Source organism: Schistocerca nitens, chromosome 12, assembly GCF_023898315.1.
Source record: "Schistocerca nitens isolate TAMUIC-IGC-003100 chromosome 12, iqSchNite1.1, whole genome shotgun sequence".
Lineage (NCBI taxonomy): Eukaryota > Metazoa > Arthropoda > Insecta > Orthoptera > Acrididae > Schistocerca > Schistocerca nitens.
Window position 1 is genome coordinate 51,116,029 of NC_064625.1, and position 288,358 is coordinate 51,404,386.

The window sequence follows — 288,358 nt, forward strand, 5'->3', positions numbered from 1 at the left end:
CGAGGACCTTAAGATTTTGCATGAACCGAGGACTGGCAGCCACGTAACACGAGAAAATGTGAAAAGTGTTAATATGTAGTAAATACTTAGAAAATCTCCGTGTTTCGTCATTCACCATCGAATCGATATAACGCGAGATCGTCACATTGGTCGCATTTCTCTCTGAAACGGATACATTTATGGTCTGCCAGCCCTTGTCGCGTGCTGGGTTATGTGGGGACAATACAAGCAGCACAGTAGAACACAGGAGAAGCATCTAAGTTGATGCAATCGCCCAGTAAGAAGAGCTACATTTATAGTTTTAGTTATCGATTATTGAATTATTGGTCGGTTTGGTGCCTTGGACATGACCGAGGACCTTAAGATTTTGCATGAACCGAGGACTGGCAGCCACGTAACACGAGAAAATGTGAAAAGTGTTAATATGTAGTAAAAACCTTAGAAAATCTCCGTGTTTCGTCATTCACCATCGAATAGATATAACGCGAGATCGTCTTATTGGTCGCATTTCTCTCTGAAACGGTTACATTTATGGTCTGCCAGCCCTTGTCGCGTGCTGGGTTATGTGGGGACAATACAAGCAGCACAGTAGAACACAGGAGAAGCATCTAAGTTGATGCAATCGCCCAGTAAGAAGAGCTACATTTATAGTTTTAGTTATCGATTATTGAATTATTGGTCGGTTTGGTGCCTTGGACATGACCGAGGACCTTAAGATTTTGCATGAACCGAGGACTGGCAGCCACGTAACACGAGAAAATGTGAAAAGTGTTAATATGTAGTAAAAACCTTAGAAAATCTCCGTGTTTCGTCATTCACCATCGAATCGATATAACGCGAGATCGTCACATTGGTCGCATTTCTCTCTGAAACGGTTACATTTATGGTCTGCCAGCCCTTGTCGCGTGCTGCGGTATGTGGGGACAATACAAGCAGCACATTAGAACACAGGAGAAGCATCTAAGTTGATGCAATCGCCCAGTAAGAAGAGCTACATTTATAGTTTTAGTTATCGATTATTGAATTATTGGTCTGTTTGGTGCCTTGGACATGACCGAGGACCTTAAGATTTTGCATGAACCGAGGACTGGTACCGACGTAACACGAGAAAATGTGAAAAGTGTTAATATGTAGTAAAAACCTTAGAAAATCTCCGTGTTTCGTCATTCACCATCGAATCGATATAACGCGAGATCGTCACATTGGTCGCATTTCTCTCTGAAACGGTTACATTTATGGTCTGCCAGCCCTTGTCGCGTGCTGCGGTATGTGGGGACAATACACGCTGCACAGTAGAACACAGGAGAAGCATCTAAGTTGATGCAATCGCCCAGTAAGAAGAGCTACATTTATAGTTTTAGTTATCGATTATTGAATTATTGGTCGGTTTGGTGCCTTGGACATGACCTAGGACCTTAAGATTTTGCATGAACCGAGGACTGGCAGCCACGTAACACGAGAAAATGTGAAAAGTGTTAATATGTAGTAAAAACCTTAGAAAATCTCCGTGTTTCGTCATTCACCATCGAATCGATATAACGCGAGATCGTCACATTGGTCGCATTTCTCTCTGAAACGGTTACATTTATGGTCTGCCAGCCCTTCTCGCGTGCTGCCGTATGTGGGGACAATACAAGCAGCACAGTAGAACACAGGAGAAGCATCTAAGTTGATGCAATCGCCCAGTAAGAAGAGCTACATTTATAGTTTTAGTTATCGATTATTGAATTATTGGTCGGTTTGGTGCCTTGGACATGACCGAGGACCTTAAGATTTTGCATGAACCGAGGAATGGCAGCCACGTAACAGGAGAAAATGTGAAAAGTGTTAATATGCAGTAAAAACCTTAGAAAATCTCCGTGTTTCGTCATTCACCATCGAATCGATATAACGCGACATCGTCACATTGGTCGCATTTCTCTCTGAAACGGTTACATTTATGGTCTGCCAGCCCTTGTCGCGTGCTGCGGTATGTGGGGACAATACAAGCAGCACAGTAGAACACAGGAGAAGCATCTAAGTTGATGCAATCGCCCAGTAAGAAGAGCTACATTTATAGTTTTAGCTATCGATTATTGAATTATTGGTCGGTTTGGTGCCTTGGACATGACCTAGGACCTTAAGATTTTGCATGAACCGAGGACTGGCAGCCACGTAACACGAGAAAATGTGAAAAGTGTTAATATGTAGTAAAAACCTTAGAAAATCTCCGTGTTTCGTCATTCACCATCGAATCGATATAACGCGAGATCGTCACATTGGTCGCATTTCTCTCTGAAACGGTTACATTTATGGTCTGCCAGCCCTTCTCGCGTGCTGCCGTATGTGGGGACAATACAAGCAGCACAGTAGAACACAGGAGAAGCATCTAAGTTGATGCAATCGCCCAGTAAGAAGAGCTACATTTATAGTTTTAGTTATCGATTATTGAATTATTGGTCGGTTTGGTGCCTTGGACATGACTGAGGACCTTAAGATTTTGCATGAACCGAGGACTGGCAGCCACGTAACACGAGAAAATGTGAAAAGTGTTAATATGTAGTAAAAACCTTAGAAAATCTCCGTGTTTCGTCATTCACCATCGAATAGATATAACGCGAGATCGTCACATTGGTCGCATTTCTCTCTGAAACGGTTACATTTATGGTCTGCCAGCCCTTGTCGCGTGCTGGGTTATGTGGGGACAATACAAGCAGCACAGTAGAACACAGGAGAAGCATCTAAGTTGATGCAATCGCCCAGTAAGAAGAGCTACATTTATAGTTTTAGTTATCGATTATTGAATTATTGGTCGGTTTGGTGCCTTGGACATGACCGAGGACCTTAAGATTTTGCATGAACCGAGGACTGGCAGCCACGTAACACGAGAAAATGTGAAAAGTGTTAATATGTAGTAAAAACCTTAGAAAATCTCCGTGTTTCGTCATTCACCATCGAATCGATATAACGCGAGATCGTCACATTGGTCGCATTTCTCTCTGAAACGGTTACATTTATGGTCTGCCAGCCCTTGTCGCGTGCTGCGGTATGTGGGGACAATACAAGCAGCACATTAGAACACAGGAGAAGCATCTAAGTTGATGCAATCGCCCAGTAAGAAGAGCTACATTTATAGTTTTAGTTATCGATTATTGAATTATTGGTCGGTTTGGTGCCTTGGACATGACCGAGGACCTTAAGATTTTGCATGAACCGAGGACTGGCAGCCACGTAACACGAGAAAATGTGAAAAGTGTTAATATGTAGTAAAAACCTTAGAAAATCTCCGTGTTTCGTCATTCACCATCGAATCGATATAACGCGAGATCGTCACATTGGTCGCATTTCTCTCTGAAACGGTTACATTTATGGTCTGCCAGCCCTTGTCGCATGCTGGGTTATGTGGGGACAGTACAAGCAGCACAGTAGAACACAGGAGAAGCATCTAAGTTGATGCAATCGCCCAGTAAGAAGAGCTACATTTATAGTTTTAGATATCGATTATTGAATTATTGGTCGGTTTGGTGCCTTGGACATGACCTAGGACCTTAAGATTTTGCATGATCCGAGGACTGGCAGCCACGTAACACGAGAAAATGTGAAAAGTGTTAATATGTAGTAAAAACCTTAGAAAATCTCCGTGTTTCGTCATTCACCATCGAATCGATATAACGCGAGATCGTCACATTGGTCGCATTTCTCTCTGAAACGGTTACATTTATGGTCTGCCAGCCCTTGTCGCGTGCTGCGGTATGTGGGGACAATACAAGCAGCACAGTAGAACACAGGAGAAGCAGCTAAGTTGATGCAATCGCCCAGTAAGAAGAGCTACCTTTATAGTTTTAGTTATCGATTATTGAATTATTGGTCGGTTTGGTGCCTTGGACATGACCGAGGACCTTAAGATTTTACATGAACCGAGGACTGGCAGCCACGTAACACGAGAAAATGTGAAAAGTGTTAATATGCAGAAAAAACCTTAGAAAATCTCCGTGTTTCGTCATTCACCATCGAATCGATATAACGCGACATCGTCACATTGGTCGCATTTCTCTCTGAAACGGTTACATTTATGGTCTGCCAGCCCTTGTCGCGTGCTGCCGTATGTGGGGACAATACAAGCAGCACAGTAGAACACAGGAGAAGCATCTAAGTTGATGCAATCGCCCAGTAGGAAGAGCTACATTTATAGTTTTAGTTATCGATTATTGAATTATTGGTCGGTTTGGTGCCTTGGACATGACCTAGGACCTTAATATTTTGCATGAACCGAGGACTGGCAGCCACGTAACACGAGAAAATGTGAAAAGTGTTAATATGTAGTAAAAACCTTAGAAAATCTCCGTGTTTCGTCATTCACCATCGAATCGATATAACGCGAGATCGTCACATTGGTCGCATTTCTCTCTGAAACGGTTACATTTATGGTCTGCCAGCCCTTGTCGCGTGCTGCGGTATGTGGGGACAATACAAGCAGCACAGTTTAACACAGGAGAAGCATCTAAGTTGATGCAATCGCCCAGTAAGAAGAGCTACATTTATAGTTTTAGTTATCGATTATTGAATTATTGGTCGGTGTGGTGCCTTGGACATGACCGAGGACCTTAAGGTTTTGCATGAACCGAGGACTGGCAGCTACGTAACACGAGAAAATGTGAAAAGTGTTAATATGTAGTAAAAACCTTAGAAAATCTCCGTGTTTCGTCATTCACCATCGAATCGATATAACGCGAGATCGTTACATTGGTCGCATTTCTCTCTGAAACGGTCACATTTATGGTCTGCCAGCCCTTGTCGCGTGCTGGGTTATGTGGGGACAATACAAGCAGCACAGTGGAACACAGGAGAAGCATCTTAGTTGATGCAATCGCCCAGTAAGAAGAGCTACATTTATAGTTTTAGTTATCGATTATCGAATTATTGGTCGGTTTGGTGCCTTGGACATGACCGAGGACCTTAAGATTTTGCATGAACCGAGGACTGGCAGCCACGTAACACGAGAAAATGTGAAAAGTGTTAATATGTAGTAAAAACCTTAGAAAATCTCCGTGTTTCGTCATTCACCATCGAATCGATATAACGCGAGATCGTCACATTGGTCGCATTTCTCTCTGAAACGGTTACATTTATGGTCTGCCAGCCCTTGTCGCGTGCTGCGGTATGTGGGGACAATACAAGCAGCACAGTAGAACACAGGAGAAGCATCTAAGTTGATGCAATCGCCCAGTAAGAAGAGCTACATTTATAGTTTTAGTTATAGATTATTGAATTATTGGTCGGTTTGGTGCCTTGGACATGACCGAGGACCTTAAGATTTTGCATGAACCGAGGACTGGCAGCCACGTAACACGAGAAAATGTGAAAAGTGTTAATATGTAGTAAAAACCTTAGAAAATCTCCGTGTTTCGTCATACACCATCGAATCGATATAACGCGAGATCGTCACATTGGTCGCATTTCTCTCTGAAACGGTTACATTTATGGTCTGCCAGCCCTTGTCGCGTGCTGCGGTATGTGGGGACAATAAAAGCAGCACAGTAGAACACAGGAGAAGCATCTAAGTTGATGCAATCGCCCAGTAAGAAGAGCTACATTTATAGTTTTAGTTATCGATTATTGAATTATTGGTCGGTTTGGTGCCTTGGACATGACCTAGGACCTTAAGATTTTGCATGAACCGAGGACTGGCAGCCACGTAACACGAGAAAATGTGAAAAGTGTTAATATGTAGTAAAAACCTTAGAAAATCTCCGTGTTTCGTCATACACCATCGAATCGATATAACGCGAGATCGTCACATTGGTCGCATTTCTCTCTGAAACGGTTACATTTATGGTCTGCCAGCCCTTGTCGCGTGCTGCGGTATGTGGGGACAATACAAGCAGCACAGTAGAACACAGGAGAAGCATCTAAGTTGATGCAATCGCCCAGTAAGAAGAGCTACATTTATAGTTTTAGTTATCGATTATTGAATTATTGGTCGGTTTGGTGCCTTGGACATGACCTAGGACCTTAAGATTTTGCATGAACCGAGGACTGGCAGCCACGTAACACGAGAAAATGTGAAAAGTGTTAATATGTAGTAAAAACCTTAGAAAATCTCCGTGTTTCGTCATACACCATCGAATCGATATAACGCGAGATCGTCACATTGGTCGCATTTCTCTCTGAAACGGTTACATTTATGGTCTGCCAGCCCTTGTCGCGTGCTGCGGTATGTGGGGACAATACAAGCAGCACAGTAGAACACAGGAGAAGCATCTAAGTTGATGCAATCGCCCAGTAAGAAGAGCTACATTTATAGTTTTAGCTATCGATTATTGAATTATTGGTCGGTTTGGTGCCTTGGACATGACCGAGGACCTTAAGATTTTGCATGAACCGAGGACTGGCAGCCACGTAACACGAGAAAATGTGAAAAGTGTTAATATGTAGTAAAAACCTTAGAAAATCTCCGTGTTTCGTCATTCACCATCGAATCGATATAACGCGAGATCGTCACATTGGTCGCATTTCTCTCTGAAACGGTTACATTTATGGTCTGCCAGCCCTTGTCGCGTGCTGCGGTATGTGGGGACAATACAAGCAGCACAGTAGAACACAGGAGAAGCATCTAAGTTGATGCAATCGCCCAGTAAGAAGAGCTACATTTATAGTTTTAGTTATCGATTATTGAATTATTGGTTGGTTTGGTGCCTTGGACATGACCTAGGACCTTAAGATTTTGCATGAACCGAGGACTGGCAGCCACGTAACACGAGAAAATGTGAAAAGTGTTAATATGTAGTAAAAACCTTAGAAAATCTCCGTGTTTCGTCATTCACCATCGAATCGATATAACGCGAGATCGTCACATTGGTCGCATTTCTCTCTGAAACGGTTACATTAATGGTCTGCCAGCCCTTGTCGCGTGCTGCGGTATGTGGGGACAATACAAGCAGCACAGTAGAACACAGGAGAAGCATCTAAGTTGATGCAATCGCCCAGTAAGAAGAGCTACATTATTGTTTTAGTTATCGATTATTGAATTATTGGTCGGTTTGGTGCCTTGGACATGACCGAGGACCTTAAGATTTTGCATGAACCGAGGACTGGCAGCCACGTAACACGAGAAAATGTGAAAAGTGTTAATATGTAGTAAAAACCTTAGAAAATCTCCGTGTTTCGTCATTCACCATCGTATCGATATAACGCGAGATCGTCACATTGGTCGCATTTCTCTCTGAAACGGTTACATTTATGGTCTGCCAGCCCTTGTCGCGTGCTGGGTTATGTGGGGACAATACAAGCAGCACAGTAGAACACAGGAGAAGCATCTTAGTTGATGCAATTGCCCAGTAAGAAGAGCTACATTTATAGTTTTAGTTATCGATTATTGAATTATTGGTCGGTTTGGTGCCTTGGACATGACCGAGGACCTTAAGATTTTGCATGAACCAAGGACTGGCAGCCACGTAACACGAGAAAATGTGAAAAGTGTTAATATGTAGTAAAAACCTTAGAAAATCTCCGTGTTTCGTCATTCACCATCGAATCGATATAACGCGAGATCGTCACATTGGTCGCATTTCTCTCTGAAACGGTTACATTTATGGTCTGCCAGCCCTTGTCGCGTGCTGCGGTATGTGGGGACAATACAAGCAGCACAGTAGAACACAGGAGAAGCATCTAAGTTGATGCAATCGCCCAGTAAGAAGAGCTACATTTATAGTTTTAGTTATCGCTTATTGAATTATTGGTCGGTTTGGTGCCTTGGACATGACCTAGGACCTTAAGATTTTGCATGAACCGAGGACTGGCAGCCACGTAACACGAGAAAATGTGAAAAGTGTTAATATGTAGTAAAAACCTTAGAAAATCTCCGTGTTTCGTCATTCACCATCGAATCGATATAACGCGAGATCGTCACATTGGTCGCATTTCTCTCTGAAACGGTTACATTTATGGTCTGCCAGCCCTTGTCGCGTGCTGGGTTATGTGGGGACAATACAAGCAGCACAATAGAACACAGGAGAAGCATCATAGTTGATGCAATCGCCCAGTAAGAAGAGCTACATTTATAGTTTTAGTTATCGATTATTGAATTATTGGTCGGTTTGGTGCCTTGGACATGACCGAGGACCTTAAGATTTTGCATGAACCGAGGACTGGCAGCCACGTAACACGAGAAAATGTGAAAAGTGTTAATATGTAGTAAAAACCTTAGAAAATCTCCGTGTTTCGTCATTCACCATCGAATCGATATAACGCGAGATCGTCACAATGGTCGCATTTCTCTCTGAAACGGTTACATTTATGGTCTGCCAGCCCTTGTCGCGTGCTGCCGTATGTGGGGACAATACAAGCAGCACAGTAGAACACAGGAGAAGCATCTAAGTTGATGCAATCGCCCAGTAAGAAGAGCTACATTTATAGTTTTAGTTATCGATTATTGAATTATTGGTCGGTTTGGTGCCTTGGACATGACCGAGGACCTTAAGATTTTGCATGAACCGAGGACTGGCAGCCACGTAACACGAGAAAATGTGAAAAGTGTTAATATGTAGTAAAAACCTTAGAAAATCTCCGTGTTTCGTCATTCACCATCGAATCGATATAACGCGAGATCGTCACATTGGTCGCATTTCTCTCTGAAACGGTTACATTTATGGTCTGCCAGCCCTTGTCGCGTGCTGGGTTATGTGGGGACAATACAAGCAGCACAGTAGAACACAGGAGAAGCATCTAAGTTGATGCAATCGCCCAGTAAGAAGAGCTACATTTATAGTTTTAGTTATCGATTATTGAATTATTGGTTGGTTTGGTGCCTTGGACATGACCGAGGACCTTAAGATTTTGCATGAACCGAGGACTGGCAGCCACGTAACACGAGAAAATGTGAAAAGTGTTAATATGTAGTAAAAACCTTAGAAAATCTCCGTGTTTCGTCATTCACCATCGAATCGATATAACGCGAGATCGTCACATTGGTCGCATTTCTCTCTGAAACGGTTACATTTATGGTCTGCCAGCCCTTGTCGCGTGCTGCGGTATGTGGGGACAATACAAGCAGCACAGCAGAACACAGGAGAAGCATCTAAGTTGATGCAATCGCCCAGTAAGGAGAGCTACATTATTGTTTTAGTTATCGATTATTGAATTATTGGTCGGTTTGGTGCCTTGGACATGACCGAGGACCTTAAGATTTTGCATGAACCGAGGACTGGCAGCCACGTAACGCGAGAAAATGTGAAAAGTGTTAATATGTAGTAAAAACCTTAGAAAATCTCCGTGTTTCGTCATTCACCATCGAATCGATATAACGCGAGATCGTCACATTGGTCGCATTTCTCTCTGAAACGGTTACATTTATGGTCTGCCAGCCCTTGTCGCGTGCTGCGGTATGTGGGGACAATACAAGCAGCACAGTAGAACACAGGAGAAGCATCTAAGTTGATGCAATCGCCCAGTAAGAAGAGCTACATTTATAGTTTTAGTTATCGCTTATTGAATTATTGGTCGGTTTGGTGCCTTGGACATGACCTAGGACCTTAAGATTTTGCATGAACCGAGGACTGGCAGCCACGTAACACGAGAAAATGTGAAAAGTGTTAATATGTAGTAAAAACCTTAGAAAATCTCCGTGTTTCGTCATTCACCATCGAATCGATATAACGCGACATCGTCACATTGGTCGCATTTCTCTCTGAAACGGTTACATTTATGGTCTGCCAGCCCTTGTCGCGCGCTGGGTTATGTGGGGACAATACAAGCAGCACAATAGAACACAGGAGAAGCATCATAGTTGATGCAATCGCCCAGTAAGAAGAGCTACATTTATAGTTTTAGTTATCGATTATTGAATTATTGGTCGGTTTGGTGCCTTGGACATGACCGAGGACCTTAAGATTTTGCATGAACCGAGGACTGGCAGCCACGTAACACGAGAAAATGTGAAAAGTGTTAATATGTAGTAAAAACCTTAGAAAATCTCCGTGTTTCGTCATTCACCATCGAATCGATATAACGCGAGATCGTCACAATGGTCGCATTTCTCTCTGAAACGGTTACATTTATGGTCTGCCAGCCCTTGTCGCGTGCTGCCGTATGTGGGGACAATACAAGCAGCACAGTAGAACACAGGAGAAGCATCTAAGTTGATGCAATCGCCCAGTAAGAAGAGCTACATTTATAGTTTTAGTTATCGATTATTGAATTATTGGTCGGTTTGGTGCCTTGGACATGACCGAGGACCTTAAGATTTTGCATGAACCGAGGACTGGCAGCCACGTAACACGAGAAAATGTGAAAAGTGTTAATATGTAGTAAAAACCTTAGAAAATCTCCGTGTTTCGTCATTCACCATCGAATCGATATAACGCGAGATCGTCACATTGGTCGCATTTCTCTCTGAAACGGTTACATTTATGGTCTGCCAGCCCTTGTCGCGTGCTGCGGTATGTGGGGACAATACAAGCAGCACAGCAGAACACAGGAGAAGCATCTAAGTTGATGCAATCGCCCAGTAAGGAGAGCTACATTATTGTTTTAGTTATCGATTATTGAATTATTGGTCGGTTTGGTGCCTTGGACATGACCGAGGACCTTAAGATTTTGCATGAACCGAGGACTGGCAGCCACGTAACGCGAGAAAATGTGAAAAGTGTTAATATGTAGTAAAAACCTTAGAAAATCTCCGTGTTTCGTCATTCACCATCGAATCGATATAACGCGAGATCGTCACATTGGTCGCATTTCTCTCTGAAACGGTTACATTTATGGTCTGCCAGCCCTTGTCGCGTGCTGCGGTATGTGGGGACAATACAAGCAGCACAGTAGAACACAGGAGAAGCAGCTAAGTTGATGCAATCGCCCAGTAAGAAGAGCTACATTTATAGTTTTAGTTATCGCTTATTGAATTATTGGTCGGTTTGGTGCCTTGGACATGACCTAGGACCTTAAGATTTTGCATGAACCGAGGACTGGCAGCCACGTAACACGAGAAAATGTGAAAAGTGTTAATATGTAGTAAAAACCTTAGAAAATCTCCGTGTTTCGTCATTCACCATCGAATCGATATAACGCGACATCGTCACATTGGTCGCATTTCTCTCTGAAACGGTTACATTTATGGTCTGCCAGCCCTTGTCGCGCGCTGGGTTATGTGGGGACAATACAAGCAGCACAATAGAACACAGGAGAAGCATCATAGTTGATGCAATCGCCCAGTAAGAAGAGCTACATTTATAGTTTTAGTTATCGATTATTGAATTATTGGTCGGTGTGGTGCCTTGGACATGACCGAGGACCTTAAGATTTTGCATGAACCGAGGACTGGCAGCCACATAACACGAGAAAATGTGAAAAGTGTTAATATGTAGTAAAAACCTTAGAAAATCTCCGTGTTTCGTCATTCACCATCGAATCGATATAACGCGACATCGTCACATTGGTCGCATTTCTCTCTGAAACGGTTACATTTATGGTCTGCCAGCCCTTGTCGCGTGCTGGGTTATGTGGGGACAATACAAGCAGCACAGTAGAACGCAGGAGAAGCATCTAAGTTGATGCAATCGCCCAGTAAGAAGAGCTACATTTATAGTTTTAGTTATCGATTATTGAATTAGTGGTCGGTTTGGTGCCTTGGACATGACCGAGGACCTTAAGATTTTGCATGAACCGAGGACTGGCAGCCACGTAACACGAGAAAATGTGAAAAGTGTTAATATGTAGTAAAAACCTTAGAAAATCTCCGTGTTTCGTCATTCACCATCGAATCGATATAACGCGAGATCGTCACATTGGTCGCATTTCTCTCTGAAACGGTTACATTTATGTTCTGCCAGCCCTTGTCGCGTGCTGCGGTATGTGGGGACAATACAAGCAGCACAGTAGAACACAGGAGAAGCATCTAAGTTGATGCAATCGCCCAGTAAGAAGAGCTACATTTATAGTTTTAGTTATCGATTATTGAATTATTGGTCGGTTTGGTGCCTTGGACATGACCGAGGACCTTAAGATTTTGCATGAACCGAGGACTGGCAGCCACGTAACACGAGAAAATGTGAAAAGTGTTAATATGTAGTAAAAACCTTAGAAAATCTCCGTGTTTCGTCATTCACCATCGAATCGATATAACGCGAGATCGTCACATTGGTCGCATTTCGCTCTGAAACGGTTACATTTATGGTCTGCCAGCCCTTGTCGCGTGCTGCGGTATGTGGGGACAATACAAGCAGCACAGTAGAAAACAGGAGAAGCATCTAAGTTGATGCAATCGCCCAGTAAGAAGAGCTACATTTATAGTTTTAGTTATCGATTATTGAATTATTGGTCGGTTTGGTGCCTTGGACATGACCGAGGACCTTAAGATTTTGCATGAACCGAGGACTGGCAGCCACGTAACACGAGAAAATGTGAAATGTGTTAATATGTAGTAAAAACCTTAGAAAATCTCCGTGTTTCGTCATTCACCATCGAATCGATATAACGCGAGATCGTCACATTGGTCGCATTTCTCTCTGAAACGGTTACATTTATGGTCTGCCAGCCCTTGTCGCGTGCTGCGGTATGTGGGGACAATACAAGCAGCACATTAGAACACAGGAGAAGCATCTAAGTTGATGCAATCGCCCAGTAAGAAGAGCTACATTTATAGTTTTAGTTATCGATTATTGAATTATTGGTCGGTTTGGTGCCTTGGACATGACCGAGGACCTTAAGATTTTGCATGAACCGAGGACTGGTACCGACGTAACACGAGAAAATGTGAAAAGTGTTAATATGTAGTAAAAACCTTAGAAAATCTCCGTGTTTCGTCATTCACCATCGAATCGATATAACGCGAGATCGTCACATTGGTCGCATTTCTCTCTGAAACGGTTACATTTATGGTCTCCCAGCACTTGTCGCGTGATGCGGTATGTGGGGACAATACACGCTGCACAGTAGAACACAGGAGAAGCATCTAAGTTGATGCAATCGCCCAGTAAGAAGAGCTACATTTATAGTTTTAGTTATCGATTATTGAATTATTGGTCGGTTTGGTGCCTTGGACATGACCTAGGACCTTAAGATTTTGCATGAACCGAGGACTGGCAGCCACGTAACACGAGAAAATGTGAAAAGTGTTAATATGTAGTACAAACCTTAGAAAATCTCCGTGTTTCGTCATTCATCATCGAATCGATATAACGCGAGATCGTCACATTGGTCGCATTTCTCTCTGAAACGGTTACATTTATGGTCTGCCAGCCCTTGTCGCGTGCTGCGGTATGTGGGGACAATACAAGCAGCACAGTAGAACACAGGAGAAGCATCTAAGTTGATGCAATCGCCCAGTAAGAAGAGCTACATTTATAGTTTTAGTTATCGATTATTGAATTATTGGTCGGTTTGGTGCCTTGGACATGACCGAGGACCTTAAGATTTTGCATGAACCGAGGACTGGTACCCACGTAACACGAGAAAATGTGAAAAGTGTTAATATGTAGTAAAAACCTTAGAAAATCTCCGTGTTTCGTCATTCACCATCGAATCGATATAACGCGAGATCGTCACATTGGTCGCATTTCTCTCTGAAACGGTTACATTTATGGTCTGCCAGCCCTTGTCGCGTGCTGGGTTATGTGGGGACAATACAAGCAGCACTGTAGAACACAGGAGAAGCATCTAAGTTGATGCAATCGCCCAGTAAGAAGAGCTACATTTATAGTTTTAGTTATCGATTATTGAATTATTGGTCGGTTTGGTGCCTTGGACATGACCGAGGACCTTAAGATTTTGCATGAACCGAGGACTGGCAGCCACGTAACACGAGAAAATGTGAAAAGTGTTAATATGTAGTAAAAACCTTAGAAAATCTCCGTGTTTCGTCATTCACCATCGAATCGATATAACGCGAGATCGTCACATTGGTCGCATTTCTCTCTGAAACGGTTACATTTATGGTCTGCCAGCCCTTGTCGCGTGCTGCGGTATGTGGGGACAATACAAGCAGCACAGTAGAACACAGGAGAAGCATCTAAGTTGATGCAATCGCCCAGTAAGAAGAGCTACATTTATAGTTTTAGCTATCGATTATTGAATTATTGGTCGGTTTGGTGCCTTGGACATGACCGAGGACCTTAAGATTTTGCATGAACCGAGGACTGGCAGCCACGTAACACGAGAAAATGTGAAAAGTGTTAATATGTAGTAAAAACCTTAGAAAATCTCCGTGTTTCGTCATTCACCATCGAATCGATATAACGCGAGATCGTCACATTGGTCGCATTTCTCTCTGAAACGGTTACATTTATGGTCTGCCAGCCCTTGTCGTGTGCTGCGGTATGTGGGGACAATACAAGCAGCACAGTAGAACACAGGAGAAGCATCTAAGTTGATGCAATCGCCCAGTAAGAAGAGCTACATTTATAGTTTTAGTTATCGATTACTGAATTATTGGTCGGTTTGGTGCCTTGTACATGACCGAGGACCTTAAGATTTTGCATGAACCGAGGACTGGCAGCCACGTAACACGAGAAAATGTGAAAAGTGTTAATATGTAGTAAAAACCTTAGAAAATGTCCGTGTTTCGTCATTCACCATCGAATCGATATAGCGCGAGATCGTCACATTGGTCGCATTTCTCTCTGAAACGGTTAAATTTATGGTCTGCCAGCCCTTGTCGCGTGCTGCGGTATGTGGGGACAATACAAGCAGCACAGTAGAACACAGGAGAAGCATCTAAGTTGATGCAATCGCCCAGTAAGAAGAGCTACATTTATAGTTTTAGTTATCGCTTATTGAATTATTGGTCGGTTTGGTGCCTTGGACATGACCGAGGACCTTAAGATTTTGCATGAACCGAGGACTGGTACCCTCGTAACACGAGAAAATGTGAAAAGTGTTAATATGTAGTAAAAACCTTAGAAAATCTCCGTGTTTCGTCATTCACCATCGAATCGATATAACGCGAGATCGTCACAATGGTCGCATTTCTCTCTGAAACGGTTACATTTATGGTCTGCCAGCCCTTGTTGCGTGCTGGGTTATGTGGGGACAATACAAGCAGCACAGTAGAACACAGGAGAAGCATCTAAGTTGATGCAATCGCCCAGTAAGAAGAGCTACATTTATAGTTTTAGTTATCGATTATTGAATTATTGGTCGGTTTGGTGCCTTGGACATGACCGAGGACCTTAAGATTTTGCATGAACCGAGGACTGGTACCGACGTAACACGAGAAAATGTGAAAAGTGTTAATATGTAGTAAAAACCTTAGAAAATCTCCGTGTTTCGTCATTCACCATCGAATCGATATAACGCGAGATCGTCACATTGGTCGCATTTCTCTCTGAAACGGTTACATTTATGGTCTGCCAGCCCTTGTCGCGTGCTGCGGTATGTGGGGACAATACAAGCAGCACAGTAGAACACAGGAGAAGCATCTAAGTTGATGCAATCGCCCAGTAAGAAGAGCTACATTTATAGTTTTAGTTATCGATTATTGAATTATTGGTCGGTTTGGTGCCTTGGACATGACCTAGGACCTTAAGATTTTGCATGAACCGAGGACTGGCAGCCACGTAACACGAGAAAATGTGAAAAGTGTTAATATGTAGTAAAAACCTTAGAAAATCTCCGTGTTTCGTCATACACCATCGAATCGATATAACGCGAGATCGTCACATTGGTCGCATTTCTCTCTGAAACGGTTACATTTATGGTCTGCCAGCCCTTGTCGCGTGCTGCGGTATGTGGGGACAATAAAAGCAGCACAGTAGAACACAGGAGAAGCATCTAAGTTGATGCAATCGCCCAGTAAGAAGAGCTACATTTATAGTTTTAGTTATCGATTATTGAATTATTGGTCGGTTTGGTGCCTTGGACATGACCTAGGACCTTAAGATTTTGCATGAACCGAGGACTGGCAGCCACGTAACACGAGAAAATGTGAAAAGTGTTAATATGTAGTAAAAACCTTAGAAAATCTCCGTGTTTCGTCATTCACCATCGAATCGATATAACGCGAGATCGTCACATTGGTCGCATTTCTCTCTGAAACGGTTACATTTATGGTCTGCCAGCCCTTGTCGCGTGCTGGGTTATGTGGGGACAATACAAGCAGCACTGTAGAACACAGGAGAAGCATCTAAGTTGATGCAATCGCCCAGTAAGAAGAGCTACATTTATAGTTTTAGTTATCGATTATTGAATTATTGGTCGGTTTGGTGCCTTGGACATGACCGAGGACCTTAAGATTTTGCATGAACCGAGGACTGGCAGCCACGTAACACGAGAAAATGTGAAAAGTGTTAATATGTAGTAAAAACCTTAGAAAATCTCCGTGTTTCGTCATTCACCATCGAATCGATATAACGCGAGATCGTCACATTGGTCGCATTTCTCTCTGAAACGGTTACATTTATGGTCTGCCAGCCCTTGTCGCGTGCTGCGGTATGTGGGGACAATACAAGCAGCACAGTAGAACACAGGAGAAGCATCTAAGTTGATGCAATCGCCCAGTAAGAAGAGCTACATTTATAGTTTTAGCTATCGATTATTGAATTATTGGTCGGTTTGGTGCCTTGGACATGACCGAGGACCTTAAGATTTTGCATGAACCGAGGACTGGCAGCCACGTAACACGAGAAAATGTGAAAAGTGTTAATATGTAGTAAAAACCTTAGAAAATCTCCGTGTTTCGTCATTCACCATCGAATCGATATAACGCGAGATCGTCACATTGGTCGCATTTCTCTCTGAAACGGTTACATTTATGGTCTGCCAGCCCTTGTCGTGTGCTGCGGTATGTGGGGACAATACAAGCAGCACAGTAGAACACAGGAGAAGCATCTAAGTTGATGCAATCGCCCAGTAAGAAGAGCTACATTTATAGTTTTAGTTATCGATTACTGAATTATTGGTCGGTTTGGTGCCTTGTACATGACCGAGGACCTTAAGATTTTGCATGAACCGAGGACTGGCAGCCACGTAACACGAGAAAATGTGAAAAGTGTTAATATGTAGTAAAAACCTTAGAAAATGTCCGTGTTTCGTCATTCACCATCGAATCGATATAGCGCGAGATCGTCACATTGGTCGCATTTCTCTCTGAAACGGTTAAATTTATGGTCTGCCAGCCCTTGTCGCGTGCTGCGGTATGTGGGGACAATACAAGCAGCACAGTAGAACACAGGAGAAGCATCTAAGTTGATGCAATCGCCCAGTAAGAAGAGCTACATTTATAGTTTTAGTTATCGATTATTGAATTATTGGTCGGTTTGGTGCCTTGGACATGACCGAGGACCTTAAGATTTTGCATGAACCGAGGACTGGTACCCTCGTAACACGAGAAAATGTGAAAAGTGTTAATATGTACTAAAAACCTTAGAAAATCTCCGTGTTTCGTCATTCACCATCGAATCGATATAACGCGAGATCGTCACAATGGTCGCATTTCTCTCTGAAACGGTTACATTTATGGTCTGCCAGCCCTTGTTGCGTGCTGGGTTATGTGGGGACAATACAAGCAGCACAGTAGAACACAGGAGAAGCATCTAAGTTGATGCAATCGCCCAGTAAGAAGAGCTACATTTATAGTTTTAGTTATCGATTATTGAATTATTGGTCGGTTTGGTGCCTTGGACATGACCTAGGACCTTAAGATTTTGCATGAACCGAGGACTGGCAGCCACGTAACACGAGAAAATGTGAAAAGTGTTAATATGTAGTAAAAACCTTAGAAAATCTCCGTGTTTCGTCATACACCATCGAATCGATATAACGCGAGATCGTCACATTGGTCGCATTTCTCTCTGAAACGGTTACATTTATGGTCTGCCAGCCCTTGTCGCGTGCTGCGGTATGTGGGGACAATAAAAGCAGCACAGTAGAACACAGGAGAAGCATCTAAGTTGATGCAATCGCCCAGTAAGAAGAGCTACATTTATAGTTTTAGTTATCGATTATTGAATTATTGGTCGGTTTGGTGCCTTGGACATGACCTAGGACCTTAAGATTTTGCATGAACCGAGGACTGGCAGCCACGTAACACGAGAAAATGTGAAAAGTGTTAATATGTAGTAAAAACCTTAGAAAATCTCCGTGTTTCGTCATTCACCATCGAATCGATATAACGCGAGATCGTCACATTGGTCGCATTTCTCTCTGAAACGGTTACATTTATGGTCTGCCAGCCCTTGTCGCGTGCTGGGTTATGTGGGGACAATACAAGCAGCACTGTAGAACACAGGAGAAGCATCTAAGTTGATGCAATCGCCCAGTAAGAAGAGCTACATTTATAGTTTTAGTTATCGATTATTGAATTATTGGTCGGTTTGGTGCCTTGGACATGACCGAGGACCTTAAGATTTTGCATGAACCGAGGACTGGCAGCCACGTAACACGAGAAAATGTGAAAAGTGTTAATATGTAGTAAAAACCTTAGAAAATCTCCGTGTTTCGTCATTCACCATCGAATCGATATAACGCGAGATCGTCACATTGGTCGCATTTCTCTCTGAAACGGTTACATTTATGGTCTGCCAGCCCTTGTCGCGTGCTGCGGTATGTGGGGACAATACAAGCAGCACAGTAGAACACAGGAGAAGCATCTAAGTTGATGCAATCGCCCAGTAAGAAGAGCTACATTTATAGTTTTAGCTATCGATTATTGAATTATTGGTCGGTTTGGTGCCTTGGACATGACCGAGGACCTTAAGATTTTGCATGAACCGAGGACTGGCAGCCACGTAACACGAGAAAATGTGAAAAGTGTTAATATGTAGTAAAAACCTTAGAAAATCTCCGTGTTTCGTCATTCACCATCGAATCGATATAACGCGAGATCGTCACATTGGTCGCATTTCTCTCTGAAACGGTTACATTTATGGTCTGCCAGCCCTTGTCGTGTGCTGCGGTATGTGGGGACAATACAAGCAGCACAGTAGAACACAGGAGAAGCATCTAAGTTGATGCAATCGCCCAGTAAGAAGAGCTACATTTATAGTTTTAGTTATCGATTACTGAATTATTGGTCGGTTTGGTGCCTTGTACATGACCGAGGACCTAAAGATTTTGCATGAACCGAGGACTGGCAGCCACGTAACACGAGAAAATGTGAAAAGTGTTAATATGTAGTAAAAACCTTAGAAAATGTCCGTGTTTCGTCATTCACCATCGAATCGATATAGCGCGAGATCGTCACATTGGTCGCATTTCTCTCTGAAACGGTTAAATTTATGGTCTGCCAGCCCTTGTCGCGTGCTGCGGTATGTGGGGACAATACAAGCAGCACAGTAGAACACAGGAGAAGCATCTAAGTTGATGCAATCGCCCAGTAAGAAGAGCTACATTTATAGTTTTAGTTATCGATTATTGAATTATTGGTCGGTTTGGTGCCTTGGACATGACGGAGGACCTTAAGATTTTGCATGAACCGAGGACTGGTACCCTCGTAACACGAGAAAATGTGAAAAGTGTTAATATGTAGTAAAAACCTTAGAAAATCTCCGTGTTTCGTCATTCACCATCGAATCGATATAACGCGAGATCGTCACAATGGTCGCATTTCTCTCTGAAACGGTTACATTTATGGTCTGCCAGCCCTTGTTGCGTGCTGCCGTATGTGGGGACAATACAAGCAGCACAGTAGAACACAGGAGAAGCATCTAAGTTGATGCAATCGCCCAGTAAGAAGAGCTACATTTATAGTTTTAGTTATCGATTATTGAATTATTGGTCGGTTTGGTGCCTTGGACATGACCGAGGACCTTAAGATTTTGCATGAACCGAGGACTGGTACCGACGTAACACGAGAAAATGTGAAAAGTGTTAATATGTAGTAAAAACCTTAGAAAATCTCCGTGTTTCGTCATTCACCATCGAATCGATATAACGCGAGATCGTCACATTGGTCGCATTTCTCTCTGAAACGGTTACATTTATGGTCTGCCAGCCGTTGTCGCGTGCTGCGGTATGTGGGGACAATACAAGCAGCACAGTAGAACACAGGAGAAGCATCTAAGTTGATGCAATCGCCCAGTAAGAAGAGCTACATTTATAGTTTTAGTTATCGATTATTGAATTATTGGTCGGTTTGGTGCCTTGGACATGACCTAGGACCTTAAGATTTTGCATGAACCGAGGACTGGCAGCCACGTAACACGAGAAAATGTGAAAAGTGTTAATATGTAGTAAAAACCTTAGAAAATCTCCGTGTTTCGTCATACACCATCGAATCGATATAACGCGAGATCGTCACATTGGTCGCATTTCTCTCTGAAACGGTTACATTTATGGTCTGCCAGCCCTTGTCGCGTGCTGCGGTATGTGGGGACAATAAAAGCAGCACAGTAGAACACAGGAGAAGCATCTAAGTTGATGCAATCGCCCAGTAAGAAGAGCTACATTTATAGTTTTAGTTATCGATTATTGAATTATTGGTCGGTTTGGTGCCTTGGACATGACCTAGGACCTTAAGATTTTGCATGAACCGAGGACTGGCAGCCACGTAACACGAGAAAATGTGAAAAGTGTTAATATGTAGTAAAAACCTTAGAAAATCTCCGTGTTTCGTCATACACCATCGAATCGATATAACGCGAGATCGTCACGTTGGTCGCATTTCTCTCTGAAACGGTTACATTTATGGTCTGCCAGCCCTTGTCGCGTGCTGCGGTATGTGGGGACAATACAAGCAGCACAGTAGAACACAGGAGAAGCATCTAAGTTGATGCAATCGCCCAGTAAGAAGAGCTACATTTATAGTTTTAGTTATCGATTATTGAATTATTGGTCGGTTTGGTGCCTTGGACATGACCTAGGACCTTAAGATTTTGCATGAACCGAGGACTGGCAGCCACGTAACACGAGAAAATGTGAAAAGTGTTAATATGTAGTAAAAACCTTAGAAAATCTCCGTGTTTCGTCATACACCATCGAATCGATATAACGCGAGATCGTCACATTGGTCGCATTTCTCTCTGAAACGGTTACATTTATGGTCTGCCAGCCCTTGTCGCGTGCTGCGGTATGTGGGGACAATACAAGCAGCACAGTAGAACACAGGAGAAGCATCTAAGTTGATGCAATCGCCCAGTAAGAAGAGCTACATTTATAGTTTTAGTTATCGATTATCGAATTATTGGTCGGTTTGGTGCCTTGGACATGACCGAGGACCTTAAGATTTTGCATGAACCGAGGACTGGCAGCCACGTAACACGAGAAAATGTGAAAAGTGTTAATATGTAGTAAAATCCTTAGAAAATCTCCGTGTTTCGTCATTCACCATCGAATCGATATAACGCGAGATCGTCACATTGGTCGCATTTCTCTCTGAAACGGTTACATTTATGGTCTGCCAGCCCTTGTCGCGTGCTGCGGTATGTGGGGACAATACAAGCAGCACAGTAGAACACAGGAGAAGCATCTAAGTTGATGCAATCGCCCAGTAAGAAGAGCTACATTTATAGTTTTAGTTATCGATTATTGAATTATTGGTCGGTTTGGTGCCTTGGACATGACCTAGGACCTTAAGATTTTGCATGAACCGAGGACTGGCAGCCACGTAACACGAGAAAATGTGAAAAGTGTTAATATGTAGTAAAAACCTTAGAAAATCTCCGTGTTTCGTCATACACCATCGAATCGATATAACGCGAGATCGTCACATTGGTCGCATTTCTCTCTGAAACGGTTACATTTATGGTCTGCCAGCCCTTGTCGCGTGCTGCGGTATGTGGGGACAATAAAAGCAGCACAGTAGAACACAGGAGAAGCATCTAAGTTGATGCAATCGCCCAGTAAGAAGAGCTACATTTATAGTTTTAGTTATCGATTATTGAATTATTGGTCGGTTTGGTGCCTTGGACATGACCTAGGACCTTAAGATTTTGCATGAACCGAGGACTGGCAGCCACGTAACACGAGAAAATGTGAAAAGTGTTAATATGTAGTAAAAACCTTAGAAAATCTCCGTGTTTCGTCATACACCATCGAATCGATATAACGCGAGATCGTCACATTGGTCGCATTTCTCTCTGAAACGGTTACATTTATGGTCTGCCAGCCCTTGTCGCGTGCTGCGGTATGTGGGGACAATACAAGCAGCACAGTAGAACACAGGAGAAGCATCTAAGTTGATGCAATCGCCCAGTAAGAAGAGCTACATTTATAGTTTTAGTTATCGATTATTGAATTATTGGTCGGTTTGGTGCCTTGGACATGACCTAGGACCTTAAGATTTTGCATGAACCGAGGACTGGCAGCCACGTAACACGAGAAAATGTGAAAAGTGTTAATATGTAGTAAAAACCTTAGAAAATCTCCGTGTTTCGTCATACACCATCGAATCGATATAACGCGAGATCGTCACATTGGTCGCATTTCTCTCTGAAACGGTTACATTTATGGTCTGCCAGCCCTTGTCGCGTGCTGCGGTATGTGGGGACAATACAAGCAGCACAGTAGAACACAGGAGAAGCATCTAAGTTGATGCAATCGCCCAGTAAGAAGAGCTACATTTATAGTTTTAGCTATCGATTATTGAATTATTGGTCGGTTTGGTGCCTTGGACATGACCGAGGACCTTAAGATTTTGCATGAACCGAGGACTGGCAGCCACGTAACACGAGAAAATGTGAAAAGTGTTAATATGTAGTAAAAACCTTAGAAAATCTCCGTGTTTCGTCATTCACCATCGAATCGATATAACGCGAGATCGTCACATTGGTCGCATTTCTCTCTGAAACGGTTACATTTATTGTCTGCCAGCCCTTGTCGCGTGCTGTGGTATGTGGGGACAATACAAGCAGCACAGTAGAACACAGGAGAAGCATCTAAGTTGATGCAATCGCCCAATAAGAAGAGCTACATTTATAGCTTTAGCTATCGATTATTGAATTATTGGTCGGTTTGGTGCCTTGGACATGACCGAGGACCTTAAGATTTTGCATGAACCGAGGACTGGCAGCCACGTAACACGAGAAAATGTGAAAAGTGTTAATATGTAGTAAAAACCTTAGAAAATCTCCGTGTTTCGTCATTCACCATCGAATCGATATAACGCGAGATCGTCACATTGGTCGCATTTCTCTCTGAAACGGTTACATTTATGGTCTGCCTGCCCTTGTCGCGTGCTGCGGTATGTGGGGACAATACAAGCAGCACAGTAGAACACAGGAGAAGCATCTAAGTTGATGCAATCGCCCAGTAAGAAGAGCTACATTTATAGTTTTAGTTATCGATTACTGAATTATTGGTCGCTTTGGTGCCTTGGACATGACCGAGGACCTTAAGATTTTGCATGAACCGAGGACTGGCAGCCACGTAACACGAGAAAATGTGAAAAGTGTTAATATGTAGTAAAAACCTTAGAAAATCTCCGTGTTTCGTCATTCACCATCGAATCGATATAACGCGAGATCGTCACATTGGTCGCATTTCTCTCTGAAACGGTTACATTTATGGTCTGCCAGCCCTTGTCGCGTGCTGCGGTATGTGGGGACAATACAAGCAGCACAGTAGAACACAGGAGAAGCATCTAAGTTGATGCAATCGCCCAGTAAGAAGAGCTACATTTATAGTTTTAGTTATCGATTATTGAATTATTGGTTGGTTTGGTGCCTTGGACATGACCGAGGACCTTAAGATTTTGCATGAACCGAGGACTGGCAGCCACGTAACACGAGAAAATGTGAAAAGTGTTAATATGTAGTAAAAACCTTAGAAAATCTCCGTGTTTCGTCATTCACCATCGAATCGATATAACGCGAGATCGTCACATTGGTCGCATTTCTCTCTGAAACGGTTACATTTATGGTCTGCCAGCCCTTGTCGCGTGCTGCGGTATGTGGGGACAATACAAGCAGCACAGTAGAACACAGGAGAAGCATCTAAGTTGATGCAATCGCCCAGTAAGAAGAGCTACATTTATAGTTTTAGTTATCGATTATTGAATTATTGGTCGGTTTGGTGCCTTGGACATGACCGAGGACCTTAAGATTTTGCATGAACCGAGGACTGGCAGCCACGTAACACGAGAAAATGTGAAAAGTGTTAATATGTAGTAAAAACCTTAGAAAATCTCCGTGTTTCGTCATTCACCATCGTATCGATATAACGCGAGATCGTCACATTGGTCGCATTTCTCTCTGAAACGGTTACATTTATGGTCTGCCAGCCCTTGTCGCGTGCTGGGTTATGTGGGGACAATACAAGCAGCACAGTAGAACACAGGAGAAGCATCTTAGTTGATGCAATTGCCCAGTAAGAAGAGCTACATTTATAGTTTTAGTTATCGATTATTGAATTATTGGTCGGTTTGGTGCCTTGGACATGACCGAGGACCTTAAGATTTTGCATGAACCAAGGACTGGCAGCCACGTAACACGAGAAAATGTGAAAAGTGTTAATATGTAGTAAAAACCTTAGAAAATCTCCGTGTTTCGTCATTCACCATCGAATCGATATAACGCGAGATCGTCACAATGGTCGCATTTCTCTCTGAAACGGTTACATTTATGGTCTGCCAGCCCTTGTCGCGTGCTGCCGTATGTGGGGACAATACAAGCAGCACAGTAGAACACAGGAGAAGCATCTAAGTTGATGCAATCGCCCAGTAAGAAGAGCTACATTTATAGTTTTAGTTATCGATTATTGAATTATTTGTCGGTTTGGTGCCTTGGACATGACCGAGGACCTTAAGATTTTGCATGAACCGAGGACTGGCAGCCACGTAACACGAGAAAATGTGAAAAGTGTTAATATGTACTAAAAACCTTAGAAAATCTCCGTGTTTCGTCATTCACCATCGAATCGATATAACGCGAGATCGTCACATTGGTCGCATTTCTCTCTGAAACGGTTACATTTATGGTCTGCCAGCCCTTGTCGCGTGCTGGGTTATGTGGGGACAATACAAGCAGCACAGTAGAACACAGGAGAAGCATCTAAGTTGATGCAATCGCCCAGTAAGAAGAGCTACATTTATAGTTTTAGTTATCGATTATTGAATTATTGGTTGGTTTGGTGCCTTGGACATGACCGAGGACCTTAAGATTTTGCATGAACCGAGGACTGGCAGCCACGTAACACGAGAAAATGTGAAAAGTGTTAATATGTAGTAAAAACCTTAGAAAATCTCCGTGTTTCGTCATTCACCATCGAATCGATATAACGCGAGATCGTCACATTGGTCGCATTTCTCTCTGAAACGGTTACATTTATGGTCTGCCAGCCCTTGTCGCGTGCTGCGGTATGTGGGGACAATACAAGCAGCACAGCAGAACACAGGAGAAGCATCTAAGTTGATGCAATCGCCCAGTAAGGAGAGCTACATTATTGTTTTAGTTATCGATTATTGAATTATTGGTCGGTTTGGTGCCTTGGACATGACCGAGGACCTTAAGATTTTGCATGAACCGAGGACTGGCAGCCACGTAACGCGAGAAAATGTGAAAAGTGTTAATATGTAGTAAAAACCTTAGAAAATCTCCGTGTTTCGTCATTCACCATCGAATCGATATAACGCGAGATCGTCACATTGGTCGCATTTCTCTCTGAAACGGTTACATTTATGGTCTGCCAGCCCTTGTCGCGTGCTGCGGTATGTGGGGACAATACAAGCAGCACAGTAGAACACAGGAGAAGCATCTAAGTTGATGCAATCGCCCAGTAAGAAGAGCTACATTTATAGTTTTAGTTATCGCTTATTGAATTATTGGTCGGTTTGGTGCCTTGGACATGACCTAGGACCTTAAGATTTTGCATGAACCGAGGACTGGCAGCCACGTAACACGAGAAAATGTGAAAAGTGTTAATATGTAGTAAAAACCTTAGAAAATCTCCGTGTTTCGTCATTCACCATCGAATCGATATAACGCGACATCGTCACATTGGTCGCATTTCTCTCTGAAACGGTTACATTTATGGTCTGCCAGCCCTTGTCGCGCGCTGGGTTATGTGGGGACAATACAAGCAGCACAATAGAACACAGGAGAAGCATCATAGTTGATGCAATCGCCCAGTAAGAAGAGCTACATTTATAGTTTTAGTTATCGATTATTGAATTATTGGTCGGTGTGGTGCCTTGGACATGACCGAGGACCTTAAGATTTTGCATGAACCGAGAACTGGCAGCCACATAACACGAGAAAATGTGAAAAGTGTTAATATGTAGTAAAAACCTTAGAAAATCTCCGTGTTTCGTCATTCACCATCGAATCGATATAACGCGACATCGTCACATTGGTCGCATTTCTCTCTGAAACGGTTACATTTATGGTCTGCCAGCCCTTGTCGCGTGCTGGGTTATGTGGGGACAATACAAGCAGCACAGTAGAACGCAGGAGAAGCATCTAAGTTGATGCAATCGCCCAGTAAGAAGAGCTACATTTATAGTTTTAGTTATCGATTATTGAATTAGTGGTCGGTTTGGTGCCTTGGACATGACCGAGGACCTTAAGATTTTGCATGAACCGAGGACTGGCAGCCACGTAACACGAGAAAATGTGAAAAGTGTTAATATGTAGTAAAAACCTTAGAAAATCTCCGTGTTTCGTCATTCACCATCGAATCGATATAACGCGAGATCGTCACATTGGTCGCATTTCTCTCTGAAACGGTTACATTTATGTTCTGCCAGCCCTTGTCGCGTGCTGCGGTATGTGGGGACAATACAAGCAGCACAGTAGAACACAGGAGAAGCATCTAAGTTGATGCAATCGCCCAGTAAGAAGAGCTACATTTATAGTTTTAGTTATCGATTATTGAATTATTGGTCGGTTTGGTGCCTTGGACATGACCGAGGACCTTAAGATTTTGCATGAACCGAGGACTGGCAGCCACGTAACACGAGAAAATGTGAAAAGTGTTAATATGTAGTAAAAACCTTAGAAAATCTCCGTGTTTCGTCATTCACCATCGAATCGATATAACGCGAGATCGTCACATTGGTCGCATTTCGCTCTGAAACGGTTACATTTATGGTCTGCCAGCCCTTGTCGCGTGCTGCGGTATGTGGGGACAATACAAGCAGCACAGTAGAAAACAGGAGAAGCATCTAAGTTGATGCAATCGCCCAGTAAGAAGAGCTACATTTATAGTTTTAGTTATCGATTATTGAATTATTGGTCGGTTTGGTGCCTTGGACATGACCGAGGACCTTAAGATTTTGCATGAACCGAGGACTGGCAGCCACGTAACACGAGAAAATGTGAAAAGTGTTAATATGTAGTAAAAACCTTAGAAAATCTCCGTGTTTCGTCATTCACCATCGAATCGATATAACGCGAGATCGTCACATTGGTCGCATTTCTCTCTGAAACGGTTACATTTATGGTCTGCCAGCCCTTGTCGCGTGCTGCGGTATGTGGGGACAATACAAGCAGCACATTAGAACACAGGAGAAGCATCTAAGTTGATGCAATCGCCCAGTAAGAAGAGCTACATTTATAGTTTTAGTTATCGATTATTGAATTATTGGTCGGTTTGGTGCCTTGGACATGACCGAGGACCTTAAGATTTTGCATGAACCGAGGACTGGTACCGACGTAACACGAGAAAATGTGAAAAGTGTTAATATGTAGTAAAAACCTTAGAAAATCTCCGTGTTTCGTCATTCACCATCGAATCGATATAACGCGAGATCGTCACATTGGTCGCATTTCTCTCTGAAACGGTTACATTTATGGTCTCCCAGCACTTGTCGCGTGATGCGGTATGTGGGGACAATACACGCTGCACAGTAGAACACAGGAGAAGCATCTAAGTTGATGCAATCGCCCAGTAAGAAGAGCTACATTTATAGTTTTAGTTATCGATTATTGAATTATTGGTCGGTTTGGTGCCTTGGACATGACCTAGGACCTTAAGATTTTGCATGAACCGAGGACTGGCAGCCACGTAACACGAGAAAATGTGAAAAGTGTTAATATGTAGTAAAAACCTTAGAAAATCTCCGTGTTTCGTCATTCACCATCGAATCGATATAACGCGAGATCGTCACATTGGTCGCATTTCTCTCTGAAACGGTTACATTTATGGTCTGCCAGCCCTTGTCGCGTGCTGCGGTATGTGGGGACAATACAAGCAGCACAGTAGAACACAGGAGAAGCATCTAAGTTGATGCAATCGCCCAGTAAGAAGAGCTACATTTATAGTTTTAGTTATCGATTATTGAATTATTGGTCGGTTTGGTGCCTTGGACATGACCGAGGACCTTAAGATTTTGCATGAACCGAGGACTGGTACCCACGTAACACGAGAAAATGTGAAAAGTGTTAATATGTAGTAAAAACCTTAGAAAATCTCCGTGTTTCGTCATTCACCATCGAATCGATATAACGCGAGATCGTCACATTGGTCGCATTTCTCTCTGAAACGGTTACATTTATGGTCTGCCAGCCCTTGTCGCGTGCTGGGTTATGTGGGGACAATACAAGCAGCACTGTAGAACACAGGAGAAGCATCTAAGTTGATGCAATCGCCCAGTAAGAAGAGCTACATTTATAGTTTTAGTTATCGATTATTGAATTATTGGTCGGTTTGGTGCCTTGGACATGACCGAGGACCTTAAGATTTTGCATGAACCGAGGACTGGCAGCCACGTAACACGAGAAAATGTGAAAAGTGTTAATATGTAGTAAAAACCTTAGAAAATCTCCGTGTTTCGTCATTCACCATCGAATCGATATAACGCGAGATCGTCACATTGGTCGCATTTCTCTCTGAAACGGTTACATTTATGGTCTGCCAGCCCTTGTCGCGTGCTGCGGTATGTGGGGACAATACAAGCAGCACAGTAGAACACAGGAGAAGCATCTAAGTTGATGCAATCGCCCAGTAAGAAGAGCTACATTTATAGTTTTAGCTATCGATTATTGAATTATTGGTCGGTTTGGTGCCTTGGACATGACCGAGGACCTTAAGATTTTGCATGAACCGAGGACTGGCAGCCACGTAACACGAGAAAATGTGAAAAGTGTTAATATGTAGTAAAAACCTTAGAAAATCTCCGTGTTTCGTCATTCACCATCGAATCGATATAACGCGAGATCGTCACATTGGTCGCATTTCTCTCTGAAACGGTTACATTTATGGTCTGCCAGCCCTTGTCGTGTGCTGCGGTATGTGGGGACAATACAAGCAGCACAGTAGAACACAGGAGAAGCATCTAAGTTGATGCAATCGCCCAGTAAGAAGAGCTACATTTATAGTTTTAGTTATCGATTACTGAATTATTGGTCGGTTTGGTGCCTTGGACATGACCGAGGACCTTAAGATTTTGCATGAACCGAGGACTGGCAGCCACGTAACACGAGAAAATGTGAAAAGTGTTAATATGTAGTAAAAACCTTAGAAAATCTCCGTGTTTCGTCATTCACCATCGAATCGATATAGCGCGAGATCGTCACATTGGTCGCATTTCTCTCTGAAACGGTTAAATTTATGGTCTGCCAGCCCTTGTCGCGTGCTGCGGTATGTGGGGACAATACAAGCAGCACAGTAGAACACAGGAGAAGCATCTAAGTTGATGCAATCGCCCAGTAAGAAGAGCTACATTTATAGTTTTAGTTATCGATTATTGAATTATTGGTCGGTTTGGTGCCTTGGACATGACCGAGGACCTTAAGATTTTGCATGAACCGAGGACTGGTACCCTCGTAACACGAGAAAATGTGAAAAGTGTTAATATGTAGTAAAAACCTTAGAAAATCTCCATGTTTCGTCATTCACCATCGAATCGATATAACGCGAGATCGTCACAATGGTCGCATTTCTCTCTGAAACGGTTACATTTATGGTCTGCCAGCCCTTGTTGCGTGCTGGGTTATGTGGGGACAATACAAACAGCACAGTAGAACACAGGAGAAGCATCTAAGTTGATGCAATCGCCCAGTAAGAAGAGCTACATTTATAGTTTTAGTTATCGATTGTTGAATTATTGGTCGGTTTGGTGCCTTGGACATGACCGAGGACCTTTAGATTTTGCATGAACCGAGGACTGGCAGCCACGTAACACGAGAAAATGTGAAAAGTGTTAATATGTAGTAAAAACCTTAGAAAATGTCCGTGTTTCGTCATTCACCATCGAATCGATATAACGCGAGATCGTCACATTGGTCGCATTTCTCTCTGAAACGGTTACATTTATGGTCTGCCAGCCCTTGTCGCGTGCTGCGGTATGTGGGGACAATACACGCTGCACAGTAGAACACAGGAGAAGCATCTAAGTTGATGCAATCGCCCAGTAAGAAGAGCTACATTTATAGTTTTAGTTATCGATTATTGAATTATTGGTCGGTTTGGTGCCTTGGACATGACCGAGGACCTTAAGATTTTGCATGAACCGAGGACTGGCAGCCACGTAACACGAGAAAATGTGAAAAGTGTTAATATGTAGTAAAAACCTTAGAAAATCTCCGTGTTTCGTCATTCACCATCGAATCGATATAACGCGAGATCGTCACATTGGTCGCATTTCTCTCTGAAACGGTTACATTTATGGTCTGCCAGCCCTTGTCGCGTGCTCCGGTATGTGGGGACAATACAAGCAGCACAGTAGAACACAGGAGAAGCATCTAAGTTGATGCAATCGCCCAGTAAGAAGAGCTACATTTATAGTTTTAGTTATCGATTATTGAATTATTGGTCGGTTTGGTGCCTTGGACATGACCGAGGACCTTAAGATTTTGCATGAACCGAGGACTGGCAGCCACGTAACACGAGAAAATGTGAAAAGTGTTAATATGTAGTAAAAACCTTAGAAAATCTCCGTATTTCGTCATTCACCATCGAATCGATATAACGCGAGATCGTCACATTGGTCGCATTTCTCTCTGAAACGGTTACATTTATGGTCTGCCAGCCCTTGTCGCGTGCTGCGGTATGTGGGGACAATACAAGCAGCACAGTAGAACACAGGAGAAGCATCTAAGTTGATGCAATCGCCCAGTAAGAAGAGCTACATTTATAGTTTTAGTTATCGATTATTGAATTATTGGTCGGTTTGGTGCCTTGGACATGACCGAGGACCTTAAGATTTTGCATGAACCGAGGACTGGTACCGACGTAACACGAGAAAATGTGAAAAGTGTTAATATGTAGTAAAAACCTTAGAAAATCTCCGTGTTTCGTCATTCACCATCGAATCGATATAACGCGAGATCGTCACATTGGTCGCATTTCTCTCTGGAACGGTTACATTTATGGTCTCCCAGCCCTTGTCGCGTGCTGCGGTATGTGGGGACAATACACGCTGCACAGTAGAACACAGGAGAAGCATCTAAGTTGATGCAATCGCCTAGTAAGAAGAGCTACATTTATAGTTTTAGTTATCGATTATTGAATTATTGGTCGGTTTGGTGCCTTGGACATGACCGAGGACCTTAAGATTTTGCATGAACCGAGGACTGGCAGCCACGTAACACGAGAAAATGTGAAAAGTGTTAATATGTAGTAAAAAGCTTAGAAAATCTCCGTGTTTCGTCATTTACCATCGAATCGATATAACGCGACATCGTCACATTGGTCGCATTTCTCTCTGAAACGGTTACATTTATGGTCTGCCAGCCCTTGTCGCGTGCTGGGTTATGTGGGGACAATACAAGCAGCACAGTAGAACACAGGAGAAGCATCTAAGTTGATGCAATCGCCCAGTAAGAAGAGCTACATTTATAGTTTTAGTTATCGATTATTGAATTATTGGTCGGTTTGGTGCCTTGGACATGACCGAGGACCTTAAGATTTTGCATGAACCGAGGACTGGTACCCACGTAACACGAGAAAATGTGAAAAGTGTTAATATGTAGTAAAAACCTTAGAAAATCTCCGTGTTTCGACATTCACCGTCGAATCGATATAACGCGAGATCGTCACATTGGTCGCATTTCTCTCTGAAACGGTTACATTTATGGTCTGCCAGCCCTTGTCGCGTGCTGCGGTATGTGGGGACAATACAAGCAGCACAGTAGAACACAGGAGAAGCATCTAAGTTGATGCAATCGCCCAGTAAGAAGAGCTACATTTATAGTTTTAGTTATCGATTATTGAATTATTGGTCGGTTTGGTGCCTTGGACATCACCGAGGACCTTAAGATTTTGCATGAACCGAGGACTGGTACCGACGTAACACGAGAAAATGTGAAAAGTGTTAATATGTAGTAAAAACCTTAGAAAATCTCCGTGTTTCGTCATTCACCATCGAATCGATATAACGCGAGATCGTCACATTGGTCGCATTTCTCTCTGAAACGGTTACATTTATGGTCTGCCAGGCCTTGTCGCGTGCTGCGGTATGTGGGGACAATACAAGCAGCACAGTAGAACACAGGAGAAGCATCTAAGTTGATGCAATCGCCCAGCAAGAAGAGCTACATTTATAGTTTTAGCTATCGATTATTGAATTATTGGTCGGTTTGGTGCCTTGGACATGACCGAGGACCTTAAGATTTTGCATGAACCGAGGAATGGCAGCCACGTAACACGAGAAAATGTGAAAAGTGTTAATATGTAGTAAAAACCATAGAAAATCTCCGTGTTTCGTCATTCACCATCGAATCGATATAACGCGAGATCGTCACATTGGTCGCATTTCTCTCTGAAACGGTTACATTTATGGTCTGCCAGCCCTTGTCGCGTGCTGCGGTATGTGGGGACAATACAAGCTCACAGTAGAACACAGGAGAAGCATCTAAGTTGATGCAATCGCCCAGTAAGAAGAGCTACATTTATAGTTTTAGTTATCGATTATTGAATTATTGGTCGGTTTGGTGCCTTGGACATGACCGAGGACCTTAAGATTTTGCATGAACCGAGGACTGGCAGCCACGTAACACGAGAAAATGTGAAAAGTGTTAATATGTAGTAAAAACCTTAGAAAATCTCCGTGTTTCGTCATTCACCATCGAATCGATATAACGCGAGATCGTCACATTGGTCGCATTTCTCTCTGAAACGGTTACATTTATGGTCTGCCAGCCCTTGTCGCGTGCTGGGTTATGTGGGGACAATACAAGCAGCACAGTAGAACACAGGAGAAGCATCTAAGTTCATGCAATCGCCCAGTAAGAAGAGCTACATTTATAGTTTTAGTTATCGATTATTGAATTATTGGTCGGTTTGGTGCCTTGGACATGACCGAGGACCTTAAGATTTTGCATGAACCGAGGACTGGCAGCCACGTAACACGAGAAAATGTGAAAAGTGTTAATATGTAGTAAAAACCTTAGAAAATCTCCGTGTTTCGTCATTCACCATCGAATCGATATAACGCGAGATCGTCACATTGGTCGCATTTCTCTCTGAAACGGTTACATTTATGGTATGCCAGACCTTGTCGCGTGCTGCGGTATGTGGGGACAATACAAGCAGCACAGTAGACCACAGGAGAAGCATCTAAGTTGATGCAATCGCCCAGTAAGAAGAGCTACATTTATAGTTTTAGCTATCGATTATTGAATTATTGGTCGGTTTGGTGCCTTGGACATGACCGAGGACCTTAAGATTTTGCATGAACCGAGGACTGGCAGCCACGTAACACGAGAAAATGTGAAAAGTGTTAATATGTAGTAAAAACCTTAGAAAATCTCCGTGTTTCGTCACTCACCATCGAATCGATATAACGCGAAATCGTCACATTGATCGCATTTCTCTCTGAAACGGTTACATTTATGGTCTGCCAGCCCTTGTCGCGTGCTGCGGTATGTGGGGACAATACAAGCAGCACAGTAGAACACAGGAGAAGCATCTAAGTTGATGCAATCGCCCAGTAAGCAGAGCTACATTTATAGTTTTAGCTATCGATTATTGAATTATTGGTCGGTTTGGTGCCTTGGACATGACCGAGGACCTTAAGATTTTGCATGAACCGAGGACTGGCAGCCACGTTACACGAGAAAATGTGAAAAGTGTTAATATGTAGTAAAAACCTTAGAAAATCTCCGTGTTTCGTCATTCACCATCGAATCGATATAACGCGAGATCGTCACATTGGTCGCATTTCTCTCTGAAACGGTTACATTTATGGTCTGCCAGCCCTTGTCGCGTGCTGCGGTATGTGGGGACAATACAAGCAGCACAGTAGAACACAGGAGAAGCATCTAAGTTGATGCAATCGCCCAGTAAGAAGAGCTACATTTATAGTTTTAGTTATCGATTATTGAATTATTGGTCGGTTTGGTGCCTTGGACATGACCGAGGACCTTAAGATTTAGCATGAACCGAGGACTGGTACCCACGTAACACGAGAAAATGTGAAAAGTGTTAATATGTAGTAAAAACCTTAGAAAATCTCCGTGTTTCGTCATTCACCATCGAATCGATATAACGCGAGATCGTCACATTGGTCGCATTTCTCTCTGAAACGGTTACATTTATGGTCTGCCAGCCCTTGTCGCGTGCTGCGGTATGTGGGGACAATACAAGCAGCACAGTAGAACACAGGAGAAGCATCTAAGTTGATGCAATCGCCCAGCAAGAAGAGCTACATTTATAGTTTTAGCTATCGATTATTGAATTATTGGTCGGTTTGGTGCCTTGGACATGACCGAGGACCTTAAGATTTTGCATGAACCGAGGAATGGCAGCCACGTAACACGAGAAAATGTGAAAAGTGTTAATATGTAGTAAAAACCTTAAAAAATCTCCGTGTTTCGTCATTCACCATCGAATCGATATAACGCGAGATCGTCACATTGGTCGCATTTCTCTCTGAAACGGTTACATTTATGGTCTGCCAGCCCTTGTCGCGTGCTGCGGTATGTGGGGACAATACAAGCAGCACAGTAGAACACAGGAGAAGCATCTAAGTTGATGCAATCGCCCAGTAAGAAGAGCTACATTTATAGTTTTAGCTATCGATTATTGAATTATTGGTCGGTTTGGTGCCTTGGACATGACCGAGGACCTTAAGATTTTGCATGAACCGAGGACTGGTACCCACGTAACACGAGAAAATGTGAAAAGTGTTAATATGTAGTAAAAACCTTAGAAAATCTCCGTGTTTCGTCATTCACCATCGAATCGATATAACGCGAGATCGTCACAATGGTCGCATTTCTCTCTGAAACGGTTACATTTATGGTCTGCCAGCCCTTGTTGCGTGCTGGGTTATGTGGGACAATACAAGCAGCACAGTAGAACACAGGAGAAGCATCTAAGTAGATGCAATCGCCCAGTAAGGAGAGCTACATTTATAGTTTTAGTTATCGATTATTGAATTATTGGTCGGTTTGGTGCCTTGGACATGACCGAGGACCTTAAGATTTTGCATGAACCGAGGACTGGCAGCCACGTAACACGAGAAAATGTGAAAAGTGTTAATATGTAGTAAAAACCTTAGAAAATCTCCGTGTTTCGTCATTCACCATCGAATCGATATAACGCGACATCGTCACATTGGTCGCATTTCTCTCTGAAACGGTTACATTTATGGTCTGCCAGCCCTTGTCGCGTGCTGCGGTATGTGGGGACAATACAAGCAGCACAGTAGAACACAGGAGAAGCATCACAGTTGATGCAATCGCCCAGTAAGACGAGCTACTTTTATAGTTTTAGTTATCGATTATCGAATTATAGTCGGTTTGGTGCCTTGGACATGACCGAGGACATTAAGATTTTATTTTTTTATTTATTTATTTTTTTATTTATTTCGTATTCCATTAATCCGTATTGTGATAAATCACAAGGATTATTTATTGGTCGGTTTGGTGCCTTGGACATGCCCGAGGACCTTAAGATTTTGCATGAACCGAGGACTGGCAGCCACGTAACACGAGAAAATGTGAAAAGTGTTAATATGTAGCAAAAACCTTAGAAAATCTCCGTGTTTCGTCATTCACCATCGAATCGATATAATGCGAGATCGTCACATTGGTCGCATTTCTCTCTGAAACGGTTACATTTATGGTCTGCCAGCCCTTGTCGCGTGCTGCGGTATGTGGGGACAATACAAGCAGCACAGTAGAACACAGGAGAAGCATCTAAGTTGATGCAATCGCCCAGTAAGAAGAGCTACATTTATAGTTTTAGTTATCGATTATTGAATTATTGGTCGGTTTGGTGCCTTGGACATGACCGAGGACCTTAAGATTTTGCATGAACCGAGGACTGGCAGCCACGTAACACGAGAAAATGTGAAAAGTGTTAATATGTAGTAAAAACCTTAGAAAATCTCCGTGTTTCGTCATTCACCATCGAATCGATATAACGCGAGATCGTCACATTGGTCGCATTTCTCTCTGAAACGGTTACATTTATGGTCTGCCAGCCCTTGTCGCGTGCTGGGTTATGTGGGGACAATACAAGCAGCACAGTAGAACACAGGAGAAGCATCTAAGTTGATGCAATCGCCCAGTAAGAAGAGCTACATTTATAGTTTTAGTTATCGATTATTGAATTATTGGTCGGTTTGGTGCCTCGGACATGACCGAGGACCTTAAGATTTTGCATGAACCGAGGACTGGTAACGACGTAACACGAGAAAATGTGAAAAGTGTTAATATGTAGTAAAAACCTTAGAAAATGTCCGTGTTTCGTCATTCACCATCGAATCGAAATAACGCGAGATCGTCACATTGGTCGCATTTCTCTCTGAAACGGTTACATTTATGGTCTGCCAGCCCTTGTCGCGTGCTGCGGTATGTGGGGACAATACAAGCAGCACAGTAGAACACAGGAGAAGCATCTAAGTTGATGCAATCGCCCAGTAAGAAGAGCTACATTTATAGTTTTAGTTATCGATTATTGAATTATTGGTCGGTTTGGTGCCTTGGACATGACCGAGGACCTTAAGATTTTGCATGAAACGACGACTGGCAGCCACGTAACACGAGAAAATGTGAAAAGTGTTAACATGTAGTAAAAACCTTAGATAATCTCCGTGTTTCGTCATTCACCATCGAATCGATATAACGCGAGATCGTCACATTGGTCGCATTTCTCTCTGAAACGGTTACATTTATGGTCTCCCAGCCCTTGTCGCGTGCTGCGGTATGTGGGGACAATACACGCTGCACAGTAGAACACAGGAGAAGCATCTAAGTTGATGCAATCGCCCAGTAAGAAGAGCTACATTTATAGTTTTAGTTATCGATTATTGAATTATTGGTCGGTTTGGTGCCTTGGACATGACCGAGGACCTTAAGATTTTGCATGAACCGAGGACTGGCAGCCACGTAACACGAGAAAATGTGAAAAGTGTTAATATGTAGTAAAAACCTTAGAAAATGTCCGTGTTTCGTCATTCACCATCGAATCGATATAACGCGAGATCGTCACATTGGTTGCATTTCTCTCTGAAACGGTTACATTTATGGTCTGCCAGCCCTTGTCGCGTGCTGCGGTATGTGGGGACAATACAATCTCACAGTAGAACACAGGAGAAGCATCTAAGTTGATGCAATCGCCCAGTAAGAAGAGCTACATTTATAGTTTTAGTTATCGATTATTGAATTATTGGTCGGTTTGGTGCCTTGGACATGACCGAGGACCTTAAGATTTTGCACGAACCGAGGACTGGCAGCCACGTAACACGAGAAAATGTGAAAAGTGTTAATATGTAGTAAAAACCTTAGAAAATGTCCGTGTTTCGTCATTCACCATCGAATTGATATAACGCGAGATCGTCACATTGGTCGCATTTCTCTCTGAAACGGTTACATTTATGGTCTGCCAGCCCTTGTCGCGTGCTGCGGTATGTGGGGACAATACACGCTGCACAGTAGAACACAGGAGAAGCATCTAAGTTGATGCAATCGCCCAGTAAGAAGAGCTACATTTATAGTTTTAGTTATCGATTATTGAATTATTGGTCGGTTTGGTGCTTTGGACATGACCGAGGACCTTAAGATTTTGCATGAACCGAGGACTGGCAGCCACGTAACACGAGAAAATGTGAAAAGTGTTAATATGTAGTAAAAACCTTAGAAAATCTCCGTGTTTCGTCATTCACCATCGAATCGATATAACGCGAGATCGTCACATTGGTCGCATTTCTCTCTGAAACGGTTACATTTATGGTCTGCCAGCCCTTGTCGCGTGCTGCGGTATGTTGGGACAATACAAGCAGCACAGTAGAACACAGGAGAAGCATCTAAGTTGATGCAATCGCCCAGTAAGAAGAGCTACATTTATAGTTTTAGTTATCGATTATTGAATTATTGGTCGGTTTGGTGCCTTGGACATGACCGAGGACCTTAAGATTTTGCATGAACTGAGGACTGGTACCCACGTAACACGAGAAAATGTGAAAAGTGTTAATATGTAGTAAAAACCTTAGAAAATGTCCGTGTTTCGTCATTCACCATCGAATCGATATAACGCGAGATCGTCACATTGGTCGCATTTCTCTCTGAAACGGTTACATTTATGGTCTGCCAGCCCTTGTCGCGTGCTGCGGTATGTGGGGACAATACAAGCAGCACAGTAGAACACAGGAGAAGCATCTAAGTTGATGCAATCGCCCAGCAAGAAGAGCTACATTTATAGTTTTAGCTATCGATTATTGAATTATTGGTCGGTTTGGTGCCTTGGACATGACCGAGGACCTTAAGATTTTGCATGAACCGAGGAATGGCAGCCACGTAACACGAGAAAATGTGAAAAGTGTTAATATGTAGTAAAAACCTTAGAAAATCTCCGTGTTTCGTCATTCACCATCGAATCGATATAACGCGAGATCGTCACATTGGTCGCATTTCTCTCTGAAACGGTTACATTTATGGTCTGCCAGCCCTTGTCGCGTGCTGCGGTATGTGGGGACAATACAAGCTCACAGTAGAACACAGGAGAAGCATCTAAGTTGATGCAATCGCCCAGTAAGAAGAACTACATTTATAGTTTTAGTTATCGATTATTGAATTATTGGTCGGTTTGGTGCCTTGGACATGACCGAGGACCTTAAGATTTTGCATGAACCGAGGACTGGCAGCCACGTAACACGAGAAAATGTGAAAAGTGTTAATATGTAGTAAAAACCTTAGAAAATCTCCGTGTTTCGTCATTCACCATCGAATCGATATAACGCGAGATCGTCACATTGGTCGCATTTCTCTCTGAAACGGTTACATTTATGGTCTGCCAGCCCTTGTCGCGTGCTGCGGTATGTGGGGACAATACAAGCAGCACAGTAGAACACAGGAGAAGCATCTAAGTTGATGCAATCGCCCAGTAAGAAGAGCTACATTTATAGTTTTAGTTATCGATTATTGAATTATTGGTCGGTTTGGTGCCTTGGACATGACCGAGGACCTTCAGATTTTGCATGAACCGAGGACTGGCAGCCACGTAACACGAGAAAATGTGAAAAGTGTTAATATGTAGTAAAAACCTTAGAAAATCTCCGTGTTTCGTCATTCACCATCGAATCGATATAACGCGAGATCGTCACATTGGTCGCATTTCTCTCTGAAACGGTTACATTTATGGTCTGCCAGCCCTTGTCGCGTGCTGCGGTATGTGGGGACAATACAAGCTCACAGTAGAACACAGGAGAAGCATCTAAGTTGATGCAATCGCCCAGTAAGAAGAGCTACATTTATAGTTTTAGCTATCGATTATTGAATTATTGGTCGGTTTGGTGCCTTGGACATGACCGAGGACCTTAAGATTTTGCATGAACCGAGGACTGGCAGCCACGTAACACGAGAAAATGTGAAAAGTGTTAATATGTAGTAAAAACCTTAGAAAATCTCCGTGTTTCGTCATTCACCATCGAATCGATATAACGCGAGATCGTCACATTGATCGCATTTCTCTCTGAAACGGTTACATTTATGGTCTGCCAGCCCTTGTCGCGTGCTGCGGTATGTGGGGACAATACAAGCAGCACAGTAGAACACAGGAGAAGCATCTAAGTTGATGCAATCGCCCAGTAAGAAGAGCTACATTTATAGTTTTAGCTATCGATTATTGAATTATTGGTCGGTTTGGTGCCTTGGACATGACCGAGGACCTTAAGATTTTGCATGAACCGAGGACTGGCAGCCACGTTACACGAGAAAATGTGAAAAGTGTTAATATGTAGTAAAAACCTTAGAAAATCTCCGTGTTTCGTCATTCACCATCGAATCGATATAACGCGAGATCGTCACATTGGTCGCATTTCTCTCTGAAACGGTTACATTTATGGTCTGCCAGCCCTTGTCGCGTGCTGCGGTATGTGGGGACAATACAAGCAGCACAGTAGAACACAGGAGAAGCATCTAAGTTGATGCAATCGCCCAGTAAGAAGAGCTACATTTATAGTTTTAGTTATCGATTACTGAATTATTGGCCGGTTTGGTGCCTTGGACATGACCGAGGACCTTAAGATTTTGCATGAACCGACGACTGGCAGCCACGTAACACGAGAAAATGTGAAAAGTGTTAATATGTAGTAAAAACCTTAGAAAATCTCCGTGTTTCTTCATTCACCATCGAATCGATATAACGCGAGATCGTCACATTGGTCGCATTTCTCTCTGAAACGGTTTCATTTATGGTCTGCCAGCCCTTGTCGCGTGCTGCGGTATGTGGGGACAATACAAGCAGCACAGTAGAACACAGGAGAAGCATCTAAGTTGATGCAATCGCCCAGTAAGAAGAGCTACATTTATAGTTTTAGTTATCGATTATTGAATTATTGGTCGGTTTGGTGCCTTGGACATGACCGAGGACCTTAAGATTTTGCATGAACCGAGGCCTGGCAGCCACGTAACACGAGAAAATGTGAAAAGTGTTAATATGTAGTAAAAACCTTAAAAAATCTCCTTGTTTCGTCATTCACCATCGAATCGATATAACGCGAGATCGTCACATTGGTCGCATTTCTCTCTGAAACGGTTACATTTATGGTCTGCCAGCCCTTGTCGCGTGCTGCGGTATGTGGGGACAATACAAGCAGCACAGTAGAACACAGGAGAAGCATCTAAGTTGATGCAATCGCCCAGTAAGAAGAGCTACATTTATAGTTTTAGCTATCGATTATTGAATTATTGGTCGGTTTGGTGCCTTGGACATGACCGAGGACCTTAAGATTTTGCATGAACCGAGGACTGGTACCCACGTAACACGAGAAAATGTGAAAAGTGTTAATATGTAGTAAAAACCTTAGAAAATCTCCGTGTTTCGTCATTCACCATCGAATCGATATAACGCGAGATCGTCACAATGGTCGCATTTCTCTCTGAAACGGTTACATTTATGGTCTGCCAGCCCTTGTTGCGTGCTGGGTTATGTGGGACAATACAAGCAGCACAGTAGAACACAGGAGAAGCATCTAAGTAGATGCAATCGCCCAGTAAGGAGAGCTACATTTATAGTTTTAGTTATCGATTATTGAATTATTGGTCGGTTTGGTGCCTTGGACATGACCGAGGACCTTAAGATTTTGCATGAACCGAGGACTGGCAGCCACGTAACACGAGAAAATGTGAAAAGTGTTAATATGTAGTAAAAACCTTAGAAAATCTCCGTGTTTCGTCATTCACCATCGAATCGATATAACGCGACATCGTCACATTGGTCGCATTTCTCTCTGAAACGGTTACATTTATGGTCTGCCAGCCCTTGTCGCGTGCTGCGGTATGTGGGGACAATACAAGCAGCACAGTAGAACACAGGAGAAGCATCATAGTTGATGCAATCGCCCAGTAAGACGAGCTACTTTTATAGTTTTAGTAATCGATTATCGAATTATTGTCGGTTTGGTGCCTTGGACATGACCGAGGACATTAAGATTTAATTTTTTTATTTATTTATTTTTTTATTTATTTCGTATTCCATTAATCCGTATTGTGATAAATCACAAGGATTATTTATTGGTCGGTTTGGTGCCTTGGACATGCCCGAGGACCTTAAGATTTTGCATGAACCGAGGACTGGCAGCCACGTAACACGAGAAAATGTGAAAAGTGTTAATATGTAGCAAAAACCTTAGAAAATCTCCGTGTTTCGTCATTCACCATCGAATCGATATAATGCGAGATCGTCACATTGGTCGCATTTCTCTCTGAAACGGTTACATTTATGGTCTGCCAGCCCTTGTCGCGTGCTGCGGTATGTGGGGACAATACAAGCAGCACAGTAGAACACAGGAGAAGCATCTAAGTTGATGCAATCGCCCAGTAAGAAGAGCTACATTTATAGTTTTAGTTATCGATTATTGAATTATTGGTCGGTTTGGTGCCTTGGACATGACCGAGGACCTTAAGATTTTGCATGAACCGAGGACTGGCAGCCACGTAACACAAGAAAATGTGAAAAGTGTTAATATGTAGTAAAAACCTTAGAAAATCTCCGTGTTTCGTCATTCACCATCGAATCGATATAACGCGAGATCGTCACATTGGTCGCATTTCTCTCTGAAACGGTTACATTTATGGTCTGCCAGCCCTTGTCGCGTGCTGGGTTATGTGGGGACAATACAAGCAGCACAGTAGAACACAGGAGAAGCATCTAAGTTGATGCAATCGCCCAGTAAGAAGAGCTACATTTATAGTTTTAGTTATCGATTATCGAATTTTTGGTCGGTTTGGTGCCTTGGACATGACCGAGGACATTAAGATTTCATTTATTTATTTTTTTATTTATTTCGTATTCCATTAATCCGTATGGTGATAAATCACAAGGATTATTTATTGGTCGGTTTGGTGCCTTGGACATGACCGAGGACCTTAAGATTTTGCATGAACCGAGGACTGGCAGCCACGTAACACGAGAAAATGTGAAAAGTGTTAATATGTAGTAAAAACCTTAGAAAATCTCCGTGTTTCGTCATTCACCATCGAATCGATATAACGTCAGATCGTCACATTGGTCGCATTTCTCTCTGAAACGGTTACATTTATGGTCTGCCAGCCCTTGTCGCGTGCTGCGGTATGTGGGGACAATACAAGCAGCACAGTAGAACACAGGAGAAGCATCTAAGTTGATGCAATCGCCCAGTAAGAAGAGCTACATTTATAGTTTTAGTTATCGATTATTGAATTATTGGTCGGTTTGGTGCCTTGGACATGACCGAGGACCTTAAGATTTTGCATGAACCGAGGACTGGCAGCCACGTAACACGAGAAAATGTGAAAAGTTTTTATATGTAGTAAAAACCTTAGAAAATCTCCGTGTTTCGTCATTCACCATCGAATCGATATAACGCGAGATCGTCACATTGGTCGCATTTCTCTCTGAAACGGTTACATTTATGGTCTGCCAGCCCTTGTCGCGTGCTGGGTTATGTGGGGACAATACAAGCAGCACAGTAGAACACAGGAGAAGCATCTAAGTTGATGCAATCGCCCAGTAAGAAGAGCTACATTTATAGTTTTAGTTATCGATTATTGAATAATTGGTCGGTTTGGTGCCTTGGACATGACCGAGGACCTTAAGATTTTGCATGAACCGAAGACTGGTACCGACGTAACACGAGAAAATGTGAAAAGTGTTAATATGTAGTAAAAACCTTAGAAAATGTCCGTGTTTCGTCATTCACCATCGAATCGATATAACGCGAGATCGTCACATTGGTCGCATTTCTCTCTGAAACGGTTACATTTATGGTCTGCCAGCCCTTGTCGCGTGCTGCGGTATGTGGGGACAATACAAGCAGCACAGTAGAACACAGGAGAAGCATTAAAGTTGATGCAATCGCCCAGTAAAAAGAGCTACATTTATAGTTTTAGTTATCGATTATTGAATTATTGGTCGGTTTGGTGCCTTGGACATGACCGAGGACCTTAAGATTTTGCATTAACCGAGGACTGGCAGCCACGTAACACGAGAAAATGTGAAAAGTGTTAATATGTAGTAAAAACCTTAGAAAATCTCCGTGTTTCGTCATTCACCATCGAATCGATATAACGCGAGATCGTCACATTGGTCGCATTTCTCTCTGAAACGGTTACATTTATGGTCTGCCAGCCCTTGTCGCGTGCTGCGGTATGTGGGGACAATACAAGCAGCACAGTAGAACACAGGAGAAGCATTAAAGTTGATGCAATCGCGCAGTAAAAAGAGCTACATACATAGTTTTAGTTATCGATTATTGAATTATTGGTCGGTTTGGTGCCTTGGACATGACCGAGGACCTTAAGATTTTGCATGAACCGAGGACTGGCAGCCACGTAACAAGAGAAAATGTGAAAAGTGTTAATATGTAGTAAAAACCTTAGAAATTCTCCGTGTTTCGTCATTCACCATCGAATCGATATAACGCGAGATCGTCACATTGGTCGCATTTCTCTCTGAAACGGTTACATTTATGGTCTGCCAGCCCTTGTCGCGTGCTGCGGTATGTGGGGACAATACAAGCAGCACAGTAGAACACAGGAGAAGCATCTAAGTTGATGCAATCGCCCAGTAAGAAGAGCTACATTTATAGTTTTAGTTATCGATTATTGAATTATTGGTCGGTTTGGTGCCTTGGACATGACCAAGGACCTTAAGATTTTGCATGAACCGAGGACTGGCAGCCACGTAACACGAGAAAATGTGAAAAGTGTTAATATGTAGTAAAAACATTAGAAAATCTCCGTGTTTCGTCATTCACCATCGAATCGATACAACGCGTGATCGTCACATTGGTCGCATTTCGCTCTGAAACGGTTACATTTATCGTCTGCCAGCCCTTGTCGCGTGCTGCGGTATGTGGGGACAATACAAGCAGCACAGTAGAACACAGGAGAAGCATCTAAGTTGATGCAATCGCCCAGTAAGAAGAGCTACATTTATAGTTTTAGTTATCGATTACTGAATTATTGGTCGGTTTGGTGCCTTGGACATGACCGAGGACCTTAAGATTTTGCATGAACCGAGGACTGGCAGCCACGTAACACGAGAAAATGTGAAAAGTGTTAATACGTAGTAAAAACCTTAGAAAATCTCCGTGTTTCGTCATTCACCATCGAATCGATATAACGCGAGATCGTCACATTGGTCGCATTTCTCTCTGAAACGGTTACATTTATGGTCTGCCAGCCCTTGTCGCGTGCTGCGGTATGTGGGGACAATACAAGCAGCACAGAAGAACACAGGAGAAGCATCTAAGTTGATGCAATCGCCCAGTAAGAAGAGCTACATTTATAGTTTTAGTTATCGATTATTGAATTATTGGTCGGTTTGGTGCCTTGGACCTGACCGAGGACCTTAAGATTTTGCATGAACCGAGGACTGGCAGCCACGTAACACGAGAAAATGTGAAAAGTGTTAATATGTAGTAAAAACCTTAGAAAATGTCCGTGTTTCGTCATTCACCATCGAATCGATATAACGCGAGATCGTCACATTGGTCGCATTTCTCTCTGAAACGGTTACATTTATGGTCTGCCAGCCCTTGTCGCGTGCTGCGGTATGTGGGGACAATACACGCTGCACAGTAGAACACAGGAGAAGCATCTAAGTTGATGCAATCGCCCAGTAAGAAGAGCTACATTTATAGTTTTAGTTATCGATTATTGAATTATTGGTCGGTTTGGTGCTTTGGACATGACCGAGGACCTTAAGATTTTGCATGAACCGAGGACTGGCAGCCACGTAACACGAGAAAATGTGAAAAGTGTTAATATGTAGTAAAAACCTTAGAAAATCTCCGTGTTTCGTCATTCACCATCGAATCGATATAACGCGAGATCGTCACATTGGTCGCATTTCTCTCTGAAACGGTTACATTTATGGTCTGCCAGCCCTTGTCGCGTGCTGCGGTATGTTGGGACAATACAAGCAGCACAGTAGAACACAGGAGAAGCATCTAAGTTGATGCAATCGCCCAGTAAGAAGAGCTACATTTATAGTTTTAGTTATCGATTATTGAATTATTGGTCGGTTTGGTGCCTTGGACATGACCGAGGACCTTAAGATTTTGCATGAACCGAGGACTGGTACCCACGTAACACGAGAAAATGTGAAAAGTGTTAATATGTAGTAAAAACCTTAGAAAATGTCCGTGTTTCGTCATTCACCATCGAATCGATATAACGCGAGATCGTCACATTGGTCGCATTTCTCTCTGAAACGGTTACATTTATCGTCTGCCAGCCCTTGTCGCGTGCTGCGGTATGTGGGGACAATACAAGCAGCACAGTAGAACACAGGAGAAGCATCTAAGTTGATGCAATCGCCCAGCAAGAAGAGCTACATTTATAGTTTTAGCTATCGATTATTGAATTATTGGTCGGTTTGGTGCCTTGGACATGACCGAGGACCTTAAGATTTTGCATGAACCGAGGAATGGCAGCCACGTAACACGAGAAAATGTGAAAAGTGTTAATATGTAGTAAAAACCTTAGAAAATCTCCGTGTTTCGTCATTCACCATCGAATCGATATAACGCGAGATCGTCACATTGGTCGCATTTCTCTCTGAAACGGTTACATTTATGGTCTGCCAGCCCTTGTCGCGTGCTGCGGTATGTGGGGACAATACAAGCTCACAGTAGAACACAGGAGAAGCATCTAAGTTGATGCAATCGCCCAGTAAGAAGAGCTACATTTATAGTTTTAGTTATCGATTATTGAATTATTGGTCGGTTTGGTGCCTTGGACATGACCGAGGACCTTAAGATTTTGCATGAACCGAGGACTGGCAGCCACGTAACACGAGAAAATGTGAAAAGTGTTAATATGTAGTAAAAACCTTAGAAAATCTCCGTGTTTCGTCATTCACCATCGAATCGATATAACGCGAGATCGTCACATTGGTCGCATTTCTCTCTGAAACGGTTACATTTATGGTCTGCCAGCCCTTGTCGCGTGCTGGGTTATGTGGGGACAATACAAGCAGCACAGTAGAACACAGGAGAAGCATCTAAGTTGATGCAATCGCCCAGTAAGAAGAGCTACATTTATAGTTTTAGTTATCGATTATTGAATAATTGGTCGGTTTGGTGCCTTGGACATGACCGAGGACCTTAAGATTTTGCATGAACCGAAGACTGGTACCGACGTAACACGAGAAAATGTGAAAAGTGTTAATATGTAGTAAAAACCTTAGAAAATGTCCGTGTTTCGTCATTCACCATCGAATCGATATAACGCGAGATCGTCACATTGGTCGCATTTCTCTCTGAAACGGTTACATTTATGGTCTGCCAGCCCTTGTCGCGTGCTGCGGTATGTGGGGACAATACAAGCAGCACAGTAGAACACAGGAGAAGCATTAAAGTTGATGCAATCGCCCAGTAAAAAGAGCTACATTTATAGTTTTAGTTATCGATTATTGAATTATTGGTCGGTTTGGTGCCTTGGACATGACCGAGGACCTTAAGATTTTGCATTAACCGAGGACTGGCAGCCACGTAACACGAGAAAATGTGAAAAGTGTTAATATGTAGTAAAAACCTTAGAAAATCTCCGTGTTTCGTCATTCACCATCGAATCGATATAACGCGAGATCGTCACATTGGTCGCATTTCTCTCTGAAACGGTTACATTTATGGTCTGCCAGCCCTTGTCGCGTGCTGCGGTATGTGGGGACAATACAAGCAGCACAGTAGAACACAGGAGAAGCATTAAAGTTGATGCAATCGCGCAGTAAAAAGAGCTACATACATAGTTTTAGTTATCGATTATTGAATTATTGGTCGGTTTGGTGCCTTGGACATGACCGAGGACCTTAAGATTTTGCATGAACCGAGGACTGGCAGCCACGTAACAAGAGAAAATGTGAAAAGTGTTAATATGTAGTAAAAACCTTAGAAATTCTCCGTGTTTCGTCATTCACCATCGAATCGATATAACGCGAGATCGTCACATTGGTCGCATTTCTCTCTGAAACGGTTACATTTATGGTCTGCCAGCCCTTGTCGCGTGCTGCGGTATGTGGGGACAATACAAGCAGCACAGTAGAACACAGGAGAAGCATCTAAGTTGATGCAATCGCCCAGTAAGAAGAGCTACATTTATAGTTTTAGTTATCGATTATTGAATTATTGGTCGGTTTGGTGCCTTGGACATGACCAAGGACCTTAAGATTTTGCATGAACCGAGGACTGGCAGCCACGTAACACGAGAAAATGTGAAAAGTGTTAATATGTAGTAAAAACATTAGAAAATCTCCGTGTTTCGTCATTCACCATCGAATCGATATAACGCGTGATCGTCACATTGGTCGCATTTCGCTCTGAAACGGTTACATTTATCGTCTGCCAGCCCTTGTCGCGTGCTGGGTTATGTGGGGACAATACAAGCAGCACAGTAAAACACAGGAGAAGCATCTAAGTTGATGCAATCGCCCAGTAAGAAGAGCTACATTTATAGTTTTAGTTATCGATTATTGAATTATTGGTCGGTTTGGTGCCTTGGACATGACCGAGGACCTTAAGATTTTGCATGAACCGAGGACTGGCAGCCACGTAACACGAGAAAATGTGAAAAGTGTTAATATGTAGTAAAAACCTTAGAAAATCTCCGTGTTTCGTCATTCACCATCGAATCGATATAACGCGAGATCGTCACATTGGTCGCATTTCTCTCTGAAACGGTTACATTTATGGTCTGCCAGCCCTTGTCGCGTGCTGCGGTATGTGGGGACAATACAAGCAGCACAGTAGAACACAGGAGAAGCATCTAAGTTGATGCAATCGCCCAGTAAGAAGAGCTACATTTATAGTTTAATTATCGATTATTGAATTATTGGTCGGTTTGGTGCCTTGGACATGACCGAGGACCTTAAGATTTTGCATGAACCGAGGACTGGCAGCCACGTAACACGAGAAAATGTGAAAAGTGTTAATATGTAGTAAAAACCTTAGAAAATCTCCGTGTTTCGTCATTCACCATCGAATCGATATAACGCGAGATCGTCACATTGGTCGCATTTCTCTCTGAAACGGTTACATTTATGGTCTGCCAGCCCTTGTCGCGTGCTGCGGTATGTGGGGACAATACAAGCAGCACAGTAGAACACAGGAGAAGCATCTAAGTTGATGCAATCGCCCAGTAAGAAGAGCTACATTTATAGTTTTAGTTATCGATTATTGAATTACTGGTCGGTTTGGTGCCTTGGACATGACCGAGGACCTTAAGATTTTGCATGAACCGAGGACTGGTACCCACGTAACACGAGTGAATGTGAAAAGTGTTAATATGTAGTAAAAACCTTAGAAAATCTCCGTGTTTCGTCATTCACCATCGAATCGATATAACGCGAGATCGTCACATTGGTCGCATTTCTCTCTGAAACGGTTACATTTATGGTCTGCCAGCCCTTGTCGCGTGCTGCGGTATGTGGGGACAATACAAGCAGCACAGTAGAACACAGGAGAAGCATCTAAGTTGATGCAATCGCCCAGTAAGAAGAGCTACATTTATAGTTTTAGTTATCGATTATTGAATTATTGGTCGGTTTGGTGCCTTGGACATGACCGAGGACCTTAAGATTTTGCATGAACCGAGGACTGGCAGCCACGTAACACGAGAAAATGTGAAAAGTGTTAATATGTAGTAAAAACCTTAGAAAATCTCCGTGTTTCGTCATTCACCATCGAATCGATATAACGCGAGATCGTCACATTGGTCGCATTTCTCTCTGTAACGGTTACATTTATGGTCTGCCAGCCCTTGTCGCGTGCTGCGGTATGTGGGGACAATACAAGCAGCACAGTAGAACACAGGAGAAGCATCTAAGTTGATGCAATCGCCCAGTAAGAAGAGCTACATATATAGTTTTAGTTATCGATTATTGAATTATTGGTCGGTTTGGTGCCTTGGACATGACCGAGGACCTTAAGATTTTGCATGAACCGAGGACTGGCAGCCACGTAACACGAGAAAATGTGAAAAGTGTTAATATGTAGTAAAAACCTTAGAAAATCTCCGTGTTTCGTCATTCACCATCGAATCGATATAACGCGAGATCGTCACATTGGTCGCATTTCTCTCTGAAACGGTTACATTTATGGTCTGCCAGCCCTTGTCGCGTGCTGCGGTATGTGGGGACAATACAAGCAGCACAGTAGAACACAGGAGAAGCATCTAAGTTGATGCAATCGCCCAGTAAGAAGAGCTACATTTATAGTTTTAGTTATCGATTATTGAATTATTGGTCGGTTTGGTGCCTTGGACATGACCGAGGACCTTAAGATTTTGCATGAACCGAGGACTGGCAGCCACGTAACACGAGAAAATGTGAAAATTGTTAATATGTAGTAAAAACCTTAGAAAATCTCCGTGTTTCGTCATTCACCATCGAATCGATATAACGCGAGATCGTCACATTGGTCGCATTTCTCTCTGAAACGGTTACATTTATGGTCTGCCAGGCCTTTGTCGCGTGCTGGGTTATGTGGGGACAATACAAGCAGCACAGTAGAACACAGGAGAAGCATCTAAGTTGATGCAATCGCCCAGTAAGAAGAGCTACATTTATAGTTTTAGTTATCGATTATTGAATTATTGGTCGGTTTGGTGCCTTGGACATGACCGAGGACCTTAAGATTATGCATGAACCGAGGACTGGCAGCCACGTAACAGGAAAAAATGTGAAAAGTGTTAATATGTAGTAAAAACCTTAGAAAATCTCCGTGTTTCGTCATTCACCATCGAATCGATATAACGCGAGATCGTCACATTGGTCGCATTTCTCTCTGAAACGGTTACATTTATGGTCTGCCAGCCCTTGTCGCGTGCTGCGGTATGTGGGGACAATACAAGCTCACAGTAGAACACAGGAGAAGCATCTAAGTTGATGCAATCGCCCAGTAAGAAGAGCTACATTTATAGTTTTAGTTATCGATTATTGAATTATTGGTTGGTTTGGTGCCTTGGATATGACCGAGGACCTTAAGATTTTGCATGAACCGAGGACTGGCAGCCACGTAACACGAGAAAATGTGAAAAGTGTTAATATGTAGTAAACACCTTAGAAAATCTCCGTTTTTCGTCATTCACCATCGAATCGATATAACGCGAGATCGTCACATTGGTCGCATTTCTCTCTGAAACGGTTACGTTTATGGTCTGCCAGCCCTTGTCGCGTGCTGCGGTATGTGGGGACAATACAAGCTCACAGTAGAACACAGGAGAAGCATCTAAGTTGATGCAATCGCCCAGTAAGAAGAGCTACATTTATGGTTTTAGTTATCGATTATTGAATTATTGGTCGGTTTGGTGCCTTGGACATGACCGAGGACCTCAAGTTTTTGCATGAACCGAGGACTGGCAGCCACGTAACACGAGAAAATGTGAAAAGTGTTAATATGTAGTAAAAACCTTAGAAAATCTCCGTGTTTCGTCATTCACCATCGAATCGATATAACGCGAGATCGTCACATTGGTCGCATTTCTCTCTGAAACGGTTACATTTATGGTCTGCCAGCCCTTGTCGCGTGCTGGGTTATGTGGGGACAATACAAGCAGCACAGTAGAACACAGGAGAAGCATCTAAGTTGATGCAATCGCCCAGTAAGAAGAGCTACATTTATAGTTTTAGTTATCGATTATTGAATTATTGGTCGGTTTGGTGCCTTGGACATGACCGAGGACCTTAAGATTTTGCATGAACCGAGGACTGGTACCCACGTAACACGAGAAAATGTGAAAAGTGTTAATATGTAGTAAAAACCTTAGAAAATCTCCGTGTTTCGTCATTCACCATCGAATCGATATAACGCGAGATCGTCACATTGGTCGCATTTCTCTCTCAAACGGTTACATTTATGGTCTGCCAACCCTTGTCGCGTGCTGCGGTATGTGGGGACAATACAAGCAGCACAGTAGAACACAGGAGAAGCATCTAAGTTGATGCAATCGCCCAGTAAGAAGAGCTACATTTATAGTTTTAGTTATCGATTATTGAATTATTGGTCGGTTTGGTGCCTTGGACATGACCGAGGACCTTAAGATTTTGCATGAACCGAGGACTGGCAGCCACGTAACACGAGAAAATGTGAAAAGTGTTAATACGTAGTAAAAACCTTAGAAAATCTCCGTGTTTCGTCATTCACCATCGAATCGATATAACGCGAGATCGTCACATTGGTCGCATTTCTCTCTGAAACGGTTACATTTATGGTCTGCCAGCCCTTGTCGCGTGCTGCGGTATGTGGGGACAATACAAGCTCACAGTAGAACACAGGAGAAGCATCTAAGTTGATGCAATCGCCCAGTAAGAAGAGCTACATTTATAGTTTTAGTTATCGATTATTGAATTATTGGTCGGTTTGGTGCCTTGGACATGACCGAGGACCTTAAGATTTTGCATGAACCGAGGACTGGCAGCCACGTAACACGAGAAAATGTGAAAAGTGTTAATATGTAGTAAAAACCTTAGAAAATCTCCGTGTTTCGTCATTCACCATGGAATCGATATAACGCGAGATCGCATTTCTCTCTGAGACGGTTACATTTATGGTCTGCCAGCCCTTGTCGCGTGCTGCGGTATGTGGGGACAATACAAGCAGCACAGTAGAACACAGGAGAAGCATCCATGTTGATGCAATCGCCCAGTAAGAAGAGCTACATTTATAGTTTTAGTTATCGATTATTGAATTATTGGTCGGTTTGGTGCCTTGGACATGACCGAGGACCTTATGATTTTGCGTGAACCGAGGACTGGCAGCCACGTAACACGTGAAAATGTGAAAAGTGTTAATATGTAGTAAAAACCTTAGAAAATCTCCGTGTTTCGTCATTCACCATCGAATCGATATAACGCGAGATCGTCACATTGGTCGCATTTCTCTCTGAAACGGTTACATTTATGGTCTGCCAGCCCTTGTCGCGTGCTGCGGTATGTGGGGACAATACAAGCAGCACAGTAGAACACAGGAGAAGCATCTTAGTTGATGCAATCGCCCAGTAAGAAGAGCTACATTTATAGTTTTAGTTATCGGTTATCGAATTATTGGTCGGTTTGGTGCCTTGGACATGACCGAGGACCTTAAGATTTTACATGAACCGAGGACTGGCAGCCACGTAACACGAGAAAATGTGAAAAGTGTTAATATGTAGTAAAAACCTTAGAAAATCTCCGTGTTTCGTCATTCACCATCGAATCGATATAACGCGAGATCGTCACATTGGTCGCATTTCTCTCTGAAACGGTTACATTTATGGTCTGCCAGCCCTTGTCGCGTGCTGCGGTATGTGAGGACAATACAAGCAGCACTGTAGAACACAGGAGAAGCATCTAAGTCGATGCAATCGCCCAGTAAGAAGAGTTACATTTATAGTTTTAGTTATCGATTATTGAATTATTGGTCGGTTTGGTGCCTTGGACATGACCGAGGACCTTAAGATTTTGCATGAACCGAGGACTGGCAGCCACGTAACACGAGAAAATGTGAAAAGTGTTAATATGTAGTAAAAACCTTAGAAAATCTCCGTGTTTCGTCATTCACCATCGAATCGATATAACGCGAGATCGTCACATTGGTCGCATTTCTCTCTGAAACGGTTACATTTATGGTCTGCCAGCCCTTGTCGCGTGCTGCGGTATGTGGGGACAATACAAGCAGCACAGTAGAACACAGGAGAAGCATCTAAGTTGATGCAATCGCCCAGTAAGAAGAGCTACATTTATAGTTTTAGTTATCGATTATTGAATTATTGGTCGGTTTGGTGCCTTGGACATGACCGAGGACCTTAAGATTTTGCATGAACCGAGGACTGGCAGCCACGTAACACGAGAAAATGTGAAAAGTGTTAATATGTAGTAAAAACCTTAGAAAATCTCCGTGTTTCGTCATTCACCATCGAATCGATATAACGCGAGATCGTCACATTGGTCGCATTTCTCTCTGAAACGGTTACATTTATGGTCTGCCAGCCCTTGTCGCGTGCTGCGGTATGTGGGGACAATACAAGCAGCACAGTAGAACACAGGAGAAGCATCTAAGTTGATGCAATCGCCCAGTAAGAAGAGCTACATTTATAGTTTTAGTTATCGATTATTGAATTATTGGTCGGTTTGGTGCCTTGGACATGACCGAGGACCTTAAGATTTTGCATGAACCGAGGACTGGCAGCCACGTAACACGAGAAAATGTGAAAAGTGTTAATATGTAGTAAAAACCTTAGAAAATCTCCGTGTTTCGTCATTCACCATCGAATCGATATAACGCGAGATCGTCACATTGGTCGCATTTCTCTCTGAAACGGTTACATTTATGGTCTGCCAGCCCTTGTCGCGTGCTGCGGTATGTGGGGACAATACAAGCAGCACAGTAGAACACAGGAGAAGCATCTAAGTTGATGCAATCGCCCAGTAAGAAGAGCTACATATATAGTTTTAGCTATCGATTATTGAATTATTGGTCGGTTTGGTGCCTTGGACATGACCGAGGACCTTAAGATTTTGCATGAACCGAGGACTGGCAGCCACGTAACACGAGAAAATGTGAAAAGTGTTAATATGTAGTAAAAACCTTAGAAAATCTCCGTGTTTCGTCATTCACCATCGAATCGATATAACGCGAGATCGTCACATTGGTCGCATTTCTCTCTGAAACGGTTACATTTATGGTCTGCCAGCCCTTGTCGCGTGCTGCGGTATGTGGGGACAATACAAGCAGCACAGTAGAACACAGGAGAAGCATCTAAGTTGATGCAATCGCCCAGTAAGAAGAGCTACATTTATAGTTTTAGTTATCGATTATTGAATTATTGGTCGGTTTGGTGCCTTGGACATGACCGAGGACCTTAAGATTTTGCATGAACCGAGGACTGGCAGCCACGTAACACGAGAAAATGTGAAAAGTGTTAATATGTAGTAAAAACCTTAGAAAATCTCCGTGTTTCTTCATTCACCATCGAATCGATATAACGCGAGATCGTCACATTGGTCGCATTTCTCTCTGAAACGGTTACATTTATGGTCTGCCAGCCCTTGTCACGTGCTGCGGTATGTGGGGACAATACAAGCAGCACAGTAGAACACAGGAGAAGCATCTAAGTTGATGCAATCGCCCAGTAAGAAGAGCTACATTTATAGTTTTAGTTATCGATTATTGAATTATTGGTCGGTTTGGTGCCTTGGACATGACCGAGGACCTTAAGATTTTGCATGAACCGAGGACTGGCAGCCACGTAACACGAGAAAATGTGAAAAGTGTTAATATGTAGTAAAAACCTTAGAAAATCTCCGTGTTTCTTCATTCACCATACAATCGATATAACGCGAGATCGTCACATTGGTCGCATTTCTCTCTGAAACGGTTACATTTATGGTCTGCGAGCCCTTGTCGCGTGCTGTGGTATGTGGGGACAATACAAGCAGCACAGTAGAACACAGGAGAAGCATCTAAGTTGATGCAATCGCCCAGTAAGAAGAGCTACATTTATAGTTTTAGTTATCGATTATTGAATTATTGGTCGGTTTGGTGCCTTGGACATGACCGAGGACCTTAAGATTTTGCATGAACCGAGGACTGGCAGCCACGTAACACGAGAAAATGTGAAAAGTGTTAATATGTAGTAAAAACTTAGAAAATCTCCGTGTTTCGTCATTCACCATCGAATCGATATAACGCGAGATCGTCACATTGGTCGCATTTCTCTCTGAAACGGTTACATTTATGGTCTGCCAGCCCTTGTCGCGTGCTGCGGTATGTGGGGACAATACAAGCAGCACAGTAGAACACAGGAGAAGCATCTAAGTTGATGCAATCGCCCAGTAAGAAGAGCTACATTTATAGTTTTAGTTATCGATTATTGAATTATTGGTCGGTTTGGTGCCTTGGACATGACCGAGGACCTTAAGATTTTGCATGAACCGAGGACTGGCAGCCACGTAACACGAGAAAATGTGAAAAGTGTTAATATGTAGTAAAAACCTTAAAAAATCTCCGTGTTTCGTCATTCACCATCGAATCGATATAACGCGAGATCGTCACATTGGTCGCATTTCTCTCTGAAACGGTTACATTTATGGTCTGCCAGCCCTTGTCGCGTGCTGCGGTATGTGGGGACAATACAAGCAGCACAGTAGAACACAGGAGAAGCATCTAAGTTGATGCAATCGCCCAGTAAGAAGAGCTACATTTATAGTTTTAGTTATCGATTATTGAATTATTGGTCGGTTTGGTGCCTTGGACATGACCGAGGACCTTAAGATTTTGCATGAACCGAGGACTGGCAGCCACGTAACACGAGAAAATGTGAAAAGTGTTAATATGTAGTAAAAACCTTAGAAAATCTCCGTGTTTCGTCATTCACCATCGAATCGATATAACGCGAGATCGTCACATTGGTCGCATTTCTCTCTGAAGCGGTTACATTTATGGTCTGCCAGCCCTTGTCGCGTGCTGCGGTATGTGGGGACAATACAAGCAGCACAGTAGAACACAGGAGAAGCATCTAAGTTGATGCAATCGCCCAGTAAGAAGAGCTACATATATAGTTTTAGCTATCGATTATTGAATTATTGGTCGGTTTGGTGCCTTGGACATGACCGAGGACCTTAAGATTTTGCATGAACCGAGGACTGGCAGCCACGTAACACGAGAAAATGTGAAAAGTGTTAATATGTAGTAAAAACCTTAGAAAATCTCCGTGTTTCGTCATTCACCATCGAATCGATATAACGCGAGATCGTCACATTGGTCGCATTTCTCTCTGAAACGGTTACATTTATGGTCTGCCAGCCCTTGTCGCGTGCTGCGGTATGTGGGGACAATACAAGCAGCACAGTAGAACACAGGAGAAGCATCTAAGTTGATGCAATCGCCCAGTAAGAAGAGCTACATTTATAGTTTTAGTTATCGATTATTGAATTATTGGTCGGTTTGGTGCCTTGGACATGACCGAGGACCTTAAGATTTTGCATGAACCGAGGACTGGCAGCCACGTAACACGAGAAAATGTGAAAAGTGTTAATATGTAGTAAAAACCTTAGAAAATCTCCGTGTTTCTTCATTCACCATCGAATCGATATAACGCGAGATCGTCACATTGGTCGCATTTCTCTCTGAAACGGTTACATTTATGGTCTGCCAGCCCTTGTCGCGTGCTGCGGTATGTGGGGACAATACAAGCAGCACAGTAGAACACAGGAGAAGCATCTAAGTTGATGCAATCGCCCAGTAAGAAGAGCTACATTTATAGTTTTAGTTATCGATTATTGAATTATTGGTCGGTTTGGTGCCTTGGACATGACCGAGGACCTTAAGATTTTGCATGAACCGAGGACTGGCAGCCACGTAACACGAGAAAATGTGAAAAGTGTTAATATGTAGTAAAAACCTTAGAAAATCTCCGTGTTTCTTCATTCACCATACAATCGATATAACGCGAGATCGTCACATTGGTCGCATTTCTCTCTGAAACGGTTACATTTATGGTCTGCGAGCCCTTGTCGCGTGCTGTGGTATGTGGGGACAATACAAGCAGCACAGTAGAACACAGGAGAAGCATCTAAGTTGATGCAATCGCCCAGTAAGAAGAGCTACATTTATAGTTTTAGTTATCGATTATTGAATTATTGGTCGGTTTGGTGCCTTGGACATGACCGAGGACCTTAAGATTTTGCATGAACCGAGGACTGGCAGCCACGTAACACGAGAAAATGTGAAAAGTGTTAATATGTAGTAAAAACTTAGAAAATCTCCGTGTTTCGTCATTCACCATCGAATCGATATAACGCGAGATCGTCACATTGGTCGCATTTCTCTCTGAAACGGTTACATTTATGGTCTGCCAGCCCTTGTCGCGTGCTGCGGTATGTGGGGACAATACAAGCAGCACAGTAGAACACAGGAGAAGCATCTAAGTTGATGCAATCGCCCAGTAAGAAGAGCTACATTTATAGTTTTAGTTATCGATTATTGAATTATTGGTCGGTTTGGTGCCTTGGACATGACCGAGGACCTTAAGATTTTGCATGAACCGAGGACTGGCAGCCACGTAACACGAGAAAATGTGAAAAGTGTTAATATGTAGTAAAAACCTTAAAAAATCTCCGTGTTTCGTCATTCACCATCGAATCGATATAACGCGAGATCGTCACATTGGTCGCATTTCTCTCTGAAACGGTTACATTTATGGTCTGCCAGCCCTTGTCGCGTGCTGCGGTATGTGGGGACAATACAAGCAGCACAGTAGAACACAGGAGAAGCATCTTAGTTGATGCAATCGCCCAGTAAGAAGAGCTACATTTATAGTTTTAGTTATCGGTTATCGAATTATTGGTCGGTTTGGTGCCTTGGACATGACCGAGGACCTTAAGATTTTACATGAACCGAGGACTGGCAGCCACGTAACACGAGAAAATGTGAAGAGTGTTAATATGTAGTAAAAACCTTAGAAAATCTCCGTGTTTCGTCATTCACCATCGAATCGATATAACGCGAGATCGTCACATTGGTCGCATTTCTCTCTGAAACGGTTACATTTATGGTCTGCCAGCCCTTGTCGCGTGCTGCGGTATGTGGGGACAATACAAGCAGCACAGTAGAACACAGGAGAAGCATCTACGTTGATGCAATCGCCCAGTAAGAAGAGTTACATTTATAGTTTTAGTTATCGATTATTGAATTATTGGTCGGTTTGGTGCCTTGGACATGACCGAGGACCTTAAGATTTTGCATGAACCGAGGACTGGCAGCCACGTAACACGAGAAAATGTGAAAAGTGTTAATATGTAGTAAAAACCTTAGAAAATCTCCGTGTTTCGTCATTCACCATCGAATCGATGTAACGCGACATCGTCACATTGGTCGCATTTCTCTCTGAAACGGTTACATTTATGGTCTGCCAGCCCTTGTCGCGTGCTGCGGTATGTGGGGACAATACAAGCAGCACAGTAGAACACAGGAGAAGCATCTAAGTTGATGCAATCGCCCAGTAAGAAGAGCTACATTTATAGTTTTAGTTATCGATTATTGAATTATTGGTCGGTTTGGTGCCTTGGACATGACCGAGGACCTTAAGATTTTGCATGAACCGAGGACTGGCAGCCACGTAACACGAGATAATGTGAAAAGTGTTAATATGTAATAAAAACCTTAAAAAATCTCCGTGTTTCGTCATTCACCATCGAATCGATATTACGCGAGATCGTCACATTGGTCGCATTTCTCTCTGAAACGGTTACATTTATGGTCTGCCAGCCCTTGTCGCGTGCTGCGGTATGTGGGGACAATACAAGCAGCACAGTAGAACACAGGAGAAGCATCTAAGTTGATGCAATCGCCCAGTAAGAAGAGCTACATATATAGTTTTAGTTATCGATTATTGAATTATTGGTCGGTTTGGTGCCTTGGACATGACCGAGGACCTTAAGATTTTGCATGAACCGAGGACTGGCAGCCACGTAACACGAGAAAATGTGAAAAGTGTTAATATGTAGTAAAAACCTTAGAATATCTCCGTGTTTCGTCATTCACCATCGAATCGATATAACGCGAGATCGTCACATTGGTCGCATTTCTCTCTGAAACGGTTACATTTATGGTCTGCCAGCCCTTGTCGCGTGCTGCGGTATGTGGGGACAATACAAGCAGCACAGTAGAACACAGGAGAAGCATCTAAGTTGATGCAATCGCCCAGTAAGAAGAGCTACATTTATAGTTTTAGTTATCGATTATTGAATTATTGGTCGGTTTGGTGCCTTGCCCATGACCGAGGACCTTAAGATTTTGCATGAACCGAGGACTGGCAGCCACGTAACACGAGAAAATGTGAAAAGTGTTAATATGTAGTAAAAACCTTAGAAAATCTCCGTGTTTCGTCATTCACCATCGAATCGATATAACGCGAGATCGTCACATTGGTCGCATTTCTCTCTGAAACGGTTACATTTATGGTCTGCCAGCCCTTGTCGCGTGCTGCGGTATGTGGGGACAATACAAGCAGCACAGTAGAACACAGGAGAAGCATCTAAGTTGATGCAATCGCCCAGTAAGAAGAGCTACATATATAGTTTTAGCTATCGATTATTGAATTATTGGTCGGTTTGGTGCCTTGGACATGACCGAGGACCTTAAGATTTTGCATGAACCGAGGACTGGCAGCCACGTAACACGAGAAAATGTGAAAAGTGTTAATATGTAGTAAAAACCTTAGAAAATCTCCGTGTTTCGTCATTCACCATCGAATCGATATAACGCGAGATCGTCACATTGGTCGCATTTCTCTCTGAAACGGTTACATTTATGGTCTGCCAGCCCTTGTCGCGTGCTGCGGTATGTGGGGACAATACAAGCAGCACAGTAGAACACAGGAGAAGCATCTAAGTTGATGCAATCGCCCAGTAAGAAGAGCTACATATATAGTTTTAGCTATCGATTATTGAATTATTGGTCGGTTTGGTGCCTTGGACATGACCGAGGACCTTAAGATTTTGCATGAACCGAGGACTGGCAGCCACGTAACACGAGAAAATGTGAAAAGTGTTAATATGTAGTAAAAACCTTAGAAAATCTCCGTGTTTCGTCATTCACCATCGAATCGATATAACGCGAGATCGTCACATTGGTCGCATTTCTCTCTGAAACGGTTACATTTATGGTCTGCCAGCCCTTGTCGCGTGCTGCGGTATGTGGGGACAATACAAGCAGCACAGTAGAACACAGGAGAAGCATCTAAGTTGATGCAATCGCCCAGTAAGAAGAGCTACATATATAGTTTTAGCTATCGATTATTGAATTATTGGTCGGTTTGGTGCCTTGGACATGACCGAGGACCTTAAGATTTTGCATGAACCGAGGACTGGCAGCCACGTAACACGAGAAAATGTGAAAAGTGTTAATATGTAGTAAAAACCTTAGAAAATCTCCGTGTTTCGTCATTCACCATCGAATCGATATAACGCGAGATCGTCACATTGGTCGCATTTCTCTCTGAAACGGTTACATTTATGGTCTGCCAGCCCTTGTCGCGTGCTGCGGTATGTGGGGACAATACAAGCAGCACAGTAGAACACAGGAGAAGCATCTAAGTTGATGCAATCGCCCAGTAAGAAGAGCTACATTTATAGTTTTAGTTATCGATTATTGAATTATTGGTCGGTTTGGTGCCTTGGACATGACCGAGGACCTTAAGATTTTGCATGAACCGAGGACTGGCAGCCACGTAACACGAGAAAATGTGAAAAGTGTTAATATGTAGTAAAAACCTTAGAAAATCTCCGTGTTTCTTCATTCACCATCGAATCGATATAACGCGAGATCGTCACATTGGTCGCATTTCTCTCTGAAACGGTTACATTTATGGTCTGCCAGCCCTTGTCGCGTGCTGCGGTATGTGGGGACAATACAAGCAGCACAGTAGAACACAGGAGAAGCATCTAAGTTGATGCAATCGCCCAGTAAGAAGAGCTACATTTATAGTTTTAGTTATCGATTATTGAATTATTGGTCGGTTTGGTGCCTTGGACATGACCGAGGACCTTAAGATTTTGCATGAACCGAGGACTGGCAGCCACGTAACACGAGAAAATGTGAAAAGTGTTAATATGTAGTAAAAACCTTAGAAAATCTCCGTGTTTCTTCATTCACCATACAATCGATATAACGCGAGATCGTCACATTGGTCGCATTTCTCTCTGAAACGGTTACATTTATGGTCTGCGAGCCCTTGTCGCGTGCTGTGGTATGTGGGGACAATACAAGCAGCACAGTAGAACACAGGAGAAGCATCTAAGTTGATGCAATCGCCCAGTAAGAAGAGCTACATTTATAGTTTTAGTTATCGATTATTGAATTATTGGTCGGTTTGGTGCCTTGGACATGACCGAGGACCTTAAGATTTTGCATGAACCGAGGACTGGCAGCCACGTAACACGAGAAAATGTGAAAAGTGTTAATATGTAGTAAAAACTTAGAAAATCTCCGTGTTTCGTCATTCACCATCGAATCGATATAACGCGAGATCGTCACATTGGTCGCATTTCTCTCTGAAACGGTTACATTTATGGTCTGCCAGCCCTTGTCGCGTGCTGCGGTATGTGGGGACAATACAAGCAGCACAGTAGAACACAGGAGAAGCATCTAAGTTGATGCAATCGCCCAGTAAGAAGAGCTACATTTATAGTTTTAGTTATCGATTATTGAATTATTGGTCGGTTTGGTGCCTTGGACATGACCGAGGACCTTAAGATTTTGCATGAACCGAGGACTGGCAGCCACGTAACACGAGAAAATGTGAAAAGTGTTAATATGTAGTAAAAACCTTAAAAAATCTCCGTGTTTCGTCATTCACCATCGAATCGATATAACGCGAGATCGTCACATTGGTCGCATTTCTCTCTGAAACGGTTACATTTATGGTCTGCCAGCCCTTGTCGCGTGCTGCGGTATGTGGGGACAATACAAGCAGCACAGTAGAACACAGGAGAAGCATCTTAGTTGATGCAATCGCCCAGTAAGAAGAGCTACATTTATAGTTTTAGTTATCGGTTATCGAATTATTGGTCGGTTTGGTGCCTTGGACATGACCGAGGACCTTAAGATTTTACATGAACCGAGGACTGGCAGCCACGTAACACGAGAAAATGTGAAGAGTGTTAATATGTAGTAAAAACCTTAGAAAATCTCCGTGTTTCGTCATTCACCATCGAATCGATATAACGCGAGATCGTCACATTGGTCGCATTTCTCTCTGAAACGGTTACATTTATGGTCTGCCAGCCCTTGTCGCGTGCTGCGGTATGTGGGGACAATACAAGCAGCACAGTAGAACACAGGAGAAGCATCTACGTTGATGCAATCGCCCAGTAAGAAGAGTTACATTTATAGTTTTAGTTATCGATTATTGAATTATTGGTCGGTTTGGTGCCTTGGACATGACCGAGGACCTTAAGATTATGCATGAACCGAGGACTGGCAGCCACGTAACACGAGAAAATGTGAAAAGTGTTAATATGTAGTAAAAACCTTAGAAAATCTCCGTGTTTCGTCATTCACCATCGAATCGATATAACGCGACATCGTCACATTGGTCGCATTTCTCTCTGAAACGGTTACATTTATGGTCTGCCAGCCCTTGTCGCGTGCTGCGGTATGTGGGGACAATACAAGCAGCACAGTAGAACACAGGAGAAGCATCTAAGTTGATGCAATCGCCCAGTAAGAAGAGCTACATTTATAGTTTTAGTTATCGATTATTGAATTATTGGTCGGTTTGGTGCCTTGGACATGACCGAGGACCTTAAGATTTTGCATGAACCGAGGACTGGCAGCCACGTAACACGAGATAATGTGAAAAGTGTTAATATGTAGTAAAAACCTTAGAAAATCTCCGTGTTTCGTCATTCACCATCGAATCGATATTACGCGAGATCGTCACATTGGTCGCATTTCTCTCTGAAACGGTTACATTTATGGTCTGCCAGCCCTTGTCGCGTGCTGCGGTATGTGGGGACAATACAAGCAGCACAGTAGAACACAGGAGAAGCATCTAAGTTGATGCAATCGCCCAGTAAGAAGAGCTACATATATAGTTTTAGTTATCGATTATTGAATTATTGGTCGGTTTGGTGCCTTGGACATGACCGAGGACCTTAAGATTTTGCATGAACCGAGGACTGGCAGCCACGTAACACGAGAAAATGTGAAAAGTGTTAATATGTAGTAAAAACCTTAGAATATCTCCGTGTTTCGTCATTCACCATCGAATCGATATAACGCGAGATCGTCACATTGGTCGCATTTCTCTCTGAAACGGTTACATTTATGGTCTGCCAGCCCTTGTCGCGTGCTGCGGTATGTGGGGACAATACAAGCAGCACAGTAGAACACAGGAGAAGCATCTAAGTTGATGCAATCGCCCAGTAAGAAGAGCTACATTTATAGTTTTAGTTATCGATTATTGAATTATTGGTCGGTTTGGTGCCTTGCCCATGACCGAGGACCTTAAGATTTTGCATGAACCGAGGACTGGCAGCCACGTAACACGAGAAAATGTGAAAAGTGTTAATATGTAGTAAAAACCTTAGAAAATCTCCGTGTTTCGTCATTCACCATCGAATCGATATAACGCGAGATCGTCACATTGGTCGCATTTCTCTCTGAAACGGTTACATTTATGGTCTGCCAGCCCTTGTCGCGTGCTGCGGTATGTGGGGACAATACAAGCAGCACAGTAGAACACAGGAGAAGCATCTAAGTTGATGCAATCGCCCAGTAAGAAGAGCTACATATATAGTTTTAGCTATCGATTATTGAATTATTGGTCGGTTTGGTGCCTTGGACATGACCGAGGACCTTAAGATTTTGCATGAACCGAGGACTGGCAGCCACGTAACACGAGAAAATGTGAAAAGTGTTAATATGTAGTAAAAACCTTAGAAAATCTCCGTGTTTCGTCATTCACCATCGAATCGATATAACGCGAGATCGTCACATTGGTCGCATTTATCTCTGAAACGGTTACATTTATGGTCTGCCAGCCCTTGTCGCGTGCTGCGGTATGTGGGGACAATACAAGCAGCACAGTAGAACACAGGAGAAGCATCTAAGTTGATGCAATCGCCCAGTAAGAAGAGCTACATTTATAGTTTTAGTTATCGATTATTGAATTATTGGTCGGTTTGGTGCCTTGGACATGACCGAGGACCTTAAGATTTTGCATGAACCGAGGACTGGCAGCCACGTAACACGAGAAAATGTGAAAAGTGTTAATATGTAGTAAAAACCTTAGAAAATCTTGTGTTTCTTCATTCACCATCGAATCGATATAACGCGATATCGTCACATTGGTCGCATTTCTCTCTGAAACGGTTACATTTATGGTCTGCCAGCCCTTGTCGCGTGCTGCGGTATGTGGGGACAATACAAGCAGCACAGTAGAACACAGGAGAAGCATCTAAGTTGATGCAATCGCCCAGTAAGAAGAGCTACATTTATAGTTTTAGTTATCGATTATTGAATTATTGGTCGGTTTGGTGCCTTGGACATGACCGAGGACCTTAAGATTTTGCATGAACCGAGGACTGGCAGCCACGTAACACGAGAAAATGTGAAAAGTGTTAATATGTAGTAAAAACTTAGAAAATCTCCGTGTTTCGTCATTCACCATCGAATCGATATAACGCGAGATCGTCACATTGGTCGCATTTCTCTCTGAAACGGTTACATTTATGGTCTGCCAGCCCTTGTCGCGTGCTGCGGTATGTGGGGACAATACAAGCAGCACAGTAGAACACAGGAGAAGCATCTAAGTTGATGCAATCGCCCAGTAAGAAGAGCTACATTTATAGTTTTAGTTATCGATTATTGAATTATTGGTCGGTTTGGTGCCTTGGACATGACCGAGGACCTTAAGATTTTGCATGAACCGAGGACTGGTACCCACGTAACACGAGAAAATGTGAAAAGTGTTAATATGTAGTAAAAACCTTAGAAAATCTCCGTGTTTCGTCATTCACCATCGAATCGATATAACGCGAGATCGTCACATTGGTCGCATTTCTCTCTCAAACGGTTACATTTATGGTCTGCCAACCCTTGTCGCGTGCTGCGGTATGTGGGGACAATACAAGCAGCACAGTAGAACACAGGAGAAGCATCTAAGTTGATGCAATCGCCCAGTAAGAAGAGCTACATTTATAGTTTTAGTTATCGATTATTGAATTATTGGTCGGTTTGGTGCCTTGGACATGACCGAGGACCTTAAGATTTTGCATGAACCGAGGACTGGCAGCCACGTAACACGAGAAAATGTGAAAAGTGTTAATATGTAGTAAAAACCTTAGAAAATCTCCGTGTTTCGTCATTCACCATCGAATCGATATAACGCGAGATCGTCACATTGGTCGCATTTCTCTCTGAAACGGTTACATTTATGGTCTGCCAGCCCTTGTCGCGTGCTGCGGTATGTGGGGACAATACAAGCTCACAGTAGAACACAGGAGAAGCATCTAAGTTGATGCAATCGCCCAGTAAGAAGAGCTACATTTATAGTTTTAGTTATCGATTATTGAATTATTGGTCGGTTTGGTGCCTTGGACATGACCGAGGACCTTAAGATTTTGCATGAACCGAGGACTGGCAGCCACGTAACACGAGAAAATGTGAAAAGTGTTAATATGTAGTAAAAACCTTAGAAAATCTCCGAGTTTCGTCATTCACCATCGAATCGATATAACGCGAGATCGTCACATTGGTCGCATTTCTCTCTGAAACGGTTACATTTATGGTCTGCCAGCCCTTGTCGCGTGCTGCGGTATGTGGGGACAATACAAGCAGCACAGTAGAACGCAGGAGAAGCATCTAAGTTGATGCAATCGCCCAGTAAGAAGAGCTACATTTATAGTTTTAGTTATCGATTATTGAATTATTGGTCGGTTTGGTGCCTTGGACATGACCGAGGACCTTAAGATTTTGCATGAACCGAGGACTGGCAGCCACGTAACACGAGAAAATGTGAAAAGTGTTAATATGTAGTAAAAACCTTAGAAAATCTCCGTGTTTCGTCATTCACCATCGAATCGATATAACGCGAGATCGTCACATTGGTCGCATTTCTCTCTGAAACGGTTACATTTATGGTCTGCCAGCCCTTGTCGCGTGCTGCGGTATGTGGGGACAATACAAGCAGCACAGTAGAACACAGGAGAAGCATCTAAGTTGATGCAATCGCCCAGTAAGAAGAGCTACATTTATAGTTTTAGTTATCGATTATTGAATTATTGGTCGGTTTGGTGCCTTGGACATGACCGAGGACCTTAAGATTTTGCATGAACCGAGGACTGGCAGCCACGTAACACGAGAAAATGTGAAAAGTGTTAATATGTAGTAAAAACCTTAGAAAATCTCCGTGTTTCTTCATTCACCATCGAATCGATATAACGCGAGATCGTCACATTGGTCGCATTTCTCTCTGAAACGGTTACATTTATGGTCTGCCAGCCCTTGTCGCGTGCTGCGGTATGTGGGGACAATACAAGCAGCACAGTAGAACACAGGAGAAGCATCTAAGTTGATGCAATCGCCCAGTAAGAAGAGCTACATTTATAGTTTTAGTTATCGATTATTGAATTATTGGTCGGTTTGGTGCCTTGGACATGACCGAGGACCTTAAGATTATGCATGAACCAAGGACTGGCAGCCACGTAACACGAGAAAATGTGAAAAGTGTTAATATGTAGTAAAAACTTAGAAAATCTCCGTGTTTCGTCATTCACCATCGAATCGATATAACGCGAGATCGTCACATTGGTCGCATTTCTCTCTGAAACGGTTACATTTATGGTCTGCCAGCCCTTGTCGCGTGCTGCGGTATGTGGGGACAATACAAGCAGCACAGTAGAACACAGGAGAAGCATCTAAGTTGATGCAATCGCCCAGTAAGAAGAGCTACATTTATAGTTTTAGTTATCGATTATTGAATTATTGGTCGGTTTGGTGCCTTGGACATGACCGAGGACCTTAAGATTTTGCATGAACCGAGGACTGGCAGCCACGTAACACGAGAAAATGTGAAAAGTGTTAATATGTAGTAAAAACCTTAGAAAATGTCCGTGTTTCGTCATTCACCATCGATTCGATATGACGCAAGATCGTCACATTGGTCGCATTTCTCTCTGAAACGGTTACATTTATGGTCTGCCAGTCCTTGTCGCGTGCTGCGGTATGTGGGGACAATACAAGCTCACAGTAGAACACAGGAGAAGCACCTAAGTTGATGCAATCGCCCAGTAAGAAGAGCTACATTTATAGTTTTAGTTATCGATTATTGAATTATTGGTCGGTTTGGTGCCTTGGACATGACCGAGGACCTTAAGATTTTGCATGAACCGAGGACTGGCAGCCACGTAACACGAGAAAATGTGAAAAGTGTTAATATGTAGTAAAAACCTTAGAAAATCTCTTTGTTTCGTCATTCACCATCGAATCGATATAACGCGAGATCGTCACATTGGTCGCATTTCTCTCTGAAACGGTTACATTTATGGTCTGCCAGCCCTTGTCGCGTGCTGCGGTATGTGGGGACAATACAAGCAGCACAGTAGAACACAGGAGAAGCATCTAAGTTGATGCAATCGCCCAGTAAGAAGAGCTACATTTATAGTTTAGCTATCGATTATTGAATTATTGGTCGGTTTGGTGCCTTGGACATGACCGAGGACCTTAAGATTTTGCATGAACCGAGGACTGGCAGCCACGTAACACGAGAAAATGTGAAAAGTGTTAATATGTAGTAAAAACCTTAGAAAATCTCCGTGTTTCGTCATTCACCATCGAATCGATACAACGCGAGATCGTCACATTGGTCGCATTACTCTCTGAAACGGTTACATTTATGGTCTGCCAGCCCTTGTCGCGTGCTGGGTTATATGGGGACAATACAAGCAGCACAGTAGAACACAGGAGAAGCATCTAAGTTGATGCAATCGCCCAGTAAGAAGAGCTACATTTATAGTTTTAGTTATCGATTATTGAATTATTGGTCGGTTTGGTGCCTTGGACATGACCGAGGACCTTAAGATTTTGCATGAACCGAGGACTGGCAGCCACGTAACACGAGAAAATGTGAAAAGTGTTAATATGTAGTAAAAACCTTAGAAAATCTCCGTGTTTCGTCATTCACCATCGAATCGATATAAAGCGAGATCGTCACATTGGTCGCATTTCTCTCTGAAACGGTTACATTTATGGTCTGCCAGCCCTTGTCGCGTGCTGCGGTATGTGGGGACAATACAAGCAGCACAGTAGAACACAGGAGAAGCATCTAAGTTGATGCAATCACCCAGTAAGAAGAGCTACATTTATAGTTTTAGTTATCGATTATTGAATTATTGGTCGGTTTGGTGCCTTGGACATGACCGAGGACCTTAAGATTTTGCATGAACCGAGGACTGGCAGCCACGTAACACGAGAAAATGTGAAAAGTGTTAATATGTAGTAAAAACCTTAGAAAATCTCCGTGTTTCGTCATTCACCATCGAATCGATATAACGCGAGATCGTCACATTGGTCGCATTTCTCTCTGAAACGGTTACATTTATGGTCTGCCAGCCCTTGTCGCGTGCTGCGGTATGTGGGGACAATACAAGCAGCACAGTAGAACACAGGAGAAGCATCTAAGTTGATGCAATCGCCCAGTAAGAAGAGCTACATATATAGTTTTAGTTATCGATTATTGAATTATTGGTCGGTTTGGTGCCTTGGACATGACCGAGGACCTTAAGATTTTGCATGAACCGAGGACTGGCAGCCACGTAACACGAGAAAATGTGAAAAGTGTTAATATGTAGTAAAAACCTTAGAAAATCTCCGTGTTTCGTCATTCACCATCGAATCGATATAACGCGAGATCGTCACATTGGTCGCATTTCTCTCTGAAACGGTTACATTTATGGTCTGCCAGCCCTTGTCGCGTGCTGGGTTATGTGGGGACAATACAAGCAGCACAGTAGAACACAGGAGAAGCATCTAAGTTGATGCAATCGCCCAGTAAGAAGAGCTACATTTATAGTTTTAGTTATCGATTATTGAATTATTGGTCGGTTTGGTGCCTTGGACATGACCGAGGACCTTAAGATTTTGCATGAACCGAGGACTGGCAGCCACGTAAAACGAGAAAATGTGAAAAGTGTTAATATGTAGTAAAAACCTTAGAAAATCTCCGTGTTTCGTCATTCACCATCGAATCGATATAACGCGAGATCGTCACATTGGTCGCATTTCTCTCTGAAACGGTTACATTTATGGTCTGCCAGCCCTTGTCGCGTGCTGCGGTATGTGGGGACAATACAAGCAGCACAGTAGAACACAGGAGAAGCATCTAAGTTGATGCAATCGCCCAGTAAGAAGAGCTACATATATAGTTTTAGCTATCGATTATTGAATTATTGGTCGGTTTGGTGCCTTGGACATGACCGAGGACCTTAAGATTTTGCATGAACCGAGGACTGGCAGCCACGTAACACGAGAAAATGTGAAAAGTGTTAATATGTAGTAAAAACCTTAGAAAATCTCCGTGTTTCCTCATTCACCATCGAATCGATATAACGCGAGATCGTCACATTGGTCGCATTTCTCTCTGAAACGGTTACATTTATGGTCTGCCAGACCTTGTCGCGTGCTGCGGTATGTGGGGACAATACAAGCAGCACAGTAGAACACAGGAGAAGCATCTAAGTTGATGCAATCGCCCAGTAAGAAGAGCTACATTTATAGTTTTAGTTATCGATTATTGAATTATTGGTCGGTTTGGTGCCTTGGACATGACCGAGGACCTTAAGATTTTGCATGAACCGAGGACAGGCAGCCACGTAACACGAGAAAATGTGAAAAGTGTTAATATGTAGTAAAAACCTTAGAAAATCTCCGTGTTTCTTCATTCACCATCGAATCGATATAACGCGAGATCGTCACATTGGTCGCATTTCTCTCTGAAACGGTTACATTTATGGTCTGCCAGCCCTTGTCGCGTGCTGCGGTATGTGGGGACAATACAAGCAGCACAGTAGAACACAGGAGAAGCATCTAAGTTGATGCAATCGCCCAGTAAGAAGAGCTACATTTATAGTTTTAGTTATCGATTATTGAATTATTGGTCGGTTTGGTGCCTTGGACATGACCGAGGACCTTAAGATTATGCATGAACCGAGGACTGGCAGCCACGTAACACGAGAAAATGTGAAAAGTGTTAATATGTAGTAAAAACTTAGAAAATCTCCGTGTTTCGTCATTCACCATCGAATCGATATAACGCGAGATCGTCACATTGGTCGCATTTCTCTCTGAAACGGTTACATTTATGGTCTGCCAGCCCTTGTCGCGTGCTGCGGTATGTGGGGACAATACAAGCAGCACAGTAGAACACAGGAGAAGCATCTAAGTTGATGCAATCGCCCAGTAAGAAGAGCTACATTTATAGTTTTAGTTATCGATTATTGAATTATTGGTCGGTTTGGTGCCTTGGACATGACCGAGGACCTTAAGATTTTGCATGAACCGAGGACTGGCAGCCACGTAACACGAGAAAATGTGAAAAGTGTTAATATGTAGTAAAAACCTTAGAAAATGTCCGTGTTTCGTCATTCACCATCGATTCGATATGACGCAAGATCGTCACATTGGTCGCATTTCTCTCTGAAACGGTTACATTTATGGTCTGCCAGTCCTTGTCGCGTGCTGCGGTATGTGGGGACAATACAAGCTCACAGTAGAACACAGGAGAAGCACCTAAGTTGATGCAATCGCCCAGTAAGAAGAGCTACATTTATAGTTTTAGTTATCGATTATTGAATTATTGGTCGGTTTGGTGCCTTGGACATGACCGAGGACCTTAAGATTTTGCATGAACCGAGGACTGGCAGCCACGTAACACGAGAAAATGTGAAAAGTGTTAATATGTAGTAAAAACCTTAGAAAATCTCTTTGTTTCGTCATTCACCATCGAATCGATATAACGCGAGATCGTCACATTGGTCGCATTTCTCTCTGAAACGGTTACATTTATGGTCTGCCAGCCCTTGTCGCGTGCTGCGGTATGTGGGGACAATACAAGCAGCACAGTAGAACACAGGAGAAGCATCTAAGTTGATGCAATCGCCCAGTAAGAAGAGCTACATTTATAGTTTAGCTATCGATTATTGAATTATTGGTCGGTTTGGTGCCTTGGACATGACCGAGGACCTTAAGATTTTGCATGAACCGAGGACTGGCAGCCACGTAACACGAGAAAATGTGAAAAGTGTTAATATGTAGTAAAAACCTTAGAAAATCTCCGTGTTTCGTCATTCACCATCGAATCGATAACACGAGATCGTCACATTGGTCGCATTACTCTCTGAAACGGTTACATTTATGGTCTGCCAGCCCTTGTCGCGTGCTGGGTTATATGGGGACAATACAAGCAGCACAGTAGAACACAGGAGAAGCATCTAAGTTGATGCAATCGCCCAGTAAGAAGAGCTACATTTATAGTTTTAGTTATCGATTATTGAATTATTGGTCGGTTTGGTGCCTTGGACATGACCGAGGACCTTAAGATTTTGCATGAACCGAGGACTGGCAGCCACGTAACACGAGAAAATGTGAAAAGTGTTAATATGTAGTAAAAACCTTAGAAAATCTCCGTGTTTCGTCATTCACCATCGAATCGATATAAAGCGAGATCGTCACATTGGTCGCATTTCTCTCTGAAACGGTTACATTTATGGTCTGCCAGCCCTTGTCGCGTGCTGCGGTATGTGGGGACAATACAAGCAGCACAGTAGAACACAGGAGAAGCATCTAAGTTGATGCAATCACCCAGTAAGAAGAGCTACATTTATAGTTTTAGTTATCGATTATTGAATTATTGGTCGGTTTGGTGCCTTGGACATGACCGAGGACCTTAAGATTTTGCATGAACCGAGGACTGGCAGCCACGTAACACGAGAAAATGTGAAAAGTGTTAATATGTAGTAAAAACCTTAGAAAATCTCCGTGTTTCGTCATTCACCATCGAATCGATATAACGCGAGATCGTCCTATTGGTCGCATTTCTCTCTGAAACGGTTACATTTATGGTCTGCCAGCCCTTGTCGCGTGCTGCGGTATGTGGGGACAATACAAGCAGCACAGTAGAACACAGGAGAAGCATCTAAGTTGATGCAATCGCCCAGTAAGAAGAGCTACATTTATAGTTTTAGTTATCGATTATTGAATTATTGGTCGGTTTGGTGCCTTGGACATGACCGAGGACCTTAAGATTTTGCATGAACCGAGGACTGGCAGCCACGTAACACGAGAAAATGTGAAAAGTGTTAATATGTAGTAAAAACCTTAGAAAATCTCCGTGTTTCGTCATTCACCATCGAATCGATACAACGCGAGATCGTCACATTGGTCGCATTTCGCTCTGAAACGGTTACATTTATCGTCTGCCAGCCCTTGTCGCGTGCTGGGTTATGTGGGGACAATACAAGCAGCACAGTAAAACACAGGAGAAGCATCTAAGTTGATGCAATCGCCCAGTAAGAAGAGCTACATTTATAGTTTTAGTTATCGATTATTGAATTATTGGTCGGTTTGGTGCCTTGGACATGACCTAGGACGTTAAGATTTTGCATGAACCGAGGACTGGCAGCCACGTAACACGAGAAAATGTGAAAAGTGTTAATATGTAGTAAAAACCTTAGAAAATCTCCGTGTTTCGTCATTCACCATCGAATCGATATAACGCGAGATCGTCACATTGGTCGCATTTCTCTCTGAAACGGTTACATTTATGGTCTGCCAGCCCTTGTCGCGTGCTGGGTTATGTGGGGACAATACAAGCAGCACAGTAGAACCCAGGAGATGCATCTAAGTTGATGCAATCGCCCAGTAAGAGGAACTACATTTATAGTTTTAGTTATCGATTATTGAATTATTGGTCGGTTTGGTGCCTTGGACGTGACCTAGGACGTTAAGATTTTGCATGAACCGAGGACTGGCAGCCACGTAACACGAGAAAATGTGAAAAGTGTTAATATGTAGTAAAAACCTTAGAAAATCTCCGTGTTTCGGCATTCACCATCGAATCGATATAACGCGAGATCGTCACATTGGTCGCATTTCTCTCTGAAACGGTTACATTTATGGTCTGCCAGCCCTTGTCGCGTGCTGCGGTATGTGGGGACAATACAAGCAGCACAGTAGAACACAGGAGAAGCATCTAAGTTGTTGCAATCGCCGAGTAAGAAGAGCTACATTTATAGTTTTAGTTATCGATTATTGAATTATTCGTCGGTTTGGTGCCTTGGACATGACCGAGGACCTTAAGATTTTGCATGAACCGAGGACTGGCAGCCACGTAACACGAGAAAATGTGAAAGGTGTTAATATGTAGTAAAAACCTTAGAAAATCTCCGTGTTTCGTCATTCACCATCGAATCGATATAACGCGAGATCGTCACATTGGTCGCATTTCTCTCTGAAACGGTTACATTTATGGTCTGCCAGCCCTTGTCGCGTGCTGCGGTATGTGGGGACAATACAAGCAGCACAGTAGAACACAGGAGAAGCATCTACGTTGATGCAATCGCCCAGTAAGAAGAGCTACATTTATATATTTAGTTATCGATTACTGAATTATTGGTCGGTTTGGTGCCTTGGTCATGACCGAGGACCTTAAGATTTTGCATGAACCGAGGACTGGCAGCCACGTAACACGGGTAAATGTGAAAAGTGTTAATATGTAGTAAAAACCTTAGAAAATCTCCGTGTTTCGTCATTCACCATCGAATCGATATAAAGCGAGATCGTCACATTGGTCGCATTTCTCTCTGAAACGGTTACATTTATGGTCTGCCAGCCCTTGTCGCGTGCTGCGGTATGTGGGGACAATACAAGCAGCACAGTAGAACACAGGAGAAGCATCTAAGTTGATGCAATCGCCCAGTAAGAAGAGCTACATTTATAGTTTTAGTTATCGATTATTGAATTATTGGTCGGTTTGGTGCCTTGGACATGACCGAGGACCTTAAGATTTTGCATGAACCGAGGACTGGCAGCCACGTAACACGAGAAAATGTGAAAAGTGTTAATATGTAGTAAAAACCTTAGAAAATCTCCGTGTTTCGTCATTCACCATCGAATCGATATAACGCGAGATCGTCCTATTGGTCGCATTTCTCTCTGAAACGGTTACATTTATGGTCTGCCAGCCCTTGTCGCGTGCTGCGGTATGTGGGGACAATACAAGCAGCACAGTAGAACACAGGAGAAGCATCTAAGTTGATGCAATCGCCCAGTAAGAAGAGCTACATTTATAGTTTTAGTTATCGATTATTGAATTATTGGTCGGTTTGGTGCCTTGGACATGACCGAGGACCTTAAGATTTTGCATGAACCGAGGACTGGCAGCCACGTAACACGAGAAAATGTGAAAAGTGTTAATATGTAGTAAAAACCTTAGAAAATCTCCGTGTTTCGTCATTCACCATCGAATCGATACAACGCGAGATCGTCACATTGGTCGCATTTCGCTCTGAAACGGTTACATTTATCGTCTGCCAGCCCTTGTCGCGTGCTGGGTTATGTGGGGACAATACAAGCAGCACAGTAAAGCACAGGAGAAGCATCTAAGTTGATGCAATCGCCCAGTAAGAAGAGCTACATTTATAGTTTTAGTTATCGATTATTGAATTATTGGTCGGTTTGGTGCCTTGGACATGACCTAGGACGTTAAGATTTTGCATGAACCGAGGACTGGCAGCCACGTAACACGAGAAAATGTGAAAAGTGTTAATATGTAGTAAAAACCTTAGAAAATCTCCGTGTTTCGTCATTCACCATCGAATCGATATAACGCGAGATCGTCACATTGGTCGCATTTCTCTCTGAAACGGTTACATTTATGGTCTGCCAGCCCTTGTCGCGTGCTGGGTTATGTGGGGACAATACAAGCAGCACAGTAGAACCCAGGAGAAGCATCTAAGTTGATGCAATCGCCCAGTAAGAGGAACTACATTTATAGTTTTAGTTATCGATTATTGAATTATTGGTCGGTTTGGTGCCTTGGACGTGACCTAGGACGTTAAGATTTTGCATGAACCGAGGACTGGCAGCCACGTAACACGAGAAAATGTGAAAAGTGTTAATATGTAGTAAAAACCTTAGAAAATCTCCGTGTTTCGGCATTCACCATCGAATCGATATAACGCGAGATCGTCACATTGGTCGCATTTCTCTCTGAAACGGTTACATTTATGGTCTGCCAGCCCTTGTCGCGTGCTGCGGTATGTGGGGACAATACAAGCAGCACAGTAGAACACAGGAGAAGCATCTAAGTTGTTGCAATCGCCGAGTAAGAAGAGCTACATTTATAGTTTTAGTTATCGATTATTGAATTATTGGTCGGTTTGGTGCCTTGGACATGACCGAGGACCTTAAGATTTTGCATGAACCGAGGACTGGCAGCCACGTAACACGAGAAAATGTGAAAGGTGTTAATATGTAGTAAAAACCTTAGAAAATCTCCGTGTTTCGTCATTCACCATCGAATCGATATAACGCGAGATCGTCACATTGGTCGCATTTCTCTCTGAAACGGTTACATTTATGGTCTGCCAGCCCTTGTCGCGTGCTGCGGTATGTGGGGACAATACAAGCAGCACAGTAGAACACAGGAGAAGCATCTACGTTGATGCAATCGCCCAGTAAGAAGAGCTACATTTATATATTTAGTTATCGATTACTGAATTATTGGTCGGTTTGGTGCCTTGGTCATGACCGAGGACCTTAAGATTTTGCATGAACCGAGGACTGGCAGCCACGTAACACGGGAAAATGTGAAAAGTGTTAATATGTAGTAAAAACCTTAGAAAATCTCCGTGTTTCGTCATTCACCATCGAATCGATATAACGCGAGATCGTCACATTGGTCGCATTTCTCTCTGAAACGGTTACATTTATGGTCTGCCAGCCCTTGTCGCGTGCTGGGTTATGTGGGGACAATACAAGCAGCACAGTAGAACACAGGAGAAGCATCTAAGTTGATGCAATCGCCCAGTAAGAAGAGCTACATTTATAGTTTTAGTTATCGATTATTGAATTATTGGTCGGTTTGGTGCCTTGGACATGACCGAGGACCTTAAGATTTTACATGAACCGAGGACTGGCAGCCACGTAACACGAGAAAATGTGAAAAGTGTTAATATGTAGTAAAAACCTTAGAAAATCTCCGTGTTTCGTCATTCACCATCGAATCGATATAACGCGAGATCGTCACATTGATCGCATTTCTCTCTGAAACGGTTACATTTATGGTCTGCCAGCCCTTGTCGCGTGCTGCGGTATGTGGGGACAATACAAGCAGCACAGTAGAACACAGGAGAAGCATCCAAGTTGATGCAATCGCCCAGTAAGAAGAGCTACATTTATAGTTTTAGTTATCGATTATTGAAATATTGGTCGGTTTGGTGCCTTGGACATGAACGAGGACCTTAAGATTTTGCATGAACCGAGGACTGGCAGCCACGTAACACGAGAAAATGTGAAAAGTGATAATATGTAGTGAAAAACCTTAGAAAATCTCCGTGTTTCGTCATTCACCATCGAATCGATATAACGCGAGATCGTCACATTGGTCGCATTTCTCTCTGAAACGGTTACATTTATGGTCTGCCAGCCCTTGTGGCGTGCTGCGGTATGTGGGGACAATACAAGCAGCACAGTAGAACACAGGAGAAGCATCTAAGTTGATGCAATCGCCCAGTAAGAAGAGCTACATTTATAGTTTTAGTTATCGATTATTGAATTATTGGTCGGTTTGGTGCCTTGGACATGACCGAGGACCTTAAGATTTTGCATGAACCGAGGACTGGCAGCCACGTAACACGAGAAAATGTGAAAAGTGTTAATATGTAGTAAAAACCTTAGAAAATCTCCGTGTTTCGTCATTCACCATCGAATCGATATAACGCGAGATCGTCACATTGGTCGCATTTCTCTCTGAAACGGTTACATTTATGGTCTGCCAGCCCTTGTCGCGTGCTGCGGTATTTGGGGACAATACAAGCAGCACAGTAGAACACAGGAGAAGCATCTACGTTGATGCAATCGCCCAGTAAGAAGAGCTACATTTATAGTTTTAGTTATCGATTACTGAATTATTGGTCGGTTTGGTGCCTTGGACATGACCGAGGACCTTAAGATTTTGCATGAACCGAGGACTGGCAGCCACGTAACACGAGAAAATGTGAAAAGTGTTAATATGTAGTGAAAAACCTTAGAAAATCTCCGTGTTTCGTCATTCACCATCGAATCGATATAACGCGAGATCGTCACATTGGTCGCATTTCTCTCTGAAACGGTTACATTTATGGTCTGCCAGCCCTTGTCGCGTGCTGGGTTATGTGGGGACAATACAAGCAGCACAGTAGAACACAGGAGAAGCATCTAAGTTGATGCAATCGCCCAGTAAGAAGAGCTACATTTATAGTTTTAGTTATCGATTATTGAAATATTGGTCGGTTTGGTGCCTTGGACATGACCGAGGACCTTAAGATTATGCATGAACCGAGGACTGGCAGCCACGTAACACGAGAAAATGTGAAAAGTGTTAATATGTAGTAAAAACCTTAGAAAATCTCCGTGTTTCGTCATTCACCATCGAATCGATATAACGCGAGATCGTCACATTGGTCGCATTTCTCTCTGAAACGGTTACATTTATGGTCTGCCAGCCCTTGTCGCGTGTTGCGGTATGTGGGGACAATACAAGCAGCACAGTAGAACACAGGACAAGCATCTACGTTGATGCAATCGCCCAGTAAGATGAGCTACATTTATATATTTAGTTATCGATTACTGAATTATTGGTCGGTTTGGTGCCTTGGTCATGACCGAGGACCTTAAGATTTTGCATGAACCGAGGACTGGCAGCCACGTAACACGAGAAAATGTGAAAAGTGTTAATATGTAGTAAAAACCTTAGAAAATCTCCGTGTTTCGTCATTCACCATCGAATCGATATAACGCGAGATCGTCACATTGGTCGCATTTCTCTCTGAAACGGTTACATTTATGGTCTGCCAGCCCTTGTCGCGTGCTGGGTTATGTGGGGACAATACAAGCAGCACAGTAGAACACAGGAGAAGCATCTAAGTTGATGCAATCGCCCAGTAAGAAGAGCTACATTTATTGTTTTAGTTATCGATTATTGAATTATTGGTCGGTTTGGTGCCTTGGACATGACCTAGGACCTTAAGATTTTGCATGAACCGAGGACTGGCAGCCACGTAACACGAGAAAATGTGAAAAGTGTTAATATGTAGTAAAAACCTTAGAAAATCACCGTGTTTCTTCATTCACCATCGAATCGATATAACGCGAGATCGTCACATTGGTCGCATTTCTCTCTGAAACGGTTACATTTATGGTCTGCCAGCCCTTGTCGCGTGCTGCGGTATGTGGGGACAATACAAGCAGCACAGTAGAACACAGGAGAAGCATCTTAGTTGATGCAATCGCCCAGTAAGAAGAGCTACATTTATAGTTTTAGTTATCGATTATCGAATTAGTGGTCGGTTTGGTGCCTTGGACATGACCGAGGACCTTAAGATTTTACATGAACCGAGGACTGGCAGCCACGTAACACGAGAAAATGTGAAAGGTGTTAATATGTAGTAAAAACCTTAGAAAATCTCCGTGTTTCGTCATTCACCATCGAATCGATATAACGCGAGATCGTCACATTGATCGCATTTCTCTCTGAAACGGTTACATTTATGGTCTGCCAGCCCTTGTCGCGTGCTGCGGTATGTGGGGACAATACAAGCAGCACAGTAGAACACAGGAGAAGCATCTAAGTTGATGCAATCGCCCAGTAAGAAGAGCTACATTTATAGTTATCGATTATTGAATTATTGGTCGGTTTGGTGCCTTGGACATGACCGAGGACCTTAAGATTTTGCATGAACCGAGGACTAGCAGCCACGTAACACGAGAAAATGTGAAAAGTGTTAATATGTAGTAAAAACCTTAGAAAATCTCCGTGTTTCGTCATTCACCATCGAATCGATATAACGCGAGATCGTCACATTGGTCGCATTTCTCTCTGAAACGGTTACATTTATGGTCTGCCAGCCCTTGTCGCGTGCTGCGGTATGTGGGGACAATACAAGCAGCACAGTAGAACACAGGAGAAGCATCTACGTTGATGCAATCGCCCAGTAAGAAGAGCTACATTTATATATTTAGTTATCGATTACTGAATTATTGGTCGGTTTGGTGCCTTGGTCATGACCGAGGACCTTAAGATTTTGCATGAACCGAGGACTGGCAGCCACGTAACACGGGTAAATGTGAAAAGTGTTAATATGTAGTAAAAACCTTAGAAAATCTCCGTGTTTCGTCATTCACCATCGAATCGATATAACGCGAGATCGTCACATTGGTCGCATTTCTCTCTGAAACGGTTACATTTATGGTCTGCCAGCCCTTGTCGCGTGCTGGGTTATGTGGGGACAATACAAGCAGCACAGTAGAACACAGGAGAAGCATCTAAGTTGATGCAATCGCCCAGTAAGAAGAGCTACATTTATATATTTAGTTATCGATTATTGAATTATTGGTCGGTTTGGTGCCTTGGACATGACCGAGGACCTTAAGATTTTGCATGAACCGAGGACTGGCAGCCACGTAACACGAGAAAATGTGAAAAGTGTTAATATGTAGTAAAAACCTTAGAAAATCTCCGTGTTTCGTCATTCACCATCGAATCGATATAAAGCGAGATCGTCACATTGGTCGCATTTCTCTCTGAAACGGTTACATTTATGGTCTGCCAGCCCTTGTCGCGTGCTGCGGTATGTGGGGACAATACAAGCAGCACAGTAGAACACAGGAGAAGCATCTAAGTTGATGCAATCGCCCAGTAAGAAGAGCTACATTTATAGTTTTAGTTATCGATTATTGAATTATTGGTCGGTTTGGTGCCTTGGACATGACCGAGGACCTTAAGATTTTGCATGAACCGAGGACTGGCAGCCACGTAACACGAGAAAATGTGAAAAGTGTTAATATGTAGTAAAAACCTTAGAAAATCTCCGTGTTTCGTCATTCACCATCGAATCGATATAACGCGAGATCGTCCTATTGGTCGCATTTCTCTCTGAAACGGTTACATTTATGGTCTGCCAGCCCTTGTCGCGTGCTGCGGTATGTGGGGACAATACAAGCAGCACAGTAGAACACAGGAGAAGCATCTAAGTTGATGCAATCGCCCAGTAAGAAGAGCTACATTTATAGTTTTAGTTATCGATTATTGAATTATTGGTCGGTTTGGTGCCTTGGACATGACCGAGGACCTTAAGATTTTGCATGAACCGAGGACTGGCAGCCACGTAACACGAGAAAATGTGAAAAGTGTTAATATGTAGTAAAAACCTTAGAAAATCTCCGTGTTTCGTCATTCACCATCGAATCGATACAACGCGAGATCGTCACATTGGTCGCATTTCGCTCTGAAACGGTTACATTTATCGTCTGCCAGCCCTTGTCGCGTGCTGGGTTATGTGGGGACAATACAAGCAGCACAGTAAAACACAGGAGAAGCATCTAAGTTGATGCAATCGCCCAGTAAGAAGAGCTACATTTATAGTTTTAGTTATCGATTATTGAATTATTGGTCGGTTTGGTGCCTTGGACATGACCTAGGACGTTAAGATTTTGCATGAACCGAGGACTGGCAGCCACGTAACACGAGAAAATGTGAAAAGTGTTAATATGTAGTAAAAACCTTAGAAAATCTCCGTGTTTCGTCATTCACCATCGAATCGATATAACGCGAGATCGTCACATTGGTCGCATTTCTCTCTGAAACGGTTACATTTATGGTCTGCCAGCCCTTGTCGCGTGCTGGGTTATGTGGGGACAATACAAGCAGCACAGTAGAACCCAGGAGAAGCATCTAAGTTGATGCAATCGCCCAGTAAGAGGAACTACATTTATAGTTTTAGTTATCGATTATTGAATTATTGGTCGGTTTGGTGCCTTGGACGTGACCTAGGACGTTAAGATTTTGCATGAACCGAGGACTGGCAGCCACGTAACACGAGAAAATGTGAAAAGTGTTAATATGTAGTAAAAACCTTAGAAAATCTCCGTGTTTCGGCATTCACCATCGAATCGATATAACGCGAGATCGTCACATTGGTCGCATTTCTCTCTGAAACGGTTACATTTATGGTCTGCCAGCCCTTGTCGCGTGCTGCGGTATGTGGGGACAATACAAGCAGCACAGTAGAACACAGGAGAAGCATCTAAGTTGTTGCAATCGCCGAGTAAGAAGAGCTACATTTATAGTTTTAGTTATCGATTATTGAATTATTGGTCGGTTTGGTGCCTTGGACATGACCGAGGACCTTAAGATTTTGCATGAACCGAGGACTGGCAGCCACGTAACACGAGAAAATGTGAAAGGTGTTAATATGTAGTAAAAACCTTAGAAAATCTCCGTGTTTCGTCATTCACCATCGAATCGATATAACGCGAGATCGTCACATTGGTCGCATTTCTCTCTGAAACGGTTACATTTATGGTCTGCCAGCCCTTGTCGCGTGCTGCGGTATGTGGGGACAATACAAGCAGCACAGTAGAACACAGGAGAAGCATCTACGTTGATGCAATCGCCCAGTAAGAAGAGCTACATTTATATATTTAGTTATCGATTACTGAATTATTGGTCGGTTTGGTGCCTTGGTCATGACCGAGGACCTTAAGATTTTGCATGAACCGAGGACTGGCAGCCACGTAACACGGGAAAATGTGAAAAGTGTTAATATGTAGTAAAAACCTTAGAAAATCTCCGTGTTTCGTCATTCACCATCGAATCGATATAACGCGAGATCGTCACATTGGTCGCATTTCTCTCTGAAACGGTTACATTTATGGTCTGCCAGCCCTTGTCGCGTGCTGGGTTATGTGGGGACAATACAAGCAGCACAGTAGAACACAGGAGAAGCATCTAAGTTGATGCAATCGCCCAGTAAGAAGAGCTACATTTATAGTTTTAGTTATCGATTATTGAATTATTGGTCGGTTTGGTGCCTTGGACATGACCGAGGACCTTAAGATTTTACATGAACCGAGGACTGGCAGCCACGTAACACGAGAAAATGTGAAAAGTGTTAATATGTAGTAAAAACCTTAGAAAATCTCCGTGTTTCGTCATTCACCATCGAATCGATATAACGCGAGATCGTCACATTGATCGCATTTCTCTCTGAAACGGTTACATTTATGGTCTGCCAGCCCTTGTCGCGTGCTGCGGTATGTGGGGACAATACAAGCAGCACAGTAGAACACAGGAGAAGCATCCAAGTTGATGCAATCGCCCAGTAAGAAGAGCTACATTTATAGTTTTAGTTATCGATTATTGAAATATTGGTCGGTTTGGTGCCTTGGACATGAACGAGGACCTTAAGATTTTGCATGAACCGAGGACTGGCAGCCACGTAACACGAGAAAATGTGAAAAGTGATAATATGTAGTGAAAAACCTTAGAAAATCTCCGTGTTTCGTCATTCACCATCGAATCGATATAACGCGAGATCGTCACATTGGTCGCATTTCTCTCTGAAACGGTTACATTTATGGTCTGCCAGCCCTTGTGGCGTGCTGCGGTATGTGGGGACAATACAAGCAGCACAGTAGAACACAGGAGAAGCATCTAAGTTGATGCAATCGCCCAGTAAGAAGAGCTACATTTATAGTTTTAGTTATCGATTATTGAATTATTGGTCGGTTTGGTGCCTTGGACATGACCGAGGACCTTAAGATTTTGCATGAACCGAGGACTGGCAGCCACGTAACACGAGAAAATGTGAAAAGTGTTAATATGTAGTAAAAACCTTAGAAAATCTCCGTGTTTCGTCATTCACCATCGAATCGATATAACGCGAGATCGTCACATTGGTCGCATTTCTCTCTGAAACGGTTACATTTATGGTCTGCCAGCCCTTGTCGCGTGCTGCGGTATTTGGGGACAATACAAGCAGCACAGTAGAACACAGGAGAAGCATCTACGTTGATGCAATCGCCCAGTAAGAAGAGCTACATTTATAGTTTTAGTTATCGATTACTGAATTATTGGTCGGTTTGGTGCCTTGGACATGACCGAGGACCTTAAGATTTTGCATGAACCGAGGACTGGCAGCCACGTAACACGAGAAAATGTGAAAAGTGTTAATATGTAGTGAAAAACCTTAGAAAATCTCCGTGTTTCGTCATTCACCATCGAATCGATATAACGCGAGATCGTCACATTGGTCGCATTTCTCTCTGAAACGGTTACATTTATGGTCTGCCAGCCCTTGTCGCGTGCTGGGTTATGTGGGGACAATACAAGCAGCACAGTAGAACACAGGAGAAGCATCTAAGTTGATGCAATCGCCCAGTAAGAAGAGCTACATTTATAGTTTTAGTTATCGATTATTGAAATATTGGTCGGTTTGGTGCCTTGGACATGACCGAGGACCTTAAGATTATGCATGAACCGAGGACTGGCAGCCACGTAACACGAGAAAATGTGAAAAGTGTTAATATGTAGTAAAAACCTTAGAAAATCTCCGTGTTTCGTCATTCACCATCGAATCGATATAACGCGAGATCGTCACATTGGTCGCATTTCTCTCTGAAACGGTTACATTTATGGTCTGCCAGCCCTTGTCGCGTGTTGCGGTATGTGGGGACAATACAAGCAGCACAGTAGAACACAGGACAAGCATCTACGTTGATGCAATCGCCCAGTAAGATGAGCTACATTTATATATTTAGTTATCGATTACTGAATTATTGGTCGGTTTGGTGCCTTGGTCATGACCGAGGACCTTAAGATTTTGCATGAACCGAGGACTGGCAGCCACGTAACACGAGAAAATGTGAAAAGTGTTAATATGTAGTAAAAACCTTAGAAAATCTCCGTGTTTCGTCATTCACCATCGAATCGATATAACGCGAGATCGTCACATTGGTCGCATTTCTCTCTGAAACGGTTACATTTATGGTCTGCCAGCCCTTGTCGCGTGCTGGGTTATGTGGGGACAATACAAGCAGCACAGTAGAACACAGGAGAAGCATCTAAGTTGATGCAATCGCCCAGTAAGAAGAGCTACATTTATTGTTTTAGTTATCGATTATTGAATTATTGGTCGGTTTGGTGCCTTGGACATGACCTAGGACCTTAAGATTTTGCATGAACCGAGGACTGGCAGCCACGTAACACGAGAAAATGTGAAAAGTGTTAATATGTAGTAAAAACCTTAGAAAATCACCGTGTTTCTTCATTCACCATCGAATCGATATAACGCGAGATCGTCACATTGGTCGCATTTCTCTCTGAAACGGTTACATTTATGGTCTGCCAGCCCTTGTCGCGTGCTGCGGTATGTGGGGACAATACAAGCAGCACAGTAGAACACAGGAGAAGCATCTTAGTTGATGCAATCGCCCAGTAAGAAGAGCTACATTTATAGTTTTAGTTATCGATTATCGAATTAGTGGTCGGTTTGGTGCCTTGGACATGACCGAGGACCTTAAGATTTTACATGAACCGAGGACTGGCAGCCACGTAACACGAGAAAATGTGAAAGGTGTTAATATGTAGTAAAAACCTTAGAAAATCTCCGTGTTTCGTCATTCACCATCGAATCGATATAACGCGAGATCGTCACATTGATCGCATTTCTCTCTGAAACGGTTACATTTATGGTCTGCCAGCCCTTGTCGCGTGCTGCGGTATGTGGGGACAATACAAGCAGCACAGTAGAACACAGGAGAAGCATCTAAGTTGATGCAATCGCCCAGTAAGAAGAGCTACATTTATAGTTATCGATTATTGAATTATTGGTCGGTTTGGTGCCTTGGACATGACCGAGGACCTTAAGATTTTGCATGAACCGAGGACTAGCAGCCACGTAACACGAGAAAATGTGAAAAGTGTTAATATGTAGTAAAAACCTTAGAAAATCTCCGTGTTTCGTCATTCACCATCGAATCGATATAACGCGAGATCGTCACATTGGTCGCATTTCTCTCTGAAACGGTTACATTTATGGTCTGCCAGCCCTTGTCGCGTGCTGGGTTATGTGGGGACAATACAAGCAGCACAGTAGAACACAGGAGAAGCATCTAAGTTGATGCAATCGCCCAGTAAGAAGAGCTACATTTATAGTTTTAGTTATCGATTATTGAAATATTGGTCGGTTTGGTGCCTTGGACATGACCGAGGACCTTAAGATTTTGCATGAACCGAGGACTAGCAGCCACGTAACACGAGAAAATGTGAAAAGTGTTAATATGTAGTAAAAACCTTAGAAAATCTCCGTGTTTCGTCATTCACCATCGAATCGATATAACGCGAGATCGTCACATTGGTCGCATTTCTCTCTGAAACGGTTACATTTATGGTCTGCCAGCCCTTGTCGCGTGCTGGGTTATGTGGGGACAATACAAGCAGCACAGTAGAACACAGGAGAAGCATCTAAGTTGATGCAATCGCCCAGTAAGAAGAGCTACATTTATAGTTTTAGTTATCGATTATTGAAATATTGGTCGGTTTGGTGCCTTGGACATGACCGAGGACCTTAAGATTTTGCATGAACCGAGGACTGGCAGCCACGTAACACGAGAAAATGTGAAAAGTGTTAATATGTAGTGAAAAACCTTAGAAAATCTCCGTGTTTCGTCATTCACCATCGAATCGATATAACGCGAGATCGTCACATTGGTCGCATTTCTCTCTGAAACGGTTACATTTATGGTCTGCCAGCCCTTGTCGCGTGCTGCGGTATGTGGGGACAATACAAGCAGCACAGTAGAACACAGGAGAAGCATCTAAGTTGATGCAATCGCCCAGAAAGAAGAGCTACATTTATAGTTTTAGTTATCGATTATTGAATTATTGGTCGGTTTGGTGCCTTGGACATGACCGAGGACCTTAAGATTTTGCATGAACCGAGGACTGGCAGCCACGTAACACGAGAAAATGTGAAAAGTGTTAATATGTAGTAAAAACCTTAGAAAATCTCCGTGTTTCGTCATTCACCATCGAATCGATATAACGCGAGATCGTCACATTGGTAGCATTTCTCTCTGAAACGGTTACATTTATGGTCTGCCAGCCCTTGTCGCGTGCTGCGGTATGTGGGGACAATACAAGCAGCACAGTAGAACACAGGAGAAGCATCTACGTTGATGCAATCGCCCAGTAAGAAGAGCTACATTTATAGTTTTAGTTATCGATTACTGAATTATTGGTCGGTTTGGTGCCTTGGACATGACCGAGGACCTTAAGATTTTGCATGAACCGAGGACTGGCAGCCACGTAACACGAGAAAATGTGAAAAGTGTTAATATGTAGTGAAAAACCTTAGAAAATCTCCGTGTTTCGTCATTCACCATCGAATCGATATAACGCGAGATCGTCACATTGGTCGCATTTCTCTCTGAAACGGTTACATTTATGGTCTGCCAGCCCTTGTCGCGTGCTGGGTTATGTGGGGACAATACAAGCAGCACAGTAGAACACAGGAGAAGCATCTAAGTTGATGCAATCGCCCAGTAAGAAGAGCTACATTTATAGTTTTAGTTATCGATTATTGAATTATTGGTCGGTTTGGTGCCTTGGACATGACCGAGCACCTTAAGATGATGCATGAACCGAGGACTGGCAGCCACGTAACACGAGAAAATGTGAAAAGTGTTAATATGTAGTAAAAACCTTAGAAAATCTCCATGTTTCGTCATTCACCATCGAATCGATATAGTACGAGATCGTCACATTGGTCGCATTTCTCTCTGAAACGGTTACATTTATGGTCTGCCAGCCCTTGTCGCGTGCTGCGGTATGTGGGGACAATACAAGCAGCACAGTAGAACACAGGAGAAGCATCTAAGTTGATGCAATCGCCCAGTAAGAAGAGCTACATTTATAGTTTTAGTTATCGATTATTGAATTATTGGTCGGTTTGGTGCCTTGGACATGACCGAGGACCTTAAGATTTTGCATGAACCGAGGACTGGCAGCCACGTAACACGAGAAAATGTGAAAAGTGTTAATATGTAGTAAAAACCTTAGAAAATCTCCGTGTTTCGTCATTCACCATCGAATCGATATAACGCGAGATCGTCACATTGGTCGCATTTCTCTCTGAAACGGTTACATTTATGGTCTGCCAGCCCTTGTCGCGTGCTGCGGTATGTGGGGACAATACAAGCAGCACAGTAGAACACAGGAGAAGCATCTACGTTGATGCAATCGCCCAGTAAGAAGAGCTACATTTATATATTTAGTTATCGATTACTGAATTATTGGTCGGTTTGGTGCCTTCGTCATGACCGAGGACCTTAAGATTTTGCATGAACCGAGGACTGGCAGCCACGTAACACGAGAAAATGTGAAAAGTGTTAATATGTGGTAAAAACCTTAGAAAATCTCCGTGTTTCGTCATTCACCATCGAATCGATATAACGCGAGATCGTCACATTGGTCGCATTTCTCTCTGAAACGGTTACATTTATGGTCTGCCAGCCCTTGTCGCGTGCTGGGTTATGTGGGGACAATACAAGCAGCACAGTAGAACACAGGAGAAGCATCTAAGTTGATGCAATCGCCCAGTAAGAAGAGCTACATTTATAGTTTTAGTTATCGATTATTGAATTATTGGTCGGTTTGGTGCCTTGGACATGAACTAGGACCTTAAGATTTTGCATGAACCGAGGACTGGCAGCCACGTAACACGAGAAAATGTGAAAAGTGTTAATATGTAGTAAAAACCTTAGAAAATCTCCGTGTTTCGTCATTCACCATCGAATCGATATAACGCGAGATCGTCACATTGATCGCATTTCTCTCTGAAACGGTTACATTTATGGTCTGCCAGCCCTTGTCGCGTGCTGCGGTATGTGGGGACAATACAAGCAGCACAGTAGAACACAGGAGAAGCATCTAAGTTGATGCAATCGCCCAGTAAGAAGAGCTACATTTATAGTTTTAGTTATCGATTATTGAAATATTGGTCGGTTTGGTGCCTTGGACATGACCGAGGACCTTAAGATTTTGCATGAACCGAGGACTGGCAGCCACGTAACACGAGAAAATGTGAAAAGTGTTAATATGTAGTGAAAAACCTTAGAAAATCTCCATGTTTCGTCATTCACCATCGAATCGATATAACGCGAGATCGTCACATTGGTCGCATTTCTCTCTGAAACGGTTACATTTATGGTCTGCCAGCCCTTGTCGCGTGCTGCGGTATGTGGGGACAATACAAGCAGCACAGTAGAACACAGGAGAAGCATCTAAGTTGATGCAATCGCCCAGTAAGAAGAGCTACATTTATAGTTTTAGTTATCGATTATTGAATTATTGGTCGGTTTGGTGCCTTGGACATGACCGAGGACCTTAAGATTTTGCATGAACCGAGGACTGGCAGCCACGTAACACGAGAAAATGTGAAAAGTGTTAATATGTAGTAAAAACCTTAGAAAATCTCCGTGTTTCATCATTCACCATCGAATCGATATAACGCGAGATTGTCACATTGGTCGCATTTCTCTCTGAAACGATTACATTTCTGGTCTGCCAGCCCTTGTCGCGTGCTGCGGTATTTGGGGACAATACAAGCAGCACAGTAGAACACAGGAGAAGCATCTACGTTGATGCAATCGCCCAGTAAGAAGAGCTACATTTATAGTTTTAGTTATCGATTACTGAATTATTGGTCGGTTTGGTGCCTTGGACATGACCGAGGACCTTAAGATTTTGCATGAACCGAGGACTGGCAGCCACGTAACACGAGAAAATGTGAAAAGTGTTAATATGTAGTGAAAAACCTTAGAAAATCTCCGTGTTTCGTCATTCACCATCGAATCGATATAACGCGAGATCGTCACATTGGTCGCATTTCTCTCTGAAACGGTTACATTTATGGTCTGCCAGCCCTTGTCGCGTGCTGCGGTATGTGGGGACAATACAAGCAGCACAGTAGAACACAGGAGAAGCATCTTAGTTGATGCAATCGCCCAGTAAGAAGAGCTACATTTATAGTTTTAGTTATCGATTATCGAATTAGTGGTCGGTTTGGTGCCTTGGACATGACCGAGGACCTTAAGATTTTACATGAACCGAGGACTGGCAGCCACGTAACACGAGAAAATGTGAAAAGTGTTAATATGTAGTAAAAACCTTAGAAAATCTCCGTGTTTCGTCATTCACCATCGAATCGATATAACGCGAGATCGTCACATTGATCGCATTTCTCTCTGAAACGGTTACATTTATGGTCTGCCAGCATTTGTCGCGTGCTGCGGTATGTGGGGACAATACAAGCAGCACAGTAGAACACAGGAGAAGCATCTAAGTTGATGCAATCGCCCAGTAAGAAGAGCTACATTTATAGTTATCGATTATTGAATTATTGGTCGGTTTGGTGCCTTGGACATGACCGAGGACCTTAAGATTTTGCATGAACCGAGGACTAGCAGCCACGTAACACGAGAAAATGTGAAAAGTGTTAATATGTAGTAAAAACCTTAGAAAATCTCCGTGTTTCGTCATTCACCATCGAATCGATATAACGCGAGATCGTCACATTGGTCGCATTTCTCTCTGAAACGGTTACATTTATGGTCTGCCAGCCCTTGTCGCGTGCTGGGTTATGTGGGGACAATACAAGCAGCACAGTAGAACACAGGAGAAGCATCTAAGTTGATGCAATCGCCCAGTAAGAAGAGCTACATTTATAGTTTTAGTTATCGATTATTGAAATATTGGTCGGTTTGGTGCCTTGGACATGACCGAGGACCTTAAGATTTTGCATGAACCGAGGACTGGCAGCCACGTAACACGAGAAAATGTGAAAAGTGTTAATATGTAGTGAAAAACCTTAGAAAATCTCCGTGTTTCGTCATTCACCATCGAATCGATATAACGCGAGATCGTCACATTGGTCGCATTTCTCTCTGAAACGGTTACATTTATGGTCTGCCAGCCCTTGTCGCGTGCTGCGGTATGTGGGGACAATACAAGCAGCACAGTAGAACACAGGAGAAGCATCTAAGTTGATGCAATCGCCCAGTAAGAAGAGCTACATTTATAGTTTTAGTTATCGATTATTGAATTATTGGTCGGTTTGGTGCCTTGGACATGACCGAGGACCTTAAGATTTTGCATGAACCGAGGACTGGCAGCCACGTAACACGAGAAAATGTGAAAAGTGTTAATATGTGGTAAAAACCTTAGAAAATCTCCGTGTTTCGTCATTCACCATCGAATCGATATAACGCGAGATCGTCACATTGGTCGCATTTCTCTCTGAAACGGTTACATTTATGGTCTGCCAGCCCTTGTCGCGTGCTGCGGTATGTGGGGACAATACAAGCAGCACAGTAGAACACAGGAGAAGCATCTACGTTGATGCAATCGCCCAGTAAGAAGAGCTACATTTATAGTTTTAGTTATCGATTACTGAATTATTGGTCGGTTTGGTGCCTTGGACATGACCGAGGACCTTAAGATTTTGCATGAACCGAGGACTGGCAGCCACGTAACACGAGAAAATGTAAAAAGTGTTAATATGTAGTGAAAAACCTTAGAAAATCTCCGTGTTTCGTCATTCACCATCGAATCGATATAACGCGAGATCGTCACATTGGTCGCATTTATCTCTGAAACGGTTACATTTATGGTCTGCCAGCCCTTGTCGCGTGCTGGGTTATGTGGGGACAATACAAGCAGCACAGTAGAACACAGGAGAAGCATCTAAGTTGATGCAATCGCCCAGTAAGAAGAGCTACATTTATAGTTATCGATTATTGAATTATTGGTCGGTTTGGTGCCTTGGACATGACCGAGGACCTTAAGATTTTGCATGAACCGAGGACTAGCAGCCACGTAACACGAGAAAATGTGAAAAGTGTTAATATGTAGTAAAAACCTTAGAAAATCTCCGTGTTTCGTCATTCACCATCGAATCGATATAATACGAGATCGTCACATTGGTCGCATTTCTCTCTGAAACGGTTACATTTATGGTCTGCCAGCCCTTGTCGCGTGCTGCGGTATGTGGGGACAATACAAGCAGCACAGTAGAACACAGGAGAAGCATCTAAGTTGATGCAATCGCCCAGTAAGAAGAGCTACATTTATAGTTTTAGTTATCGATTATTGAATTATTGGTCGGTTTGGTGCCTTGGACATGACCGAGGACCTTAAGATTTTGCATGAACCGAGGACTGGCAGCCACGTAACACGAGAAAATGTGAAAAGTGTTAATATGTAGTAAAAACCTTAGAAAATCTCCGTGTTTCGTCATTCACCATCGAATCGATATAACGCGAGATCGTCACATTGGTCGCATTTCTCTCTGAAACGGTTACATTTATGGTCTGCCAGCCCTTGTCGCGTGCTGCGGTATGTGGGGACAATACAAGCAGCACAGTAGAACACAGGAGAAGCATCTACGTTGATGCAATCGCCCAGTAAGAAGAGCTACATTTATATATTTAGTTATCGATTACTGAATTATTGGTCGGTTTGGTGCCTTCGTCATGACCGAGGACCTTAAGATTTTGCATGAACCGAGGACTGGCAGCCACGTAACACGAGAAAATGTGAAAAGTGTTAATATGTGGTAAAAACCTTAGAAAATCTCCGTGTTTCGTCATTCACCATCGAATCGATATAACGCGAGATCGTCACATTGGTCGCATTTATCTCTGAAACGGTTACATTTATGGTCTGCCAGCCCTTGTCGCGTGCTGGGTTATGTGGGGACAATACAAGCAGCACAGTAGAACACAGGAGAAGCATCTAAGTTGATGCAATCGCCCAGTAAGAAGAGCTCCATTTATAGTTTTAGTTATCGATTATTGAAATATTGGTCGGTTTGGTGCCTTGGACATGACCGAGGACCTTAAGATTTTGCATGAACCGAGGACTGGCAGCCACGTAACACGAGAAAATGTGAAAAGTGTTAATATGTAGTAAAAACCTTAGAAAATCTCCGTGTTTCGTCATTCACCATCGAATCGATATAACGCGAGATCGTCACATTGGTCGCATTTCTCTCTGAAACGGTTACATTTATGGTCTGCCAGCCCTTGTCGCGTGCTGCGGTATGTGGGGACAATACAAGCAGCACAGTAGAACACAGGAGAAGCATCTAAGTTGATGCAATCGCCCAGTAAGAAGAGCTACATTTATAGTTTTAGTTATCGATTACTGAATTATTGGTCGGTTTGGTGCCTTGGACATGACCGAGGACCTTAAGATTTTGCATGAACCGAGGACTGGCAGCCACGTAACACGAGAAAATGTGAAAAGTGTTAATTTGTAGTAAAAACCTTAGAAAATCTCCGTGTTTCGTCATTCACCATCGAATCGATATAACGCGAGATCGTCACATTGGTCGCATTTCTCTCTGAAACGGTTACATTTATGGTCTGCCAGCCCTTGTCGCGTGCTGCGGTATGTGGGGACAATACAAGCAGCACAGTAGAACACAGGAGAAGCATCTAAGTTGATGCAATCGCCCAGTAAGAAGAGCTACATTTATAGTTTTAGTTATCGATTATTGAATTATTGGTCGGTTTGGTGCCTTGGACATGACCGAGGACCTTAAGATTTTGCATGAACCGAGGACTGGCAGCCACGTAACAAGAGAAAATGTGAAAAGTGTTAATATGTAGTAAAAACCTTAGAAAATCTCCGTGTTTCGTCATTCACCATCGAATCGATATAACGCGAGATTGTCACATTGGTCGCATTTCTCTCTGAAACGATTACATTTCTGGTCTGCCAGCCCTTGTCGCGTGCTGCGGTATTTGGGGACAATACAAGCAGCACAGTAGAACACAGGAGAAGCATCTACGTTGATGCAATCGCCCAGTAAGAAGAGCTACATTTATAGTTTTAGTTATCGATTACTGAATTATTGGTCGGTTTGGTGCCTTGGACATGACCGAGGACCTTAAGATTTTGCATGAACCGAGGACTGGCAGCCACGTAACACGAGAAAATGTGAAAAGTGTTAATATGTAGTGAAAAACCTTAGAAAATCTCCGTGTTTCGTCATTCACCATCGAATCGATATAACGCGAGATCGTCACATTGGTCGCATTTCTCTCTGAAACGGTTACATTTATGGTCTGCCAGCCCTTGTCGCATGCTGGGTTATGTGGGGACAATACAAGCAGCACAGTAGAACACAGGAGAAGCATCTAAGTTGATGCAATCGCCCAGTAAGAAGAGCTACATTTATAGTTTTAGTTATCGATTATTGAATTATTGGTCGGTTTGGTGCCTTGGACATGACCTAGGACCTTAAGATTTTGCATGAACCGAGGACTGGCAGCCACGTAACACGAGAAAATGTGAAAAGTGTTAATATGTAGTAAAAACCTTAGAAAATCACCGTGTTTCGTCATTCACCATCGAATCGATACAACGCGAGATCGTCACATTGGTCGCATTTCTCTCTGAAACGGTTACATTTATGGTCTGCCAGCCCTTGTCGCGTGCTGCGGTATGTGGGGACAATACAAGCAGCACAGTAGAACACAGGAGAAGCATTTTAGTTGATGCAATCGCCCAGTAAGAAGAGCTACATTTATAGTTTTAGTTATCGATTATCGAATTATTGGTCGGTTTGGTGCCTTGGACATGACCGAGGACCTTAAGATTTTACATGAACCGAGGACTGGCAGCCACGTAACACGAGAAAATGTGAAAAGTGTTAATATGTAGTAAAAACCTTAGAAAATCGCCGTGTTTCGTCATTCACCATCGAATCGATATGACGCAAGATCGTCACATTGGTCGCATTTCTCTCTGAAACGGTTACATTTATGGTCTGCCAGCCCTTGTCGCGTGCTGGGTTATGTGGGGACATTACAAGCAGCACAGTAGAACACAGGAGAAGCATCTAAGTTGGTGCAATCGCCCAGTAAGAAGAGCTACATTTATAGTTTTAGTTATCGATTATTGAATTATTGGTCGGTTTGGTGCCTTGGACATGACCGAGGACCTTAAGATTTTGCATGAACCGAGGACTGGCAGCCACGTAACACGAGAAAATGTGAAAAGTGTTAATATGTAGTAAAAACCTTAGAAAATCTCCGTGTTTCGTCATTCACCATCGAATCGATATAACGCGAGATCGTCACATTGGTCGCATTTCTCTCTGAAACGGTTACATTTATGGTCTGCCAGCCCTTGTCGCGTGCTGCGGTATGTGGGGACAATACAAGCTCACAGTAGAACACAGGAGAAGCATCTAAGTTGATGCAATCGCCTAGTAAGAAGAGCTACATTTATAGTTTTAGTTATCGATTATTGAATTATTGGTCGGTTTGGTGCCTTGGACATGACCGAGGACCTTAAGATTTTGCATGAACCGAGGACTGGCAGCCACGTAACACGAGAAAATGTGAAAAGTGTTAATATGTAGTAAAAACCTTAGAAAATCTCCGTGTTTCGTCATTCACCATCGAATCGATATAACGCGAGATCGTCACATTGGTCGCATTTCTCTCTGAAACGGTTACATTTATGGTCTGCCAGCCCTTGTCGCGTGCTGCGGTATGTGGGGACAATACAAGCTCACAGTAGAACACAGGAGAAGCATCTAAGCTGATGCAATCGCCCAGTAAGAAGAGCTACATTTATAGTTTTAGTTATCGATTATTGAATTATTGGTCGGTTTGGTGCCTTGGACATGACCGAGGACCTTAAGATTTTGCATGAACCGAGGACTGGCAGCCACGTAACACGAGAAAATGTGAAAAGTGTTAATATGTAGTAAAAACCTTAGAAAATCTCCGTGTTTCGTCATTCACCATCGAATCGATATAACGCGAGATCGTCACATTGGTCGCATTTCTCTCTGAAACGGTTACATTTATGGTCTGCCAGCCCTTGTCGCGTGCTGCGGTATGTGGGGACAATACAAGCAGCACAGTAGAACACAGGAGAAGCATCTAAGTTGATGCAATCGCCCAGTAAGAAGAGCTACATTTATAGTTTTAGCTATCGATTATTGAATTATTGGTCGGTTTGGTGCCTTGGACATGACCGAGGACCTTAAGATTTTGCATGAACCGAGGACTGGCAGCCACGTAACACGAGAAAATGTGAAAAGTGTTAATATGTGGTAAAAACCTTAGAAAATCTCCGTGTTTCGTCATTCACCATCGAATCGATATAACGCGAGATCGTCACATTGGTCGCATTTATCTCTGAAACGGTTACATTTATGGTCTGCCAGCCCTTGTCGCGTGCTGGGTTATGTGGGGACAATACAAGCAGCACAGTAGAACACAGGAGAAGCATCTAAGTTGATGCAATCGCCCAGTAAGAAGAGCTCCATTTATAGTTTTAGTTATCGATTATTGAAATATTGGTCGGTTTGGTGCCTTGGACATGACCGAGGACCTTAAGATTTTGCATGAACCGAGGACTGGCAGCCACGTAACACGAGAAAATGTGAAAAGTGTTAATATGTAGTAAAAACCTTAGAAAATCTCCGTGTTTCGTCATTCACCATCGAATCGATATAACGCGAGATCGTCACATTGGTCGCATTTCTCTCTGAAACGGTTACATTTATGGTCTGCCAGCCCTTGTCGCGTGCTGCGGTATGTGGGGACAATACAAGCAGCACAGTAGAACACAGGAGAAGCATCTAAGTTGATGCAATCGCCCAGTAAGAAGAGCTACATTTATAGTTTTAGTTATCGATTACTGAATTATTGGTCGGTTTGGTGCCTTGGACATGACCGAGGACCTTAAGATTTTGCATGAACCGAGGACTGGCAGCCACGTAACACGAGAAAATGTGAAAAGTGTTAATTTGTAGTAAAAACCTTAGAAAATCTCCGTGTTTCGTCATTCACCATCGAATCGATATAACGCGAGATCGTCACATTGGTCGCATTTCTCTCTGAAACGGTTACATTTATGGTCTGCCAGCCCTTGTCGCGTGCTGCGGTATGTGGGGACAATACAAGCAGCACAGTAGAACACAGGAGAAGCATCTAAGTTGATGCAATCGCCCAGTAAGACGAGCTACACTTATAGTTTTAGTTATCGATTATTGAATTATTGGTCGGTTTGGTGCCTTGGACATGACCGAGGACCTTAAGATTTTGCATGAACCGAGGACTGGCAGCCACGTAACACGAGAAAATGTGAAAAGTGTTAATATGTAGTAAAAACCTTAGAAAATCTCCGTGTTTCGTCATTCACCATCGAATCGATACAACGCGAGATCGTCACATTGGTCGCATTTCGCTCTGAAACGGTTACATTTATGGTCTGCCAGCCCTTGTCGCGTGCTGGGTTATGTGGGGACAATACAAGCAGCACAGTAAAACACAGGAGAAGCATCTAAGTTGATGCAATCGCCCAGTAAGAAGAGCTACATTTATAGTTTTAGTTATCGATTATTGAATTATTGGTCGGTTTGGTGCCTTGGACATGACCGAGGACCTTAAGATTTTGCATGAACCGAGGACTGGCAGCCACGTAACACGAGAAAATGTGAAAAGTGTTAATATGTAGTAAAAACCTTAGAAAATCTCCATGTTTCGTCATTCACCATCGAATCGATATAACGCGAGATCGTCACATTGGTCGCATTTCCCTCTGAAACGGTTACATTTATGGTCTGCCAGCCCTTGTCGCGTGCTGGGTTATGTGGGGACAATACAAGCAGCACAGTAGAACACAGGAGAAGCATCTAAGTTGATGCAATCGCCCAGTAAGAAGAGCTACATTTATAGTTTTAGTTATCGATTATTGAAATATTGGTCGGTTTGGTGCCTTGGACATGACCGAGGACCTTAAGATTTTGCATGAACCGAGAACTGGCAGCCACGTAACACGAGAAAATGTGAAAAGTGTTAATATGTAGTGAAAAACCTTAGAAAATCTCCGTGTTTCGTCATTCACCATCGAATCGATATAACGCGAGATCGTCACATTGGTCGCATTTCTCTCTGAAACGGTTACATTTATGGTCTGCCAGCCCTTGTCGCGTGCTGCGGTATGTGGGGACAATACAAGCAGCACAGTAGAACACAGGAGAAGCATCTAAGTTGATGCAATCGCCCAGTAAGAAGAGCTACATTTATAGTTTTAGTTATCGATTACTGAATTATTTGTCGGTTTGGTGCCTTGGACATGACCGAGGACCTTAAGATTTTGCATGAACCGAGGACTGGCAGCCACGTAACACGAGAAAATGTGAAAAGTGTTAATATGTAGTGAAAAACCTTAGAAAATCTCCGTGTTTCGTCATTCACCATCGAATCGATATAACGCGAGATTGTCACATTGGTCGCATTTCTCTCTGAAACGGTTACGTTTATGGTCTGCCAGCCCTTGTCGCATGCTGGGTTATGTGGGGACAATACAAGCAGCACAGTAGAACACAGGAGAAGCATCTAAGTTGATGCAATCGCCCAGTAAGAAGAGCTACATTTATAGTTTTAGTTATCGATTATTGAATTATTGGTCGGTTTGGTGCCTTGGACATGACCTAGGACCTTAAGATTTTGCATGAACCGAGGACTGGCAGCCACGTAACACGAGAAAATGTGAAAAGTGTTAATATGTAGTAAAAACCGTAGAAAATCACCGTGTTTCGTCATTCACCATCGAATCGATACAAAGCGAGATCGTCACATTGGTCGCATTTCTCTCTGAAACGGTTACATTTATGGTCTGCCAGCCCTTGTCGCGTGCTGCGGTATGTGGGGACAATACAAGCAGCACAGTAGAACACAGGAGAAGCATCTTAGTTGATGCAATCGCCCAGTAAGAAGAGCTACATTTATAGTTTTAGTTATCGATTATCGAATTATTGGTCGGTTTGGTGCCTTGGACATGACCGAGGACCTTAAGATTTTACATGAACCGAGGACTGGCAGCCACGTAACACGAGAAAATGTGAAAAGTGTTAATATGTAGAAAAACCTTAGAAAATCTCCGTGTTTCGTCATTCACCATCGAATCGATATAACGCGAGATCGTCACATTGGTCGCATTTCTCTCTGAAACGGTTACATTTATGGTCTGCCAGCCCTTGTCGCGTGCTGCGGTATGTGGGGACAATACAAGCAGCACAGTAGAACACAGGAGAAGCATCTAAGTTGATGCAATCGCCCAGTAAGAAGAGCTACATTTATAGTTTTAGTTATCGATTATCGAATTATTGGTCGGTTTGGTGCCTTGGACCTGACCGAGGACCTTAAGATTTTGCATGAACCGAGGACTGGTACCCACGTAACACGAGAAAATGTGAAAAGTGTTAATATGTAGTAAAAACCTTAGAAAATCTCCGTGTTTCGTCATTCACCATCGAATCGATATGACGCAAGATCGTCACATTGGTCGCATTTCTCTCTGAAACGGTTACATTTATGGTCTGCCAGCCCTTGTCGCGTGCTGGGTTATGTGGGGACATTACAAGCAGCACAGTAGAACACAGGAGAAGCATCTAATTTGTTGCAATCGCCCAGTAAGAAGAGCTACATTTATAGTTTTAGTTATCGATTATTGAATTATTGGTCGGTTTGGTGCCTTGGACATGACCGAGGACCTTAAGATTTTGCATGAACCGAGGACTGGCAGCCACGTAACACGAGAAAATGTGAAAAGTGTTAATATGTAGTAAAAACCTTAGAAAATCTTCATGTTTCGTCATTCACCATCGAATCGATATAACGCGAGATCGTCACATTGGTCGCATTTCTCTCTGAAACGGTTACATTTATGGTCTGCCAGCCCTTGTCGCGTGCTGCGGTATGTGGGGACAATACAAGCTCACAGTAGAACACAGGAGAAGCATCTAAGTTGATGCAATCGCCCAGTAAGAAGAGCTACATTTATAGTTTTAGTTATCGATTATTGAATTATTGGTCGGTTTGGTGCCTTGGACATGACCGAGGACCTTAAGATTTTGCATGAACCGAGGACTGGCAGCCACGTAACACGAGAAAATGTGAAAAGTGTTAATATGTAGTAAAAACCTTAGAAAATCTCCGTGTTTCGTCATTCACCATCGAATCGATACAACGCGAGATCGTCACATTGGCCGCATTTCGCTCTGAAACGGTTACATTTATCGTCTGCCAGCCCTTGTCGCGTGCTGGGTTATGTGGGGACAATACAAGCAGCACAGTAAAACACAGGAGAAGCATCTAAGTTGATGCAATCGCCCAGTAAGAAGAGCTACATTTATAGTTTTAGTTATCGATTATTGAATTATTGGTCGGTTTGGTGCCTTGGACATGACCTAGGACGTTAAGATTTTGCATGAACCGAGGACTGGCAGCCACGTAACACGAGAAAATGTGAAAAGTGTTAATATGTAGTAAAAACCTTAGAAAATCTCCGTGTTTCGTCATTCACCATCGAATCGATATAACGCGAGATCGTCACATTGGTCGCATTTCTCTCTGAAACGGTTACATTTATGGTCTGCCAGCCCTTGTCGCGTGCTGGGTTATGTGGGGACGATACAAGCAGCACAGTAGAACACAGGAGAAGCATCTAAGTTGATGCAATCGCCCAATAAGAAGAGCTACATTTATAGTTTTAGTTATCGATTATTGAAATATTGGTCGGTTTGGTGCCATGGACATGACCGAGGACCTTAAGATTATGCATGAACCGAGGACTGGCAGCCACGTAACACGAGAAAATGTGAAAAGTGTTAATATGTGGTAAAAACCTTAGAAAATCTCCGTGTTTCGTCATTCACCATCGAATCGATATTACGCGAGATCGTCACATTGGTCGCATTTCTCTCTGAAACGGTTACATTTATGGTCTGCCAGCCCTTGTCGCGTGCTGGGTTATGTGGGGACAATACAAGCAGCACAGTAGAACACAGGAGAAGCATCTAAGTTGATGCAATCGCCCAGTAAGAAGAGCTACATTTATAGTTTTAGTTATCGATTATTGAATTATTGGTCGGTTTGGTGCCTTGGACATGACCTAGGACGTTAAGATTTTGCATGAACCGAGGACTGGCAGCCACGTAACACGAGAAAATGTGAAAAGTGTTAATATGTAGTAAAAACCTTAGAAAATCTCCGTGTTTCGTCATTCACCATCGAATCGATATAACGCGAGATCGTCACATTGGTCGCATTTCTCTCTGAAACGGTTACATTTATGGTCTGCCAGCCCTTGTCGCGTGCTGCGGTATGTGGGGACAATACAAGCAGCACAGTAGAACACAGGAGAAGCATCTAAGTTGATGCAATCGCCCAGTAAGAAGAGCAACATTTATAGTTTTAGTTATCGATTATTGAATTATTGGTCGGTTTGGTGCCTTGGACATGACCGAGGACCTTAAGATTTTGCATGAACCGAGGACTGGCTGCCACGTAACACGAGAAAATGTGAAAAGTGTTAATATGTAGTAAAAACCTTAGAAAATCTCCGTGTTTCGTCATTCACCATCGAATCGATATAACGCGAGATCGTCACATTGGTCGCATTTCTCTCTGAAACGGTTACATTTATGGTCTGCCAGCCCTTGTCGCGTGCTGCGGTATGTGGGGACAATACAAGCAGCAGAGTAGAACACAGGAGAAGCATCTAAGTTGATGCAATCGCCCAGTAAGAAGAGCTACATTTATAGTTTTAGCTATCGATTATTGAATTATTGGTCGGTTTGGTGCCTTGGACATGACCGAGGACCTTAAGATTTTGCATGAACCGAGGACTGGCAGCCACGTAACACGAGAAAATGTGAAAAGTGTTAATATGTGGTAAAAACCTTAGAAAATCTCCGTGTTTCGTCATTCACCATCGAATCGATATAACGCGAGATCGTCACATTGGTCGCATTTATCTCTGAAACGGTTACATTTATGGTCTGCCAGCCCTTGTCGCGTGCTGGGTTATGTGGGGACAATACAAGCAGCACAGTAGAACACAGGAGAAGCATCTAAGTTGATGCAATCGCCCAGTAAGAAGAGCTCCATTTATAGTTTTAGTTATCGATTATTGAAATATTGGTCGGTTTGGTGCCTTGGACATGACCGAGGACCTTAAGATTTTGCATGAACCGAGGACTGGCAGCCACGTAACACGAGAAAATGTGAAAAGTGTTAATATGTAGTAAAAACCTTAGAAAATCTCCGTGTTTCGTCATTCACCATCGAATCGATATAACGCGAGATCGTCACATTGGTCGCATTTCTCTCTGAAACGGTTACATTTATGGTCTGCCAGCCCTTGTCGCGTGCTGCGGTATGTGGGGACAATACAAGCAGCACAGTAGAACACAGGAGAAGCATCTAAGTTGATGCAATCGCCCAGTAAGAAGAGCTACATTTATAGTTTTAGTTATCGATTACTGAATTATTGGTCGGTTTGGTGCCTTGGACATGACCGAGGACCTTAAGATTTTGCATGAACCGAGGACTGGCAGCCACGTAACACGAGAAAATGTGAAAAGTGTTAATTTGTAGTAAAAACCTTAGAAAATCTCCGTGTTTCGTCATTCACCATCGAATCGATATAACGCGAGATCGTCACATTGGTCGCATTTCTCTCTGAAACGGTTACATTTATGGTCTGCCAGCCCTTGTCGCGTGCTGCGGTATGTGGGGACAATACAAGCAGCACAGTAGAACACAGGAGAAGCATCTAAGTTGATGCAATCGCCCAGTAAGACGAGCTACACTTATAGTTTTAGTTATCGATTATTGAATTATTGGTCGGTTTGGTGCCTTGGACATGACCGAGGACCTTAAGATTTTGCATGAACCGAGGACTGGCAGCCACGTAACACGAGAAAATGTGAAAAGTGTTAATATGTAGTAAAAACCTTAGCAAATCTCCGTGTTTCGTCATTCACCATCGAATCGATACAACGCGAGATCGTCACATTGGTCGCATTTCGCTCTGAAACGGTTACATTTATGGTCTGCCAGCCCTTGTCGCGTGCTGGGTTATGTGGGGACAATACAAGCAGCACAGTAAAACACAGGAGAAGCATCTAAGTTGATGCAATCGCCCAGTAAGAAGAGCTACATTTATAGTTTTAGTTATCGATTATTGAATTATTGGTCGGTTTGGTGCCTTGGACATGACCGAGGACCTTAAGATTTTGCATGAACCGAGGACTGGCAGCCACGTAACACGAGAAAATGTGAAAAGTGTTAATATGTAGTAAAAACCTTAGAAAATCTCCATGTTTCGTCATTCACCATCGAATCGATATAACGCGAGATCGTCACATTGGTCGCATTTCCCTCTGAAACGGTTACATTTATGGTCTGCCAGCCCTTGTCGCGTGCTGGGTTATGTGGGGACAATACAAGCAGCACAGTAGAACACAGGAGAAGCATCTAAGTTGATGCAATCGCCCAGTAAGAAGAGCTACATTTATAGTTTTAGTTATCGATTATTGAAATATTGGTCGGTTTGGTGCCTTGGACATGACCGAGGACCTTAAGATTTTGCATGAACCGAGGACTGGCAGCCACGTAACACGAGAAAATGTGAAAAGTGTTAATATGTAGTGAAAAACCTTAGAAAATCTCCGTGTTTCGTCATTCACCATCGAATCGATATAACGCGAGATCGTCACATTGGTCGCATTTCTCTCTGAAACGGTTACATTTATGGTCTGCCAGCCCTTGTCGCGTGCTGCGGTATGTGGGGACAATACAAGCAGCACAGTAGAACACAGGAGAAGCATCTAAGTTGATGCAATCGCCCAGTAAGAAGAGCTACATTTATAGTTTTAGTTATCGATTACTGAATTATTTGTCGGTTTGGTGCCTTGGACATGACCGAGGACCTTAAGATTTTGCATGAACCGAGGACTGGCAGCCACGTAACACGAGAAAATGTGAAAAGTGTTAATATGTAGTGAAAAACCTTAGAAAATCTCCGTGTTTCGTCATTCACCATCGAATCGATATAACGCGAGATTGTCACATTGGTCGCATTTCTCTCTGAAACGGTTACGTTTATGGTCTGCCAGCCCTTGTCGCGTGCTGGGTTATGTGGGGACAATACAAGCAGCACAGTAGAACACAGGAGAAGCATCTAAGTTGATGCAATCGCCCAGTAAGAAGAGCTACATTTATAGTTTTAGTTATCGATTATTGAATTATTGGTCGGTTTGGTGCCTTGGACATGACCTAGGACCTTAAGATTTTGCATGAACCGAGGACTGGCAGCCACGTAACACGAGAAAATGTGAAAAGTGTTAATATGTAGTAAAAACCGTAGAAAATCACCGTGTTTCGTCATTCACCATCGAATCGATACAAAGCGAGATCGTCACATTGGTCGCATTTCTCTCTGAAACGGTTACATTTATGGTCTGCCAGCCCTTGTCGCGTGCTGCGGTATGTGGGGACAATACAAGCAGCACAGTAGAACACAGGAGAAGCATCTTAGTTGATGCAATCGCCCAGTAAGAAGAGCTACATTTATAGTTTTAGTTATCGATTATCGAATTATTGGTCGGTTTGGTGCCTTGGACATGACCGAGGACCTTAAGATTTTACATGAACCGAGGACTGGCAGCCACGTAACACGAGAAAATGTGAAAAGTGTTAATATGTAGAAAAACCTTAGAAAATCTCCGTGTTTCGTCATTCACCATCGAATCGATATAACGCGAGATCGTCACATTGGTCGCATTTCTCTCTGAAACGGTTACATTTATGGTCTGCCAGCCCTTGTCGCGTGCTGCGGTATGTGGGGACAATACAAGCAGCACAGTAGAACACAGGAGAAGCATCTAAGTTGATGCAATCGCCCAGTAAGAAGAGCTACATTTATAGTTTTAGTTATCGATTATCGAATTATTGGTCGGTTTGGTGCCTTGGACATGACCGAGGACCTTAAGATTTTGCATGAACCGAGGACTGGTACCCACGTAACACGAGAAAATGTGAAAAGTGTTAATATGTAGTAAAAACCTTAGAAAATCTCCGTGTTTCGTCATTCACCATCGAATCGATATGACGCAAGATCGTCACATTGGTCGCATTTCTCTCTGAAACGGTTACATTTATGGTCTGCCAGCCCTTGTCGCGTGCTGGGTTATGTGGGGACATTACAAGCAGCACAGTAGAACACAGGAGAAGCATCTAATTTGTTGCAATCGCCCAGTAAGAAGAGCTACATTTATAGTTTTAGTTATCGATTATTGAATTATTGGTCGGTTTGGTGCCTTGGACATGACCGAGGACCTTAAGATTTTGCATGAACCGAGGACTGGCAGCCACGTAACACGAGAAAATGTGAAAAGTGTTAATATGTAGTAAAAACCTTAGAAAATCTCCATGTTTCGTCATTCACCATCGAATCGATATAACGCGAGATCGTCACATTGGTCGCATTTCTCTCTGAAACGGTTACATTTATGGTCTGCCAGCCGTTTTCGCGTGCTGCGGTATGTGGGGACAATACAAGCTCACAGTAGAACACAGGAGAAGCATCTAAGTTGATGCAATCGCCCAGTAAGAAGAGCTACATTTATAGTTTTAGTTATCGATTATTGAATTATTGGTCGGTTTGGTGCCTTGGACATGACCGAGGACCTTAAGATTTTGCATGAACCGAGGACTGGCAGCCACGTAACACGAGAAAATGTGAAAAGTGTTAATATGTAGTAAAAACCTTAGAAAATCTCCGTGTTTCGTCATTCACCATCGAATCGATATAACGCGAGATCGTCACATTGGTCGCATTTCTCTCTGAAACGGTTACATTTATGGTCTGCCAGCCCTTGTCGCGTGCTGCGGTATGTGGGGACAATACAAGCAGCACAGTAGAACACAGGAGAAGCATCTAAGTTGATGCAATCGCCAGTAAGAAGAGCTACATTTATAGTTTTAGCTATCGATTATTGAATTATTGGTCGGTTTGGTGCCTTGGACATGACCGAGGACCTTAAGATTTTGCATGAACCGAGGACTGGCAGCCACGTAACACGAGAAAATGTGAAAAGTGTTAATATGTGGTAAAAACCTTAGAAAATCTCCGTGTTTCGTCATTCACCATCGAATCGATATAACGCGAGATCGTCACATTGGTCGCATTTCTCTCTGAAACGGTTTCATTTATGGTCTGCCAGCCCTTGTCGCGTGCTGCGGTATGTGGGGACAATACAAGCAGCACAGTAGAGCACAGGAGAAGCATCTAAGTTGATGCAATCGCCCAGTAAGAAGAGCTACACTTATAGTTTTAGTTATCGATTATTGAATTATTGGTCGGTTTGGTGCCTTGGACATGACCTAGGACGTTAAGATTTTGCATGAACCGACGACTGGCAGCCACGTAACACGGGTAAATGTGAAAAGTGTTAATATGTAGTAAAAACCTTAGAAAATCTCCGTGTTTCTTCATTCACCATCGAATCGATATAACGCGAGATCGTCACATTGGTCGCATTTCTCTCTGAAACGGTTACATTTATGGTCTGCCAGCCCTTGTCGCGTGCTGCGGTATGTGGGGACAATACAAGCAGCACAGTAGAACACAGGAGAAGCATCTAAGTTGATGCAATCGCCCAGTAAGAAGAGCTACATTTATAGTTTTAGTTATCGATTATTGAATTATTGGTCGGTTTGGTGCCTTGGACATGACCGAGGACCTTAAGATTTTGCATGAACCGAGGACTGGCAGCCACGTAACACGAGAAAATGTGAAAAGTGTTAATATGTAGTAAAAACCTTAGAAAATCTCCGTGTTTCGTCATTCACCATCGAATCGATACAACGCGAGATCGTCACATTGGCCGCATTTCGCTCTGAAACGGTTACATTTATCGTCTGCCAGCCCTTGTCGCGTGCTGGGTTATGTGGGGACAATACAAGCAGCACAGTAAAACACAGGAGAAGCATCTAAGTTGATGCAATCGCCCAGTAAGAAGAGCTACATTTATAGTTTTAGTTATCGATTATTGAATTATTGGTCGGTTTGGTGCCTTGGACATGACCTAGGACGTTAAGATTTTGCATGAACCGAGGACTGGCAGCCACGTAACACGAGAAAATGTGAAAAGTGTTAATATGTAGTAAAAACCTTAGAAAATCTCCGTGTTTCGTCATTCACCATCGAATCGATATAACGCGAGATCGTCACATTGGTCGCATTTCTCTCTGAAACGGTTACATTTATGGTCTGCCAGCCCTTGTCGCGTGCTGGGTTATGTGGGGACGATACAAGCAGCACAGTAGAACACAGGAGAAGCATCTAAGTTGATGCAATCGCCCAATAAGAAGAGCTACATTTATAGTTTTAGTTATCGATTATTGAAATATTGGTCGGTTTGGTGCCATGGACATGACCGAGGACCTTAAGATTATGCATGAACCGAGGACTGGCAGCCACGTAACACGAGAAAATGTGAAAAGTGTTAATATGTAGTAAAAACCTTAGAAAATCTCCGTGTTTCGTCATTCACCATCGAATCGATATTACGCGAGATCGTCACATTGGTCGCATTTCTCTCTGAAACGGTTACATTTATGGTCTGCCAGCCCTTGTCGCGTGCTGGGTTATGTGGGGACAATACAAGCAGCACAGTAGAACACAGGAGAAGCATCTAAGTTGATGCAATCGCCCAGTAAGAAGAGCTACATTTATAGTTTTAGTTATCGATTATTGAATTATTGGTCGGTTTGGTGCCTTGGACATGACCTAGGACGTTAAGATTTTGCATGAACCGAGGACTGGCAGCCACGTAACACGAGAAAATGTGAAAAGTGTTAATATGTAGTAAAAACCTTAGAAAATCTCCGTGTTTCGTCATTCACCATCGAATCGATATAACGCGAGATCGTCACATTGGTCGCATTTCTCTCTGAAACGGTTACATTTATGGTCTGCCAGCCCTTGTCGCGTGCTGGGTTATGTGGGGACAATACAAGCAGCACAATAGAACACAGGAGAAGCATCTATGTTGATGCAATCGCCCAGTAAGAAGAGCTACATTTATAGTTTTAGTTATCGATTATTGAAATATTGGTCGGTTTGGTGCCTTGGACATGACCGAGGACCTTAAGATTATGCATGAACCGAGGACTGGCAGCCACGTAACACGAGAAAATGTGAAAAGTGTTAATATGTAGTAAAAACCTTAGAAAATCTCCGTGTTTCGTCATTCACCATCGAATCGATATAATGCGAGATCGTCACATTGGTCGCATTTCTCTCTGAAACGGTTACATTTATGGTCTTCCAGCCCTTGTCGCGTGCTGCGGTATGTGGGGACAATACAAGCAGCACAGTAGAACACAGGAGAAGCATCTAAGTTGATGCAATCGCCCAGTAAGAAGAGCAACATTTATAGTTTTAGTTATCGATTATTGAATTATTGGTCGGTTTGGTGCCTTGGACATGACCGAGGACCTTAAGATTTTGCATGAACCGAGGACTGGCTGCCACGTAACACGAGAAAATGTGAAAAGTGTTAATATGTAGTAAAAACCTTAGAAAATCTCCGTGTTTCGTCATTCACCATCGAATCGATATAACGCGAGATCGTCACATTGGTCGCATTTCTCTCTGAAACGGTTACATTTATGGTCTGCCAGCCCTTGTCGCGTGCTGCGGTATGTGGGGACAATACAAGCAGCACAGTAGAACACAGGAGACGCATCTACATTGATGCAATCGCCCAGTAAGAAGAGCTACATTTATAGTTTTAGTTATCGATTACTGAATTATTGGTCGGTTTGGTGCCTTGGTCATGACCGAGGACCTTAAGATTTTGCATGAACCGAGGACTGGCAGCCACGTAACACGAGAAAATGTGAAAAGTGTTAATATGTAGTAAAAACCTTAGAAAATCTCCGTGTTTCGTCATTCACCATCGAATCGATATAACGCGAGATCGTCACATTGGTCGCATTTCTCTCTGAAACGGTTACATTTATGGTCTGCCAGCCCTTGTCGCGTGCTGGGTTATGTGCGGACAATACAAGCAGCACAGTAGAACACAGGAGAAGCATCTAAGTTGATGCAATCGCCCAGTAAGAAGAGCTACATTTATAGTTTTAGTTATCGGTTATTGAATTATTGGTCGATTTGGTGCCTTGGACATGACCTAGGACCTTTAGATTTTGCATGAACCGAGGACTGGCAGCCACGTAACACGAGAAAATGTGAAAAGTGTTAATATGTAGTAAAAACCTTAGAAAATCACCGTGTTTCGTCATTCACCATCGAATCGATATAACGCGAGATCGTCACATTGGTCGCATTTCTCTCTGAAACGGTTACATTTATGGTCTGCCAGCCCTTGTCGCGTGCTGCGGTATGTGGGGACAATACAAGCAGCACAGTAGAACACAGGAGAAGCATCTTAGTTGATGCAATCGCCCAGTAAGAAGAGCTACATTTATAGTTTTAGTTATCGATTATCGAATTATTGGTCGGTTTGAAGCCTTGGACATGACCTAGGACCTTAAGATTTTACATGAACCGAGGACTGGCAGCCACGTAACACGAGAAAATGTGAAAAGTGTTAATATGTAGTAAAAACCTTAGAAAATCTCCGTGTTTCGTCATTCACCATCGAATCGATATAACGCGAGATCGTCACATTGGTCGCATTTCTCTCTGAAACGGTTACATTTATGGTCTGCCAGCCCTTGTCGCGTGCTGGGTTATGTGGGGACAATACAAGCAGCACAGTAGAACACAGGAGAAGCATCTAAGTTGATGCAATCGCCCAGTAAGAAGAGCTACACTTATAGTTTTAGTTATCGATTATTGAATTATTGGTCGGTTTGGTGCGTTGGACATGACCTAGGACCTTAAGATTTTGCATGAACCGAGGACTGGCAGCCACGTAACACGAGAAAATGTGAAAAGTGTTAATATGTAGTAAAAACCTTAGAAAATCACCGTGTTTCGTCATTCACCATCGAATCGATACAACGCGAGATCGTCACATTGGTCGCATTTCTCTCTGAAACGGTTACATTTATGGTCTGCCAGCCCTTGTCGCGTGCTGCGGTATGTGGGGACAATACAAGCAGCACAGTAGAACACAGGAGAAGCATCTTAGTTGATGCAATCGCCCTGTAAGAAGAGCTACATTTATAGTTTTAGTTATCGATTATCGAATTATTGGTCGGTTTGGTGCCTTGGACATGACCGAGGACCTTAAGATTTTACATGAACCGAGGACTGGCAGCCACGTAACACGAGAAAATGTGAAAAGTGTTAATATGTAGTAAAAACCTTAGAAAATCTCCGTGTTTCGTCATTCACCATCGAATCGATATAACGCGAGATCGTCACATTGGTCGCATTTCTCTCTGAAACGGTTACATTTATGGTCTGCCAGCCCTTGTCGCGTGCTGCGGTATGTGGGGACAATACAAGCAGCACAGTAGAACACAGGAGAAGCATCTAAGTTGATGCAATCGCCCAGTAAGAAGAGCTACATTTATAGTTTTAGTTATCGATTATTGAATTAATGGTCGGTTTGGTGCCTTGGACATGACCGAGGACCTTAAGATTTTGCATGAACCGAGGACTAGCAGCCACGTAACACGAGAAAATGTGAAAAGTGTTAATATATAGTAAAAACCTTAGAAAATCTCCGTGTTTCGTCATTCACCATCGAATCGATATAACGCGAGATCGTCACATTGGTCGCATTTCTCTCTGAAACGGTTACATTTATGGTCTGCCAGCCCTTGTCGCGTGCTGGGTTATCTGGGGACAATACAAGCAGCACAGTAGAACACAGGAGAAGCATCTAAGTTGATGCAATCGCCCAGTAAGAAGAGCTACATTTATAGTTTTAGTTATCGATTATTGAAATATTGGTCGGTTTGGTGCCTTGGACATGACCGAGGACCTTAAGATTTTGCATGAACCGAGGACTGGCAGCCACGTAACACGAGAAAATGTGAAAAGTGTTAATATGTAGTAAAAACCTTAGAAAATCTCCGTGTTTCGTCATTCACCATCGAATCGATATAACGCGAGATCGTCACATTGGTCGCATTTCTCTCTGAAACGGTTACATTTATGGTCTGCCAGCCCTTGTCGCGTGCTGCGGTATGTGGGGACAATACAAGCAGCACAGTAGAACACAGGAGAAGCATCTAAGTTGATGCAATCGCCCAGTAAGAAGAGCTACATTTATAGTTTTAGTTATCGATTATTGAATTATTGGTCGGTTTGGTGCCTTGGACGTGACCGAGGACCTTAAGATTTTGCATGAACCGAGGACTGGCAGCCACGTAACACGAGAAAATGTGAAAAGTGTTAATATGTAGTAAAAACCTTAGAAAATCTGGCAGCCACGTAACACGAGAAAATGTGAAAAGTGTTAATATGTAGTAAAAACCTTAGAAAATCTCCGTGTTTCGTCATTCACCATCGAATCGATATAACGCGAGATCGTCACATTGGTCGCATTTCTCTCTGAAACGGTTACATTTATGGTCTGCCAGCCCTTGTCGCGTGCTGGGTTATGATGGGACAATACAAGCAGCACAGTAGAACACAGGAGAAGCATCTAAGTTGATGCAATCGCCCAGTAAGAAGAGCTACATTTATAGTTTTAGTTATCGATTATTGAAATATTGGTCGGTTTGGTGCCTTGGACATGACCGAGGACCTTAAGATTTTGCATGAACCGAGGACTGGCAGCCACGTAACACGAGAAAATGTGAAAAGTGTTAATATGTAGTAAAAACCTTAGAAAATCTCCGTGTTTCGTCATTCACCATCGAATCGATATAACGCGAGATCGTCACATTGGTCGCATTTCTCTCTGAAACGGTTACATTTATGGTCTGCCAGCCCTTGTCGCGTGCTGCGGTATGTGGGGACAATACAAGCAGCACAGTAGAACACAGGAGAAGCATCTAAGTTGATGCAATCGCCCAGTAAGAAGAGCTACATTTATAGTTTTAGTTATCGATTATTGAATTATTGGTCGGTTTGGTGCCTTGGACATGACCGAGGACCTTAAGATTTTGCATGAACCGAGGACTGGCAGCCACGTAACACGAGAAAATGTGAAAAGTGTTAATATGTAGTAAAAACCTTAGAAAATCTCCGTGTTTCGTCATTCACCATCGAATCGATATAACGCGAGATCGTCACATTGGTCGCATTTCTCTCTGAAACGGTTACATTTATGGTCTGCCAGCCATTGTCGCGTGCTGCGGTATGTGGGGACAATACAAGCAGCACAGTAGAACACAGGAGAAGCATCTACGTTGATGCAATCGCCCAGTAAGAAGAGCTACATTTATAGTTTTAGTTATCGATTACTGAATTATTGGTCGGTTTGGTGCCTTGGACATGACCGAGGACCATAAGATTTTGCATGAACCGAGGACTGGCAGCCACGTAACACGAGAAAATGTGAAAAGTGTTAATATGTAGTAAAAACCTTAGAAAATCTCCGTGTTTCGTCATACACCATCGAATCGATATAACGCGAGATCGTCACATTGGTCGCATTTCTCTCTGAAACGGTTACATTTATGGTCTGCCAGCCCTTGTCGCGTGCTGCGGTATGTGGGGACAATACAAGCAGCACAGTAGAACACAGGAGAAGCATCTAAGTTGATGCAATCGCCCAGTAAGAAGAGCTACATTTATAGTTTTAGTTATCGATTATTGAATTATTGGTCGGTTTGGTGCCTTGGACATGACCGAGGACCTTAAGGTTTTGCATGAAACGAGGACTGGCAGCCACGTAACACGAGAAAATGTGAAAAGTGTTAATATGTAGTAAAAACCTTAGAGAATCACCGTGTTTCGTCATTCACCATCGAATCGATACAACGCGAGATCGTCACATTGGTCGCATTTCTCTCTGAAACGGTTACATTTATGGTCTGCCAGCCCTTGTCGCGTGCTGCGGTATGTGGGGACAATACAACCAGCACAGTAGAACACAGGAGAGGCATCTTAGTTGATGCAATCGCCCAGTAAGAAGAGCTACATTTATAGTTTTAGTTATCGATTATCGAATTATTGGTCGGTTTCGTGCCTTGGACATGACCGAGGACCTTAAGAATTTACATGAACCGAGGACTGGCAGCCACGTAACACGAGAAAATGTGAAAAGTGTTAATATGTAGTAAAAACCTTAGAAAATCTCCGTGTTTCGTCATTCACCATCGAATCGATATAACGCGAGATCGTCACATTGGTCGCATTTCTCTCTGAAACGGTTACATTTATGGTCTGCCAGCCCTTGTCGCGTGCTGCGGTATGTGGGGACAATACAAGCAGCACAGTAGAACACAGGAGAAGCATCTAAGTTGATGCAATCGCCCAGTAAGAAGAGCTACATTTATAGTTTTAGTTATCGATTATTGAATTATTGGTCGGTTTGGTGCCTTGGACATGACCGAGGACCTTAAGATTTTGCATGAACCGAGGACTGGCAGCCACGTAACACGAGAAAATGTGAAAAGTGTTAATATGTAGTAAAAACCTTAGAAAATCTCCGTGTTTCGTCATTCACCATCGAATCGATATAACGCGAGATCGTCACATTGGTCGCATTTCTCTCTGAAACGGTTACATTTATGGTCTGCCAGCCCTTTTCGCGTGCTGCGGTATGTGGGGACAATACAAGCTCACAATAGATCACAGGAGAAGCATCTAAATTGATGCAAGCGCCCAGTAAGAGGAGCTACATTTATAGTTTTAGTTATCGATTATTGAATTATTGGTCGGTTTGGTGCCTTGGACATGACCGAGGACCTTAAGATTTTGCATGAACCGAGGACTGGCAGCCACGTAACACGAGAAAATGTGAAAAGTGTTAATATGTAGTAAAAACCTTAGAAAATCTCCATGTTTCGTCATCCACCATCGAATCGATATAACGCGAGATCGTCACATTGGTCGCATTTCTCTCTGAAACGGTTACATTTATGGTCTGCCAGCCCTTGTCGCGTGCTGCGGTATGTGGGGACAATACAAGCAGCACAGTAGAACACAGGAGAAGCATCTAAGTTGATGCAATCGCCCAGTAAGAAGAGCTACATTTATAGTTTTAGTTATCGATTACTGATTTATTGGTCGGTTTGGTGCCTTGGACATGACCGAAGACCTTAAGATTTTGCATGAACCGAGGACTGGCAGCCACGTAACACGAGAAAATGTGAAAAGTGTTAATATGTAGTAAAAACCTTAGAAAATCTCCGTGTTTCGTCATTCACCATCGAATCGATATAACGCGAGATCGTCACATTGATCGCATTTCTCTCTGAAACGGTTACATTTATGGTCTGCCAGCCCTTGTCGCGTGCTGGGTTATGTGGGGAAAATACAAGCAGCACAGTAGAACACAGGAGAAGCATCTAAGCTGATGCAATCGCCCAGTAAGAAGAGCTACATTTATAGTTTTAGTTATCGATTATTGAATTATTGGTCGGTTTGGTGCCTTGGACATGACCGAGGACCTTAAGATTTTGCATGAACCGAGGACTAGCAGCCACGTAACACGAGAAAATGTGAAAAGTGTTAATATGTAGTAAAAACCTTAGAAAATCTCCGTGTTTCGTCATTCACCATCGAATCGATATAACGCGAGATCGTCACATTGGTCGCATTTCTCTCTGAAACGGTTACATTTATGGTCTGCCAGCCCTTGTCGCGTGCTGCGGTATGTGGGGACAATACAAGCAGCACAGTAGAACACAGGAGAAGCATCTAAGTTGATGCAATCGCCCAGTAAGAAGAGCTACATTTATAGTTTTAGTTATCGATTATTGAATTATTGGTCGGTTTGGTGCCTTGGACATGACCGAGGACCTTAAGATTTTGCATGAACCGAGGACTGGCAGCCACGTAACACGAGAAAATGTGAAAAGTGTTAATATGTAGTAAAAACCTTAGAAAATCTCCGTGTTTCGTCATTCACCATCGAATCGATATAACGCGAGATCGTCACATTGGTCGCATTTCTCTCTGAAACGGTTACATTTATGGTCTGCCAGCCCTTTTCGCGTGCTGCGGTATGTGGGGACAATACAAGCTCACAGTAGAACACAGGAGAAGCATCTAAGTTGATGCAAGCGCCCAGTAAGAGGAGCTACATTTTTAGTTTTAGTTATCGATTATTGAATTATTGGTCGGTTTGGTGCCTTGGACATGACCGAGGACCTTAAGATTTTGCATGAACCGAGGACTGGCAGCCACGTAACACGAGAAAATGTGAAAAGTGTTAATATGTAGTAAAAACCTTAGAAAATCTCCGTGTTTCGTCATTCACCATCGAATCGATATAACGCGAGATCGTCACATTGGTCGCATTTCTCTCTGAAACGGTTACATTTATGGTCTGCCAGCCCTTGTCGCGTGCTGCGGTATGTGGGGACAATACAAGCAGCACAGTAGAACACAGGAGAAGCATCTAAGTTGATGCAATCGCCCAGTAAGAAGAGCTACATTTATATATTTAGTTATCGATTACTGATTTATTGGTCGGTTTGGTGCCTTGGACATGACCGAAGACCTTAAGATTTTGCATGAACCGAGGACTGGCAGCCACGTAACACGAGAAAATGTGAAAAGTGTTAATATGTAGTAAAAACCTTAGAAAATCTCCGTGTTTCGTCATTCACCATCGAATCGATATAACGCGAGATCGTCACATTGGTCGCATTTCTCTCTGAAACGGTTACATTTATGGTCTGCCAGCCCTTGTCGCGTGCTGGGTTATGTGGGGAAAATACAAGCAGCACAGTAGAACACAGGAGAAGCATCTAAGCTGATGCAATCGCCCAGTAAGAAGAGCTACATTTATAGTTTTAGTTATCGATTATTGAATTATTGGTCGGTTTGGTGCGTTGGACATGACCTAGGACCTTAAGATTTTGCATGAACCGAGGACTGGCAGCCACGTAACACGAGAAAATGTGAAAAGTGTTAATATGTAGTAAAAACCTTAGAAAATCACCGTGTTTCGTCATTCACCATCGAATCGATACAACGCGAGATCGTCACATTGGTCGCATTTCTCTCTGAAACGGTTACATTTATGGTCTGCCAGCCCTTGTCGCGTGCTGCGGTATGTGGGGACAATACATGCAGCACAGTAGAACACAGGAGAAGCATCTAAGTTGATGCAATCGCCCAGTAAGAAGAGCTACATTTATAGTTTTAGTTATCGATTATTGAATTATTGGTCGGTTTGGTGCCTTGGACATGACCGAGGACCTTAAGATTTTGCATGAACCGAGGACTAGCAGCCACGTAACACGAGAAAATGTGAAAAGTGTTAATATGTAGTAAAAACCTTAGAAAATCTCCGTGTTTCGTCATTCACCATCGAATCGATATAACGCGAGATTGTCACATTGGTCGCATTTCTCTCTGAAACGGTTACATTTATGGTCTGCCAGCCATTGTCGCGTGCTGGGTTATGTGGGGACAATACAAGCAGCACAGTAGAACACAGGAGAAGCATCTAAGTTGATGCAATCGCCCAGTAAGAAGAGCTACATTTATAGTTTTAGTTATCGATTATTGAAATATTGGTCGGTTTGGTGCCTTGGACATGACCGAGGACCTTAAGATTTTGCATGAACCGAGGACTGGCAGCCACGTGACACGAGAAAATGTGAAAAGTGTTAATATGTAGTAAAAACCTTAGAAAATCTCCGTGTTTCGTCATTCACCATCGAATCGATATAACGCGAGATCGTCACATTGGTCGCATTTCTCTCTGAAACGGTTACATTTATGGTCTGCCAGCCCTTGTCGTGTGCTGCGGTATGTGGGGACAATACAAGCAGCACAGTAGAACACAGGAGAAGCATCTAAGTTGATGCAATCGCCCAGTAAGAAGAGCTACATTTATAGTTTTAGTTATCGATTATTGAATTATTGGTCGGTTTGGTGCCTTGGACATGACCGAGGACCTTAAGATTTTGCATGAACCGAGGACTGGCAGCCACGTAACACGAGAAAATGTGAAAAGTGTGTAAGTAGGCTGATTAGGTTTTTTTATTAGTAACTATCCCTATCAGTAGTTAGTGCCTTCCATAGTTTGAATCTTTTATTTAGCTGGCAGTAGTGGCGCTCGCTGTATTGCAGTAGCTTGAGCAGCGAAGATTTTTGGTGAGGTAAGTGATTTGTGAGACGTATAGGTTAATGTTAGTCAGGGCCATTCTCTTGTAGAGAATTTTGAAAGTCAGATTGCGTTGCGCTAACAAAATATTGTGTGTTGAAAGTCAGATTGCGTTGCGCTAAAAAAAATATTGTGTGTCAGGTTAAGCACAGTTGTAAAAAAATTGTTCAAAAGGGGACGTTTCATATGGCGACCCTGCCAGGATACCTCACTGGAATCTTCTGATTTTTTCTTGTAGTTTGTGTAATTAGTGTAGATTTTGTTTATTGCTAGCGCGTAATTATAGAGAGAATTTCCTTTGTAGTTGCAGTTTTTCATTGTTGTATAGTAAAATAGTTGTGGCATGCATGTAGATTTGCACCAAGTATTTCGCAGCTGCAATTAACCAGATATTATTTTCAGTGTTATGTTAATGCGTTCTCTTATTTTTGCTCTTCAAATTGAGTTTTTCTGTGTTGTCGTGTGAAATACTGTGACAATAATGGCGTGTGAAAAACGTAACACTAGGCTCCAAAGTAAATTGAGAAATGACAGTGAAGACGAAAGCAATATGTTAGCGCCGCAGAATAATGAATTAACTAATGTTAATAGTAGTAATTTGGTAATTGCGCATAGGGAAATGGAGCGGGTTTCAAACAATGGCGTGGACAGTGAAACAATTAGTGAAGAGGGAAGCATTATCGATCGATCGGTCGGCAATAGCTCGGCTCAGGAATCCGAAATGACGCGACACGATCTCGCAAATACTGTAGATTCAGGTTTTGGATCCTCACCGTTTTCTCAAATAAGTCAAGACACATTTTCTGCTTGTCAAAATGTGAATGTTTCCGGTGCAAATTCACTGCCGAAAAGCACTGAGGAACATGTTCCAGACACCAGTGCATTGTTATTACAATTAATACAACAAATGGGACAAACACAACAAAAGCTTCAAAAGTTAGACACAATGGAACAAAATCTTCGAAAGTTAGACACAGTGGAACAAAATCTCAAAAAGTTAGACACCACACTTGAACAAACACGTGAGGATTTAACTAATGAGTTACATCACATTGAATCGAAATGTCAAAAAGTCTGTAATGACGTAAAAACACAAATTTGTGAGCATTTCCAACCTATTTTTTCGCGTCATGAAAATGCGCTACAGAATCACGAAGCAGCCATAAAAGAACTGCAAACTACTGTTCATGAAAATCATGAGACCTTGCAAGCTAAATTTGACTCAGTTGCATCTATCGATTCGGTTATGCAACTTGCAAAAACTCAGGAAAACTTGAAGGACACAGTAGATTCGATTTCAACACAAATGGACACTCTGAAACTTGGTTCAGAAAAACACACTGAGGAAATGTGTTCACTATCGGAGAAAGTAGGCGAACTTTCGGATCAGGTCACTAACTTATCTACAAAGGTAGATGATGATCTGAATGGCACAAGACCTGTAGCCTTCACTGACACAGAAGAGTATGAACAAATTAGAAAATTCAAACAAAATCAAAATCAAATCAATACACAGTACAAAAGAGAAATCCGCGAAGTACAAGATCAGCTGACACAGGTAATACAAGAATTACGTATTTCAGAGGACACTCGCGCCCCAACACGGGAAGAGGGACTTAGAAATACGGAACAGCCACAAAATAATAACACAGGGCATTTCGGAAGTTATGAAAGAAACTGGCAATGCGCACCGAATTTTGAGATGGAACGGCCGACACGACCTAACAATGAGCGATATGCGACTCGCCGACATGATGACTTTGACTATAAGCTGTTCATTACTACACGTAAATTCAAAACGTTTAAGAATTCTGCCAACGACATTCATCCACAAGCGTGGCTCGATCAATTCTCTCATTGTTTTCCCCCCAACTGGTCATTAGAACACAGATTAGAATTTATGTGTGGCTATTTAGAGAATGAACCAGCTGTAAGAATGCGTTCGGTCATTCACGATTGTCATAGTGAAGGAGAATTTTACCATGCCTTCCTCTCAGCATATTGGTCTCAAACCACACAAGACCGAGTAAAACATGGCATCATAATGATGAAACATTTCGAACAATCTGAATTCTCCAGTCTTGTGAAATATTTTGAAGACATGTTGCACAAGAATCAGTACCTGTCAAACCCATACAGCCCCTCAGAACTCATCCGCATTTGCTTAATCAAACTGCCTGAACATTTGCGACACATTATTTTGGCAGGACGTTGCAAAGACGACATTGAAGCATTTCAAGGACTCTTACAAGAACTGGAAATTGACACTGACAATCGCGGAACGCACGAGCACAACAATTACAGATCACATCCGTCGCAATTCCGCGATGAAAGAAATAATAACTGGACGTGACAAGGCTATTCTCACAACACAAATCGTGACCGAAACAGACACCACCCGTATAACAACCGTTGGCAGAGTAGTAATAATTACAGGGAAAGATCACCTCTCCGCGGTGGTGACTATCACAGAGACAACCATAGAAACAGACAATATGGGAACCAAAACAATTATTATTACGAGAGACAGAATAACTTCAGACGCAACAGTTCGGCGCACAGTTACGATTCAGGGAGAAATTCTCCACCACGTGACGGACAAGGAAGAAACTACGGAACCTACCGACATGACGACAGACGATATATTCGTAACGACAGACCTGAATTGCATCAGAACTGGCGGGATTTAAACAGAGCTGGGCCCTCTCGTCACGGTGAATTTGTAGAAGTTCGGTCTCCTAATCCCAATAACGACGCGCGCCAACAAAGGGACAGACAATGACTTGCACCGCAGGGAGCCGCGTGCGCCGGCTGGCTCCGAGAAAAATAACACAGACGCTAACCTTGAGAAAAGATTTAGCATTCCTTACCGACGTATAAAATATGACAATTGCTTTTCAGTTGATAGTCTGCGTACTATGAAGAGTAAAGGATTGCACCACCCTTCACATGTAAAACCGTTTATTGAGAGATGATCTGCTTTTTAACTTTGTCTTTGCCATAAAATTTTTCACTTCACATTTCTAGTATGCTTTGCCAGACTTAGAATCTATTAACATGCAACAATGTTTGAAGTTAAATATCCAGTCAAGAACCAAGAGAACTTATTTAAACAGAAATTACGAATGCATTGTTATTGTGAACAGACGACACAGTGTTGTTATTTCTAGATTCTTGCTTGTTAGTTGCACGATTACGTAACGACTATCAGGCTTACATACTTAGGACACATACTGGTACTGCTAATGAGATTTTAATGCAACATTTTGGTTTACTTGCAAATACATTATGGATTCAAGGTGCTTTCTGAGAGATACCAGGTGACACAGTGGTTAGTTTATTTGACAGCTACACGACTATATCACGACACTACTAATGTGTGACACAATTCATCTTGTTGCTTTTGCGGTGTATCTGTTTTATATCTGCACAGTTTTCTGAATTCTTCAGGAAAGAAAAACATGTTTTAGTAGTAACTTTTGTGGTATGGCAACAATGAGACAGCCTTTTTCGTGGCACAACAATACGTTACAGTACAGTACTTTCTTCATCACAACAATAAGCGTAATAACTAAGATATCTATACGCAAAGCATTTCACTTTTGTTTAGCATGAGGTAAGTACATTGACTTCTGCAGAACTTAGCTTTCGGAGGACGATAACTACGACACTTCCACAGAGATTATGTTGCGACAAGACGCACAGTTTAGCGCTACAGTACACGCATTTGAGTGATTAATCTTATACTTAAAACACTTACTTTTAAAGATTTTTTAATTACAAAGAAGGTTTTCCGTGATACATTTCATTCCATTGCTGTAATCTGTAACACCTGAGGGTATAATTACATTAATCCTCAGGGGGGTACACGCTTACTTTGTGTACCATGTGTGTGGCAACCACAAGGAACCCTAGCTAATATGGTATTTGCTTATACAACTTTACACATCGGTACCATATTTCTCCAACACAGTATTACACAGCTATCAGATCATTTAACTGAGAGAGACAAACATTTTTTTTACTACGTCAGTGACAGATGTTTATGTAATTACACAGTTGAATAACTTCATACGTATGAAATTGTATTTTGTCTGTACTTTGTAAACTGTTCATATTTTTTTCAGAACCATTGTGATACAATGTGAGCTTTGAATGATGTGTTTGGTATGGAATCATGATTTTAAAGTACGTTTGAGGCAGATGACACTTTTGAAATGAGCAGAGAATTTTTTTTAGGTTTTGAAACTATTGGAGGAAGCTACGACGATTTTGAGATTTGACTGAGGTGTTATGATGTTATTTTTTTACGACGACGATGTGTATTATGTTGTTGAGGTATGTTTATGATTAGTAAGCTAATGTTATATGAAGAATTTGATTATGCTATGTATCTAATGATGAAGTATTGAAGAAGCGTCGACAAATTTGTATATGTGTAATAAGGTAAGGAGTAATGAGTAGCGGTTAGGAACTCTGCCTTGTGAAGACGTATGTTGGAAACCGAGAATCGTACTTTTAGAATTATGAAATGTGTGTAAATGCGTGAATGTATCACAATGCCGACGAAAATTTTTTGGACACTGTTATATTCATGGGATTTTGTTTTTACAGGTTTGCAACGCTAATTCTTGACCTGTGAAATATTTTTATTTAAGACTGCCATTGTAGCGGAAACTGCTGTCGTAAATATTTCCGTAAGAAAGTTAAGTGACCACCTGCACGTAATACGTCGTGGGCACACAGCTGTGTCAGACACCTGGGCGACAGCCGCCCGAACAAAAAAAAACCATTAGCCTTCCAGCGGCACAGGTAGAAGAAAAAAGAGGCCATTATAATCGCTATTGACGTTCCTTTGTAGAAAGCATCGCAACATTTCACGGCTATTGTCGTGCTAATTGAGAGAAATGCCATATGGCTAGTGAATGACGTTTCATGCCTTGCTTTGCCCATTTTGTTTAATATCTAGTTTCTAGCTGCACTGCAGCACTGGTTAAAATAAAATTTTATAGATGTACTAATATAAATATTTTCTGTCTGCAGATCTATTAAATAATAATTTTGTAATCCACATTCTTCGAAAAAGGAGCTCTTGGAATGGAAAGAACAATAAGAAGGGACTAATACCAGGAACTGCATACATAATTTTCTTTTCAACTACTGAGTAATTTTTTGTAGAATTAGTTTTTGTGGTGCACCACTTTAATTACTTAGACATTAAGATGTGATTATACATTTCCCTTATCTGCATTGTTATCTTTAGTGTACTATTTTTTCTGCTTGAGCTATGTCATATTTAGGTATAAGTTGCTGCTGTTTGCCAGGCATAGTGTTATTGAATTTGATTTTGTATTATTCTGTTAAGCCAGTTTTACTAATGATTTATTTTTATATTTTTATTGTTTGCTGCACATTGCCTTAGATTAGTTGTAATATTACAATTGCTTTGCTAATTTCTTAATACTGCTTGCTTCGCAAATCTGCGTTTTTTTTTCATTGCTGTTTATATTAATTGTTTTATGTGATGCTGCATTGCCTCGTCCCTTGGTATATATATCTGAGCTCAGTAGATTTAAGTTAGCTTAAGAGGGGGTAGACTATATAAGAAACTAACTATGATGAATTGGAAGAAATACATTGAAAATCTATAAGAAAATGTTTTGGCCAAAACAGTATTTTGAAATAGGATATGAACCAAAAAAAAAGTAGGGTTTAGGGACAACAGGTTTAGGTAGGATTTTCTTGGAAATAAATGATGAAGTAAGATAATGGAAAATAAATAATGAGGTAAGAAATATGTGAACATATATATATACAGAAAGCATGCTTGAATAGGATTTTTTTGGTGGAAACAAATGTGGAAATAAGACGAAAGATCTATGGAATGAAGTTTTGGGTTGGACTGCAGTACCAAAAGTTACACTGAAAACGAACCCTGTCCTTTCCATTGTGTTATCCCACTATGTGTTTGTGTACCCTTGTGTATTTGTTTTCTTCCTGTCTTTGTGTAGTTTCATAGAATTTTTTCTTCTTCTAATACTAAGCTACATTCACTATGATGAGGAATACTGTGATCCTCAAATATAATTTGCATTGATAATATGTTATTTACTTTGTAAAGATGATTAGACATTTATCTGTTCTGTGTTAATGCTTAGGTGTGAAGTTGATGTTTCAAAAGTTATTCTGATCTTTTATGTATGAAATTATGTCATAATTCCTGTAACACTGATGTATATGTTTATTTCTATTCTTTTGTAAAGCCCCTATTACCGCAACTGTTATTTGTATTGTTATGTTCTTGAATGATGTGTTTTGTACCTTTGTTATTGTGTTCTTATGTTATAAAATTGTAATTGACACCAGGTCATCAAATTAAGTAACTTGTAAGTTACATTTCACTGCACACGTTTCTATTGGTCATAGTATATGGACAATATGTGAGAAGTAGGGACTGTTAGTGTTTGCACGTGTGTTAATAATTCAGCAAGGGACTGGATAACAGCATTGCTGGATCTGAGGACAATTCCAAAAACTTTGTGAGTGCACAAGTGGTGGTTATGGACTTGCTACATTATCCGCAAGACTCTTCGATGGTGATTGTGCACCTGCACAGTCGCAACAGATGGCTGCTGGCCGTCTCTACAAGGACTACAGTGGGTCTGCGTCTTTGCTGACTCACCAGTACCATTATCTCTACAAGGACTGCAGTGGGTCTGCGTCTTTGCTGACTCACCAGTACCATTATTTCTACAAGGACTGCAGTGGGTCTGCGCCTCTGGTGGCCCACCAATACCGTAATCTCTACCAGGACTACAGTGGGTCTGCTCTGTGATGACCTACCAAACGATACTCTTCAAAACGTCGAATGACTCGGCTGTGGGTTTGCTCAGTTGTCGCCCATTACCTGTCAGCATGTCAAGAGTCAGCACTGTCTTTCCGTTGGAAGGGCAACACTACTTCTTCAAGACTGCATGGAAATCCACTACGTCTATGAGCATTGTCTTTTACTGCTCAGACTTTGAGAAAAACACTGATATTTTACTGTGATGAATGATTACGACTGTCTTTATGGACTGTGAGAAAATTTTAGCTTTTGACCAACATTGTATCAATAAGTGTATGCATTTGATTTCTTTGTTATTGGAATTACGATTATGAAAAATTTTAACAAATATGTATTGGCCAGTGCCCAACAAAATTTGTAAAATTTTTTGTGGGGAGCATGGGGGCTATGTAAGTAGGCTGTTTAGGTTTTTTATTAGTAACGCCACCTCTGTATGAAAATCACCGGCTGTGCCGTGTGCAGTCTGTGGCTGCTTTGCATTGTTGTAATACTCAACCATTGTAGTGTTAGGCAGCTGGCTGTGAACAGCGCGTAGCGTTGGGCAGTTGGAGGTGTGCCGCCAGCAGTGGTGGATGTGGGGAGAGAGATGGCGCAGTTTTGTAATTTGTCATGATATCAAGGTAAATACATTGTTTGTTCTCTATTAATATCTTTCATTTGCTAACTAACCCTATCAGTAGTTAGTGCCTTCCATAGTTTGAATCTTTTATTTAGCTGGCAGTAGTGGCGCTCGCTGTATTGCAGTAGCTTGAGCAGCGAAGATTTTTGGTGAGGTAAGTGATTTGTGAGACGTATAGGTTAATGTTAGTCAGGGCCATTCTCTTGTAGAGAATTTTGAAAGTCAGATTGCGTTGCGCTAACAAAATATTGTGTGTTGAAAGTCAGATTGCGTTGCGCTAAAAAAAATATTGTGTGTCAGGTTAAGCACAGTTGTAAAAAAATTGTTCAAAAGGGGACGTTTCAAGTGTTAATATGTAGTAAAAACCTTAGAAAATCTCCGTGTTTCGTCATTCACCATCGAATCGATATAACGCGAGATCGTCACATTGGTCGCATTTCTCTCTGAAACGGTTACATTTATGGTCTGCCAGCCATTGTCGCGTGCTGCGGTATGTGGGGACAATACAAGCAGCACAGTAGAACACAGGAGAAGCATCTACGTTGATGCAATCGCCCAGTAAGAAGAGCTACATTTATAGTTTTAGTTATCGATTATTGAATTATTGGTCGGTTTGGTGCCTTGGACATGACCTAGGACCTTAAGATTTTGCATGAACCGAGGACTGGCAGCCACGTAACACGAGAAAATGTGAAAAGTGTTAATATGTAGTAAAAACCTTAGAAAATCACCGTGTTTCGTCATTCACCATCGAATCGATACAACGCGAGATCGTCACATTGTTCGCATTTCTCTCTGAAACGGTCACATTTATGGTCTGCCAGCCCTTGTCGCGTGCTGCGGAATGTGGGGACAATACAAGCAGCACAGTAGAACACAGGAGAAGCATCTAAGTTGATGCAATCGCCCAGTAAGAAGAGCTACATTTATAGTTTTAGTTATCGATTATTGCATTATTGGTCGGTTTGGTGCCTTGGACATGACCGAGGACCTTAAGATTTTGCATGAACCGAGGACTGGCAGCCACGTAACACGAGAAAATGTGAAAAGTGTTAATATGTAGTAAAAACCTTAGAAAATCTCCGTGTTTCGTCATTCACCATCGAATCGATATAACGCGAGATCGTCACATTGGTCGCATTTCTCTCTGAAACGGTTACATTTATGGTCTGCCAGCCCTTGTCGCGTGCTGCGGTATGTGGGGACAATACAAGCAGCACAGTAGAACACAGGAGAAGCATCTAAGTTGATGCAATCGCCCAGTAAGAAGAGCTACATTTATAGTTTTAGTTGTCGATTATTGAAATATTGGTCGGTTTGGTGCCTTGGACATGACCGAGAACCTTAAGATTTTGCATGAACCGAGGACTGGCAGCCACGTAACACGAGAAAATGTGAAAAGTGTTAATATGTAGTAAAAACCTTAGAAAATCTCCGTGTTTCGTCATTCACCATCGAATCGATATAACGCGAGATCGTCACATTGGTCGCATTTCTCTCTGAAACGGTTACATTTATGGTCTGCCAGCCCTTGTCGCGTGCTGCGGTATGTGGGGACAATACAAGCAGCACAGTAGAACACAGGAGAAGCATCTAAGTTGATGCAATCGCCCAGTAAGAAGAGCTACATTTATAGTTTTAGTTATCGATTATTGAATTATTGGTCGGTTTGGTGCCTTGGACATGACCGAGGACGTTAAGATTTTGCATGAACCGAGGACTGGTACCCACGTAACACGAGAAAATGTGAAAAGTGTTAATATGTAGTAAAAACCTTAGAAAATCTCCGTGTTTCGTCATTCACCATCGAATCGATATAACGCGAGATCGTCACATTGGTCGCATTTCTCTCTGAAACGGTTACATTTATGGTCTGCCAGCCCTTGTCGCGTGCTGCGGTATGTGGGGACAATACAAGCAGCACAGTAGAACACAGGAGAAGCATCTAAGTTGATGCAATCGCCCAGTAAGAAGAGCTACATTTATAGTTTTAGTTATCGATTATTGAATTATTGGTCGGTTTGGTGCCTTGGACATGACCGAGGACCTTACGATTTTGCATGAACCGAGGACTGGCAGCCACGTAACACGAGAAAATGTGAAAAGTGTTAATATGTAGTAAAAACCTTAGAAAATCTCCGTGTTTCGTCATTCACCATCGAATCGATATAACGCGAGATCGTCACATTGGTCGCATTTCTCTCTGAAACGGTTACATTTATGGTCTGCCAGCCCTTGTCGCGTGCTGCGGTATGTGGGGACAATACAAGCAGCACAGTAGAACACAGGAGAAGCATCTAAGTTGATGCAATCGCCCAGTAAGAAGAGCTACATTTATAGTTTTAGTTATCAATTATTGCATTATTGGTCGGTTTGGTGCCTTGGACATGACCGAGGACCTCAAGATTTTGCATGAACCGAGGACTGGCAGCCACGTAACACGAGAAAATGTGAAAAGTGTTAATATGTAGTAAAAACCTTAGAAAATCTCCGTGTTTCGTCATTCACCATCGAATCGATATAACGCGAGATCGTCACATTGGTCGCATTTCTCTCTGAAACGGTTACATTTATGGTCTGCCAGCCCTTGTCGCGTGCTGCGGTATGTGGGGACAATACAAGCAGCACAGTAGAACACAGGAGAAGCATCTAAGTTGATGCAATCGCCCAGTAAGAAGAGCTACATTTATAGTTTTAGTTATCGATTATTGAATTATTGGTCGGTTTGGTGCATTGGACATGACCGAGGACCTTACGATTTTGCATGAACCGAGGACTGGCAGCCACGTAACACGAGAAAATGTGAAAAGTGTTAATATAAAGTAAAAACCTTAGAAAATCTCCGTGTTTCGTCATTCACCATCGAATCGATATAACGCGAGATCGTCACATTGGTCGCATTTCTCTCTGAAACGGTTACATTTATGGTCTGCCAGCCCTTGTCGCGTGCTGCGGTATGTGGGGACAATACAAGCAGCACAGTAGAACACAGGAGAAGCATCTAAGTTGATGCAATCGCCCAGTAAGAAGAGCTACATTTATAGTTTTAGTTATCGATTACTGATTTATTGGTCGGTTTGGTGCCTTGGACATGACCGAAGACCTTAAGATTTTGCATGAACCGAGGACTGGGAGCCACGTAACACGAGAAAATGTGAAAAGTGTTAATATGTAGTAAAAACCTTAGAAAATCTCCGTGTTTCGTCATTCACCATCGAATCGATATAACGCGAGATCGTCACATTGGTCGCATTTCTCTCTGAAACGGTTACATTTATGGTCTGCCAGCCATTGTCGCGTGCTGCGGTATGTGGGGACAATACAAGCTCACAGCAGAACACAGGAGAAGCATCTAAGTTGATGCAATCGCCCAGTAAGAAGAGCTACATGTATAGTTTTAGTTATCGATTATTGAATTATTGGTCGGTTTGGTGCCTTGGACATGACCGAGGACCTTAAGATTTTGCATGAACCGAAGACTGGCAGCCACGTAACACGAGAAAATGTGAAAAGTGTTAATATGTAGTAAAAACCTTAGAAAATCTCCGTGTTTCGTCATTCACCATCGAATCGATATAACGCGAGATTGTCACATTGGTCGCATTTCTCTCTGAAACGGTTACATTTATGGTCTGCCAGCCCTTGTCGCGTGCTGGGTTATGTGGGGACAATACAAGCAGCACAGTAGAACACAGGAGAAGCATCTAAGTTGATGCAATCGCCCAGTAAGAAGAGCTACATTTATAGTTTTAGTTATCGATTATTGAAATATTGGTCGGTTTGGTGCCTTGGACATGACCGAGGACCTTAAGATTTTGCATGAACCGAGGACTGGCAGCCACGTAACACGAGAAAATGTGAAAAGTGTTAATATGTAGTAAAAACCTTAGAAAATCTCCGTGTTTCGTCATTCACCATCGAATCGATATAACGCGAGATCGTCACATTGGTCGCATTTCTCTCTGAAACGGTTAAATTTATGGTCTGCCAGCCCTTGTCGCGTGCTGCGGTATGTGGGGACAATACAAGCAGCACAGTAGAACACAGGAGAAGCATCTAAGTTGATGCAATCGCCCAGTAAGAAGAGCTACATTTATAGTTTTAGTTATCGATTATTGAATTATTGGTCGGTTTGGTGCCTTGGACATGACCGAGGACCTTAAGATTTTGCATGAACCGAAGACTGGCAGCCACGTAACACGAGAAAATGTGAAAAGTGTTAATATGTAGTAAAAACCTCAGAAAATCTCCGTGTTTCGTCATTCACCATCGATTCGATATAACGCGAGATCGTCACATTGATCGCATTTCTCTCTGAAACGGTTACATTTATGGTCTGCCAGCCCTTGTCGCGTGCTGCAGTATGTGGGGACAATACAAGCAGCACAGTAGAACACAGGAGAAGCATCTACGTTGATGCAATCGCCCAGTAAGAAGAGCTACATTTATAGTTTTAGTTATCGATTATCGAATTATTGGTCGGTTTGGTGCCTTGGACATGACCGAGGACCTTAAGATTTTGCATGAACCGAGGACTGGCAGCCACGTAACACGAGAAAATGTGAAAAGTGTTAATATGTAGTAAAAACCTTAGAAAATCTCCGTGTTTCGTCATTCACCATCGAATCGATATAACGCGAGATCGTCACATTGGTCGCATTTCTCTCTGAAACGGTTACATTTATGGTCTGCCAGCCCTTGTCGCGTGCTGGGTTATGTGGGGACAATACAAGCAGCACAGTAGAACACAGGAGAAGCATCTAAGTTGATGCAATCGCCCAGTAAGAAGAGCTACATTTATAGTTTTAGTTATCGATTATTGAATTATTGGTCGGTTTGGTGCCTTGGACATGACCTAGGACCTTAAGATTTTGCATGAACCGAGGACTGGCAGCCACGTAACACGAGAAAATGTGAAAAGTGTTAATATGTAGTAAAAACCGTAGAAAATCACCGTGTTTCGTCATTCACCATCGAATCGATACAACGCGAGATCGTCACATTGGTCGCATTTCTCTCTGAAACGGTTACATTTATGGTCTGCCAGCCCTTGTCGCGTGCTGCGGTATGTGGGGACAATACAAGCAGCACAGTAGAACACAGGAGAAGCATCTTAGTTGATGCAATCGCCCAGTAAGAAGAGCTACATTTATAGTTTTAGTTATCGATTATCGAATTATTGGTCGGTTTGGTGCCTTGGACATGACCGAGGACCTTAAGATTTTGCATGAACCGAGGACTGGCAGCCACGTAACACGAGAAAATGTGAAAAGTGTTAATATGTAGTAAAAACCTTAGAAAATCTCCGTGTTTCGTCATTCACCATCGAATCGATATAACGCGAGATCGTCACATTGGTCGCATTTCTCTCTGAAACGGTTACATTTATGGTCTGCCAGCCCTTGTCGCGTGCTGCGGTATGTGGGGACAATACAAGCAGCACAGTAGAACACAGGAGAAGCATCTAAGTTGATGCAATCGCCCAGTAAGAAGAGCTACATTTATAGTTTTAGTTATCGATTATTGCATTATTGGTCGGTTTGGTGCCTTGGACATGACCGAGGACCTTAAGATTTTGCATGAACCGAGGACTGGCAGCCACGTAACACGAGAAAATGTGAAAAGTGTTAATATGTAGTAAAAACCTTAGAAAATCTCCGTGTTTCGTCATTCATCATCGAATCGATATAACGCGAGATCGTCACATTGGTCGCATTTCTCTCTGAAACGGTTACATTTATGGTCTGCCAGCCCTTTTCGCGTGCTGCGGTATGTGGGGACAATACAAGCTCACAGTAGAACACAGGAGAAGCATCTAAGTTGATGCAAGCGCCCAGTAAGAAGTGCTACATTTATAGTTTTAGTTATCGATTATTGAATTATTGGTCGGTTTGGTGCCTTGGACATGACCGAGGACCTTAAGATTTTGCATGAACCGAGGACTGGCAGCCACGTAACACGAGAAAATGTGAAAAGTGTTAATATGTAGTAAAAACCTTAGAAAATCTCCGTGTTTCGTCATTCACCATCGAATCGATATAACGCGAGATCGTCACATTGGTCGCATTTCTCTCTGAAACGGTTACATTTATGGTCTGCCAGCCCTTGTCGCGTGCTGGGTATGTGGGGACAATACAAGCTCACAGTAGAACACAGGAGAAGCATCTAAGTTGATGCAATCGCCCAGTAAGAAGAGCTACATTTATAGTTTTAGTTATCGATTATTGAATTATTGGTCGGTTTGGTGCCTTGGACATGACCGAGGACCTTAAGATTTTGCATGAACCGAAGACTGGCAGCCACGTAACACGAGAAAATGTGAAAAGTGTTAATATGTAGTAAAAACCTTAGAAAATCTCCGTGTTTCGTCATTCACCATCGAATCGATATAACGCGAGATCGTCACATTGGTCGCATTTCTCTCTGAAACGGTTAAATTTATGGTCTGCCAGCCCTTGTCGCGTGCTGCGGTATGTGGGGACAATACAAGCAGCACAGTAGAACACAGGAGAAGCATCTAAGTTGATGCAATCGCCCAGTAAGAAGAGCTACATTTATAGTTTTAGTTATCGATTATTGAAATATTGGTCGGTTTGGTGCCTTGGACATGACCGAGGACCTTAAGATTTTGCATGAACCGAGGACTGGCAGCCACGTAACACGAGAAAATGTGAAAAGTGTTAATATGTAGTAAAAACCTTAGAAAATCTCCGTGTTTCGTCATTCACCATCGAATCGATATAACGCGAGATCGTCACATTGGTCGCATTTCTCTCTGAAACGGTTACATTTATGGTCTGCCAGCCCTTGTCGCGTGCTGCGGTATGTGGGGACAATACAAGCAGCACAGTAGAACACAGGAGAAGCATCTAAGTTGATGCAATCGCCCAGTAAGAAGAGCTACATTTATAGTTTTAGTTATCGATTATTGAATTATTGGTCGGTTTGGTGCCTTGGACATGACCGAGGACCTTAAGATTTTGCATGAACCGAGGACTGGCAGCCACGTAACACGAGAAAATGTGAAAAGTGTTAATATGTAGTAAAAACCTTAGAAAATCTCCGTGTTTCGTCATTCACCATCGAATCGATATAACGCGAGATCGTCACATTGGTCGCATTTCTCTCTGAAACGGTTACATTTATGGTCTGCCAGCCCTTGTCGCGTGCTGCGGTATGTGGGGACAATACAAGCAGCACAGTAGAACACAGGAGAAGCATCTAAGTTGATGCAATCGCCCAGTAAGAAGAGCTACATTTATAGTTTTAGTTATCGATTATTGAATTATTGGTCGGTTTGGTGCCTTGGACATGACCGAGGACCTTAAGATTTTGCATGAACCGAGGACTGGCAGCCACGTAACACGAGAAAATGTGAAAAGTGTTAATATGTAGTAAAAACCTTAGAAAATCTCCGTGTTTCGTCATTCACCATCGAATCGATATAACGCGAGATCGTCACATTGGTCGCATTTCTCTCTGAAACGGTTACATTTATGGTCTGCCAGCCCTTGTCGCGTGCTGCGGTATGTGGGGACAATACAAGCAGCACAGTAGAACACAGGAGAAGCATCTAAGTTTATGCAATCGCCCAGTAAGAAGAGCTACATTTATAGTTTTAGTTATCGATTATTGCATTATTGGTCGGTTTGGTGCCTTGGACATGACCGAGGACCTTAAGATTTTGCATGAACCGAGGACTGGCAGCCACGTAACACGAGAAAATGTGAAAAGTGTTAATATGTAGTAAAAACCTTAGAAAATCTCCGTGTTTCGTCATTCACCATCGAATCGATATAACGCGAGATCGTCACATTGGTCGCATTTCTCTCTGAAACGGTTACATTTATGGTCTGCCAGCCCTTTTCGCGTGCTGCGGTATGTGGGGACAATACAAGCTCACAGTAGAACACAGGAGAAGCATCTATGTTGATGCAAGCGCCCAGTAAGAAGAGCTACATTTATAGTTTTAGTTATCGATTATTGAATTATTGGTCGGTTTGGTGCCTTGGACATGACCGAGGACCTTAAGATTTTGCATGAACCGAGGACTGGCAGCCACGTAACACGAGAAAATGTGAAAAGTGTTAATATGTAGTAAAAACCTTAGAAAATCTCCGTGTTTCGTCATTCACCATCGAATCGATATAACGCGAGATCGTCACATTGGTCGCATTTCTCTCTGAAACGGTTACATTTATGGTCTGCCAGCCCTTGTCGCGTGCTGCGGTATGTGGGGACAATACAAGCAGCACAGTAGAACACAGGAGAAGCATCTAAGTTGATGCAATCGCCCAGTAAGAAGAGCTACATTTATAGTTTTAGTTATCGATTATTGAATTATTGGTCGGTTTGGTGCCTTGGACATGACCGAGGACCTTACGATTTTGCATGAACCGAGGACTGGCAGCCACGTAACACGAGAAAATGTGAAAAGTGTTAATATGTAGTAAAAACCTTAGAAAATCTCCGTGTTTCGTCATTCACCATCGAATCGATATAACGCGAGATCGTCACATTGGTCGCATTTCTCTCTGAAACGGTTACATTTATGGTCTGCCAGCCCTTGTCGCGTGCTGCGGTATGTGGGGACAATACAAGCAGCACTGTAGAACACAGGAGAAGCATCTAAGTTGATGCAATCGCCCAGTAAGAAGAGCTACATTTATAGTTATCGATTACTGATTTATTGGTCGGTTTGGTGCCTTGGACATGACCGAAGACCTTAAGATTTTGCATGAACCGAGGACTGGCAGCCACGTAACACGAGAAAATGTGAAAAGTGTTAATATGTAGTAAAAACCTTAGAAAATCTCCGTGTTTCGTCATTCACCATCGAATCGATATAACGCGAGATTGTCACATTGGTCGCATTTCTCTCTGAAACGGTTACATTTATGGTCTGCCAGCCCTTGTCGCGTGCTGCGGTATGTGGGGACAATACAAGCAGCACAGTAGAACACAGGAGAAGCATCTAAGTTGATGCAATCGCCCAGTAAGAAGAGCTACATTTGTAGTTTTAGTTATCGATTATTGAAATATTGGTCGGTTTGGTGCCTTGGACATGACCGAGGACCTTAAGATTTTGCATGAACCGAGGACTGGCAGCCACGTAACACGAGAAAATGTGAAAAGTGTTAATATGTAGTAAAAACCTTAGAAAATCTCCGTGTTTCGTCATTCACCATCGAATCGATATAACGCGAGATCGTCACATTGGTCGCATTTCTCTCTGAAACGGTTAAATTTATGGTCTGCCAGCCCTTGTCGCGTGCTGCGGTATGTGGGGACAATACAAGCAGCACAGTAGAACACAGGAGAAGCATCTAAGTTGATGCAATCGCCCAGTAAGAAGAGCTACATTTATAGTTTTAGTTATCGATTATTGAATTATTGGTCGGTTTGGTGCCTTGGACATGACCGAGGACCTTAAGATTTTGCATGAACCGAGGACTGGCAGCCACGTAACACGAGAAAATGTGAAAAGTGTTAATATGTAGTAAAAACCTCAGAAAATCTCCGTGTTTCGTCATTCACCATCGATTCGATATAACGCGAGATCGTCACATTGATCGCATTTCTCTCTGAAACGGTTACATTTATGGTCTGCCAGCCCTTGTCGCGTGCTGCGGTATGTGGGGACAATACAAGCAGCACAGTAGAACACAGGAGAAGCATCTACGTTGATGCAATCGCCCAGTAAGAAGAGCTACATTTATAGTTTTAGTTATCGATTATTGAATTATTGGTCGGTTTGGTGCCTTGGACATGACCGAGGACCTTAAGATTTTGCATGAACCGAGGACTGGCAGCCACGTAACACGAGAAAATGTGAAAAGTGTTAATATGTAGTAAAAACCTTAGAAAATCTCCGTGTTTCGTCATTCACCATCGAATCGATATAACGCGAGATCGTCACATTGGTCGCATTTCTCTCTGAAACGGTTACATTTATGGTCTGCCAGCCCTTGTCGCGTGCTGAGGTATGTGGGGACAATACAAGCAGCACAGTAGAACACAGGAGAAGCATCTAAGTTGATGCAATCGCCCAGTAAGAAGAGCTACATTTATAGTTTTAGTTATCGATTACTGATTTATTGGTCGGTTTGGTGCCTTGGACATGACCGAAGACCTTAAGATTTTGCATGAACCGAGGACTGGCAGCCACGTAACACGAGAAAATGTGAAAAGTGTTAATATGTAGTAAAAACCTTAGAAAATCTCCGTGTTTCGTCATTCACCATCGAATCGATATAACGCGAGATCGTCACATTGGTCGCATTTCTCTCTGAAACGGTTAAATTTATGGTCTGCCAGCCCTTGTCGCGTGCTGCGGTATGTGGGGACAATACAAGCAGCACACTAGGACACAGGAGAAGCATCTAAGTTGATGCAATCGCCCAGTAAGAAGAGCTACATTTATAGTTTTAGTTATCGATTATTGAATTATTGGTCGGTTTGGTGCCTTGGACATGACCGAGGACCTTAAGATTTTGCATGAACCGAGGACTGGCAGCCACGTAACACGAGAAAATGTGAAAAGTGTTAATATGTAGTAAAAACCTCAGAAAATCTCCGTGTTTCGTCATTCACCATCGATTCGATATAACGCGATATCGTCACATTGGTCGCATTTCTCTCTGAAACGGTTACATTTATGGTCTGCCAGCCCTTGTCGCGTGCTGCGGTATGTGGGGACAATACAAGCAGCACAGTAGAACACAGGAGAAGCATCTACGTTGATGCAATCGCCCAGTAAGAAGAGCTACATTTATAGTTTTAGTTATCGATTACTGAATTATTGGTCGGTTTGGTGCCTTGGACATGACCGAGGACCTTAAGATTTTGCATGAACCGAGGACTGGCAGCCACGTAACACGAGAAAATGTGAAAAGTGTTAATATGTAGTAAAAACCTTAGAAAATCTCCGTGTTTCGTCATTCACCATCGAATCGATATAACGCGAGATCGTCACATTGGTCGCATTTCTCTCTGAAACGGTTACATTTATGGTCTGCCAGCCCTTGTCGTGTGCTGGGTTATGTGGGGACAATACAAGCAGCACAGTAGAACACAGGAGAAGCATCTAAGTTGATGCAATCGCCCAGTAAGAAGAGCTACATTTATAGTTTTAGTTATCGATTATTGAATTATTGGTCGGTTTGGTGCCTTGGACATGACCGAGGACCTTAAGATTTTGCATGAACCGAGGACTGGCAGCCACGTAACACGAGAAAATGTGAAAAGTGTTAATATGTAGTAAAAACCTTAGAAAATCTCCGTGTTTCGTCATTCACCATCGAATCGATATAACGCGAGATCGTCACATTGGTCGCATTTCTCTCTGAAACGGTTACATTTATGGTCTGCCAGCCCTTGTCGCGTGCTGCGGTATGTGGGGACAATACAAGCAGCACAGTAGAACACAGGAGAAGCATCTAAGTTGATGCAATCGCCCAGTAAGAAGAGCTACATTTATAGTTTTAGTTATCGTTTATTGAATTATTGGTCGGTTTGGTGCCTTGGACATGACCGAGGACCTTCAGATTTTGCATGAACCGAAGACTGGCAGCCACGTAACACGAGAAAATGTGAAAAGTGTTAATATGTAGTAAAAACCTTAGAAAATCTCCGTGTTTCGTCATTCACCATCGAATCGATATAACGCGAGATCGCCACATTGGTCGCATTTCTCTCTGAAACGGTTACATTTATGGTCTGCCAGCCCTTGTCGCGTGCTGCGGTATGTGGGGACAATACAAGCAGCACAGTAGAACACAGGAGAAGCATCTAAGTTGATGCAATCGCCCAGTAAGAAGAGCTACATTTATAGTTTTAGTTATCGATTATTGAATTATTGGTCGGTTTGGTGCCTTGGACATGACCGAGGACCTTAAGATTTTACATGAACCGAGGACTGGCAGCCACGTAACACGAGAAAATGTGAAAAGTGTTAATATGTAGTAAAAACCTTAGAAAATCTCCGTGTTTCGTCATTCACCATCGAATCGATATAACGCGAGATCGTCACATTGGTCGCATTTCTCTCTGAAACGGCTACATTTATGGTCTGCCAGCCCTTGTCGCGTGCTGCGGTATGTGGGGACAATACAAGCAGCACAGTAGAACACAGGAGAAGCATCTAAGTTGATGCAATCGCCCAGTAAGAAGAGCTACATTTATAGTGTTAGCTATCGATTATTGAATTATTGGTCGGTTTGGTGCCTTGGACATGACCGAGGACCTTAAGATTTTGCATGAACCGAGGACTGGCAGCCACGTAACACGAGAAAATGTGAAAAGTGTTAATATGTAGTAAAAACCTTAGAAAATCTCCGTGTTTCGTCATTCACCATCGAATCGATATAACGCGAGATCGTCACATTGGTCGCATTTCTCTCTGAAACGGTTACATTTATGGTCTGCCAGCCCTTGTCGCGTGCTGCGGTATGTGGGGACAATACAAGCAGCACAGTAAAACACAGGAGAAGCATCTAAGTTGATGCAATCGCCCAGTAAGAAGAGCTACATTTATAGTTTTAGTTATCGATTACTGAATTATTGGTCGGTTTGGTGTCTTGGACATGACCGAGGACCTTAAGATTTTGCATGAACCGAGGACTGGCAGCCACGTAACACGAGAAAATGTGAAAAGTGTTAATATGTAGTAAAAACCTTAGAAAATCTCCGTGTTTCGTCATTCACCATCGAATCGATATAACGCGAGATCGTCACATTCGTCGCATTTCTCTCTGAAACTGTTATATTTATGGTCTGCCAGCCCTTGTCGCGTGCTGCGGTATGTGGGGACAATACAAGCAGCACAGTAGAACACAGGAGAAGCATCTAAGTTGATGCAATCGCCCAGTAAGAGGAGCTACATTTATAGTTTTAGTTATCGATTACTGAATTATTGGTCGGTTTGGTGCCTTGGACATGACCGAGGACCTTAAGATTTTGCATGAACCGAGGACTGGCAGCCACGTAACACGAGAAAATGTGAAAGTGTTAATATGTAGTAAAAACCTTAGAAAATCTCCGTGTTTCGTCATTCACCATCGAATCGATATAACGCGAGATCGTCACATTGGTTGCATTTCTCTCTGAAACGGTTACATTTATGGTCTGCCAGCCCTTGTCGCGTGCTGCGGCATGTGGGGACAATACAAGCAGCACAGTAGAACACAGGAGAAGCATCTAAGTTGATGCAATCGCCCAGTAAGAAGAGCTACATTTATAGTTTTAGTTATCGATTATTGAATTATTGGTCGGTTTGGTGCCTTGGACATGACCGAGGACCTTAAGATTTTGCATGAACCGAGGACTGGCAGCCACGTAACACGAGAAAATGTGAAAAGTGTTAATATGTAGTAAAAACCTTAGAAAATCTCCGTGTTTCGTCATTCACCATCGAATCGATATAACGCGAGATCGTCACATTGGTCGCATTTCTCTCTGAAACGGTTACGTTTATGGTCTGCCAGCCCTTGTCGCGTGCTGGGTTATGTGGGGACAATACAAGCAGCATAGTAGAACACAGGAGAAGCATCTAAGTTGATGCAATCGCCCAGTAAGAAGAGCTACATTTATAGTTTTAGTTATCGATTATTGATTTATTGGTCGGTTTGGTGCCTTGGACATGACCTAGGACCTTAAGATTTTGCATGAACCGAGGACTGGCAGCCACGTAACACGAGAAAATGTGAAAAGTGTTAATATGTAGTAAAAACCTTAGAAAATCTCCGTGTTTCGTCATTCACCATCGAATCGATATAACGCGAGATCGTCACATAGGTCGCATTTCTCTCTGAAACGGTTACATTTATGGTCTGCCAGCCCTTGTCGCGTGCTGCGGTATGTGGGGACAATACAAGCAGCACAGTAGAACACAGGAGAAGCATCTTAGTTGATGCAATCGCCCAGTAAGAAGAGCTACATTTATTGTTTTAGTTATCGCTTATCGAATTATTGGTCGGTTTGGTGCCTTGGACATGACCGAGGACCTTAAGACTTTACATGAACCGAGGACTGGCAGCCACGTAACACGAGAAAATGTGAAAAGTGTTAATATGTAGTAAAAACCTTAGAAAATCTCCGTGTTTCGTCATTCACCATCGAATCGATATAACGCGAGATCGTCACATTGGTCGCATTTCTCTCTGAAACGGTTACATTTATGGTCTGCCAGCCCTTGTCGCGTGCTGCGGTATGTGGGGACAATACAAGCAGCACAGTAGAACACAGGAGAAGCATCTAAGTTGATGCAATCGCCCAGTAAGAAGAGCTACATTTATAGTTTTAGTTATCGATTACTGAATTATTGGTCGGTTTGGTGCCTTGGACATGACCGAGGACCTTAAGATTTTGCATGAACCGAGGACTGGCAGCCACGTAACACGAGAAAATGTGAAAAGTGTTAATATGTAGTAAAAACCTTAGAAAATCTCCGTGTTTCGTCATTCACCATCGAATCGATATAACGCGAGATAGTCACATTGGTCGCATTTCTCTCTGAAACGGTTACATTTATGGTGTGCCAGCCCTTGTCGCGTGCTGCGGTATGTGGGGACAATACAAGCTCACAGTAGAACACAGGAGAAGCATCTAAGTTGATGCAATCGCCCAGTAAGAAGAGCTACATTTATAGTTTTAGTTATCGATTATTGAATTATTGGTCGGTTTGGTGCCTTGGACATGACCGAGGACCTTAAGATTTTACATGAACCGAGGACTGGCAGCCACGTAACACGAGAAAATGTGAAAAGTGTTAATATGTAGTAAAAACCTTAGAAAATCTCCGTGTTTCGTCATTCACCATCGAATCGATATAACGCGAGATCGTCTCATTGGTCGCATTTCTCTCTGAAACGGTTACATTTATGGTCTGCCAGCCCTTGTCGCGTGCTGCGGTATGTGGGGACAATACAAGCAGCACAGTAGAACACAGGAGAAGCATCTAAGTTGATGCAATCGCCCAGTAAGAAGAGCTACATTTATAGTTTTAGCTATCGATTATTGAATTATTGGTCGGTTTGGTGCCTTGGACATGACCGAGGACCTTAAGATTTTGCACGAACCGAGGACTGGCAGCCACGTAACACGAGAAAATATGAAAAGTGTTAATATGTAGTAAAAACCTTAGAAAATCTCCGTGTTTCGTCATTCACCATCGAATCGATATAACGCGAGATCGTCACATTGGTCGCATTTCTCTCTGAAACGGTTACATTTATGGTCTGCCAGCCCTTGTCGCGTGCTGCGGTATGTGGGGACAATACAAGCAGCACAGTAGAACACAGGAGAAGCATCTAAGTTGATGCAATCGCCCAGTAAGAAGAGCTACATTTATAGTTTTAGTTATCGATTACTGAATTATTGGTCGGTTTGGTGTCTTGGACATGACCGAGGACCTTAAGATTTTGCATGAACCGAGGACTGGCAGCCACGTAACACGAGAAAATGTGAAAAGTGTTAATATGTAGTAAAAACCTTAGAAAATCTCCGTGTTTCGTCATTCACCATCGAATCGATATAACGCGAGATCGTCACATTGGTCGCATTTCTCTCTGAAACGGTTACATTTATGGTCTGCCAGCCCTTGTCGCGTGCTGCGGTATGTGGGGACAATACAAGCTCACAGTAGAACACAGGAGAAGCATCTAAGTTGATGCAATCGCCCAGTAAGAAGAGCTACATTTATAGTTTTAGCTATCGATTATTGAATTATTGGTCGGTTTGGTGCCTTGGACATGACCGAGGACCTTAAGATTTTGCATGAACCGAGGACTGGCAGCCACGTAACACGAGAAAATGTGAAAAGTGTTAATATGTAGTAAAAACCTTAGAAAATCTCCGTGTTTCGTCATTCACCATCGAATCGATATAACGCGAGATCGTCACATTGGTCGCATTTCTCTCTGAAACGGTTACGTTTATGGTCTGCCAGCCCTTGTCGCGTGCTGGGTTATGTGGGGACAATACAAGCAGCATAGTAGAACACAGGAGAAGCATCTAAGTTGATGCAATCGCCCAGTACGAAGAGCTACATTTATAGTTTTAGTTATCGATTATTGATTTATTGGTCGGTTTGGTGCCTTGGACATGACCTAGGACCTTAAGATTTTGCATGAACCGAGGACTGGCAGCCACGTAACACGAGAAAATGTGAAAAGTGTTAATATGTAGTAAAAACCTTAGAAAATCTCCGTGTTTCGTCATTCACCATCGAATCGATATAACGCGAGATCGTCACATTGGTCGCATTTCTCTCTGAAACGGTTACATTTATGGTCTGCCAGCCCTTGTCGCGTGCTGCGGTATGTGGGGACAATACAAGCAGCACAGTAGAATACAGGAGAAGCATCTTAGTTGATGCAATCGCCCAGTAAGAAGAGCTACATTAATGTTTTAGTTATCGCTTATCGAATTATTGGTCGGTTTGGTGCCTTGGACATGACCGAGGACCTTAAGACTTTACATGAACCGAGGACTGGAAGCCACGTAACACGAGAAAATGTGAAAAGTGTTAATATGTAGTAAAAACCTTAGAAAATCTCCGTGTTTCGTCATTCACCATCGAATCGATATAACGCGAGATCGTCACATTGGTCGCATTTCTCTCTGAAACGGTTACATTTATGGTCTGCCAGCCCTTGTCGCGTGCTGCGGTATGTGGGGACAATACAAGCAGCACAGTAGAACACAGGAGAAGCATCTAAGTTGATGCAATCGCCCAGTAAGAAGAGCTACATTTATAGTTTTAGTTATCGATTACTGAATTATTGGTCGGTTTGGTGCCTTGGACATGACCGAGGACCTTAAGATTTTGCATGAACCGATGACTGGCAGCCACGTAACACGAGAAAATGTGAAAAGTGTTAATATGTAGTAAAAACCTTAGAAAATCTCCGTGTTTCGTCATTCACCATCGAATCGATATAACGCGAGATAGTCACATTGGTCGCATTTCTCTCTGAAACGGTTACATTTATGGTCTGCCAGCCCTTGTCGCGTGCTGCGGTATGTGGGGACAATACAAGCAGCACAGTAGAACACAGGAGAAGCATCTAAGTTGATGCAATCGCCCAGTAAGAAGAGCTACATTTATAGTTTTAGTTATCGATTACTGAATTATTGGTCGGTTTGGTGCCTTGGACATGACCGAGGACCTTAAGATTTAGCATGAACCGAGGACTGGCAGCCACGTAACACGAGAAAATGTGAAAAGTGTTAATATGTAGTAAAAACCTTAGAAAATCTCCGTGTTTCGTCATTCACCATCGAATCGATATAACGCGAGATCGTCACATTGGTCGCATTTCTCTCTGAAACGGTTACATTTATGGTCTGCCAGCCCTTGTCGCGTGCTGCGGTATGTGGGGACAATACAAGCAGCACAGTAGAACACAGGAGAAGCATCTAAGTTGATGCAATCGCCCAGTAAGAAGAGCTACATTTATAGTTTTAGCTATCGATTATTGAATTATTGGTCGGTTTGGTGCCTTGGACATGACCGAGGACCTTAAGATTTTGCATGAACCGAGGACTGGCAGCCACGTAACACGAGAAAATGTGAAAAGTGTTAATATGTAGTAAAAACCTTAGAAAATCTCCGTGTTTCGTCATTCACCATCGAATCGATATAACGCGAGATCGTCACATTGGTCGCATTTCTCTCTGAAACGGTTACATTTATGGTCTGCCAGCCCTGGTCGCGTGCTGGGTTATGTGGGGACAATACAAGCAGCACAGTAGAACACAGGAGAAGCATCTAAGTTGATGCAATCGCCCAGTAAGAAGAGCTACATTTATAGTTTTAGTTATCGATTATTGAATTATTAGTCGGTTTGGTGCCTTGGACATGACCTAGGACCTTAAGATTTTGCATGAACCGAGGACTGGCAGCCACGTAACACGAGAAAATGTGAAAAGTGTTAATATGTAGTAAAAACCTTAGAAAATCTCCGTGTTTCGTCATTCACCATCGAATCGATATAACGCGAGATCGTCACATTGGTCGCATTTCTCTCTGAAACGGTTACATTTATGGTCTGCCAGCCCTTGTCGCGTGCTGCGGTATGTGGGGACAATACAAGCAGCACAGTAGAACACAGGAGAAGCTTCTAAGTTGATGCAATCGCCCAGTAAGAAGAGCTACATTTATAGTTTTAGTTATCGATTACTGAATTATTGGTCGATTTGGTGCCTTGGACATGACCGAGGACCTTAAGATTTTGCATAAACCGAGGACTGGCAGCCACGTAACACGAGAAAATGTGAAAGTGTTAATATGTAGTAAAAACCTTAGAAAATCTCCGTGTTTCGTCATTCACCATCGAATCGATATAACGCGAGATCGTCACATTGGTCGCATTTCTCTCTGAAACGGTTACATTTATGGTCTGCCAGCCCTTGTCGCGTGCTGCGGTATGTGGGGACAATACAAGCAGCACAGTAGAACACAGGAGAAGCATCTAAGTTGATGCAATCGCCCAGTAAGAAGAGCTACATTTATAGTTTTAGTTATCGATATTTGAATTATTGGTCGGTTTAGTGCCTTGGACATGACCGAGGACCTTAAGATTTTGCATGAACCGAGGACTGGCAGCCACGTAACACGAGAAAATGTGAAAAGTGTTAATATGTAGTAAAAACCTTAGAAAATCTCCGTGTTTCGTCATTCACCATCGAATCGATATAACGCGAGATCGTCACATTGGTCGCATTTCTCTCTGAAACGGTTACATTTATGGTATGCCAGCCCTTGTCGCGTGCTGCGGTATGTGGGGACAATACAAGCAGCACAGTAGAACATAGGAGAAGCATCTAAGTTGATGCAATCGCCCAGTAAGAGGAGCTACATTTATACTTTTAGTTATCGATTATTGAATTATTGGTCGGTTTGGTGCCTTGGACATGACCGAGGACCTTAAGATTTTGCATGAACCGAGGACTGGCAGCCACGTAACACGAGAAAATGTGAAAAGTGTTAATATGTAGTAAAAACCTTAGAAAATCTCCGTGTTTCGTCATTCACCATCGAATCGATATAACGCGAGATCGTCACATTGGTCGCATTTCTCTCTGAAACGGTTACATTTATGGTCTGCCAGCCCTTGTCGCGTGCTGGGTTATGTGGGGACAATACAAGCAGCACAGTAGAACACAGGAGAAGCATCTAAGTTGATGCAATCGCCCAGTAAGAAGAGCTACATTTATAGTTTTAGTTATCGATTATTGAATTATTGGTCGGTTTGGTGCCTTGGACATGACCGAGGACCTTAAGATTTTACATGAACCGAGGACTGGCAGCCACGTAACACGAGAAAATGTGAAAAGTGTTAATATGTAGTAAAAACCTTAGAAAATCTCCGTGTTTCGTCATTCACCATCGAATCGATATAACGCGAGATCGTCACATTGGTCGCATTTCTCTCTGAAACGGTTACATTTATGGTCTGCCAGCCCTTGTCGCGTGCTAGTTATCGATTACTGAATTATTGGTCGGTTTGGTGCCTTGGACATGACCGAGGACCTTAAGATTTTGCATGAACCGAGGACTGGCAGCCACGTAACACGAGAAAATGTGAAAGTGTTAATATGTAGTAAAAACCTTAGTAAATCTCCGTGTTTCGTCATTCACCATCGAATCGATATAACGCGAGATCGTCACATTGGTCGCATTTCTATCTGAAACGGTTACATTTATGGTCTGCCAGCCCTTGTCGCGTGCTGCGGTATGTGGGGACAATACAAGCAGCACAGTAGAACACAGGAGAAGCATCTAAGTTGATGCAATCGCCCAGTAAGAAGAGCTACATTTATAGTTTTAGTTATCGATTATTGAATTATTGGTCGGTTTGGTGCCTTGGACATGACCGAGGACCTTAAGATTTTACATGAACCGAGGACTGGCAGCCACGTAACACGAGAAAATGTGAAAAGTGTTAATATGTAGTAAAAACCTTAGAAAATCTCCGTGTTTCGTCATTCACCATCGAATCGATATAACGCGAGATCGTCACATTGGTCGCATTTCTCTCTGAAACGGTTACATTTATGGTCTGCTAGCCCTTGTCGCGTGCTGCGGTATGTGGGGACAATACAAGCAGCACAGTAGAACACAGGAGAAGCATCTAAGTTGATGCAATCGCCCAGTAAGAAGAGCTACATTAATAGTTTTAGTTATCGATTATTGAATTATTGGTCGGTTTGGTGCCTTGGACATGACCGAGGACCTTAAGATTTTGCATGAACCGAGGACTGGCAGCCACGTAACACGAGAAAATGTGAAAAGTGTTAATATGTAGTAAAAACCTTAGAAAATCTCCGTGTTTCGTCATTCACCATCGAATCGATATAACGCGAGATCGTCACATTGGTCGCATTTCTCTCTGAAACGGTTACATTTATGGTCTGCCAGCCCTTGTCGCGTGCTGCGGTATGTGGGGACAATACAAGCAGCACAGTGAACACAGGAGAAGCATCTAAGTTGATGCAATCGCCCAGTAAGAAGAGCTACATTTATAGTTTTAGTTATCGATTACTGAATTATTGGTCGGTTTGGTGCCTTGGACATGACCGAGGACCTTAAGATTTTGCATGAACCGAGGACTGGCAGCCACGTAACACGAGAAAATGTGAAAAGTGTTAATATGTAGTAAAAACCTTAGAAAATCTCCGTGTTTCGTCATTCACCATCGAATCGATACAACGCGAGATCGTCACATTGGTCGCATTTCTCTCTGAAACGGTTACATTTATGGTCTGCCAGCCTTTGTCGCGTGCTGCGGTAAGTGGGGACAATACAAGCAGCACAGTAGAACACAGGAGAAGCATCTAAGTTGATGCAATCGCCCAGTAAGAAGAGCTACATTTATAGTTTTAGTTATCGATTATTGAATTATTGGTCGGTTTGGTGCCTTGGACATGACCGAGGACCTTAAGATTTTGCATGAACCGAGGACTGGCAGCCACGTAACACGAGAAAATGTGAAAAGTGTTAATATGTAGTAAAAACCTTAGAAAATCTCCGTGTTTCGTCATTCACCATCGAATCGATATAACGCGAGATCGTCACATTGGTCGCATTTCTCTCTGAAACGGTTATATTTATGGTCTGCCAGCCCTTGTCACGTGCTGCGGTATGTGGGGACAATACAAGCAGCACAGTAGAACACAGGAGAAGCATCTAAGTTGATGCAATCGCCCAGTAAGAAGGGCTACATTTGTAGTTTTAGTTATTGATTATTGAATTATTGGTCGGTTTGGTGCCTTGGACATGACCGAGGACCTAAAGATTTTGCATGAACCGAGGACTGGCAGCCACGTAACACGAGAAAATGTGAAAGGTGTTAATATGTAGTAAAAACCTTAGAAAATCTCCGTGTTTCGTCATTCACCATCGAATCGATATAACGCGAGATCGTCACATTGGTCGCATTGCTCTCTGAAACGGTTACATTTATGGTCTGCCAGCCCTTGTCGCGTGCTGCGGTATGTGGGGACAATACAAGCAGCACAGTAGAACACAGGAGAAGCATCTAAGTTGATGCAATCGCCCAGTAAGAAGAGCTACATTTATAGTTTTAATTATCGATTATTGAATTATTGGTCGGTTTGGTGCCTTGGACATGACCGAGGACCTTAAGATTTTGCATGAACCGAGGACTGGCAGCCACGTAACACGAGAAAATGTGAAAAGTGTTAATATGTAGTAAAAACCTTAGAAAATCTCCGTGTTTCGTCATTCACCATCGAATCGATATAACGCGAGATCGTCACATTGGTCGCATTTCTCTCTGAAACGGTTATATTTATGGTCTGCCAGCCCTTGTCACGTGCTGCGGTATGTGGGGACAATACAAGCAGCACAGTAGAACACAGGAGAAGCATCTAAGTTGATGCAATCGCCCAGTAAGAAGAGCTACATTTGTAGTTTTAGTTATTGATTATTGAATTATTGGTCGGTTTGGTGCCTTGGACATGACCGAGGACCTTAAGATTTTGCATGAACCGAGGACTGGCAGCCACGTAACACGAGAAAATGTGAAAAGTGTTAATATGTAGTAAAAACCTTAGAAAATCTCCGTGTTTCGTCATTCACCATCGAATCGATATAACGCGATATCGTCACATTGGTCGCATTTCTCTCTGAAACGGTTACATTTATGGTCTGTCAGCCCTTGTCGCGTGCTGCGGTATGTGGGGACAATACAAGCAGCACAGTAGAACACAGGAGAAGCATGTAAGTTGATGCAATCGCCCAGTAAGAAGAGCTACATTTATAGTTTTAGTTATCGATTATTGAATTATTGGTCGGTTTGGTGCCTTGGACATGACCGAGGACCTTAAGATTTTGCATGAACCGAGGACTGGCAGCCACGTAACACGAGAAAATGTGAAAGTGTTAATATGTAGTAAAAACCTTAGAAAATCTCCGTGATTCGTCATTCACCATCGAATCGATATAACGCGAGATCGTCACATTGGTCGCATTTCTCTCTGAAACGGTTATATTTATGGTCTGCCAGCCCTTGTCGCGTGCTGCGGTATGTGGGGACAATACAAGCTCACAGTAGAACACAGGAGAAGCATCTAAGTTGATGCAATCGCCCAGTAAGAAGAGCTACATTTATAGTTTTAGTTATCGATTATTGAATTATTGGTCGGTTTGGTGCTTTGGACATGACCGAGGACCTTAAGATTTTGCATGAACCGAGGACTGGCAGCCACGTAACACGAGAAAATGTGAAAAGTGTTAATATGTAGTAAAAACCTTAGAAAATCTCCGTGTTTCGTCATTCACCATCGAATCGATATAACGCGAGATCGTCACATTGGTCGCATTTCTCTCTGAAACGGTTACATTTATGGTCTGCCAGCCCTGGTCGCGTGCTGGGTTATGTGGGGACAATACAAGCAGCACAGTAGAACACAGGAGAAGCATCTAAGTTGATGCAATCGCCCAGTAAGAAGAGCTACATTTATAGTTTTAGTTATCGATTATTGAATTATTAGTCGGTTTGGTGCCTTGGACATGACCTAGGACCTTAAGATTTTGCATGAACCGAGGACTGGCAGCCACGTAACACGAGAAAATGTGAAAAGTGTTAATATGTAGTAAAAACCTTAGAAAATCTCAGTGTTTCGTCATTCACCATCGAATCGATATAACGCGAGATCATCACATTGGTCGCATTTCTCTCTGAAACGGTTCCATTTATGGTCTGCCAGCCCTTGTCGCGTGCTGCGGTATTTGGGGACAATACAAGCAGCACAGTAGAACACAGGAGAAGCATCTTAGTTGATGCAATCGCCCAGTAAGAAGAGCTACATTTATAGTTTTAGTTATCGATTATCGAATTATTGGTCGGTTTGGTGCCTTGGACATGACCGAGGACCTTAAGATTTTACATGAACCGAGGACTGGCAGCCACGTAACACGAGAAAATGTGAAAAGTGTTAATATGTAGTAAAAACCTTAGAAAATCTCCGTGTTTCGTCATTCACCATCGAATCGATATAACGCGAGATCGTCACATTGGTCGCATTTCTCTCTGAAACGGCTACATTTATGGTCTGCCAGCCCTTGTCGCGTGCTGCGGTATGTGGGGACAATACAAGCAGCACAGTAGAACACAGGAGAAGCATCTAAGTTGATGCAATCGCCCAGTAAGAAGAGCTACATTTATAGTTTTAGTTATCGATTATTGAATTATTGGTCGGTTTGGTGCCTGGGACATGACCGAGGACCTTAAGATTTTGCATGAACCGAGGACTGGCAGCCACGTAACACGAGAAAATGTGAAAAGTGTTAATATGTAGTAAAAACCTTAGAAAATCTCCGTGTTTCGTCATTCACCATCGAATCGATATAACGCGAGATCGTCACATTGGTCGCATTGCTCTCTGAAACGGTTACATTTAAGGTCTGCCAGCCCTTGTCGCGTGCTGGGTTATGTGGGGACAATACAAGCAGCACAGTAGAACACAGGAGAAGCATCTAAGTTGATGCAATCGCCCAGTAAGAAGAGCTACATTTATAGTTTTAGTTATCGATTATTGAATTATTCGTCGGTTTGGTGCCTTGGACATGACCTAGGACCTTAAGATTTTGCATGAACCGAGGACTGGCAGCTACGTAACACGAGAAAATGTGAAAAGTGTTAATATGTAGTAAAAACCTTAGAAAATCTCCGTGTTTCGTCATTCACCATCGAATCGATATAACGCGAGATCGTCACATTGGTCGCATTTCTCTCTGAAACGGTTACATTTATGGTCTGCCAGCCCTTGTCGCGTGCTGCGGTATGTGGGGACAATACAAGCAGCACAGTAGAACACAGGAGAAGCATCTAAGTTGATGCAATCGCCCAGTAAGAAGAGCTACATTTATAGTTTTAGTTATCGATTATTGAATTATTGGTCGGTTTGGTGCCTTGGACATGTCCGAGGACCTTAAGATTTTGCATGAACCGAGGACTGGCAGCCACGTAACACGAGAAAATGTGAAAAGTGTTAATATGTAGTAAAAACCTTAGAAAATCTCCGTGTTTCGTCATTCACCATCGAATCGATATAACGCGAGATCGTCACATTGGTCGCATTTCTCTCTGAAACGGTTACATTTATGGTCTGCCAGCCCTTGTCGCGTGCTGGGTTATGTGGGGTCAATACAAGCAGCACAGTAGAACACAGGAGAAGCATCTAAGTTGATGCAATCGCCCAGTAAGAAGAGCTACATTTATAGTTTTAGTTATCGATTATTGAATTATTAGTCGGTTTGGTGCCTTGGACATGACCTAGGACCTTAAGATTTTGCATGAACCGAGGACTGGCAGCCACGTAACACGAGAAAATGTGAAAAGTGTTAATATGTAGTAAAAACCTTAGAAAATCTCCGTGTTTCGTCATTCACCATCGAATCGATATAACGCGAGATCGTCACATTGGTCGCATTTCTCTCTGAAACGGTTACATTTATGGTCTGCCAGCCCTTGTCGCGTGCTGCGGTATGTGGGGACAATACAAGCAGCACAGTAGAACACAGGAGAAGCATATTAGTTGATGCAATCTCCCAGTAAGAAGAGCTACATTTATAGTTTTAGTTATCGATTATCGAATTATTGGTCGGTTTGGTGAATTGGACATGACCGAGGACCTTAAGATTTTACATGAACCGAGGACTGGCAGCCACGTAACACGAGAAAATGTGAAAAGTGTTAATATGTAGTAAAAACCTTAGAAAATCTCCGTGTTTCGTCATTCACCATCGAATCGATATAACGCGAGATCGTCACATTGGTCGCATTTCTCTCTGAAACGGCTACATTTATGGTCTGCCAGCCCTTGTCGCGTGCTGCGGTATGTGGGGACAATACAAGCAGCACAGTAGAACACAGGAGAAGCATCTAAGTTGATGCAATCGCCCAGTAAGAAGAGCTACATTTATAGTTTTAGTTATCGATTACTGAATTATTGGTCGATTTGGTGCCTTGGACATGACCGAGGACCTTAAGATTTTGCATAAACCGAGGACTGGCAGCCACGTAACACGAGAAAATGTGAAAGTGTTAATATGTAGTAAAAACCTTAGAAAATCTCCGTGTTTCGTCATTCACCATCGAATCGATATAACGCGAGATCGTCACATTGGTCGCATTTCTCTCTGAAACGGTTACATTTATGGTCTGCCAGCCCTTGTCGCGTGCTGCGGTATGTGGGGACAATACAAGCAGCACAGTAGAACACAGGAGAAGCATCTAAGTTGATGCAATCGCCCAGTAAGAAGAGCTACATTTATAGTTTTAGTTATCGATATTTGAATTATTGGTCGGTTTAGTGCCTTGGACATGACCGAGGACCTTAAGATTTTGCATGAACCGAGGACTGGCAGCCACGTAACACGAGAAAATGTGAAAAGTGTTAATATGTAGTAAAAACCTTAGAAAATCTCCGTGTTTCGTCATTCACCATCGAATCGATATAACGCGAGATCGTCACATTGGTCGCATTTCTCTCTGAAACGGTTACATTTATGGTATGCCAGCCCTTGTCGCGTGCTGCGGTATGTGGGGACAATACAAGCAGCACAGTAGAACATAGGAGAAGCATCTAAGTTGATGCAATCGCCCAGTAAGAGGAGCTACATTTATACTTTTAGTTATCGATTATTGAATTATTGGTCGGTTTGGTGCCTTGGACATGACCGAGGACCTTAAGATTTTGCATGAACCGAGGACTGGCAGCCACGTAACACGAGAAAATGTGAAAAGTGTTAATATGTAGTAAAAACCTTAGAAAATCTCCGTGTTTCGTCATTCACCATCGAATCGATATAACGCGAGATCGTCACATTGGTCGCATTTCTCTCTGAAACGGTTACATTTATGGTCTGCCAGCCCTTGTCGCGTGCTGGGTTATGTGGGGACAATACAAGCAGCACAGTAGAACACAGGAGAAGCATCTAAGTTGATGCAATCGCCCAGTAAGAAGAGCTACATTTATAGTTTTAGTTATCGATTATTGAATTATTGGTCGGTTTGGTGCCTTGGACATGACCGAGGACCTTAAGATTTTACATGAACCGAGGACTGGCAGCCACGTAACACGAGAAAATGTGAAAAGTGTTAATATGTAGTAAAAACCTTAGAAAATCTCCGTGTTTCGTCATTCACCATCGAATCGATATAACGCGAGATCGTCACATTGGTCGCATTTCTCTCTGAAACGGTTACATTTATGGTCTGCCAGCCCTTGTCGCGTGCTACTTATCGATTACTGAATTATTGGTCGGTTTGGTGCCTTGGACATGACCGAGGACCTTAAGATTTTGCATGAACCGAGGACTGGCAGCCACGTAACACGAGAAAATGTGAAAGTGTTAATATGTAGTAAAAACCTTAGTAAATCTCCGTGTTTCGTCATTCACCATCGAATCGATATAACGCGAGATCGTCACATTGGTCGCATTTCTATCTGAAACGGTTACATTTATGGTCTGCCAGCCCTTGTCGCGTGCTGCGGTATGTGGGGACAATACAAGCAGCACAGTAGAACACAGGAGAAGCATCTAAGTTGATGCAATCGCCCAGTAAGAAGAGCTACATTTATAGTTTTAGTTATCGATTATTGAATTATTGGTCGGTTTGGTGCCTTGGACATGACCGAGGACCTTAAGATTTTACATGAACCGAGGACTGGCAGCCACGTAACACGAGAAAATGTGAAAAGTGTTAATATGTAGTAAAAACCTTAGAAAATCTCCGTGTTTCGTCATTCACCATCGAATCGATATAACGCGAGATCGTCACATTGGTCGCATTTCTCTCTGAAACGGTTACATTTATGGTCTGCTAGCCCTTGTCGCGTGCTGCGGTATGTGGGGACAATACAAGCAGCACAGTAGAACACAGGAGAAGCATCTAAGTTGATGCAATCGCCCAGTAAGAAGAGCTACATTAATAGTTTTAGTTATCGATTATTGAATTATTGGTCGGTTTGGTGCCTTGGACATGACCGAGGACCTTAAGATTTTGCATGAACCGAGGACTGGCAGCCACGTAACACGAGAAAATGTGAAAAGTGTTAATATGTAGTAAAAACCTTAGAAAATCTCCGTGTTTCGTCATTCACCATCGAATCGATATAACGCGAGATCGTCACATTGGTCGCATTTCTCTCTGAAACGGTTACATTTATGGTCTGCCAGCCCTTGTCGCGTGCTGCGGTATGTGGGGACAATACAAGCAGCACAGTAGAACACAGGAGAAGCATCTAAGTTGATGCAATCGCCCAGTAAGAAGAGCTACATTTATAGTTTTAGTTATCGATTACTGAATTATTGGTCGGTTTGGTGCCTTGGACATGACCGAGGACCTTAAGATTTTGCATGAACCGAGGACTGGCAGCCACGTAACACGAGAAAATGTGAAAAGTGTTAATATGTAGTAAAAACCTTAGAAAATCTCCGTGTTTCGTCATTCACCATCGAATCGATACAACGCGAGATCGTCACATTGGTCGCATTTCTCTCTGAAACGGTTACATTTATGGTCTGCCAGCCTTTGTCGCGTGCTGCGGTAAGTGGGGACAATACAAGCAGCACAGTAGAACACAGGAGAAGCATCTAAGTTGATGCAATCGCCCAGTAAGAAGAGCTACATTTATAGTTTTAGTTATCGATTATTGAATTATTGGTCGGTTTGGTGCCTTGGACATGACCGAGGACCTTAAGATTTTGCATGAACCGAGGACTGGCAGCCACGTAACACGAGAAAATGTGAAAAGTGTTAATATGTAGTAAAAACCTTAGAAAATCTCCGTGTTTCGTCATTCACCATCGAATCGATATAACGCGAGATCGTCACATTGGTCGCATTTCTCTCTGAAACGGTTATATTTATGGTCTGCCAGCCCTTGTCACGTGCTGCGGTATGTGGGGACAATACAAGCAGCACAGTAGAACACAGGAGAAGCATCTAAGTTGATGCAATCGCCCAGTAAGAAGAGCTACATTTGTAGTTTTAGTTATTGATTATTGAATTATTGGTCGGTTTGGTGCCTTGGACATGACCGAGGACCTAAAGATTTTGCATGAACCGAGGACTGGCAGCCACGTAACACGAGAAAATGTGAAAGGTGTTAATATGTAGTAAAAACCTTAGAAAATCTCCGTGTTTCGTCATTCACCATCGAATCGATATAACGCGAGATCGTCACTTTGGTCGCATTGCTCTCTGAAACGGTTACATTTATGGTCTGCCAGCCCTTGTCGCGTGCTGCGGTATGTGGGGACAATACAAGCAGCACAGTAGAACACAGGAGAAGCATCTAAGTTGATGCAATCGCCCAGTAAGAAGAGCTACATTTATAGTTTTAATTATCGATTATTGAATTATTGGTCGGTTTGGTGCCTTGGACATGACCGAGGACCTTAAGATTTTGCATGAACCGAGGACTGGCAGCCACGTAACACGAGAAAATGTGAAAAGTGTTAATATGTAGTAAAAACCTTAGAAAATCTCCGTGTTTCGTCATTCACCATCGAATCGATATAACGCGAGATCGTCACATTGGTCGCATTTCTCTCTGAAACGGTTATATTTATGGTCTGCCAGCCCTTGTCACGTGCTGCGGTATGTGGGGACAATACAAGCAGCACAGTAGAACACAGGAGAAGCATCTAAGTTGATGCAATCGCCCAGTAAGAAGAGCTACATTTGTAGTTTTAGTTATTGATTATTGAATTATTGGTCGGTTTGGTGCCTTGGACATGACCGAGGACCTTAAGATTTTGCATGAACCGAGGACTGGCAGCCACGTAACACGAGAAAATGTGAAAAGTGTTAATATGTAGTAAAAACCTTAGAAAATCTCCGTGTTTCGTCATTCACCATCGAATCGATATAACGCGATATCGTCACATTGGTCGCATTTCTCTCTGAAACGGTTACATTTATGGTCTGTCAGCCCTTGTCGCGTGCTGCGGTATGTGGGGACAATACAAGCAGCACAGTAGAACACAGGAGAAGCATGTAAGTTGATGCAATCGCCCAGTAAGAAGAGCTACATTTATAGTTTTAGTTATCGATTATTGAATTATTGGTCGGTTTGGTGCCTTGGACATGACCGAGGACCTTAAGATTTTGCATGAACCGAGGACTGGCAGCCACGTAACACGAGAAAATGTGAAAGTGTTAATATGTAGTAAAAACCTTAGAAAATCTCCGTGATTCGTCATTCACCATCGAATCGATATAACGCGAGATCGTCACATTGGTCGCATTTCTCTCTGAAACGGTTACATTTATGGTCTGCCAGCCCTTGTCGCGTGCTGCGGTATGTGGGGACAATACAAGCTCACAGTAGAACACAGGAGAAGCATCTAAGTTGATGCAATCGCCCAGTAAGAAGAGCTACATTTATAGTTTTAGTTATCGATTATTGAATTATTGGTCGGTTTGGTGCTTTGGACATGACCGAGGACCTTAAGATTTTGCATGAACCGAGGACTGGCAGCCACGTAACACGAGAAAATGTGAAAAGTGTTAATATGTAGTAAAAACCTTAGAAAATCTCCGTGTTTCGTCATTCACCATCGAATCGATATAACGCGAGATCGTCACATTGGTCGCATTTCTCTCTGAAACGGTTACATTTATGGTCTGCCAGCCCTGGTCGCGTGCTGGGTTATGTGGGGACAATACAAGCAGCACAGTAGAACACAGGAGAAGCATCTAAGTTGATGCAATCGCCCAGTAAGAAGAGCTACATTTATAGTTTTAGTTATCGATTATTGAATTATTAGTCGGTTTGGTGCCTTGGACATGACCTAGGACCTTAAGATTTTGCATGAACCGAGGACTGGCAGCCACGTAACACGAGAAAATGTGAAAAGTGTTAATATGTAGTAAAAACCTTAGAAAATCTCAGTGTTTCGTCATTCACCATCGAATCGATATAACGCGAGATCATCACATTGGTCGCATTTCTCTCTGAAACGGTTCCATTTATGGTCTGCCAGCCCTTGTCGCGTGCTGCGGTATTTGGGGACAATACAAGCAGCACAGTAGAACACAGGAGAAGCATCTTAGTTGATGCAATCGCCCAGTAAGAAGAGCTACATTTATAGTTTTAGTTATCGATTATCGAATTATTGGTCGGTTTGGTGCCTTGGACATGACCGAGGACCTTAAGATTTTACATGAACCGAGGACTGGCAGCCACGTAACACGAGAAAATGTGAAAAGTGTTAATATGTAGTAAAAACCTTAGAAAATCTCCGTGTTTCGTCATTCACCATCGAATCGATATAACGCGAGATCGTCACATTGGTCGCATTTCTCTCTGAAACGGCTACATTTATGGTCTGCCAGCCCTTGTCGCGTGCTGCGGTATGTGGGGACAATACAAGCAGCACAGTAGAACACAGGAGAAGCATCTAAGTTGATGCAATCGCCCAGTAAGAAGAGCTACATTTATAGTTTTAGTTATCGATTATTGAATTATTGGTCGGTTTGGTGCCTGGGACATGACCGAGGACCTTAAGATTTTGCATGAACCGAGGACTGGCAGCCACGTAACACGAGAAAATGTGAAAAGTGTTAATATGTAGTAAAAACCTTAGAAAATCTCCGTGTTTCGTCATTCACCATCGAATCGATATAACGCGAGATCGTCACATTGGTCGCATTGCTCTCTGAAACGGTTACATTTAAGGTCTGCCAGCCCTTGTCGCGTGCTGGGTTATGTGGGGACAATACAAGCAGCACAGTAGAACACAGGAGAAGCATCTAAGTTGATGCAATCGCCCAGTAAGAAGAGCTACATTTATAGTTTTAGTTATCGATTATTGAATTATTCGTCGGTTTGGTGCCTTGGACATGACCTAGGACCTTAAGATTTTGCATGAACCGAGGACTGGCAGCTACGTAACACGAGAAAATGTGAAAAGTGTTAATATGTAGTAAAAACCTTAGAAAATCTCCGTGTTTCGTCATTCACCATCGAATCGATATAACGCGAGATCGTCACATTGGTCGCATTTCTCTCTGAAACGGTTACATTTATGGTCTGCCAGCCCTTGTCGCGTGCTGCGGTATGTGGGGACAATACAAGCAGCACAGTAGAACACAGGAGAAGCATCTAAGTTGATGCAATCGCCCAGTAAGAAGAGCTACATTTATAGTTTTAGTTATCGATTATTGAATTATTGGTCGGTTTGGTGCCTTGGACATGTCCGAGGACCTTAAGATTTTGCATGAACCGAGGACTGGCAGCCACGTAACACGAGAAAATGTGAAAAGTGTTAATATGTAGTAAAAACCTTAGAAAATCTCCGTGTTTCGTCATTCACCATCGAATCGATATAACGCGAGATCGTCACATTGGTCGCATTTCTCTCTGAAACGGTTACATTTATGGTCTGCCAGCCCTTGTCGCGTGCTGGGTTATGTGGGGTCAATACAAGCAGCACAGTAGAACACAGGAGAAGCATCTAAGTTGATGCAATCGCCCAGTAAGAAGAGCTACATTTATAGTTTTAGTTATCGATTATTGAATTATTAGTCGGTTTGGTGCCTTGGACATGACCTAGGACCTTAAGATTTTGCATGAACCGAGGACTGGCAGCCACGTAACACGAGAAAATGTGAAAAGTGTTAATATGTAGTAAAAACCTTAGAAAATCTCCGTGTTTCGTCATTCACCATCGAATCGATATAACGCGAGATCGTCACATTGGTCGCATTTCTCTCTGAAACGGTTACATTTATGGTCTGCCAGCCCTTGTCGCGTGCTGCGGTATGTGGGGACAATACAAGCAGCACAGTAGAACACAGGAGAAGCATATTAGTTGATGCAATCTCCCAGTAAGAAGAGCTACATTTATAGTTTTAGTTATCGATTATCGAATTATTGGTCGGTTTGGTGAATTGGACATGACCGAGGACCTTAAGATTTTACATGAACCGAGGACTGGCAGCCACGTAACACGAGAAAATGTGAAAAGTGTTAATATGTAGTAAAAACCTTAGAAAATCTCCGTGTTTCGTCATTCACCATCGAATCGATATAACGCGAGATCGTCACATTGGTCGCATTTCTCTCTGAAACGGCTACATTTATGGTCTGCCAGCCCTTGTCGCGTGCTGCGGTATGTGGGGACAATACAAGCAGCACAGTAGAACACAGGAGAAGCATCTAAGTTGATGCAATCGCCCAGTAAGAAGAGCTACATTTATAGTTTTAGTTATCGATTATTGAATTATTGGTCGGTTTGGTGCCTTGGACATGACCGAGGACCTTAAGATTTTGCATGAACCGAGGACTGGCAGCCACGTAACACGAGAAAATGTGAAAAGTGTTAATATGTAGTAAAAACCTTAGAAAATCTCCGTGTTTCGTCATTCACCATCGAATCGATATAACGCGAGATCGTCACATTGGTCGCATTTCTCTCTGAAACGGTTACATTTATGGTCTGCCAGCCCTTGTCGCGTGCTGGGTTATGTGGGGACAATACAAGCAGCACAGTAGAACACAGGAGAAGCATCTAAGTATAGGCAATCGCCCAGTAAGAAGAGCTACATTTATAGTTTTAGTTATCGAATATTGAATTATAGGTCGGTTTGGTGCCTTGGACATGACCTAGGACCTTAAGATTTTGCATGAACCGAGGACTGGCAGCCACGTAACACGAGAAAATGTGAAAAGTGTTAATATGTAGTAAAAACCTTAGAAAATCTCCGTGTTTCGTCATTCACCATCGAATCGATATAACGCGAGATCGTCACATTGGTCGCATTTCTCTCTGAAACGGTTACATTTATGGTCTGCCAGCCCTTGTCGCGTGCTGCGGTATGTGGGGACAATACAAGCAGCACAGTAGAACACAGGAGAAGCATATTAGTTGATGCAATCTCCCAGTAAGAAGAGCTACATTTATAGTTTTAGTTATCGATTATCGAATTATTGGTCGGTTTGGTGAATTGGACATGACCGAGGACCTTAAGATTTTACATGAACCGAGGACTGGCAGCCACGTAACACGAGAAAATGTGAAAAGTGTTAATATGTAGTAAAAACCTTAGAAAATCTCCGTGTTTCGTCATTCACCATCGAATCGATATAACGCGAGATCGTCACATTGGTCGCATTTCTCTCTGAAACGGCTACATTTATGGTCTGCCAGCCCTTGTCGCGTGCTGCGGTATGTGGGGACAATACAAGCAGCACAGTAGAACACAGGAGAAGCATCTAAGTTGATGCAATCGCCCAGTAAGAAGAGCTACATTTATAGTTTTAGTTATCGATTATTGAATTATTGGTCGGTTTGGTGCCTTGGACATGACCGAGGACCTTAAGATTTTGCATGAACCGAGGACTGGCAGCCACGTAACACGAGAAAATGTGAAAAGTGTTAATATGTAGTAAAAACCTTAGAAAATCTCCGTGTTTCGTCATTCACCATCGAATCGATATAACGCGAGATCGTCACATTGGTCTCATTTCTCTCTGAAACGGTTATATTTATGGTCTGCCAGCCCTTGTCACGTGCAGCGGTATGTGGGGACAATACAAGCAGCACAGTAGAACACAGGAGAAGCATCTAAGTTGATGCAATCGCCCAGTAAGAAGAGCTACATTTGTAGTTTTAGTTATCGATTATTGAATTATTCGTCGGTTTGGTGCGTTGGACATGACCGAGGACCTTAAGATTTTGCATGAACCGAGGACTGGCAGCCACGTAACACGAGAAAATGTGAAAGGTGTTAATATGTAGTAAAAACCTTAGAAAATCTCCGTGTTTCGTCATTCACCATCGAATCGATATAACGCGAGATCGTCACATTGGTCGCATTGCTCTCTGAAACGGTTACATTTATGGTCTGCCAGCCCTTGTCGCGTGCTGCGGTATGTGGGGACAATACAAGCAGCACAGTAGAACACAGGAGAAGCATCTAAGTTGATGCAATCGCCCAGTAAGAAGAGCTACATTTATAGTTTTAGTTATCGATTATTGAATTATTGGTCGGTTTGGTGCCTTGGACATGACCGAGGACCTTAAGATTTTGCATGAACCGAGGACTGGCAGCCACGTAACACGAGAAAATGTGAAAAGTGTTAATATGTAGTAAAAACCTTAGAAAATCTCCGTGTTTCGTCATTCACCATCGAATCGATATAACGCGAGATCGTCACATTGGTCGCATTTCTCTCTGAAACGGTTACATTTATGGTCTGCCAGCCCTTGTCGCGTGCTGCGGTATGTGGGGACAATACAAGCAGCACAGTAGATCACAGGGGAAGCATCTAAGTTGATGCAATCGCCCAGTAAGAAGAGCTACATTTATAGTTTTAGTTATCGAATATTGAATTATTGGTCGGTTTGGTGCCTTGGACATGACCGAGGACCTTAAGATTGTGCATGAACCGAGGACTGGCAGCCACGTAACGCGAGAAAATGTGAAAAGTGTTAATATGTAGTAAAAACCTTAGAAAATCTCCGCGTTTCCTCATTCACCATCGAATTGATACAACGCGAGATCGTCACATTGGTCGCATTTCTCTCTGAAACGGTTACATTTATGGTCTGCCAGCCTTTGTCGCGTGCTGCGGTAAGTGGGGACAATACAAGCAGCACAGTAGAACACAGGAGAAGCATCTAAGTTGATGCAATCGCCCAGTAAGAAGAGCTACATTTGTAGTTTTAGTTATTGATTATTGAATTATTGGTCGATTTGGTGCGTTGGACATGACCGAGGACCTAAAGATTTTGCATGAACCGAGGACTGGCAGCCACGTAACACGAGAAAATGTGAAAGGTGTTAATATGTAGTAAAAACCTTAGAAAATCTCCGTGTTTCGTCATTCACCATCGAATCGATATAACGCGAGATCGTCACATTGGTCGCATTGCTCTCTGAAACGGTTACATTTATGGTCTGCCAGCCCTTGTCGCGTGCTGCGGTATGTGGGGACAATACAAGCAGCACAGTAGAACACAGGAGAAGCATCTAAGTTGATGCAATCGCCCAGTAAGAAGAGCTACATTTATAGTTTTAATTATCGATTATTGAATTATTGGTCGGCTTGGTGCCTTGGACATGACCGAGGACCTTAAGATTTTGCATGAACCGAGGACTGGCAGCCACGTAACACGAGAAAATGTGAAAAGTGTTAATATGTAGTAAAAACCTTAGAAAATCTCCGTGTTTCGTCATTCACCATCGAATCGATATAACGCGAGATCGTCACATTGGTCGCATTTCTCTCTGAAACGGTTACATTTATGGACTGCCAGCCCTTGTCGCGTGCTGCGGTATGTGGGGACAATACAAGCAGCACAGTAGAACACAGGAGAAGCATCTAAGTTGATGCAATCGCCCAGTAAGAAGAGCTACATTTATAGTTTTAGTTATCGATTATTGAATTATTGGTCGGTTTGGTGCCTTGGACATGACCGAGGACCTTAAGATTTTGCATGAACCGAGGACTGGCAGCCACGTAACACGAGAAAATGTGAAAAGTGTTTATATGTAGTAAAAACCTTAGAAAATCTCCGTGTTTCGTCATTCACCATCGAATCGATATAACGCGAGATCGTCACATTGGTCGCATTTCTCTCTGAAACGGTTACATTTATGGTCTGTCAGCCCTTGTCGCGTGCTGCGGTATGTGGGGACAATACAAGCAGCACAGTAGAACACAGGAGAAGCATCTAAGTTGATGCAATCGCCCAGTAAGAAGAGCTACATTTATAGTTTTAGTTATCGATTATTGAATTATTGGTCGGTTTGGTGCCTTGGACATGACCGAGGACCTTAAGATTTTGCATGAACCGAGGACTGGTACCCACGTAACACGAGAAAATGTGAAAAGTGTTAATATGTAGTAAAAGCCTTAGAAAATCTCCGTGTTTCGTCATTCACCATCGAATCGATATAACGCGAGATCGTCACATTGGTCGCATTTCTCTCTGAAACGGTTACATTTATGGTCTGCCAGCCCTTGTCGCGTGCTGGGTTATGTGGGGACAATACAAGCAGCACAGTAGAACACAGGAGAAGCATCTAAGTTGATGCAATCGCCCAGTAAGAAGAGCTACATTTATAGTTTTAGTTATCGATTATTGAATTATTTGTCGGTTTGGTGCCTTGGACATGACCTAGGACCTTAAGATTTTGCATGAACCGAGGACTGGCAGTTACGTAACACGAGAAAATGTGAAAAGTGTCAATATGTAGTAAAAACCTTAGAAAATCTCCGTGATTCGTCATTCACCATCGAATCGATATAACGCGAGATCGTCACATTGGTCGCATTTCTCTCTGAAACGGTTACATTTATGGTCTGCCAGCCCTTGTCGCGTGCTGCGGTATGTGGGGACAATACAAGCTCACAGTAGAACACAGGAGAAGCATCTAAGTTGATGCAATCGCCCAGTAAGAAGAGCTACATTTATAGTTTTAGTTATCGATTATTGAATTATTGGTCGGTTTGGTGCTTTGGACATGACCGAGGACCTTAAGATTTTGCATGAACCGAGGACTGGCAGCCACGTAACACGAGAAAATGTGAAAAGTGTTAATATGTAGTAAAAACCTTAGAAAATCTCCGTGTTTCGTCATTCACCATCGAATCGATATAACGCGAGATCGTCACATTGGTCGCATTTCTCTCTGAAACGGTTACATTTATGGTCTGCCAGCCCTTGTCGCGTGCTGGGTTATGTGGGGACAATACAAGCAGCACAGTAGAACACAGGAGAAGCATCTAAGTTGATGCAATCGCCCAGTAAGAAGAGCTACATTTATAGTTTTAGTTATCGATTATTGAATTATTGGTCGGTTTGGTGCCTTGGACATGACCGAGGACCTTAAGATTTTGCATGAACCGAGGACTGGCAGCCACGTAACACGAGAAAATGTGAAAAGTGTTAATATGTAGTAAAAACCTTAGAATATCTCCGTGTTTCGTCATTCACCATCGAATCGATATAACGCGAGATCGTCACATTGGTCGCATTTCTCTCTGAAACGGTTACATTTATGGTCTGCCAGCCCTTGTCGCGTGCTGCGGTATGTGGGGACAATACAAGCAGCACAGTAGAACACAGGAGAAGCATCTAAGTTGATGCAATCGCCCAGTAAGAAGAGCTACATTTATAGTTTTAGTTATCGATTATCGAATTATTGGTCGGTTTGGTACCTTGGACATGACCGAGGACCTTAAGATTTTGTATGAACCGAGGACTGCCAGCCACGTAACACGAGAAAATGTGAAAAGTGTTAATATGTAGTAAAAACCTTAGAAACTCTCCGTGTTTCGTCATTCACCATCGAATCGATATAACGCGAGATCGTCACATTGGTCGCATTTCTCTCTGAAACGGTTACATTTATGGTCTGCCAGCCCTGGTCGCGTGCTGGGTTATGTGGGGACAATACAAGCAGCACAGTAGAACACAGGAGAAGCATCTAAGTTGATGCAATCGCCCAGTAAGAAGAGCTACATTTATAGTTTTAGTTATCGATTATTGAGTTATTAGTCGGTTTGGTGCCTTGGACATGACCTAGGACCTTAAGATTTTGCATGAACCGAGGACTGGCAGCCACGTAACACGAGAAAATGTGAAAAGTGTTAATATGTAGTAAAAACCTTAGAAAATCTCCGTGTTTCGTCATTCACCATCGAATCGATATAACGCGAGATCATCACATTGGTCGCATTTCTCTCTGAAACGGTTCCATTTATGGTCTGCCAGCCCTTGTCGCGTGCTGCGGTATGTGGGGACAATACAAGCAGCACAGTAGAACACAGGAGAAGCATCTTAGTTGATGCAATCGCCCAGTAAGAAGAGCTACATTTATAGTTTTAGTTATCGATTATCGAATTATTGGTCGGTTTGGTGCCTTGGACATGACCGAGGACCTTAAGATATTACATGAACCGAGGACTGGCAGCCACGTAACACGAGAAAATGTGAAAAGTGTTAATATGTAGTAAAAACCTTAGAAAATCTCCGTGTTTCGTCATTCACCATCGAATCGATATAACGCGAGATCGTCACATTGGTCGCATTTCTCTCTGAAACGGCTACATTTATGGTCTGCCAGCCCTTGTCGCGTGCTGCGGTATGTGGGGACAATACAAGCAGCACAGTAGAACACAGGAGAAGCATCTAAGTTGATGCAATCGCCCAGTAAGAAGAGCTACATTTATAGTTTTAGTTATCGATTATTGAATTATTGGTCGGTTTGGTGCCTGGGACATGACCGAGGACCTTAAGATTTTGCATGAACCGAGGACTGGCAGCCACGTAACACGAGAAAATGTGAAAAGTGTTAATATGTAGTAAAAACCTTAGAAAATCTCCGTGTTTCGTCATTCACCATCGAATCGATATAACGCGAGATCGTCACATTGGTCGCATTTCTCTCTGAAACGGTTACATTTAAGGTCTGCCAGCCCTTGTCGCGTGCTGGGTTATGTGGGGACAATACAAGCAGCACAGTAGAACACAGGAGAAGCATCTAAGTTGATGCAATCGCCCAGTAAGAAGAGCTACATTTATAGTTTTAGTTATCGATTATTGAATTATTCGTCGGTTAGGTGCCTTGGACATGACCTAGGACCTTAAGATTTTGCATGAACCGAGGACTGGCAGCTACGTAACACGAGAAAATGTGAAAAGTGTTAATATGTAGTAAAAACCTTAGAAAATCTCCGTGTTTCGTCATTCACCATCGAATCGATATAACGCGAGATCGTCACATTGGTCGCATTTCTCTCTGAAACGGTTACATTTATGGTCTGCCAGCCCTTGTCGCGTGCTGCGGTATGTGGGGACAATACAAGCAGCACAGTAGAACACAGGAGAAGCATCTAAGTTGATGCAATCGCCCAGTAAGAAGAGCTACATTTATAGTTTTAGTTATCGATTATTGAATTATTAGTCGGTTTGGTGCCTTGGACATGACCTAGGACCTTAAGATTTTGCATGAACCGAGGACTGGCAGCCACGTAACACGAGAAAATGTGAAAAGTGTTAATATGTAGTAAAAACCTTAGAAAATCTCCGTGTTTCGTCATTCACCATCGAATCGATATAACGCGAGATCGTCACATTGGTCGCATTTCTCTCTGAAACGGTTACATTTATGGTCTGCCAGCCCTTGTCGCGTGCTGCGGTATGTGGGGACAATACAAGCAGCACAGTAGAACACAGGAGAAGCATCTAAGTTGATGCAATCGCCCAGTAAGAAGAGCTACATTTATAGTTTTAGTTATCGATTATTGAATTATTGGTCGGTTTGGTGCCTTGGACATGACCGAGGACCTTAAGATTTTGCATGAACCGAGGACTGGCAGCCACGTAACACGAGAAAATGTGAAAAGTGTTAATATGTAGTAAAAACCTTAGAAAATCTCCGTGTTTCGTCATTCACCATCGAATCGATATAACGCGAGATCGTCACATTGGTCGCATTTCTCTCTGAAACGGTTACATTTATGGTCTGCCAGCCCTTGTCGCGTGCTGCGGTATGTGGGGACAATACAAGCAGCACAGTAGAACACAGGAGAAGCATCTAAGTTGATGCAATCGCCCAGTAAGAAGAGCTACATTTATAGTTTTAGTTATCGATTATCGAATTATTGGTCGGTTTGGTACCTTGGACATGACCGAGGACCTTAAGATTTTGTATGAACTGAGGACTGGCAGCCACGTAACACGAGAAAATGTGAAAAGTGTTAATATGTAGTAAAAACCTTAGAAAATCTCCGTGTTTCGTCATTCACCATCGAATCGATATAACGCGAGATCGTCACATTGGTCGCATTTCTCTCTGAAACGGTTACATTTATGGTCTGCCAGCCCTTGTCGCGTGCTGCGGTATGTGGGGACAATACAAGCAGCACAGTAGAACACAGGAGAAGCATCTAAGTTGATGCAATCGCCCAGTAAGAAGAGCTACATTTATAGTTTTAGTTTCGATTATTGAATTATTGGTCGGTTTGGTGCCTTGGACATGACCGAGGACCTTAAGATTTTGCGTGAACCGAGGACTGGCAGCCACGTAACACGAGAAAATGTGAAAAGTGTTAATATGTAGTAAAAACCTTAGAAAATCTCCGTGTTTCGTCATTCACCATCGAATCGATATAACGCGAGATCGTCACATTGGTCGCATTTCTCTCTGAAACGGTTACATTTATGGTCTGCCAGCCCTTGTCGCGTGCTGCGGCATGTGGGGAAATACAAGCAGCACAGTAGAACACAGGAGAAGCATCTAAGTTGATGCAATCGCCCAGTAAGAAGAGCTACATTTATAGTTTTAGTTATCGATTATTGAATTATTTGTCGGTTTGGTGCCTTGGACATGACCGAGGACCTTAAGATTTTGCATGAACCGAGGACTGGTACCCACGTAACACGAGAAAATGTGAGAAGTGTTAATATGTAGTAAAAACCTTAGAAAATCTCCGTGATTCGTCATTCACCATCGAATCGATATAACGCGAGATCGTCACATTGGTCGCATTTCTCTCTGAAACGGTTACATTAATGGTCTGCCAGCCCTTGTCGCGTGCTGCGTTATGTGGGGACAATACAAGCAGCACAGTAGAACACAGGAGAAGCATCTAAGTTGATGCAATCGCCCAGTAAGAAGAGCTACATTTATAGTTTTAGTTATCGATTATTGAATTATTGGTCGGTTTGGTGCCTTGGACATGACCGAGGACCTTAAGATTTTGCATGAACCGAGGACTGGCAGCCACGTAACACGAGAAAATGTGAAAAGTGTTAATATGTAGTAAAAACCTTAGAAAATCTCCGTGTTTCGTCATTCACCGTCGAATCGATATAACGCGAGATCGTCACATTGGTCGCATTTCTCTCTGAAACGGTTACATTTATGGTCTGCCAGCCCTTGTCGCGTGCTGCGGTATGTGGGGACAATACAAGCAGCACAGTAGAACACAGGAGAAGCATCTAAGTTGATGCAATCGCCCAGTAAGAAGAGCTACATTTATAGTTTTAGTTATCGATTATTGAATTATTGGTCGGTTTGGTGCCTTGGACATGACCTAGGACCTTAAGATTTTGCATGAACCGAGGACTGGCAGCCACGTAACACGAGAAAATGTGAAAAGTGTTAATATGTAGTAAAAACCTTAGAAAATCTCCGTGTTTCGTCATTCACCATCGAATCGATATAACGCGAGATCGTCACATTGGTCGCATTTCTCTCTGAAACGGTTACATTTATGGTCTGCCAGCCCTTGTCGCGTGCTGGGTTATGTGGGGACAATACAAGCAGCACAGTAGAACACAGGAGAAGCATCTAAGTTGATGCAATCGCCCAGTAAGAAGAGCTACATTTATAGTTTTAGTTATCGATTATTGAATTATTGGTTGGTTTGGTGCCTTGGACATGACCGAGGACCTTAAGATTTTGCATGAGCCGAGGACTGGCAGCCACGTAACACGAGAAAATGTGAAAAGTGTTAATATGTAGTAAAAACCTTAGAAAATCTCCGTGTTTCGTCATTCACCATCGAATCGATATAACGCGAGATCGTCACATTGGTCGCATTTCTCTCTGAAACGGTTACATTTATGGTCTGCCAGCCCTTGTCGCGTGCTGCGGTATGTGGGGACAATACAAGCAGCACAGTAGAACACAGGAGAAGCATCTTAGCTGATGCAATCGCCCAGAAAGAAGAGCTACATTTATAGTTTTAGTTATCGATTATCGAATTATTGGTCGGTTTGGTGCCTTGGACATGACCGAGGACCTTAAGATTTTACATGAACCGAGGACTGGCAGCCACGTAACACGAGAAAATGTGAAAAGTGTTAATATGTAGTAAAAACCTTAGAAAATCTCCGTGTTTCGTCATTCAACATCGAATCGATATAACGCGAGATCGTCACATTGCTCGCATTTCTCTCTGAAAGGGTTACATTTATGGTCTGCCAGCCCTTGTCGCGTGCTGCGGTATGTGGGGACAATACAAGCAGCACAGTAGAACACAGGAGAAGCATCTAAGTTGATGCAATCGCCCAGTAAGAAGAACTACATTTATAGTTTTAGTTATCGATTACTGAATTATTGGTCGGTTTGGTGCCTTGGACATGACCGAGGACCTTAAGATTTTGCATGAACCGAGGACTGGCAGCCACGTAACACGAGAAAATGTGAAAAGTGTTAATATGTAGTAAAAACCTTAGAAAATCTCCGTGTTTCGTCATTCACCATCGAATCGATATAACGCGAGATCGTCACATTGGTCGCATTTCTCTCTGAAACGGTTACATTTATGGTCTGCCAACCCTTGTCGCGTGCTGGGTTATGTGGGGACAATACAAGCAGCATAGTAGAACACAGGAGAAGCATTTAAGTTGATGCAATCGCCCAGTAAGAAGAGCTACATTTATAGTTTTAGTTATCGATTATTGAATTATTGGTCGGTTTGGTGCCTTGGACATGACCGAGGACCTTAAGATTTTGCATGAACCGAGGACTGGCAGCCACGTAACACGAGAAAATGTGAAAAGTGTTAATATGTAGTAAAAACCTTAGAAAATCCCCGTGTTTCGTCATTCACCATCGAATCGATATAACGCGAGATCGTCACATTGGTCGCATTTCTCTCTGAAACGGTTACATTTATGGTCTGCCAGCCCTTGTCGCGTGCTGCGGTATGTGGGGACAATACAAGCAGCACAGTAGAACACAGGAGAAGCATCTAAGGTGATGCAATCGCCCAGTAAGAAGAGCTACATTTATAGTTTTAGTTATCGATTATTGAAATATTGGTCGGTTTGGTGCCTTGGACATGACCGAGGACCTTAAGATTTTGCATGAACCGAGGACTGGCAGCCACGTAACACGAGAAAATGTGAAAAGTGTTAATATGTAGTAAAAACCTTAGAAAATCTCCGTGTTTCGTCATTCACCATCGAATCGATATAACGCGAGATCGTCACATTGGTCGCATTTCTCTCTGAAACGGTTAAATTTATGGTCTGCCAGCCCTTGTCGCGTGCTGCGGTATGTGGGGACAATACAAGCAGCACAGTAGAACACAGGAGAAGCATCTTAGTTGATGCAATCGCCCAGTAAGAAGAGCTACATTTATAGTTTTAGTTATCGATTATCGAATTATTGGTCGGTTTGGTGCCTTGGACATGACCGAGGACCTTCAGATTTTACATGAACCGAGGACTGGCAGCCACGTAACACGAGAAAATGTGAAAAGTGTTAATATGTAGTAAAAACCTTAGAAAATCTCCGTGTTTCGTCATTCACCATCGAATCGATATAACGCGAGATCGTCACATTGGTCGCATTTCTCTCTGAAACGGTTACATTTATGGTCTGCCAGCCCTTGTCGCGTGCTGCGGTATGTGGGGACAATACAAGCAGCACAGTAGAACACAGGAGAAGCATCTAAGTTGATGCAATCGCCCAGTAAGATGAGCTACATTTATAGTTTTAGTTATCGATTATTGAATTATTGGTCGGTTTGGTGCCTTGGACATTACCGAGGACCTTAAGATTTTGCATGAACCGAGGACTGGCAGCCACGTAACACGAGAAAATGTGAAAAGTGTTAATATGTAGTAAAAACCTTAGAAAATCTCCGTGTTTCGTCATTCACCATCGAATCGATATAACGCGAGATCGTCACATTGGTCGCATTTCTCTCTGAAACGGTTACATTTATGGTCTGCCAGCCCTTGTCGCGTGCTGCGGCATGTGGGGACAATACAAGCAGCACAGTAGAACACAGGAGAAGCATCTAAGTTTGTGCAATCGCCCAGTAAGAAGAGCTACATTTATAGTTTTAGTTATCGATTATTGAATTATTGGTCGGTTTGGTGCCTTGGACATGACCGAGGACCTTAAGATTTTGCATGAACCGAGGACTGGTACCCACGTAACACGAGAAAATGTGAAAAGTGTTAATATGTAGTAAAAACCTTAGTAAATCTCCGTGTTTCGTCATTCACCATCGAATCGATATAACGCGAGATCGTCACATTGGTCGCATTTCTCTCTGAAACGGTTAAATTTATGGTCTGCCAGCCCTTGTCGCGTGCTGCGGTATGTGGGGACAATACAAGCTCACAGCAGAACACAGGAGAAGCATCTAAATTGATGCAATCGCCCAGTAAGAAGAGCTACATTTATAGTTTTAGTTATCGATTATTGAATTATTGGTCGGTTTGGTGCCTTGGACATGACCGAGGACCTTAAGATTTTGCATGAACCGAGGACTGGCAGCCACGTAACACGAGAAAATGTGAAAAGTGTTAATATGTAGTAAAAACCTTAGAAAATCTCCGTGTTTCGTCATTCACCATCGAATCGATATAACGCGAGATCGTCACATTGGTCGCATTTCTCTCTGAAACGGTTACATTAATGGTCTGCCAGCCCTTGTCGCGTGCTGTGGTATGTGGGGACAATACAAGCAGCACAGTAGAACACAGGAGAAGCATCTAAGTTGATGCAATCGCCCAGTAAGAAGAGCTACATTTATAGTTTTAGTTATCGATTATTGAATTATTGGTCGGTTTGGTGCCTTTGACATGACCGAGGACCTTAAGATTTTGCATGAACCGAGGACTGGCAGCCACGTAACACGAGAAAATGTGAAAAGTGTTAATATGTAGTAAAAACCTTAGAAAATCTCCGTGTTTCCTCATTCACCATCGAATCGATATAACGCGAGATCGTCACATTGGTCGCATTTCTCTCTGAAACGGTACATTTATGGTCTGCCAGCCCTTGTCGTGTGCTGCGGTATGTGGGGACAATACAAGCAGCACAGTAGAACACAGGAGAAGCATCTAAGTTGATGCAATCGCCCAGTAAGAAGAGCTACATTAATAGTTTTAGTTATCGATTATTGAGTTATTGGTCGGTTTGGTGCCTTGGACATGACCGAGGACCTTAAGATTTTGCATGAACCGAGGACTGGCAGCCACGTAACACGAGAAAATGTGAAAAGTGTTAATATGTAGTAAAAACCTTAGAAAATCTCCGTGTTTCGTCATTCACCATCGAATCGATATAACGCGAGATCGTCACATTGGTCGCATTTCTCTCTGAAACGGTTACATTTATGGTCTGCCAGCCCTTGTCGCGTGCTGCGGTATGTGGGGACAATACAAGCAGCACAGTAGAACACAGGAGAAGCATCTAAGTTGATGCAATCGCCCAGTAAGAAGAGCTACATTTATAGTTTTAGTTATCGATTATTGAATTATTGGTCGGTTTGGTGCCTTGGACATGACCGAGGACCTTAAGATTTTGCATGAACCGAGGACTGGCAGCCACGTAACACGAGAAAATGTGAAAAGTGTTAATATGTAGTAAAAACCTTAGAAAATCCCCGTGTTTCGTCATTCACCATCGAATCGATATAACGCGAGATCGTCACATTGGTCGCATTTCTCTCTGAAACGGTTACATTTATGGTCTGCCAGCCCTTGTCGCGTGCTGCGGTATGTGGGGACAATACAAGCAGCACAGTAGAACACAGGAGAAGCATCTAAGTTGATGCAATCGCCCAGTAAGAAGAGCTACATTTATAGTTTTAGTTATCGATTATTGAATTATTGGTCGGTTTGGTGCCTTGGACATGACCGAGGACCTTAAGATTTTGCATGAACCGAGGACTGGCAGCCACGTAACACGAGAAAATGTGAAAAGTGTTAATATGTAGTAAAAACCTTAGAAAATCTCCGTGTTTCGATATTCACCATCGAATCGATATAACGCGAGATCGTCACATTGGTCGCATTTCTCTCTGAAACGGTTACATTTATGGTCTGCCAGCCCTTGTCGCGTGCTGCGGCATGTGGGGACAATACAAGCAGCACAGTAGAACACAGGAGAAGCATCTAAGTTGATGCAATCGCCCAGTAAGAAGAGCTACATTTATAGTTTTAGTTATCGATTATTGAATTATTGGTCGGTTTGGTGCCTTGGACATGACCGAGGACCTTAAGATTTTGCATGAACCGAGGACTGGTACCCACGTAACACGAGAAAATGTGAAAAGTGTTAATATGTAGTAAAAACCTTAGAAAATCTCCGTGTTTCGTCATTCACCATCGAATCGATATAACGCGAGATCGTCACATTGGTCGCATTTCTCTCTGAAACGGTTACATTTATTGTCTGCCAGCCCTTGTCGCGTGCTGGGTTATGTGGGGACAATACAAGCAGCACAGTAGAACACAGGAGAAGCATCTAAGTTGATGCAATCGCCCAGTAAGAAGAGCTACATTTATAGTTTTAGTTATCGATTATTGAATTATTTGTCGGTTTGGTGCCTTGGACATGACCGAGGACCTTAAGATTTTGCATGAACCGAGGACTGGCAGCCACGTAACACGAGAAAATGTGAAAAGTGTTAATATGTAGTAAAAACCTTAGAAAATCTCCGTGTTTCGTCATTCACCATCGAATCGATATAACGCGAGATCGTCACATTGGTCGCATTTCTCTCTGAAACGGTTACATTTATGGTCTGCCAGCCCTTGTCGCGTGCTGCGGTATGTGGGGACAATACAAGCTCACAGCAGAACACAGGAGAAGCATCTAAATTGATGCAATCGCCCAGTAAGAAGAGCTACATTTATAGTTTTAGTTATCGATTATTGAATTATTGGTCGGTTTGGTGCCTTGGACATGACCGAGGACCTTAAGATTTTGCATGAACCGAGGACTGGCAGCCACGTAACACGAGAAAATGTGAAAAGTGTTAATATGTAGTAAAAACCTTAGAAAATCTCCGTGTTTCGTCATTCACCATCGAATCGATATAACGCGAGATCGTCACATTGGTCGCATTTCTCTCTGAAACGGTTACATTTATGGTCTGCCAGCCCTTGTCGCGTGCTGCGGTATGTGGGGACAATACAAGCAGCACAGTAGAACACAGGAGAAGCATCTAAGTTGATGCAATCGCCCAGTAAGAAGAACTACATTTATAGTTTTAGTTATCGATTATTGAATTATTGGCCGGTTTGGTGCCTTGGACATGACCGAGGACCTTAAGATTTTGCATGAACCGAGGACTGGTACCCACGTAACACGAGAAAATGTGAAAAGTGTTAATATGTAGTAAAAACCTTAGAAAATCTCCGTGTTTCGTCATTCACCATCGAATCGATATAACGCGAGATCGTCACATTGGTCGCATTTCTCTCTGAAACGGTTACATTTATGGTCTGCCAGCCCTTGTCGCGTGCTGGGTTATGTGGGGACAATACAAGCAGCACAGTAGAACACAGGAGAAGCATCTAAGTTGATGCAATCGCCCAGTAAGAAGAGCTACATTTATAGTTTTAGTTATCGATTATTGAATTATTTGTCGGTTTGGTGCCTTGGACATGACCGAGGACCTTAAGATTTTGCATGAACCGAGGACTGGCAGCCACGTAACACGAGAAAATGTGAAAAGTGTTAATATGTAGTAAAAACCTTAGAAAATCTCCGTGTTTCGTCATTCACCATCGAATCGATATAACGCGAGATCGTCACATTGGTCGCATTTCTCTCTGAAACGGTTACATTTATGGTCTGCCAGCCCTTGTCGCGTGCTGCGGTATGTGGGGACAATACAAGCTCACAGCAGAACACAGGAGAAGCATCTAAATTGATGCAATCGCCCAGTAAGAAGAGCTACATTTATAGTTTTAGTTATCGATTATTGAATTATTGGTCGGTTTGGTGCCTTGGACATGACCGAGGACCTTAAGATTTTGCATGAACCGAGGACTGGCAGCCACGTAACACGAGAAAATGTGAAAAGTGTTAATATGTGGTAAAAACCTTAGAAAATCTCCGTGTTTCGTCATTCACCATCGAATCGATATAACGCGAGATCGTCACATTGGTCGCATTTCTCTCTGAAACGGTTACATTTATGGTCTGCCAGCCCTTGTCGCGTGCTGCGGTATGTGGGGACAATACAAGCAGCACAGTAGAACACAGGAGAAGCATCTAAGTTGATGCAATCGCCCAGTAAGAAGAGCTACATTTATAGTTTTAGTTATCGATTATTGAATTATTCGTCGGTTTGGTGCCTTTGACATGACCGAGGACCTTAAGATTTTGCATGAACCGAGGACTGGCAGCCACGTAACACGAGAAAATGTGAAAAGTGTTAATATGTAGTAAAAACCTTAGAAAATCTCCGTGTTTCGTCATTCACCATCGAATCGATATAACGCGAAATCGTCACATTGGTCGCATTTCTCTCTGAAACGGTTACATTTATGGTCTGCCAGCCCTTGTCGTGTGCTGCGGTATGTGGGGACAATACAAGCAGCACAGTAGAACACAGGAGAAGCATCTAAGTTGATGCAATCGCCCAGTAAGAAGAGCTACATTAATAGTTTTAGTTATCGATTATTGAGTTATTGGTCGGTTTGGTGCCTTGGACATGACCGAGGACCTTAAGATTTTGCATGAACCGAGGACTGGCAGCCACGTAACACGAGAAAATGTGAAAAGTGTTAATATGTAGTAAAAACCTTAGAAAATCTCCGTGTTTCGTCATTCACCATCGAATCGATATAACGCGAGATCGTCACATTGGTCGCATTTCTCTCTGAAACGGTTACATTTATGGTCTGCCAGCCCTTGTCGCGTGCTGCGGTATGTGGGGACAATACAAGCAGCACAGTAGAACACAGGAGAAGCATCTTAGTTGATGCAATCTCCCAGTAAGAAGAGCTACATTTATAGTTTTAGTTATCGATTATCGAATTATTGGTCGGTTTGGTGCCTTGGACATGACCGAGGACCTTAAGATTTTACATGAACCGAGGACTGGCAGCCACGTAACACGAGAAAATGTGAAAAGTGTTAATATGTAGTAAAAACCTTAGAAAATCTCCGTGTTTCGTCATTCACCATCGAATCGATATAACGCGAGATCGTCACATTGGTCGCATTTCTCTCTGAAACGGTTACATTTATGGTCTGCCAGCCCTTGTCGCGTGCTGCGGTATGTGGGGACAATACAAGCAACACAGTAGAACACAGGAGAAGCATCTAAGTTGATGCAATCGCCCAGTAAGACGAGCTACATTTATAGTTTTAGTTATCGATTATTGAATTATTGGTCGGTTTGGTGCCTTGGACATTACGGAGGACCTTAAGATTTTGCATGAACCGAGGACTGGCAGCCACGTAACACGAGAAAATGTGAAAAGTGTTAATATGTAGTAAAAACCTTAGAAAATCTCCGTGTTTCGTCATTCACCATCGAATCGATATAACGCGAGATCGTCACATTGGTCGCATTTCTCTCTGAAACGGTTACATTTATGGTCTGCCAGCCCTTGTCGCGTGCTGCGGTATGTGGGGACAATACAAGCAGCACAGTAGAACACAGGAGAAGCATCTAAGTTGATGCAATCGCCCAGTAAGAAGAGCTACATTTATAGTTTTAGTTATCGATTATTGAATTATTGGTCGGTTTGGTGCCTTGGACATGACCGAGGACCTTAAGATTTTGCATGAACCGAGGACTGGCAGCCACGTAACACGAGAAAATGTGAAAAGTGTTAATATGTAGTAAAAACCTTAGAAAATCCCCGTGTTTCGTCATTCACCATCGAATCGATATAACGCGAGATCGTCACATTGGTCGCATTTCTCTCTGAAACGGTTACATTTATGGTCTGCCAGCCCTTGTCGCGTGCTGCGGTATGTGGGGACAATACAAGCAGCATAGTAGAACACAGGAGAAGCATCTAAGTTGATGCAATCGCCCAGTAAGAAGAGCTACATTTATAGTTTTAGTTATCGATTATTGAATTATTGGTCGGTTTGGTGCCTTGGACATGACCGAGGACCTTAAGATTTTGCATGAACCGAGGACTGGCAGCCACGTAACACGAGAAAATGTGAAAAGTGTTAATATGTAGTAAAAACCTTAGAAAATCTCCGTGTTTCGATATTCACCATCGAATCGATATAACGCGAGATCGTCACATTGGTCGCATTTCTCTCTGAAACGGTTACATTTATGGTCGGCCAGCCCTTGTCGCGTGCTGCGGCATGTGGGGACAATACAAGCAGCACAGTAGAACACAGGAGAAGCATCTAAGTTGATGCAATCGCCCAGTAAGAAGAGCTACATTTATAGTTTTAGTTATCGATTATTGAATTATTGGTCGGTTTGGTGCCTTGCACATGACCGAGGACCTTAAGATTTTGCATGAACCGAGGACTGGTACCCACGTAACACGAGAAAATGTGAAAAGTGTTAATATGTAGTAAAAACCTTAGAAAATCTCCGTGTTTCGTCATTCACCATCGAATCGATATAACGCGAGATCGTCACATTGGTCGCATTTCTCTCTGAAACGGTTACATTTATTGTCTGCCAGCCCTTGTCGTGTGCTGCGGTATGTGGGGACAATACAAGCAGCACAGTAGAACACAGGAGAAGCATCTAAGTTGATGCAATCGCCCAGTAAGAAGAGCTACATTTATAGTTTTAGTTATCGATTATTGAATTATTGGTCGGTTTGGTGCCTTGGACATGACCGAGGACCTTAAGATTTTGCATGAACCGAGGACTGGCAGCCACGTAACACGAGAAAATGTGAAAAGTGTTTATATGTAGTAAAAACCTTAGAAAATCTCCGTGTTTCGTCATTCACCATCGAATCGATATAACGCGAGATCGTCACATTGGTCGCATTTCTCTCTGAAACGGTTACATTTATGGTCTGCCAGCCCTTGTCGCGTGCTGCGGCATGTGGGGACAATACAAGCAGCACAGTAGAACACAGGAGAAGCATCTAAGTTGATGCAATCGCCCAGTAAGAAGAACTACATTTATAGTTTTAGTTATCGATTATTGAATTATTGGTCGGTTTGGTGCCTTGGACATGACCGAGGACCTTAAGATTTTGCATGAACCGAGGACTGGTACCCACGTAACACGAGAAAATGTGAAAAGTGTTAATATGTAGTAAAAACCTTAGAAAATCTCCGTGTTTCGTCATTCACCATCGAATCGATATAACGCGAGATCGTCACATTGGTCGCATTTCTCTCTGAAACGGTTACATTTATGGTCTGCCAGCCCTTGTCGCGTGCTGGGTTATGTGGGGACAATACAAGCAGCACAGTAGAACACAGGAGAAGCATCTAAGTTGATGCAATCGCCCAGTAAGAAGAGCTACATTTATAGTTTTAGTTATCGATTATTGAATTATTTGTCGGTTTGGTGCCTTGGACATGACCGAGGACCTTAAGATTTTGCATGAACCGAGGACTGGCAGCCACGTAACACGAGAAAATGTGAAAAGTGTTAATATGTAGTAAAAACCTTAGAAAATCTCCGTGTTTCGTCATTCACCATCGAATCGATATAACGCGAGATCGTCACATTGGTCGCATTTCTCTCTGAAACGGTTACATTTATGGTCTGCCAGCCCTTGTCGCGTGCTGCGGTATGTGGGGACAATACAAGCTCACAGCAGAACACAGGAGAAGCATCTAAGTTGATGCAATCGCCCAGTAAGAAGAGCTACATTTATAGTTTTAGTTATCGATTATTGAATTATTGGTCGGTTTGGTGCCTTGGACATGACCGAGGACCTTAAGATTTTGCATGAACCGAGGACTGGCAGCCACGTAACACGAGAAAATGTGAAAAGTGTCAATATGTAGTAAAAACCTTAGAAAATCTCCGTGTTTCGTCATTCACCATCGAATCGATATAACGCGAGATCGTCACATTGGTCGCATTTCTCTCTGAAACGGTTACATTTATGGTCTGCCAGCCCTTGTCGCGTGCTGCGGTATGTGGGGACAATACAAGCAGCACAGTAGAACACAGGAGAAGCATCTAAGTTGATGCAATCGCCCAGTAAGAAGAGCTACATTTATAGTTTTAGTTATCGATTATTGAATTATTCGTCGGTTTGGTGCCTTGGACATGACCGAGGACCTTAAGATTTTGCATGAACCGAGGACTGGCAGCCACGTAACACGATAAAATGTGAAAAGTGTTAATATGTAGTGAAAACCTTAGAAAATCTCCGTGTTTCGTCATTCACCATCGAATCGATATAACGCGAGATCGTCACATTGGTCGCATTTCTCTCTGAAACGGTTACATTTATGGTCTGCCAGCCCTTGTCGCGTGCTGCGGTATGTGGGGACAATACAAGCAGCACAGTAGAACACAGGAGAAGCATCTAAGTTGATGCAATCGCCCAGTAAGAAGAGCTACATTTATAGTTTTAGTTATCGATTATTGAATTATTGGTCGGTTTGGTGCCTCGGACATGACCGAGGACCTTAAGATTTTGCATGAACCGAGGACTGGCAGCCACGTAACACGAGAAAATGTGAAAAGTGTTTATATGTAGTAAAAACCTTAGAAAATCTCCGTGTTTCGTCATTCACCATCGAATCGATATAACGCGAGATCGTCACATTGGTCGCATTTCTCTCTGAAACGGTTACATTTATGGTTTGCCAGCCCTTGTCGCGTGCTGCGGCATGTGGGGACAATACAAGCAGCACAATAGAACACAGGAGAAGCATCTAAGTTGATGCAATCGCCCAGTAAGAAGAGCTACATTTATAGTTTTAGTTATCGATTACTGAATTATTGGTCGGTTTGGTGCCTTGGACATGACCGAGGACCTTAAGATTTTGCATGAACCGAGGACTGGCAGCCACGTAACACGAGAAAATATGAAAAGTGTTAATATGTAGTAAAAACCTTAGAAAATCTCCGTGTTTCGTCATTCACCATCGAATCGATATAACGCGAGATCGTCACATTGGTCGCATTTCTCTCTGAAACGGTTACATTTATGGTCTGCCAGCCCTTGTCGCGTGCTGGGTTATGTGGGGACAATACAAGCAGCACAGTAGAACACAGGAGAAGCATCTAAGTTGATGCAATCGCCCAGTAAGAAGAGCTACATTTATAGTTTTAGTTATCGATTATTGAATTATTTGTCGGTTTGGTGCCTTGGACATGAACGAGGACCTTAAGATTTTGCATGAACCGAGGACTGGCAGCCACGTAACACGAGAAAATGTGAAAAGTGTTAATATGTAGTAAAAACCTTAGAAAATCTCCGTGTTTCGTCATTCACCATCGAATCGATATAACGCGAGATCGTCACATTGGTCGCATTTCTCTCTGAAACGGTTACATTTATGGTCTGCCAGCCCTTGTCGCGTGCTGGGTTATGTGGGGACAATACAAGCAGCACAGCAGAACACAGGAGAAGCATCTAAGTTGATGCAATCGCCCAGTAAGAAGAGCTACATTTATAGTTTTAGTTATCGATTATTGAATTATTGGTCGGTTTGGTGCCTTGGACATGACCGAGGACCTTAAGATTTTGCATGAACCGAGGACTGGCAGCCACGTAACACGAGAAAATGTGAAAAGTGTTAATATGTAGTAAAAACCTTAGAAAATCTCCGTGTTTCGTCATTCACCATCGAATCGATATAACGCGAGATCGTCACATTGGTCGCATTTCTCTCTGAAACGGTTACATTTATGGTCTGCCAGCCCTTGTCGCGTGCTGCGGTATGTGGGGACAATACAAGCAGCACAGTAGAACACAGGAGAAGCATCTAAGTTGATGCAATCGCCCAGTAAGAAGAGCTACATTTATAGTTTTAGTTATCGATTATTGAATTATTGGTCGGTTTGGTGCCTTGGACATGACCGAGGACCTTAAGATTTTGCATGAACCGAGGACTGGCAGCCACGTAACACGATAAAATGTGAAAAGTGTTAATATGTAGTGAAAACCTTAGAAAATCTCCGTGTTTCGTCATTCACCATCGAATCGATATAACGCGAGATCGTCACATTGGTCGCATTTCTCTCTGAAACGGTTACATTTATGGTCTGCCAGCCCTTGTCGCGTGCTGCGGTATGTGGGGACAATACAAGCAGCACAGTAGAACACAGGAGAAGCATCTAAGTTGATGCAATCGCCCAGTAAGAAGAGCTACATTTATAGTTTTAGTTATCGATTATTGAATTATTGGTCGGTTTGGTGCCTTGGACATGACCTAGGACCTTAAGATTTTGCATGAACCGAGGACTGGCAGCCACGTAACACGAGAAAATGTGAAAACTGTTTATATGTAGTAAAAACCTTAGAAAATCTCCGTGTTTCGTCATTCACCATCGAATCGATATAACGCGAGATCGTCACATTGATCGCATTTCTCTCTGAAACGGTTACATTTATGGTCTGCCAGCCCTTGTCGCGTGCTGCGGCATGTGGGGACAATACAAGCAGCACAGTAGAACACAGGAGAAGCATCTAAGTTGATGCAATCGCCCAGTAAGAAGAGCTACATTTATAGTTTTAGTTATCGATTATTGAATTATTGGTCGGTTTGGTGCCTTGGACATGACCGAGGACCTTACGATTTTGCATGAACCGAGGACTGGTACCCACGTAACACGAGAAAATGTGAAAAGTGTTAATATGTAGTAAAAACCTTAGAAAATCTCCGTGTTTCGTCATTCACCATCGAATCGATATAACGCGAGATCGTCACATTGGTCGCATTTCTCTCTGAAACGGTTACATTTATGGTCTGCCAGCCCTTGTCGCGTGCTGGGTTATGTGGGGACAATACAAGCAGCACAGTAGAACACAGGAGAAGCATCTAAGTTGATGCAATCGCCCAGTAAGAGGAGCTACATTTATAGTTTTAGTTATCGATTATTGAATTATTGGTCGGTTTGGTGCCTTGGACGTGACCGAGGACCTTAAGATTTTGCATGAACCGAGGACTGGCAGCCACGTAACACGAGAAAATGTGAAAAGTGTTAATATGTAGTAAAAACCTTAGAAAATCTCCGTGTTTCGTCATTCACCATCGAATCGATATAACGCGAGATCGTCACATTGGTCTCATTTCTCTCTGAAACGGTTACATTTATGGTCTGCCAGCCCTTGTCGCGTGCTGCGGTATGTGGGGACAATACAAGCTCACAGCAGAACACAGGAGAAGCATCTAAGTTGATGCAATCGCCCAGTAAGAAGAGCTACATTTATAGTTTTAGTTATCGATTATTGAATTATTGGTCGGTTTGGTGCCTTGGACATGACCGAGGACCTTAAGATTTTGCATGAACCGAGGACTGGCAGCCACGTAACACGAGAAAATGTGAAAAGTGTTAATATGTAGTAAAAACCTTAGAAAATCTCCGTGTTTCGTCATTCACCATCGAATCGATATAACGCGAGATCGTCACATTGGTCGCATTTCTCTCTGAAACGGTTACATTTATGGTCTGCCAGCCCTTGTCGCGTGCTGCGGTATGTGGGGACAATACAAGCAGCACAGTAGAACACAGGAGAAGCATCTAAGTTGATGCAATCGCCCAGTAAGAAGAGCTACATTTATAGTTTTAGTTATCGATTATTGAATTATTGGTCGGTTTGGTGCCTTGGACATGACCGAGGACCTTAAGATTTTGCATGAACCGAGGACTGGCAGCCACGTAACACGAGAAAATGTGAAAAGTGTTAATATGTAGTGAAAACCTTAGAAAATCTCCGTGTTTCGTCATTCACCATCGAATCGATATAACGCGAGATCGTCACATTGGTCGCATTTCTCTCTGAAACGGTTACATTTATGGTTTGCCAGCCCTTGTCGCGTGCTGCGGCATGTGGGGACAATACAAGCAGCACAGTAGAACACAGGAGAAGCATCTAAGTTGATGCAATCGCCCAGTAAGAAGAGCTACATTTATAGTTTTAGTTATCGATTATTGAATTATTGGTCGGTTTGGTGCCTTGGACATGACCGAGGACCTTACGATTTTGCATGAACCGAGGACTGGTACCCACGTAACACGAGAAAATGTGAAAAGTGTTAATATGTAGTAAAAACCTTAGAAAATCTCCGTGTTTCGTCATTCACCATCGAATCGATATAACGCGAGATCGTCACATTGGTCGCATTTCTCTCTGAAACGGTTACATTTATGGTCTGCCAGCCCTTGTCGCGTGCTGGGTTATGTGGGGACAATACAAGCAGCACAGTAGAACACAGGAGAAGCATCTAAGTTGATGCAATCGCCCAGTAAGAAGAGCTACATTTATAGTTTTAGTTATCGATTATTGAATTATTGGTCGGTTTGGTGCCTTGGACATGACCTAGGACCTTAAGATTTTGCATGAACCGAGGACTGGCAGCCACGTAACACGAGAAAATGTGAAAACTGTTTATATGTAGTAAAAACCTTAGAAAATCTCCGTGTTTCGTCATTCACCATCGAATCGATATAACGCGAGATCGTCACATTGGTCGCATTTCTCTCTGAAACGGTTACATTTATGGTCTGCCAGCCCTTGTCGCGTGCTGCGGTATGTGGGGACAATACAAGCAGCACAGTAGAACACAGGAGAAGCATCTAAGTTGATGCAATCGCCCAGTAAGAAGAGCTACATTTATAGTTTTAGTTATCGATTATTGAATTATTGGTCGGTTTGGTGCCTTGGACATGACCTAGGACCTTAAGACTTTGCATGAACCGAGGACTGGCAGCCACGTAACACGAGAAAATGTGAAAACTGTTTATATGTAGTAAAAACCTTAGAAAATCTCCGTGTTTCGTCATTCACCATCGAATTGATATAACGCGAGATCGTCACATTGGTCGCATTTCTCTCTGAAACGGTTACATTTATGGTCTGCCAGCCCTTGTCGCGTGCTGGGTTATGTGGGGACAATACAAGCAGCACAGTAGAACACAGGAGAAGCATCTAAGTTGATGCAATCGCCCAGTAAGAAGAGCTACATTTATAGTTTTAGTTATCGATTATTGAATTATTTGTCGGTTTGGTGCCTTGGACATGACCGAGGACCTTAAGATTTTGCATGAACCGAGGACTGGCAGCCACGTAACACGAGAAAATGTGAAAAGTGTTAATATGTAGTAAAAACCTTAGAAAATCTCCGTGTTTCGTCATTCACCATCGAATCGATATAACGCGAGATCGTCACATTGGTCTCATTTCTCTCTGAAACGGTTACATTTATGGTCTGCCAGCCCTTGTCGCGTGCTGCGGTATGTGGGGACAATACAAGCTCACAGCAGAACACAGGAGAAGCATCTAAGTTGATGCTATCGCCCAGTAAGAAGAGCTACATTTATAGTTTTAGTTATCGTTTATTGAATTATTGGTCGGTTTGGTGCCTTGGACATGACCGAGGACCTTAAGATTTTGCATGAACCGAGGACTGGCAGCCACGTAACACGAGAAAATGTGAAAAGTGTTAATATGTAGTAAAAACCTTAGAAAATCTCCGTGTTTCGTCATTCACCATCGAATCGATATAACGCTAGATCGTCACATTGGTCGCATTTCTCTCTGAAACGGTTACATTTATGGTCTGCCAGCCCTTGTCGCGTGCTGCGGTATGTGGGGACAATACAAGCAGCACAGTAGAACACAGGAGAAGCATCTAAGTTGATGCAATCGCCCAGTAAGAAGAGCTACATTTATAGTTTTAGCTATCGGTTATTGAATTATTGGTCGGTTTGGTGCCTTGGACATGACCGAGGACCTTAAGATTTTGCATGAACCGAGGACTGGCAGCCACGTAACTCGAGAAAATGTGAAAAGTGTTAATATGTAGTAAAAACCTTAGAAAATCTCCGTGTTTCGTCATTCACCATCGAATCGATATAACGCGAGATCGTCACATTGGTCGCATTTCTCTCTGAAACGGTTACATTTATGGTCTGCCAGCCCTTGTCGCGTGCTGCGGTATGTGGGGACAATACAAGCAGCACAGTAGAACACAGGAGAAGCATCTAAGTTGATGCAATCGCCCAGTAAGAAGAGCTACATTTATAGTTTTAGTTATCGATTATTGAATTATTGGTCGGTTTGGTGCCTTGGACATGACCGAGGACCTTAAGATTTTGCATGAACCGAGGACTGGCAGCCACGTAACACGAGAAAATGTGAAAAGTGTTAATACGTAGTGAAAACCTTAGAAAATCTCGGTGTTTCGTCATTCACCATCGAATCGATATAACGCGAGATCGTCACATTGGTCGCATTTCTCTCTGAAACGGTTACATTTATGGTCTGCCAGCCCTTGTCGCGTGCTGCGGCATGTGGGGACAATACAAGCAGCACAGTAGAACACAGGAGATGCATCTAAGTTGATGCAATCGCCCAGTAAGAAGAGCTACATTTATAGTTTTAGTTATCGATTATTGAATTATTGGTCGGTTTGGTGCCTTGGACATGACCGAGGACCTTACGATTTTGCATGAACCGAGGACTGGTACCCACGTAACACGAGAAAATGTGAAAAGTGTTAATATGTAGTAAAAACCTTAGAAAATCTCCGTGTTTCGTCATTCACCATCGAATCGATATAACGCGAGATCGTCACATTGGTCGCATTTCTCTCTGAAACGGTTACATTTATGGTCTGCCAGCCCTTGTCGCGTGCTGGGTTATGTGGGGACAATACAAGCAGCACAGTAGAACACAGGAGAAGCATCTAAGTTGATGCAATCGCCCAGTAAGAAGAGCTACATTTATAGTTTTAGTTATCGATTATTGAATTATTGGTCGGTTTGGTGCCTTGGACATGACCTAGGACCTTAAGATTTTGCATGAACCGAGGACTGGCAGCCACGTAACACGAGAAAATGTGAAAAGTGTTAATATGTAGTAAAAACCTTAGAAAATCTCCGTGTTTCGTCATTCACCATCGAATCGATATAACGCGAGATCGTCACATTGGTCGCATTTCTCTCTGAAACGGTTACATTTATGGTCTGCCAGCCCTTGTCGCGTGCTGCGGTATGTGGGGACAATACAAGCAGCACAGTAGAACACAGGAGAAGCATCTAAGTTGATGCAATCGCCCAGTAAGAAGAGCTACATTTATAGTTTTAGTTATCGATTATTGAATTATTGGTCGGTTTGGTGCCTTGGACATGACCTAGGACCTTAAGATTTTGCATGAACCGAGGACTGGCAGCCACGTAACACGAGAAAATGTGAAAACTGTTTATATGTAGTAAAAACCTTAGAAAATCTCCGTGTTTCGTCATTCACCATCGAATCGATATAACGCGAGATCGTCACATTGGTCGCATTTCTCTCTGAAACGGTTACATTTATGGTCTGCCAGCCCTTGTCGCGTGCTGGGTTATGTGGGGACAATACAAGCAGCACAGTAGAACACAGGAGAAGCATCTAAGTTGATGCAATCGCCCAGTAAGAAGAGCTACATTTATAGTTTTAGTTATCGATTATTGAATTATTGGTCGGTTTGGTGCCTTGGACATGACCGAGGACCTTAAGATTTTGCATGAACCGAGGACTGGCAGCCACGTAACACGAGAAAATGTGAAAAGTGTTAATATGTAGTAAAAACCTTAGAAAATCTCCGTGTTTCGTCATTCACCATCGAATCGATATAACGCGAGATCGTCACATTGGTCTCATTTCTCTCTGAAACGGTTACATTTATGGTCTGCCAGCCCTTGTCGCGTGCTGCGGTATGTGGGGACAATACAAGCTCACAGCAGAACACAGGAGAAGCATCTAAGTTGATGCTATCGCCCAGTAAGAAGAGCTACATTTATAGTTTTAGTTATCGATTATTGAATTATTGGTCGGTTTGGTGCCTTGGACATGACCGAGGACCTTAAGATTTTGCATGAACCGAGGACTGGCAGCCACGTAACACGAGAAAATGTGAAAAGTGTTAATATGTAGTAAAAACCTTAGAAAATCTCCGTGTTTCGTCATTCACCATCGAATCGATATAACGCGAGATCGTCACATTGGTCGCATTTCTCTCTGAAACGGTTACATTTATGGTCTGCCAGCCCTTGTCGCGTGCTGCGGTATGTGGGGACAATACAAGCAGCACAGTAGAACACAGGAGAAGCATCTAAGTTGATGCAATCGCCCAGTAAGAAGAGCTACATTTATAGTTTTAGTTATCGATTATTGAATTATTGGTCGGTTTGGTGCCTTGGACATGACCGAGGACCTTAAGATTTTGCATGAACCGAGGACTGTGCAGCCACGTAACACGAGAAAATGTGAAAAGTTTTAATATGTAGTGAAAACCTTAGAAAATCTCGGTGTTTCGTCATTCACCATCGAATCGATATAACGCGAGATCGTCACATTGGTCGCATTTCTCTCTGAAACGGTTACATTTATGGTCTGCCAGCCCTTGTCGCGTGCTGCGGTATGTGGGGACAATACAAGCAGCACAGTAGAACACAGGAGAAGCATCTAAGTTGATGCAATCGCCCAGTAAGAAGAGCTACATTTATAGTTATAGTTATCGATTATTGAATTATTGGTCGGTTTGGTGCCTTGGACATGACCGAGGACCTTAAGATTTTGCATGAACCGAGGACTGGCAGCCACGTAACACGAGAAAATGTGAAAAGTGTTTATATGTAGTAAAAACCTTAGAAAATCTCCGTGTTTCGTCATTCACCATCGAATCGATATAACGCGAGATCGTCACATTGGTCGCATTTCTCTCTGAAACGGTTACATTTATGGTCTGCCAGCCCTTGTCTCGTGCTGAGGCATGTGGAGACAATACAAGCAGCACAGTAGAACACAGGAGAAGCATCTAAGTTGATGCAATCGCCCAGTAAGAAGAGCTACATTTATAGTTTTAGTTATCGATTATTGAATTATTGGTCGGTTTGGTGCCTTGGACATGACCGAGGACCTTAAGATTTTGCATGAACCGAGGACTGGTACCCACGTAACACGAGAAAATGTGAAAAGTGTTAATATGTAGTAAAAACTTTAGAAAATCTCCGTGTTTCGTCATTCACCATCGAATCGATATAACGCGAGATCTTCACATTGGTCGCATTTCTCTCTGAAACGGTTACATTTATGGTCTGCCAGCCCTTGTCGCGTGCTGGGTTATGTGGGGACAATACAAGCAGCACAGTAGAACACAGGAGAAGCATCTAAGTTGATGCAATCGCCCAGTAAGAAGAGCTACCTTTATAGTTTTAGTTATCGATTATTGAATTATTTGTCGGTTTGGTGCCTTGGACATGACCGAGGACCTAAAGATTTTGCATGAACCGAGGACTGGCAGCCACGTAACACGAGAAAATGTGAAAAGTGTTAATATGTAGTAAAAACCTTAGAAAATCTCCGTGTTTCGTCATTCACCATCGAATCGATATAACGCGAGATCGTCACATTGGTCTCATTTCTCTCTGAAACGGTTACATTTATGGTCTGCCAGCCCTTGTCGCGTGCTGCGGTATGTGGGGACAATACAAGCTCACAGCAGAACACAGGAGAAGCATCTAAGTTGATGCAATCGCCCAGTAAGAAGAGCTACATTTATAGTTTTAGTTATCGATTATTGAATTATTGGTCGGTTTGGTGCCTTGGACATGACCGAGGACCTTAAGATTTTGCATGAACCGAGGACTGGCAGCCACGTAACACGAGAAAATGTGAAAAGTGTTAATATGTAGTAAAAACCTTAGAAAATCTCCGTGTTTCGTCATTCACCATCGAATCGATATAACGCGAGATCGTCACATTGGTCGCATTTCTCTCTGAAACGGTTACATTTATGGTCTGCCAGCCCTTGTCGCGTGCTGCGGTATGTGGGGACAATACAAGCAGCACAGTAGAACACAGGAGAAGCGTCTAAGTTGATGCAATCGCCCAGTAAGAAGAGCTACATTTATAGTTTTAGCTATCGGTTATTGAATTATTGGTCGGTTTGGTGCCTTGGACATGACCGAGGACCTTAAGATTTTGCATGAACCGAGGACTGGCAGCCACGTAACACGAGAAAATGTGAAAAGTGTTAATATGTAGTAAAAACCTTAGAAAATCTCCGTGTTTCGTCATTCACCATCGAATCGATATAACGCGAGATCGTCACATTGGTCGCATTTCTCTCTGAAACGGTTACATTTATGGTCTGCCAGCCCTTGTCGCGTGCTGCGGTATGTGGGGACAATACAAGCAGCACAGTAGAACACAGGAGAAGCATCTAAGTTGATGCAATCGCCCAGTAAGAAGAGCTACATTTATAGTTTTAGTTATCGATTATTGAATTATTGGTCGGTTTGGTGCCTTGGACATGACCGAGGACCTTAAGATTTTGCATGAACCGAGGACTGGCAGCCACGAAACACGAGAAAATGTGAAAAGTGTTAATATGTAGTAAAAACCTTAGAAAATCTCCGTGTTTCGTCATTCACCATCGAATCGATATAACGCGAGATCGTCACATTGGTCGCATTTCTCTCTGAAACGGTTACATTTATGGTCTGCCAGCCCTTGTCGCGTGCTGCGGTATGTGGGGACAATACAAGCTCACAGTAGAACACAGGAGAAGCATCTAAGTTGATGCAATCGCCCAGTAAGAAGAGCTACATTTATAGTTTTAGTTATCGATTATTGAATTATTGGTCGGTTTGGTGCCTTGGACATTACCGAGGACCTTAAGATTTTGCATGAACCGAGGACTGGCAGCCACGTAACACGAGAAAATGTGAAAAGTGTTAATATGTAGTAAAAACCTTAGAAAATCTCCGTGTTTCGTCATTCACCATCGAATCGATATAACGCGAGATCGTCACATTGGTCTCATTTCTCACTGAAACGGTTACATTTATGGTCTGCCAGCCCTTGTCGCGTGCTGCGGTATGTGGGGACAATACAAGCAGCACAGTAGAACAAAGGAGAAGCATCTAAGTTGATGCAATCGCCCAGTAAGAAGAGCTACATTTATAGTTTTAGCTATCGATTATTGAATTATTGGTCGGTTTGGTGCCTTGGACATGACCGAGGACCTTAAGATTTTGCTTGAACCGAGGACTGGCAGCCACGTAACACGAGAAAATGTGAAAAGTGTTAATATGTAGTAAAAACCTTAGAAAATCTCCGTGTTTCGTCATTCACCATCGAATCGATATAACGCGAGATCGTCACATTGGTCGCATTTCTCTCTGAAACGGTTACATTTATGGTCTGCCAGCCCTTGTCGCGTGCTGGGTTATGTGGGGACAATACAAGCAGCACAGTAGAACACAGGAGAAGCATCTAAGTTGATGCAATCGCCCAGTAAGAAGAGCTACATTTATAGTTTTAGTTATCGATTATTGAATTATTCGTCGGTTTGGTGATTTGGACATGACCGAGGACCTTAAGATTTTGCATGAACCGAGGACTGGCAGCCACGTAACACGAGAAAATGTGAAAAGTGTTAATATGTAGTAAAAACCTTAGAAAATCTCCGTGTTTCGTCATTCACCATCGAATCGATATAACGCGAGATCGTCACATTGGTCGCATTTCTCTCTGAAACGGTTACATTTATGGTCTGCCAGCCCTTGTCGCGTGCTGGGTTATGTGGGGACAATACAAGCAGCACAGTAGAACACAGGAGAAGCATCTAAGTTGATGCAATCGCCCAGTAAGAAGAGCTACATTTATAGTTTTAGTTATCGATTATTGAATTATTAGTCGGTTTGGTGCCTTGGACATGACCTAGGACCTTAAGATTTTGCATGAACCGAGGACTGGCAGCCACGTAACACGAGAAAATGTGAAAAGTGTTAATATGTAGTAAAAACCTTAGAAAATCTCCGTGTTTCGTCATTCACCATCGAATCGATATAACGCGAGATCGTCACATTGGTCGCATTTCTCTCTGAAACGGTTACATTTATGGTCTGCCAGCCCTTGTCGCGTGCTGCGGCATGTGGGGACAATACAAGCAGCACAGTAGAACACAGGAGAAGCATCTAAGTTGATGCAATCGCCCAGTAAGAAGAGCTACATTTATAGTTTTAGTTATCGATTATTGAATTATTGGTCGGTTTGGTGTCTTGGACATGACCGAGGACCTTAAGATTTTGCATGAACCGAGGACTGGTACCCACGTAACACGAGAAAATGTGAAAAGTGTTAATATGTAGTAAAAACCTTAGAAAATCTCCGTGTTTCGTCATTCACCATCGAATCGATATAACGCGAGATCGTCACATTGGTCGCATTTCTCTCTGAAACGGTTACATTTATGGTCTGCCAGCCCTTGTCGCGTGCTGGGTTATGTGGGGACAATACAAGCAGCACAGTAGAACACAGGAGAAGCATCTAAGTTGATGCAATCGCCCAGTAAGAAGAGCTACATTTATAGTTTTAGTTATCGATTATTGAATTATTGGTCGGTTTGGTGCCTTGGACATGACCGAGGACCTTAAGATTTTGCATGAACCGAGGACTGGCAGCCACGTAACACGAGAGAAATTGAAAAGTGTTAATATGTAGTAAAAACCTTAGGAAATCTCCGTGTTTCGTCATTCACCATCGAATCGATATAACGCGAGATCGTCACATTGGTCGCATTTCTCTCTGAAACGGTTACATTTATGGTCTGCCAGCCCTTGTCGCGTGCTGCGGCATGTGGGGACAATACAAGCAGCACAGTAGAACACAGGAGAAGCATCTAAGTTGATGCAATCGCCCAGTAAGAAGAGCTACATTTATAGTTTTAGTTATCGATTATTGAATTATTGGTCGGTTTGGTGTCTTGGACATGACCGAGGACCTTAAGATTTTGCATGAACCGAGGACTGGTACCCACGTAACACGAGAAAATGTGAAAAGTGTTAATATGTAGTAAAAACCTTAGAAAATCTCCGTGTTTCGTCATTCACCATCGAATCGATATAACGCGAGATCGTCACATTGGTCGCATTTCTCTCTGAAACGGTTACATTTATGGTCTGCCAGCCCTTGTCGCGTGCTGGGTTATGTGGGGACAATACAAGCAGCACAGTAGAACACAGGAGAAGCATCTAAGTTGATGCAATCGCCCAGTAAGAAGAGCTACATTTATAGTTTTAGTTATCGATTATTGAATTATTTGTCGGTTTGGTGCCTTGGACATGACCGAGGACCTTAAGATTTTGCATGAACCGAGGACTGGCAGCCACGTAACACGAGAAAATGTGAAAAGTGTTAATATGTAGTAAAAACCTTAGAAAATCTCCGTGTTTCGTCATTCACCATCGAATCGATATAACGCGAGATCGTCACATTGGTCTCATTTCTCTCTGAAACGGTTACATTTATGGTCTGCCAGCCCTTGTCGCGTGCTGCGGTGCGTGGGGACAATACAAGCTCACAGCAGAACACAGGAGAAGCATCTAAGTTGATGCAATCGCCCAGTAAGAAGAGCTACATTTATAGTTTTAGTTATCGATTATTGAATTATTGGTCGGTTTGGTGCCTTGGACATGACCGAGGACCTTAAGATTTTGCATGAACCGAGGACTGGCAGCCACGTAACACGAGAGAAATTGAAAAGTGTTAATATGTAGTAAAAACCTTAGAAAATCTCCGTGTTTCGTCATTCACCATCGAATCGATATAACGCGAGATCGTCACATTGGTCGCATTTCTCTCTGAAACGGTTACATTTATGGTCTGCCAGCACTTGTCGCGTGCTGCGGTATGTGGGGACAATACAAGCAGCACAGTAGAACACAGGAGAAGCGTCTAAGTTGATGCAATCGCCCAGTAAGAAGAGCTACATTTATAGTTTTAGCTATCGGTTATTGAATTATTGGTCGGTTTGGTGCCTTGGACATGACCGAGGACCTTAAGATTTTGCATGAACCGAGGACTGGCAGCCACGTAACACGAGAAAATGTGAAAAGTGTTAATATGTAGTAAAAACCTTAGAAAATCTCCGTGTTTCGTCATTCACCATCGAATCGATATAACGCGAGATCGTCATATTGGTCGCATTTCTCTCTGAAACGGTTACATTTATGGTCTGCCAGCCCTTGTCGCGTGCTGCGGTATGTGGGGACAATACAAGCTCACAGTAGAACACAGGAGAAGCATCTAAGTTGATGCAATCGCCCAGTAAGAAGAGCTACATTTATAGTTTTAGTTATCGATTATTGAATTATTGGTCGGTTTGGTGCCTTGGACATTACCGAGGACCTTAAGATTTTGCATGAACCGAGGACTGGCAGCCACATAACACGAGAAAATGTGAAAAGTGTTAATATGTAGTAAAAACCTTAGAAAATCTCCGTGTTTCGTCATTCACCATCGAATCGATATAACGCGAGATCGTCACATTGGTCTCATTTCTCACTGAAACGGTTACATTTATGGTCTGCCAGCCCTTGTCGCGTGCTGCGGTATGTGGGGACAATACAAGCAGCACAGTAGAACAAAGGAGAAGCATCTAAGTTGATGCAATCGCCCAGTAAGAAGAGCTACATTTATAGTTTTAGCTATCGATTATTGAATTATTGGTCGGTTTGGTGCCTTGGACATGACCGAGGACCTTAAGATTTTGCTTGAACCGAGGACTGGCAGCCACGTAACACGAGAAAATGTGAAAAGTGTTAATATGTAGTAAAAACCTTTGAAAATCTCCGTGTTTCGTCATTCACCATCGAATCGATATAACGCGAGATCGTCACATTGGTCGCATTTCTCTCTGAAACGGTTACATTTATGGTCTGCCAGCCCTTGTCGCGTGCTGCGGTATGTGGGGACAATACAAGCAGCACAGTAGAACACAGGAGAAGCATCTAAGTTGATGCAATCGCCCAGTAAGAAGAGCTACATTTATAGTTTTAGTTATCGATTATTGAATTATTCGTCGGTTTGGTGCCTTGGACATGACCGAGGACCTTAAGATTTTACATGAACCGAGGACTGGCAGCCACGTAACACGAGAAAATGTGAAAAGTGTTAATATGTAGTAAAAACCTTAGAAAATCTCCGTGTTTCGTCATTCACCATCGAATCGATATAACGCGAGATCGTCACATTGGTCGCATTTCTCTCTGAAACGGCTACATTTATGGTCTGCCAGCCCGTGTCGCGTGCTGCGGTATGTGGGGACAATACAAGCAGCACAGTAGAACACAGGAGAAGCATCTAAGTTGATGCAATCGCCCAGTAAGAAGAGCTACATTTATAGTTTTAGTTATCGATTATTGAATTATTGGTCGGTTTGGTGCCTTGGACGTGACCGAGGACCTTAAGATTTTGCATGAACCGAGGACTGGCAGCCACGTAACACGAGAAAATGTGAAAAGTGTTAATATGTAGTAAAAACCTTAGAAAATCTCCGTGTTTCGTCATTCACCATCGAATCGATATAACGCGAGATCGTCACATTGGTCGCATTTCTCTCTGAAACGGTTACATTTATGGTCTGCCAGCCCTTGTCACGTGCTGCGGTATGTGGGGACAATACAAGCAGCACAGTAGAACACAGGAGAAGCATCTAAGTTGATGCAATCGCCCAGTAAGAAGAGCTACATTTATAGTTTTAGTTATCGATTATTGAATTATTGGTCGGTTTGGTACCTTGGACATGACCGAGGACCTTAAGATTTTGTATGAACCGAGGACTGGCAGCCACATAACACGAGAAAATGTGAAAAGTGTTAATATGTAGTAAAAACCTTAGAAAATCTCCGTGTTTCGTCATTCACCATCGAATCGATATAACGCGAGATCGTCACATTGGTCGCATGTCTCTCTGAAACGGTTACATTTATGGTCAGCCAGCCCTTGTTGCGTGCTGCGGTATGTGGGGACAATACAAGCAGCACAGTAGAACACAGGAGAAGCATCTAAGTTGATGCAATCGCCCAGTAAGAAGAGCTACAGTTATAGTTTTAGTTATCGATTATTGAATTATTGGTCGGTTTGGTGCATTGGACATGACCGAGGACCTTAAGATTTTGCGTGAACCGAGGACTGGCAGCCACGTAACACGAGAAAATGTGAAAAGTGTTAATATGTAGTAAAAACCTTAGAAAATCTCCGTGTTTCGTCATTCACTATCGAATCGATATAACGCGAGATCGTCACATTGGTCGCATTTCTCTCTGAAACGGTTACATTTATGGTCTGCCAGCCCTTGTCGCGTGCTGGGTTATGTGGGGACAATACAAGCAGCACAGTAGAACACAGGAGAAGCATCTAAGTTGATGCAATCGCCCAGTAAGAAGAGCTACATTTATAGTTTTAGTTATCGTTTATTGAATTATTGGTCGGTTTGGTGCCTTGGACATGACCGAGGACCTTAAGATTTTGCATGAACCGAGGACTGGTACCCACGTAACACGAGAAAATGTGAAATGTGTTAATATGTAGTAAAAACCTTAGAAAATCTCCGTGTTTCGTCATTCACCATCGAATCGATATAACGCGAGATCGTCACATTGGTCGCATTTCTCTCTGAAACGGTTACATTTATGGTCTGCCAGCCCTCGTCGCGTGCTGGGTTATGTGGGGACAATACAAGCAGCACAGTAGAACACAGGAGAAGCATCTAAGTTGATGCAATCGCCCAGTAAGAAGAGCTACATTTATAGTTTTAGTTATCGATTATTGAATTATTGGTCGGTTTGGTGCCTTGGACATGACCGAGGACCTTAAGATTTTGCATGAACCGAGGACTGGCAGCCACGTAACACAAGAAAATGTGAAAAGTGTTAATATGTAGTAAAAACCTTAGAAAATCCCCGTGTTTCGTCATTCACCATCGAATCGATATAACGCGAGATCGTCACATTGGTCGCATTTCTCTCTGAAACGGTTACATTTATGGTCTGCCAGCCCTTGTCGCGTGATGCGGTATGTGGGGACAATACAAGCAGCACAGTAGAACACAAGAGAAGCATCTAAGTTGATTCAATCGCCCAGTAAGAAGAGCTACATTTATAGTTTTAGTTATCGATTATTGAATTATTGGTCGGTTTGGTGCCTTGGACATGACCGAGGACCTTAAGATTTTGCATGAACCGAGGACTGGCAGCCACGAAACACGAGAAAATGTGAAAAGTGTTAATATGTAGTAAAAAACTTAGAAAATCTCCGTGTTTCGTCATTCACCATCGAATCGATATAACGCGAGATCGTCACATTGGTCGCATTTCTCTCTGAAACGGTTACATTTATGGTCTGCCAGCCCTTGTCGCGTGCTGCGGTATGTGGGGACAATACAAGCTCACAGTAGAACACAGGAGAAGCATCTAAGTTGATGCAATCGCCCAGTAAGAAGAGCTACATTTATAGTTTTAGTTATCGATTATTGAATTATTGGTCGGTTTGGTGCCTTGGACATTACCGAGGACCTTAAGATTTTGCATGAACCGAGGACTGGCAGCCACATAACACGAGAAAATGTGAAAAGTGTTAATATGTAGTAAAAACCTTAGAAAATCTCCGTGTTTCGTCATTCACCATCGAATCGATATAACGCGAGATCGTCACATTGGTCTCATTTCTCACTGAAACGGTTACATTTATGGTCTGCCAGCCCTTGTCGCGTGCTGCGGTATGTGGGGACAATACAAGCAGCACAGTAGAACAAAGGAGAAGCATCTAAGTTGATGCAATCGCCCAGTAAGAAGAGCTACATTTATAGTTTTAGCTATCGATTATTGAATTATTGGTCGGTTTGGTGCCTTGGACATGACCGAGGACCTTAAGATTTTGCTTGAACCGAGGACTGGCAGCCACGTAACACGAGAAAATGTGAAAAGTGTTAATATGTAGTAAAAACCTTAGAAAATCTCCGTGTTTCGTCATTCACCATCGAATCGATATAACGCGAGATCGTCACATTGGTCGCATTTCTCTCTGAAACGGTTACATTTATGGTCTGCCAGCCCTTGTCGCGTGCTGGGTTATGTGGGGACAATACAAGCAGCACAGTAGAACACAGGAGAAGCATCTAAGTTGATGCAATCGCCCAGTAAGAAGAGCTACATTTATAGTTTTAGTTATCGATTATTGAATTATTGGTCGGTTTGGTGCCTTGGACATGACCGAGGACCTTAAGATTTTGCATGAACCGAGGACTGGCAGCCACGAAACACGAGAAAATGTGAAAAGTGTTAATATGTAGTAAAAACCTTAGAAAATCTCCGTGTTTCGTCATTCACCATCGAATCGATATAACGCGAGATCGTCACATTGGTCGCATTTCTCTCTGAAACGGTTACATTTATGGTCTGCCAGCCCTTGTCGCGTGCTGCGGTATGTGGGGACAATACAAGCTCACAGTAGAACACAGGAGAAGCATCTAAGTTGATGCAATCGCCCAGTAAGAAGAGCTACATTTATAGTTTTAGTTATCGATTATTGAATTATTGGTCGGTTTGGTGCCTTGGACATTACCGAGGACCTTAAGATTTTGCATGAACCGAGGACTGGCAGCCACATAACACGAGAAAATGTGAAAAGTGTTAATATGTAGTAAAAACCTTAGAAAATCTCCGTGTTTCGTCATTCACCATCGAATCGATATAACGCGAGATCGTCACATTGGTCGCATTTCTCACTGAAACGGTTACATTTATGGTCTGCCAGCCCTTGTCGCGTGCTGCGGTATGTGGGGACAATACAAGCAGCACAGTAGAACAAAGGAGAAGCATCTAAGTTGATGCAATCGCCCAGTAAGAAGAGCTACATTTATAGATTTAGCTATCGATTATTGAATTATTGGTCGGTTTGGTGCCTTGGACATGACCGAGGACCTTAAGATTTTGCTTGAACCGAGGACTGGCAGCCACGTAACACGAGAAAATGTGAAAAGTGTTAATATGTAGTAAAAACCTTAGAAAATCTCCGTGTTTCGTCATTCACCATCGAATCGATATAACGCGAGATCGTCACATTGGTCGCATTTCTCTCTGAAACGGTTACATTTATGGTCTGCCAGCCCTTGTCGCGTGCTGGGTTATGTGGGGACTATACAAGCAGCACAGTAGAACACAGGAGAAGCATCTAAGTTGATGCAATCGCCCAGTAAGAAGAGCTACATTTATAGTTTTAGTTATCGATTATTGAATTATTAGTCGGTTTGGTGCCTTGGACATGACCTAGGACCTTAAGATTTTGCATGAACCGAGGACTGGCAGCCACGTAACACGAGAAAATGTGAAAAGTGTTAATATGTAGTAAAAACCTTAGGAAATCTCCGTGTTTCCTCATTCACCATCGAATCGATATAACGCGAGATCGTCACATTGGTCGCATTTCTCTCTGAAACGGTTACATTTATGGTCTGCCAGCCCTTGTCGCGTGCTGCGGCATGTGGGGACAATACAAGCAGCACAGTAGAACACAGGAGAAGCATCTAAGTTGATGCAATCGCCCAGTAAGAAGAGCTACATTTATAGTTTTAGTTATCGATTATTGAATTATTGGTCCGTTTGATGCCTTGGACATGACCGAGGACCTTAAGATTTTGCATGAACCGAGGACTGGTACCCACGTAACACGAGAAAATGTGAAAAGTGTTAATATGTAGTAAAAACCTTAGAAAATCTCCGTGTTTCGTCATTCACCATCGAATCGATATAACGCGACATCGTCACATTGGTCGCATTTCTCTCTGAAACGGTTACATTTATGGTCTGCCAGCCCTTGTCGCGTGCTGGGTTATGTGGGGACAATACAAGCAGCACAGTAGAACACAGGAGAAGCATCTAAGTTGATGCAATCGCCCAGTAAGAAGAGCTACATTTATAGTTTTAGTTATCGATTATTGAATTATTTGTCGGTTTGGTGCCTTGGACATGACCGAGGACCTTAAGATTTTGCATGAACCGAGGACTGGCAGCCACGTAACACGAGAAAATGTGAAAAGTGTTAATATGTAGTAAAAACCTTAGAAAATCTCCGTGTTTCGTCATTCACCATCGAATCGATATAACGCGAGATCGTCACATTGGTCTCATTTCTCTCTGAAACGGTTACATTTATGGTCTGCCAGCCCTTGTCGCGTGCTGCGGTATGTGGGGACAATACAAGCTCACAGCAGAACACAGGAGAAGCATCTAAGTTGATGCAATCGCCCAGTAAGAAGAGCTACATTTATAGTTTTAGTTATCGATTATTGAATTATTGGTCGGTTTGGTGCCTTGGACATGACCGAGGACCTTAAGATTTTACATGAACCGAGGACTGGCAGCCACGTAACACGAGAAAATGTGAAAAGTGTTAATATGTAGTAAAAACCTTAGAAAATCTCCGTGATTCGTCATTCACCATCGAATCGATATAACGCGAGATCGTCACATTGGTCGCATTTCTCTCTGAAACGGTTACATTTATGGTCTGCCAGCCCTTGTCGCGTGCTGCGGTATGTGGGGACAATACAAGCAGCACAGTAGAACACAGGAGAAGCGTCTAAGTTGATGCAATCGCCCAGTAAGAAGAGCTACATTTATAGTTTTAGCTATCGGTTATTGAATTATTGGTCGGTTTGGTGCCTTGGACATGACCGAGGACCTTAAGATTTTGCATGAACCGAGGACTGGCAGCCACGTAACACGAGAAAATGTGAAAAGTGTTAATATGTAGTAAAAACCTTAGAAAATCTCCGTGTTTCGTCATTCACCATCGAATCGATATAACGCGAGATCGTCACATTGGTCGCATTTCTCTCTGAAACGGTTACATTTATGGTCTGCCAGCCCTTGTCGCGTGCTGGGTTATGTGGGGACAATACAAGCAGCACAGTAGAACACAGGAGAAGCATCTAAGTTGATGCAATCGCCCAGTAAGAAGAGCTACATTTATAGTTTTAGTTATCGATTATTGAATTCTTAGTCGGTTTGGTGCCTTGGACATGACCTAGGACCTTAAGATTTTGCATGAACCGAGGACTGGCAGCCACGTAACACGAGAAAATGTGAAAAGTGTTAATATGTAGTAAAAACCTTAGGAAATCTCCGTGTTTCCTCATTCACCATCGAATCGATATAACGCGAGATCGTCACATTGGTCGCATTTCTCTCTGAAACGGTTCCATTTATGGTCTGCCAGCCCTTGTCGCGTGCTGCGGCATGTGGGGACAATACAAGCAGCACAGTAGAACACAGGAGAAGCATCTAAGTTGATGCAATCGCCCAGTAAGAAGAGCTACATTTATAGTTTTAGTTATCGATTATTGAATTATTGGTCCGTTTGATGCCTTGGACATGACCGAGGACCTTAAGATTTTGCATGAACCGAGGACTGGTACCCACGTAACACGAGAAAATGTGAAAAGTGTTAATATGTAGTAAAAACCTTAGAAAATCTCCGTGTTTCGTCATTCACCATCGAATCGATATAACGCGAGATCGTCACATTGGTCGCATTTCTCTCTGAAACGGTTACATTTATGGTCTGCCAGCCCTTGTCGCGTGCTGGGTTATGTGGGGACAATACAAGCAGCACAGTAGAACACAGGAGAAGCATCTAAGTTGATGCAATCGCCCAGTAAGAAGAGCTACATTTATAGTTTTAGTTATCGATTATTGAATTATTTGTCGGTTTGGTGCCTTGGACATGACCGAGGACCTTAAGATTTTGCATGAACCGAGGACTGGCAGCCACGTAACACGAGAAAATGTGAAAAGTGTTAATATGTAGTAAAAACCTTAGAAAATCTCCGTGTTTCGTCATTCACCATCGAATCGATATAACGCGAGATCGTCACATTGGTCTCATTTCTCTCTGAAACGGTTACATTTATGGTCTGCCAGCCCTTGTCGCGTGCTGCGGTATGTGGGGACAATACAAGCTCACAGCAGAACACAGGAGAAGCATCTAAGTTGATGCAATCGCCCAGTAAGAAGAGCTACATTTATAGTTTTAGTTATCGATTATTGAATTATTGGTCGGTTTGGTGCCTTGGACATGACCGAGGACCTTAAGATTTTGCATGAACCGAGGACTGGCAGCCACGTAACACGAGAAAATGTGAAAAGTGTTAATATGTAGTAAAAACCTTAGAAAATCTCCGTGTTTCGTCATTCACTATCGAATCGATATAACGCGAGATCGTCACATTGGTCGCATTTCTCTCTGAAACGGTTACATTTATGGTCTGCCAGCCCTTGTCGCGTGCTGCGGTATGTGGGGACAATACAAGCAGCACAGTAGAACACAGGAGAAGCGTCTAAGTTGATGCAATCGCCCAGTAAGAAGAGCTACATTTATAGTTTTAGCTATCGGTTATTGAATTATTGGTCGGTTTGGTGCCTTGGACATGACCGAGGACCTTAAGATTTTGCATGAACCGAGGACTGGCAGCCACGTAACACGAGAAAATGTGAAAAGTGTTAATATGTAGTAAAAACCTTAGAAAATCTCCGTGTTTCGTCATTCACCATCGAATCGATATAACGCGAGATCGTCACATTGGTCGCATTTCTCTCTGAAACGGTTACATTTATGGTCTGCCAGCCCTTGTCGCGTGCTGTGGTATGTGGGGACAATACAAGCTCACAGTAGAACACAGGAGAAGCATCTAAGTTGATGCAATCGCCCAGTAAGAAGAGCTACATTTATAGTTTTAGTTATCGATTATTGAATTATTGGTCGGTTTGGTGCCTTGGACATTACCGAGGACCTTAAGATTTTGCATGAACCGAGGACTGGCAGCCACATAACACGAGAAAATGTGAAAAGTGTTAATATGTAGTAAAAACCTTAGAAAATCTCCGTGTTTCGTCATTCACCATCGAATCGATATAACGCGAGATCGTCACATTGGTCTCATTTCTCACTGAAACGGTTACATTTATGGTCTGCCAGCCCTTGTCGCGTGCTGCGGTATGTGGGGACAATACAAGCAGCACAGTAGAACAAAGGAGAAGCATCTAAGTTGATGCAATCGCCCAGTAAGAAGAGCTACATTTATAGTTTTAGTTATCGATTATTGAATTATTGGTCGGTTTGGTGCCTTGGACATGACCGAGGACCTTAAGATTTTGCATGAACCGAGGACTGGCAGCCACGTAACACGAGAAAATGTGAAAAGTGTTAATATGTAGTAAAAACCTTAGAAAATCTCCGTGTTTCGTCATTCACCATCGAATCGATATAACGCGAGATCGTCACATTGGTCGCATTTCTCTCTGAAACGGTTACATTTATGGTCTGCCAGCCCCTGTCGCGTGCTGCGGTATGTGGGGACAATACAAGCAGCACAGTAGAACACAGGAGAAGCATCTAAGTTGATGCAATCGCCCAGTAAGAAGAGCTACATTTATAGTTTTAGTTATCGATTATTGAATTATTGGTCGGTTTGGTACCTTGGACATGACCGAGGACCTTAAGATTTTGTATGAACCGAGGACTGGCAGCCACGTAACACGAGAAAATGTGAAAAGTGTTAATATGTAGTAAAAACCTTAGAAAATCTACGTGTTTCGTCATTCACCATCGAATCGATATAACGCGAGATCGTCACATTGGTCGCATGTCTCTCTGAAACGGTTACATTTATGGTCAGCCAGCCCTTGTTGCGTGCTGCGGTATGTGGGGACAATACAAGCAGCACAGTAGAACACAGGAGAAGCATCTAAGTTGATGCAATCGCCCAGTAAGAAGAGCTACATTTATAGTTTTAGTTATCGATTATTGAATTATTGGTCGGTTTGGTGCATTGGACATGACCGAGGACCTTAAGATTTTGCGTGAACCGAGGACTGGCAGCCACGTAACACGAGAAAATGTGAAAAGTGTTAATATGTAGTAAAAACCTTAGAAAATCTCCGTGTTTCGTCATTCACAATCGAATCGATATAACGCGAGATCGTCACATTGGTCGCATTTCTCTCTGAAACGGTTACATTTATGGTCTGCCAGCCCTTGTCGCGTGCTGGGTTATGTGGGGACAATACAAGCAGCACAGTAGAACACAGGAGAAGCATCTAAGTTGATGCAATCGCCCAGTAAGAAGAGCTACATTTATAGTTTTAGTTATCGATTATTGAATTATTGGTCCGTTTGGTGCCTTGGACATGACCGAGGACCTTAATATTTTGCATGAACCGAGGACTGGTACCCACGTAACACGAGAAAATGTGAAAAGTGTTAATATGTAGTAAAAACCTTAGAAAATCTCCGTGTTTCGTCATTCACCATCGAATCGATATAACGCGAGATCGTCACATTGGTCGCATTTCTCTCTGAAACGGTTACATTTATGGTCTGCCAGCCCTTGTCGCGTGCTGGGTTATGTGGGGACAATACAAGCAGCACAGTAGAACACAGGAGAAGCATCTAAGTTGATGCAATCGCCCAGTAAGAAGAGCTACATTTATAGTTTTAGTTATCGATTATTGAATTATTGGTCGGTTTGGTGCCTTGGACATGACCGAGGACCTTAAGATTTTGCATGAACCGAGGACTGGCAGCCACGTAACACGAGAAAATGTGAAAAGTGTTAATATGTAGTAAAAACCTTAGAAAATCCCCGTGTTTCGTCATTCACCATCGAATCGATATAACGCGAGATCGTCACATTGGTCGCATTTCTCTCTGAAACGGTTACATTTATGGTCTGCCAGCCCTTGTCGCGTGCTGGGTTATGTGGGGACAATACAAGCAGCACAGTAGAACAATGGAGAAGCATCTAAGTTGATGCAATCGCCCAGTAAGAAGAGCTACATTTATAGTTTTAGTTATCGATTATTGAAATATTGGTCGGTTTGGTGCCTTGGACATGACCGAGGACCTTAAGATTTTGCATGAACCGAGGACTGGCAGCCACGTAACACGAGAAAATGTGAAAAGTGTTAATATGTAGTAAAAACCTTAGAAAATCTCCGTGTTTCGTCATTCACCATCGAATCGATATAACGCGAGATCGTCACATTGGTCGCATTTCTCTCTGAAACGGTTACATTTATGGTCTGCCAGCCCCTGTCGCGTGCTGCGGTATGTGGGGACAATACAAGCAGCACAGTAGAACACAGGAGAAGCATCTAAGTTGATGCAATCGCCCAGTAAGAAGAGCTACATTTATAGTTTTAGTTATCGATTATTGAATTATTGGTCGGTTTGGTACCTTGGACATGACCGAGGACCTTAAGATTTTGTATGAACCGAGGACTGGCAGCCACGTAACACGAGAAAATGTGAAAAGTGTTAATATGTAGTAAAAACCTTAGAAAATCTACGTGTTTCGTCATTCACCATCGAATCGATATAACGCGAGATCGTCACATTGGTCGCATGTCTCTCTGAAACGGTTACATTTATGGTCAGCCAGCCCTTGTTGCGTGCTGCGGTATGTGGGGACAATACAAGCAGCACAGTAGAACACAGGAGAAGCATCTAAGTTGATGCAATCGCCCAGTAAGAAGAGCTACATTTATAGTTTTAGTTATCGATTATTGAATTATTGGTCGGTTTGGTGCATTGGACATGACCGAGGACCTTAAGATTTTGCGTGAACCGAGGACTGGCAGCCACGTAACACGAGAAAATGTGAAAAGTGTTAATATGTAGTAAAAACCTTAGAAAATCTCCGTGTTTCGTCATTCACAATCGAATCGATATAACGCGAGATCGTCACATTGGTCGCATTTCTCTCTGAAACGGTTACATTTATGGTCTGCCAGCCCTTGTCGCGTGCTGGGTTATGTGGGGACAATACAAGCAGCACAGTAGAACACAGGAGAAGCATCTAAGTTGATGCAATCGCCCAGTAAGAAGAGCTACATTTATAGTTTTAGTTATCGATTATTGAATTATTGGTCCGTTTGGTGCCTTGGACATGACCGAGGACCTTAAGATTTTGCATGAACCGAGGACTGGTACCCACGTAACACGAGAAAATGTGAAAAGTGTTAATATGTAGTAAAAACCTTAGAAAATCTCCGTGTTTCGTCATTCACCATCGAATCGATATAACGCGAGATCGTCACATTGGTCGCATTTCTCTCTGAAACGGTTACATTTATGGTCTGCCAGCCCTTGTCGCGTGCTGGGTTATGTGGGGACAATACAAGCAGCACAGTAGAACACAGGAGAAGCATCTAAGTTGATGCAATCGCCCAGTAAGAAGAGCTACATTTATAGTTTTAGTTATCGATTATTGAATTATTGGTCGGTTTGGTGCCTTGGACATGACCGAGGACCTTAAGATTTTGCATGAACCGAGGACTGGCAGCCACGTAACACGAGAAAATGTGAAAAGTGTTAATATGTAGTAAAAACCTTAGAAAATCCCCGTGTTTCGTCATTCACCATCGAATCGATATAACGCGAGATCGTCACATTGGTCGCATTTCTCTCTGAAACGGTTACATTTATGGTCTGCCAGCCCTTGTCGCGTGCTGGGTTATGTGGGGACAATACAAGCAGCACAGTAGAACAATGGAGAAGCATCTAAGTTGATGCAATCGCCCAGTAAGAAGAGCTACATTTATAGTTTTAGTTATCGATTATTGAATTATTGGTCGGTTTGGTGCCTTGGACATGACCGAGGACCTTAAGATTTTGCATGAACCGAGGACTGGCAGCCACGTAACACGAGAAAATGTGAAAAGTGTTAATATGTAGTAAAAACCTTAGAAAATCTCCGTGTTTCGTCATTCACCATCGAATCGATATAACGCGAGATCGTCACATTGGTCGCATTTCTCTCTGAAACGGTTACATTTATAGTCTGCCAGCCCTTGTCGCGTGCTGCGGTATGTGGGGACAATACAAGCAGCACAGTAGAACACAGGAGAAGCATCTAAGTTGATGCAATCGCCCAGTAAGAAGAGCTACATTTATAGTTTTAGTTATCGATTATTGAATTATTGGTCGGTTTGGTACCTTGGACATGACCGAGGACCTTAAGATTTTGTATGAACCGAGGACTGGCAGCCACGTAACACGAGAAAATGTGAAAAGTGTTAATATGTAGTAAAAACCTTAGAAAATCTCCGTGTTTCGTCATTCACCATCGAATCGATATAACGCGAGATCGTCACATTGGTCGCATGTCTCTCTGAAACGGTTACATTTATGGTCTGCCAGCCCTTGTTGCGTGCTGCGGTATGTGGGGACAATACAAGCAGCACAGTAGAACACAGGAGAAGCATCTAAGTTGATGCAATCGCCCAGTAAGAAGAGCTACATTTATAGTTTTAGTTATCGATTATTGAATTATTGGTCGGTTTGGTGCATTGGACATGACCGAGGACCTTAAGATTTTGCGTGAACCGAGGACTGGCAGCCACGTAACACGAGAAAATGTGAAAAGTGTTAATATGTAGTAAAAACCTTAGAAAATCTCCGTGTTTCGTCATTCACCATCGAATCGATATAACGCGAGATCGTCACATTGGTCGCATTTCTCTCTGAAACGGTTACATTTATGGTCTGCCAGCCCTTGTCGCGTGCTGCGGTATGTGGGGACAATACAAGCAGCACAGTAGAACACAGGAGAAGCATCTAAGTTGATGAAATCGCCCAGTAAGAAGAGTTACATTTATAGTTTTAGCTATCGATTATTGAATTATTGGTCGGTTTGGTGCCTTGGACATGACCGAGGACCTTAAGATTTTGCATGAACCGAGGACTGGCAGCCACGTAACACGAGAAAATGTGAAAAGTGTTAATATTAAGTAAAAACCTTAGAAAATCTCCGTGTTTCGTCATTCACCATCGAATCGATATAACGCGAGATCGTCACATTGGTCGCATTTCTCTCTGAAACGGTTACATTTATGGTCTGCCAGCCCTTGTCGCGTGCTGGGTTATGTGGGGACAATACAAGCAGCACAGTAGAACACAGGAGAAGCATCTAAGTTGATGCAATCGCCCAGTAGGAAGAGCTACATTTATAGTTTTAGTTATCGATTATTGAATTATTGGTCGGTTTGGTGCTTTGGACATGACCGAGGACCTTAAGATTTTGCATGAACCGAGGACTGGCAGCCACGTAACACAAGAAAATGTGAAAAGTGTTAATATGTAGTAAAAACCTTAGAAAATCCCCGTGTTTCGTCATTCACCATCGAATCGATATAACGCGAGATCGTCACATTGGTCGCATTTCTCTCTGAAACGGTTACATTTATGGTCTGCCAGCCCTTGTCGCGTGCTGCGGTATGTGGGGACAATACAAGCTCACAGTAGAACACAGGAGAAGCATCTAAGTTGATGCAATCGCCCAGTAAGAAGAGCTACATTTATAGTTTTAGTTATCGATTATTGAATTATTGGTCGGTTTGGTGCCTTGGACATTACCGAGGACCTTAAGATTTTGCATGAGCCGAGGACTGGCAGCCACATAACACGAGAAAATGTGAAAAGTGTTAATATGTAGTAAAAACCTTAGAAAATCTCCGTGTTTCGTCATTCACCATCGAATCGATATAACGCGAGATCGTCACATTGGTCTCATTTCTCACTGAAACGGTTACATTTATGGTCTGCCAGCCCTTGTCGCGTGCTGCGGTATGTGGGGACAATACAAGCAGCACAGTAGAACAAAGGAGAAGCATCTAAGTTGATGCAATCGCCCAGTAAGAAGAGCTACATTTATAGTTTTAGTTATCGATTATTGAATTATTGGTCGGTTTGGTGCCTTGGACATGACCGAGGACCTTAAGATTTTGCATGAACCGAGGACTGGCAGCCACGTAACACGAGAAAATGTGAAAAGTGTTAATATGTAGTAAAAACCTTAGAAAATCTCCGTGTTTCGTCATTCACCATCGAATCGATATAACGCGAGATCGTCACATTGGTCGCATTTCTCTCTGAAACGGTTACATTTATGGTCTGCCAGCCCCTGTCGCGTGCTGCGGTATGTGGGGACAATACAAGCAGCACAGTAGAACACAGGAGAAGCATCTAAGTTGATGCAATCGCCCAGTAAGAAGAGCTACATTTATAGTTTTAGTTATCGATTATTGAATTATTGGTCGGTTTGGTACCTTGGACATGACCGAGGACCTTAAGATTTTGTATGAACCGAGGACTGGCAGCCACGTAACACGAGAAAATGTGAAAAGTGTTAATATGTAGTAAAAACCTTAGAAAATCTACGTGTTTCGTCATTCACCATCGAATCGATATAACGCGAGATCGTCACATTGGTCGCATGTCTCTCTGAAACGGTTACATTTATGGTCAGCCAGCCCTTGTTGCGTGCTGCGGTATGTGGGGACAATACAAGCAGCACAGTAGAACACAGGAGAAGCATCTAAGTTGATGCAATCGCCCAGTAAGAAGAGCTACATTTATAGTTTTAGTTATCGATTATTGAATTATTGGTCGGTTTGGTGCATTAGACATGACCGAGGACCTTAAGATTTTGCGTGAACCGAGGACTGGCAGCCACGTAACACGAGAAAATGTGAAAAGTGTTAATATGTAGTAAAAACCTTAGAAAATCTCCGTGTTTCGTCATTCACAATCGAATCGATATAACGCGAGATCGTCACATTGGTCGCATTTCTCTCTGAAACGGTTACATTTATGGTCTGCCAGCCCTTGTCGCGTGCTGGGTTATGTGGGGACAATACAAGCAGCACAGTAGAACACAGGAGAAGCATCTAAGTTGATGCAATCGCCCAGTAAGAAGAGCTACATTTATAGTTTTAGTTATCGATTATTGAATTATTGGTCCGTTTGGTGCCTTGGACATGACCGAGGACCTTAAGATTTTGCATGAACCGAGGACTGGTACCCACGTAACACGAGAAAATGTGAAAAGTGTTAATATGTAGTAAAAACCTTAGAAAATCTCCGTGTTTCGTCATTCACCATCGAATCGATATAACGCGAGATCGTCACATTGGTCGCATTTCTCTCTGAAACGGTTACATTTATGGTCTGCCAGCCCTTGTCGCGTGCTGGGTTATGTGGGGACAATACAAGCAGCACAGTAGAACACAGGAGAAGCATCTAAGTTGATGCAATCGCCCAGTAAGAAGAGCTACATTTATAGTTTTAGTTATCGATTATTGAATTATTGGTCGGTTTGGTGCCTTGGACATGACCGAGGACCTTAAGATTTTGCATGAACCGAGGACTGGCAGCCACGTAACACGAGAAAATGTGAAAAGTGTTAATATGTAGTAAAAACCTTAGAAAATCCCCGTGTTTCGTCATTCACCATCGAATCGATATAACGCGAGATCGTCACATTGGTCGCATTTCTCTCTGAAACGGTTACATTTATGGTCTGCCAGCCCTTGTCGCGTGCTGGGTTATGTGGGGACAATACAAGCAGCACAGTAGAACAATGGAGAAGCATCTAAGTTGATGCAATCGCCCAGTAAGAAGAGCTACATTTATAGTTTTAGTTATCGATTATTGAATTATTGGTCGGTTTGGTGCCTTGGACATGACCGAGGACCTTAAGATTTTGCATGAACCGAGGACTGGCAGCCACGTAACACGAGAAAATATGAAAAGTGTTAATATGTAGTAAAAACCTTAGAAAATCTCCGTGTTTCGTCATTCACCATCGAATCGATATAACGCGAGATCGTCACATTGGTCGCATTTCTCTCTGAAACGGTTACATTTATAGTCTGCCAGCCCTTGTCGCGTGCTGCGGTATGTGGGGACAATACAAGCAGCACAGTAGAACACAGGAGAAGCATCTAAGTTGATGCAATCGCCCAGTAAGAAGAGCTACATTTATAGTTTTAGTTATCGATTATTGAATTATTGGTCGGTTTGGTACCTTGGACATGACCGAGGACCTTAAGATTTTGTATGAACCGAGGACTGGCAGCCACGTAACACGAGAAAATGTGAAAAGTGTTAATATGTAGTAAAAACCTTAGAAAATCTCCGTGTTTCGTCATTCACCATCGAATCGATATAACGCGAGATCGTCACATTGGTCGCATGTCTCTCTGAAACGGTTACATTTATGGTCTGCCAGCCCTTGTTGCGTGCTGCGGTATGTGGGGACAATACAAGCAGCACAGTAGAACACAGGAGAAGCATCTAAGTTGATGCAATCGCCCAGTAAGAAGAGCTACATTTATAGTTTTAGTTATCGATTATTGAATTATTGGTCGGTTTGGTGCATTGGACATGACCGAGGACCTTAAGATTTTGCGTGAACCGAGGACTGGCAGCCACGTAACACGAGAAAATGTGAAAAGTGTTAATATGTAGTAAAAACCTTAGAAAATCTCCGTGTTTCGTCATTCACCATCGAATCGATATAACGCGAGATCGTCACATTGGTCGCATTTCTCTCTGAAACGGTTACATTTATGGTCTGCCAGCCCTTGTCGCGTGCTGCGGTATGTGGGGACAATACAAGCAGCACAGTAGAACACAGGAGAAGCATCTAAGTTGATGAAATCGCCCAGTAAGAAGAGTTACATTTATAGTTTTAGCTATCGATTATTGAATTATTGGTCGGTTTGGTGCCTTGGACATGACCGAGGACCTTAAGATTTTGCATGAACCGAGGACTGGCAGCCACGTAACACGAGAAAATGTGAAAAGTGTTAATATTAAGTAAAAACCTTAGAAAATCTCCGTGTTTCGTCATTCACCATCGAATCGATATAACGCGAGATCGTCACATTGGTCGCATTTCTCTCTGAAACGGTTACATTTATGGTCTGCCAGCCCTTGTCGCGTGCTGGGTTATGTGGGGACAATACAAGCAGCACAGTAGAACACAGGAGAAGCATCTAAGTTGATGCAATCGCCCAGTAGGAAGAGCTACATTTATAGTTTTAGTTATCGATTATTGAATTATTGGTCGGTTTGGTGCTTTGGACATGACCGAGGACCTTAAGATTTTGCATGAACCGAGGACTGGCAGCCACGTAACACAAGAAAATGTGAAAAGTGTTAATATGTAGTAAAAACCTTAGAAAATCCCCGTGTTTCGTCATTCACCATCGAATCGATATAACGCGAGATCGTCACATTGGTCGCATTTCTCTCTGAAACGGTTACATTTATGGTCTGCCAGCCCTTGTCGCGTGCTGGGTTATGTGGGGACAATACAAGCAGCACAGTAGAACACAGGAGAAGCATCTAAGTTGATGCAATCGCCCAGTAAGAAGAGTAAGTTTTAGTTATCGATAATTGAATTATTGGTCGGTTTGGTGCCTTGGACATGACCGAGGACCTTAAGATTTTGCATGAACCGAGGACTGGCAGCCACGTAACACGAGAAAATGTGAAAAGTGTTAATATGTAGTAAAAACCTTAGAAAATCTCCGTGTTTCGTCATTCACCATCGAATCGATATAACGCGAGATCGTCACATTGGTCGCATTTCTCTCTGAAACGGTTACATTTATGGTCTGCCAGCCCTTGTCGCGTGCTGGGTTATGTGGGGACAATACAAGCAGCACAGTAGAACACAGGAGAAGCATCTTAGCTGATGCAATCGCCCAGAAAGAAGAGCTACATTTATAGTTTTAGTTATCGATTATCGAATTATTGGTCGGTTTGGTGCCTTGACCGAGGACCTTAAGATTTTACATGAACCGAGGACTGGCAGCCACGTAACACGAGAAAATGTGAAAAGTGTTAATATGTAGTAAAAACCTTAGAAAATCTCCGTGTTTCGTCATTCACCATCGAATCGATATAACGCGAGATCGTCACATTGGTCGCATTTCTCTCTGAAACGGTTACATTTATGGTCTGCCAGCCCTTGTCGCGTGCTGCGGTATGTGGGGACAATACAAGCAGCACAGTAGAACACAGGAGAAGCATCTAAGTTGATGCAATCGCCCAGTAAGAAGAGCTACATTTATAGTTTTAGTTGTCGATTATTGAAAAATTGGTCGGTTTGGTGCCTTGGACATGACCGAGGACCTTAAGATTTTGCATGAACCGAGGACTGGCAGCCACGTAACACGAGAAAATGTGAAAAGTGTTAATATGTAGTAAAAACCTTAGAAAATCTCCGTGTTTCGTCATTCACCATCGAATCGATATAACGCGAGATCGTCACATTGGTCGCATTTCTCTCTGAAACGGTTACATTTATGGTCTGCCAGCCCTTGTCGCGTGCTGGGTTATGTGGGGACAATACAAGCAGCACAGTAGAACACAGGAGAAGCATCTAAGTTGATGCAATCGCCCAGTAAGAAGAGCTACATTTATAGTTTTAGTTATCGATTATTGAATTATTGGTCGGTTTGGTGCCTTGGACATGACCGAGGACCTTAAGATTTTGCATGAACCGAGGACTGGCAGCCACGTAACACGAGAAAATGTGAAAAGTGTTAATATGTAGTAAAAACCTTAGAAAATCTCCGTGTTTCGTCATTCACCATCGAATCGATATAACGCGAGATCGTCACATTGGTCGCATTTCTCTCTGAAACGGTTACATTTATGGTCTGCCAGGCCTTGTCGCGTGCTGGGTTATGTGGGGACAATACAAGCAGCACAGTAGAACAATGGAGAAGCATCTAAGTTGATGCAATCGCCCAGTAAGAAGAGCTACATTTATAGTTGTAGTTATCGATTATTGAATTATTGGTCGGTTTGGTGCCTTGGACATGACCGAGGACCTTAAGATTTTGCATGAACCGAGGACTGGCAGCCACGTAACACGAGAAAATGTGAAAAGTGTTAATATGTAGTAAAAACCTTAGAAAATCTCCGTGTTTCCTCATTCACCATCGAATCGATATAACGCGAGATCGTCACATTGGTCGCATTTCTCTCTGAAACGGTTACATTTATGGTCTGCCAGCCCTTGTCGCGTGCTGCGGTATGTGGGGACAATACAAGCAGCACAGTAGAACACAGGAGAAGCATCTTAGCTGATGCAATCGCCCAGAAAGAAGAGCTACATTTATAGTTTTAGTTATCGATTATCGAATTATTGGTCGGTTTGGTGCCTTGGACATGACCGAGGACCTTAAGATTTTACATGAACCGAGGACTGGCAGCCACGTAACACGAGAAAATGTGAAAAGTGTTAATATGTAGTAAAAACCTTAGAAAATCTCCGTGTTTCGTCATTCACCATCGAATCGATATAACGCGAGATCGTCACATTGGTCGCATTTCTCTCTGAAACGGTTACATTTATGGTCTGCCAGCCCTTGTCGCGTGCTGGGTTATGTGGGGACAATACAAGCAGCACAGTAGAACACAGGAGAAGCATCTAAGTTGATGCAATCGCCCAGTAAGAAGAGTAAGTTTTAGTTATCGATAATTGAATTATTGGTCGGTTTGGTGCCTTGGACATGACCGAGGACCTTAAGATTTTGCATGAACCGAGGACTGGCAGCCACGTAACACGAGAAAATGTGAAAAGTGTTAATATGTAGTAAAAACCTTAGAAAATCTCCGTGTTTCGTCATTCACCATCGAATCGATATAACGCGAGATCGTCACATTGGTCGCATTTCTCTCTGAAACGGTTACATTTATGGTCTGCCAGCCCTTGTCGCGTGCTGGGTTATGTGGGGACAATACAAGCAGCACAGTAGAACACAGGAGAAGCATCTTAGCTGATGCAATCGCCCAGAAAGAAGAGCTACATTTATAGTTTTAGTTATCGATTATCGAATTATTGGTCGGTTTGGTGCCTTGACCGAGGACCTTAAGATTTTACATGAACCGAGGACTGGCAGCCACGTAACACGAGAAAATGTGAAAAGTGTTAATATGTAGTAAAAACCTTAGAAAATCTCCGTGTTTCGTCATTCACCATCGAATCGATATAACGCGAGATCGTCACATTGGTCGCATTTCTCTCTGAAACGGTTACATTTATGGTCTGCCAGCCCTTGTCGCGTGCTGCGGTATGTGGGGACAATACAAGCAGCACAGTAGAACACAGGAGAAGCATCTAAGTTGATGCAATCGCCCAGTAAGAAGAGCTACATTTATAGTTTTAGTTGTCGATTATTGAAAAATTGGTCGGTTTGGTGCCTTGGACATGACCGAGGACCTTAAGATTTTGCATGAACCGAGGACTGGCAGCCACGTAACACGAGAAAATGTGAAAAGTGTTAATATGTAGTAAAAACCTTAGAAAATCTCCGTGTTTCGTCATTCACCATCGAATCGATATAACGCGAGATCGTCACATTGGTCGCATTTCTCTCTGAAACGGTTACATTTATGGTCTGCCAGCCCTTGTCGCGTGCTGGGTTATGTGGGGACAATACAAGCAGCACAGTAGAACACAGGAGAAGCATCTAAGTTGATGCAATCGCCCAGTAAGAAGAGCTACATTTATAGTTTTAGTTATCGATTATTGAATTATTGGTCGGTTTGGTGCCTTGGACATGACCGAGGACCTTAAGATTTTGCATGAACCGAGGACTGGCAGCCACGTAACACGAGAAAATGTGAAAAGTGTTAATATGTAGTAAAAACCTTAGAAAATCTCCGTGTTTCGTCATTCACCATCGAATCGATATAACGCGAGATCGTCACATTGGTCGCATTTCTCTCTGAAACGGTTACATTTATGGTCTGCCAGGCCTTGTCGCGTGCTGGGTTATGTGGGGACAATACAAGCAGCACAGTAGAACAATGGAGAAGCATCTAAGTTGATGCAATCGCCCAGTAAGAAGAGCTACATTTATAGTTGTAGTTATCGATTATTGAATTATTGGTCGGTTTGGTGCCTTGGACATGACCGAGGACCTTAAGATTTTGCATGAACCGAGGACTGGCAGCCACGTAACACGAGAAAATGTGAAAAGTGTTAATATGTAGTAAAAACCTTAGAAAATCTCCGTGTTTCCTCATTCACCATCGAATCGATATAACGCGAGATCGTCACATTGGTCGCATTTCTCTCTGAAACGGTTACATTTATGGTCTGCCAGCCCTTGTCGCGTGCTGCGGTATGTGGGGACAATACAAGCAGCACAGTAGAACACAGGAGAAGCATCTTAGCTGATGCAATCGCCCAGAAAGAAGAGCTACATTTATAGTTTTAGTTATCGATTATCGAATTATTGGTCGGTTTGGTGCCTTGGACATGACCGAGGACCTTAAGATTTTACATGAACCGAGGACTGGCAGCCACGTAACACGAGAAAATGTGAAAAGTGTTAATATGTAGTAAAAACCTTAGAAAATCTCCGTGTTTCGTCATTCACCATCGAATCGATATAACGCGAGATCGTCACATTGGTCGCATTTCTCTCTGAAACGGTTACATTTATGGTCTGCCAGCCCTTGTCGCGTGCTGCGGTATGTGGGGACAATACAAGCAGCACAGTAGAACACAGGAGAAGCATCTAATGTGATGCAATCGCCCAGTAAGAAGAGCTACATTTATAGTTTTAGTTGTCGATTATTGAAAAATTGGTCGGTTTGGTGCCTTGGACATGACCGAGGACCTTAAGATTTTGCATGAACCGAGGACTGGCAGCCACGTAACACGAGAAAAAGTGAAAAGTGTTAATATGTAGTAAAAACCTTAGAAAATCTCCGTGTTTCGTCATTCACCATCGAATCGATATAACGCGAGATCGTCACATTGGTCGCATTTCTCTCTGAAACGGTTACATTTATGGTCTGCCAGCCCTTGTCGCGTGCTGCGGTATGTGGGGACAATACAAGCAGCACAGTAGAACACAGGAGAAGCATCTAATGTGATGCAATCGCCCAGTAAGAAGAGCTACATTTATAGTTTTAGTTATCGATTATTGAATTATTGGTCGGTTTGGTGCCTTGGACATGACCGAGGACCTTAAGATTTTGCATGAACCGAGGACTGGCAGCCACGTAACACGAGAAAATGTGAAAAGTGTTAATATGTAGTAAAAACCTTAGAAAATCTCCGTGTTTCGTCATTCACCATCGAATCGATATAACGCGAGATCGTCACATTGGTCGCATTTCTCTCTGAAACGGTTACATTTATGGTCTGCCAGCCCTTGTCGCGTGCTGGGTTATGTGGGGACAATACAAGCAGCACAGTAGAACACAGGAGAAGCATCTAAGTTGATGCAATCGCCCAGTAAGAAGAGCTACATTTATAGTTTTAGTTATCGATTATTGAATTATTGGTCGGTTTGGTGCCTTGGACATGACCGAGGACCTTAAGATTTTGCATGAACCGAGGACTGGCAGCCACGTAACACGATAAAATGTGAAAAGTGTTAATATGTAGTAAAAACCTTAGAAAATCTCCGTGTTTCGTCATTCACCATCGAATCGATATAACGCGAGATCGTCACATTGGTCGCATTTCTCTCTGAAACGGTTACATTTATGGTCTGCCAGCCCTTGTCGCGTGCTGGGTTATGTGGGGACAATACAAGCAGCACAGTAGAACACAGGAGAAGCATCTAAGTTGATGCAATCGCCCAGTAAGAAGAGCTACATTTATAGTTTTAGTTATCGATTATTGAATTATTGGTCGGTTTGGTGCCTTGGACATGACCGAGGACCTTAAGATTTTGCATGAACCGAGGACTGGCAGCCACGTAACACGAGAAAATGTGAAAAGTGTTAATATGTAGTAAAAACCTTAGAAAATCTCCGTGTTTCGTCATTCACCATCGAATCGATATAACGCGAGATCGTCACATTGGTCGCATTTCTCTCTGAAACGGTTACATTTATGGTCTGCCAGCCCTTGTCGCGTGCTGGGTTATGTGGGGACAATACAAGCAGCACAGTAGAACACAGGAGAAGCATCTAAGTTGATGCAATCGCCCAGTAAGAAGAGCTACATTTATAGTTTTAGTTATCGATTATTGAATTATTAGTCCGTTTGGTGCCTTGGACATGACCGAGGACCTTAAGATTTTGCATGAACCGAGGACTGGTACCCACGTAACACGAGAAAATGTGAAAAGTGTTAATATGTAGTAAAAACCTTAGAAAATCTCCGTGTTTCGTCATTCACCATCGAATCGATATAACGCGAGATCGTCACATTGGTCGCATTTCTCTCTGAAACGGTTACATTTATGGTCTGCCAGCCCTTGTCGCGTGCTGGGTTATGTGGGGACAATACAAGCAGCACAGTAGAACACAGGAGAAGCATCTTAGTTGATGCAATCGCCCAGTAAGAAGAGCTACATTTATAGTTTTAGTTATCGATTATTGAATTATTGGTCGGTTTGGTGCCTTGGACATGACCGAGGACCTTAAGATTTTGCATGAACCGAGGACTGGCAGCCACGTAACACGAGAAAATGTGAAAAGTGTTAATATGTAGTAAAAACCTTAGAAAATCTCCGTGTTTCGTCATTCACCATCGAATCGATATAACGCGAGATCGTCACATTGGTCGCATTTCTCTCTGAAACGGTTACATTTATGGTCTGCCAGCCCTTGTCGCGTGCTGCGGTATGTGGGGACAATACAAGCAGCACAGTAGAACACAGGAGAAGCATCTTAGTTGATGCAATCGCCCAGAAAGAAGATCTATTTTTATAGTTTTAGTTATCGATTATCGAATTATTGGTCGGTTTGGTGCCTTGGACATGACCGAGGACCTTAAGATTTTACATGAACCGAGGACTGGCAGCCACGTAACACGAGAAAATGTGAAAAGTGTTAATATGTAGTAAAAACCTTAGAAAACCTCCGTGTTTCGTCATTCACCATCGAATCGATATAACGCGAGATCGTCACATTGGTCGCATTTCTCTCTGAAACGGTTACATTTATGGTCTGCCAGCCCTTGTCGCGTGCTGCGGTATGTGGGGACAATACAAGCAGCACAGTAGAACACAGGAGAAGCATCTAATGTGATGCAATCGCCCAGTAAGAAGAGCTACATTTATAGTTTTAGTTGTCGATTATTGAAAAATTGGTCGGTTTGGTGCCTTGGACATGACCGAGGACCTTAAGATTTTGCATGAACCGAGGACTGGCAGCCACGTAACACGAGAAAAAGTGAAAAGTGTTAATATGTAATAAAAACCTTAGAAAATCTCCGTGTTTCGTCATTCACCATCGAATCGATATAACGCGAGATCGTCACATTGGTCGCATTTCTCTCTGAAACGGTTACATTTATGGTCTGCCAGCCCTTGTCGCGTGCTGCGGTATGTGGGGACAATACAAGCAGCACAGTAGAACACAGGAGAAGCATCTAAGTTGATGCAATCGCCCAGTAAGAAGAGCTACATTTATAGTTTTAGCTATCGATTATTGAATTATTGGTCGGTTTGGTGCCTTGGACATGACTGAGGATCTTAAGATTTTGCATGAACCGAGGACTGGCAGCCACGTAACACGAGAAAATGTGAAAAGTGTTAATATGTAGTAAAAACCTTAGAAAATCTCCGTGTTTCGTCATTCACCATCGAATCGATATAACGCGAGATCGTCACATTGGTCGCATTTCTCTCTGAAACGGTTACATTTATGGTCTGCCAGCCCTTGTCGCGTGCTGCGGTATGTGGGGACAATACAAGCAGCACAGTAGAACACAGGAGAAGCATCTAAGTTGATGCAATCGCCCAGTAAGAAGAGCTACATTTATAGTTTTAGCTATCGATTATTGAATTATTGGTCGGTTTGGTGCCTTGGACATGACCGAGGACCTTAAGATTTTGCATGAACCGAGGACTGGCAGCCACGTAACACGAGAAAATGTGAAAAGTGTTAATATGTAGTAAAAACCTTAGAAAATCTCCGTGTTTCGTCATTCACCATCGAATCGATATAACGCGAGATCGTCACATTGGTCGCATTTCTCTCTGAAACAGTTACATTTATGGTCTGCCAGCCCTTGTCGCGTGCTGCGGTATGTGGGGACAATACAAGCAGCACAGTAGAACACAGGAGAAGCATCTTAGTTGATGCAATCGCCCAGAAAGAAGATCTATTTTTATAGTTTTAGTTATCGATTATCGAATTATTGGTCGGTTAGGTGCCTTGGACATGACCGAGGACCTTAAGATTTTACATGAACCGAGGACTGGCAGCCACGTAACACGAGAAAATGTGAAAAGTGTTAATATGTAGTAAAAACCTTAGAAAATCTCCGTGTTTCGTCATTCACCATCGAATCGATATAACGCGAGATCGTCACATTGGTCGCATTTCTCTCTGAAACGGTTACATTTATGGTCTGCCAGCCCTTGTCGCGTGCTGCGGTATGTGGGGACAATACAAGCAGCACAGTAGAACACAGGAGAAGCATCTAATGTGATGCAATCGCCCAGTAAGAAGAGCTACATTTATAGTTTTAGTTGTCGATTATTGAAAAATTGGTCGGTTTGGTGCCTTGGACATGACCGAGGACCTTAAGATTTTGCATGAACCGAGGACTGGCAGCCACGTAACACGAGAAAAAGTGAAAAGTGTTAATATGTAATAAAAACCTTAGAAAATCTCCGTGTTTCGTCATTCACCATCGAATCGATATAACGCGAGATCGTCACATTGGTCGCATTTCTCTCTGAAACGGTTACATTTATGGTCTGCCAGCCCTTGTCGCGTGCTGCGGTATGTGGGGACAATACAAGCAGCACAGTAGAACACAGGAGAAGCATCTAAGTTGATGCAATCGCCCAGTAAGAAGAGCTACATTTATAGTTTTAGCTATCGATTATTGAATTATTGGTCGGTTTGGTGCCTTGGACATGACTGAGGACCTTAAGATTTTGCATGAACCGAGGACTGGCAGCCACGTAACACGAGAAAATGTGAAAAGTGTTAATATGTAGTAAAAACCTTAGAAAATCTCCGTGTTTCGTCATTCACCATCGAATCGATATAACGCGAGATCGTCACATTGGTCGCATTTCTCTCTGAAACGGTTACATTTATGGTCTGCCAGCCCTTGTCGCGTGCTGCGGTATGTGGGGACAATACAAGCAGCACAGTAGAACACAGGAGAAGCATCTAAGTTGATGCAATCGCCCAGTAAGAAGAGCTACATTTATAGTTTTAGCTATCGATTATTGAATTATTGGTCGGTTTGGTGCCTTGGACATGACCGAGGACCTTAAGATTTTGCATGAACCGAGGACTGGCAGCCACGTAACACGAGAAAATGTGAAAAGTGTTAATATGTAGCAAAAACCTTAGAAAATCTCCGTGTTTCGTCATTCACCATCGAATCGATATAACGCGAGATCGTCACATTGGTCGCATTTCTCTCTGAAACGGTTACATTTATGGTCTGCCAGCCCTTGTCGCGTTCTGCGGTATGTGGGGACAATACAATCAGCACAGTAGAACACAGGAGAAGCATCTTAGTTGATGCAATCGCCCAGTAAGAAGAGCTACATTTATAGTTTTAGTTATCGATTATCGAATTATTGGTCGGTTTGGTGCCTTGGACATGACCGAGGACCTTAAGATTTTACATGAACCGAGGACTGGCAGCCACGTAACACGAGAAAATGTGAAAAGTGTTAATATGTAGTAAAAACCTTAGAAAATCTCCGTGTTTCGTCATTCACCATCGAATCGATATAACGCGAGATCGTCACATTGGTCGCATTTCTCTCTGAAACGGTTACATTTATGGTCTGCCAGCCCTTGTCGCGTGCTGCGGTATGTGGGGACAATACAAGCAGCACAGTAGAACACAGGAGAAGCATCTTAGTTGATGCAATCGCCCAGAAAGAAGATCTACATTTATAGTTTTAGTTATCGATTATCGAATTATTGGTCGGTTTGGTGCCTTGGACATGACCGAGGACCTTAGGATTTTACATGAACCGAGGACTGGCAGCCACGTAACACGAGAAAATGTGAAAAGTGTTAATATGTAGTAAAAACCTTAGAAAATCTCCGTGTTTCGTCATTCACCATCGAATCGATATAACGCGAGATCGTCACATTGGTCGCATTTCTCTCTGAAACGGTTACATTTATGGTCTGCCAGCCCTTGTCGCGTGCTGCGGTATGTGGGGACAATACAAGCAGCACAGTAGAACACAGGAGAAGCATCTAATGTGATGCAATCGCCCAGTAAGAAGAGCTACATTTATAGTTTTAGTTGTCGATTATTGAAAAATTGGTCGGTTTGGTGCCTTGGACATGACCGAGGACCTTAAGATTTTGCATGAACCGAGGACTGGCAGCCACGTAACACGAGAAAAAGTGAAAAGTGTTAATATGTAGTAAAAACCTTAGAAAATCTCCGTGTTTCGTCATTCACCATCGAATCGATATAACGCGAGATCGTCACATTGGTCGCATTTCTCTCTGAAACGGTTACATTTATGGTCTGCCAGCCCTTGTCGCGTGCTGCGGTATGTGGGGACAATACAAGCAGCACAGTAGAACACAGGAGAAGCATCTAAGTTGATGCAATCGCCCAGTAAGAAGAGCTACATTTATTGTTTTAGCTATCGATTATTGAATTATTGGTCGGTTTGGTGCCTTGGACATGACTGAGGACCTTAAGATTTTGCATGAACCGAGGACTGGCAGCCACGTAACACGAGAAAATGTGAAAAGTGTTAATATGTAGTAAAAACCTTAGAAAATCTCCGTGTTTCGTCATTCACCATCGAATCGATATAACGCGAGATCGTCACATTGGTCGCATTTCTCTCTGAAACGGTTACATTTATGGTCTGCCAGCCCTTGTCGCGTGCTGCGGTATGTGGGGACAATACAAGCAGCACAGTAGAACACAGGAGAAGCATCTAAGTTGATGCAATCGCCCAGTAAGAAGAGCTACATTTATAGTTTTAGCTATCGATTATTGAATTATTGGTCGGTTTGGTGCCTTGGACATGACCGAGGACCTTAAGATTTTGCATGAACCGAGGACTGGCAGCCACGTAACACGAGAAAGTGTGAAAAGTGTTAATATGTAGTAAAAACCTTAGAAAATCTCCGTGTTTCGTCATTCACCATCGAATCGATATAACGCGAGATCGTCACATTGGTCGCATTTCTCTCTGAAACGGTTACATTTATGGTCTGCCAGCCCTTGTCGCGTTCTGCGGTATGTGGGGACAATACAAGCAGCACAGTAGAACACAGGAGAAGCATCTTAGTTGATGCAATCGCCCAGTAAGAAGAGCTACATTTATAGTTTTAGTTATCGATTATCGAATTATTGGTCGGTTTGGTGCCTTGGACATGACCGAGGACCTTAAGATTTTACATGAACCGAGGACTGGCAGCCACGTAACACGAGAAAATGTGAAAAGTGTTAATATGTAGTAAAAACCTTAGAAAATCTCCGTGTTTCGTCATTCACCATCGAATCGATATAACGCGAGATCGTCACATTGGTCGCATTTCTCTCTGAAACGGTTACATTTATGGTCTGCCAGCCCTTGTCGCGTGCTGCGGTATGTGGGGACAATACAAGCAGCACAGTAGAACACAGGCGAAGCATCTAAGTTGATGCAATCGCCCAGTAAGAAGAGCTACATTTATAGTTTTAGTTGTCGATTATTGAATTATTGGTCGGTTTGGTGCCTTGGACACGACCTAGGACCTTAAGATTTTGCATGAACCGAGGACTGGCAGCCACGTAACACGAGAAAATGTGAAAAGTGTTAATATGTAGTAAAAACCTTAGAAAATCTCCGTGTTTCGTCATTCACCATCGAATCGATATAACGCGAGATCGTCACATTGGTCGCATTTCTCTCTGAAACGGTTACATTTATGGTCTGCCAGCCCTTGTCGCGTGCTGCGGTATGTGGGGACAATACAAGCAGCACAGTAGAACACAGGAGAAGCATCTTAGTTGATGCAATCGCCCAGAAAGAAGATCTACATTTATAGTTTTAGTTATCGATTATCGAATTATTGGTCGGTTTGGTGCCTTGGACATGACCGAGGACCTTAAGATTTTACATGAACCGAGGACTGGCAGCCACGTAACACGAGAAAATGTGAAAAGTGTTAATATGTAGTAAAAACCTTAGAAAATCTCCGTGTTTCGTCATTCACCATCGAATCGATATAACGCGAGATCGTCACATTGGTCGCATTTCTCTCTGAAACGGTTACATTTATGGTCTGCCAGCCCTTGTCGCGTGCTGCGGTATGTGGGGACAATACAAGCAGCACAGTAGAACACAGGCGAAGCATCTTAGTTGATGCAATCGCCCAGTAAGAAGAGCTACATTTATAGTTTTAGTTGTCGATTATTGAATTATTGGTCGGTTTGGTGCCTTGGACATGACCTAGGACCTTAAGATTTTGCATGAACCGAGGACTGGCAGCCACGTAACACGAGAAAATGTGAAAAGTGTTAATATGTAGTAAAAACCTTAGAAAATCTCCGTGTTTCGTCATTCACCATCGAATCGATATAACGCGAGATCGTCACATTGGTCGCATTTCTCTCTGAAACGGTTACATTTATGGTCTGCCAGCCCTTGTCGCGTGCTGCGGTATGTGGGGACAATACAAGCAGCACAGTAGAACACAGGAGAAGCATCTTAGTTGATGCAATCGCCCAGAAAGAAGATCTACATTCATAGTTTTAGTTATCGATTATCGAATTATTGGTCGGTTTGGTGCCTTGGACATGACCGAGGACCTTAAGATTTTACATGAACCGAGGACTGGCAGCCACGTAACACGAGAAAATGTGAAAAGTGTTAATATGTAGTAAAAACCTTAGAAAATCTCCGTGTTTCGTCATTCACCATCGAATCGATATAACGCGAGATCGTCACATTGGTCGCATTTCTCTCTGAAACGGTTACATTTATGGTCTGCCAGCCCTTGTCGCGTGCTGCGGTATGTGGGGACAATACAAGCAGCACAGTAGAACACAGGAGAAGCATCTAATGTGATGCAATCGCCCAGTAAGAAGAGCTACATTTATAGTTTTAGTTGTCGATTATTGAAAAATTGGTCGGTTTGGTGCCTTGGACATGACCGAGGACCTTAAGATTTTGCATGAACCGAGGACTGGCAGCCACGTAACACGAGAAAATGTGAAAAGTGTTAATATGTAGTAAAAACCTTAGAAAATCTCCGTGTTTCGTCATTCACCATCGAATCGATATAACGCGAGATCGTCACATTGGTCGCATTTCTCTCTGAAACGGTTACATTTATGGTCTGCCAGCCCTTGTCGCGTGCTGCGGTATGTGGGGACAATACAAGCAGCACAGTAGAACACAGGAGAAGCATCTAAGTTGATGCAATCGCCCAGTAAGAAGAGCTACATTTATAGTTTTAGCTATCGATTATTGAATTATTGGTCGGTTTGGTGCCTTGGACATGACTGAGGACCTTAAGATTTTGCATGAACCGAGGACTGGCAGCCACGTAACACGAGAAAATGTGAAAAGTGTTAATATGTAGTAAAAACCTTAGAAAATCTCCGTGTTTCGTCATTCACCATCGAATCGATATAACGCGAGATCGTCACATTGGTCGCATTTCTCTCTGAAACGGTTACATTTATGGTCTGCCAGCCCTTGTCGCGTGCTGCGGTATGTGGGGACAATACAAGCAGCACAGTAGAACACAGGAGAAGCATCTAAGTTGATGCAATCGCCCAGTAAGAAGAGCTACATTTATAGTTTTAGCTATCGATTATTGAATTATTGGTCGGTTTGGTGCCTTGGACATGACCGAGGACCTTAAGATTTTGCATGAACCGAGGACTGGCAGCCACGTAACACGAGAAAATGTGAAAAGTGTTAATATGTAGCAAAAACCTTAGAAAATCTCCGTGTTTCGTCATTCACCATCGAATCGATATAACGCGAGATCGTCACATTGGTCGCATTTCTCTCTGAAACGGTTACATTTATGGTCTGCCAGCCCTTGTCGCGTTCTGCGGTATGTGGGGACAATACAAGCAGCACAGTAGAACACAGGAGAAGCATCTTAGTTGATGCAATCGCCCAGTAAGAAGAGCTACATTTATAGTTTTAGTTATCGATTATCGAATTATTGGTCGGTTTGGTGCCTTGGACATGACCGAGGACCTTAAGATTTTACATGAACCGAGGACTGGCAGCCACGTAACACGAGAAAATGTGAAAAGTGTTAATATGTAGTAAAAACCTTAGAAAATCTCCGTGTTTCGTCATTCACCATCGAATCGATATAACGCGAGATCGTCACATTGGTCGCATTTCTCTCTGAAACGGTTACATTTATGGTCTGCCAGCCCTTGTCGCGTGCTGGGTTATGTGGGGACAATACAAGCAGCACAGTAGAACGCAGGAGAAGCATCTAAGTTGATGCAATCGCCCAGTAAGAAGAGCTACATTTATAGTTTTAGCTATCGATTATTGAATTATTGGTCGGTTTGGTGCCTTGGACATGACCGAGGACCTTAAGATTTTGCATGAACCGAGGACTGGCAGCCACGTAACACGAGAAAATGTGAAAAGTGTTAATATGTAGCAAAAACCTTAGAAAATCTCCGTGTTTCGTCATTCACCATCGAATCGATATAACGCGAGATCGTCACATTGGTCGCATTTCTCTCTGAAACGGTTACATTTATGGTCTGCCAGCCCTTGTCGCGTTCTGCGGTATGTGGGGACAATACAATCAGCACAGTAGAACACAGGAGAAGCATCTTAGTTGATGCAATCGCCCAGTAAGAAGAGCTACATTTATAGTTTTAGTTATCGATTATCGAATTATTGGTCGGTTTGGTGCCTTGGACATGACCGAGGACCTTAAGATTTTACATGAACCGAGGACTGGCAGCCACGTAACACGAGAAAATGTGAAAAGTGTTAATATGTAGTAAAAACCTTAGAAAATCTCCGTGTTTCGTCATTCACCATCGAATCGATATAACGCGAGATCGTCACATTGGTCGCATTTCTCTCTGAAACGGTTACATTTATGGTCTGCCAGCCCTTGTCGCGTGCTGGGTTATGTGGGGACAATACAAGCAGCACAGTAGAACACAGGAGAAGCATCTAAGTTGATGCAATCGCCCAGTAAGAAGAGCTACATTTATAGTTTTAGTTATCGATTATTGAATTATTGGTCGGTTTGGTGCCTTGGACATGACCGAGGACCTTAAGATTTTGCATGAACCGAGGACTGGCAGCCACGTAACACGAGAAAATGTGAAAAGTGTTAATATGTAGTAAAAACCTTAGAAAATCTCCGTGTTTCGTCATTCACCATCGAATCGATATAACGCGAGATCGTCACATTGGTCGCATTTCTCTCTGAAACGGTTACATTTATGGTCTGCCAGCCCTTGTCGCGTGCTGCGGTATGTGGGGACAATACAAGCAGCACAGTAGAACACAGGAGAAGCATCTTAGTTGATGCAATCGCCCAGAAAGAAGATCTACATTTATAGTTTTAGTTATCGATTATCGAATTATTGGTCGGTTTGGTGCCTTGGACATGACCGAGGACCTTAAGATTTTACATGAACCGAGGACTGGCAGCCACGTAACACGAGAAAATGTGAAAAGTGTTAATATGTAGTAAAAACCTTAGAAAATCTCCGTGTTTCGTCATTCACCATCGAATCGATATAACGCGAGATCGTCACATTGGTCGCATTTCTCTCTGAAACGGTTACATTTATGGTCTGCCAGCCCTTGTCGCGTGCTGCGGTATGTGGGGACAATACAAGCAGCACAGTAGAACACAGGAGAAGCATCTAATGTGATGCAATCGCCCAGTAAGAAGAGCTACATTTATAGTTTTAGTTGTCGATTATTGAAAAATTGGTCGGTTTGGTGCCTTGGACATGACCGAGGACCTTAAGATTTTGCATGAACCGAGGACTGGCAGCCACGTAACACGAGAAAAAGTGAAAAGTGTTAATATGTAGTAAAAACCTTAGAAAATCTCCGTGTTTCGTCATTCACCATCGAATCGATATAACGCGAGATCGTCACATTGGTCGCATTTCTCTCTGAAACGGTTACATTTATGGTCTGCCAGCCCTTGTCGCGTGCTGCGGTATGTGGGGACAATACAAGCAGCACAGTAGAACACAGGAGAAGCATCTAAGTTGATGCAATCGCCCAGTAAGAAGAGCTACATTTATAGTTTTAGCTATCGATTATTGAATTATTGGTCGGTTTGGTGCCTTGGACATGACTGAGGACCTTAAGATTTTGCATGAACCGAGGACTGGCAGCCACGTAACACGAGAAAATGTGAAAAGTGTTAATATGTAGTAAAAACCTTAGAAAATCTCCGTGTTTCGTCATTCACCATCGAATCGATATAACGCGAGATCGTCACATTGGTCGCATTTCTCTCTGAAACGGTTACATTTATGGTCTGCCAGCCCTTGTCGCGTGCTGCGGTATGTGGGGACAATACAAGCAGCACAGTAGAACACAGGAGAAGCATCTAAGTTGATGCAATCGCCCAGTAAGAAGAGCTACATTTATAGTTTTAGCTATCGATTATTGAATTATTGGTCGGTTTGGTGCCTTGGACATGACCGAGGACCTTAAGATTTTGCATGAACCGAGGACTGGCAGCCACGTAACACGAGAAAGTGTGAAAAGTGTTAATATGTAGTAAAAACCTTAGAAAATCTCCGTGTTTCGTCATTCACCATCGAATCGATATAACGCGAGATCGTCACATTGGTCGCATTTCTCTCTGAAACGGTTACATTTATGGTCTGCCAGCCCTTGTCGCGTTCTGCGGTATGTGGGGACAATACAAGCAGCACAGTAGAACACAGGAGAAGCATCTTAGTTGATGCAATCGCCCAGTAAGAAGAGCTACATTTATAGTTTTAGTTATCGATTATCGAATTATTGGTCGGTTTGGTGCCTTGGACATGACCGAGGACCTTAAGATTTTACATGAACCGAGGACTGGCAGCCACGTAACACGAGAAAATGTGAAAAGTGTTAATATGTAGTAAAAACCTTAGAAAATCTCCGTGTTTCGTCATTCACCATCGAATCGATATAACGCGAGATCGTCACATTGGTCGCATTTCTCTCTGAAACGGTTACATTTATGGTCTGCCAGCCCTTGTCGCGTGCTGCGGTATGTGGGGACAATACAAGCAGCACAGTAGAACACAGGCGAAGCATCTAAGTTGATGCAATCGCCCAGTAAGAAGAGCTACATTTATAGTTTTAGTTGTCGATTATTGAATTATTGGTCGGTTTGGTGCCTTGGACATGACCTAGGACCTTAAGATTTTGCATGAACCGAGAACTGGCAGCCACGTAACACGAGAAAATGTGAAAAGTGTTAATATGTAGTAAAAACCTTAGAAAATCTCCGTGTTTCGTCATTCACCATCGAATCGATATAACGCGAGATCGTCACATTGGTCGCATTTCTCTCTGAAACGGTTACATTTATGGTCTGCCAGCCCTTGTCGCGTGCTGCGGTATGTGGGGACAATACAAGCAGCACAGTAGAACACAGGAGAAGCATCTTAGTTGATGCAATCGCCCAGAAAGAAGATCTACATTTATAGTTTTAGTTATCGATTATCGAATTATTGGTCGGTTTGGTGCCTTGGACATGACCGAGGACCTTAAGATTTTACATGAACCGAGGACTGGCAGCCACGTAACACGAGAAAATGTGAAAAGTGTTAATATGTAGTAAAAACCTTAGAAAATCTCCGTGTTTCGTCATTCACCATCGAATCGATATAACGCGAGATCGTCACATTGGTCGCATTTCTCTCTGAAACGGTTACATTTATGGTCTGCCAGCCCTTGTCGCGTGCTGCGGTATGTGGGGACAATACAAGCAGCACAGTAGAACACAGGCGAAGCATCTTAGTTGATGCAATCGCCCAGTAAGAAGAGCTACATTTATAGTTTTAGTTGTCGATTATTGAATTATTGGTCGGTTTGGTGCCTTGGACATGACCTAGGACCTTAAGATTTTGCATGAACCGAGGACTGGCAGCCACGTAACACGAGAAAATGTGAAAAGTGTTAATATGTAGTAAAAACCTTAGAAAATCTCCGTGTTTCGTCATTCACCATCGAATCGATATAACGCGAGATCGTCACATTGGTCGCATTTCTCTCTGAAACGGTTACATTTATGGTCTGCCAGCCCTTGTCGCGTGCTGCGGTATGTGGGGACAATACAAGCAGCACAGTAGAACACAGGAGAAGCATCTTAGTTGATGCAATCGCCCAGAAAGAAGATCTACATTCATAGTTTTAGTTATCGATTATCGAATTATTGGTCGGTTTGGTGCCTTGGACATGACCGAGGACCTTAAGATTTTACATGAACCGAGGACTGGCAGCCACGTAACACGAGAAAATGTGAAAAGTGTTAATATGTAGTAAAAACCTTAGAAAATCTCCGTGTTTCGTCATTCACCATCGAATCGATATAACGCGAGATCGTCACATTGGTCGCATTTCTCTCTGAAACGGTTACATTTATGGTCTGCCAGCCCTTGTCGCGTGCTGCGGTATGTGGGGACAATACAAGCAGCACAGTAGAACACAGGAGAAGCATCTAATGTGATGCAATCGCCCAGTAAGAAGAGCTACATTTATAGTTTTAGTTGTCGATTATTGAAAAATTGGTCGGTTTGGTGCCTTGGACATGACCGAGGACCTTAAGATTTTGCATGAACCGAGGACTGGCAGCCACGTAACACGAGAAAATGTGAAAAGTGTTAATATGTAGTAAAAACCTTAGAAAATCTCCGTGTTTCGTCATTCACCATCGAATCGATATAACGCGAGATCGTCACATTGGTCGCATTTCTCTCTGAAACGGTTACATTTATGGTCTGCCAGCCCTTGTCGCGTGCTGCGGTATGTGGGGACAATACAAGCAGCACAGTAGAACACAGGAGAAGCATCTAAGTTGATGCAATCGCCCAGTAAGAAGAGCTACATTTATAGTTTTAGCTATCGATTATTGAATTATTGGTCGGTTTGGTGCCTTGGACATGACTGAGGACCTTAAGATTTTGCATGAACCGAGGACTGGCAGCCACGTAACACGAGAAAATGTGAAAAGTGTTAATATGTAGTAAAAACCTTAGAAAATCTCCGTGTTTCGTCATTCACCATCGAATCGATATAACGCGAGATCGTCACATTGGTCGCATTTCTCTCTGAAACGGTTACATTTATGGTCTGCCAGCCCTTGTCGCGTGCTGCGGTATGTGGGGACAATACAAGCAGCACAGTAGAACACAGGAGAAGCATCTAAGTTGATGCAATCGCCCAGTAAGAAGAGCTACATTTATAGTTTTAGCTATCGATTATTGAATTATTGATCGGTTTGGTGCCTTGGACATGACCGAGGACCTTAAGATTTTGCATGAACCGAGGACTGGCAGCCACGTAACACGAGAAAATGTGAAAAGTGTTAATATGTAGCAAAAACCTTAGAAAATCTCCGTGTTTCGTCATTCACCATCGAATCGATATAACGCGAGATCGTCACATTGGTCGCATTTCTCTCTGAAACGGTTACATTTATGGTCTGCCAGCCCTTGTCGCGTTCTGCGGTATGTGGGGACAATACAAGCAGCACAGTAGAACACAGGAGAAGCATCTTAGTTGATGCAATCGCCCAGTAAGAAGAGCTACATTTATAGTTTTAGTTATCGATTATCGAATTATTGGTCGGTTTGGTGCCTTGGACATGACCGAGGACCTTAAGATTTTACATGAACCGAGGACTGGCAGCCACGTAACACGAGAAAATGTGAAAAGTGTTAATATGTAGTAAAAACCTTAGAAAATCTCCGTGTTTCGTCATTCACCATCGAATCGATATAACGCGAGATCGTCACATTGGTCGCATTTCTCTCTGAAACGGTTACATTTATGGTCTGCCAGCCCTTGTCGCGTGCTGCGGTATGTGGGGACAATACAAGCAGCACAGTAGAACACAGGAGAAGCATCTAAGTTGATGCAATCGCCCAGTAAGAAGAGCTACATTTATAGTTTTAGTTGTCGATTATTGAATTATTGGTCGGTTTGGTGCCTTGGACATGACCTAGGACCTTAAGATTTTGCATGAACCGAGGACTGGCAGCCACGTAACACGAGAAAATGTGAAAAGTGTTAATATGTAGTAAAAACCTTAGAAAATCTCCGTGTTTCGTCATTCACCATCGAATCGATATAACGCGAGATCGTCACATTGGTCGCATTTCTCTCTGAAACGGTTACATTTATGGTCTGCCAGCCCTTGTCGCGTGCTGCGGTATGTGGGGACAATACAAGCAGCACAGTAGAACACAGGAGAAGCATCTAAGTTGATGAAATCGCCCAGTAAGAAGAGTTACATTTATAGTTTTAGCTATCGATTATTGAATTATTGGTCGGTTTGGTGCCTTGGACATGACCGAGGACCTTAAGATTTTGCATGAACCGAGGACTGGCAGCCACGTAACACGAGAAAATGTGAAAAGTGTTAATATTAAGTAAAAACCTTAGAAAATCTCCGTGTTTCGTCATTCACCATCGAATCGATATAACGCGAGATCGTCACATTGGTCGCATTTCTCTCTGAAACGGTTACATTTATGGTCTGCCAGCCTTGTCGCGTGCTGCGGTATGTGGGGACAATACAAGCAGCACAGTAGAACACAGGAGAAGCATCTAAGTTGATGCAATCGCCCAGTAAGAAGAGCTACATTTATAGTTTTAGTTATCGATTATCGAATTATTGGTCGGTTTGGTGCCTTGGACATGACCGAGGACCTTAAGATTTTACATGAACCGAGGACTGGCAGCCACGTAACACGAGAAAATGTGAAAAGTGTTAATATGTAGTAAAAACCTTAGAAAATCTCCGTGTTTCGTCATTCACCATCGAATCGATATAACGCGAGATCGTCACATTGGTCGCATTTCTCTCTGAAACGGTTACATTTATGGTCTGCCAGCCCTTGTCGCGTGCTGCGGTATGTGGGGACAATACAAGCAGCACAGTAGAACACAGGAGAAGCATCTAAGTTGATGCAATCGCCCAGTAAGAAGAGCTACATATATATTTTTAGTTGTCGATTATTGAATTATTGGTCGGTTTGGTGCCTTGGACATGAACTAGGACCTTAAGATTTTGCATGAACCGAGGACTGGCAGCCACGTAACACGAGAAAATGTGAAAAGTGTTAATATGTAGTAAAAACCTTAGAAAATCTCCGTGTTTCGTCATTCACCATCGAATCGATATAACGCGAGATCGTCACATTGGTCGCATTTCTCTCTGAAACGGTTACATTTATGGTCTGCCAGCCCTTGTCGCGTGCTGCGGTATGTGGGGACAATACAAGCAGCACAGTAGAACACAGGAGAAGCATCTAAGTTGATGAAATCGCCCAGTAAGAAGAGCTACATTTATAGTTTTAGTTGTCAATTATTGAATTATTGGTCGGTTTGGTGCCTTGGACATGACCTAGGACCTTAAGATTTTGCATGAACCGAGGACTGGCAGCCACGTAACACGAGAAAATGTGAAAAGTGTTAATATGTAGTAAAAACCTTAGAAAATCTCCGTGTTTCGTCATTCACCATCGAATCGATATAACGCGAGATCGTCACATTGGTCGCATTTCTCTCTGAAACGGTTACATTTATGGTCTGCCAGCCCTTGTCGCGTGCTGCGGTATGTGGGGACAAGACAAGCAGCACAGTAGATCACAGGAGAAGCATCTAAGTTGATGAAATCGCCCAGTAAGAAGTGTTACATTTATAGTTTTAGCTATCGATTATTGAATTATTGGTCGGTTTGGTGCCTTGGACATGACTGAGGACCTTAAGATTTTGCATGAACCGAGGACTGGCAGCCACGTAACACGAGAAAATGTGAAAAGTGTTAATATGTAGTAAAAACCTTAGAAAATCTCCGTGTTTCGTCATTCACCATCGAATCGATATAACGCGAGATCGTCACATTGGTCGCATTTCTCTCTGAAACGGTTACATTTATGGTCTGCCAGCCCTTGTCGCGTGCTGCGGTATGTGGGGACAATACAAGCAGCACAGTAGAACACAGGAGAAGCATCTAAGTTGATGCAATCGCCCAGTAAGAAGAGCTACATTTATAGTTTTAGCTATCGATTATTGAATTATTGGTCGGTTTGGTGCCTTGGACATGACCGAGGACCTTAAGATTTTGCATGAACCGAGGACTGGCAGCCACGTAACACGAGAAAATGTGAAAAGTGTTAATATTAAGTAAAAACCTTAGAAAATCTCCGTGTTTCGTCATTCACCATCGAATCGATATAACGCGAGATCGTCACATTGGTCGCATTTCTCTCTGAAACGGTTACATTTATGGTCTGCCAGCCCTTGTCGCGTTCTGCGGTATGTGGGGACAATACAAGCAGCACAGTAGAACACAGGAGAAGCATCTTAGTTGATGCAATCGCCCAGTAAGAAGAGCTACATTTATAGTTTTAGTTATCGATTATCGAATTATTGGTCGGTTTGGTGCCTTGGACATGACCGAGGACCTTAAGATTTTACATGAACCGAGGACTGGCAGCCACGTAACACGAGAAAATGTGAAAAGTGTTAATATGTAGTAAAAACCTTAGAAAATCTCCGTGTTTCGTCATTCACCATCGAATCGATATAACGCGAGATCGTCACATTGGTCGCATTTCTCTCTGAAACGGTTACATTTATGGTCTGCCAGCCCTTGTCGCGTGCTGCGGTATGTGGGGACAATACAAGCAGCACAGTAGAACACAGGAGAAGCATCTAAGTTGATGAAATCGCCCAGTAAGAAGAGTTACAATTATAGTTTTAGCTATCGATTATTGAATTATTGGTCGGTTTGGTGCCTTGGACATGACCGAGGACCTTAAGATTTTGCATGAACCGAGGACTGGCAGCCACGTAACACGAGAAAATGTGAAAAGTGTTAATATGTAGTAAAAACCTTAGAAAATCTCCGTGTTTCGTCATTCACCATCGAATCGATATAACGCGAGATCGTCACATTGGTCGCATTTCTCTCTGAAACGGTTACATTTATGGTCTGCCAGCCCTTGTCGCGTGCTGGGTTATGTGGGGACAATACAAGCAGCACAGTAGAACACAGGAGAAGCATCTTAGCTGATGCAATCGCCCAGAAAGAAGAGCTACATTTATAGTTTTAGTTATCGATTATTGAATTATTGGTCGGTTTGGTGCCTTGGACATGACCGAGGACCTTAAGATTTTGCATGAACCGAGGACTGACAGCCACGTAACACGAGAAAATGTGAAAAGTGTTAATATGTAGTAAAAACCTTAGAAAATCTCCGTGATTCGTCATTCACCATCGAATCGATATAACGCGAGATCGTCACATTGGTCGCATTTCTCTCTGAAACGGTTACATTTATGGTCTGCCAGCCCTTGTCGCGTGCTGCGGTATGTGGGGACAATACAAGCAGCATAGTAGAACACAGGAGAAGCATCTAAGTTGATGCAATCGCCCAGTAAGAAGAGCTACATTTATAGTTTTAGTTATCGATTATTGAATTATTTGTCGGTTTGGTGCCTTGGACATGACCGAGGACCTTAAGATTTTGCATGAACCGAGGACTGGCAGCCACGTAACACGAGAAAATGTGAAAAGTGTTAATATGTAGCAAAAACCTTAGAAAATCTCCGTGTTTCGTCATTCACCATCGAATCGATATAACGCGAGATCGTCACATTGGTCGCATTTCTCTCTGAAACGGTTACATTTATGTTCTGCCAGCCCTTGTCGCGTGCTGGGTTATGTGGGGACAATACAAGCAGCACAGTAGAACACAGGAGAAGCATCTAAGTTGATGCAATCGCCCAGTAAGAAGAGCTACATTTATAGTTTTAGTTATCGTTTATTGAATTATTGGTCGGTTTGGTGCCTTGGACATGACCGAGGACCTTAAGATTTTGCATGAACCGAGGACTGGCAGCCACGTAACACGAGAAAATGTGAAAAGTGTTAATATGTAGTAAAAACCTTAGAAAATCTCCGTGTTTCGTCATTCACCAAGGAATCAATATAACGCGAGATCGTCACATTGGTCGCATTTCTCTCTGAAACGGTTACATTTATGGTCTGCCAGCCCTAGTCGCGTGCTGCGGTATGTGGGGACAATACAAGCAGCACAGTAGAACACAGGAGAAGCATCTAAGTTGATGCATTCGCCCAGTAAGAAGAGCTACATTTATAGTTTTACTTATCGATTATTGAATTATTGGTCGGTTTCGTGCCTTGGACATGACCTAGGACCTTAAGATTTTGCATGAACCGAGGACTGGCAGCCACGTAACACGAGAAAATGTGAAAAGTGTTAATATGTAGTAAAAACCTTAGCAAAATCTCCGTGTTTCGTCATTTACCATCGAATCGATATAACGCGAGATCGTCACATTGGTCGCATTTCTCTCTGAAACGGTTACATTTATGGTCTGCCAGCCCTTGTCGCGTGCTGAGTTATGTGGGGACAATACAAGCAGCACAGTAGAACACAGGAGAAGCATCTAAGTTGATGCAATCGCCCAGTAAGAAGAGCTACATTTATAGTTTTAGTTATCGATTATTGAATTATTGGTCGGTTTGGTGCCTTGGACATGACCTAGGACCTTAAGATTTTGCATGAACCGAGGACTGGCAGCCACGTAACACGAGAAAATGTGAAAAGTGTTAATATGTAGTAAAAACCTTAGAAAATCTCCGTGTTTCGTCATTCACCATCGAATCGATATAACGCGAGATCGTCACATTGGTCGCATTTCTCTCTGAAACGGTTACATTTATGGTCTGCCAGCCCTTGTCGCGTGCTGCGGTATGTGGGGACAATACAAGCAGCACAGTAGAACACAGGAGAAGCATCTAAGTTGATGCAATCGCCCAGTAAGAAGAGCTACATTTATAGTTTTAGTAATCGTTTATTGAATTATTGGTCGGTTTGGTGCCTTGGACATGACCGAGGACCTTAAGATTTTGCATGAACCGAGGACTGGCAGCCACGTAACACGAGAAAATGTGAAAAGTGTTAATATGTAGTAAAAACCTTAGAAAATCTCCGTGTTTCGTCATTCACCATCGAATCGATATAACGCGAGATCGTCACATTGGTCGCATTTCTCTCTGAAACGGTTACATTTATGGTCTGCCAGCCCTTGTCGCGTGCTGCGGTATGTGGGGACAATACAAGCAGCACAGTAGAACACAGGAGAAGCATCTAAGTTGATGCAATCGCCCAGTAAGAAGAGCTACGTTTATAGTTTTAGTTATCGATTATTGAATTATTGGTCGGTTTGGTGCCTTGGACATGACCGAGGACATTAAGATTTTGCATGAACCGAGGACTGGCAGCCACGTAACACGAGAAAATGTGAAAAGTGTTAATATGTAGTAAAAACCTTAGAAAATCTCCGTGTTTCGTCATTCACCATCGAATCGATATAACGCGAGATCGTCACATTGGTCGCATTTCTCTCTGAAACGGTTACATTTATGGTCTGCCAGCCCTTGTCGCGTGCTGCGGTATGTGGGGACAAGACAAGCAGCATAGTAGAACACAGGAGAAGCATCTAAGTTGATGCAATCGCCCAGTAAGAAGAGCTACATTTATAGTATTAGTTATCGATTATTGAATTATTGGTCGGTTTGGTGCCTTGGACATGACCGAGGACCTTAAGATTTTGCATGAATCGAGGACTGGCAGCCACGTAACACGAGAAAATGTGAAAAGTGTTAATATGTAGTAAAAACCTTAGAAACTCTCCGTGTTTCGTCATTCACCATCGAATCGATATAACGCGAGATCGTCACATTGGTCGCATTTCTCTCTGAAACGGTTACATTTATGGTCTGCCAGCCCTTGTCGCGTGCTGGGTTATGTGGGGACAATACAAGCAGCACAGTAGAACACAGGAGAAGCATCTAAGTTGATGCAATCGCACAGTAAGAAGAGCTACATTTATAGTTTTAGTTATCGTTTATTGAATTATTGGTCGGTTTGGTGCCTTGGACATGACCGAGGACCTTAAGATTTTGCATGAACCGAGGACTGGCAGCCACGTAACACGAGAAAATGTGAAAAGTGTTAATATGTAGTAAAAACCTTAGAAAATCTCCGTGTTTCGTCATTCACCATCGAATCGATATAACGCGAGATCGTCACATTGGTCGCATTTCTCTCTGAAACGGTTACATTTATGGTCTGCCAGCCCTAGTCGCGTGCTGCGGTATGTGGGGACAATACAAGCAGCACAGTAGAACACAGGAGAAGCATCTAAGTTGATGCATTCGCCCAGTAAGAAGAGCTACATTTATAGTTTTAGTTATCGATTATTGAATTATTGGTCGGTTTCGTGCCTTGGACATGACCTAGGACCTTAAGATTTTTCATGAACCGAGGACTGGCAGCCACGTAACACGAGAAAATGTGAAAAGTGTTAATATGTAGTAAAAACCTTAGCAAAATCTCCGTGTTTCGTCATTCACCATCGAATCGATATAACGCGAGATCGTCACATTGGTCGCATTTCTCTCTGAAACGGTTACATTTATGGTCTGCCAGCCCTTGTCGCGTGCTGAGTTATGTGGGGACAATACAAGCAGCACAGTAGAACACAGGAGAAGCATCTAAGTTGATGCAATCGCCCAGTAAGAAGAGCTACATTTATAGTTTTAGTTATCGATTATTGAATTATTGGTCGGTTTGGTGCCTTGGACATGACCTAGGACCTTAAGATTTTGCATGAACCGAGGACTGGCAGCCACGTAACACGAGAAAATGTGAAAAGTGTTAATATGTAGTAAAAACCTTAGAAAATCTCCGTGTTTCGTCATTCACCATCGAATCGATATAACGCGAGATCGTCACATTGGTCGCATTTCTCTCTGAAACGGTTACATTTATGGTCTGCCAGCCCTTGTCGCGTGCTGCGGTATGTGGGGACAATACAAGCAGCACAGTAGAACACAGGAGAAGCATCTAAGTTGATGCAATCGCCCAGTAAGAAGAGCTACATTTATAGTTTTAGTTATCGATTATTGAATTATTGGTCGGTTTGGTGCCTTGGACATGACCGAGACCTTAAGATTTTGCATGAACCGAGGACTGGCAGCCACGTAACACGAGAAAATGTGAAAAGTGTTAATATGTAGTAAAAACCATAGAAAATCTCCGTGTTTCGTCATTCACCATCGAATCGATATAACGCGAGATCGTCACATTGGTCGCATTTCTCTCTGAAACGGTTACATTTATGGTCTGCCAGCCCTTGTCGCGTGCTGCGGTATGTGGGGACAATACAAGCAGCACAGTAGAACACAGGAGAAGCATCTAAGTTGATGCAATCGCCCAGTAAGAAGAGCTACATTTATAGTTTTAGTTATCGTTTATTGAATTATTGGTCGGTTTGGTGCCTTGGACATGACCGAGGACCTTAAGATTTTGCATGAACCGAGGACTGGCAGCCACGTAACACGAGAAAATGTGAAAAGTGTTAATATGTAGTAAAAACCTTAGAAAATCTCCGTGTTTCGTCATTCACCATCGAATCGATATAACGCGAGATCGTCACATTGGTCGCATTTCTCTCTGAAACGGTTACATTTATGGTCTGCCAGCCCTTGTCGCGTGCTGCGGTATGTGGGGACAATACAAGCAGCACGGTAGAACACAGGAGAAGCATCTAAGTTGATGCAATCGCCCAGTAAGAAGAGCTACGTTTATAGTTTTAGTTATCGATTATTGAATTATTGGTCGGTTTGGTGCCTTGGACATGACCGAGGACATTAAGATTTTGCATGAACCGAGGACTGGCAGCCACGTAACACGAGAAATTGTGAAAAGTGTTAATATGTAGTAAAAACCTTAGAAAATCTCCGTGTTTCGTCATTCACCATCGAATCGATATAACGCGAGATCGTCACATTGGTCGCATTTCTCTCTGAAACGGTTACATTTATGGTCTGCCAGCCCTTGTCGCGTGCTGCGGTATGTGGGGACAATACAAGCAGCACAGTAGAACACAGGAGAAGCATCTAAGTTGATGCAATCGCCCAGTAAGAAGAGCTACATTTATAGTTTTAGTTATCGATTGCTGAATTATTGGTCAGTTTGGTGCCTTGGACATGACCGAGGACCTAAAGATTTTGCATGAACCGAGGACTGGCAGCCACGTAACACGAGAAAATGTGAAAAGTGTTAATATGTAGTAAAAACCTTAGAAAATCTCCGTGTTTCGTCATTCACCATCGAATCGATATAACGCGAGATCGTCACATTGGTCGCATTTCTCTCTGAAACGGTTACATTTATGGTCTGCCAGCCCTTGTCGCGTGCTGCGGTATGTGGGGACAATACAAGCAGCACAGTAGAACACAGGAGAAGCATCTAAGTTGATGCAATCGCCCAGTAAGAAGAGCTACATTTACAGTTTTAGTTATCGATTATTGAATTATTGGTCGGTTTGGTGCCTTGGACATGACCGAGGACCTTAAGATTTTGCATGAACCGAGGACTGGCAGCCACGTAACACGAGAAAATGTGAAAAGTGTTAATATGTAGTAAAAACCTTAGAAAATCTCCGTGTTTCGTCATTCACCATCGAATCGATATAACGCGAGATCGTCACATTGGTCGCATTTCTCTCTGAAACGGTTACATTTATGGTCTGCCAGCCCTTGTCGCATGCTGGGTTATGTGGGGACAATACAAGCAGCACAGTAGAACACAGGAGAAGCATCTAAGTTGATGCAATCGCCCAGTTAGAAGAGCTACATTTATAGTTTTAGTTATCGTTTATTGAATTATTGGTCGGTTTGGTGCCTTGGACATGACCGAGGACCTTAAGATTTTGCATGAACCGAGGACTGGCAGCCACGTAACACGAGAAAATGTGAAAAGTGTTAATATGTAGTAAAAACCTTAGAAAATCTCCGTGTTTCGTCATTCACCATCGAATCGATATAACGCGAGATCGTCACATTGGTCGCATTTCTCTCTGAAACGGTTACATTTATGGTCTGCCAGCCCTTGTCGCGTGCTGGGTTATGTGGGGACAATACAAGCAGCACAGTAGAATACAGGACAAGCATCTAAGTTGATGCAATCGCCCAGTAAGAAGAGCTACATTTATAGTTTTAGTTATCGATTATTGAATTATTGGTCGGTTTGGTGCCTTGGACATGACCGAGGACCTTAAGATTTTGCATGAACCGAGGACTGGCAGCCACGTAACACGAGAAAATGTGAAAAGTGTTAATATGTAGTAAAAACCTTAGAAAATCTCCGTGTTTCGTCATTCACCATCGAATCGATATAACGCGAGATCGGCACATTGGTCGCATTTCTCTCTGAAACGGTTACATTTATGGTCTGCCAGCCCTTGTCGCGTGCTGGGTTATGTGGGGACAATACAAGCAGCACAGTAGAACACAGGAGAAGCATCTAAGTTGATGCAATCGCCCAGTAAGAAGAGCTACATTTATAGTTTTAGTTATCGATTATTGAATTATTGGTCGGTTTGGTGCCTTGGACATGACCTAGGACCTTAAGATTTTGCATGAACCGAGGACTGGCAGCCACGTAACACGAGAAAATGTGAAAAGTGTTAATATGTAGTAAAAACCTTAGAAAATCTCCGTGTTTCGTCATTCACCATCGAATCGATATAACGCGAGATCGTCACTTTGGTCGCATTTCTCTCTGAAACGGGTACATTTATGGTCTGCCAGCCCTTATCGCGTGCTGGGTTATGTGGGGACAATACAAGCAGCACAGTATTACACAGGAGAAGCATCTAAGTTGATGCAATCGCCCAGTAAGAAGAGCTACATTTATAGTTTTAGTTATCGTGTATTGAATTATTGGTCGGTTTGGTGCCTTGGACATGACCGAGGACCTTAAGATTTTGCATGAACCGAGGACTGGCAGCCACGTAACACGAGAAAATGTGAAAAGTGTTAATATGTAGTAAAAACCATAGAAAATCTCCGTGTTTCGTCATTCACCATCGAATCGATATAACGCGAGATCGTCACATTGGTCGCATTTCTCTCTGAAACGGTTACATTTATGGTCTGCCAGCCCTTGTCGCGTGCTGCGGTATGTGGGGACAATACAAGCAGCACAGTAGAACACAGGAGAAGCATCTAAGTTGATGCAATCGCCCAGTAAGAAGAGCTACATTTATAGTTTTAGTTATCGTTTATTGAATTATTGGTCGGTTTGGTGCCTTGGACATGACCGAGGACCTTAAGATTTTGCATGAACCGAGGACTGGCAGCCACGTAACACGAGAAAATGTGAAAAGTGTTAATATGTAGTAAAAACCTTAGAAAATCTCCGTGTTTCGTCATTCACCATCGAATCGATATAACGCGAGATCGTCACATTGGTCGCATTTCTCTCTGAAACGGTTACATTTATGGTCTGCCAGCCCTTGTCGCGTGCTGCGGTATGTGGGGACAATACAAGCAGCACAGTAGAACACAGGAGAAGCATCTAAGTTGATGCAATCGCCCAGTAAGAAGAGCTACGGTTATAGTTTTAGTTATCGATTATTGAATTATTGGTCGGTTTGGTGCCTTGGACATGACCGAGGACATTAAGATTTAGCATGAACCGAGGACTGGCAGCCACGTAACACGAGAAAATGTGAAAAGTGTTAATATGTAGTAAAAACCTTAGAAAATCTCCGTGTTTCGTCATTCACCATCGAATCGATATAACGCGAGATCGTCACATTGGTCGCATTTCTCTCTGAAACGGTTACATTTATGGTCTGCCAGCCCTTGTCGCGTGCTGCGGTATGTGGGGACAATACAAGCAGCACAGTAGAACACAGGAGAAGCATCTAAGTTGATGCAATCGCCCAGTAAGAAGAGCTACATTTATAGTTTTAGTTATCGATTGCTGAATTATTGGTCAGTTTGGTGCCTTGGACATGACCGAGGACCTAAAGATTTTGCATGAACCGAGGACTGGCAGCCACGTAACACGAGAAAATGTGAAAAGTGTTAATATGTAGTAAAAACCTTAGAAAATCTCCGTGTTTCGTCATTCACCATCGAATCGATATAACGCGAGATCGTCACATTGGTCGCATTTCTCTCTGAAACGGTTACATTTATGGACTGCCAGCCCTTGTCGCGTGCTGCGGTATGTGGGGACAATACAAGCAGCACAGTAGAACACAGGAGAAGCATCTAAGTTGATGCAATCGCCCAGTAAGAAGAGCTACATTTACAGTTTTAGTTATCGATTATTGAATTATTGGTCGGTTTGGTGCCTTGGACATGACCGAGGACCTTAAGATTTTGCATGAACCGAGGACTGGCAGCCACGTAACACGAGAAAATGTGAAAAGTGTTAATATGTAGTAAAAACCTTAGAAAATCTCCGTGTTTCGTCATTCACCATCGAATCGATATAACGCGAGATCGTCACATTGGTCGCATTTCTCTCTGAAACGGTTACATTTATGGTCTGCCAGCCCTTGTCGCATGCTGGGTTATGTGGGGACAATACAAGCAGCACAGTAGAACACAGGAGAAGCATCTAAGTTGATGCAATCGCCCAGTTAGAAGAGCTACATTTATAGTTTTAGTTATCGTTTATTGAATTATTGGTCGGTTTGGTGCCTTGGACATGACCGAGGACCTTAAGATTTTGCATGAACCGAGGACTGGCAGCCACGTAACACGAGAAAATGTGAAAAGTGTTAATATGTAGTAAAAACCTTAGAAAATCTCCGTGTTTCGTCATTCACCATCGAATCGATATAACGCGAGATCGTCACATTGGTCGCATTTCTCTCTGAAACGGTTACATTTATGGTCTGCCAGCCCTTGTCGCGTGCTGGGTTATGTGGGGACAATACAAGCAGCACAGTAGAACACAGGACAAGCATCTAAGTTGATGCAATCGCCCAGTAAGAAGAGCTACATTTATAGTTTTAGTTATCGATTATTGAATTATTGGTCGGTTTGGTGCCTTGGACATGACCGAGGACCTTAAGATTTTGCATGAACCGAGGACTGGCAGCCACGTAACACGAGAAAATGTGAAAAGTGTTAATATGTAGTAAAAACCTTAGAAAATCTCTGTGTTTCGACATTCACCATCGAATCGATATAACGCGAGATCGTCACATTGGTCGCATTTCTCTCTGAAACGGTTACATTTATGGTCTGCCAGCCCTTGTCGCGTGCTGCGGTATGTGGGGACAATACAAGCAGCACAGTAGAACACAGGAGAAGCATCTAAGTTGATGCAATCGCCCAGTAAGAAGAGCTACATTTATAGTTTTAGTTATCGATTATTGAATTATTGGTCGGTTTGGTGCCTTGGACATGACCGAGGACCTTAAGATTTTGCATGAACCGAGGACTGGCAGCCACGTAACACGAGAAAATGTGAAAAGTGTTAATATGTAGTAAAAACCTTAGAAAATCTCCGTGTTTCGTCATTCACCATCGAATCGATATAACGCGAGATCGTCACATTGGTCGCATTTCTCTCTGAAACGGTTACATTTATGGTCTGCCAGCCCTTGTCGCGTGCTGGGTTATGTGGGGACAATACAAGCAGCACAGTAGAACACAGGAGAAGCATCTAAGTTGATGCAATCGCCCAGTAAGAAGAGCTACATTTATAGTTTTAGTTATCGATTATTGAATTATTGGTCGGTTTGGTGCCTTGGACATGACCTAGGACCTTAAGATTTTGCATGAACCGAGGACTGGCAGCCACGTAACACGAGAAAATGTGAAAAGTGTTAATATGTAGTAAAAACCTTAGAAAATCTCCGTGTTTCGTCATTCACCATCGAATCGATATAACGCGAGATCGTCACTTTGGTCGCATTTCTCTCTGAAACGGGTACATTTATGGTCTGCCAGCCCTTATCGCGTGCTGGGTTATGTGGGGACAATACAAGCAGCACAGTAGAACACAGGAGAAGCATCTAAGTTGATGCAATCGCCCAGTAAGAAGAGCTACATTTATAGTTTTAGTTATCGTGTATTGAATTATTGGTCGGTTTGGTGCCTTGGACATGACCGAGGACCTTAAGATTTTGCATGAACCGAGGACTGGCAGCCACGTAACACGAGAAAATGTGAAAAGTGTTAATATGTAGTAAAAACCTTAGAAAATCTCCGTGTTTCGTCATTCACCATCGAATCGATATAACGCGAGATCGTCACATTGGTCGCATTTCTCTCTGAAACGGTTACATTTATGGTCTGCCAGCCCTTGTCGCGTGCTGCGGTATGTGGGGACAATACAAGCAGCACAGTAGAACACAGGAGAAGCATCTAAGTTGATGCAATCGTCCAGTAAGAAGAGCTACATTTATAGTTTTAGTTATCGATTATTGAATTATTGGTCGGTTTGGTGCCTCGGACATGACCGAGGACCTTAAAATTTTGCATGAACCGAGGACTGGCAGCCACGTAACACGAGAAAATGTGAAAAGTGTTAATATGTAGTAAAAACCTTAGGAAATCTCCGTGTTTCGTCATTCACCATCGAATCGATATAACGCGAGTTCGCCACATTGGTCGCATTTCTCTCTGAAACGGTTACATTTATGGTCTGCCATCCCTTGTCGCGTGCTGCGGTATGTGGGGACAATACAAGCAGCACAGTAGAACACAGGAGAAGCATCTAAGTTGATGCAATCGCCCAGTAAGAAGAGCTACATTTATAGTTTTAGTTATCGATTGCTTAATTATTGATCAGTTTGGTGCCTTGGACATGACCGAGGACCTTAAGATTTTGCATGAACCGAGGACTGGCAGCCACGTAACACGAGAAAATGTGAAAAGTGTTAATATGTAGTAAAAACCTTAGAAAATCTCCGTGTTTCGTCATTCACCATCGAATCGATATAACGCGAGATCGTCACATTGGTCGCATTTCTCTCTGAAACGGTTACATTTATGGTCTGCCAGCCCTTGTCGCGTGCTGGGTTATGTGGGGACAATACAAGCAGCACAGTAGAACACAGGAGAAGCATCTAAGTTGATGCAATCGCACAGTAAGAAGAGCTACATTTATAGTTTTAGTTATCGATTATTGAATTATTGGTCGGTTTGGTGCCTTGGACATGACCGAGGACCTTAAGATTTTGCATGAACCGAGGACTGGCAGCCACGTAACACGAGAAAATGTGAAAAGTGTTAATATGTAGTAAAAACCTTAGAAAATCTCCGTGTTACGTCATTCACCATCGAATCGATATAACGCGAGATCGTCACATTGGTCGCATTTCTCTCTGAAACGGTTACATTTATGGTCTGCCAGCCCTTGTCGCGTGCTGCGGTATGTGGGGACAATACAAGCAGCACAGTAGAACACAGGAGAAGCATCTAAGTTGATGCAATCGGCCAGTAAGAAGAGCTACATTTATAGTTTTAGTTATCGATTATTGAATTATTGGTCGGTTTGGTGCCTTGGACATGACCGAGGACCTTAAGATTTTGCATGAACCGAGGACTGGCAGCCACGTAACACGAGAAAATGTGAAAAGTGTTAATATGTAATAAAAACCTTAGAAAATCTCCGTGTTTCGTCACTCACCATGGAATCGATATAACGCGAGATCGTCACATTGGTCGCATTTCTCTCTGAAACGGTTACATTTATGGTCTGCCAGCCCTTGTCGCGTGCTGCGGTATGTGGGGACAATACAAGCAGCACAGTAGAACACAGGAGAAGCATCTAAGTTGATGCAATCGCCCAGTAAGAAGAGCTACATTTATAGTTTTAGTTATCGATTATTGAATTATTGGTCGGTTTGGTGCCTTGGACATGACCGAGGACCTTAAGATTTTGCATGAACCGAGGACTGGCAGCCACGTAACACGAGAAAATGTGAAAAGTGTTAATATGTAGTAAAAACCTTAGAAAATCTCCGTGTTTCGTCATTCACCATCGAATCGATATAACGCGAGATCGTCACATTGGTCGCATTTCTCTCTGAAACGGTTACATTTATGGTCTGCCAGCCCTTGTCGCGTGCTGCGGTATGTGGGGACAATACAAGCAGCACAGTAGAACACAGGACAAGCATCTAAGTTGATGCAATCGCCCAGTAAGAAGAGCTACATTTATAGTTTTAGTTATCGATTATTGAATTATTGGTCGGTTTGGTGCCTTGGACATGACCGAGGACCTTAAGATTTTGCATGAACCGAGGACTGGTACCCACGTAACACGAGAAAATGTGAAAAGTGTTAATATGTAGTAAAAACCTTAGAAAATCTCCGTGTTTCGTCATTCGCCATCGAATCGATATAACGCGAGATCGTCACATTGGTCGCATTTCTCTCTGAAACGGTTACATTTATGGTCTGCCAGCCCTTGTCGCGTGCTGGGTTATGTGGGGACAATACAAGCAGCACAGTAGAACACAGGAGAAGCATCTAAGTTGATGCAATCGCCCAGTAAGAAGAGCTACATTTATAGTTTTAGTTATCGATTATTGAATTATTGGTCGGTTTGGTGCCTTGGACATGACCGAGGACCTTAAGATTTTGCATGAACCGAGGACTGGCAGCCATGTAACACGAGAAAATGTGAAAAGTGTTAATATGTAGTAAAAACCTTAGAAAATCTCCGTGTTTCGTCATTCACCATGGAATCGATATAACGCGAGATCGTCACATTGGTCGCATTTCTCTCTGAAACGGTTACATTTATGGTCTGCCAGCCCTTGTCGCGTGCTGCGGTATGTGGGGACAATACAAGCAGCACAGTAGAACACAGGAGAAGCATCTAAGTTGATGCAATCGCCCAGTAAGAAGAGCTACATTTATAGTTTTAGTTATCGATTATTGAATTATTGGTCGGTTTGGTGCCTTGGACATGACCGAGGACCTTAAGATTTTGCATGAACCGAGGACTGGCAGCCACGTAACACGAGAAAATGTGAAAAGTGTTAATATGTAGTAAAAACATTAGAAAATCTCCGTGTTTCGTCATTCACCATCGAATCGATATAACGCGAGATCGTCACATTGGTCGCATTTCTCTCTGAAACGGTTACATTTATGGTCTGCCAGCCCTTGTCGCGTGTTGGGTTATGTGGGGACAATACAAGCAGCACAGTAGAACACAGGAGAAGCATATAAGTTGATGCAATCGCCCAGTAAGAAGAGCTACATTTATAGTTTTAGTTATCGATTATTGAATTATTGGTCGGTTTGGTGCCTTGGACATGACCGAGGACCTTAAGATTTTGCATGAACCGAGGACTGGCAGCCACGTAACACGAGAAAATGTGAAAAGTGTTAATATGTAGTAAAAACCTTAGAAAATCTCCGTGTTTCGTCATTCACCATCGAATCGATATAACGCGAGATCGTCACATTGGTCGCATTTCTCTCTGAAACGGTTACATTTATGGTCTGCCAGCCCTTGTCGCGTGCTGCGGTATGTGGGGACAATACAAGCAGCACAGTAGAACACAGGACAAGCATCTAAGTTGATGCAATCGCCCAGTAAGAATAGCTACATTTATAGTTTTAGTTATCGATTGTTGAATTATTGGTCAGTTTGGTGCCTTGGACATGACCGAGGACCTTAAGATTTTGCATGAACCGAGGACTGGCAGCCACGTAACACGAGAAAATGTGAAAAGTGTTAATATGTAGTAAAAACCTTAGAAAATATCCGTGTTTCGTCATTCACCATGGAATCGATATAACGCGAGATCGTCACATTGGTCGCATTTCTCTCTGAAACGGTTACATTTATGGTCTGCCAGCCCGTGTCGCGTGCTGGGTTATGTGGGGACAATACAAGCAGCACAGTAGAACACAGGAGAAGCATCTAAGTTGATGCAATCGCCCAGTAAGAAGAGCTACATTTATAGTTTTAGCTATCGATTATTGAATTATTGGTCGGTTTGGTGCCTTGGACATGACCGAGGACCTTAAGATTTTGCATGAACCGAGGACTGGCAGCCACGTAACACGAGAAAATGTGAAAAGTGTTAATATGTAGTAAAAACCTTAGAAAATCTCCGTGTTTCGTCATTCACCATCGAATCGATATAACGCGAGATCGTCACATTGGTCGCATTTCTCTCTGAAACGGTTACATTTATGGTCTGCCAGCCCTTGTCGCGTGCTGCGGTATGTGGGGACAATACAAGCAGCACAGTAGAACACAGGAGAAGCATCTAAGTTGATGCAATCGCCCAGTAAGAAGAGCTACATTTATAGTTTTAGTTATCGATTATTGAATTATTGGTCGGTTTGGTGCCTTGGACATGACCGAGGACCTTAAGATTTTGCATGAACCGAGGACTGGCAGCCACGTAACACGAGAATGTGAAAAGTGTTAATATGTAGTAAAAACATTAGAAAATCTCCGTGTTTCGTCATTCACCATCGAATCGATATAACGCGAGATCGTCACATTGGTCGCATTTCTCTCTGAAACGGTTACATTTATGGTCTGCCAGCCCTTGTCGCGTGTTGGGTTATGTAGGGACAATACAAGCAGCACAGTAGAACACAGGAGAAGCATCTAAGTTGATGCAATCGCCCAGTAAGAAGAGCTACATTTATAGTTTTAGTTATCGATTATTGAATTATTGGTCGGTTTGGTGCCTTGGACATGACCTAGGACCTTAAGATTTTGCATGAACCGAAGACTGGCAGCCACGTAACACGAGAAAATGTGAAAAGTGTTAATATGTAGTAAAAACCTTAGAAAATCTCCGTGTTTCGTCATTCACCATCGAATCGATATAACGCGAGATCGTCACATTAGTCGCATTTCTCTCTGAAACGGTTACATTTATGGTCTGCCAGCCCTTGTCGCGTGCTGCGGTATGTGGGGACAATACAAGCAGCACAGTAGAACACAGGAGAAGCATCTAAGTTGATGCAATCGCCCAGTAAGAGTAGCTACATTTATAGTTTTAGTTATCGATTATTGAATTATTGGTCAGTTTGGTGCCTTGGACATGACCGAGGACCTTAAGATTTTGCATGAACCGAGGACTGGCAGCCACGTAACACGAGAAAATGTGAAAAGTGTTAATATGTAGTAAAAACCTTAGAAAATCTCCGTGTTTCGTCATTCACCATGGAATCGATATAACGCGAGATCGTCACATTGGTCGCATTTCTCTCTGAAACGGTTACATTTATGGTCTGCCAGCCCTTGTCGCGTGCTGCGGTATGTGGGGACAATACAAGCAGCACAGTAGAACACAGGACAAGCATCTAAGTTGATGCAATCGCCCAGTAAGAAGAGCTACATTTATAGTTTTAGTTATCGATTATTGAATTATTGGTCGGTTTGGTGCCTTGGACATGACCTAGGACTAGAGGCCGTCAACTGTCGCCGTATTCCCGCTCGTTCTCGCAAGCGAGACTGAGCAGCGAGAATGCTGCCTGCGAGATTATCGTGTTCCGAGAGCGCGGTCTCGATAACGAGGAGACCCGACACTCTCGGCTGGCCACCCCGCAGTGCCGCCCGTCGCGTGGGGCCGTTCCGAACGCGGATCGTACTGTGTGCGGCTACCCGAGTTACAAGTATACTAGTAAAGGAACATGCACGTGTGACATGTCACAGTTGTGCTGGTATGTATGAATGCATTTTGGGAGATTTAAGACACATTTCGGTCGAACGAGTCAAAACTGAGACATTCGAACAAATCCAGTCCACGTAATTACAAAAATAAAGCTGACTGAAAAAATTACAAACCACAGCAACAGACATAAGAAAAACTACAATAAGCCGGATCCACCTGTTGCTAAAGCTGAAAGAACCTTAAGATTACGATGCTTGAACTCAACAAAGAGAAATGCGTTACGGAATGATGTTCTGAGGTAACTCGTCACTTAGAAAGAAAATACTGATTGCACAATAGAGAGCAGTAAAAATAATTTGCGATGTTCACTCACGGAAATCATGTAGGCACAGTAATCTTCAAGGAGGTTGGAATTTTAACTGCGCCGTCAAAATACATATATTTGCTACTGACATTCGTTATAAACAGCCCATCACAGTTTGAGAAGAACAGTGTTGTCCATAGGGAGCACACTAGAGGGAAAAAAGATCTTACCCATTGTTAAAGCTGTCAGTGGCTCAGAAAGGAGTTCAATATGCAATAACAAATATCCCTGATTTCTTGCCCAATAACATAAAATGGCTGGCAGGTAGCAAAGTAAGTTCAAATCTAAGTTAAAAATTAAAATGTCTGGCAGGTAGCAAAGTGAGTTTTAAATCGAACTTAAAAATTACTTCTCCTGGACAACTCCTTGTGTTCCATTGAAGAATGTCTATTGAAAAGGTGGTAGCCAGAGAAAAAAAGACGCTCATTCCACATCATTTCCATAAAACAATCATTCAAATGATCTATCGAAAATTTAACTAACTGACCAACCAAAAACTGTTGTACCGGCAGTCGTACAATAGCACCCAAAATAAAAACGATTTAAAGCAGCAGCTGAGGAACCGATCCACCTGCTAAACAGTACGTTGGAATAAATCTATTATTTAGTGAGGAAGTAGCGTCTTATACACAACCTATTTTCTTCTACTCAAGCGATGTAAACGACCGTAGTACACAATAATAAATTCATTTTATTAAAAGAAAGTGTACATATTCAAAACGAATAATGTAGAATATAGTTTCGCAAATTAATCTGAAACCTTAATTCAGCAGTCCCATTTCTGAAGATAGTGCACTGCAGTTGAGTCTGTTCTCCTGTTAGTACCATAGTTATACAACAATTTACTTTACTTAGTATGAACTGTGTAATATTCACTGCGTAATTGTGCAGTCATTACTTATCACTTCTCAGTATTATATTTGATTACGTACACATCTCAGAAGACCAGCTGTCAGTTGCCTTTGCTTCTGTGATTCATATTTGGGTTATTTGGTTCTCTTATTGTTATGGATGATGAGACTATCATTAACGCGGTCGGAATCTAGACAACTTCTTTTCTGATTCAGTACCAACCCTGCCTTACTAAAATTTCTTTCACTTGAGGCACTACTGGCAGGTATACAGAAAACCTCTTTGCTGAGTTTCGACAGGGTACACGAATTTGTTTTCCACCATGAAAGAAGGTCTGTGAACTCATCGTTTGGACTCTCCATGTTCATATATTTCTCAATCTCATCTTTCGATTTTGAGGTGAATGTTCGCCAATTTTGAAATTTTTTTGTGGGAGAAGGCATGACTTCTTTGGTTACGTTCGTATCAACAACGTTATTTAACATTTTTTGCACATCTTGATGAATTTTTTCTCTTCTTTCTTCGGGAAAAACTAATAGTTCCTGGAAACAGGGATGCAAGAACGTTGCCACGTAATGAATGTCATGTAGTTCATTTAGAACTTTCTGTTTTATAAACAGTTCTGCCCTTTTCTTTAGCTTACACATTGTCACATCGTCGGTTCCAGTTTCGCAGAGACCTATCAGTTTCAAAATCCACGGCACTACAAATGGTAGTGCTGGCTCATTGTCTCCTTCCAAATCGTCCGTGGCCTCTTTGAAAACCTTCAGAAATTGAATAACGCTTTCCACAGTCATCATCTGGTGTTTGTTTGAATCGCGCAAAACCGTCTCTATTTGGTCTCTCTGTGAATGAAATGAGTCTAACATCGTGTACACACTGTTCCACCTGGTTTGTACATCATGGTGTAAGGTTTTATCTAATCTCGTGACTAAGCCAGATCGCTTCATAAAGCCTACTAGTTTACGTACAGTCAAAACGGCTCTGAGCACTATGGGACTCAACTGCCGTGGTCATAAGTCCCCTAGAACTTAGAACTACTTAAACCTAACTAACCTAAGGACAGCACACAACACCCAGCCATCACGAGGCAGAGAAAATCCCTGACCCCGCCGGGAATCGAACCCGGGAACCCGGGCGTGGGAAGCGAGAACGCTACCGCACGACCACGAGATGCGGGCTTACGTACAGTCAGGATGGAGTCATACACTGCAGGAATCTCATCCATTAAGAAACCTTCATTGAATGTGTGCCTCAGTGCTGTATTAATACAGTGCATCACACATGGGAGTCGTTTGTGTGCTTCTAGTGCTTTCTTGATGTTAGCTCCTTGATCTGTAACGAAAGTAACCTGTCTTAGTTCCGAAGACGTTATCTGCAACTCTACCATTTGTTCATATATTTCCGTAATGATACGTTCACCAGTCTTGGCAACATCTGGAAACCTCGTAGTTAAGAGTACACTGTTTTTTAGTATCCATTTGTCCGTCGACTCATCAATATAGCTGGATGTGACAGTCAGGTAATGGGTCTTACGATAAATGTCTGTCCACAGATCGCACGTCATTGAACACTGGTTTTTACCAATTGCGTCTTTTACTACTGGAATAAGTTCGCTCCTGACTTGATCAGCCAATTCCTTAATATGTCGTGCTACAGTCCTCGGGGAAGGTAGCAAGTCTTGGGCGGTGATTTGTCCATATTTTGCTCCTGTATCTATCAGTTCTTGAGCTAAGCTTATGAATCCTTCACCACTTACCATATTAAATGGTCGGAGGTCTGTTGCACACATTAAAACACATTTGTCCCTAATAGATATTTTATCAGCAACGCTTGACAAGTGTCGATTATCCTTACATTTATGTCTGTTCATTCCAGTTGTGGTTCCTTTGTAATCAACCAGTGCTCCACATTTTCCATTTTGGCACTGAACGTAACCAACTGGAAGGTGTGTATCTCTTTCAACAACCACCTGAAACAGTCGTAATAAACACCTTCATGTATGTTTCGCGAAGACAATTTTTCTTTTCGTTTACGGACACAAGAAACGTAACAATTCATTAAAAATGCTAGACAAACGAAGCGATTCGATTAATCAAATACTATCACGTATCGAATTCGGAAGCTCTATTCTGTAATTATTTAGTAATAATTGAACGGCTTACCTTAAATTTTTCCCAACTGGAACTGCCATTCCTTACTCCCACTTTATTTATCAGAATGTACGTCCCATCAGCAACCATTTTGGGATGGTAGTCATTGCACTGGTCCCGGTTCCGGAACCACTCGTGCTGAATTTAGTCCCGTGACAGTTTACAGCCTACCGCTACGTTACGATAATGCGAGTCTCTCGGCCAGCTCGCGCTCTCGCAGTCTCGGGGCGGCACGTGTCCTATTCGACAACCCTCGTCTCAGCTCAGTTTCGTAGCGTGACGTCAGTCATCCCCACCTCAGCGCCTGTGCCAGCGATAATGAGCCGTGGACTCAGCGAGAAGCGAGCGAGACTGAGCAGCGTTTTGACGTGCTCTACCTAGGACCTTAAGATTTTGCATGAACCGAGGACTGGCAGCCACGTAACACGAGAAAATGTGAAAAGTGTTAATATGTAGTAAAAACCTTAGAAAATCTCCGTGTTTCGTCATTCACCATCGAATCGATATAACGCGAGATCGTCACATTGGTCGCATTTCTCTCTGAAACGGTTACATTTATGGTCTGCCAGCCCTTGTCGCGTGCTGCGGTATGTGGGGACAATACAAGCAGCACAGTAGAACACAGGAGAAGCATCTAAGTTGATGCAATCGCCCAGTAAGAAGAGCTACATTTATAGTTTTAGTTATCGATTATTGAATTATTGGTCGGTTTGGTGCCTTGGACATGACCGAGGACCTTACGATTTTGCATGAACCGAGGACTGGCAGCCACGTAACACGAGAAAATGTGAAAAGTGTTAATATGTAGTAAAAACCTTAGAAAATCTCCGTGTTTCGTCATTCACCATCGAATCGATATAACGCGAGATCGTCACATTGGTCGCATTTCTCTCTGAAACGGTTACATTTATGGTCTGCCAGCCCTTGTCGCGTGCTGCGGTATGTGGGGACAATACAAGCAGCACAGTAGAACACAGGAGAAGAATCTAAGTTGATGCAATCGCCCAGTAAGAAGAGCTACATTTATAGTTTTAGTTATCGATTATTGAATTATTGGTCGGTTTGGTGCCTTGGACATGACCGAGGACCTTAAGATTTTGCATGAACTGAGGACTGGTACCCACGTAACACGAGAAAATGTGAAAAGTGTTAATATGTAGTAAAAACCTTAGAAAATCTCCGTGTTTCGTCATTCACCATCGAATCGATATAACGCGAGATCGTCACATTGGTCGCATTTCTCTCTGAAACGGTTACATTTATGGTCTGCCAGCCCTTGTCGCGTGCTGCGGTATGTGGGGACAATACAAGCAGCACAGTAGAACACAGGAGAAGCATCTAAGTTGATGCAATCGCCCAGTAAGAAGAGCTACATTTATAGTTTTAGTTATCGATTATTGAATTATTGGTCGGTTTGGTGCCTTGGACATGACCGAGGACCTTAAGATTTTGCATGAACCGAGGACTGGCAGCCACGTAACACGAGAAAATGTGAAAAGTGTTAATATGTAGTAAAAACCTTAGAAAATCTCCGTGTTTCGTCATTCACCATCGAATCGATATAACGCGAGGTCGTCACATTGGTCGCATTTCTCTCTGAAACGGTTACATTTATGGTCTGCCAGCCCTTGTCGCGTGCTGCGGTATGTGGGGACAATACAAGCAGCACAGTAGAACACAGGAGAAGCATCTAAGTTGATGCAATCGCCCAGTAAGAAGAGCTACATTTATAGTTTTAGCTACCGATTATTGAATTATTGGTCGGTTTGGTGCTTTGGACATGACCGAGGACCTTAAGATTTTGCATGAACCGAGGACTGGCAGCCACGTAACACGAGAAAATGTGAAAAGTGTTAATATGTAGTAAAAACCTTAGAAAATCCCCGTGTTTCGTCATTCACCATCGAATCGATATAACGCGAGATCGTCACATTGGTCGCATTTCTCTCTGAAACGGTTACATTTATGGTCTGCCAGCCCTTGTCGCGTGCTGCGGTATGTGGGGACAATACAAGCAGCACAGTAGAACACAGGAGAAGCATCTAAGTTGATGCAATCGCCCAGTAAGAAGAGCTACATTTATAGTTTTAGTTATCGATTATTCAATTATTGGTCGGTTTGGTGCCTTGGACATGACCGAGGACCTTAAGATTTTGCATGAACCGAGGACTGGTACCCACGTAACACGAGAAAATGTGAAAAGTGTTAATATGTAGTAAAAACCTTAGAAAATCTCCGTGTTTCGTCATTCACCATCGAATCGATATAACGCGAGATCGTCACATTGGTCGCATTTCTCTCTGAAACGGTTACATTTATGGTCTGCCAGCCCTTGTCGCGTGCTGCGGTATGTGGGGACAATACAAGCAGCGCAGTAGAACACAGGAGAAGCATCTTAGTTGATGCAATCGCCCAGTGAGAGGAGCTACATTTATAGTTTTAGTTATCGATTATCGAATTATTGGTCGGTTGGGTGCCTTGGACATGACCGAGGACCTTAAGATTTTACATGAACCGAGGACTGGCAGCCACGTAACACGAGAAAATGTGAAAACTGTTAATATGTAGTAAAAACCTTAGAAAATCTCCGTGTTTCGTCATTCACCATCGAATCGATATAACGCGAGATCGTCACATTGGTCGCATTTCTCTCTGAAACGGTTACATTAATGGTCTGCCAGCTCTTGCCGCGTGCTGCGGTATGTGGGGACAATACAAGCAGCACAGTAGAACACAGGAGAAGCATCTAAGTTGATGCAATCGCCCAGTAAGAAGAGCTACATTTATAGTTTTAGTTATCGATTATTGAATTATTGGTCGGTTTGGTGCCTTGGACATGACCGAGGACCTTACGATTTTGCATGAACCGAGGACTGGCAGCCACGTAGCACGAGAAAATGTGAAAAGTGTTAATATGTAGTAAAAACCTTAGAAAATCTCCGTGTTTCGTCATTCACCATCGAATCGATATAACGCGAGATCGTCACATTGGTCGCATTTCTCTCTGAAACGGTTACATTTATGGTCTGCCAGCCCATGTCGCGTGCTGCGGTATGTGGGGACAATACAAGCAGCACAGTAGAACACAGGAGAAGCATCTTAGTTGATGCAATCGCCCAGTAAGAAGAGCTACATTTATAGTTTTAGTTATCGATTATTGAATTATTGGTCGGTTTGGTGCCTTGGACATGACCGAGGACCTTAAGATTTTGCATGAACCGAGGACTGGCAGCCACGTAACACGAGAAAATGTGAAAAGTGTTAATATGTAGTAAAAACCTTAGAAAATCTCCGTGTTTCGTCATTCACCATCGAATCGATATAACGCGAGATCGTCACATTGGTCGCATTTCTCTCTGAAACGGTTACATTTATGGTCTGCCAGCCCTTGTCGCGTGCTGCGGTATGTGGGGACAATACAAGCAGCACAGTAGAACACAGGAGAAGCATCTAAGTTGATGCAATCGCCCAGTAAGAAGAGCTACATTTATAGTTTTAGTTATCGATTACTGAATTATTGGTCGGTTTGGTGCCTTGGACATGACCGAGGACCTTAAGATTTTGCATGAACCGAGGACTGGCAGCCACGTAACACGAGAAAATGTGAAAAGTGTTAATATGTAGTAAAAACATTAGAAAATATCCGTGTTTCGTCATTCACCATCGAATCGATATAACGCGAGATCGACACATTGGTCGCATTTCTCTCTGAAACGGTTACATTTATGGTCTGCCAGCCCTTGTCGCGTGCTGCGGTATGTGGGGACAATACAAGCAGCACAGTAGAACACAGGAGAAGCATCTAAGTTGATGCAATCGCCCAGTAAGAAGAGCTACATTTATAGTTTTAGTTATCGATTATTGAATTATTGGTCGGTTTGGTGCCTTGGACATGACCGAGGACCTTAAGATTTTGCATGAACCGAGGACTGGCAGCCACGTAACACGAGAAAATGTGAAAAGTGTTAATATGTAGTAAAAACCTTAGAAAATCTCCGTGTTTCGTCATTCACCATCGAATCGATATAACGCGAGATCGTCACATTGGTCGCATTTCTCTCTGAAACGGTTACATTTATGGTCTGCCAGCCCTTGTCGCGTGCTGCGGTATGTGGGGACAATACAAGCAGCACAGTAGAACACAGGAGAAGCATCTAAATTGATGCAATCGCCCAGTAAGAAGAGCTACATTTATAGTTTTAGTTATCGATTACTGAATTATTGGTCGGATTGGTGCTTGGACATGACCGAGGACCTTAAGATTTTGCATGAACCGAGGACTGGCAGCCACGTAACACGAGAAAATGTGAAAAGTGTTAATATGTAGTAAAAACCTTAGAAAATCTCCGTGTTTCGTCATTCACCATCGAATCGATATAACGCGAGATCGTCACATTGGTCGCATTTCTCTCTGAAACGGTTACATTTATGGTCTGCCAGCCCTTGTCGCGTGCTGCGGTATGTGGGGACAATACAAGCAGCACAGTAGAACACAGGAGAAGCATCTAAGTTGATGCAATCGCCCAGTAAGAAGAGCTACATTTATAGTTTTAGTTATCGATTATTGAATTATTGGTCGGTTTGGTGCCTTGGACATGACCTAGGACCTTAAGATTTTGCATGAACCGGGGACTGGCAGCCACGTAACACGAGAAAATGTGAAAAGTGTTAATATGTAGTAAAAACCTTAGAAAATCTCCGTGTTTCGTCATTCACCATCGAATCGATATAACGCGAGATCGTCACATTGGTCGCATTTCTCTCTGAAACGGTTACATTTATGGTCTGCCAGCCCATGTCGCGTGCTGCGGTATGTGGGGACAATACAAGCAGCACAGTAGAACACAGGAGAAGCATCTTAGTTGATGCAATCGCCCAGTAAGAAGAGCTACATTTATAGTTTTAGTTATCGATTATCGAATTATTGGTCGGTTTGGTGCCTTGGACATGACCGAGGACCTTAAGTTTTTACATGAACCGAGGACTGGCAGCCACGTAACACGAGAAAATGTGAAAAGTGTTAATATGTAGTAAAAACCTTAGAAAATCTCCGTGTTTCGTCATTCACCATCGAATCGATATAACGCGAGATCGTCACATTGGTCGCATTTCTCTCTGAAACGGTTACATTTATGGTCTGCCAGACCTTGTCGCGTGCTGCGGTATGTGGGGAAAATACAAGCACCACAGTAGAACACAGGAGAAGCATCTAAGTTGATGCAATCGCCCAGTAAGAAGAGCTACATTTATAGTTTTAGTCATCGATTATTGAATTATTGGTCGGTTTGGTGCCTTGGACATGACCGAGGACCTTACGATTTTGCATGAACCGAGGACTGGTACCCACGTAACACGAGAAAATGTGAAAAGTGTTAATATGTAGCAAAAACCTTAGAAAATCTCCGTGTTTCGTCATTCACCATCGAATTGATATAACGCGAGATCGTCACATTGGTCGCATTTCTCTCTGAAACGGTTACATTTATGGTCTGCCAGCCCTTGTCGCGTGCTGGGTTATGTGGGGACAATACAAGCAGCACAGTAGAACACAGGAGAAGCATCTAAGTTGATGCAATCGCCCAGTAAGAAGAGCTACACTTATAGTTTTAGTTATCGATTATTGAATTATTGGTCGGTTTGGTGCCTTGGACATGACCGAGGACCTTAAGATTTTGCATGAACCGAGGACTGGCAGCCACGTAACACGAGAAAATGTGAAAAGTGTTAATATGTAGTAAAAACCTTAGAAAATCTCCGTGTTTCGTCATTCACCATCGAATCGATATAACGCGAGATCGTCACATTGGTCGCATTTCTCTCTGAAACGGTTACATTTATGGTCTGCCAGCCCATGTCGCCTGCTGCGGTATGTGGGGACAATACAAGCTCACAGTAGAACACAGGAGAAGCATCTAAGTTGATGCAATCGCCCAGTAAGAAGAGCTACATTTATAGTTTTAGTTATCGATTATTGAATTATTGGTCGGTTTGGTGCATTGGACATGACCGAGGACCTTAAGATTTTGCATGAACCGAGGACTGGCTGCCACGTAACACGAGAAAATGTGAAAAGTGTTAATATGTAGTAAAAACCTTAGAAAATCTCCGTGTTTCGTCATTCACCATCGAATCGATATAACGCGAGATCGTCACATTGGTCGTATTTCTCTCTGAAACGGTTACATTTATGGTCTGCCAGCCCTTGTCGCGTGCTGCAGTATGTGGGGACTATACAAGCAGCACAGTAGAACACAGGAGAAGCATCTAAGTTGATGCAATCGCCCAGTAAGAAGATCTACATTTATAGTTTTAGCTATCGATTATTGAAATATTGGTCGGTTTGGTGCCTTGGACATGACCGAGGACCTTAAGATTTTGCATGAACCGAGGACTGGCAGCCACGTAACACGAGAAAATGTGAAAAGTGTTAATATGTAGTAAAAACCTTAGAAAATCTCCGTGTTTCGTCATTCACCATCGAATCGATATAACGCGAGATCGTCACATTGGTCGCATTTCTCTCTGAAACGGTTACATTTATGGTCTGCCAGCCCTTGTCGCGTGCTGGGTTATGTGGGGACAATACAAGCAGCACAGTAGAATACAGGACAAGCATCTAAGTTGATGCAATCGCCCAGTAAGAAGAGCTACATTTATAGTTTTAGTTATCGATTATTGAATTATTGGTCGGTTTGGTGCCTTGGACATGACCGAGGACCTTAAGATTTTGCATGAACCGAGGACTGGCAGCCACGTAACACGAGAAAATGTGAAAAGTGTTAATATGTAGTAAAAACCTTAGAAAATCTCCGTGTTTCGTCATTCACCATCGAATCGATATAACGCGAGATCGTCACATTGGTCGCATTTCTCTCTGAAACGGTTACATTTATGGTCTGCCAGCCCTTGTCGCGTGCTGGGTTATGTGGGGACAATACAAGCAGCACAGTAGAACACAGGAGAAGCATCTAAGTTGATGCAATCGCCCAGTAAGAAGATCTACATTTATAGTTTTAGCTATCGATTATTGAATTATTGGTCGGTTTGGTGCCTTGGACATGACCGAGGACCTTAAGATTTTGCATGAACCGAGGACTGGCAGCCACGTAACACGAGAAAATGTGAAAAGTGTTAATATGTAGTAAAAACCTTAGAAAACCTCAGTGTTTCGTCATTCACCATCGAATCGATATAACGCGAGATCGTCACATTGGTCGCATTTCTCTCTGAAACGGTTACATTTATGGTCTGCCAGCCCTTGTCGCGTGCTGAGGTATGTGGGGACAATACAAGCAGCACAGTAGAACACAGGAGAAGCATCTAAGTTGATGCAATCGCCCAGTAAGAAGAGCTACATTTATAGTTTTAGTTATCGATTACTGAATTATTGGTCGGTTTGGTGCCTTGGACATGACCGAGGACCTTAAGATTTTGCATGAACCGAGGACTGGCAGCCACGTAACACGAGAAAATGTGAAAAGTGTTAATATGTAGTAAAAACCTTAGAAAATCTCCGTGTTTCGTCATTCACCATCGAATCGATATAACGCGAGATCGTCACATTGGTCGCATTTCTCTCTGAAACGGTTACATTTATGGTCTGCCAGCCCTTGTCGCGTGCTGGGTTATGTGGGGACAATACAAGCAGCACAGTAGAACACAGGAGAAGCATCTAAATTGATGCAATCGCCCAGTAAGAAGAGCTACATTTATAGTTTTAGTTATCGATTACTGAATTATTGGTCGGTTAGGTGCTTGGACATGACCGAGGACCTTAAGATTTTGCATGAACGGAGGACTGGCAGCCACGTAACACGAGAAAATGTGAAAAGTGTTAATATGTAGTAAAAACCTTAGAAAATCTCCGTGTTTCGTCATTCACCATCGAATCGATATAACGCGAGATCGTCACATTGGTCGCATTTCTCTCTGAAACGGTTACATTTATGGTCTGCCAGCCCTTGTCGCGTGCTGCGGTATGTGGGGACAATACAAGCAGCACAGTAGAACACAGGAGAAGCATCTAAGTTGATGCAATCGCCCAGTAAGAAGAGCTACATTTATAGTTTTAGTTATCGATTATTGAATTATTGGTCGGTTTGGTGCCTTGGACATTACCTAGGACCTTAAGATTTTGCATGAACCGAGGACTGGCAGCCACGTAACACGAGAAAATGTGAAAAGTGTTAAAATGTAGTAAAAACCTTAGAAAATCTCCGTGTTTCGTCATTCACCATCGAATCTATATAACGCGAGATCGTCACATTGGTCGCATTTCTCTCTGAAACGGTTACATTTATGGTCTGCCAGCCCATGTCGCGTGCTGCGGTATGTGGGGACAATACAAGCAGCACAGTAGAACACAGGAGAAGCATCTTAGTTGATGCAATCGCCCAGTGAGAAGAGCTACATTTATAGTTTTAGTTATCGATTATCGAATTATTGGTCGGTTTGGTGCCTTGGACATGACCGAGGACCTTAGGATTTAACATGAACCGAGGACTGGCAGCCACGTAACACGAGAAAATGTGAAAAGTGTTAATATGTAGTAAAAACCTTAGAAAATATCCGTATTTCGTCATTCACCATCGAATCGATATAACGCGAGATCGTCACATTGGTCGCATTTCTCTCTGAAACGGTTACATTTATGGTCTGCCAGCCCTTGTCGCGTGCTGCGGTATGTGGGGAAAATACAAGCACCACAGTAGAACACAGGAGAAGCATCTAAGTTGATGGAATCGCCCAGTAAGAAGAGCTACATTTATAGTTTTAGTCATCGATTATTGAATTATTGGTCGGTTTGGTGCCTTGGACATGACCGAGGACCTTACGATTTTGCATGAACCGAGGACTGGTACCCAAGTAACACGAGAAAATGTGAAAAGTGTTAATATGTAGCAAAAACCTTAGAAAATCTCCGTGTTTCGTCATTCACCATCGAATTGATATAACGCGAGATCGTCACATTGGTCGCATTTCTCTCTGAAACGGTTACATTTATGGTCTGCCAGCCCTTGTCGCGTGCTGCGGTATGTGGGGACAATACAAGCAGCACAGTAGAACACAGGAGAAGCATCTAAATTGATGCAATCGCCCAGTAAGAAGAGCTACATTTATAGTTTTAGTTATCGATTACTGAATTATTGGTCGGTTTGGTGCTTGGACATGACCGAGGACCTTAAGATTTTGCATGAACCGAGGACTGGCAGCCACGTAACACGAGAAAATGTGAAAAGTGTTAATATGTAGTAAAAACCTTAGAAAATCTCCGTGTTTCGTCATTCACCATCGAATCGATATAACGCGAGATCGTCACATTGGTCGCATTTCTCTCTGAAACGGTTACATTTATGGTCTGCCAGCCCTTGTCGCGTGCTGCGGTATGTGGGGACAATACAAGCAGCACAGTAGAACACAGGAGAAGCATCTAAGTTGATGCAATCGCCCAGTAAGAAGAGCTACATTTATAGTTTTAGTTATCGATTATTGAATTATTGGTCGGTTTGGTGCCTTGGACATGACCTAGGACCTTAAGATTTTGCATGAACGGAGGACTGGCAGCCACGTAACACGAGAAAATGTGAAAAGTGTTAATATGTAGTAAAAACCTTAGAAAATCTCCGTGTTTCGTCATTCACCATCGAATCGATATAACGCGAGATCGTCACATTGGTCGCATTTCTCTCTGAAACGGTTACATTTATGGTCTGCCAGCCCATGTCGCGTGCTGCGGTATGTGGGGACAATACAAGCAGCACAGTAGAACACAGGAGAAGCATCTAAGTTGATGCAATCGCCCAGTAAGAAGAGCTACATTTATAGTTTTAGTTATCGATTATTGAATTATTGGTCGGTTTGGTGCCTTAGACATGACCTAGGACCTTAAGATTTTGCATGAACCGAGGACTGGCAGCCACGTAACACGAGAAAATGTGAAAAGTGTTAATATGTAGTAAAAACCTTAGAAAATCTCCGTGTTTCGTCATTCACCATCGAATCGATATAACGCGAGATTGTCACATTGGTCGCATTTCTCTCTGAAACGGTTACATTTATGGTCTGCCAGCCCATGTCGCCTGCTGCGGTATGTGGGGACAATACAAGCTCACAGTAGAACAGAGGAGAATTATCTAAGTTGATGCAATCGCCCAGTAAGAAGAGCTACATTTATAGTTTTAGTTATCGATTATTGAATTATTGGTCGGTTTGGTGCATTGGACATGACCGAGGACCTTAAGATTTTGCATGAACCGTGGACTGGCTGCCACGTAACACGAGAAAATGTGAAAAGTGTTAATATGTAGTAAAAACCTTAGAAAATCTCCGTGTTTCGTCATTCACCATCGAATCGATATAACGCGAGATCGTCACATTGGTCGCATTTCTCTCTGAAACGGTTACATTTATGGTCTGCCAGCCCTTGTCGCATGCTGCGGTATGTGGGGACAATACAAGCAGCACAGTAGAACACAGGAGAAGCATCTAAGTTGATGCAATCGCCCAGTAAGAAGATCTACATTTATAGTTTTAGCTATCGATTATTGAATTATTGGTCGGTTTGGTGCCTTGGACATGACCGAGGACCTTAAGATTTTGCATGAACCGAGGACTGGCAGCCACGTAACACGAGAAAATGTGAAAAGTGTTAATATGTAGTAAAAACCTTAGAAAACCTCCGTGTTTCGTCATTCACCATCGAATCGATATAACGCGAGATCGTCACATTGGTCGCATTTCTCTCTGAAACGGTTACATTTATGGTCTGCCAGCCCTTGTCGCGTGCTGCGGTATGTGGGGACAATACAAGCAGCACAGTAGAACACAGGAGAAGCATCTAAGTTGATGCAATCGCCCAGTAAGAAGAGCTACATTTATAGTTTTAGTTATCGATTACTGAATTATTGGTCGGTTTGGTGCCTTTGACATGACCGAGGACCTTAAGATTTTGCATGAACCGAGGACTGGCAGCCACGTAACACGAGAAAATGTGAAAAGTGTTAATATGTAGTAAAAACCTTAGAAAATCTCCGTGTTTCGTCATTCACCATCGAATCGATATAACGCGAGATCGTCACATTGGTCGCATTTCTCTATGAAACGGTTACATTTATGGTCTGCCAGCCCTTGTCGCGTGCTGCCGTATGTGGGGGCAATACAAGCAGCACAGTAGATCACAGGAGAAGCATCTAAGTTGATGCAATCGCCCAGTAAGAAGAGCTACATTTATAGTTTTAGTCATCGATTATTGAATTATTGGTCGGTTTGGTGCCTTGGACATGACCGAGGACCTTAAGATTTTGCATGAACCGAGGACTGGCAGCCACGTAACACGAGAAAATGTGAAAAGTGTTAATATGTAGTGAAAACCTTAGAAAATCTCCGTGTTTCGTCATTCACCATCGAATCGATATAACGCGAGATCGTCACATTGGTCGCATTTCTCTCTGAAACGGTTACATTTATGGTCTGCCAGCCCTTGTCGCGTGCTGCGGTATGTGGGGACAATACAAGCAGCACAGTAGAACACAGGAGAAGCATCTTAGTTGATGCAATCGCCCAGTAAGAAGAGCTACATTTATAGATTTAGTTATCGATTATCGAATTATTGGTCGGTTTGGTGCCTTGGACATAACCGAGGACCTTAAGATTTTGCATGAACCGAGGACTGGCAGCCACGTAACACGAGAAAATGTGAAAAGAGTTAATATGTAGTAAAAACCTTAGAAAATCTCCGTGTTTCGTCATTCACCATCGAATCGATATAACGCGAGATCGTCACATTGGTCGCATTTCTCTCTGAAACGGTTACATTTATGGTCTGCCAGCCCTTGTCGCGTGCTGCGGTATGTGGGGACAATACAAGCAGCACAGTAGAACACAGGAGAAGCATCTAAGTTGATGCAATCGCCCAGTAAGAAGAGCTACATTTATAGTTTTAGTTATCGATTATTGAATTATTGGTCGGTTTGGTGCCTTGGACATGACCTAGGACCTTAAGATTTTGCATGAACGGAGGACTGGCAGCCACGTAACACGAGAAAATGTGAAAAGTGTTAATATGTAGTAAAAACCTTAGAAAATCTCCGTGTTTCGTCATTCACCATCGAATCGATATAACGCGAGATCGTCACATTGGTCGCATTTCTCTCTGAAACGGTTACATTTATGGTCTGCCAGCCCATGTCGCGTGCTGCGGTATGTGGGGACAATACAAGCAGCACAGTAGAACACAGGAGAAGCATCTAAGTTGATGCAATCGCCCAGTAAGAAGAGCTACATTTATAGTTTTAGTTATCGATTATTGAATTATTGGTCGGTTTGGTGCCTTAGACATGACCTAGGACCTTAAGATTTTGCATGAACCGAGGACTGGCAGCCACGTAACACGAGAAAATGTGAAAAGTGTTAATATGTAGTAAAAACCTTAGAAAATCTCCGTGTTTCGTCATTCACCATCGAATCGATATAACGCGAGATTGTCACATTGGTCGCATTTCTCTCTGAAACGGTTACATTTATGGTCTGCCAGCCCATGTCGCCTGCTGCGGTATGTGGGGACAATACAAGCTCACAGTAGAACAGAGGAGAATTATCTAAGTTGATGCAATCGCCCAGTAAGAAGAGCTACATTTATAGTTTTAGTTATCGATTATTGAATTATTGGTCGGTTTGGTGCATTGGACATGACCGAGGACCTTAAGATTTTGCATGAACCGTGGACTGGCTGCCACGTAACACGAGAAAATGTGAAAAGTGTTAATATGTAGTAAAAACCTTAGAAAATCTCCGTGTTTCGTCATTCACCATCGAATCGATATAACGCGAGATCGTCACATTGGTCGCATTTCTCTCTGAAACGGTTACATTTATGGTCTGCCAGCCCTTGTCGCATGCTGCGGTATGTGGGGACAATACAAGCAGCACAGTAGAACACAGGAGAAGCATCTAAGTTGATGCAATCGCCCAGTAAGAAGATCTACATTTATAGTTTTAGCTATCGATTATTGAATTATTGGTCGGTTTGGTGCCTTGGACATGACCGAGGACCTTAAGATTTTGCATGAACCGAGGACTGGCAGCCACGTAACACGAGAAAATGTGAAAAGTGTTAATATGTAGTAAAAACCTTAGAAAACCTCCGTGTTTCGTCATTCACCATCGAATCGATATAACGCGAGATCGTCACATTGGTCGCATTTCTCTCTGAAACGGTTACATTTATGGTCTGCCAGCCCTTGTCGCGTGCTGCGGTATGTGGGGACAATACAAGCAGCACAGTAGAACACAGGAGAAGCATCTAAGTTGATGCAATCGCCCAGTAAGAAGAGCTACATTTATAGTTTTAGTTATCGATTACTGAATTATTGGTCGGTTTGGTGCCTTTGACATGACCGAGGACCTTAAGATTTTGCATGAACCGAGGACTGGCAGCCACGTAACACGAGAAAATGTGAAAAGTGTTAATATGTAGTAAAAACCTTAGAAAATCTCCGTGTTTCGTCATTCACCATCGAATCGATATAACGCGAGATCGTCACATTGGTCGCATTTCTCTATGAAACGGTTACATTTATGGTCTGCCAGCCCTTGTCGCGTGCTGCCGTATGTGGGGGCAATACAAGCAGCACAGTAGATCACAGGAGAAGCATCTAAGTTGATGCAATCGCCCAGTAAGAAGAGCTACATTTATAGTTTTAGTCATCGATTATTGAATTATTGGTCGGTTTGGTGCCTTGGACATGACCGAGGACCTTAAGATTTTGCATGAACCGAGGACTGGCAGCCACGTAACACGAGAAAATGTGAAAAGTGTTAATATGTAGTGAAAACCTTAGAAAATCTCCGTGTTTCGTCATTCACCATCGAATCGATATAACGCGAGATCGTCACATTGGTCGCATTTCTCTCTGAAACGGTTACATTTATGGTCTGCCAGCCCTTGTCGCGTGCTGCGGTATGTGGGGACAATACAAGCAGCACAGTAGAACACAGGAGAAGCATCTTAGTTGATGCAATCGCCCAGTAAGAAGAGCTACATTTATAGATTTAGTTATCGATTATCGAATTATTGGTCGGTTTGGTGCCTTGGACATAACCGAGGACCTTAAGATTTTGCATGAACCGAGGACTGGCAGCCACGTAACACGAGAAAATGTGAAAAGAGTTAATATGTAGTAAAAACCTTAGAAAATCTCCGTGTTTCGTCATTCACCATCGAATCGATATAACGCGAGATCGTCACATTGGTCGCATTTCTCTCTGAAACGGTTACATTTATGGTCTGCCAGCCCTTGTCGCGTGCTGCGGTATGTGGGGACAATACAAGCAGCACAGTAGAACACAGGAGAAGCATCTAAATTGATGCAATCGCCCAGTAAGAAGAGCTACATTTATAGTTTTAGTTATCGATTACTGAATTATTGGTCGGTTTGGTGCTTGGACATGACCGAGGACCTTAAGATTTTGCATGAACGGAGGACTGGCAGCCACGTAACACGAGAAAATGTGAAAAGTGTTAATATGTAGTAAAAACCTTAGAAAATCTCCGTGTTTCGTCATTCACCATCGAATCGATATAACGCGAGATCGTCACATTGGTCGCATTTCACTCTGAAACGGTTACATTTATGGTCTGCCAGCCCTTGTCGCGTGCTGCGGTATGTGGGGACAATACAAGCAGCACAGTAGAACACAGGAGAAGCATCTAAGTTGATGCAATCGCCCAGTAAGAAGAGCTACATTTATAGTTTTAGTTATCGATTACTGAATTATTGGTCGGTTTGGTGCCTTTGACATGACCGAGGACCTTAAGATTTTGCATGAACCGAGGACTGGCAGCCACGTAACACGAGAAAATGTGAAAAGTGTTAATATGTAGTAAAAACCTTAGAAAATCTCCGTGTTTCGTCATTCACCATCGAATCGATATAACGCGAGATCGTCACATTGGTCGCATTTCTCTCTGAAACGGTTACATTTATGGTCTGCCAGCCCTTGTCGCGTGCTGCCGTATGTGGGGGCAATACAAGCAGCACAGTAGATCACAGGAGAAGCATCTAAGTTGATGCAATCGCCCAGTAAGAAGAGCTACATTTATAGTTTTAGTCATCGATTATTGAATTATTGGTCGGTTTGGTGCCTTGGACATGACCGAGGACCTTAAGATTTTGCATGAACCGAGGACTGGCAGCCACGTAACACGAGAAAATGTGAAAAGTGTTAATATGTAGTGAAAACCTTAGAAAATCTCCGTGTTTCGTCATTCACCATCGAATCGATATAACGCGAGATCGTCACATTGGTCGCATTTCTCTCTGAAACGGTTACATTTATGGTCTGCCAGCCCTTGTCGCGTGCTGCCGTATGTGGGGGCAATACAAGCAGCACAGTAGATCACAGGAGAAGCATCTAAGTTGATGCAATCGCCCAGTAAGAAGAGCTACATTTATAGTTTTAGTCATCGATTATTGAATTATTGGTCGGTTTGGTGCCTTGGACATGACCGAGGACCTTAAGATTTTGCATGAACCGAGGACTGGCAGCCACGTAACACGAGAAAATGTGAAAAGAGTTAATATGTAGTAAAAACCTTAGAAAATCTCCGTGTTTCGTCATTCACCATCGAATCGATATAACGCGAGATCGTCACATTGGTCGCATTTCTCTCTGAAACGGTTACATTTATGGTCTGCCAGCCCTTGTCGCGTGCTGCGGTATGTGGGGACAATACAAGCAGCACAGTAGAACACAGGAGAAGCATCTAAGTTGATGCAATCGCCCAGTAAGAAGATCTACATTTATAGTTTTAGCTTTCGATTATTGAATTATTGGTCGGTTTGGTGCCTTGGACATGACCGAGGACCTTAAGATTTTGCATGAACCGAGGACTGGCAGCCACGTAACACGAGAAAATGTGAAAAGTGTTAATATGTAGTAAAAACCTTAGAAAACCTCCGTGTTTCGTCATTCACCATCGAATCGATATAACGCGAGATCGTCACATTGGTCGCATTTCTCTCTGAAACGGTTACATTTATGGTCTGCCAGCCCTTGTCGCGTGCTGCGGTATGTGGGGACAATACAAGCAGCACAGTAGAACACAGGAGAAGCATCTAAGTTGATGCAATCGCCCAGTAAGAAGAGCTACATTTATAGTTTTAGTTATCGATTACTGAATTATTGGTCGGTTTGGTGCCTTGGACATGACCGAGGACCTTAAGATTTTGCATGAACCGAGGACTGGCAGCCACGTAACACGAGAAAATGTGAAAAGTGTTAATATGTAGTAAAAACCTTAGAAAATCTCCGTGTTTCGTCATTCACCATCGAATCGATATAACGCGAGATCGTCACATTGGTCGCATTTCTCTCTGAAACGGTTACATTTATGGTCTGCCAGCCCTTGTCGCGTGCTGCCGTATGTGGGGGCAATACAAGCAGCACAGTAGATCACAGGAGAAGCATCTAAGTTGATGCAATCGCCCAGTAAGAAGAGCTACATTTATAGTTTTAGTCATCGATTATTGAATTATTGGTCGGTTTGGTGCCTTGGACATGACCGAGGACCTTAAGATTTTGCATGAACCGAGGACTGGCAGCCACGTAACACGAGAAAATGTGAAAAGTGTTAATATGTAGTGAAAACCTTAGAAAATCTCCGTGTTTCGTCATTCACCATCGAATCGATATAACGCGAGATCGTCACATTGGTCGCATTTCTCTCTGAAACGGTTACATTTATGGTCTGCCAGCCCTTGTCGCGTGCTGCGGTATGTGGGGACAATACAAGCAGCACAGTAGAACACAGGAGAAGCATCTTAGTTGATGCAATCGCCCAGTAAGAAGAGCTACATTTATAGATTTAGTTATCGATTATCGAATTATTGGTCGGTTTGGTGCCTTGGACATGACCGAGGACCTTAAGATTTTGCATGAACCGAGGACTGGCAGCCACGTAACACGAGAAAATGTGAAAAGAGTTAATATGTAGTAAAAACCTTAGAAAATCTCCGTGTTTCGGCATTCACCATCGAATCGATATAACGCGAGATCGTCACATTGGTCGCATTTCTCTCTGAAACGGTTACATTTATGGTCTGCCAGCCCTTGTCGCGTGCTGCGTTATGTGGGGACAATACAAGCAGCACAGTAGAACACAGGAGAAGCATCTAAATTGATGCAATCGCCCAGTAAGAAGAGCTACATTTATAGTTTTAGTTATCGATTACTGAATTATTGGTCGGTTTGGTGCTTGGACATGACCGAGGACCTTAAGATTTTGCATGAACGGAGGACTGGCAGCCACGTAACACGAGAAAATGTGAAAAGTGTTAATATGTAGTAAAAACCTTAGAAAATCTCCGTGTTTCGTCATTCACCATCGAATCGATATAACGCGAGATCGTCACATTGGTCGCATTTCTCTCTGAAACGGTTACATTTATGGTCTGCCAGCCCTTGTCGCGTGCTGCGGTATGTGGGGACAATACAAGCAGCACAGTAGAACACAGGAGAAGCATCTAAGTTGATGCAATCGCCCAGTAAGAAGAGCTACATTTATAGTTTTAGTTATCGATTATTGAATTATTGGTCGGTTTGGTGCCTTAGACATGACCTAGGACCTTAAGATTTTGCATGAACCGAGGACTGGCAGCCACGTAACACGAGAAAATGTGAAAAGTGTTAATATGTAGTAAAAACCTTAGAAAATCTCCGTGTTTCGTCATTCACCATCGAATCGATATAACGCGAGATTGTCACATTGGTCGCATTTCTCTCTGAAACGGTTACATTTATGGTCTGCCAGCCCATGTCGCCTGCTGCGGTATGTGGGGACAATACAAGCTCACAGTAGAACAGAGGAGAATTATCTAAGTTGATGCAATCGCCCAGTAAGAAGAGCTACATTTATAGTTTTAGTTATCGATTATTGAATTATTGGTCGGTTTGGTGCATTGGACATGACCGAGGACCTTAAGATTTTGCATGAACCGAGGACTGGCTGCCACGTAACACGAGAAAATGTGAAAAGTGTTAATATGTAGTAAAAACCTTAGAAAATCTCCGTGTTTCGTCATTCACCATCGAATCGATATAACGCGAGATCGTCACATTGGTCGCATTTCTCTCTGAAACGGTTACATTTATGGTCTGCCAGCCCTTGTCGCATGCTGCGGTATGTGGGGACAATACAAGCAGCACAGTAGAACACAGGAGAAGCATCTAAGTTGATGCAATCGCCCAGTAAGAAGATCTACATTTATAGTTTTAGCTATCGATTATTGAATTATTGGTCGGTTTGGTGCCTTGGACATGACCGAGGACCTTAAGATTTTGCATGAACCGAGGACTGGAAGCCACGTAACACGAGAAAATGTGAAAAGTGTTAATATGTAGTAAAAACCTTAGAAAACCTCCGTGTTTCGTCATTCACCATCGAATCGATATAACGCGAGATCGTCACATTGGTCGCATTTCTCTCTGAAACGGTTACATTTATGGTCTGCCAGCCCTTGTCGCGTGCTGCGGTATGTGGGGACAATACAAGCAGCACAGTAGAACACAGGAGAAGCATCTAAGTTGATGCAATCGCCCAGTAAGAAGAGCTACATTTATAGTTTTAGTTATCGATTACTGAATTATTGGTCGGTTTGGTGCCTTTGACATGACCGAGGACCTTAAGATTTTGCATGAACCGAGGACTGGCAGCCACGTAACACGAGAAAATGTGAAAAGTGTTAATATGTAGTAAAAACCTTAGAAAATCTCCGTGTTTCGTCATTCACCATCGAATCGATATAACGCGAGATCGTCACATTGGTCGCATTTCTCTATGAAACGGTTACATTTATGGTCTGCCAGCCCTTGTCGCGTGCTGCCGTATGTGGGGGCAATACAAGCAGCACAGTAGATCACAGGAGAAGCATCTAAGTTGATGCAATCGCCCAGTAAGAAGAGCTACATTTATAGTTTTAGTTATCGATTATTGAATTATTGGTCGGTTTGGTGCCTTGGAGATGACCGAGGACCTTAAGATTTTGCATGAACCGAGGACTGGCAGCCACGTAACACGAGAAAATGTGAAAAGTGTTAATATGTAGTGAAAACCTTAGAAAATCTCCGTGTTTCGTCATTCACCATCGAATCGATATAACGCGAGATCGTCACATTGGTCGCATTTCTCTCTGAAACGGTTACATTTATGGTCTGCCAGCCCTTGTCGCGTGCTGCGGTATGTGGGGACAATACAAGCAGCACAGTAGAACACAGGAGAAGCATCTTAGTTGATGCAATCGCCCAGTAAGAAGAGCTACATTTATAGATTTAGTTATCGATTATCGAATTATTGGTCGGTTTGGTGCCTTGGACATAACCGAGGACCTTAAGATTTTGCATGAACCGAGGACTGGCAGCCACGTAACACGAGAAAATGTGAAAAGAGTTAATATGTAGTAAAAACCTTAGAAAATCTCCGTGTTTCGTCATTCACCATCGAATCGATATAACGCGAGATCGTCACATTGGTCGCATTTCTCTCTGAAACGGTTACATTTATGGTCTGCCAGCCCTTGTCGCGTGCTGCGGTATGTGGGGACAATACAAGCAGCACAGTAGAACACAGGAGAAGCATCTAAATTGATGCAATCGCCCAGTAAGAAGAGCTACATTTATAGTTTTAGTTATCGATTACTGAATTATTGGTCGGTTTGGTGCTTGGACATGACCGAGGACCTTAAGATTTTGCATGAACGGAGGACTGGCAGCCACGTAACACGAGAAAATGTGAAAAGTGTTAATATGTAGTAAAAACCTTAGAAAATCTCCGTGTTTCGTCATTCACCATCGAATCGATATAACGCGAGATCGTCACATTGGTCGCATTTCTCTCTGAAACGGTTACATTTATGGTCTGCCAGCCCTTGTCGCGTGCTGCGGTATGTGGGGACAATACAAGCAGCACAGTAGAACACAGGAGAAGCATCTAAGTTGATGCAATCGCCCAGTAAGAAGAGCTACATTTATAGTTTTAGTTATCGATTACTGAATTATTGGTCGGTTTGGTGCCTTTGACATGACCGAGGACCTTAAGATTTTGCATGAACCGAGGACTGGCAGCCACGTAACACGAGAAAATGTGAAAAGTGTTAATATGTAGTAAAAACCTTAGAAAATCTCCGTGTTTCGTCATTCACCATCGAATCGATATAACGCGAGATCGTCACATTGGTCGCATTTCTCTCTGAAACGGTTACATTTATGGTCTGCCAGCCCTTGTCGCGTGCTGCCGTATGTGGGGGCAATACAAGCAGCACAGTAGATCACAGGAGAAGCATCTAAGTTGATGCAATCGCCCAGTAAGAAGAGCTACATTTATAGTTTTAGTCATCGATTATTGAATTATTGGTCGGTTTGGTGCCTTGGACATGACCGACGACCTTAAGATTTTGCATGAACCGAGGACTGGCAGCCACGTAACACGAGAAAATGTGAAAAGTGTTAATATGTAGTGAAAACCTTAGAAAATCTCCGTGTTTCGTCATTCACCATCGAATCGATATAACGCGAGATCGTCACATTGGTCGCATTTCTCTCTGAAACGGTTACATTTATGGTCTGCCAGCCCTTGTCGCGTGCTGCGGTATGTGGGGACAATACAAGCAGCACAGTAGAACACAGGAGAAGCATCTAAGTTGATGCAATCGCCCAGTAAGAAGAGCTACATTTATAGTTTTAGTTATCGATTATTGAATTATTGGTCGGTTTGGTGCCTTGGACATGACCTAGGACCTTAAGATTTTGCATGAACCGAGGACTGGAAGCCACGTAACACGAGAAAATGTGAAAAGTGTTAATATGTAGTAAAAACCTTAGAAAACCTCCGTGTTTCGTCATTCACCATCGAATCGATATAACGCGAGATCGTCACATTGGTCGCATTTCTCTCTGAAACGGTTACATTTATGGTCTGCCAGCCCTTGTCGCGTGCTGCGGTATGTGGGGACAATACAAGCAGCACAGTAGAACACAGGAGAAGCATCTAAGTTGATGCAATCGCCCAGTAAGAAGAGCTACATTTATAGTTTTAGTTATCGATTACTGAATTATTGGTCGGTTTGGTGCCTTTGACATGACCGAGGACCTTAAGATTTTGCATGAACCGAGGACTGGCAGCCACGTAACACGAGAAAATGTGAAAAGTGTTAATATGTAGTAAAAACCTTAGAAAATCTCCGTGTTTCGTCATTCACCATCGAATCGATATAACGCGAGATCGTCACATTGGTCGCATTTCTCTCTGAAACGGTTACATTTATGGTCTGCCAGCCCTTGTCGCGTGCTGCCGTATGTGGGGGCAATACAAGCAGCACAGTAGATCACAGGAGAAGCATCTAAGTTGATGCAATCGCCCAGTAAGAAGAGCTACATTTATAGTTTTAGTTATCGATTATTGAATTATTGGTCGGTTTGGTGCCTTGGAGATGACCGAGGACCTTAAGATTTTGCATGAACCGAGGACTGGCAGCCACGTAACACGAGAAAATGTGAAAAGTGTTAATATGTAGTGAAAACCTTAGAAAATCTCCGTGTTTCGTCATTCACCATCGAATCGATATAACGCGAGATCGTCACATTGGTCGCATTTCTCTCTGAAACGGTTACATTTATGGTCTGCCAGCCCTTGTCGCGTGCTGCGGTATGTGGGGACAATACAAGCAGCACAGTAGAACACAGGAGAAGCATCTTAGTTGATGCAATCGCCCAGTAAGAAGAGCTACATTTATAGATTTAGTTATCGATTATCGAATTATTGGTCGGTTTGGTGCCTTGGACATAACCGAGGACCTTAAGATTTTGCATGAACCGAGGACTGGCAGCCACGTAACACGAGAAAATGTGAAAAGAGTTAATATGTAGTAAAAACCTTAGAAAATCTCCGTGTTTCGTCATTCACCATCGAATCGATATAACGCGAGATCGTCACATTGGTCGCATTTCTCTCTGAAACGGTTACATTTATGGTCTGCCAGCCCTTGTCGCGTGCTGCGGTATGTGGGGACAATACAAGCAGCACAGTAGAACACAGGAGAAGCATCTAAATTGATGCAATCGCCCAGTAAGAAGAGCTACATTTATAGTTTTAGTTATCGATTACTGAATTATTGGTCGGTTTGGTGCTTGGACATGACCGAGGACCTTAAGATTTTGCATGAACGGAGGACTGGCAGCCACGTAACACGAGAAAATGTGAAAAGTGTTAATATGTAGTAAAAACCTTAGAAAATCTCCGTGTTTCGTCATTCACCATCGAATCGATATAACGCGAGATCGTCACATTGGTCGCATTTCTCTCTGAAACGGTTACATTTATGGTCTGCCAGCCCTTGTCGCGTGCTGCGGTATGTGGGGACAATACAAGCAGCACAGTAGAACACAGGAGAAGCATCTAAGTTGATGCAATCGCCCAGTAAGAAGAGCTACATTTATAGTTTTAGTTATCGATTACTGAATTATTGGTCGGTTTGGTGCCTTGGACATGACCGAGGACCTTAAGATTTTGCATGAACCGAGGACTGGCAGCCACGTAACACGAGAAAATGTGAAAAGTGTTAATATGTAGTAAAAACCTTAGAAAATCTCCGTGTTTCGTCATTCACCATCGAATCGATATAACGCGAGATCGTCACATTGGTCGCATTTCTCTCTGAAACGGTTACATTTATGGTCTGCCAGCCCTTGTCGCGTGCTGCCGTATGTGGGGGCAATACAAGCAGCACAGTAGATCACAGGAGAAGCATCTAAGTTGATGCAATCGCCCAGTAAGAAGAGCTACATTTATAGTTTTAGTCATCGATTATTGAATTATTGGTCGGTTTGGTGCCTTGGACATGACCGACGACCTTAAGATTTTGCATGAACCGAGGACTGGCAGCCACGTAACACGAGAAAATGTGAAAAGTGTTAATATGTAGTGAAAACCTTAGAAAATCTCCGTGTTTCGTCATTCACCATCGAATCGATATAACGCGAGATCGTCACATTGGTCGCATTTCTCTCTGAAACGGTTACATTTATGGTCTGCCAGCCCTTGTCGCGTGCTGCGGTATGTGGGGACAATACAAGCAGCACAGTAGAACACAGGAGAAGCATCTTAGTTGATGCAATCGCCCAGTAAGAAGAGCTACATTTATAGATTTAGTTATCGATTATCGAATTATTGGACGGTTTGGTGCCTTGGACATAACCGAGGACCTTAAGATTTTGCATGAACCGAGGACTGGCAGCCACGTAACACGAGAAAATGTGAAAAGAGTTAATATGTAGTAAAAACCTTAGAAAATCTCCGTGTTTCGTCATTCACCATCGAATCGATATAACGCGAGATCGTCACATTGGTCGCATTTCTCTCTGAAACGGTTACATTTATGGTCTGCCAGCCCTTGTCGCGTGCTGCGGTATGTGGGGACAATACAAGCAGCACAGTAGAACACAGGAGAAGCATCTAAATTGTTGCAATCGCCCAGTAAGAAGAGCTACATTTATAGTTTTAGTTATCGATTACTGAATTATTGGTCGGTTTGGTGCTTGGACATGACCGAGGACCTTAAGATTTTGCATGAACGGAGGACTGGCAGCCACGTAACACGAGAAAATGTGAAAAGTGTTAATATGTAGTAAAAACCTTAGAAAATCTCCGTGTTTCGTCATTCACCATCGAATCGATATAACGCGAGATCGTCACATTGGTCGCATTTCTCTCTGAAACGGTTACATTTATGGTCTGCCAGCCCTTGTCGCGTGCTGCGGTATGTGGGGACAATACAAGCAGCACAGTAGAACACAGGAGAAGCATCTAAGTTGATGCAATCGCCCAGTAAGAAGAGCTACATTTATAGTTTTAGTTATCGATTATTGAATTATTGGTCGGTTTGGTGCCTTGGACATGACCTAGGACCTTAAGATTTTGCATGAACCGAGGACTGGCAGCCACGTAACACGAGAAAATGTGAAAAGTGTTAATATGTAGTAAAAACCTTAGAAAATCTCCGTGTTTCGTCATTCACCATCGAATCGATATAACGCGAGATCGTCACATTGGTCGCATTTCTCTCTGAAACGGTTACATTTATGGTCTGCCAGCCCATGTCGCGTGCTGCGGTATGTGGGGACAATACAAGCAGCACAGTAGAACACAGGAGAAGCATCTTAGTTGATGCAATCGCCCAGTGAGAAGAGCTACATTTATAGTTTTAGTTATCGATTATCGAATTATTGGTCGGTTTGGTGCCTTGGACATGACCGAGGACCTTAAGATTTTACATGAACCGAGGACTGGCAGCCACGTAACACGAGAAAATGTGAAAAGTGTTAATATGTAGTAAAAACCTTAGAAAATCTCCGTATTTCGTCATTCACCATCGAATCGATATAACGCGAGATCGTCACATTGGTCGCATTTCTCTCTGAAACGGTTACATTTATGGTCTGCCAGCCCTTGTCGCGTGCTGCGGTATGTGGGGAAAATACAAGCACCACAGTAGAACACAGGAGAAGCATCTAAGTTGATGGAATCGCCCAGTAAGAAGAGCTACATTTATAGTTTTAGTCATCGATTATTGAATTATTGGTCGGTTTGGTGCCTTGGACATGACCGAGGACCTTACGATTTTGCATGAACCGAGGACTGGTACCCACGTAACACGAGAAAATGTGAAAAGTGTTAATATGTAGCAAAAACCTTAGAAAATCTCCGTGTTTCGTCATTCACCATCGAATCGATATAACGCGAGATCGTCACATTGGTCGCATTTCTCTCTGAAACGGTTACATTTATGGTCTGCCAGCCCTTGTCGCGTGCTGCGGTATGTGGGGACAATACAAGCAGCACAGTAGAACACAGGAGAAGCATCTAAGTTGATGCAATCGCCCAGTAAGAAGAGCTACATTTATAGTTTTAGTTATCGATTATTGAATTATTGGTCGGTTTGGTGCCTTGGACATGACCTAGGACCTTAAGATTTTGCATGAACCGAGGACTGGCAGCCACGTAACACGAGAAAATGTGAAAAGTGTTAATATGTAGTAAAAACCTTAGAAAATCTCCGTGTTTCGTCATTCACCATCGAATCGATATAACGCGAGATCGTCACATTGGTCGCATTTCTCTCTGAAACGGTTACATTTATGGTCTGCCAGCCCATGTCGCGTGCTGCGGTATGTGGGGACAATACAAGCAGCACAGTAGAACACAGGAGAAGCATCTTAGTTGATGCAATCGCCCAGTGAGAAGAGCTACATTTATAGTTTTAGTTATCGATTATCGAATTATTGGTCGGTTTGGTGCCTTGGACATGACCGAGGACCTTAAGATTTTACATGAACCGAGGACTGGCAGCCACGTAACACGAGAAAATGTGAAAAGTGTTAATATGTAGTAAAAACCTTAGAAAATCTCCGTATTTCGTCATTCACCATCGAATCGATATAACGCGAGATCGTCACATTGGTCGCATTTCTCTCTGAAACGGTTACATTTATGGTCTGCCAGCCCTTGTCGCGTGCTGCGGTATGTGGGGAAAATAGAAGCACCACAGTAGAACACAGGAGAAGCATCTAAGTTGATGCAATCGCCCAGTAAGAAGAGCTACATTTATAGTTTTAGTCATCGATTATTGAATTATTGGTCGGTTTGGTGCCTTGGACATGACCGAGGACCTTACGATTTTGCATGAACCGAGGACTGGTACCCACGTAACACGAGAAAATGTGAAAAGTGTTAATATGTAGCAAAAACCTTAGAAAATCTCCGTGTTTCGTCATTCACCATCGAATTGATATAACGCGAGATCGTCACATTGGTCGCATTTCTCTCTGAAACGGTTACATTTATGGTCTGCCAGCCCTTGTCGCGTGCTGGGTTATGTGGGGGCAATACAAGCAGCACAGTAGAACACAGGAGAAGCATCTAAGTTGATGCAATCGCCCAGTAAGAAGAGCTACATTTATAGTTTTAGTTATCGATTATTGAATTATTGGTCGGTTTGGTGCCTTGGACATGACCGAGGACCTTAAGATTTTGCATGAACCGAGGACTGGCAGCCACGTAACACGAGAAAATGTGAAAAGTGTTAATATGTAGTAAAAACCTTAGAAAATCTCCGTGTTTCGTCATTCACCATCGAATCGATATAACGCGAGATTGTCACATTGGTCGCATTTCTCTCTGAAACGGTTACATTTATGGTCTGCCAGCCCATGTCGCCTGCTGCGGTATGTGGGGACAATACAAGCTCACAGTAGAACAGAGGAGAATTATCTAAGTTGATGCAATCGCCCAGTAAGAAGAGCTACATTTATAGTTTTAGTTATCGATTATTGAATTATTGGTCGGTTTGGTGCATTGGACATGACCGAGGACCTTAAGATTTTGCATGAACCGAGGACTGGCTGCCACGTAACACGAGAAAATGTGAAAAGTGTTAATATGTAGTAAAAACCTTAGAAAATCTCCGTGTTTCGTCATTCACCATCGAATCGATATAACGCGAGATCGTCACATTGGTCGCATTTCTCTCTGAAACGGTTACATTTATGGTCTGCCAGCCCTTGTCGCGTGCTGCGGTATGTGGGGACAATACAAGCAGCACAGTAGAACACAGGAGAAGCATCTAAGTTGATGCAATCGCCCAGTAAGAAGATCTACATTTATAGTTTTAGCTATCGATTATTGAATTATTGGTCGGTTTGGTGCCTTGGACATGACCGAGGACCTTAAGATTTTGCATGAACCGAGGACTGGCAGCCACGTAACACGAGAAAATGTGAAAAGTGTTAATATGTAGTAAAAACCTTAGAAAACCTCCGTGTTTCGTCATTCACCATCGAATCGATATAACGCGAGATCGTCACATTGGTCGCATTTCTCTCTGAAACGGTTACATTTATGGTCTGCCAGCCCTTGTCGCGTGCTGCGGTATGTGGGGACAATACAAGCAGCACAGTAGAACACAGGAGAAGCATCTAAGTTGATGCAATCGCCCAGTAAGAAGAGCTACATTTATAGTTTTAGTTATCGATTACTGAATTATTGGTCGGTTTGGTGCCTTGGACATGACCGAGGACCTTAAGATTTTGCATGAACCGAGGACTGGCAGCCACGTAACACGAGAAAATGTGAAAAGTGTTAATATGTAGTAAAAACCTTAGAAAATCTCCGTGTTTCGTCATTCACCATCGAATCGATATAACGCGAGATCGTCACATTGGTCGCATTTCTCTCTGAAACGGTTACATTTATGGTCTGCCAGCCCTTGTCGCGTGCTGCCGTATGTGGGGGCAATACAAGCAGCACAGTAGATCACAGGAGAAGTATCTAAGTTGATGCAATCGCCCAGTAAGAAGAGCTACATTTATAGTTTTAGTCATCGATTATTGAATTATTGGTCGGTTTGGTGCCTTGGACATGACCGAGGACCTTAAGATTTTGCATGAACCGAGGACTGGCAGCCACGTAACACGAGAAAATGTGAAAAGTGTTAATATGTAGTGAAAACCTTAGAAAATCTCCGTGTTTCGTCATTCACCATCGAATCGATATAACGCGAGATCGTCACATTGGTCGCATTTCTCTCTGAAACGGTTACATTTATGGTCTGCCAGCCCTTGTCGCGTGCTGCGGTATGTGGGGACAATACAAGCAGCACAGTAGAACACAGGAGAAGCATCTTAGTTGATGCAATCGCCCAGTAAGAAGAGCTACATTTATAGATTTAGTTATCGATTATCGAATTATTGGTCGGTTTGGTGCCTTGGACATGACCGAGGACCTTAAGATTTTGCATGAACCGAGGACTGGCAGCCACGTAACACGAGAAAATGTGAAAAGAGTTAATATGTAGTAAAAACCTTAGAAAATCTCCGTGTTTCGTCATTCACCATCGAATCGATATAACGCGAGATCGTCACATTGGTCGCATTTCTCTCTGAAACGGTTACATTTATGGTCTGCCAGACCTTGTCGCGTGCTGCGGTATGTGGGGACAATACAAGCAGCACAGTAGAACACAGGAGAAGCATCTAAGTTGATGCAATCGCCCAGTAAGAAGAGCTACATTTATAGTTTTAGTTATCGATTATTGAATTATTGGTCGGTTTGGTGCCTTGGACATGACCGAGGACCTTAAGATTTTGCATGAACCGAGGACTGGCAGCCACGTAACACGAGAAAATGTGAAAAGTGTTAATATGTAGTAAAAACCTTAGAAAATCTCCGTGTTTCGTCATTCACCATCGAATCGATATAACGCGAGATCGTCACATTGGTCGCATTTCTCTCTGAAACGGTTACATTTATGGTCTGCCAGCCCATGTCGCGTGCTGCGGTATGTGGGGAAAATACAAGCACCACAGTAGAACACAGGAGAAGCATCTAAGTTGATGCAATCGCCCAGTAAGAAGAGTTACATTTATAGTTTTAGTCATCGATTATTGAATTATTGGTCGGTTTGGTGCCTTGGACATGACCGAGGACCTTACGATTTTGCATGAACCGAGGACTGGTACCCACGTAACACGAGAAAATGTGAAAAGTGTTAATACGTAGCAAAAACCTTAGAAAATCTCCGTGTTTCGTCATTCACCATCGAATTGATATAACGCGAGATCGTCACATTGGTCGCATTTCTCTCTGAAACGGTTACATTTATGGTCTGCCAGCCCTTGTCGCGTGCTGCGGTATGTGGGGACAATACAAGCAGCACAGTAGAACACAGGAGAAGCATCTAAGTTGATGCAATCGCCCAGTAAGAAGAGCTACATTTATAGTTTTAGTTATCGATTATTGAATTACTGGTCGGTTTGGTGCCTTGGACATGACCGAGGACCTTAAGATTTTGCATGAACCGAGGACTGGCAGCCACGTAACACGAGAAAATGTGAAAAGTGTTAATATGTAGTAAAAACCTTAGACAATCTCCGTGTTTCGTCATTCACCATCGAATCGATATAACGCGAGATCGTCACATTGGTCGCATTTCTCTCTGAAACGGTTACATTTATGGTCTGCCAGCCCTTGTCGCGTGCTGCGGTATGTGGGGACAATACAAGCAGCACAGTAGAACTCAGGAGAAGCATCTAAATTGATGCAATCGCCCAGTAAGAAGAGCTACATTTATAGTTTTAGTTATCGATTATTGAATTATTGGTCGGTTTGGTGCTTGGACATGACCGAGGACCTTAAGATTTTGCATGAACCGAGGACTGGCAGCCACGTAACACGAGAAAATGTGAAAAGTGTTAATATGTAGTAAAAACCTTAGAAAATCTCCGTGTTTCGTCATTCACCATCGAATCGATATAACGCGAGATCGTCACATTGGTCGCATTTCTCTCTGAAACGGTTACATTTATGGTCTGCCAGCCCATGTCGCGTGCTGCGGTATGTGGGGACAATACAAGCAGCACAGTAGAACACAGGAGAAGCATCTTAGTTGATGCAATCGCCCAGTAAGAAGAGCTACATTTATAGTTTTCGTTATCGATTATCGAATTATTGGTCGGTTTGGTGCCTTGGACATGACCGAGGACCTTAAGATTTTACATGAACCGAGGACTGGCAGCCACGTAACACGAGAAAATGTGAAAAGTGTTAATATGTAGTAAAAACCTTAGAAAATCTCCGTGTTTCGTCATTCACCATCGAATCGATATAACGCGAGATCGACACATTGGTCGCATTTCTCTCTGAAACGGTTACATTTATGGTCTGCCAGCCCTTGTCGCGTGCTGCGGTATGTGGGGAAAATACAAGCAGCACAGTAGAACACAGGAGAAGCATCTAAGTTGATGCAATCGCCCAGTAAGAAGAGCTACATTTATAGTTTTAGTCATCGATTATTGAATTATTGGTCGGTTTGGTGCCTTGGACATGACCGAGGACCTTACGATTTTGCATGAACCGAGGACTGGTACCCACGTAACACGAGAAAATGTGAAAAGTGTTAATATGTAGCAAAAACCTTAGAAAATCTCCGTGTTTCGTCATTCACCATCGAATTGATATAACGCGAGATCGTCACATTGGTCGCATTTCTCTCTGAAACAGTTACATTTATGGTCTGCCAGCCCTTGTCGCGTGCTGGGTTATGTGGGGACAATACAAGCAGCACAGTAGAACACAGGAGAAGCATCTAAGTTGATGCAATCGCCCAGTAAGAAGAGCTACATTTATAGTTTTAGTTATCGATTATTGAATTATTGGTCGGTTTGGTGCCTTGGACATGACCGAGGACCTTAAGATTTTGCATGAACCGAGGATGGCAGCCACGTAACACGAGAAAATGTGAAAAGTGTTAATATGTAGTAAAAACCTTAGACAATCTCCGTGTTTCGTCATTCACCATCGAATCGATATAACGCGAGATCGTCACATTGGTTGCATTTCTCTCTGAAACGGTTACATTTATGGTCTGCCAGCCCATGTCGAATGCTGCGGTATGTGGGGACAATACAAGCTCACAGTAGAACACAGGAGAAGCATCTAAGTTGATGCAATCGCCCAGTAAGAAGAGCTACATTTATAGTTTTAGTTATCGATTATTGAATTATTGGTCGGTTTGGTGCATTGGACATGACCGAGGACCTTAAGATTTTGCATGAACCGAGGACTGGCAGCCACGTAACAGGAGAAAATGTGAAAAGTGTTAATATGTAGTAAAAACCTTAGAAAACCTCCGTGTTTCGTCATTCACCATCGAATCGATATAACGCGAGATCGTCACATTGGTCGCATTTCTCTCTGAAACGGTTACATTTATGGTCTGCCAGCCCTTGTCGCGTGCTGCGGTATGTGGGGACAATACAAGCAGCAAAGTAGAACTCAGGAGAAGCATCTAAGTTGATGCAATCGCCCAGTAAGAAGAGCTACATTTATAGTTTTAGTTATCGATTACTGAATTATTGGTCGGTTTGGTGCCTTGGACATGACCGAGGACCTTAAGATTTTGCATGAACCGAGGACTGGCAGCCACGTAACACGAGAAAATGTGAAAAGTGTTAATATGTAGTAAAAACCTTAGAAAATCTCCGTGTTTCGTCATTCACCATCGAATCGATACAACGCGAGATCGTCACATTGGTCGCATTTCTCTCTGAACCGGTTACATTTATGGTCTGCCAGCCCTTGTCGCGTGCTGCCGTATGTGGGGACAATACAAGCAGCGCAGTAGATCACAGGAGAAGCATCTAAGTTGATGCAATCGCCCAGTAAGAAGAGCTACATTTATAGTTTTAGTTATCGATTATTGAATTATTGGTCGGTTTGGTGCCTTGGACATGACCGAGGACCTTAAGATTTTGCATGAACTGAGGACTGGTACCCACGTAACACGAGAAAATGTGAAAAGTGTTAATATGTAGTAAAAACCTTAGAAAATCTCCGTGTTTCGTCATTCACCATCGAATCGATATAACGCGAGATCGTCACATTGGTCGCATTTCTCTCTGAAACGGTTACATTTATGGTCTGCCAGCCCTTGTAGCGTGCTGCGGTATGTGGGGACAATACAAGCAGCACAGTAGAACACAGGAGAAGCATCTAAGTTGATGCAATCGCCCAGTAAGAAGAGCTACATTTATAGTTTTAGTTATCGATTATTGAATTATTGGTCGGTTTGGTGCCTTGGACATGACCGAGGACCTTAAGATTTTGCATGAACCGAGGACTGGCAGCCACGTAACACGAGAAAATGTGAAAAGTGTTAATATGTAGTAAAAACCTTAGAAAATCTCCGTGTTTCGTCATTCACCATCGAATCGATATAACGCGAGGTCGTCACATTGGTCGCATTTCTCTCTGAAACGGTTACATTTATGGTCTGCCAGCCCTTGTCGCGTGCTGCGGTATGTGGGGACAATACAAGCAGCACAGTAGAACACAGGAGAAGCATCTAAGTTGATGCAATCACCCAGTAAGAAGAGCTACATTTATAGTTTTAGCTACCGATTATTGAATTATTGGTCGGTTTGGTGCTTTGGACATGACCGAGGACCTTAAGATTTTGCATGAACCGAGGACTGGCAGCCACGTAACACGAGAAAATGTGAAAAGTGTTAATATGTAGTAAAAACCTTAGAAAATCCCCGTGTTTCGTCATTCACCATCGAATCGATATAACGCGAGATCGTCACATTGGTCGCATTTCTCTCTGAAACGGTTACATTTATGGTCTGCCAGCCCTTGTCGCGTGCTGCGGTATGTGGGGACAATACAAGCAGCACAGTAGAACACAGGAGAAGCATCTAAGTTGATGCAATCGCCCAGTAAGAAGAGCTACATTTATAGTTTTAGTTATCGATTACTGAATTATTGGTCGGTTTGGTGCCTTGGACATGACCGAAGACCTTAAGATTTTGCATGAACCGAGGACTGGCAGCCACGTAACACGAGAAAATGTGAAAAGTGTTAATATGTAGTAAAAACCTTAGAAAATCTCCGTGTTTCGTCATTCACCATCGAATCGATATAACGCGAGATCGTCACATTGGTCGCATTTCTCTCTGAAACGGTTACATTTATGGTCTGCCAGCCCTTGTCGCGTGCTGCGGTATGTGGGGACAATACAAGCAGCACAGTAGAACACAGGAGAAGCATCTAAGTTGATGCAATCGCCCAGTAAGAAGAGCTACATTTATAGTTTTAGTTACCGATTATTGAATTATTGGTCGGTTTGGTGCCTTGGACATGACCTAGGACCTTAAGATTTTGCATGAACCGAGGACTGGCAGCCACGTAACACGAGAAAATGTGAAAAGTGTTAATATGTAGTAAAAACCTTAGAAAATCTCCGTGTTTCGTCATTCACCATCGAATCGATATAACGCGAGATCGTCACATTGGTCGCATTTCTCTCTGAAACGGTTACATTTATGGTCTGCCAGCCCTTGTCGCGTGCTGCGGTATGTGGGGACAATACAAGCAGCACAGTAGAACACAGGAGAAGCATCTTAGTTGATGCAATCGCCCAGTGAGAAGAGCTACATTTATAGTTTTAGTTATCGATTATCGAATTATAGGTCGGTTGGGTGCCTTGGACATGACCGAGGACCTTAAGATTTTACATGAACCGAGGACTGGCAGCCACGTAACACGAGAAAATGTGAAAAGTGTTAATATGTAGTAAAAACCTTAGAAAATCTCCGTGTTTCGTCATTCACCATCGAATCGATATAACGCGAGATCGTCACATTGGTCGCATTTCTCTCTGAAACGGTTACATTTATGGTCTGCCAGCCCTTGCCGCGTGCTGCGGTATGTGGGGACAATACAAGCAGCACAGTAGAACACAGGAGAAGCATCTAAGTTGATGCAATCGCCCAGTAAGAAGAGCTACATTTATAGTTTTAGTTATCGATTATTGAATTATTGGTCGGTTTGGTGCCTTGGACATGACCGAGGACCTTACGATTTTGCATGAACCGAGGACTGGCAGCCACGTAACACGAGAAAATGTGAAAAGTGTTAATATGTAGTAAAAACCTTAGAAAATCTCCGTGTTTCGTCATTCACCATCGAATCGATATAACGCGAGATCGTCACATTGGTCGCATTTCTCTCTGAAACGGTTACATTTATGGTCTGCCAGCCCTTGTCGCGTGCTGCCGTATGTGGGGACAATACAAGCAGCACAGTAGAACACAGGAGAAGCATCTAAGTTGATGCAATCGCCCAGTAAGAAGAGCTACATTTATAGTTTTAGTTATCGATTATTGAATTAATGGTCGGTTTGGTGCCTTGGACATGACCGAGGACCTTAAGATTTTGCATGAACCGAGGACTGGCAGCCACGTAACACGAGAAAATGTGAAAAGTGTTAATATGTAGTAAAAACCTTAGAAAATCTCCGTGTTTCGTCATTCACCATCGAATCGATATAACGCGAGATCGTCACATTGGTCGCATTTCTCTCTGAAACGGTTACATTTATGGTCTGCCAGCCCTTGTCGCGTGCTGCGGTATGTGGGGACAATACAAGCAGCACAGTAGAACACAGCAGAAGCATCTAAGTTGATGCAATCGCCCAGTAAGAAGAGCTACATTTATAGATTTAGTTATCGATTATCGAATTATTGGTCGGTTTGGTGCCTTGGACATGACCGAGGACCTTAAGATTTTGCATGAACCGAGGACTGGCAGCCACGTAACACGAGAAAATGTGAAAAGAGTTAATATGTAGTAAAAACCTTAGAAAATCTCCGTGTTTCGTCATTCACCATCGAATCGATATAACGCGAGATCGTCACATTGGTCGCATTTCTCTCTGAAACGGTTACATTTATGGTCTGCCAGCCCTTGTCGCGTGCTGCGGTATGTGGGGACAATACAAGCAGCACAGTAGAACACAGGAGAAGCATCTAAGTTGATGCAATCGCCCAGTAAGAAGAGCTACATTTATAGTTTTAGTTATCGATTATTGAATTATTGGTCGGTTTGGTGCCTTGGACATGACCGAGGACCTTAAGATTTTGCATGAACCGAGGACTGGCAGCCACGTAACACGAGAAAATGTGAAAAGTGTTAATATGTAGTAAAAACCTTAGAAAATCTCCGTGTTTCGTCATTCACCATCGAATCGATATAACGCGAGATCGTCACATTGGTCCCATTTCTCTCTGAAACGGTTACATTTATGGTCTGCCAGCCCTTGTCGCGTGCTGCGGTATGTGGGGACAATACAAGCAGCACAGTAGAACACAGGAGAAGCATCTAAATTGATGCAATCGCCCAGTAAGAAGAGCTACATTTATAGTTTTAGTTATCGATTACTGAATTATTGGTCGGTTTGGTGCTTGGACATGACCGAGGACCTTAAGATTTTGCATGAACCGAGGACTGGCAGCCACGTAACACGAGAAAATGTGAAAAGTGTTAATATGTAGTAAAAACCTTAGAAAATCTCCGTGTTTCGTCATTCACCATCGAATCGATATAACGCGAGATCGTCACATTGGTCGCATTTCTCTCTGAAACGGTTACATTTATGGTCTGCCAGCCCTTGTCGCGTGCTGCGGTATGTGGGGACAATACAAGCAGCACAGTAGAACACAGGAGAAGCATCTAAGTTGATGCAATCGCCCAGTAAGAAGAGCTACATTTATAGTTTTAGTTATCGATTATTGAATTATTGGTCGGTTTGGTGCCTTGGACATGACCTAGGACCTTAAGATTTTGCATGAACCGAGGACTGGCAGCCACGTAACACGAGAAAATGTGAAAAGTGTTAATATGTAGTAAAAACCTTAGAAAATCTCCGTGTTTCGTCATTCACCATCGAATCGATATAACGCGAGATCGTCACATTGGTCGCATTTCTCTCTGAAACGGTTACATTTATGGTCTGCCAGCCCATGTCGCGTGCTGCGGTATGTGGGGACAATACAAGCAGCACAGTAGAACACAGGAGAAGCATCTTAGTTGATGCAATCGCCCAGTAAGAAGAGCTACATTTATAGTTTTAGTTATCGATTATCGAATTATTGATCGGTTTGGTGCCTTGGACATGACCGAGGACCTTAAGATTTTACATGAACCGAGGACTGGCAGCCACGTAACACGAGAAAATGTGAAAAGTGTTAATATGTAGTAAAAACCTTAGAAAATCTCCGTGTCTCGTCATTCACCATCGAATCGATATAACGCGAGATCGTCACATTGGTCGCATTTCTCTCTGAAACGGTTACATTTATGGTCTGCCAGCCCTTGTCGCGTGCTGCGGTATGTGGGGAAAATACAAGCACCACAGTAGAACACAGGAGAAGCATCTAAGTTGATGCAATCACCCAGTAAGAAGAGCTACATTTATAGTTTTAGTCATCGATTATTGAATTATTGGTCGGTTTGGTGCCTTGGACATGACCGAGGACCTTACGATTTTGCATGAACCGAGGACTGGTACCCACGTAACACGAGAAAATGTGAAAAGTGTTAATATGTAGCAAAAACCTTAGAAAATCTCCGTGTTTCGTCATTCACCATCGAATTGATATAACGCGAGATCGTCACATTGGTCGCATTTCTCTCTGAAACGGTTACATTTATGGTCTGCCAGCCCTTGTCGCGTGCTGGGTTATGTGGGGACAATACAAGCAGCACAGTAGAACACAGGAGAAGCATCTAAGTTGATGCAATCGCCCAGTAAGAAGAGCTACATTTATAGTTTTAGTTATCGCTTATTGAATTATTGGTCGGTTTGGTGCCTTGGATATGACCGAGGACCTTAAGATTTTGCATGAACCGAGGACTGGCAGCCACGTAACACGAGAAAATGTGAAAAGTGTTAATATGTAGTAAAAACCTTAGACAATCTCCGTGTTTCGTCATTCACCATCGAATCGATATAACGCAAGATCGTCACATTGGTCGCATTTCTCTCTGTAACGGTTACATTTATGGTCTGCCAGCCCTTGTCGCGTGCTGCGGTATGTGGGGACAATACAAGCAGCACAGTAGATCACAGGGGAAGCATCTAAGTTGATGCAATCGCCCAGTAAGAAGAGCTACATTTATAGTTTTAGTTATCGATTATTGAATTATTGGTCGGTTTGGTGCCTTGGACATGACCGAGGACCTTAAGATTTTGCATGAACCGAGGACTGGCAGCCACGTAACACGAGAAAATGTGAAAAGTGTTAATATGTAGTGAAAACCTTAGAAAATCTCCGTGTTTCGTCATTCACCATCGAATCGATAGAACGCGAGATCGTCACATTGGTCGCATTTCTCTCTGAAACGGTTACATTTATGGTCTGCCAGCCCTTGTCGCGTGCTGCGGTATGTGGGGACAATACAAGCAGCACAGTAGAACACAGGAGAAGCATCTTAGTTGATGCAATCGCCCAGCAAGAAGAGCTACATTTATAGATTTAGTTATCGATTATCGAATTATTGGTCGGTTTGGTGCCTTGGACATGACCGAGGACCTTAAGATTTTGCATGAACCGAGGACTGGCAGCCACGTAACACGAGAAAATGTGAAAAGAGTTAATATGTAGTAAAAACCTTAGAAAATCTCCGTGTTTCGTCATTCACCATCGAATCGATATAACGCGAGATCGTCACATTGGTCGCATTTCTCTCTGAAACGGTTACATTTATGGTCTGCCAGCCCTTGTCGCGTGCTGCGGTATGTGGGGACAATACAAGCAGCACAGTAGAACACAGGAGAAGCATCTAAGTTGATGCAATCGCCCAGTAAGAAGAGCTACATTTATAGTTTTAGTTATCGATTATTGAATTATTGGTCGGTTTGGTGCCTTGGACATGACCGAGGACCTTAAGATTTTGCATGAACCGAGGACTGGCAGCCACGTAACACGAGAAAATGTGAAAAGTGTTAATATGTAGTAAAAACCTTAGAAAATCTCCGTGTTTCGTCATTCACCATCGAATCGATATAACGCGACATCGTCACATTGGTCGCATTTCTCTCTGAAACGGTTACATTTATGGTCTGCCAGCCCTTGTCGCGTGCTGCGGTATGTGGGGACAATACAAGCAGCACAGTAGAACACAGGAGAAGCATCTAAATTGATGCAATCGCCCAGTAAGAAGAGCTACATTTATAGTTTTAGTTATCGATTACTGAATTATCGGTCGGTTTGGTGCATGGACATGACCGAGGACCTTAAGATTTTGCATGAACCGAGGACTGGCAGCCACGTAACACGAGAAAATGTGAAAAGTGTTAATATGTAGTAAAAACCTTAGAAAATCTCCGTGTTTCGTCATTCACCATCGAATCGATATAACGCGAGATCGTCACATTGGTCGCATTTCTCTCTGAAACGGTTACATTTATGGTCTGCCAGCCCTTGTCGCGTGCTGCGGTATGTGGGGACAATACAAGCAGCACAGTAGAACACAGGAGAAGCATCTAAGTTGATGCAATCGCCCAGTAAGAAGAGCTACATTTATAGTTTTAGTTATCGATTATTGAATTATTGGTCGGTTTGGTGCCTTGGACATGACCTAGGACCTTAAGATTTTGCATGAACCGAGGACTGGCAGCCACGTAACACGAGAAAATGTGAAAAGTGTTAATATGTAGTAAAAACCTTAGAAAATCTCCGTGTTTCGTCATTCACCATCGAATCGATATAACGCGAGATCGTCACATTGGTCGCATTTCTCTCTGAAACGGTTACATTTATGGTCTGCCAGCCCATGTCGCGTGCTGCGGTATGTGGGGTCAATACAAGCAGCACAGTAGAACACAGGAGAAGCATCTTAGTTGATGCAATCGCCCAGTAAGAAGAGCTACATTTATAGTTTTAGTTATCGATTATCGAATTATTGGTCGGTTTGGTGCCTTGGACATGACCGAGGACCTTAAGATTTTACATGAACCGAGGACTGG